Source organism: Chenopodium album, chromosome 9 (genome assembly GCF_948465745.1).
Source record: "Chenopodium album chromosome 9, dcCheAlbu1.1, whole genome shotgun sequence".
Taxonomy (NCBI): Eukaryota; Viridiplantae; Streptophyta; class Magnoliopsida; order Caryophyllales; family Amaranthaceae; genus Chenopodium; species Chenopodium album.
In genome coordinates this window covers 71,626,799-71,852,730 of record NC_137842.1, presented here as the reverse complement: position 1 = coordinate 71,852,730, position 225,932 = coordinate 71,626,799, and the positions used below count along the sequence as shown (strand labels likewise).

The 225,932-nt window shown below is 34.8% G+C and overlaps 25 protein-coding genes, 2 long non-coding RNA genes, 1 other non-coding gene and 1 pseudogene across 34 annotated transcripts; 15 read left to right on the top strand and 14 right to left on the bottom strand.

Moving 5' to 3' along the window:
- Window positions 1-10,071: 10,071 nt before the first annotated feature.
- LOC145560480 (protein FLOURY 1-like) lies at window positions 10,072-11,428 on the top strand. Its single transcript, XM_081621735.1, has one exon. It carries the CDS (start codon window positions 10,204-10,206, stop codon window positions 11,254-11,256), a length of 1,053 nt encoding a protein of 350 aa, XP_081477861.1. The 5' UTR covers window positions 10,072-10,203; the 3' UTR covers window positions 11,257-11,428.
- Window positions 11,429-14,747: 3,319 nt separating this feature from the next.
- Window positions 14,748-37,691, top strand: LOC145558132 (uncharacterized). Its single transcript, XM_081619265.1, has 39 exons — window positions 14,748-14,992; window positions 16,239-16,808; window positions 17,118-17,221; window positions 17,319-17,390; window positions 17,494-17,655; window positions 17,730-17,808; window positions 17,898-18,052; window positions 18,443-18,506; window positions 18,714-18,793; window positions 19,474-19,539; window positions 19,688-19,738; window positions 19,829-19,980; window positions 20,466-20,556; window positions 21,749-21,829; window positions 23,052-23,129; window positions 23,232-23,267; window positions 23,371-23,414; window positions 23,488-23,566; window positions 23,891-23,963; window positions 24,163-24,308; window positions 25,293-25,371; window positions 25,533-25,621; window positions 26,624-26,695; window positions 26,856-27,017; window positions 27,116-27,194; window positions 27,282-27,436; window positions 28,312-28,375; window positions 28,861-28,940; window positions 29,224-29,289; window positions 29,392-29,442; window positions 29,536-29,687; window positions 35,339-35,429; window positions 36,002-36,082; window positions 36,484-36,561; window positions 36,677-36,712; window positions 36,809-36,852; window positions 36,942-37,020; window positions 37,286-37,376; window positions 37,514-37,691. The coding sequence occupies exons 2-39, from the start codon at window positions 16,259-16,261 to the stop codon at window positions 37,618-37,620; spliced, it is 3,819 nt and encodes a 1,272-aa protein (XP_081475391.1). The 5' UTR covers window positions 14,748-14,992; window positions 16,239-16,258; the 3' UTR covers window positions 37,621-37,691.
- Window positions 37,692-45,551: 7,860 nt separating this feature from the next.
- LOC145559180 (gamma-glutamyl peptidase 5-like) lies at window positions 45,552-49,391 on the top strand. The gene is made up of 4 exons (XM_081620610.1): window positions 45,552-46,107; window positions 48,385-48,540; window positions 48,655-48,822; window positions 48,976-49,391. The coding sequence occupies exons 1-4, from the start codon at window positions 45,697-45,699 to the stop codon at window positions 49,078-49,080; spliced, it is 840 nt and encodes a 279-aa protein (XP_081476736.1). The 5' UTR covers window positions 45,552-45,696; the 3' UTR covers window positions 49,081-49,391.
- A 2,672-nt stretch (window positions 49,392-52,063) lies between these two features.
- Window positions 52,064-64,133, top strand: LOC145559178 (dynamin-related protein 3A-like). Its single transcript, XM_081620608.1, has 20 exons — window positions 52,064-52,600; window positions 56,137-56,419; window positions 56,524-56,552; window positions 56,637-56,738; window positions 58,141-58,209; window positions 58,318-58,377; window positions 58,474-58,587; window positions 58,813-58,861; window positions 58,951-59,060; window positions 59,233-59,325; window positions 59,481-59,573; window positions 59,651-59,788; window positions 60,363-60,476; window positions 60,563-60,658; window positions 61,157-61,199; window positions 61,329-61,474; window positions 61,562-61,708; window positions 62,767-62,819; window positions 62,928-63,027; window positions 63,695-64,133. Exons 1-20 carry the CDS (start codon window positions 52,235-52,237, stop codon window positions 63,974-63,976), a joined length of 2,487 nt encoding a protein of 828 aa, XP_081476734.1. The 5' UTR covers window positions 52,064-52,234; the 3' UTR covers window positions 63,977-64,133.
- A 1,100-nt stretch (window positions 64,134-65,233) lies between these two features.
- LOC145559179 (GATA transcription factor 19-like) lies at window positions 65,234-71,286 on the bottom strand. The gene is made up of 10 exons (XM_081620609.1): window positions 70,796-71,286; window positions 69,723-69,809; window positions 69,508-69,641; window positions 68,553-68,654; window positions 68,253-68,367; window positions 68,110-68,166; window positions 67,583-67,651; window positions 67,093-67,161; window positions 66,533-66,613; window positions 65,234-65,551 (listed from the first exon to the last, which is right to left on the bottom strand). The coding sequence occupies exons 1-10, from the start codon at window positions 71,069-71,071 to the stop codon at window positions 65,465-65,467; spliced, it is 1,077 nt and encodes a 358-aa protein (XP_081476735.1). The 5' UTR covers window positions 71,072-71,286; the 3' UTR covers window positions 65,234-65,464.
- Window positions 71,287-72,299: 1,013 nt separating this feature from the next.
- On the top strand, window positions 72,300-73,819 carry LOC145560479 (costars family protein-like). The gene is made up of 2 exons (XM_081621734.1): window positions 72,300-72,500; window positions 73,396-73,819. The coding sequence occupies exons 1-2, from the start codon at window positions 72,420-72,422 to the stop codon at window positions 73,597-73,599; spliced, it is 285 nt and encodes a 94-aa protein (XP_081477860.1). The 5' UTR covers window positions 72,300-72,419; the 3' UTR covers window positions 73,600-73,819.
- Window positions 73,820-89,680: 15,861 nt separating this feature from the next.
- LOC145559176 (KH domain-containing protein HEN4-like) lies at window positions 89,681-94,621 on the bottom strand (annotated as a pseudogene). The gene is made up of 7 exons (XR_014092677.1): window positions 93,704-94,621; window positions 92,721-93,128; window positions 92,351-92,626; window positions 91,664-91,957; window positions 91,484-91,563; window positions 90,469-90,580; window positions 89,681-90,128 (listed from the first exon to the last, which is right to left on the bottom strand). The product of XR_014092677.1 is annotated as a KH domain-containing protein HEN4-like (transcript).
- An 817-nt stretch (window positions 94,622-95,438) lies between these two features.
- On the bottom strand, window positions 95,439-98,352 carry LOC145559177 (fructose-1,6-bisphosphatase, chloroplastic-like). The gene is made up of 3 exons (XM_081620607.1): window positions 97,842-98,352; window positions 96,450-96,846; window positions 95,439-96,056 (listed from the first exon to the last, which is right to left on the bottom strand). The coding sequence occupies exons 1-3, from the start codon at window positions 98,217-98,219 to the stop codon at window positions 95,656-95,658; spliced, it is 1,176 nt and encodes a 391-aa protein (XP_081476733.1). The 5' UTR covers window positions 98,220-98,352; the 3' UTR covers window positions 95,439-95,655.
- A 2,446-nt stretch (window positions 98,353-100,798) lies between these two features.
- On the top strand, window positions 100,799-101,215 carry LOC145558131 (VQ motif-containing protein 10-like). The gene has a single exon (XM_081619264.1). It carries the CDS (start codon window positions 100,799-100,801, stop codon window positions 101,213-101,215), a length of 417 nt encoding a protein of 138 aa, XP_081475390.1.
- Window positions 101,216-101,996: 781 nt separating this feature from the next.
- On the bottom strand, window positions 101,997-105,303 carry LOC145559175 (ADP-glucose phosphorylase-like). The gene is made up of 3 exons (XM_081620605.1): window positions 104,710-105,303; window positions 103,463-103,753; window positions 101,997-102,612 (listed from the first exon to the last, which is right to left on the bottom strand). The coding sequence occupies exons 1-3, from the start codon at window positions 105,202-105,204 to the stop codon at window positions 102,280-102,282; spliced, it is 1,119 nt and encodes a 372-aa protein (XP_081476731.1). The 5' UTR covers window positions 105,205-105,303; the 3' UTR covers window positions 101,997-102,279.
- A 641-nt stretch (window positions 105,304-105,944) lies between these two features.
- On the bottom strand, window positions 105,945-108,817 carry LOC145559174 (uncharacterized). Its single transcript, XM_081620604.1, has 5 exons — window positions 108,610-108,817; window positions 107,824-107,966; window positions 107,594-107,723; window positions 107,249-107,440; window positions 105,945-106,354 (listed from the first exon to the last, which is right to left on the bottom strand). Exons 1-5 carry the CDS (start codon window positions 108,784-108,786, stop codon window positions 106,148-106,150), a joined length of 849 nt encoding a protein of 282 aa, XP_081476730.1. The 5' UTR covers window positions 108,787-108,817; the 3' UTR covers window positions 105,945-106,147.
- Window positions 108,818-109,966: 1,149 nt separating this feature from the next.
- Window positions 109,967-111,677, top strand: LOC145559173 (nicotinamidase 1-like). Its single transcript, XM_081620603.1, has 5 exons — window positions 109,967-110,228; window positions 110,345-110,528; window positions 110,763-110,896; window positions 110,992-111,177; window positions 111,360-111,677. Exons 1-5 carry the CDS (start codon window positions 110,085-110,087, stop codon window positions 111,441-111,443), a joined length of 732 nt encoding a protein of 243 aa, XP_081476729.1. The 5' UTR covers window positions 109,967-110,084; the 3' UTR covers window positions 111,444-111,677.
- A 321-nt stretch (window positions 111,678-111,998) lies between these two features.
- On the bottom strand, window positions 111,999-120,075 carry LOC145559172 (protein EXECUTER 1, chloroplastic-like). 2 transcript variants are annotated; one of them, XM_081620602.1, is made up of 12 exons: window positions 119,484-120,075; window positions 118,297-118,413; window positions 118,152-118,217; window positions 117,782-117,888; window positions 115,926-116,007; window positions 114,785-115,519; window positions 114,559-114,682; window positions 114,240-114,409; window positions 113,416-113,490; window positions 113,233-113,325; window positions 112,962-113,113; window positions 111,999-112,351 (listed from the first exon to the last, which is right to left on the bottom strand). In XM_081620602.1, exons 1-11 carry the CDS (start codon window positions 119,919-119,921, stop codon window positions 113,021-113,023), a joined length of 2,100 nt encoding a protein of 699 aa, XP_081476728.1. In that variant the 5' UTR covers window positions 119,922-120,075; the 3' UTR covers window positions 111,999-112,351; window positions 112,962-113,020. The 2 variants fall into 2 exon arrangements, with proteins under 2 accessions (XP_081476728.1, XP_081476727.1); XM_081620601.1 differs by having other exon boundaries at window positions 111,999-112,286.
- A 1,314-nt stretch (window positions 120,076-121,389) lies between these two features.
- LOC145559170 (uncharacterized) lies at window positions 121,390-126,290 on the top strand. The gene is made up of 4 exons (XM_081620599.1): window positions 121,390-123,926; window positions 125,023-125,099; window positions 125,205-125,338; window positions 126,167-126,290. Exon 1 carries the CDS (start codon window positions 121,482-121,484, stop codon window positions 123,642-123,644), a length of 2,163 nt encoding a protein of 720 aa, XP_081476725.1. The 5' UTR covers window positions 121,390-121,481; the 3' UTR covers window positions 123,645-123,926; window positions 125,023-125,099; window positions 125,205-125,338; window positions 126,167-126,290.
- On the bottom strand, window positions 125,953-129,298 carry LOC145559171 (IAA-amino acid hydrolase ILR1-like 5). The gene is made up of 5 exons (XM_081620600.1): window positions 128,910-129,298; window positions 128,186-128,311; window positions 127,601-127,915; window positions 127,143-127,271; window positions 125,953-126,684 (listed from the first exon to the last, which is right to left on the bottom strand). The coding sequence occupies exons 1-5, from the start codon at window positions 129,249-129,251 to the stop codon at window positions 126,271-126,273; spliced, it is 1,326 nt and encodes a 441-aa protein (XP_081476726.1). The 5' UTR covers window positions 129,252-129,298; the 3' UTR covers window positions 125,953-126,270.
- Window positions 129,299-139,369: 10,071 nt separating this feature from the next.
- On the bottom strand, window positions 139,370-142,862 carry LOC145560478 (beta-ureidopropionase-like). The gene is made up of 6 exons (XM_081621733.1): window positions 142,544-142,862; window positions 142,058-142,165; window positions 141,200-141,388; window positions 140,671-140,898; window positions 140,370-140,594; window positions 139,370-139,886 (listed from the first exon to the last, which is right to left on the bottom strand). The coding sequence occupies exons 1-6, from the start codon at window positions 142,697-142,699 to the stop codon at window positions 139,518-139,520; spliced, it is 1,275 nt and encodes a 424-aa protein (XP_081477859.1). The 5' UTR covers window positions 142,700-142,862; the 3' UTR covers window positions 139,370-139,517.
- Window positions 142,863-143,653: 791 nt separating this feature from the next.
- Window positions 143,654-146,975, bottom strand: LOC145560477 (uncharacterized). The gene is made up of 2 exons (XR_014093153.1): window positions 146,549-146,975; window positions 143,654-144,134 (listed from the first exon to the last, which is right to left on the bottom strand). It is a non-coding gene; the product is annotated as an uncharacterized LOC145560477 (long non-coding RNA).
- Window positions 146,976-148,664: 1,689 nt separating this feature from the next.
- LOC145560476 (uncharacterized) lies at window positions 148,665-152,405 on the top strand. Its single transcript, XM_081621732.1, has 6 exons — window positions 148,665-149,047; window positions 149,136-149,231; window positions 150,307-150,347; window positions 150,690-150,807; window positions 151,227-151,307; window positions 152,017-152,405. Exons 1-6 carry the CDS (start codon window positions 148,826-148,828, stop codon window positions 152,074-152,076), a joined length of 618 nt encoding a protein of 205 aa, XP_081477858.1. The 5' UTR covers window positions 148,665-148,825; the 3' UTR covers window positions 152,077-152,405.
- A 2,010-nt stretch (window positions 152,406-154,415) lies between these two features.
- LOC145559168 (uncharacterized protein At4g38062-like) lies at window positions 154,416-157,440 on the top strand. Its single transcript, XM_081620596.1, has one exon. The coding sequence runs from the start codon at window positions 154,450-154,452 to the stop codon at window positions 157,438-157,440; it is 2,991 nt and encodes a 996-aa protein (XP_081476722.1). The 5' UTR covers window positions 154,416-154,449.
- Window positions 157,441-157,784: 344 nt separating this feature from the next.
- LOC145559169 (uncharacterized) lies at window positions 157,785-160,908 on the bottom strand. Its single transcript, XM_081620597.1, has 4 exons — window positions 160,685-160,908; window positions 158,592-158,763; window positions 158,245-158,361; window positions 157,785-158,117 (listed from the first exon to the last, which is right to left on the bottom strand). Exons 1-4 carry the CDS (start codon window positions 160,792-160,794, stop codon window positions 157,980-157,982), a joined length of 537 nt encoding a protein of 178 aa, XP_081476723.1. The 5' UTR covers window positions 160,795-160,908; the 3' UTR covers window positions 157,785-157,979.
- Window positions 160,909-161,586: 678 nt separating this feature from the next.
- Window positions 161,587-165,640, bottom strand: LOC145560475 (guanosine nucleotide diphosphate dissociation inhibitor At5g09550-like). Its single transcript, XM_081621731.1, has 13 exons — window positions 165,554-165,640; window positions 164,987-165,049; window positions 164,623-164,706; window positions 164,352-164,459; window positions 164,099-164,271; window positions 163,819-163,930; window positions 163,316-163,396; window positions 163,142-163,204; window positions 162,919-163,020; window positions 162,653-162,777; window positions 162,127-162,337; window positions 161,923-161,997; window positions 161,587-161,815 (listed from the first exon to the last, which is right to left on the bottom strand). Exons 1-13 carry the CDS (start codon window positions 165,638-165,640, stop codon window positions 161,762-161,764), a joined length of 1,338 nt encoding a protein of 445 aa, XP_081477857.1. The 3' UTR covers window positions 161,587-161,761.
- A 1,006-nt stretch (window positions 165,641-166,646) lies between these two features.
- Window positions 166,647-170,253, bottom strand: LOC145560474 (MADS-box transcription factor 23-like). Of its 2 annotated transcripts, XM_081621728.1 has the most exons (7): window positions 169,996-170,253; window positions 169,656-169,863; window positions 168,520-168,660; window positions 168,343-168,442; window positions 167,637-167,678; window positions 167,064-167,105; window positions 166,647-166,980 (listed from the first exon to the last, which is right to left on the bottom strand). In XM_081621728.1, exons 2-7 carry the CDS (start codon window positions 169,835-169,837, stop codon window positions 166,855-166,857), a joined length of 633 nt encoding a protein of 210 aa, XP_081477854.1. In that variant the 5' UTR covers window positions 169,838-169,863; window positions 169,996-170,253; the 3' UTR covers window positions 166,647-166,854. The 2 variants fall into 2 exon arrangements, with proteins under 2 accessions (XP_081477854.1, XP_081477856.1); XM_081621730.1 differs by lacking the exon at window positions 169,996-170,253 and having other exon boundaries at window positions 169,656-169,912.
- A 4,137-nt stretch (window positions 170,254-174,390) lies between these two features.
- LOC145559167 (uncharacterized) lies at window positions 174,391-177,082 on the top strand. Its single transcript, XM_081620595.1, has one exon. The coding sequence runs from the start codon at window positions 174,561-174,563 to the stop codon at window positions 176,772-176,774; it is 2,214 nt and encodes a 737-aa protein (XP_081476721.1). The 5' UTR covers window positions 174,391-174,560; the 3' UTR covers window positions 176,775-177,082.
- A 10,376-nt stretch (window positions 177,083-187,458) lies between these two features.
- Window positions 187,459-191,597, top strand: LOC145559165 (protein SCARECROW-like). Its single transcript, XM_081620594.1, has 2 exons — window positions 187,459-189,769; window positions 190,888-191,597. Exons 1-2 carry the CDS (start codon window positions 187,644-187,646, stop codon window positions 191,351-191,353), a joined length of 2,592 nt encoding a protein of 863 aa, XP_081476720.1. The 5' UTR covers window positions 187,459-187,643; the 3' UTR covers window positions 191,354-191,597.
- Window positions 191,598-193,827: 2,230 nt separating this feature from the next.
- LOC145560473 (beta carbonic anhydrase 5, chloroplastic-like) lies at window positions 193,828-197,815 on the top strand. Its single transcript, XM_081621727.1, has 9 exons — window positions 193,828-194,057; window positions 194,155-194,225; window positions 195,026-195,187; window positions 195,296-195,344; window positions 195,503-195,616; window positions 195,723-195,776; window positions 196,615-196,703; window positions 196,838-196,943; window positions 197,042-197,815. The coding sequence occupies exons 1-9, from the start codon at window positions 193,998-194,000 to the stop codon at window positions 197,237-197,239; spliced, it is 903 nt and encodes a 300-aa protein (XP_081477853.1). The 5' UTR covers window positions 193,828-193,997; the 3' UTR covers window positions 197,240-197,815.
- Window positions 197,816-200,634: 2,819 nt separating this feature from the next.
- Window positions 200,635-204,370, bottom strand: LOC145560472 (uncharacterized). The gene is made up of 3 exons (XM_081621726.1): window positions 204,024-204,370; window positions 203,600-203,721; window positions 200,635-201,127 (listed from the first exon to the last, which is right to left on the bottom strand). Exons 1-3 carry the CDS (start codon window positions 204,307-204,309, stop codon window positions 200,963-200,965), a joined length of 573 nt encoding a protein of 190 aa, XP_081477852.1. The 5' UTR covers window positions 204,310-204,370; the 3' UTR covers window positions 200,635-200,962.
- Window positions 204,371-205,300: 930 nt separating this feature from the next.
- LOC145559164 (uncharacterized) lies at window positions 205,301-208,659 on the top strand. Its single transcript, XM_081620593.1, has 3 exons — window positions 205,301-205,440; window positions 205,983-207,266; window positions 208,228-208,659. Exons 2-3 carry the CDS (start codon window positions 206,029-206,031, stop codon window positions 208,235-208,237), a joined length of 1,248 nt encoding a protein of 415 aa, XP_081476719.1. The 5' UTR covers window positions 205,301-205,440; window positions 205,983-206,028; the 3' UTR covers window positions 208,238-208,659.
- A 5,165-nt stretch (window positions 208,660-213,824) lies between these two features.
- Window positions 213,825-213,906, top strand: TRNAS-AGA (transfer RNA serine (anticodon AGA)). The gene has a single exon. It is a non-coding gene; the product is annotated as a tRNA-Ser (tRNA).
- Window positions 213,907-221,587: 7,681 nt separating this feature from the next.
- LOC145559163 (uncharacterized) lies at window positions 221,588-225,185 on the bottom strand. Of its 4 annotated transcripts, none has more exons than XR_014092674.1 (6): window positions 224,832-225,182; window positions 223,536-223,803; window positions 223,213-223,267; window positions 222,714-222,794; window positions 222,135-222,259; window positions 221,588-221,866 (listed from the first exon to the last, which is right to left on the bottom strand). It is a non-coding gene; the product is annotated as an uncharacterized LOC145559163 (long non-coding RNA). The 4 variants fall into 4 exon arrangements; XR_014092673.1 differs by having other exon boundaries at window positions 223,536-223,815; window positions 224,832-225,180; XR_014092676.1 differs by lacking the exon at window positions 223,213-223,267 and having other exon boundaries at window positions 223,536-223,815; window positions 224,832-225,184.
- Window positions 225,186-225,932: the final 747 nt, after the last annotated feature.

Below are 225,932 nucleotides of genomic sequence, written 5' to 3'. Positions count from 1 at the left end.
CCAAGTAATTTTGCGTGCCAGAAAGTAAGAGGAGAAAAAAAAGGTAAATTGAAGTCCAATGAGTTAAAATTATTTCTCCAAATTAGATTCATTTATGGACTTTGATTAAATAACTTGTAAGTGCAACAAATCAACACTTATTGAATAGAGATCTTGAATTCTTATTTAACAATTAAAGTTAATCGAGAAATATAAAAGGAAATGAAGTATGTAATACTATTAAGGAAAATGCTATATATAGCCCTTAGGAGTTAGCACTACATATAAGCATTAAATTTACACTAGAAAATCGTATAAATTTAGGAAATAAAAAAATATATATAAACATTAATTACACTAATTTGCGCGTGTTTTTGTCATGTATTCCTAATATTATACCATTTTCAAAAGTATATTTAATGCTTATATGTAGCCCATAGCATTACCCTAAAATTAAATATGGTTTGTTAACTGATCTGATCTAATAAGGTAATCAAGCGTTACAAAGCTATAAAACAAATGAACAGTTAACAAAAGGAACATTTCAAGGAACAAAAATGGACAACTAAGATAAACAAAACTTTTCAATAATGAGAGATTAGGCTTGTTCTGTTTAGCTTTAATTTCATTTCAGTTGAGTACTTCAGTTCAGCTCAGCTCCAATAAGTTCAATTCAGTACTTCAGTTCAGTTTCTAATTTTCTTCTCTCATAAACAATTCATTTCAGTTCAGTTCAGCCTCAATTAGTTCAGTTCAGCTGTTTTCAGTAAATCGTAACAGACCTTAAATTTAAATCAATAAATTAAATTAAGTCAAAGTACACTACATATGATGAGAGATTTTTTTTAGGAAAACTGGAAGAGGTTTAATCCCATATTTAAATTTCATTAAAAAGCAACACAAAAGTACATAGCTATTACAAGTACATCTTTAATGGGAACATGTATCACCTAAAATATAAGTACTTGTACACTAGTTTATTAAGTTAGGGTAAGTAATTTCTCTCAAAAAAAAAAAGACTATGAAGTACTTGTACAATAGTTTATCAAGTTAGGGTGAGTAATTACTCATTGGTATTAGGCCTAAAGTTATTTTCCAATATCTTATATCTCTAACATATATATTTTCCGATATCTTATATCTCTAACATCTATACAAATAATAATTAGAGACCAACGACTAAACACAAAGGCACATAACAGTAAGCAATATGATGGAAATGGTTTTGGCACACCTTTACGCGAGGACCACAGTTTTCTATACTCTTTTCAGATATGGATGTGTCAAAATCAATTAAGAGTGTATCAAAACCAATTTTCCTCGCTCTATTGAGTAGTGCTCTACTATCTACAGTCGATATAGCTTAGCTTTTATGGAGATCAGAGAAGTCTAAACAAAGTTTCGATTCTTTTTTTTTTTTGTTTATAGTAACAAGAGTTTCTTTCAATAGGGATGCGTTTCGGGTATAGTAATACCATAAGAACGTTTCGATGACGGCGCGGTAATGTATTGGCTTGTTTTTTGTGCAAAAGATAATGCATTTCTTGGTTGTCTTTTTATGGAAAAAAATGTACGGCACTCTTTGACTCTCAAATACTCCCCACTACAATTTTAATTTTTAATTTTTAATTTTTAATTAATTGATTATTGTGCATAACATAAGCAACAACATGTCAACATAGTTATGCGGATTTGAAAAACTCAAATGGTGAAATGGGTATGGAATACTAAGGAAATATGTGGTATTTTCTTAATAAAAAAAATATATAGTTAGTGGATGTCAATTTTGACTTACTAAGTTTATTTTTTCGTATCTAAAATATTACAGTATCTCGGTTTTTTTAAGGAGTTGATATATAAAGTAATAAAGGTGAAAAATAATCGGGAGAAAGTAGAAATCACATGATGAAATAAATTGAAAATGGTACGTCAATCTTAAAAAACAAGTTATAAGTTAACTATTAAGTAATGTTGTATAACTTAAAATATTCTTACTTCTAAACTCTTAAAAATTTTACTCAACATGAGAGTGAGGGATAGCTCAAGTGGTTAGAGCTTTCCTCCCGGTCCCAGGTGATCCTAGGATCGATTCTCATCATCCGCCCTTGTGGCTCTCTAAACACCAAAAAAAAAAAAAAAAAAAAAATTTACTCAACATTCGTTTCACTATCTCTGTTTGCATTAATCACATTACACCATTAATAAGAGTAAAAGGTAATATGGAGCCATATGTTATGTAGAGATAGTAATCATTGTCTAATTTCCTTTCTCTTTGTTTGAAATAGAAGTAAAAAGTTCTTCTTCAATTAGTTGTCTAGTTGTACACTTATAAAGCATTGGAATATGCCATTTTGTCTCTTCAAATGATTTAATATGGGAGTCTCGTTGTACGCGTTGTATTGGACTATACTGTATTGTTTAGGTTAGTTTTAGGCCATAACAATTCTTTACCTGTTTCTTGATAGTCTGCTTTGAATTTAAATTTATAATTGTATTATCTGAATTAGCTGTCATTTTAGACTTCTTGAATGTTGGAATATATGACCAGTTTGTCTATATGAGTGATCTTATTTACAATACGAGGTCTCATTGTACGCGTTATATGACAGGTTATATAATTTTTTATTTATGCTTATTATTGTGTAGATCTATTTTATATAACGTTCTACTAATTTATCTAGCTTGAATTTCTACTATGTGATTATTAGTTTTTTCAAGACTAATTAATCAAACCACTCTCTATACATTGCATTGTTAATAATTAAAAGTGTTCTTATTAGTTGATTTTAATTAATCTATATGGTGATGGAGCATTATTAGTTGACTTTTTATATTGTTTTGGGGTGTACTTTAAACCTTTTCATTTCGATAAGTAAGGAGACTTATCAAAGAGCAAGATGTGATGTAGTACCTCTTCCCCAAAACAATTACTATTATAATATAATTAAGCCTCTACTTTATCATGTCATCCCATACTGTTATAGCTCATATTCCGTACAAAGTTACAGAAATCAAGTTATAAATATTAATAAATTAGCTAACCAATCAATATAATGTGAACAAACATCACTGCCAAGATAAAATAAAATATATGAACAAACATAACATTATGGAATCAGATCACATGTCATGATCAGATAGTGTAGATCAACTTGCATATTAGAATAAGTGACTTAGGATAAAATGGGTAATAATACAAAGTTTAGCTAATCATAATTAGTTGAAATGAACTCAAAAAAATACATTAATGGTACGTAATTAACAATACTATATTAATTTTCATAATTTAGAAGATAATTTTGGTGGGGTTTTGTGGTGGGCACATAAATTGCAAGTGCATACACAAAATTAAGGATATTAACATTAATTTAATAACACTTTAGATGATGACATTTAACTATTTAAGTATATGAACAATAGAAATATTGCACAAAATCAAACCTGCTGTAATTCATATTCAAAATCATACCGTGTAATTTATTTTAAGAGAGATTTCCATTTTTTTTATTTCCCTTATTTTAAACTTTTGTTACTTCATACACGGATATGCAATATGTGACAATTTAAATAAGACAAAGGATGAAAGGAATACACCCGTTCAAAAAAAAAAAAAAAACAAAGGAATACAAGTATTTTAAATACTCTATAGTAATTAAATCAATTAAATTAGGGAGTACTAATTAAAGTAGAGTATAATACTGGTAGTTAGACAATGTTCTGGTCAACTAATGGATGCAAGATTGCAAGTACTTGAGAAAACGGAGGACTGTCAGTAGAAGATAGTAACCTGAAGCTGTACTTTATTTTTATTAATCTATCTATTTTCTTCTACGAAGTATTTTTTAAAACGATAAACCTGAACTCCTAAAGATCTAAAGTACTAAAGTAGTACTACCAAGTAGGGCTCATGAGCAAAACTACCCGAAAAACCGAAAACCCGAAAACCTCTTCCGTTATCGTTCCGAAAATTAGGGTACCCGATCCGATAACCATAACGGTTCGGGTAGCCGTTCCGATAATTTGTTATTGGGTATCATTTTAAAATTAACGGTTACCCGTTCCGAACCGATAAACAATTTTTTGTTTTTTATCCTACTTAAATCTATTTTTTCCAAAATCAAAACTCTTAATTTACTTCATAATCACTATATAATATCAATGATTAGTAATATAATTAATAATTTGGTCAAGATCATGTGGTATTGTTGTTAAATAGTGTTAAAATATATCATAATAACTAATTTACTAAGTTTAATTATCACTATTGGATACTTTATTAGGTACCCAATAACCGTTCCGAAAATCCGGGTACCCGAAGTACAAGTATAAAAGACTGATATTTTAAAAATATACATTTAGAGAATTTTAACTAGACCTCACATATCTATTTTATTAACTATTCAAATAAATTTTTTTCTTTTTTTTTTTCTTTTTGAACAAGTCAAATAACCTATTTTATATAATCTAACTCATCTAATTTTTTCGAATTTATGAATAGTATAGCCATGTAGCATAACCAGTTACAACATCATACGAAAAAAAACTTTAATAAAACATGAATACGTGGTCGAGCCACCAAAACGAGTATAGACCGCGTAAAAGTCGAAAGAAATATACCTCCAACAACAATATTAGTGGTTGACTGGTTGTACAAATGTACAAGCTAATAATTGCATGTATTAGTGAGCCCATTAAATTAAGTGATTATCTAATATCTATATCTCTTTATGAACAACATTAGTGGTTGTACAAACTAGTAAAGTTTAAAGTTTTATGCATGTTCTTTCTCTTCATAGCACATGCTAGTTTAGTATGTATATGTCCAAACAAAGAATTTTCATTTTAATATTTGAAAAGAGATTAGAATAGCCCCTAGTATTTGCTCCACCACTTTCACTTTGTACTTTGGTTGTTTACGATTTTAATGTATTTAATTAAGCATGATGTACCAACAATTAATTAAGATTTTATTCTAATCTTATTTTAATGTTATTTTAAAGTGCAAATCCATTAAGAGTTTGATTTGTACACGGCTCTAAGTTTTATTGGTTTAGCCGTTGAAGACTTGAAGTGACCAATCAAAGCTATACTTAGCAAACCATATAGACCAAATTAGAAGATCTATTAAGGAATAATAACTACTTAATTTGAAGATGCTCCCTTTGTGAATTGAACCTCCTTTAAACTATTATTTTTGTTGTTAATTTATAACCCTTTCAAAAGAAATATAAGGAGTAAATTAATAAATGAATTTATTAGCTCAAATTAGTTGTTGATGCTCAAAGAAATATATTGTTTAATGGTCACTAAAATCTATTAATGGTCACTTTTTTTTTTAATTTTATTTAATATTGTTTCATTAACTTTAATTTTTTGGAGTTCTACCTAAGCTAAAGTTTAAATTAATCGATGAATTCTTAAAAAAAAAATATGCACTGCTTACGATATAGAAAGGTCAGCATATAAACAAATGTAATAGTGATATTTGTTAGTAAAATAGTACTCGTACTACTAATATTTTAAGCATCTGGATCTTTCTAACTTGTTCAGCCTGAAATCAACCTGTCCCACTAAGATGTAACTATCTAATTGTCAGTATTCCATTAGAGTGATCCAAATAAGGCGTTTTAATTTTAATATTATTATTGTGTAATTAAAGATTGTCTTTTGTTATGATGGTTTCGAATTTGATAGTATGATACTCGTATATTGTTTTGTTCCCTTTCCCAATAAGAGTGCATGCTATATGAATAATAATTATATATGCTAATAAGTCTCTATATTCTAGAATGTTCATAGTCATATACATATTAGTTTTAGATGTAAGCTTGATAATTTGATATCTTTCGTTATCTTAAGATGTATGAGTTTTGGTATCTTAAAATAAACGTAACATGTATGTAATTTCTTCATACTTGTTTTTCATATTTAATTCAATTTATTTCTGTATATAACACACTTGCTCCAATATAAGGAGTATATATTTCACTTTATTGGAGCAATCCCCAATTAGGGCTGGCAAAAACTGACCCGACCCGAAAACCCGACCCGAACCCGACCCGAAAAAAGCGGGTTAGGGTTGAGGTTTTCGACCCGAAAACTTAAATGGGTCGACACGAACCCGAACCCGAAATTAAATGGGTTAGGTTAAGGTTGAAAATCTCAACCCGAAAACGACCCACTTAACCCGAAATAAATTTCAGGTCAAAATCAGGTCGGGTCAACCCGAACCGACCTGATAACCCGAACTAATTTAAGTAAGAAAAAGAAAAAAACGTAAAAAGCTTATTAAGCCCAGCCCAAATTCACAAAGAGGCTTCCATATATAAATTCAAAACCCTAAATGAACTCATTTCCCCTCATTGATCTTCAGCCGTTTTTCCCCTCACTTCTCTCTCTTTAATTTTCTCTCTCCTCAAAAACTCATTGTTGAATTCGACAGAGGTAGTTCCGTTAAGCCCAACTTTACCATTTCATTTCATTCACGGCTTGAATCCTTCACTCCTCCACGAATTCCTCTCCTTCATCAAAGGTATCTTGCTTCTTAATTTATTTTCTGTTTTTTTTCGTGTTTTTATATGCTAGTTTTGTTTATTTTCTAATTCTTCTGTTGTTAATTTTATATTTACTTGCTTCCGTTTATTTTAGTTTTTTACATGCTAATTTTCGAGTGTTATTACTAATTTCTGATGCTAAATGTTGTTGATTATGTTATTATACGGTTGTTTTTGCTAATTTTTTATTGTTAATGCTAATTTTTATTGTTAAATATTGTCTATGTTATGGTGATTCTTGCTAATATTTGTTGTTTACTTTTGTTTATCATGAGCATGCATATTTTAATTTAGATCTTACTAGTTAGATCTAGATAATATAGTCTGATTTAGAATTGCATGTTTTAATTATGTTAGTGTTGTTTTTCTTTATAGGTTTGGCAGCAAGAAGTAGCCCACCCATGTTCAATTGGAAATGTTGTGGGATCAATTTTGAAGCTTGAGGTGGTGAACAAGGATGACAGCCATGACAAATTGACAGTCCCAACATCGCCCGATCTTAATCCAAATGAAAATCTTATTGCATCTTCTATTATTTTTTGAGAATTGTAATTTGTGTTGTTAAAACTTTATCTTTGGTTTGTAATTAGTGAATTACAATTTTTATTGGTTTATTATCGTTAAGTAGGATTGTTACTTTGTTAGACTAAGCTATTTAATTTTGGTTTGAATTAAAATGCTTAACCTCTGAACAACTTGTATTTGAAATGAAAAAATTCAGGTCAATTTTGGGTTAACCCGAACCTGAATATATCAGGTTTGGGTCGGGTTAATTTCAGGTCAAAGAAACCTGATTTTAACCCAAATAAAAAATCAGGTCAAATAAGGTCAATTTCGGGTTGACCCGAACCTGAAAATATCAGGTTCAGGTTGGGGTTTTCAACCCGAAAAGTTAAATGGATCAGGTTCGGGTTGGGGGGTAGCTGACCCGAAATTAGGTGACCCGAACACGAACCCGACCCGACCTGATCCATTTGCCAGCCCTATCCCCAATCCCTATATATCCTCCTTAGTCCTTACTAGTTCACCAAACTAGCTCTTCATGTTTAGTTTCTTTCAAAATTCTATATTATTAGTTTAAATAAGGTAGACTTTTCAATAGAAGAAAAGTTGAAAGTACCAACTTCATGAACTAAAATAACTAAAAGCTTCAAAATTTGCCTAATTTTGCCTAATTTATTCAATGGATGGACATAAACGAGGTTAAGACATTCATGAGATTGAGACATTGAGTTGTTTATTGATGAGAATCTCGACTCACATTATACACCCTTAGATAAGAGAGTAATCGTATGCATGAATTATGATTATATGATGAGTAACGTAATGTTGCTCATTAAGATTTGTTTAAACTAATTTACCTATTGACATCACTTATTTATAAGAGGAAAAAAATTCCTTTTTTTATAATGTAAACCAAAGGCTTTTATTAAGTGTAATAACTAAATTTGACATCTCTATCTAATGAAACTCACCATTTTTTTTATAGCATTAATATACCATAAACTATTACTAACAGTTTAATTCAAAATGAATACCATAAGGGTTTTATTTCAAGTCTTGAATACCCCCTTTAAAAACTTTAACCAACTAGCTAGTGAACTATGTTAGTTGATAATCTATTATATTATTACTTTCCTTCAACATTTATTTTCAATTTTTTTTTGGTGGAACATTTTTAAGGCCCAAAGTTTCTTGCCAAACTCAGAATTAAGTTTGACCCAATGACCAAAATTTAATTAAAGGGATAACCAATTTTTAAGCCCATTTTATCGCTTAGTCGTACTACTTGTACATAGCATAAAATCCCATGATCCGGCCTCATTTGTAAAGCGTTCGTGCTTCTTAATGTTCTTAACTTCTTTCCATAGTTGCACCCTAATTTGTGTAATTAAAGCCCAATTATTGGTTAATGCTAAACTAGTTTTTAGATTTGGACAATACTCCGGGTAACATAAGATCTTTCTATGTGAGTTACCCATAACTCAAATTTGTTCAACACCAATATTTAACATTTGTACGGAATATAATCATATATTCTAAAAAAAATGTTTGAAATTAGTGGTATTTTATTATTACCGACTAACTAGTTAAAGTAAAATTATACTTTTATCCATCCATGCGTTTATCAATGCAGGTATTTGGTCATGTAAAGATAACTTTGTTAAGTACCATAAAATGATCATTTTTCAAGGATTTCCTAACATGTTTTCTAAGTTCGCTAAACTTCTGATAAATTATACCCAATAATACGGAGTGAATAATTAGAAAACAAAAATGATAGAGTAAACTTAAGATTATCTTGAGTTTCTTTTTCTTGGTTAGGTGATGATTAAGATGTTTTAAGATTAACCCTTAGATCTCTTCAATATTCTAATAAATCAAATATTTTAAAAAACGTCTTATTCCTTTATCAACCACAATATGTGTTTTGAATGTTGTAAGCAATCAAATTTTTCCCAAGTTATTGTCACTAGATGAAGCCCTGTTTGAATTTTTTAAAATAATATTTTTCACATATATATTTATGTGCTAAAAATTGTTAAATATTTAAATAAAATTCCTGATATTAAAAGATAATATTTTATATTTAATTAATTTAAACTGGAAATTATTTAATTCTAAAAGAAATTAATAATATCATATTTAATTGGCTACCACTAAAATTTATTATCCTACGTGGCGCGCTGAAAAAATTAAATCATACGTGGCTCTCTAAAAACTCGGGAAAAAACTCCCCTTTATATATATATATATATATATATATATATATATATATATATATATATATATATATATATATATATATATATATATATATATTAGATTTTACACTTCAATTTTGCTAATAAAGATACTTCATAATTAATATAAATAATAGCACATGTATTCACATAGATAGAACTATTTCATTTTTTTTCTTCTAAATAACAGAGATAACCCGATCGAATAAACTAAGTGTCTTGAAGAAAAACTACAAGTTTATTTTTATCAAGTGGAAAAACCATAAAATAAATCAACAAAATGCCTCGTATCATGGTATTGAACCATGGCAGCCACGTATCCCGACCCGAGCATCTGTGAGAAGATCTTCCCCTGTAAGTAGTACATTTCCTAGGAATTTTAAATGTCTACATAAATTTAGTGCAACCAAACAAGGCTGAATACTAGCTTTTCCAAAATTGGTAAACAAAATATACTAACTTGATAGATATGAGTAAAAATCTTATTAAAATAAAATTTTAATATCAAATCCCGCCTATTACTTGTCTAATGTACCTTTATGAGTTATGACTCTTTAAGCCAAATCAAAAGCTTTTATATGATCGGGTGCACCCAATTATTTTTAACCCAACAATTTAACACTAATCTAGCAATTTACCAACACAATTAATAAATTAATTATAGAATAATCAAATCACAAATTCACAACAGCCAAATAGAGCAGAAAACTTTACCGTTATGTCTAGGAATTGGATTTGGACCCACATTTATTCTTATCAATAAATTCATTTGTTTTGGATTATACTAAATTAATTCATACAATATAGTTTCTTCACCAAACTACCTTGATCACTCCAATATCATCACCGAACTCTACGCTCATCTCACTCTCTCTCCATGTGGGCAAACCTTCAATAGCTTCGTGTCCTTTACTTTGTGTTCATCAATGGCGGCCCTTTACCTTCTTTATCTCGCATCAAAAGGAGCAACATTTCTCTCTTTTCTATACAAAATATCTCGCTCTACCCAATACAGATTGATGGGTCGTCTCTGTTTCCTTATTGTTTTGTGTTCAACTATCGAGTTTTATAAAAGGGTACTTTTAATTTTTCAGTCAATTTCGAGTTCAATTTTCTTGATGGATTGTGTATCTAATTTGAAGGTTTTGCTGACGAATTTTGATGATTTTGGATGTGGGTTTTTGATTTTCGGGTGTTTTTCCAAGATTTTCAATGTTTTCGTGTTGTTCTTTATGTTTTTTCTAGGGTTTGTGGTGTTGCAATTTACTGGGAATTGCAAATTTAGGGGGAAATCTAGTGAGGAGAGAAAAGGGTTTTCGTTGATTTGCTCTAGTAATGATGAAATTAATGGTTTAAAGAAGTTGTCATTTGAGAATGGGACCACTAAGAAGATGTCTAGGGTTTTCAGTGGGGACCAGAAATTCGAGGAAATCGATGAAGTTTTGGGTTTTAATTGTGGGTTTAATGATGGTGTTGGTAGAATTGGAGAAGAAAGGGAGGATTGGAAGGAATGCTGTCATGAAGACCAAGTGTTCGACGTTATTACTCTGAGAAAGATGGTAAAAATTCAGAGACAAAGGGCTTATGTTGCTCAAAATGAGCTTGAGAAGGAGAGAATGGCTGCTACTTCCTCTGTCGACGAGGCAATGGCGATGATATTGCGGCTTCAGAATGATAAGAGTGTTCTTCAAATGCAGGTTAATCAGTTGCAGAGAGTTTCTGAAGAGAAACAGTTACATGATCAAGAGGTTAATCAATCACTTCAATGGATTATAATGAGACACGAATCCGAAAGGAGTTTATTAGAGGATCAATTGAGGATGTGTAGGGAGAAATTGAAGGTGCTTATGAAGGGTGAAGAGTGGGATCAATTTGATAGTGTTTGTCCTACTCCTAGTGCTACTTACTCCTCATTTGGAAGTAGTAGGGATGATGAATTGCTAATTGGCTCGCTCGATTTCGAATCATCACCTATGTAGGATTCGGGTATCTCAGCTATTGTTGTGATTTGTTTGGCTAATTGTAATTGAAGTCTTAAAGGAAGATTTTTGGACAGGGAAAAGGTTTCTGTGAATATGCTTAGTTTGATTACACTGTATCTTTTCTTTCATGTAAAAGCAATTGGAATAAACTCAATAAAGTTACACATTTTTTGGTTTAATGAAAATTTGGTTAGTGTTATCAACAGCTTGATTTCTTATTTTTGCATTGTTCATTTACAATTGTTGTTTGCAGCTTTCGTCGAATTTAGTTAAGGTCATTGTGATGATTGTCTTGCGTCTTAAAACAGTCTGTGAAGGGAAGTTAGTTAGTTGCTTTCTTTGATTAATGTATTAAATGTTGATTCTCTCATACGGTCATACCATTTGATTGGAATAGCATGTCCTTACAAGTTAAGGACAAGCTATGAATCGCGTACTATGTGGTCCAGTGTTACTGTGTTACCGATGAGGTTGCTGCTTGTCATACTAAGATCAAGAGGTTTGTTTAAGACTGTATAATTATCATAAAGAAAGATGCTTATTAATTATAATGCATTATGAATTTACGACAGTCAGCTTGAGAATTGTCTAATGTGCATTTTGTCCATCCTAGCTAGTATCCTACCATGAATGACAAACGAGTTTGATGTTGTAACATGAGATGTAAGCGAGGATCCCTAGTAATATGTCAGCTTATCAGTCAACACTTACAAATGTTGGTCTGTTGGATAGGTACTTCTTCGCTTCTACAGAAAACGATTGCTATAGTCCTTCTACGGAATCTAAGCCATATTTATTGAAAGAAAGCAAATTTCTGTGTGTAGTTGATTTAGAAAACTATTTGAATTAGGATTACAAATAACCAAATTTAAGAAAGATTATGTCGGAGTGGCAATGTTACAACCTGCCTTCTATGGTAAAATTTAAAGCTCTGTCATCAATTTTAACTGTTATTCTGTTGCCTTATATACTAGAGTTATGTGAATAAATTATCTGATGAAAGAATTGGATAATAACAACACAATTTCAGAGGTTTACAGACAGCAGTAACACTTCTACTACTAGACTTTCAGAGAGAAAATATCAGACATCATAGGATAACTCCGTACTATAAGACTGCATACCCGAAATATCACCATCAGATCCTTGCTCTTGATTATGGTAGTAGATTGGATTGCATTGCAACAGCATTTTATCAGTAAACTCTGACTCTTGATTGCAGTAGCGTGCACTCATCATAGAATAGTCGCATTGCAGAGGAAAATTATCAACAAATTGTGGCCCTATATCACCATTGTAGATAGAACAGCCCATCATTGGAATGCATTGCAGAGGATAATCATCAGCAAATCCCGACCCTTGATCAACATCAGTGTAGCTAGTAGTAGGACTCATCGCTGGTATGTATTGCAGAGAGCAATTATTAGCAAACCCCGACCCTTGATCAACATCAGTGTAGCTAGTAGGAGTAAGACTCATCGTTGGTATGCATTGCAGAGGATAATCATCAGCAAATCCCAACCCTTGATTGAAGTTATTGTAGCCAATAAGAGTAGGCTCCATCTTCGGAATGCATTGCAGAGGATAGTAATCAGCAAATCGTGTCCCTTGATCAATATCAGTGTGGCTACTAGGAGAAGGACTCATCATATTCATGTCATACTTCCCTTCATAATCGGCAGTAGCAAACATCTCAACAAAATTAGACAACAGCAAATTATCGACGTTAAACGCTTGAATTTCTTGTTGATCAGCAGCAAATCCATGATTGTTAATACTCTTAATCGCAGCAATTCTACGCGTCACAGAATCAAGCTTATGCTCCAAATTGCCAAGCAATTCAACAAGTTGTTCATCAGTGAACTCAGAAAGATTTGTACTTTTGCACCTTATATTATACAAATCTTGGTCCCTTTTTACCAAATTTTCCTCATTAACATCTTTCAACACGTCACTTAAGTTAAGTGACCTCTTGTTACTTCTAACATCCTTAGAAATTGCTAAGTAACGATTGATTATGTCACGAGCCAACTCCGGGTTTGATGTTGTAACATTGTAGTTGATGGCAGATTGGGTGTTTTGGCACTCTTCTTTACCCGTGTACGAAAAAATTTCGGGTTTTACGGAAATTTTGTTACCTTTAACATAAGGAAAGATGATGACACAAACTGGAACATCACATAAAATTGACAATTCACTTGCTTTTTTAATCAAAGTTTTCTTTTTCTGTCGAAAGTATAAATTTCTCTTCTTCTCGTTTACTATGAATTGCCTTAATGATTTCTCCTTACCCATAATTAGAACGATTTTTGAGCTAGAATTTGAAAGAGAGACAAGAGGAAAAATATTAGGACAGTAATGAAGGAAAAAGGTATGTCCAAATAATATAATGGGTTTATATTTATACAATTGCTAAATGAAGGAGATTATAAAAAATAAATTAATAGAAAAAAATTGAATAAAACCTTTGTACAAGGCATGTAAATGTATTGCTCGTATTTTTACAACTGTAGTATCTTGCAAGATCTTTCTGCATAATGTAAAATCTTTTTTTCCCTTAAAATTAAGAAAGTGAATTTTTTTTCCTAGAAATCAGGAAGAATTGATTTTATTTTAAGGATTTGGAAAGTGTGTATATAATATGTGCGGGGAAAGAATTATTTCAAAGATTTTATTTCTCAAAATAGTTTAATTTTTATAAAGCATGTGTTCGTATTACATATAAGTGATATAAGCCTAACTTATATTCTTATGATCTTTCTTGACGACCAATTAGTTGGTCACGTTGTCAACTACTAGAGGTACTTAATTAAGTAGGGCTAGACGGTTAGTCCTTCTCATAAGTGAATCAACTAATGTAGTAGTCCTAACTTCTAAAGCATTTTTGTTTGTTACATCGGATGTGTTAAGGTTGATCCTTGAGAAAGTAGAGATTATGCAATTATGATGAAAATTTATTTATTTATTTTTGTTCAGAAATACGGATTATAGAGTAATTGAACCAAACTACTAAATGATATACTAGTACTTTGTATTTAATTTGTTAATCCGTTTGATTGGGTGTTAACCAGAACTAGTCATTTAAGTCATGCTAATTGAATATGATTGCCGTATAACTTAAATAACAAACCGCATGAGGTACTTTGAGTCACTTCAAATTAAGTCGACTCAATCTCCATTTCAAATTTAATAGACTCATTCCCGTATTGTGTCAGATGATAAAGGGATCACTAGGATACTATCAAATCCGTAGAATTTGTTATACCATACGCCAAACTAATGTAAAGTTAGTTATTGCTTTTCATTTGATGATAAAATGAAAAACAATCATTAAAATGATAATAAATAATTATGGGTATACGGTACACTTGGCCATCCGGGTGAATGGTACACTTGGGTGTATTTAATAATACTCATAATCCGAATTTATGAGACCTAATAAAACTCAAAAACCCGAACACATGAAATCCATATACGCGGAATGTATCTGTATCTACACTCTCTAAATTTCAATTTCAGTGTTTCACCTTCTGAAACGCAAAAACACACATCAAAAGCCAATAAGCAGAGAAAGGAAAATCGAAAATCGTTTTGCGCCAAAGATTAGGAACTTTTCTCTCTTTAATCAAGTAAGAGTTCAACAATGGTGGATTTTCTTGCTTGTATTATTATCATGGGACCGATTATGGCGTGAAGAATTTCAATCCGAAACAGTAATTTTATCCTATTTAAGGTTTGGCAATCTTCACAATTCTTAATTTTAGGGCGAAATTTTTGTATTATGTAAACCTTAAATTTGAGTTCATGCTTAAATATTCATACATTTTTTTTTTGCCGTTATAATTTAGTAGCTAAGAATTGAGATGACACATCTTTTGTTGTTTGTTTTGATTGATTTTGTAATAATGATTTCATAGTATGAAAATGTGTTGTAATTTCGCGGATATTTGATTTTGCGACAAAGGAGTTGTAATCATGCTTGATTTCTTGTTAATTATGTATTTATGTTGTTTGTTTGCTGGACTAGAACACTGAATTGCACTCTCATTAGGATTTTTTTACTACAAAAGGACTAAATTTTAAGATATTTATTACTAGGGTTTATGCAGTTTATGAAGTTAATTGCTAAATTTAGGCCCCGTTTGGTTTAATATAAAACATTTTCAATGGAAAATTAGTTTTCATGGAAAACATATTTTCAAGGAAAAACACAATTGCAAATTAGTTTTCCTTTGTTTGGTTGCATACAAGAAAAATAAAAAATAAGAGTGGAAATGTAAGGATGAATGAGAGGGAAGTAAAAAAAGAGGTAAGGAGGAAAGAGGAAAATGTGGCTTCCTTTGTTTTTAAAAGGAAAATGTTTTCCATCATTAAGGATGGAATTTTCCACCCTTGAAAAATTGTTTTCCACTCCTTAACAAACCAAACAAAGGAAAATGGGAAAAAATGGAAAATTCATTTTCTATGAAAACATTTTACATCAAACCAAACAGGGCCTAGGATTGCTATTCTCTCCGAATTATACTGTCAGTACTTGGTTCATCATGTTGTAGTAGTAGTTTAATGTTTTATGTATATAGATAATTTATCAAAAGACATACAGTAGCACAATGTTTTAGTTATGTGGTCAATTGCTTTTCCTATAGAGACTAAGAGAGTTGGATAAATAGCAAGATGATGCCGTCGCTTAATGAATCCTCATCGTAAAGATATGGATGTCATTACTGACGGTAACTTAATGCTTTTCGCCGTAGTATAAGGGCCTTTGTTTTCTCCCCCCATCTTAACAATCTAGGAGCTTGCCTTTTCTGATTTTGTGTTTCCACTTTTTATTTTGAGGAAAATAAGAAAGGTGCTTCCAAAATTTAGAGATGCCGAGTATATTTTTTGTTAGAAAGTTGTTTCTCTATGCAGGCAATTCAAACTTGAAAATTTTATTCCTTGAATTGATCGAAAATTCTGCAATCATGATGATGCAGGTCTTTGCTTTACATCTTTAATGATGGATCCTGAAAGTTCAGTGCCTGCTGAACCTCCACAAATGCTTCCTCCACCACCTGGAAGCTACGCAAATCGTGAACAACTTATTGAGCATGTTGGGGATTTTGCAATTTCACAAGGATATGTAGTTATCATAAAGAAATCCAGAAAAGATAAAGCAGTAGTACTTGGTTGTGATAGGGGTGGTGTTCATAGGAATAAACGTAAATCTTCAGTGACAGAGTCTGCAGAATGTACTCGTAAGCGAAAAATTAGTTCTCGAAATGTTAACTGTCCTTTTGAAGTCATGGGTAAAAATGATGGTGGAGTGTGGTATATAATTGTAAAAAATGGAACTCATAACCACGAACCTATGAAGGACATCGCGGAACACCCGGCTGCTCGTCGATTTACTGAGGATGAGGTTTTACGGATCAAAGAGATGACAGAAGCTGGCCTTAAGCCACGTCAGATTTTGAAAAAACTTAGACAGAGCAATCCAGAACTTTTATCTACTCCGAAGCATCTTTACAATGTCAAAACCAAGCTAAGACAAGGAAATTTAACTGGTATGTTCTTGCAGTGCTGACTATTGTCATAAAAAATGCAGAAAGTATATTAGATAATTGTCATATAGAAAAGAATAGCCTTTTGGTTTTTGTTCTTTGAAGCTAGCTTTGTAAGTACTTTTATACTATTATGATATTATCAACTTCAACATGCGGGTATACTTATCTCCGGTCCTAATTATTTATATGCTGCTAAGGATTGTACATGGGAACTATGGGAAGTTAATTGTGCCTGATGATTGCTTATAATAGATTTCATATGAACTTTCTATACCTTTTAAGTGCCTCATTGCCTTTTTAATTTTACAGTCAGAAAATACAAGTCTTTTAAACCTCAGAAAGTGTCAATTGGAAGTGCTCAGGTTCCTGGCAATTCAGTCTCAACTGAGCCATCTTGGAGGCTTCGATTCACGGTAAGCTTACGTTGGCACAATTTCACCAATGTTCTACTCTTTTGCCTTCATGATACAATTCCTGTGGTTAAAACTTACTTTTTTTTGTCACTATCAGAGAATACCTAATTTCATTGGAGGCCAATTTGTAGAGTCACAGTCTACTGCAACAGTCGATATTATAAATCCTGTGAGAGCTGCAATGCAGGCCTTGTTATTGTATCATCTAGTTCTCAAATTGGTCTGCTATTTCTGATCATGACAAAATTTTTTTGGTGTAATATTGCTAGTAGGCTACTCAGAAAGTCGTATCTATACTTTCCTTAACAACCATTGGAGAACTTAAAGCTGCAGTATGTGCAGCGAAATGGGCATTTCCTTCTTGGAGAGATACACCAGTCACATCACGTAAACGTATAGTGTTAAAGCTTCGAGAACTTATTCAGAGGGACATGGTAAGAATGTTCTACCTTCTATATTATTTTGTCAATACAGAAGGTATGATTTTCTCTCCTGTTTATTCCACTAGGATAAACTTGCTGCTACTATTACATCTGAAGGGGGCAAGACACTGAAGGATGCCTATACTGATGTGCATTACAGCCTTGGTGATTGTCATTTTAGATATATTCTTATATTTTCATTCCCTTTAATGATCTATGACTGTGTTTGCAAAATTTTTTGTTTTTAATTGTAGAGGCTTTGGACTGTGCTTGTGGGATGGCAACTCCGCAGATGGGACGATTTGTTTCAAACATATCCAATGAACTCGATATCTATAGCATTAGAGAGCCTCTTGGTGTTTGTGCAGGAATTTGCCTTGCTAATTTTCCTGCCATAATTGCTTTATGGGTATGGATACATGCTTCAGCTGTTAATTTTCACTGCCTGTGTTTTCTGGTTCCAATCTGGGTGATGTGCTTCCCATTGGCTGTTAATGTTTGATGCTCGCCACATTGTTTACTCAAAGCATAATGTAGCATTCTAAAAACCACTTTTGCATACTCAAGTTAACTTGAGAAGTCATGAATGAACTTTTTTGTGCTCCTGGTGAATTACTGTCTCATTTGCTTGTATCTGTTTTGTATTCTTCTGCCTTGCTTTTATCAGGTTTTAAAATTTATTTATCAGTTAGAATTTAAAAGGCTTCTTTTTGAGTTATGATAATATCTTTTTCTTGGATGATGGAGCCTGGAGGCCCCATGACCACACTTTTAACCATGTTTTTTTTTTTTGGTACAGATGTTTCCTGTGGCAGTTTTGTGTGGTAACACTTTCATTTTGAAGTCTTCAATGAAGGATCCAGGTGGCTGATGCTCTCTTTGTTGTAGGGTATATGTATAATTACTAATATTAGTGTCATGTAGAGCAACTATATCCGGCTAGCATGCTGTGATTTTATTCTTTGGTCAAACTTTTCTAATAATTACTCTCCTTTTCCCTGTATTAATATCTTTTATCAAATTGGTACTTTGTGGTTGGACTTGATGCTGAATTGCTGATGGTCGTTCAGGTGTGTCTATGATCCTCGCGGAGTTGGCTTTAGAAGCTGGTTTGCCGAATGGTGTCCTGAATACAGTCCATGGCACTGATGTAAGCTATGAGCCCTCTTAACATGTTTTCTGTCTGTTTATGTTATTAATACTCCTTCTGTCCCATATGATTTTTTTTTTCCAAGTATTTTCATCTGCGTCCTAGATTAGTGTTTACACTTCTATTTTACAAAAGGCCCCACTTTTATATTAATACATCTCACTTTCCATTACCAAAAAGTTATGGCCAAACAGTCTCGCATTAAATAATAGAATACCCTACTATCTTAGTATCTTTTATCACGTCTACTTTTTCATTAAAATACTATTTCACTGCTTCCACATCTACTTTTCCTCTAATATAACAACTGGTAACGAAACAACAAGTTATTACTTCCTCCGTTCCTTTTTGTTGGTTACTCTTTTACCATTTTACTCAATGTAACCAACAAATAGGAACAGAGGGAGTACCTAAAACAATATAACATGATAAGTGTCAAAACTAATGTGGAACGGAGGGAGTAATATTGTAATATTTTACTATATGTCCTTTGTTTTAAACATAATTGATTTTGCTGGCAAATATGCTCTAGAATGCCAGATGTACACTGTACACGATGATATCTTAAGCTTCACTTGTGGAATTTTTTTAGTGAGCCTATGTTCATCACCTTAGCATCTGTTTCCTGTTTCAATTTATGACACGTGTGCCCTTGATTCTATTATGTTATTTTGTGCCAGGACGTTGTCAGTGCTATTTGTGATGATGATGATGTAAAAGCTGTAACAGTTGCTGCTTCTAAAGCAGTAAGTTAATCATTCTTGGAGTTTTTGCATGTATAATTGGTGTTGGTGACTTGATGTAGTTAGCAGCATACTACCCTACTAGACATTCTACTTATTTCCTTCAAGCTTCAATTTTTGTTGATGAATTGTATGGTTTTTTTTATTCAAGTATGGCTTGCATGTGCACTCAAGAGCATCTGCTAAAGGGAAGAGAGTTCAGGTTAGTGAATCAACTAACTATGTAAAGTGTGTTGCATGTATATCACTTGGGGATAATCATTACTGAAAACTGATTCCTTATCATTTCTAGTCTTATACAGAAGGGAGAAGTCATATGGTTGTCATGCCTGATGCAAATACAGATGCTACTTTAAATGCTCTTGTTCCTGTGGCTTTTAAATCTGAAGGAGAAAGGTGCTTTGCACTTAGTACTGTGATATTTGTCGGAGACTCGAAGCCATGGTATAGTACTGTTTTTTTGTGCTTGAATTTTCTTCCTCTGGCTGCCTGGTTCATCCATGGCTTGTGTGTTTTGAGCAATGTCCAGTCATTGATTTGCCTTTTTATTAAGTGTTTCCACTGACAAATAATTCTTCACACTTAAGATTTTCTTAAGTTGCTTCAGCTGATAAGAGAACTTGGTTTACTCGGACTCATTCACTTATTTCACTTGTGTCTATGTGTCAGAGTCAGGTTTTTTTAAAAAAAAAAATTCGGTGCTACTCATGTCTGAGTGTTGGAGGATGTAATCAATATACTCCAGGCTTAATGAAGAGTCCTAGTAACAACATTTACCCCTTGTTTTTGGTGTATGTCTGCTGGCCCAGCATGTTATTTCTAAACTACATTATTTAGTTTTTCTTAGGAATTTCTTGAAGTACTTCAGAAAAAAAAAGGAATTTTTTGGATTCTGTTCCTTAATCTGACTTTTCTCTTTTAATTTCCAGGGAATGCAAATTGGTAGAACAGGCGAAGGTGCTCAATGTAAATGCTGGTACTGAACCAGATGCAGACATCGGTCCGGTGATGAGTAAGCAGGTGAGGACTATTAAATGTCTTGGGAATACTTTCCTTCACTTATTCTCTAACCATTATTCTTTTCCTGATGTTAATTTGGTTATTCACTTATTCTTGCACTGTTAACCTTTCAAAGGGAATTCACCTTTTATTTATTTATTTATTTTTAATTATAGCATAGTGAATGCCACCCATGCAATTATAGGCCTTACACCATTGTCAAAGCAAGTATATGCAGGATGATTACATGCTCGATCTTTTTAACTCAGAGTACTTTAGAAGAGCACACACACACACAACCCCCCCCCCCCCCCCCCCCCCCCCCCCCCCCCCCCAACTTCATTTTTTCCTCTTATCACCTCTTCTTTCATGGATGTTCAATTGCTTGGTTACTCAAGCAAAGATGTTTCTCTTTTTCTGATGGAAGCCGAACATAATACCCTGTAACTTTCATTGGAGTCATACACAACCCACAATATATGAAGAGTTTTGTTCTCTAGAAAAGCTTTTTCTGTGTTTGTTCTTTTACATGTATAGTTCAGAGGTCTATATTCTTTTTCCACTAAGAGGTTGGAGGGACTATAGAGAAATGGGGAGGTTAATATATTATTTGTCCTGAGGGGTTGCTGTATGTTTCATACTGCTTGAATTGAAAGAATGCTAGGGAAAGGAAATTGAAAGGGAGAAAGCTCATTGAATGAAGTTTATGAAATAGACTTTATGATTGATTTGATTTCTATGAAAATGTTTACTTGTTTAGTGTTTGTCTGAGGAGTTTTTGGTGATAATTTTATGCTATATAAACCTACTTGTTCAAAGGACATGATTGGTTTTTTTTTTTTTTTTTTTTTGGGGGGGGGGGGGGGGGGGGGGGGGGAAGTGTTTCTGTGGTATAAACTATAAACCTACTTGTTTTGAAGTATACGATATTTTCTTAACCTGTTTGGTAAGAGAGTACAGTTTAGTAACCATGACATTATTTACTCCTTCCTCGCACTTAAGCTCAGGTTGCTTTGTGTTGTTGGCCAGCTTATAACTGTAGGAACTGCCTCCTAAGTCAAATAGTAAATCAGTAAATTGAGTTTTTTGTGCAAATATTTGGACACTGAAGATTTGTCTTGCAATGATGTTGCCTAAATTAAGTAACTTATAAAATTCTGTATTTTCAATGAGTAGTTTCGCCTATTCAATGACACATTTTTTCATGTTCCAGGAAAAGGACAAGATATGCAAATTGATAGAAAGTGCTATTGAAAGGGGTGCCCGACTCATTCTTGATGGCAGAAACATCATGGTATGAAGTTGTTGATTTTTTTAATTCAAAAAGTAATAATTTTTTTTTTTTGGGAAGACAAGAGATAAAATCAGCAGGACTCTTTAATAGACCTAATACCAATACTTCATATTATATACAAGTAGTATAACGTATAGAATTTTCACTCTCGTATGAGTCATGTCTATTTTATTCATTGTTGGTCTTTGTTGTTCAAAATTTTCGTTGTTATTCATGTTTTGTTTAAACACTTGTGTAAATTTCCACCCATAAACACTGAAGTAAATTTCCACCCATTAAATAAAAATCTAGCTTGCCCTGTCTTAACTAAAGGAAATGTGTATGTCATTGATAGTTGATATTTATGTTCTTTGATATGTTTACTGGGAAAGCTGGGAAGAGATATCTGGAACATGATCTGCCTGTGAAAATCATGTCAGTCTCTGTTAATTTTTGGTATATAGATAGAGTTTTTTTGCTAACTTTTAGGAGTTTACAAAACTTCTGTAGTCTTAATACTCTTAAATGATAAATGACTGGCTTTGGCGGGTGGATACATGTACTAGGCTACTAGCTTTACTTTTGGAGTTTGCCATATCTTGGCTCTTGTTTTTATTTGCTGGGTTAGCGAGGTTGCTCATTTGTTTCAAAGCTTGGAGCACCCTTCTTTTATAGTTCACCTCAGGTGCAAGACATGTGTCAGTTGTGTAGGGACGTGGGGTGCAAGCTAGTAAGCTACCTATGTATTACTTTGATGCAGAGTTCAAATCTGCTGATATTAGTTTCATTTCTTGCCGCTTTTTCAAACTTCATCTGGCTAAAAGTATGAAATATTTATGTGTCAATCTTCCTTATTTTAACCCCTCCTTTTATTAAGTTATTGCTATTATTATTATTGTTTTTTTTTTTTTTTTTTTTTAATTTTAATTTTTATTTTGATTTTAGTTTTTTTAATTTCCCACTTGTGTCAAGCACTCAAGCAATCAACATCCAAAATGCATAGAAATTTTAGTCTGGTTAACTTCAACAAAAGCAATGACCTGAATCACTTTGTTGTATGACAGGGTAACTGCCAAGATCTATCTGGTTTATTTTGTTTGATGCTTACATGCTTTTATATTATTGAAACTTTCCCTTTTCTTTTCTGATGGGTTATCTCGTTTTTATGTCGTGGGCTCATGGCAGAGTTTAGCTAGCTTTTTTCTTATATTTCTAACTTAACTTCACTGGATGGTTTTTGTAGGTTTCTGGATATCAGCAGGGTAATTTTATTGGCCCAACTATTGTATGTGATGTCACTGCAGATATGGAATGCTTCAGGGTACATATATTGGCACTTTGGTGGTTTAAGTCTTATAACTATATATAATTGAGGTTTGGACAATTAATGATCGATTCGTCTGATACTGTTAATATATTGCAGGAGAAGATGTATGGGCCCGTTCTTCTCTGTATGCAGGTGCAATTATGTGTTTTGTAAATAAGTTGCATGTTGGTCAATCAAACTGCTCCCTCTTTTCTGAGATTAGCTAACTTCGATATATTCTGTATGTCTATAACAGGTTAAGAGTTTAGAAGAGGCTATTAGCATTATAAATGAATGCAGGTAAGCTGCTACTCCTTGGGCAACTTCAAGTTTTCAGGATGTTAAGTTTGGCTGATTTTATATCAATAAGCAGACATTGTAATGGAGCATCTATATATACGGCATCTGGGGCTTCTGCTAGGCAGTTCCAAACACTAATTGAGGCTTCACAGGTACCGCAGGATTTTCTCTACACCAGTCTACAATGTATTTATACTCCCCCTACATGATAGATGAAGTTTCTATTTTAGGCTGTCCCTGAAATAATCAGTCAGTCAGTCACTATTATTCAAATTTTTTCAAATGATTATCCTGTTATGTCCTTATGACGATTCATGTTAGCCGACTTCAAATCATTTTGGGACTAAGGCTTTGTTGTTGTTGGTCAAACTGTTAACTTTCCCATACACCTTTAACTAAGATTTCCAATGCAAGACAACATTGTAATGAATATATTGATTGAATGGATGTATGGCGAAATGGTGTTTTCTTCACAGGTTGGCATCAATGTCCCTGTTTCAGTTCGTATGCCTTTCATCTCGTCTGGTGACCCAGAGGCTCCGTTTGCAGGTGAAATGCTATCCGTGCAGAACTTCTTTTATTTATTTTTCCCTTGGAGGAAATGGTATTGTCCATCTTCAATAATGTTATGTTTGTACATCAGCATTATCCAAGACCTGCTAAAGTCACGCCATTGTTTTTATTTCTTACCCATGTACTTTTGCACTATGAAGTTGAGACAAGTTCTTATGTCCTGATTTATTTTCAGGACAAACTGGAGTTCTTTTTTATACTAAACTCAAAACTGTAAGACAACAGTGGAACGATTTTCCAAAGGATGACGAAGGTGTACCAATGTCAGCTTCTCCTACTCCGGAGCAAATGATTGCTTATCAAGAGGGTCTAAATTATGAGTAGAGAATTGAGGGTGTTTGAGTATAGTGTTTTTGTATATAGTGCAAGCTTCATATAACTCTTGGATGTGCCATTGATGCTTCAGGCCAATTTTTTAAAATTCGATGTGCCATTGATGCTGCTGACCCCTAGGACTAGGACCTTGAAAATTTTGTTATTCCATCATTATTCTAATCTGTTTGTTGGGAAAAAATAGTCGCATACACGTTTTTGAGATATTTAAAAATTTCATGAACTTTTTGGAGTAGTTATAGCTTATGATTGGATTTCTTACCTCGATCCTAGGAAAGGAGAAATTGCAATGAACAGAAGAATTCTCAAAAAAAAAATAAATAATAATGTCATGTTTATTGTATAATTAATGATATTTTTTGTAATTTTTTAAAATTTTGACCATTGAACACTACTTGGTACATTTGGACAAAGGAGTATGAGAATTTATGTGTTGCAATTATTTAGGCCTGTTCTCATTGACTGAACTGAAATGAATTAATTAGAGCTGAACTGAAATGAATATTTTATAACACATTGATTAATTTCAGTTCAGTTTAGCTCCAATCAGTTCAATTTAGTTCAGCTCCTAATTTCCTTCTCTAATAAAATATTTATTTCAACTTTATTTAGCTCCAATCAGTTCATCTCAACTCAGTTTAATAAATCAAAACAAGCCCTAAATCAAATACTAGTATGTCACCAAATCTACCAAATGATAACTACATCACATATCCCATTTTTCTTGATTTCTATTTCCCTCAAAAGGCTAGGTGGATTCATCGTCATCAACCTCATCAATTAGAATTTTATATTTTCACCCAAAACTAAATTAAACAAAAACTTTGAATCTGAACCATCTGATTTCCTGTCAACGCTTCATAACCGCACGATTTTCTTCCAAAATTGCTTTGATCACTGGTCTCTTTACTAATTTCATAATTTCATTTCAACAACCAAAAAAAAAAAAAAATATTTATTTAAGAAATTCAGACACTAACTTCGTTTCGTCGTTCTTCAATTCTCTCTCCTCAAAAATCAGTCAAGATGCTTCAATTCTCACTTCAACGAGGTAATTTTAAGCATTTTATCCCTTTAATTTTAATTCTTTTATTTTGTTCGATTGATTTTGTTCAAGTTTTTAGTCTAATTTCATATTTAGTTTGGATTATTATTGTGTAAATCAATTTGTTGATGATTTAATTCAATTTTTTTTTTCCTCAAAAATGTTAGCGAAAAACATGAAATTGTTGCGACCTCAATTGTTTGCTCTCAAGTATTCGACTGCAACTAAAGCATCTAGTCAGCATCCCAAACCTTCGGTAATTTCTATGTTTTTTTTTTATATTTAATTTAATTCATTTTTTTTTTTTAAATTGAAATTTTGGAGGAAATTAGTTAAGTCACTGTTTCATTGCTTGAAGATTCTTATTTATTGAAGCTGGAATCGTTTTAGTGAGGTTTAGTCGAGGGGAAGATCATAAGTGTGTATACTGTAAAATCTATTTACGACGTTTCTTAAAAGAACATATTTCCTCCGTTCTTTAAGTATTGCAATGTTGTGACTTTCATGCTTATTTATCAATGTACAACTTTGATCATGAATATTTTTACTTATCAATCGGTAAAAATTGATTCTCCAAAGTTAATGTCTTGAAAATATATGTTAGGACTAATGCAAAAACAATTTATGAAATAACAAATGTTTTTGTATACTCATAAATTATGACAATGAATTAATTTATGGTCAAAATTAATACTTGTATATGAAAAGTGTAAAAGTCAGAACGTTGCAATATTAAAGGATGAAGTACGTATGTGTTAAAATTGTAATCTCATACACAATGTGAGAAATATTGCAAAATAAGTTGATGAAGATATTGATCTTGCACAATATTTTACAAATTGTAAAACTTGGTACTGTAATTTCTTGGTTGAACTTGAATGAAGCAGTAGACTTGTTTACTTTCATTGATAAGTAAACTTATTGTAAAGAAGATGATTATAATTTGACTTTCTAATAAGTCTATGGGATTGTTCCTATATATTGCAGTAGGATGGGAACTCTATAATTCTCAATTTCCATCATGTGTGTTGATCTTTCGAGGAAAAAGTCATCCCTCCATAGTTTTGATCAAAATTGTATTAATAGAAGAATGACAATTAAATGACAACACAAACTGTGTTTGAGGGTAGGGGACACAGGGGGTTGGGGGGTGCTAAGCCGCTAAGGAGTAATGTTTATTTTCTGCTCAGAATTACTCTTGTAGATCACAAATCGTGCGTTGCTGACTTACCATTTTGTATCATAATATCTGTGTTAGAGGACTCCTTTACTGATTGGAGGCAAGTTTGTTGAGTCCCAAGCAGCTGAATCAATTGATGTTCTAAATCCGGTAATCTCTTAACTTCTTTCTTTGTTTCTCTTGTTGCTTTTTTTTTTTTAAAATGTGTTATTCTTGTGCTTTCCTTTTGTTTTCTTGGTGCTGTTTAGCCAGTTTAGAAACTTATTATACCTCATATTCTATCACCCCCCCCCCCCCCTTCTGTGGTCAGGCAACTCAAGAAGTTGTCTCTCAAGTTCCATTGACAACAAAAGAGGAGTTCAAAGCTGCAGTATCTGCAGCGAAACATGCTTTTCCGTCATGGAGAAACACACCTGTTACAACTCGTCAGCGCATAATGTTCAAGCTACAAGAACTTATCAGGAGAGATATGGTGAATATCAAGGATTATTCTTTCCCCTTTATCTTATCATTATATAATTTTTTTTTTTTATCGAGTTCCTCTTCTAAACTGTTGTACTCATATTTCAGGATAAGCTCGCCTTGAATATTACCACTGAACAAGGAAAAACACTTAAAGATGCCCAAGGCGATGTTTTTCGTGGATTAGGTTGGTAATTTGATTTCGACTTGTTTATCGCCTGGTATAAGCCACTACTTAGTATTTTAATATTTGAATCTCAAAAACTTTCTTTAGAGGTGGTGGAACATGTATGCGGCATGGGGACTCTTCAAATGGGAGAATATGTTTCCAATGTTTCACATGGTATTGATACTTACAGCATTAGAGAACCTCTTGGTGTTTGTGCTGGCATATGTCCCTTTAACTTTCCTGCAATGGTCCCTTTATGGGTAAGAAATAATTTAGTATCCAGTTTTGTTACATAAAACTATTTATAGATGGATTTTGTTTACTGTAGGAAGTAGAGCTCTTATTTCATATAATCCTCCTTTTGACATATAGCCTATGTACAATATACATTTTTATTTGATTGTTAACCAGAGACATTTTGGCAATCTATAGAAAGTAAATTTATTTTTTCTAGAATAACAATGTTGAGGGAAGCTTACTATATGCCCTTTTTTAAAAAAAATTAAAATAAAATAAAAAAATTAAAAGAAAAATAAAAAAAATTAAAATGTTTTGAAATATACTTGTATTTTGATGAAATGGTTGTTCAATCTTCAATTCTTCATATTGAAGAACCTCCGAGTGCGTCCTTTTAGTAATTGATCATTATGTATGTAACCTGCTGCTCTTTGTTTACTAGAGCTGCATAATAAAAAGTAAATTTTTTTAAAAATTGGTTTTCAATATGCTGCAAGTTGTAGCACAAAGGGGTAACATATTGGTTTTTGTTTGGGCCTTTTGGGTTGGGAAGTGATCCTGCCTTCATGAATAGAATGCCGTGGAAATCCTTGTATGATCATTGTAGTTAAATGACTTATATCTATAGGTTCAGTAACATAATAGCAAATTCCAGGAAATGGGTTGACATACAACTTCCTTGTAATACTTTTACATATTAATTTAGTTCATTATTTCCATTTTTTGAAGTTTCTTGTCTAGAGAAATTGAGTTTTCCACAATCTTTCTAAGATGTGTTTTTGTAGTTAGCTGCCTCATAAGTCCATATGAGTCTGTCAAGGAGAGAAACATTGTTTTGTGTCTGTCAAGGAGAGAAACATTGTTTTTCAACATGCTAATAATGTGATACTTTTCTCAGATGCTTCCAGTGGCCATCACTTCTGGCAATACCTTCATTTTAAAACCATCAGAAAAAGACCCAGGTGATAGTTCTGTTTTTTCTACCATTCATGTAGAATTCTGAATTATTTTCCTTGTTATTATTTGAATTATGTGGTGCAATACTTCAAATTTTAGTCACTTCTGTCATTGTGCTGACATTTTTTTTGGTCTTCCTATGACATCATAATGCTGTATATCTTTAAATGTCTTCTTTTTACAATAAGTGCATTGGAATAAATTTAAAGAAGTTGTTTATTTTTGTCAACTTGTGTGAACATTTTACAAAATTTGATGAATTTTCCGAACATCAGTTGAAGCATTCTTTGTATCTACTTTCCCGTTTCTGTTTCAGAAATGTACCAAACTTGAATTTTCATGTGCGCCCCTGGGATGCTTTATGAATTCTATTGTGATTCAGTTTCCTTCCTACACATCTATGTTAATTCTTTTGACTCTCTTGTATAGATGTTTCATGCTTTTAGTGCATGAGGACCCGCTTAACTCCTGGTTTTATTTTTCTTTATAGGGGCTTCTGTTATGCTAGCCGAGTTGGCTATGGAAGCAGGTTTACCTGATGGTGTCTTAAATATTGTTCATGGAACTCATGTATGTCTTTTTTATTTTACTTCCATGAAATATATTTGGTTGTTTATGCTAGCCGAGTTGGCTATGGAAGCAGGTTTTCTATCTATTTGGTTGTTTTCATGAAGCTTCCGTGAAATATATTTCTCTGCATCTATATTTATTTGTTTCCTTTTTTTAATTTCTTTTTTCTGGGGTGGAGAGAAGGCAGTGGGATAGGGACACTTTCCTTTCCAGTGTTGCTAATTGATGTGCTTCACACTTTGCTCCCACCATTGTTAATGTAACTTATTGTGCTTTGATACAGGACATTGTCAATTCTATATGTGATGATGACGATATTCGAGCCATATCATTTGTTGGTTCTAATAATGTAAGTATATTTTTTACTTTTTAAAATTTTGGTTCTAATAATAATTATTTTTTTTGGTTCTTTTAATCTTATAAAATTTTGATGGCTTGTTTTTCTCTGAAGGCTGGCATGCATATTTATGGAAGAGCATCAGCTAAAGGAAAGCGCGTTCAGGTATATACAAATCACTTGATCCATGCAGGAATCTAATTATCTGCCTAATTGTTTTTTTAATAGCTAACTGACTTCTGCTTCTGTATTGACCAGTCTAACATGGGTGCCAAGAATCATGCCATTGTCTTGCCTGATGCAAATATTGATGCAACCACAAATGCACTTATTGCTGCTGGATTTGGTGCTGCGGGTCAGAGGTGCATGGCTTTATCCACTGTGGTCTTCGTTGGAGACTTAAAGACATGGTACATTAATGCTAACCTTATTCTATATGGTTTTCGTATCCCAGTCAAATCATCCTAATCTCATAGTTTAAAGACATATGTATTTGGGCTAAAGGTCAATTGCATTAGGTCTCTAGATATTGTACCAAATACCTTTTACTGCATGTGTTGTGCTTGTTTTTTGGATCTGTTGGAAGTACTGTTTCTGCATTTGTTTTGGTTTAATGCCACATGACCTGTCTATGAAGTTCATAGGTTTTCATTATAACACTGCTAGAGACTGGGTCAGAAAATAGAGCAAGCTAAGAGAAACAGAGGGAAAATAGCAGGCCAAAGATAGATTGTATTGCAAGTCAGTGAAACCTCAACACAACTCCTTTCTTTTGAGAGGAAAGGATGCTCTCCCAAGGAATGAATTCCACAAAAATGTTCTAGATACATTCCCTCTACACAAACCTTCCTTAAATACCCAAAAATAACTACCAAGCAGAAATAACAAATTCATCACACAAAACAAGGACTAACAAACTTATTCCCTTAATTACTGATTTACCCCTTCCTGTAACTAATTCCCAGCTCAACATTCCAGCTCACTCTCTCTTATCCAAACCTTGTTTGGGCTTCCTCCTTGCATAAGTGAAACGCACCTTCGGACTGGGCTGATCTCTTGCAATACCACCCACCCAAAAAAGCACCTTGTCCTCAAGGTGGAAATGAGGAAAACGAGCAGCTATTTCATCATGGTCTTCCCAGGTAGCCTTAAAGTCTTGTAACCCTTTCCACTTAATCAGAACTTCAGTGGCAGCCTGAGAACTCCTCGCTCCCAGCACAGAATCAGGCTCCACCTCCAACACTAAGTCAGCAGAGAGCTGGGCAGGCAGAGGGGTAGGCAGCTGTCTAGGTCCCATGGCTTTTTTTAGCTGTGAAATGTGGAAAACAGGGTGTATTTTGGCAGAAGCAGGGAGCTGCAGCCTGTATGCCACCTTCCCCACACGCTCCAATACTTGATAAGGGCCATAAAATCGAGGAGATAGCTTCTCAGATTGCCTTCTGACCACAGAGTGCTGTCTGTAGGGCTGTAACTTGAGATAGACCAAGTCCCCAACCTCAAATTCACCTCCCTTCTAGACTTGTTCTCATATTGGCGCATGTAAACCTGAGCTTGCACCAAGTGATACTTCAAATCATCCAGAATTGCATCCCTCTCTTGCAGTTGATCCTCTAAGGATGAGATAGCAGTATCCCGGCCAAGTGAGGAGAGTCTCTGAAGGGAGTGCAATGAGTTGCGGTGTGAAAAGCGGTGTTGTACCAATATTCTGCCCAATGCAACCAGCTTGCCCAACTAGAAGGTTTCCCATTCACAAAACAACACAAATAGGACTCTACCCCCTTGTTGACCACCTCAGTTTGCCCATCCGTTTGAGGATGGTAAGCTGTACTTCTACGAAGACTAGTGCCCTGCAACCTGAACAATTCCTTCCAAAAAAGACTTAGAAAAATTTTGTCCCGATCCGACACTATAGAAGAAGGTACCCCATGCAACCTCACAACTTCTTTCACCTATCCACAACCCTCAGAATAGTGTCCCATCCAAATGACTTAGGAAGGCCCTCCACAAAGTCCATGGAGATATCTTCCCAAACCTTTTCGGGGATAGGAAGGGGTTGAAGAAACCTTAGAGGAGATAGAGTAGACACCTTGTTCTGTTGGCATATGTGACAACTTTGAACATATTTTGTCACATCCTTGCGCATCCCTACCCAATACCACTCACTAGCAAGCCTTTGGTATGTTTTGAAGTCCCCGGCATGGGCCCCAACCGGAGAATCATGATATTCCTTAAGCAACTTGGTGGTGGGATCACCATGCTTGGGAATGACCACTCTATTCCTGGACCTCAAAACACCATTTTCAAGGGTGAACCCTTTAGGAACCTGTTCACCAGCTTAGATTTGAGAAATTAGCTGCTATAAGGTGTGGTCCTTCTTTATGAAAGAGAGAATAAACTGCCATTTGGACCCCACAAGAAGCCACCAATGGAGCACACTCGACTTGAACACCATGCTGCCTAGATAGAGCATCTGCTACTCTATTAGTGGGCCCCGGTTTATAGCGAATGTCAAAAGAATACTCCAAGAGTTTGCTCACCCATTTTTGGTAAGCTTGTCCCACCTCCTTTTGCTCCAACAAGTACTTGAGGCTATGTTGGTCAGTACGAACCACAAATTGCCTCCCTAACAAGTAGTACCGCCACTTCTCAATAGCCAAGACAATAGCCATGTGTTCTTTCTCATATATAGGCTTTGAACGAGCTCTCAAACCCAAGATCTTGCTGAAATATGCAATTGGGTGGTTGTTTTGTAAAAGGATAGCTCCCAACCCATGCCCCGAGGCATCGGTTTCCACTATGAAGGGTAATGTGAAATTAGGGGCTGCTAGAATAGGGGCTCTAACCATGGTTGCCTTGAGTGCCTCGAAAGCAGAGGTGGCCTCACCCAGACCACCCTAAGCAATCCTTGCGCAATTGATCAGTTAGAGGTTGAGCAATAAGCGCATACCCCTGACTAAACTTTCTGTAGTACCCTGTAAGACCAAGAAAGCCTCTCAGTTCTTTGATGGAGGTTGGAACAGGCTAATCCACCATAGCCTGCACCTTGGAGGCATCCACCTCCATCCCTGCTGCCGAAATCACATGCCCCAAATAGGCCACCCGAGTTTTTCCCACTTCACACTTTTTAAAATTAGCATACAATTGATGAGCAGCCAATGTTTCTAAGACTTGCCTGAGGTGACCTTGGTGAGACTCTTCACATGGACTGTACACCAAGGTGTCGTCAAAGAAAACCAAGACAAACTTGCGTAAGAAGGGACGGAACACTTCGTTCATTAGAGACTGAAAAGTTGTAGGGGCATTTGTGAGACCGAAGGGCATGACAAGGAATTCATAATGCCCTTCGTGAGTCCTAAATGCTGTCTTATGCACATCCTCTTTTCGGACCCTAATCTAGTGATATCCAGATTTTAAATCGAGTTTTGTGAAGATAGTAGACCCACTCAATTCATCTAATAATTCATCAATCTTGGGAATGGGGAACTTATCAGGTACTGTATCTTTATTTAGAGCTCTGTAATCTACACAAAAACGCTAACTACCATCTTTCTTTTTAACCAACAAAACAGGGCTAGAATAGGCACTAGTGGAAGTCTGAATGATACCTGCCCGTAGCATATTTGTCACTAGCTTCTCAATCTCATCTTTCTAAGATTGTGGATAGCGATAAGGGCGTACACTGATGGGGTTTGCACCATGCTTCAGAGTGATGGAGTACTCTATCTGCCGCCCCTTGGTGGTAAGCCCTCGGGCATGTGAAACACTTGCTGAAATTCCTCAATTAAAGGCTGAAAAAAGGCAGGTACAGTAGGTGGTTCCTCCACTATCCGTTCCATGTTGTTGCACTCGAGTAAGAACCCCTGTCCTTCCTTCTACAGAGACTTGAACATGGCCTTCAAGGAGATACAAGTCCTGCCTAGGTGGGGATCACCGAATCCCCCCCCCCCCACCTGAAATTTGAGCGTCTGAGTCTTCCAATTGGTCATGGTGGTGCCTAGCTTCTCCAACCACTGAACTCCCAGAATTAAGTCCGAATTTCCCAGGAACTCTTCGACTATGGTGATTCACTAGACCTCCAATACTACCCCCTTGCACACACCACTCCCTTGCACAGTCTCTCCTATTCCCAGCGTTACCCCAAAGCTCCCCGCCTCGGTCACCGGCACCTGGAGATGTTGTGCGGTAAAAGAGGAGATGAAGTTATGGGTTGCTCCTGGGTCAACCATGACCACCACGTCGGTCTCCTTGATCGATCCTACCACCCTCATTGTTTTAGGGCTGGTAATCCCCATGACAGAGCACAGTGCCACCGCGGAATTGCAAATGGGGTCGAGGTCTGGAGGGTTAGGGGCAGGAATTTGGGTTTCGACCGCTGACAACTCGCCGGAGCCTTCCCAATCCTCGTCGTCGTCGTCCACTGTTAACAGGACACTCAACTCTTGGCGGCGACAACGGTGGTTGAGGTTCCACTTCTCGTCGCACCGGAAGCAAAGACCCTGCTCCCTCTTTTGCTGCAACTCTTTCTCGGACAACCGCCTTATCTCACCGGAATTTTTGTGGGTTGGGATGTTTTTGTAGTTCGGGTTTGTGTTTTGGTTTAGGGTATTTTGGATCTGGTTGGTAGGGTGGGTTGTTTTGGTTTGGGTTGGATAGGGGGTACGGTAGCTAAGTGGGCTAGTAGTGGATTTGGGTCGTGGGCTGAGTTTTAACTTCTCTTCAACCCGTAAGGCCAGCTCCATGGCCCTATCCAAAGTGATCGGATCCAGCAAACGACCTTCGACTCGAATATCATCACTTAACCCGTTTATAAATTGCCCTTTAGCAATTGCTTCAGGAACTCCTTCAATCGGGGCCAAAAGTTCGATGAACTTACGCCGGTAATCCGCCACTGAGCCCGTCTGTTGGTGCTGTGCTGGTGGCTGTGGTCCTGAAACGGCGAAGCAACAGCTGCTTCAAGGCATCCCAAGTAAGCAAAGGGTGGCGTCGGTGCTCCCACTGGTACCAGAGCAGCACGTCACCATCAAGCGCCACCACAGCCGCCTCGAGCTGGTCCTCCTCCGACAAGCGGTAGAAATGGAAGAAACGCTCGGCGCGTAGGATCCACCCATCCGGATTCGTGCCATCAAAAATTGGTAAATCGAGCTTCCTCAACTTCCAATTTGATTGACCACCCTGAAAACCACCGTCTCCATAATCAAGTTGATTTTGCGCGGAGAACGGGTTGTCCCATTGGCCGCCGTTGGTTTCACGATGGCCTGGCAATCACCACGGAAGAATGAACCTCCGTGCGAATAGCATTGATGTCAGTTTTGACAGCCGCTAGAGCAGTAGCTTTCTCCTGAGCTACTCTTGCCGGAATCCCAGCGAGCTCCTGCTCCATCAGATCCATGCGTTGCGCATTGGTGAGGCGTGCCATTGTCTTCTCCGTCTCTGATCGTCACCGCTCTGATACCAATTTGCTAGAGACTGGGTCAGAAAACAGAGCAAGCTAAGAGAAACAGAGGGAAAATAGCAGGCCAAAGATAGATTGTATTGCAAGTCAGTGAAACCTCAACACAACTTTCTTTTGAGAGGAAAGGATGCTCTCCCAAGGAATGAATTCCACAAAAATGTTCTAGATACATTCCCTCTACACAAACCTTCCTTAAATACCCAAAAATAACTACCAAGCAGAAATAACAAATTCATCACACAAAACAAAGACTAACAAACTTATTCCCTTAATTACTGATTTACCCCTTCCTGTAACTAATTCCCAGCTCAACATTCCAGCTCACTCTCTCTTATCCAAACCTTGTTTGGGCTTCCTCCTTGCATAAGTGAAACGCACCTTCGGACTGGGCTGATCTCTTGCAAACACCTCCTAGCAGCGTTACTTTCACTCACTAGTCACAAGTTAATGAGTTATTAATCTTTCCAAAACTTGCTTCATTGTTTGCCAGAAATAATATGCTGGTTAGTGATTCAGTGAAATCTTTAAAAGAAATCTGTCATGCAGTTTGGAATATGCTTTCTTATTATGAAATTTTTTATTTAATCAATCATATCTTAATTTTTTTAGGGAAAACAAGTTGGTCAAGGCTGCCAAAGCACTAAAAGTGAATGTGGGAACAGCACCTGATGCTGACCTTGGTCCAGTCATAAGCAAGCAGGTATTGATCCTATTCTGTAGCTGCAGCCTGTTGCACCTGTTATAGAGTTAGCCCTGAATGTAGATTGTCTGGAATTTAATAAACATAAGAAACCCTTGTTTTGAAGAATTTCTGTTGTATGCTATTACGTTGCCCATGCTGTGCAGAAGCTTAAAATACTTGGTTTAGTAAAACATCTCATTTGATCATCAGACAAAGTTATTCAATTTTCTAATGTTTAGAATTTGTCCTGCTTGGCCTCTTTTAGGGCTTAAACTAAGCCTTAGAAAATTCCTTCAGATTAGTTTAGTTAGATCGGACATAAAGAATTATGGAAAGATGCCAAAGATCCAATGGCTTCAAAACAAAGATCGTCAGAATATTAATGCTTGCATTCCATTATCACGGAGCAGGGTCCAAATCAGTTTCAGTTTCTTTTTTTTTTTTTTTTTTTTTTTTTTTTTTTTTTCTGTTTATTGTCGAAATATTCAGGGATTATGACCATTATCATTCTCCTTTTCACTATGCATACATCTGTATTTTATTTGCATTTTAAAATATTCTTCTTATGTTAGTTGATTTCATATTGACAGGCAAAGGAACGAATATGCAACTTAATCCAAAGCGGGGTTGAATCTGGAGGAAGACTAGTACTAGATGGAAGAAATATTGTGGTATGTGTTGGGTTTCTTTAGTTTAATTGGCTTCTATAAATTTGTATCCCACTTTTGTGCTTCACAGTTTGTTGGTTTAAATTCGTGATTAGTCTAGGCTTGGCTTATTTGTTATAATGGAAACAATTGATGCTTTAATGAAAATGATCACAAATAAGGTGGTTATAGGCTAATAGGTACCTTAAGGTCATCAAAGAACATCATGTATTTAGTAGTATTCCATGCATATTGCTGCCAATATCTTTGTTAGTCCACGTCAATCCAACATTGTAGTGATTGTTGCATCTTTGATAAGGTGCAAAACTTCTGTTGGTTACTTATCTTGTTTTTTGAGCTATTTGAAGTATGTTATTCCTAATGCTAATTAGTTTTATTTCTTCTGCCTGGTTTTTTCGGGACAGGTTCCTGGATATGAGAATGGAAATTTTGTAGGTCCTACTATCCTCTCTAATGTCACAGCTGAAATGGAGTGTTATAAGGTACTCTTTATCAGCACTCGTTATTTCTTCTACTTTAGGAAGGAATTTTTTCTTCTTGTCTAAAGCAGCATTGTTGAGTTTGTGTTCGCATAACCTTTCTGTTTTGTATGAACAGGAAGAGATTTTTGGACCAGTACTTCTTTGCATGCAGGTATAGTAGTTTTTTCTATATCATTTCTGATTTATGTTGAAGCTTCTCCGTTTTAGACTCATTCTTATGATCCTATCACGATTTTTTTTTAATCAGGCTGACAGTTTGGAAGAAGCCATAAGCATTGTTAACAAAAACCAGTAATTACTTCATATATCCCTTAATTCCTGTTGTCACCTATAATCTTATTTTATCTAGTCACTTGACAATGATCAATTTTCTACCACAGGTATGGAAATGGAGCATCCATTTTTACCTCATCAGGAGCCGCTGCAAGGAAATTCCAAACTGAAATTGAGGCTGGGCAGGTAATCAAACTAATCTCTAGCAGAACTCTGATTATATTTTAGTACTCTAGGTTTTGGTGAGAGCCTACTATAAACTGGACTGGCGGACTGTATTCACTTTGGTCGTGATTCTATATCTTTCACGACTCAGTCTCATCTTCACTTTGATTTTTCTGTTTTCCCGCTAACAACAATAAGAACCAAATTTTGTTTTACATTTCTTGAATTTTTGCTGCTTGACCTTCATATTGATCGTAGTGAACTTCCTGTGAATTTTGTAAATCAGGTTGGCATTAACGTTCCAATTCCTGTTCCTCTTCCATTCTTCTCATTTACCGGCAGCAAGGCATCATTCGCAGGCGACCTCAATTTCTATGGTAAGTTGCCGCATCAATGCTCTTGTTATTGCATCTTTTTATGAATTTGTACTCTTAACCGATTCAATTCCAAAAAAGACTGAATTCCATCCAACTGTTTGCTTAGTGTTAATACATGAAATCCTTGTGAAATTCAGGAAAAGCTGGAGTTCAGTTTTATACCCAGCTGAAGACAGTGACTCAGCAATGGAAAGATTTACCAAGTGGTCTCTCTCTAGCTATGCCAACTTCACAAAAGGCATAATGAACTTTTCTTGAATAACATTATGTAAAACATTTCAAGAATTTAATGCAAAAGCCCTTTCTGTTATCTTATTGCAATTTGTTTATCTAGTCATTTATACACCATATTTTTGCAAATTTGTCGTCTGCATACCAACATTATTCATTCACCATCCATCCAAACGTCCACTAAAGCAGATTTCTTTTTTTCAAAATTATATGCAACACATGTCGTGTTTATCAATTACCACGGTTTGAGTTATTACGCTCTTGGCCCTATCATTTGCGCACACAGGCCAAGCACTTGGCAAGATTCGAGCCTTAAATCTCTAAAATATTATGGTTTGTGACATTTTGAGTAAATCTCTTATTGTACCTGTGACCTGTGGGAAGTGGTAGGTTCGGTTCAAATCTTAAATAGACTTTTTTTTTTTTTTAGTGTAAAAACAATGAACAATCTATTGACTCATTAAAAGATTGAAATATAGTGTTTGAAATATTTCTTTTATATTTTCCTAACTTAACTGTTGTTCTCCAATGGAAATTTTACCTTTACCTCCATAATCACTGATATATAGGTGGCTAATTGGCTATATTTGTTTAAAATTGATTTTAGGCGGAAATCAATGAGAAATTAAAGATTTAGGTTATGATGTTTGATATATTGGGACACTTTTTTCCAAAAATATTTCACAAAGAAAATGAAGGGAATTTTTTTACTTTACCAAACTTTTGCTAAGATTCATTCATATTTTCGCTACATTTGTTTCAATTCTTTTATAGAGAATCAAAAAATTTCCCTACTTCATAAAATTTCATATATCCTTCTTTTGTTACCAATTTTGAATTTCAGCATTTTCCCACTCATAAACCCTAAATATACTCATTTCTTAAATTCTTTTACTTATTATAAAAGCAAGCATTATTATTACGGAGTACTTCGATTTATTATTGAGTAAAATAGAGTTTAAGCATTTAGCAAACTAAGCAAAAAAAAAAATGCAGCAATCAGGATGTGATTTATGGATGGTGTTACAATTAATAACTTCATTTTCCTCTAAAACAAACATTCATCAAAGTATAGCCTCCAAATCTAAACCCAAATCCAAAATCAAATCTAATACCTCTACTTCAAATCCTAGTGCCACAACAGTCATTTCGTCTCCGAATCCACTAGGACCGCCACCATCACCATCATCGTCACCACCATTGCCAACACTATTTATTCCGAAGAAGGGTACGACTACGACATCGTTGCCTACTAATAATCATTCACAAAATTCCTTTACTTGTACTCCTCCAACTACCCCTAAGTCAAGGTATGTGTCTGAGTTCCCTTGGTCATACCCACTACCACATTCGTCATCACCATCATCGTCGTCATCGCTACCAACGTCATCTCCACTATCGTCGAAGGTTACGACAACAACAACGACGACGACAACGACAACGACGGAGGTTCGTAGGAAGTCGTTATGGCGTGCCATGAAGACTAGTTGCATGGCTTGTTTTAAGCGCAACAAACAAAGAAAATGTAATAAAATTGGACATAATGATGATAATAGTCATGATTTGAGTCTTAGTGAGGAAATGAGAGAGCAAAAAGTGAAAGAGGCTATCCTCTATTGTAAATATTCTTGTAAAATAGTTGAAACTTGAGATTTCTAGCAGCTATTAGGGTTTTGACTTTTTTTTAAAAAAATAGAAATTTAGAGTTTTCATTTTACTTTTCTTTGATCTTTATGTTCTCTGTTACTATTAATTTTAATCAGTTTGTTTATTTATGTGAATAAATGCATAATTATTGGTCATTTATAATTAATTTATCAGCTCAGGACATTGTAAGGCTACTCTGTAATTGATTTTTTTTTTTTTTTTTTTTTTTGGTGCTTTATTATAGTATACACCATAGAATCATAGATGTATGAATATTTTGTTATTCATTACTCCGTAATAGATATTAGGAGTAGTGTAAAATTATTTGGAAAATGATTTGTAGTATCATTTAAATTTTACTTTTAATACCTACAAAATATACTAAGTTGTGCACCCATTATTTATTTATTTATTTATTTATTTTTGGCTCATTTAATGATTAAATGAGTAATTGTTATCAGAATTAGCGAAATGCCTTTGTACCTTGTCCTTGGGTGCAAATAACTACCCATAACTTAAAGACTCTAATGTTTCAACTAGATAATACTGAACCATAAAATGACACGTATCATTCGTCTTACAAATTCTCACCAAATCAAAAATTTAGGAATTTGAAAATCAATAATATTTACTATAGAGTATGTGCTCGTATTAGTTAAGCCGTTAAGGAGTGTATTAATTGCTTAACTCGTGCACTTGGTGCATAAGACATGGAAGGGGAAAAAAAAAGGAAATCGGACACATGTTGCTTAAATTAAATAGGACACATTGCCTAAAATTTGGGAAAATTTTCAACCTTAAATTAAGGCTTAAATTGGTAAAATTACTAAATTCTAGTACGTAGTATTTTCTTTCTTTTGGTGTAAATTAAACTTGCAATATTTAAACTCTTAGAGTTAGAAATTAGAAAAGACCAACCCTACAAGCCAACCACACAAATTAGAGACAAATTTTGTTGGAGTTAATAATTTACTAACAAATTTGGTTGACAAAAAATTAAGTGATTCATCATTCACATCTAACAGCATTATTGTTGCTAATAGATTGATATTTAGACGTTATAAATTGAAGATGATGAGTTGCTTGCTCTACTAATTGACTAAATGGAGTATATATGTTTTCATTGATTAAAGAAAGCAAAGTACATAGGGTTACATGGAATTTGAAAACTTTTGAGTTGAAAGCTCCATTTTAATATAATGCTTACAAAAGCAACTCTATTACTTCATTTTTGTTGTTCTTTGGTGACTTTAATTTTATTATTTTGTCTCACAAAAAAGTTTTCAAAATGAACAAACTAACAAATAAATAAGTGCGTGTCAATTTGAAAGGTAAAATAAAATAAAAATAAAATAAAATAAAAATTACTACATATTAAAGTACTTCTCCAAAGTTGTTATCTTTTATAAAAAAAAAAAAAAAAAAAATTAAACATTCAATTAAATTATGAACGTTATAGATAGAATATGGAGATCCGAACTTGTGATATATCAACATATCAGACATACAATCATTCTATTTTTATCAATTAATCTTTACACAAGCCTAATAGTCTTTGTCAATGTTTCATGAATACTCAGTACTATAAATATATAAAATGTCACATAATCACAATCATTAATCCTAACGATCATATTCAATAATATGCAATAATCCTACATGATTGTTCTCAATAACATGACACGTGGCTCCCATATTATGGTCATCTCTTCCAAGACCATTATTTAAACGAAGAAACAGATTACTACAGAAATATAATTACCTTTTCTGATTGGCCAGTAAGTTCAAAGATTCTTTTGTTTTTAGCCTGACCTTTTTAAACTTTGCTAAATTTAATAATTCATATGATTTATTTCGTATGACATACTGTACATTTGTTACATTATTGGCCAGCTGATCACGATAAGGTGCATTATTCTAATTTTTTTTTTATGTAAATCTTATGATAACGTAAAGATAATAATTTAGTATAAAGTAGACATTCCAATATAAAAGATTTTCAATCTTTATATTTGTCGATTAGATGATTTAATTGAACAAGCCAAATAGAGTTACGTGATTCCATCACAAGATTCACAACAATTTAAATTACGTTGAATTAATTGAAATCCCCTCTTCTCCCTAAGAAGAAAATTTTTTCCATTTTAATTTGTCGAATTAATGTTAATAATGCATGTTAGTATAATTGCTATCTGTATTTAATAGCAAGGTGCACTTGTATTCAAATTAACTTGGACCGTTTGAAAAATTGAAACAACGAACGAAGGAAAAAGCTTTTTCGAATCGTGTAAGTACAATAATTCACAAGGTTGACAATTAAAGAATTAGTTCATCAAGCACATGACAAGACTTCTATGAGATTGCAATCAACCGTTAGATTGTATGATGTTTCTTTATTTTTGTATAGCTCCTCATGATAAAATAAAGAGGACTATTTCCCCGTAATAGCAAAGGATTTACTTTAACGTATTGAATTAGGGTAGTTATCAACGAGTACAATTTATTTTCAATGAAAAAAAATATGATATTTTAAAATTTTAAAGATAAATGCATCTGGTACCCACACGATTTCTCCAGCTATTATAATTTTGTTTGATATTGGTGGTACGTATGTAGTAGGTGATGATTTTCAAACGTGGGTGTTGGATATACCATCATTTTGAGGCCTTAATAGCTTACTTATCAATCATATGAAAGGTACTGATCCATGTACAATCTACCCTAATAAAGTTATCCTACTGCAACAACATTAAATATTTGGGCATGAAATTGATCCATTAAATAAATTATTTGTACATCTATACTATGTATTAAAAGGCGTTCCTTTTAAAGGAACGGTGCCACGTGGCACTCTTCAACGTATATGACAACATGTCATAATGCCACGTCAGCAACACGTAAGCTTGCGACTTCATTTAACAAAATTAATAAAATATGATTTTATTAAGAATCGAACCCTCAACCTCACACAAATAAGTGCTACACACTTACCATCTCCACCAACTTTTATTTGTGTTTTAAATTTCGCATATTTAACATTATATATTCCTTTTAAATTAGAGTTTATTTAATTTATTTATTTTTCACAAGATTAGAAAATAAATACATATGTAGTAAAAAAAAACCGTAACGTCCGGGACAACGCCCAAATCACACACTAGCTATACAACACTTGAACATAATTATCAAGTTAAAGAAGTACAAACTAGCAATTTGGGCGGGGCATCGCCCGGGACACACACCAGTTAAGAAATTATTTCGAAGGGAGGAAAGTTTGGATAAAGAAGGTGAGACAAACGTGGAAAATTATTAAAGGTAATTAAATAATGAGGGACCCAAAATTTATAGGTACTACTCGTAGCTAATTGGTCCCAAATATCTGCAAAGTTTTTAGAGTCCTCCACTTTAATTTTTGTTAACAGCCATTTTCACCAGCTAGTAAATGGTCTGAATGGCGCAATAACGATGGAGTTATTTACAACTTTTGTGTATGGGGTGAGTGGTCGCAAATAGATCGAGTGTATGTCCATATGTTTAGACTACGTGTTGAATCCGTTGATTTTACTAGATACTGAATATTCTGTTATCGAGACGAGTTGTATTCCAGTTAATAATGTTGTTCCTATTCGAGGGTAGCTCAGCAACTAAATATCACACTTTTGGTTAAGTTGAAACCACAAATACTTTTAACATTTTTATCACGAGGTACATCCTTAAACCTATAATTTATGCCAAGTATGTGTTGGTTAGGTCCTTGGAGCTAGCTGTAATATTTTTTTTTGCAAGGCCTTATACATAAAGTCGGTGTTATGTGTGTATGAAGCACGTGACTAAAATGCTACTTGTAGATAAGTTAAATTAGCTTTTAGTTGCGTAGTGTAGTGTACAGGCTAATACACTCTATAGAAGAATGAGACATGGGAGAGTTAAATGACATATACTCGTAATGTCTTAAATCATGTGTGTACACAATCTCGTGATTTTAGAGGCAAAAAAAACATGGTACGTTACTATGTTATCTATCCTACGTAGTACATTATGAAAAAGAAAATGAAAGTATACAAGAATTATGTATCATGTTCATGATAATTATGCATTCTTAATGTTGTTTTGTTCATAATCATCTAACATAATTAATCTATATGCCATATCAAATTTGAATCACGAAAATTTTGGTCTAGTATTTCGTAAAACATCTTCGATCATATTATATCAGCCTTCTAAATATTGTTCTTCATTAGCAAATTAAATGATTTGGGGCTTTTGTAAAACGTAACATCGATAACTTTATAGCTTTAAACGTATAGTAAGAGATTAATTATTTTGTTGATGGATTGAATGAAGTACGTTAAATAATAAGTGTAGTAGCTTTATTTTACATCGTATTGTCAATTGATATTTTATCATGGAATTGCAATTAGCCAATTAGTGCATGCTTTTGAGACCAAAGTGCGTACTTTAGCTTTGGAAGCCACATTATTATTAAGTTGGCAAAGAAATGAGTCCACACAATATAGCTATTATTCAAGAAATGAATGATCTCTTTGTGTCCCAATCTACTTTTCATCTATTCATCATCTTTAGGTCATTTGGCATATCAAGTTATCAACATCATTAGAATCTGTGATTATGCATATATGGTGAATATACTTGTTCCTTACGTATAATAGTATGCATACTACAGATAGAATTACAAATATATATATATATATATATATATATATATATATATATATATATATATATATATATATATATATATATATATATATATATATATATATATATATATATATATATATATATATATATATATATATATATATATATATATATATATATATATATATGATAATATGATATTATATATTGGGGATTATTTTGGTTAGTTGTATTTTGCCCTAATTAGTTGTGATGATCAATTGGTGCCGCATTAGTCTAATAATAGGTTTGTATAAATTCTTTGCTGATATACACAGTAGGGAACACAACTTTTACTAAATTTTAGCGTGGTTTCAGAGTCCGGCTTAATTTTAATAATATTTACGAATGTACTAAGCCAACTGCAAACTTGAACTAGCTAGTTATGTTGTACATATATAATAGTACATTTTTGTCAATATACATCTTATGAAATTAGATACCAATTATTGTTGAAAAAAACACATTAGTATGATATATTTGAGATTTTATATTTTAAATAAAAATTATGTAATGAACATTATATGTATAGTGCAAAACTAAAGGGTGGCATATTCAAACAGACGAAGTATCACAAAATTGAATATAAAAATATATGGACCATTCCACTTTACAATATCTATATACCAATGACATTTAATACAATGGTCTTCATATCAGAAAGGGATTGGTTTAATTGGAAGATGCATGGTTTTGTATCTTGGACAACTCTATGTCTACATTCAATACATATTCTCATCCCTCACTACCTGGCCTATTATTAAAAAGATCTTAGACTCAGTGAAGATTTTCTTAAAGTATATAAAATGGCCCTCACCTTCTTTCACTACACCTTAATACTGTCCTACCATATTAATTACTTCATACGGAGTATATATATATATTAAATAATCTAAAACATAAGGATTGGAATCTATATATACGGAGTATATATATATCTTTAGGGAAAAAAAAAAAAGGTTTTAAATATAGTAGTACACTATACATTATACGTAAAGAAAGATATTAAACGATTAAAACAAATTAAAAAATGACGGTTGAAACTCATTGTAAACCCACTTGTAACTTGTGAGTGTCTCACATTGAAGAAAAAAAAATTTTTAATAATTAATTCCACTTTAAAAGGTAGAGTATTTACTCCTAGTATCACTAATTGATTTTAGTAAGGAACCTCCTTAACATTGTTTATAAACCAAACACTCTTCCTCGGAAAAATTAATATAATGTAATCCATGCAATAGAACATGTATTAGAGCTCAAAAAGAATTTAATAAGATTGAGAGCAACTTCTAACAATATCAAGCAATAAATCGTGGTAGGACGAGCTAGGACTAAAATTTTTCTTTGTAGCTCATATTTTATCATCCTATCAAGACACTTGTATTCATCCGGTCTTTACTCACCCTACTTGTATGTGTATCGCGCTACCATACTTCATAACTCCGTTAAACGTTATTATTAAGAAAAAAAATTGAGCCCACGAATTATTAAGAAAAAAAAAAAAAAAAAGAAAAAAATCCACCTAAGATTGATGCCAGATCATCAAGCAAATAGTCATGAAAGCCAGTTATAAAACCCCACCTCTTCTTCTCATTTCTTGCATCAAAAAAAATTAACAGAGCAAAATACTCCTCTAAGTTATTGAAGGGGAAACAATCATTCCCTTTCCCCTTTATCAAATCCCCCAAACATTCTAAAACTCCCTTCTTTTCAATTCCCTCCTCCAAACCAAACCCAAAAAATGGTGAATCTGATTCCCAAGTCCCCAGAAAATGAACTGACAAATGATCAGTTAATAGAGGAAACAAACAGGGTATTGGGGTTAGGGAAAGGGAATGGGAAAAAACAGGGGAAAAGGTTTGCAGTACTATTATGTGCAGATGATTCAGAGTATGTGAAGAAGAAATACGGAGGGTATTTTGGGGTTTTCGTAAGAATGTTAGGGGAAGAAGGAGAAAAATGGGATGTTTACAAAGTAGCAAGAAATGAATTCCCTAAAGAAGAGGAATTAGGAATGTATGATGGTTTTGTTATTACTGGAAGTTGTAGTGATGCTCATTCTAATGATGTTTGGATCTGTAAACTTGTTAATCTACTCAAGAATCTCGACTCTTTGAAGAAGAAAGTTCTTGGCATCTGCTTTGGTCATCAGGTAATTTTGTTTTTAATTTTATTAATTGTCATTAATAATTAATTAAATTATTAATTTGTTTTTGGAGATATGGTCAGAATCATGCTGTTGATGTGTTGATACCTTAATTAGAGGGATGTGTCCCATACAAATAGTAAAAACTTTTTTTTGTTTTCGTTAATGTGAAACTAATCATGTGATCATTTATAACGTGACTAGTAATTCTGAATAGAAAGAGTAACTTTTCTGTTTGTTTTTTGGTACATTGTCTAGTTTGTGGAGTTAATTAACTGATTTAGCTAGAAAGAGCTAGACGTGTGATGAATATACTTAAATTCGATTGATACTATAAAATAAGAGTATTAATTAAGGCGATATACAATATTGCCAAAAAAATTGCATCATTTCGATTTGCGTTGAAGCATGTATAGAGCATAAAATTTTGTCTATGGAAAATTAAATTTTGTGTAATTAGACAAGTTTTAATGATTTTCTTGCTGAAAAATGGGCAAGTTGAGGCATAATACCTAACCATGTTGAATATAAGTGGATTCTATACGTTACATTGTACTGTACGGAATTAAAAGTAGCAAGGCTTGCTAAATTTACTCGTAATACATTCCTTTATTTTAAAGGAGTTTTTCATGTTATTTTTTAGGCTACTAAATAAGGCTGAAATGTATCGATTGTTGTTACGATAGTTTACCATTTTACCCCTTTGATTATTCATCTTCTTCTCCCTTCCTTCCTTCTATACTCGTGGTCCAGTAATCGTACAAGCTGACTAGTTGTTACTTGTTAGGGTAAATTGGAGCCTCAATATTACTACATATATTGTATGAAATTGGTCTACCACTTTCCTTGTTGCGTAATAACGTATTAGTTCCTCTATCTATTAATATTAATTAAGTGGCAGTACATCACTTTGAAAAGTGTTCTTAACTTATTTATTAATTTACAAAGTACACACGTACAAATATGTGTTTAGATCCAAAAATGGCTAAGTCTTAGCTTGCATTGTTAGTATGATGAGTAGCTTCTAGTGTACCAATTATTATGAATTGATAAGCTTTATTTCGCGAGTTCTACTTAATACTTCTTCCGTTACGAATTACTCACAACAAAGGGGTATTATTTGTGAGACATAAAATATTCCTTTGTTGCGAGTAATATGTAACGGAGGGGTCGAGGGAGTATTATAGATCATATAATAAGAGGGATCGGAGAAAAAAAAATCAAGTGGACCTTTCCAACGAAGCCCTATATAATTTTTTAGTTGTTGACAATTTGATATTAGTGGTGTAGAATTTGTAGCATGAAACATGAGTTAATTAAACAAGTCACTTTCTAATATTGCAGGGTTAGCAAAATCTCTATCTATTTTACTGGCTCCTACATACTTGTTTTTTTTTTTTTTTTTTTTTTGGGTCACAAATATGAAAACATATATCTATGGCATTTTAATTTTTTCATATCAATTTAGAAAAATATCTCATGCAATTATTACATATTTACATACAAAATGTACATTACAATATATAATCAACAAATTGGAGTATTAATAATATATTTATTGCTTATTTATAGGGATAGCTAATTATAAAAATAAATTAAATTATAACTTTGGGGGTATATAATGTCAATCTAATTCAAACTCATGTCGGCAAATGACTAGATCTTGTAATTTGACTTGCACTATTAAAATACAGTACTTCGTAAGTTCGTAGTACTGTTAATGCTTTTTAATTGCTTACTTGTTCTTAATTAATTTTAGGTAATGTAGCCAGATACTAGTGGGCCCACTTGCTTTCTATGAGCATTTAGGCCATTTTAGAACAAAAAATTATGGGCTACTTGCTGGTTTTCAAACCCTAATATAGTAGGGGAGGAAGATTGACACTTATATTTTTATGTACTATCTCTGTTTGTGTATCATTCATTTTTCACTACCAATTCAATTATCATTGTAGTATATTATGAACGATAAACATAAAAAGTAAACATAGTATTTGTTTGATAGAGAAGATGTTTATGTGCGAGTTTAAAATTTTATCTACTGGCATAGACAATGGAGCATGAAACATTCAACTTTTAAGTTTGTTGCAAATGACATTACTTTTACGAGTATAAAGTAATAAGATATGTCACAAACGATAAGCATATTAGAGGAAAGAAAACGAACGCAATTTTTTAAATTGTCATCTTGTTTGGTTCATAATACATTCTCAGTTATACGTAACACGTTTTCACTGTTACTATACTTATGTAACAAACACTTGTTGCTTCTTGTTTGAGCAGGTATTGGGCCGAGCATTGGGAGGGAAGATTGGGCGGGCTAGTTCGGGCTGGGACATTGGGCTTAGAACAATTAATTTCTCATCTTCATCAAATAAACTCATCTCAAATCTCAAAATTCCTTCTAAGCTCAACATAATCGAATGCCACCAAGATGAGGTTAGTACTTATTAGTACTAATTAAGGAAAAAAAATACTACTTACTAATCAGTATTATATCAATCTTACATACATTTTCTAAAGTATTTCATAATTTTTGTTAAAAAAAAATAGGTGTTAGAACTTCCTCCCAAAGTTGAAGTGATAGGTCGGTCCAACAAAACTTCAATTGAGATGTTTAAATATGGTGATCATATGATGGGCATTCAAGGTCATCCCGAATACAACACGGACATTCTTCTACACCTAATCGGTCGCCTTCTACAAAAGAATTTTATCGTGGTATGTTATTGACATTTTACTTATACTTCTTCGTTTCATAATAATAACCTTAAGTATTTATTACTCCGTAACACTTAAAAAGGTGTTGATAATAACTAACTACGTGTTTATGGTATAGTAAAATGGTGGCTAATTATTGAATGTGATTGGCAGGATGCTTATGCTAATGAGTTGAGGGCTAAGTTTATGGAGTCGCGTGATCCGGACAAGGAAGCATGGAGAAAGCTTTGTGTCAATTTTCTTAAGGGAAGATTGTGATAGTAATTAAATTAAGCCATGATTAGTGTTCTACATTCATGTATTAGCAAAATTAAATAAATTAGTGAGGAAAGATCAAATTTTTTAGATGTATATATTTGGTGTTATGAACTACGTATTTACTTGATTACATACTACTTGTAAGTTGTGTAACAAGTATGAATTAGTTCCGAGGAATTGAATGAGGCAAGGTTATATTACCAACTTACCATTAGGTATCACATGTTATTTAGAGAGATTTCTCTAATTCATGAATAATGTAAGATAAAAAATTATTTTGAAATTATGAAATTTCCAGATTCTTAGCTTGATATCACAAATGTTAGCGTTATCTGAAAGTTTCTCTCCTTAACATTCTCAACTTGACGGGTAGTAAGCTTGAATCGTGTATATACAAGATGGGACCGACTAATTAAGCTCATGGCACTGTATAAAAAAAACTCTTTAATTAACATGTGATTAGCTACAGAGGTAGACTTACGATCATTTCATAATCTCATTACATGAGACTGTTTCATCTTAGAATTACATACCAAAGAAACTATATACTCCGTACAACAGCGGTACATTTATTTGATCAAGCTATATACCTAATTATGTGACCTAGTCATTAACATTAAGCAGGCAAACTTGAATGAATGATCACTATAATATTGTCCAAAGACAAAAATGTTGGCTTTGATTGCATTAGCTTGCATGCTTTGACATAAATAGGTAAATAACTTAATCAAAGATTACGTTGAAAATGTGACTTGTGCATCCAAACACGTACGGAAGGGAATAATACTGTAATAAAGAACGTATTGAAATAATAGCATTATATCATCACTATGTCTAATTTTCATTCTAATTAAGACTAAGCATCACATTATGTAATGATTATGAATAAGTATAGAAGTCAAATTTCTAAAAAGTTCAAGTTTTTAGCCAATTACAAGCGTTAAATTTAAATATTGCATGGTCTTAATCAATATTCCTTTAGTCTACGACCTTTCCTTCATTTGTAAGTTTGAAAAACAATTTTTTTTAATAATTTTTGTTGTTAATCTATGGATTGGAGGGAGGCTAAAATCATTAGACTCAGTCTCTTATGCTAGCTTCTTTAATTCATTGACTTGCTCATTGAACTAACACTGGTTTTCTTTCATATTTTCAAAGTTTCCATTTTGTCTGTTTTGTTTCATTTGAGAGTTCATTATTTTATATATGGAATGAATAATTAATTAACTACATGACTAAATCCACCATCATGTACTCTCCCTCTAAGTAAATTTAACCTAATTTGATATGCCTTTTTAGTCTTTTATTGCATCCTTTGTTTTTAATATGATTGCAATATGTTTTTATAAGCATCTATTATACAAGTAGCATGATTTGCTCATTCGTGTTCAAATAGTTTTAGCTAATTTATTTATTTATTTCATAATATCACATTTGTCAATATATCATACTATTAGTTATTAAGATTACTGCGCATTATAGATGGTGTGTCCATCGAATAATAGACTTTTTATTTTTTTGATTGTTGCGAATAATAGACTTTTTATTCTTTTGATTGTTGCCTATAATTCAAATGCATATCAAATGATGGGAATTGATGGAATTTATTTTGTTTGTTTTTAAGTGGGGGCGATCAATTGATGACAATGATGGACATTTGCAAGAGCAACTTTAAATATTGGTAAATGACTTGTAACCCATTGTCATTTGTTCCATCAAACATACCTACATACTTAGACTAGCTGTAAAATTGATTATCATTTGACACAATGACAATATGGTTAAAATCTTTGTCCATAAACAATCCAAAAGAATGCAAGCAATTTTGGTTCTTATTACTCACTTCACACTTACCTCCTTGTAAGTTTGAACAAATACCAACAATGAATTCGAAAGAAGAACTAAATTACGGAAAAGAGGGAGTAAGTTATTACGTTATTATTTTTCGTAGACCAAGCTTGCTAAAGCGATGACATTTTATGAGAAAGAAAGTTATCTCATATGGCCACTAATGGACTATCCAGTCAATCTAGAGAAGGGCAAGGTAATATTACCTCATCTTATCTCAATTGCTTGGTATGTTGGTTAAACCTTTATTACTGAACCCAACCAACGTACATGGACGCCATCACTAATAGATTTTTAACTTTTAATGACTTACATGGTGCGTGTTTTATTTTAAATATTATTGTTATTATTCTACTTCAATATTTATGATTTTAGTAACATTATATTGTCTCAACTCCCGATCCTCATAATTTAATTAATAATGCGATATACTTTTACATCAAGTTATCAATTGTGTTATGGTATGATAAAATCACTGTGTATTCTACAACTCCTCAACATATTTTCTAATCAATGACATAAAAAGTACTATAAAATCCAGTGGTAAATCATTCATAGTTTTAAGAAGCAATGCAGTCATACAACAATACCAACTACCAAGCTAAGTGTCACATTTTAAAGATTTAAAAAGGTTAATTCATACGAATCATACCCCTTATAGAGTATGAGTATTAATTTCACTCTAAAAAATATATATATGTAGTATAATAATATTGTATAAATCCATAACTCAAAATAAATAAATAACCAAAGTTAATACATATTTGCATATAAAAAAAACCATGAACTCCAAAAAAAAAAAAAAAAAAAAAAAAAAACAAAACTTACAAAGTAGAAATGAGAGCACCTTCCAACCATGAGGTTAGAGGTTCAATCCCTCCTGCGAGTGCTGCTTTGTAAGTTGGTACAATGGTACATCATTTGAGTCCATGATTGCCCAAAATTACTCTAGGGTTGTCCAACACAAAGTGGGCTCGTAACACCTAACTAGCACATAATCACATCTCTTTTTCGTTGTTCCCTCTCAAACTCAAAACGACACCCATATCAACCAAAACGACACCTCTCCCTTTCCTCCACTCCAAGAAATTGGCAAAACAAAAAATCTCCTCCAAAAAAAAAAAAAAAAAAATTAAAAAAAAAATCACAGTAGTAACACATCACACCTTCCTCTCTGAAAAATTCCCAATCTCTCTCCTCTTTCTTCTTCTTCCTGTAAAATTTTGAAAAACCCCTCTTTCTCTCTCTAGGGTTTGTTTCCATTTCTATCGATCGATTTCTCTCACTTTCTCTCTCCTCACCTCCAATGTCATCAATGGCGGACGATTCAATCCCGCCGCCATCGCCACCACCGTCTACGGCGGCGTCGTTAGGGCAGTCGGTGATTCCGATTGTGAACAAGCTTCAGGATATTGCGGCACAGCTTGGAAGTAGTCCTGCGTTTGACTTGCCGCAAGTCGCCGTCGTCGGAAGCCAAAGTAGTGGTAAATCGAGCGTTCTAGAAGCGCTTGTTGGCCGCGATTTCTTGCCGCGAGGTTGCGATATTTGTACTCGTCGTCCGCTTGTGCTTCAGCTCTTGCAGACTAAGAGGAGTGATGAGGAGTGGGGAGAGTTCTTGCATCTTCCTGGAAAACGATTTTATGATTTCAATGATATTCGGAGGGAAATTCAGGTATATTTATGTTGCCTTTGAATGATTTTAGTAAGATTTTTTGTTATTTTTATTAGTGAGAATTGGATGTTTTGATTTGCATTTTAGCTATGTTTATGGAAAGTGATTGGTAAATCATTTGTAGAAAATGTGAATTTGAATGCTTAATTTGAAATTGAAATCATTAGAATTGTATGAGTAAGAGTTGAAATGCTGCATTATAATCTAATTTTCTTTGATTGATAACAATAATGGCAAATGATTGATGAATCATCTGTGGAGTGCGAATTTGAATGCTTAATTTCGAATTTGAAGTCATTAGAACTGTGTGAGTAAGAATTGAATGTTGCATTAATCTGATTTTCTTTGCCTATTTATGAGGACGAAATGAATGTGACTAATTTGTGAATTAAGGTAGTATTTAAGTGGATAGAGTATTGTTTTGTTTAATTGATGGTTGTTTCGAAGCAGGATTGCCTCTTTAGTGTTATTACCCTGTATGAATGTCTAATCGGAAGAATACTGAATATACAGGTGCAGTTGGAACATAGTGAAGTTTTGAGGCTTATTGATCAAGTTACATTTAATCCTTTGGTGCTTAGTAGAGTGTTTAAATTAGTGTTGGGAGGTGTTGATATTTTTTTTTCATTTTTTTTTTGGCGTGGTCAATTTAAGCTTTCTAATGGTGGTAAACAACGGTACTATGTGCTTTGGAGTTCAAACCTAGTGTTTTACATAATGGTTAGTGGCGGCTGCAAGTATGAATACTACGTTTTGGTGGAATGTACCTGAAGTATGTATTCTATATGTGTGGTTTTTGAAAGGCTTTTGATGTGTTTCGGAAGAAAAAACCAAGCAATGGGCAGGTTCTAATAGACAGCACAAAGGGAAATATTTATAAAGGAAAAAAAAATTGTCAAATTTTAGATTTACAAGAGTGTAAATCTAAGTAACATTATATCTTACTTATGAGCACAAAGCAAGACTAATTCAGAATCAATGATCAATGTTCATACACAAAGTAAAACCACTTGTACATCTTCAAAAACTAACACTAAATATTACTTGAAATAAAATATGCATCAGCTCTCAGTGAATGTGGAGGATTTACTCCTTAAGATATCTATACTGATTGGTAAAACCAAGTTTCCTTATAACGTTGAGGATGGCAGTGTTTAGTATAGGATGGAAGTAGTGGTAATATGAATGACATCCAGTAGTATCAGGATTTAGTTCTTGTGATCTCTATTGATTGGGAAGAGGAATCAATTAGCTACTTGATTTGTTATACTTGATGCTTTAATTCAGGATGTGAGATGATTCTCACAGTTTGGGCTTCTACTTGCTATAAGGAAACACATACGACTCCCTTGCTAAGGTTATAGGTTTAAGAGGCCTCATGTAATAATTTTTCATTTCCTCCTTTCTTAAATATGCACTAGGCAGTAGTGAAATTATGAACAGATCGATCTATTGTAGTTAATTGGTACATGCTGTGTACTGTTGCTGTATAAGTGAAGAGGAGTTTTTTTACTACTTTTTTCACCCTCTTTTTGCATCATATTAAAATTTCTATCTCCCCTATTTAGTTTTTTTATTTCCTCTTTATATTTATTATTTATTGCTGGAGTGGCATTCACTTGCTAAAGGAGCATTGAAAAAGGCTGGATTATCGATTTGGTAGCTTTTTGCATTGCCAAATGCACATTTATGACGATGAATGGTCTTCTTTCTTTTGTTCTGCAATTGCAATCATGCACAACTCAGTTTTGAGAGTGTCCGTTGGCCTTTTTTACATGACACTAGGTCTTGATGTCTTGTTGATGAGATATTCGTTGGTCCTTGTCAATGCTAATTCGGTATATGAATTGGTCGCCCATCTACAAAAGGAATAAGGGCGCCCGGGGGGGGGGGTTCAAAGCTTTAGGGTCCTCAAAGGAAATTTCAAATTTATATAGTAACGACCAAAGCTTTGGACAAGAACTATTTGCTCATGGTTAACGAAGGGCTGATGCTGCTTGCAACGAAGCACTAGGCTACAAGCCTCCCATATTACAAAATCCTTAAAAAATGGAACTTGCTATTTTAAATTGCGGAGCACTCTCAATTCATTCCTTTTAAATGTATGATGAACATTGTCATGGAAATTTTAACAAACTTGTACTACTAGATTGGCTTGATTATGTTCCATTTATTCTTCGAGTCCTCCTCCATGCTTCAAATTGATGCAATCAAAACTTTAGAATGACATTTTGTTTGACTTGAGCCAGTAGAGTCGTCTTGGTTTGATTTTTGAAATTATACTACCTCCGTTTCATATTTTTTGCAACTTTGGAATATTTTATATTTCACAAATAATACCCAAAGTTGCAAAAAATTAAGAAATAGAGGTAGTAGTTATTCTGATACCATTGTCTATTGCATTGTGAGAGTTTTTAAGTAGAAAAGTAAACTGGTTAGTTTTAGAGTTTATGGTTGTGCATCGTTGCACTTTATGCTTCTGTCGCATCTATTTGGAGTAGTGTATAAAAAGGTGCGCCTAGGCGCTAGGTGATGGTAGCACCTATTTTGCTCTAGGCAAGGCGCATTTAAAGAGGCGCACCAGAAGCGCATATAATTTCTCTAGCTGTTTTATACTGTGCGCCTGGCGGACCGAAGCGCGCTGTAATAGACTAATAATCTGACTCTGTATTTCCGATTTAACAAGGTGAATGAGTAAAAATTAAAGCTTGATGGATAATGGAAAAAGAGGTTGCAAAAGATAGGTTAGTAGCTTTAGGCTATCACTCTCTAACAATGGCTTTAGGCCATAACTCTCCAAGGGTTCCCAATGCAAATTTTTGCCTATCTTCCTTTTACTACTCTCTCCCTATATATACTACTTAGCTAAGCAAATACAACTTTAGTTGCTACCTTTACTAATTCATGTCTTCATCCCTAAAAGCCAACACAAGTACTGCAGCATTAAGGCAGTGCAGCTAATAAGCCAGCACAATAAAAACTGCAGTTTTAAGGTGGTGCTTCTCCTTGTGGTGGTGTGTTAGCCTACCTCTTTTTCTGCCTCTTGCTGCCAGTGTGAAGAACAGGTGGTGTGTTGGCCTGATTTGTTACTCGTGCCCAAGGCGCACCTAGGCGCAGCAGGACCTTTATTGCTTTAATTCGCCTTTTATTCATTTATCTGGAGCACCAAGGTTAAGAAATACGAAGTATATTTCACCTCAAATACAGCTTACTGACCAGAAAGAACCACTATCTACTGTACACTTGTTTCAGCTTTGATGTTTGAAGATAGCCATCTTGTTTGCAGTAATGCAGTTGGTTTGTTTTGTGCTCCACATTCTAAAATATGTTCACATGTATATTCTTAATTAATTAGTTCAAATAAAATTTGGTTGGTATCACTTCTTCACCTTGCTGTTGCTCTGTTTATATTCTCTACTTGTTTTAATACCATACGTGTGATACCTCTTAGAATTGGCCTATGACTCTAGTAGTCTAGTAGGATTGGAAAAATCTAATGACTAATAATTATTATTATATACTTTTTTATATTGCAGGCTGAAACTGACAGAGAGGCTGGAGAAAACAAAGGTGTTGTTGACAAGCAGATTCGTCTGAAAATATTTTCACCTACTGTTCTTGATATTACTTTAGTAGATCTCCCCGGGATAACAAAAGTTCCAGTTGGTGATCAGCCATCTGACATTGAAGGACGAATTAGAACCATGATAATGTCCTACATCAAAATCCCTAGCTGCTTAATATTAGCGGTTACCCCTGCTAACTCTGATCTAGCAAATTCAGATGCCTTACAGATGGCTGGAATTGCAGATCCTGATGGTAAGTTGAGCGAAAATATTTCTTGCTCAATTTTTTTTTTTTTTAATCAATCAACGTGTGATTTTGCAACTATATTCATCTATTTTTTGGCTTATTTTGGGCAGGATATCGAACAATTGGTGTAATCACTAAGGTGCATGGCATGTTAGCTAGTTTATTATACGTTAAATGATACCGTGATTTCTGCTAAGATGTTGGACTCTTTTTGGTGTTTCAGCTAGACATTATGGACAGAGGCACAGATGCTCGCAATTTTCTGCTTGGAAAAGTTATACCACTACGACTTGGTTATGTGGGCGTTGTGAATCGTAGTCAAGAGGTATATTTTTTCTTTTATATAGTTTGATGGCTTTGACCATATTTGCAAAAACTATGCTAATGAATTCTGGATGTTTGGTCCATTCATCTTGTCTTAGAGAATTTCTATTTATTGCCAAATACTCCTTATGTTGGGAGGATTAATTATTGGGTTCTTGACTCTTGGCTTAAGGATTTTTAATTGTTTTTAATGAATTCTCAAAAGTCATGTTTTAAGGAATTTTATTGCTTTAAGTGAATTTTAGGGGTTTTTTCAAATCAAGTTTTTTGCATGTTTCACCTATACCTGCTTTTGCTGCATTATGCTGTATCTTTGCTGAGCTGAATCAGAATTGTCTTTATTCCTCATATTAGTGGTAGATAGTGGATGATTTTTCCAATGAAATAATTCATAATGATTTGACAAGGAGCCAGAAGCAAACGAATTCATAACTATTGACATTGACATAGTCATATATTTGTAATTTACATGATAAAAAGGCTAAAGAACATAATATGGTGTAGGTAGTTAGAATGTGATTGATGAGCTTTTAGAACATGGCTGTATGGGTCGGTTAATTGGACTGAAGAGGATGTTACACGAGAATTGTTTGTTGATTTTAGGTGTAACAATTACTGATTGTGTGAAATGGATCTTGCTCTCTGGACTCTTTAGAGGTGAAGCTTACCATACTGCTGTACCCTCGAGGTTGGGATTGAGCAGAACTTTCAGCTAAGTAGTTTTGGACATTTTCAGAGGGAAACGATGGTGGTTGTAGTGTAATTGTGGAATTAACAGCTATAACGACAAGAATATGGATGATAGATATAGAAATAACGATGGTGCTGATTGTAAGAACAAAAGACAGCATATTGTATATAGTTAAACACATATTAGGCATCCATTAGTGGTAATGATGGCTGCTGTCTTATGAAGTATATATCTGTATCACTAAAGATTGTGTTAGTTGTGTGAAATACCAAACAACTTTTGTAATGGCTGCTAACAATGCACATGCGTGAAACAACTTAATTCAAAGCATGCATCTAAAATTCATCTTTGTCCTTGTTGATGACTTGATGTTATTTGTAGTTTGATTAATAAGGTTAGTTGAGTGTGTAGACTTGTATTTGGTCTGTAATGTAATTGGTTACAAAAGTAAGGAATATTTCTTTCTTTTCTGTCAGTTCTATTGATAATGCCTATTGAATTCAGGCATTACTGGAACACCAGACTTTAGTTGTTCCATGTGTTTTGGATCTTGCGTTATGTAAAGTTACATTGGATGTTGTAGAATAAAGAGAGATCTTTTTTTTTTATAGGTATTGTTAGTTTGTTACCATGCCTATTATATTATTTCACACTTTTCCGTTATCAAGTCGGTTATATTTTTTCACCACTCTGCTGTGTCTTATCAAAACAGGACATCGCGAATAATAGAAGCATAAAAGATGCCCTCGTGGCTGAGGAGAAGTTTTTCCGTAGCCGTCCAGTATAGTACCTCTAGCCTTTTGTATTTTACTCATTTTGCTTATTTAATTGGGTTGTAGGTATATTCCATTCCTGATCTTTCTTTTGGGGTTTCACTTGGGTTATGCAGGTGTACAATGATATTGCAGATCATTGCGGCGTTCCACAACTAGCCAAAAAGTTGAACCAGGTGAGAACAATTTAGTGCTACTGTATCTTATTTCTGATATATTTGTGTTTTAAGCCTGATGGTTGGTTTTTAATTATTTATTTAATCATTTTGAAGATTCTAGTACGACACATCAAATCAGTTCTTCCTGGTCTGAAAGCGAATATTAGTGCTCAACTTGTATCTGTTGCCAAGGAGCATGCCAGCTATGGAGAAATTGTTGAATCTAAGGTAGGATAATTGTGTATCCTGGTTATCTGTTGGAAAAGCTGGAATATTCACTATCACTTGGTTAGTTTGTTTAGAATTATGCAGGATATCTTATAATATAGCATGGTTTGGAGTGCTGTTGAAATTTCTGCTTCAAATTAGCAGTTAGACTAAATGTAGTGGGTCTATAAACTTGCATGTTGCTAAACATCTACTTAAAATGTCTTTGCCTTTTGTTGTTGCTAGGCTGGTCAGGGCTCTCTCATCTTGAACATTCTGTCTAAGTACTCAGAAGGTAGGTCTGCTATGTGTTTGTCTGTACATACATCTTATTTACTTTCTTGTTCATGGTTAATGCCTAATTGGTAAGATTTGTTTGGACAGCTTTTGCTTCTATGATAGAAGGGAAGAATGAAGAAATGTCAACATCTGAGTTGTCTGGTGGTGCCAGAATTCATTACATATTTCAATCAATATTTGTAAAGAGTTTAGAGGTTCAAATTCTGACTTTACTCGTTCCCTCTCCTTTTGGATTTCTGTTTCTATTGTTAATGTTTGTGTCTTTCTTAGGGTGATTTCCTGTTTGAAAACTTGTTTTTAGTCGTAATTTCAAGTAATAGCGAACTTTTATCGATTACTATATATTATTAATAATCTTTATTATAGGAGGTGGATCCGTGTGAGGATTTAAGTGACGATGACATCCGAACAGCTATTCAGAATGCAACTGGTCCTAAATCTGCATTATTTGTTCCAGAAGTAAGCTCTTTAATGATACCGAATTGATTAGTTTTTTTTTTAATAATGTGTTTTGTTATTTGGTTTCCGATCAAGTGTCTTAACATCAAACATTTCTTTTCTTTTTTTTTTTCCCTGGCTTTTAAACCTTTTGAATTTAACTGTTGAAAATTTAGGTACCATTTGAAGTTCTTATCAGAAAACAAATTGCTCGTTTATTAGATCCAAGTCACCAATGTGCGAGGTTCATATATGACGAATTGATAAAGGTAGTGAAGTTTTTCTATACTATCTGGCTTATAATAAATTCCAGTTGCTAAAATATTATAGAAAATTCTTCGTGTAGATGAGCCATCGCTGTCTGAATAGTGAATTGCAGCGCTTTCCTTTACTTAGGAAGCGAATGGATGAAGTCATTAATAGCTTCCTGAGAGAAGGCCTCCAACCTGCTGAGGCAATGATTGGGCATATTATAGAAATGGAGGTAATTGCTGCTAAAAGAGTGTTAATAATTTATTTTCAATTCATTGGGTATTTTCCTTTTTCATGTTTGTAGTTGTCTCTATTTGTATGTGCTTCAATTTAAAATTTGTTGTGTCCTACTATTAGTGACTTCGCTTACTTTAGTCCTTATTCTTACTTGTATTGGGTTATCTGTAATGTGTGTTACTTATTCTTGCTTGTACACTAGTCTTCTTCGAGGATTATCTGTCAAGAGTATGGGTTGTTTAAGTGGAACCTAGATTGGAGTTGTATCTGACTTACTGAAGTTTCTACTTGCATTAGTGCTTCGCTGATTACTTGAGCACTATAGAATTATAATCTAGGCTATCTAGCTAAACAATTTGATCTACTCTGTTACATTGCTTATGCTGTTATTGTTGTTACATTATTAAGATAATATTCATCATTTCCTTTATTAAAGGTAGAGCCACCATTTTATGTTAAACGTATGGTAAATTGTTTAATACATCTACAGAGGAGTAATGTGCTAGTGGACTAGATCAAGCCCCATTAAGTCCTTATGGTAAGACTAAAATCTTGTTTAAATTTCATAGATGGACTACATAAATACTTCACATCCTAATTTTCTTGGTGGAGCCAAAGCTGTTGAGGTTGCTTCTCAACATATCAAGTCCTCGAGAACTTCAGTATCTATCCCAAAGCTAAAGGTACCTGTCAAGCCACAGTTAATTAATGAGTTCATGATTATTTATTTATTTATTTCATTACATAGTTGGTGCATATTGGCTGTTAGGATGGTGTGGATACAGATAAAGCACCTGCATCTGAAAGGACCATCAAAACACGAGCTATTCTTCCCCGAAATGCAAATGGAATCATGACAGAACAGGTACGAAAACTCGGACCTGACTATATCTGCAGGGTACTAAGTTTCATTTCCCTTTCTAGCTAGGTTGTAATAGACTGATGTTGTATTTTCTGATTTAAAGACTAATTAAGATATAAATGCTTGATAACTTAGATTAATAATGGCAGAATTTGGGTACAAAAGGATAGATTAATAGCTTAAGGCTATCACTCTCTTGATAACTTTAGGTTATCACTCTCCTAGTAACTTGAGGTTACTATCAACATTTTTCCTCACAATTCCCATGATAGCTAATGCATATACTATCCCTTATTTAGGCTTAGTTAGGAATAAGGGCTACTAACCTAAAAGTACTAAAATTCCCAAACTACCCTTGTTAATGTTAGTCTATTACATAGGTCATTCAATTATTTGGAAATATGACTGTCACTAACTGATTGGCTAGTAAGTAGATTGAGTAGTAAGTACTAACTATTTACTTGTTTAATGACTTTATTGCAAATTTTGTCTGATTGACAGAGCATTCGGTCTGTAGTTGACAGTGAAAAGCCTGCTCATTCTGGTAAGATTCTACCCATATTTATTACATTAGATACTTCAACCTAGACAAATTGAAATAAGACAGTAGTTACCATGTTCAGAGGAAACCATGGGTTTTGTAATTTTGATATTATAGATAATGTCTGAACAGGAGGTGCAACTAACTCTAGTTGGGGGATTTCATCAATTTTTGGTGCTACTGACAACCGCATGTCTTCTAAAGAAACCAACATTAACAAGTCAAGTGAGCCTGTTCATATCATGGACCATGCCTTTTCGATGATACATTTGAAGGAAGTAAGTGTTTTCTAAATAATGATAATGCTCCCATCTTTGCTTTACTTTGTCAGCTTTGAAGTAGTAATTTTCTTTTCTGTCTTGAAGCCACCAGCAATACTAAGGCCTGCAGAGACTTGTACAGAGAATGAAGCAATTGAAATTGCTGTCACCAAATTGTTGTTGAAGTCATATTATGACATTGTCAGGAAGAATGTGGAAGACTCTGTGCCTAAGGCGATCATGCACTTCCTGGTGAGATCTTAACTACCCTAAATCAATTTCCACCTATATCTGATCTTTAGCTTTTTCTTTTGCATCAACTCTATATGGTTGTAGATATGTACTTTTTTTAAAGTTTGTAGTCCACTTTTGCTCTCTTAGCTCTTTATGGCTTTATGCAAACTTTGTGAATATAGAGATATAAGTCATATATAGCTGTGAGCCTGTGATTTGGTAAGGATCTACCTCTAACCTAGTTAGTAAGTTTCCTTCCTTTTTGGTGTGTGGGAGTTTTAATCTTTAATCGATTAAATGGAGAAGAGAAACAGGTGGATTACAGATTTGTCGTTTTTTGTAGACTTTTATCTACTTCAGATGCCCTTGAAACTCCTGATTATACAATGGTTTGGTTTGGGCATTGGGCTTCTGTTACTTTGTTGTAATCGTTTGTGAATTGACTGCTTTAAATGGTCTATAGGCTGCCAACATATATGAGTTTTTTTTTCTTTTCATCATGGTATCACATCAATGTGGTATATACCATCCATGTACCACATGTGCATTCCTTCATCATGGTATGAACATCATCATTTCATCAAGGATGGTTTAAACTATCTGTGGGAGTGCATTATTTCTCCTGTAGTGCTTTGGTTGAAGAGCTATACCAGCATGAAAAAGAACACAGTGGCCTTTCTCCTATAACTCGGTCAAGTTGGAAAATATAATTAATTTACCCCGTTATACTCGCCGATTTCCATATTTTTCACATGAGTATTGAGTGAGGCTTCTGCTGGCCTACTTTAAGATTGTTCTCTTCCAGAAAATATATTAAATTGAAAAAATATATAGCATGTTTGTTTATTTTGCAGTGACTTGAAATATAATGTTTTCTAGTAGGTTAACAATATGAAATATGAACTGGAATATAGATTGTAAAAGCTGTACTTCAGTGTGGCTTTTCTGTTCAAGTATGGTCTAGTTATACTTTGGCACAGTAACAAGTAACAGCTAGTGGTAAAATGGGTTATTGGCTTATTGCTGTCATTATCACTGTATTTGATATATGATTTTGTTATATGAATATTGTGCAGGTAAACCATACAAAGCGAGAGCTTCACAACGTGTTTATTAAAAAGCTCTATAGGTAACATGAAGCTTCCACAAAATGTTTATTTTATTTTTAATAACATCTAACAAAGCATACAATATTTTGGAATACACCTCTGATGGCACTGATTTGCCCATGATACAGGGAGAATCTTTTTGAGGAGATGTTGCAAGAACCTGATGAGGTTGCAACAAAAAGGAGGCAAACTCGAGAGAAATTACGCATTCTCAACCAGGCTTTCCGGGTAAGTTTCTGTAAACTTAGGAAACCCTAAGAACTGTTACATCGTTGCATATAATTTTTACTTAAATTTGGAGACTATCAATCTGCCTTTGATGCTGTTGGTATTTGCTTATTAGAATTCTCTGTGGATGTGTGTGATGTTTAGGAATTGTTAATATGTGTTTCAAATCTGAGTAATTACAGCATAATTTGTCTTTGAAACTTTGAAATTTGAATTAATGCTTGTAAATTAATAATTGGACTTTCCATAATTGTGACTCAGTTTACAGTCTAGTGCTTGACAGTAGATTATTGAGTGGTATCGGGTTTATTGTTTTCTGGAGGTGATCATAAATTGCACTTAAGAATTTTTGGTCGGCACATGAGAATTTTTTGTTTTTTGGTTGTTATCATCATGATTTGAAGTCTATGCTGTCCTTGCTCCATGTTGGATGCCTTTTTTTTTTTTTCATGTTTATTCATGGCTGCCAAAATGTAATCATCTACTTGTTTTTACCTGTTTGCTTATGTGTTCTTTGGTCTCTGGATACTAAATTTGCAAATTTCGTTGTCTATCTTTACACCCACTTGGAGCACAACGATTCTTCAGCTGTTAGTGTTGAGAGAATGAAATTCTGTAGACTTCTAAGCATCATTCTTCGACTTGCATTCTTGTTTTTCAACTACAGGTACTTGATGAATTGCCGCTAGAGGCAGATACAGTTGAGAAGGGATACAGTTTGGGTACTGATGCTACTGGTTTGCCAAAGTTTAATGGGCTCCCGTCATCTGCGTACTCAAACAGCAGTCATTCAAGTGATTCCTATTCGGCCTCTCCTAAAACCCACAAGTCAAAAAAATCATCCCACTCAGGCGAACTACAGTCACCATTTTATGGTAATACTGATTCTAATGGTGGTGGTGGTGGACGTAATTCTCTACCTGGTTTGTATCCAACTGTCCATATGTAGTTATATGGTCAGTCTGCTCAATCATACCAATTTCATTCATTTCTATTGGTCTGTCCAGTATAATTGAATCTTCGGTGAAAGAAGCCTTTGCACTGTTTGTCAAGATTCATTTCAGTGATATTAAAAGTTGCATAAGTCTTGAGGTGGTAAAATGAAATCCGCTGATTCGTGTAACATATTTCATTTTTTTTACTTTTGGCCTATCAGTCAAACGTTTTTTTGGTGCATTTAATTTTCCGTCATATAATACTTGTCTTAGCTAGTACGCCTGAAGTCGATTAGGTATAGTAGAGGGAATGTTTTACCTCTATTCAGTTTTGCAATACAAATAATATTGGTTTGTTTGCCATTGAAAGAAGAAGATGGGAAGTATTGATATATTGTATATTCGGAAGTCCTGTAACTGAACATATACTATTGCATTGAAACTATTACACTTTATGGTCTTTACGATCCGTTTATTAGCTATTGTGTCTTCATAATTTGCCTATTTTCTTTTTAAAAACTTATACAATCTTGGTAAATGTCATTTTTAAATCACTTTCAATCATCACTGAGATCCTTGATGTTGACCATTTCCTAGGGTACAACTGCTTACTACGTAGTATTTTGTGCATAAAACTGAGTTCTATAATTTAATCCAGACAACTTAACCTTATATGGGTCCTTGTGAAGTCTTAACACTTAGAGCATGTTTGGTTAGTGTATACTACCTCCGTTATAGGTTATGTGTAACGACTAGACATTTTCCCTCTCTGCTTTATGTGTATACTACCTCCGTTATAAAAATGTCTAATCGTTACACATAACCTATAACGGAGGTAGTATTTTGGGTTGGAAAAGGATTTGGATAAACCATTATCGTTACCGAATGTTTGGTAACAATTACCATTACCTAAGGGTAAGGGATTCCACCCATTTGCTACCTCTCCAAAACCCAAGGTTTCTCTCCTCAAACACAATGATTTTCTTTCCATAGCTAAACCAAACGAACGAAAAGGTAATAGTTACATGATTTTTTTCTCTTGTTTCCTTTCAACTCCATTTCCATTGTTCTAACCAAACGCCCCCTTAATATTTCATAACACTTTCCCAGTTCTGAAATCATTACCTGAGTATTCAATTGGCCAGTCCTAAGCTTGAACGATCATGTAGATAGAATAAGACTGTGCTATGTATCTTGCATCAATGAGCGTCAATGACCAAGAAACACCTGAAGCGGAAAACTTTCACACAAACCTTTAGGCTCAGTATATGCAGGTTAAAATTGGTAAACAAGTAAATCTTTTGTTGTTACATACAGCCTTAAATCTATTGTTTGTAATAAGGGCAGGTAGTCCTCTTACAAACAACAGATTGGAAAATTTGCTTCACAAAATCCTGTAAGTTGATGAGGTGTTAATTACTAAATAATTACATGTACCGACTACTTGTGCAGTGCTAGCCATCCCAGCCCAGATGAAAAATGTGTTTCCAATAAGTTTTAAGTCAGTAGAAAGCTCCCATTGACTCGTCAAAGCCAGAAGGAATCTCAAACTCTGTTCCAGAACCATTGGTAACTTCTTCTATAGCTTCCTACAAAATAGAAGCAATTTCAGGTGGAACAATTCCAAAAAAGTGTATGGGAACAAAGGAGAAAGCACTGGATTTGCACTAAATACATCAGAAACACATTACAGCACAAACACAAATTTCAGGACGTAAGTGTGGTTGAAAGCAAGGTTATCCAAACTTCCACTCTCATCAATATGGCCATACTGTTTCAGGACAAATTACAGCACAAACACAAATTTAAGGACGTAAGTGCAAAGTCTAGGTTTAGTTCACATAATGTTTACATATTCAACCTTTGTTGTATAGAAACACCTTAAATCAATTAATTACTTCATCAAAAGTTTAAGTAGATCCAGTGATCTAAAAGTCACCAAAGCGTGGAAGGCTAATAGTATCCACGTTAATTACTAGGCCTTTTCTCCCAGTTCAGAAGTTTTTTCTTTGATAAGTTATTAAATGTTAAAAAGAATAAACTTTTTCAGAAGAAACTAAACCTTTTCCCTCTTAAATGAAATTTTTACTTATTGAAAGTAAATCCCTCCCTTTCAGAAGAAAAGGCATCCAAGCTTTCAATTATTCTTTTTTATTTTAAATAACTTATTTTATCAATATACTACTACTACGTATGTGGGAAAAATAAACAGTGAAGATTCAATTGAGTGCCTTTAGTTTAAAATAGTAGGGATTACTTCAGTATCTATTCCGTATCTGTATGAGGAAACCTACTTTTCAAGCTCTATTTTTCCAATAATAACTCCTAATTTAGGATTGCCACTTAGATCAATAAATATGCCAACAATTCAAAAACCTATTTGGCCACATGGGGCACATTGTTTTTTCATATCTATGCTTATGTAAATCTAACAGGCGGATAGGGGAAAAATAGTAATCCTACTAGATGATGACATCTGACAAACGTCATTAGTATTTCATATTTGTCAAGGGAGTTATACCTTCCATACGCATTCAATCACAAACGTTATTGCATGTAAATTGAACTACCTGTTCAGTGACACTGACTGATGCATTTTGCAATGAGACAGCAGAATCATTTGTTACTGCTTCGTCATTCTCCAGCAAATCCTGTACAGAAACAGAAAGATGTTACTACTTGTAAACACAATATCCAGACAGAACTCTAATCAACTATTCTATTCCTGATTCTGCTGCACACTGAAAAGGGGATTTTGGTTGATGATGTGGCCTAAACCAAGATTAAGCTTTTCACTCATGTGAGTATGGTAATCCAAACTAAACAAACAGGAGATAAAAATAGGACATTTTTTTGAGTTTTGACACACAAGATGATCTTGATGAAGCATGATGATGATGTCATCAACTTGCAGGATGAGAGGATTAACTTGGGTTTAGAACCTAGAGTCAGACTTTCACTTGGTTACAGAATCAAAGCGAAAAGAATAGGGCTGGCATAAATCATTCATATTTCATACCTCTGATCATCTGTCAACAGCCTCTTTGCAGATGAACAGTTATAATTATAAAAACCTATTATATTCAAGTATCCAACCCAGAAAACCAGATTTTCATTTGAGAATTTGTACCTGTTCATCCTCCCTAGTAGAGGTTTTTCCTGATTCAGAAGTGAAAGGCTTTGCCTCCTCTGGGCTTTTCTGCAAATAGATTGATATCAACGTGAACCATGAGTCTTTCAAGATACAGGGCTTTGTCAACACTTTTATATTTAGAAAAGTGAACTTTTATCATATGTCCTAACAAGCAAATGACAATAGTTAGATTGGCCCTCTTATTGACTTATAACTCACTAAAGACTTTAAACTAAATTAAAAAGTTTATCATTTTTACATATTAACAGTGTGTTACCTAACAGCAGTCTAAAACAACGAAATCAAACAGTTCTACCAGTACTTCAAACAAGCCAAGAGAATCAGCCAAGTTGGTTGCCACTTGCCAGCAAGAACTACTTATGTGCTAGGACAAATTTGCTCCCTAACTACCAAATATTGACCTAATAATTAGATGCACACAGGGGGTGATCCTTAATAGTATAAATTGTAAAATGAGAAATATTACCTGCGTTTCTTGATTGCCATAGGAACTGTCAGGCTCAATGGCCAGAGGCTTTACATCACTTGGAGTGTCCTGAAAATGCATCATGAAATCTAAATAAAGCATAATTACTTCCTCAACACAGGACAAAGCTGCAATAAAAAGAGCTACACATCTCAACAGAATCCATGTGGCAATAAACCCAGTACTGATACTGCGCTTTCAGGGCTATTTCTCCTCCAACTTACTCAAACAAGTTACAATAAAAAAAATAAAAAAAAATAAATAAAAAAGAAGATAAATTAAGCAAAATAAGTTATTTTTAGAAAATGTTAAGCAAAAGCTCAATAATAATAAATAAAAAGCTACAAGTTCAGGAAAATATTTCAGAAATTAAAGCTATGGAGAACAAAGCCTCAATTTTACCACATCACTAGTCTTTCATATATCTAACAATCAATGCAGGAAAAATAAAAAAAAATTTACATTACTCCACATCTAGAAAACTAAGTTCAATACTAAAGAAAATGTATAAGCTGCAGATTACATACCAGGTCACCCTGAAATGGTATAATCCTCCCTGCCTTTGAAAGATCTCTCAGTGTTCCCTAAACAAGCACAGATATCTCAAGCTCTTAATATCACAAATTCATGACAACAAGTCTTAAGCAGATTGATGGAATTAAAAATCCACCTTATTTGCCCACATAAGCCCACAAGCATTACAAAGGGTTCTTGGACCTGATGGGCCTCTACGCATAGCTGGTGTAGACTTTTCATTGGTTCCACAGTGCTGACAACTGCGTGGGCTGTTTGGAAAAGCATGCCACATCAGATCTATCACTTAATAACAGAATACTTCACACAGCATGAATATGTCATCTTTCAATAACTTGCAAAGCCATTCCACCTTCCAGTCCCCCCCCCCCCCCCCCCCCCAAACCCCCACCCAAAAAAAAAAAGGGAAACGTGGTAGAGGTTGATTCAAACTTACACACATTCTGGAGGTGGAGTACCATCATTAGGATCCCAATTTACAGCAGCCAAGTTGTACCGATCCTTCAATGATACAAATTGTCCATTTTTCCGATGCATCCTACAGAGTATAAGATATTGTTGATTTATGTAGCAATAAGCATAACACCATATTTTCAAATCACAAAATGTGCTCCAACAAAGCTTTTAAAATTGCACAAACTTTATAAAAAACAATTAATTTAAATTGATAATCTTACTATCTTCTTCAACAGACACACCATATTCACATAGCCAATTCATAAAACAGCATGATAATGTAAAGACACTTATTCAGCCAAAAAAATTCATTATTGTAATGGTGTTAAAGGCCCAGGTTAATGCATCTCTCCCGTGAGGGAAAGGAAGGGGAATTTTTCCTTTACGTACATCAACAACCAAGAAGCAACAATGGAGAGAAGATTCTAAGAAGAAAAGAACATCCCACGGTAAAGCCATACATTGAAAGAGTAAGCCTATCAGGTAAGCCACAATGGAGAGAAGATATTCTAGAAAAATTGAACCAACAGTTTCTTGTTGAATAGAAGGCCATACTTATATATATCTCCAATGTCATTCTTGCATGACAAAAACCAAAACGTCCTTCAAACATATACAGTAGGCGTGTAGCTTCACTTACCAATAAAATGTTCAGCTGTAGAATGCGAGTATGACCAGTAGAACCAAAACAATGATTCTAGGAGGAAACCACATCCAGACTTTCTATATTATACTTCATATGGAAATTTTAAAAGCAGCCATAATTTCAGTAATAAGATTTAAACCAACTATCCACTTGTTACCAGCAACATCAGAAATTCAGAACAAAATCTCTCAAGTGCAATAAGAAACAACAGAAACTTATGCTAGTCAAGGTTTCAGAGGGCAAGACGAAAAAAGTTCTTGATACTTCAAAAAGCACACGAAAAGATTACCTTTGAGCAACTTCTTTCCGGCATGTGTAGCGAATTTTCTTATCATAGCATCTCTCTTTCCTCTTTTCTCGAAATCTAACCAAAGACGCAATTCTATGAGAGATTTTTTGGCCACATGAAGGATCACCTAGTGCCTACATCATTTTGCAAGCATATAACCTCAATTAAATTGATAGAATAACATATAATTAGCACATACATCGCTTCAATTATACCATATGATGCTGCTGGAGTAGAAACTCTGATGTAGGTACACTAGTTGATACATCACGCCCTCCCAAGAGTAATAAAACAGCTTGCACCTGTGAAAAACCACATCACAACAAAATCAAACCTCCAGAAGAAGTAAAACACATGCTCAAAGTTGCAGCGAAATCAACTAAAATAACTAAATTCTGTTTGTCACGTAAAATTACATCAAAACTATCCAGAAAATCACATGATCATTGCTTGAAAGTTGAATAGCTAACCTTACAAGTTCACATCAAAAACTGTCAAAAACCACATCACAACAAAATCAAACCTCCATAAGAAGTAAAACACATGCTCAAAGTAGCAGGGAAATCAACTAAAATAACTAAATTCCGTTTGTTAAGTAAAATTACATCAAAACTATCCAGAAAAACGCATGATCGTAGCTTGAAAGTTGAATAGCTAACCTTACAAGTTCACATCAAAAACTGTCAAAAACCACATCACAACAAAATCAAACCTCCATAAGAAGTAAAACACATGCTCAAAGTTGCAGGGAAATCAACTAAAATAACTAAATTCTGTTTGTCACGTAAAATTACATAAAAACTATCCAGAAAATCACATGATCAATTGATCATAGCTTGAAAGTTGAATAGCTAATCTTACAAGTTCACATCAAAAATCATACCATCAACATGAACTTCTTACAGTTTACCAGATATTCATGCAAAATCATTGCATAATATATACTGATATATTCCAGTATTTCTGATCAACACCTATATCTGATCATTATTACGAGTATTAACTATTATATCCTCTGTTATAATACAAAGAAAATGCAACATCATCTAATTCTTTCCTTTGAAATTCAAGAATGTCAACTAAATGTCTATTATACACTCGAGCGTGTTACACCTACCTTCGGCTCTACCTAAATGAGCAAAAAGATAGCCTCGGGTTTATTACACTCTAGGTACACCCCGGTGTATAATCGAAACAATCAATTGCACGTCCTTGAATCACTATTCTACAATTTGCTTCCAAAAACACAAAATCAAACCAAAAATTGAAAGAGGAGAGAGAAAATCACCTTATCAGGTGTAACAGCAGGGAAAACATACACTTCGCCTTCAAACGCGATTGTAAGCTCACTAGTTCTCTTCCGAATTAGCGGAGATGAAGATGAACACCTCACTGCAGCAGCAGCAGCAGAAGAAGCAGGTCTACTCGCATTACCAGGAAGTGCTATGCTAACATGCGCATCTTCGCCGGCGCTTTCACCTCCGGCGCTGAAATCGTCGTCGTCGTCTTCCTCCATAATCGCAAGCTGATTTTGATCTTCGAATTGCTTCGTTGAAACCTCCATTACAACAACATTCGAATAGCATAAATCTCTCTGTAAAACCCTAATTCTCAGGAATTTGGATTTTTTGAGGAAGACGAAGAAGAAGAGAGAGAAAGTAGAGAGAGAAGTAGTGCTAAAAATGGATAATTATAAATATATAAATGAAAAAAAAGGGGAAATTAGATTTTGTGTTGCAGAGCAAAAAGTCGTTTGTGAAGAGACCATTTTACAGGTTCTCAAGGGACAATTTTCTGATTATTATTTTATTTTTTTAAAATAATTTATTTTATACTCCTTTATTTTTTTAAGTATTTTGGGTTTATGTGGCCATGTGGGTGTTTAGGCTAAAGCCTTTGACTCTTTTTGTTTCAAACACAAAGAATAAATTAAAAAATTGAAATGTTTCAAAAAAAAAAAAAAATTGAAAAATTAAATGGAATAAAAATTTGGTTGTAAGCTTGTATTTGTGGGCTTAATGAGTGTTAATAGAGGATATGGGGTAGAATTTAAGCTTTTGAGGTGAGATGCAATCATCGTATAAACAAATGAGGTTAAAAATTTGACTTATTTAAACCTATGTGATTTGTAAACTCATTTGAATTTGTAAGAAAAATAAAATTATTTTATCATATGATGATGAGGTTAAAAAGAAAATACTACTGTGAAATGTATAGCAAAATGTAAATGTTCACATTAAGTAATTAATAACATATCCGACATTAAGGGACTTAATTTTATATGTATAGCAAACTGTTAATATTCGCAATGAAACTTTAGTTTATTTATAATCTAAGTGACTAATGTGATTGGCAAGTGATTCATTGAAGGAAACTCAAACTAAGTTTTGTTTAAGGATTTTTCAACTCCCACAAGATGACCCTCCTCAATTCTTTAAGGAATTTCATTTAAATTGACAAGAAATAAGTTTCATTCTTGACAATAGTTTTACATTGCATTTTTTTTTTTTTTTTTTTTTTACAACTAATTTCCATCTTTTCACATGAAATTATTTCCATTATACAACCATACGAATATGCCTAACATGCTACTCCGTAATATATAAATTGTTATACTTCATATGATTTAAGTGTTTTCATCCTATTTAATAATAATAATAATCTTCCTTAAAATTGTGCCGAAATGTGTCATATGACTTTCGACATTTGACAATGACACATCACACAATAATCCTAATGAGGCATAAGCAATTATTGCAATTTGCAAGTAGTCTAATTATCAAAGGCCTAATTTAAACAGAAGTGGGGAAAGTGGGAAACACTTTCATTTGTATAAGTCCATTATTATCCTGTCTCTTCGGCCTCAGCTTTAGCTCTTACAGAACAAACAAAGAAAGAGAAAATCATCAGCCATGAATGTTGAAGAAGAAGTTGGGAAGCTTCAAGAAGAAATCAAACGCCTTGGTCAGATCCAAGAAGATGGATCTTATAAGGTCAATCCTTTCTCTAAATCTAACACATTTTTACAAATTTCTTGTTTTTTTTATCCAATTTCACTGAAATTGAAATTTTTCATTTTTTAGCATGATCTGGATTTCTGGGTCAATCTAATTTTTCTGCCAAATTATCTGCATCAAATTATAATTGATCTAATGTATTGATCTGGGTTATCTGACATTGCTTTATATTTTTTTCAATTTTGGATTTTGAAATTGTAGGATCTAACTTCAGTAATTGGACATTGTTTAGTAATATTATCAAATTTGACAGTGAAATGAGCATACATATATTTTTGGATATGTGCTAAGAAAGACCACATTTTTGGATGACATTATATCTTTAATATATGGTTGGTAAACTTACATAGTTAATCTTGTAATTATTGTGTAATACTGTAATGTGACTAATTTAATTTCATTATGTGAGATCATCAAGAATCTCCTGTCTTATGGATTGAAAGCTTTAATCACAACTTAATACAATGCGAAATGCTTGGATTAACAAGACTAATCCCGGCGTTGTACTCCAAAATTACCCTCCAATTAAGTTTGGAAAATCGCAGTTAAACATATCGACAATCAAAATATCGAAAAAATTGCATTTATGTAGGACTAAAAAGTTCAGTCACCATGAGTGCTTTCGATTTTTCAACATTGCTCGAAAGAGTGCACCCCAGAAGTCATTAGTCATCTGTTAGCTTGCTGAATGAGAGAACAAGAAAATTAACTGATATTCTACTGAATGTCAGGCAATACATTCTATGTAGTCTGTAGTCCACTTGTCCTACACTTAATCCTTAGCCTTCCTTTGAAATTTGCTCTATGTATTCACTGCTTTTTTCTGCAAAATCAGGGCTGCTTGAATCTTATTTGATCCTTGTATATATAGGTCACCTTTGGTGTCCTATTTAATGATGATCGTTGTGCAAACATATTTGAAGCTCTCGTTGGAACACTAAGAGCTGCAAAGAAGAGGAAAATATTGACATATGACGGAGAGCTTCTTCTACAAGGTGTCCATGATAATGAAATTATTACCATGAAACCTTCTGCAACAGTTCCTGCTGCTACTGATGTCGCGGAGAAGAGTTGATCAGCTTCATGTTTCGGCTTCCTTTAATTCTATTGAGGACGAACCTTACGTGCTGTAATTCATTCTCTCATCTGTATGATTACTCTTTTTTCTCTTCCTTATATGTAATTTTGCTCTACCTGAGATGTATGTGTATCTGGGCTGTTGAGTTTTGCCTGAATGTGAGTCTTTGTGCTAAACCTTTGCTGCAATTCTCTATATAGTTGGAACATTGAGTTCTCATCTTTGTCATCAGCAAACCATCTGTCCTATCGATAATACAAAGGCCATGTTTGGTAGTAAGCTTATTGGGGGTATATTAGCTTATTTGACTAACTTTAGTTGATTGACTAGTCAAACAAGCTAATACAAGTGTTTGGTAGTAAACTTATTGAAAGAGCTTATTCCACTAAATAAGCTCTTTTTGAAAAAGCTCATTTTAGGAGCTTTTTCAATTAGCTTATTGATTAATTATTGTGAAATGACACTTATAACCTCATTTAATTTTAAATCCTATCTAAACTACCTACCCCACAATTAGCTTATTAGTCATTTTACATACTCAATCACTTTTAAGCTATCAGCTATTTACCAAACACTTTTATATAATCAGTTAATACAATAAGTTAGTCAAATCAGTTAATAAAATCAGCTAGTCAAAATCAGCTAACTCAATCAGCTTCAGCTTTAAGCTTTCTCCCAAACAGGGCCAGGGTTTCATACTATTGGCCCATTTGGTATCCGATTATAAATAATGATAACCAGAATAAAGCTATAGGTATCTTTTATTTAGCAGAAATGGACACGAAATGACTCACCGAAATGAGTTGATTGAGACTAGAGCTGTCAATTCGGGTAAACGGGTCAGGTTTAGGTCGGGTAATAATGGGTCGGGTCAACTCGGGTTGAGTCAATTCAGATTAATTCCATAACCTATGCGGGTCGGGTTTGGGTTGGGTCATGCTTGAGTCGGGTCACATCAAGTCATACTTCTTATCGGGTTTGGATCGAGTTAATAACAGGTCGAGTTACATTCGGGTCGGGTAAACAATAAGTTAGGTTTAATTCAGGTTTTCACAGGTTAAAACATGTTAGGGTAATTCTCAGGTTTGAGTCGGGTTCGGTTCAAGTCAATAATTTTCGGGTTAGAATCAGGTCGGGTCATTCTCAGGTTTGAGTCGGGTTCGGTTCTCAATAATTTGCATATTATAATCAAGTCGAGTCATTTTTAAGTCGGGTCATTCTCGGGTTCGGTTCAAGTCAACAATTTGCGGGTTATAATCAGGTTGGGTCATTTTCAAGTTGGGTCATTCTCAAATTCAAGTCGGGTTATGTTCAGGTCAATAATTTGCAGGTTATAATCAGGTCGGGTCATTTCCAAGTCAGGTCATATTCGGATTCAACTAATTATAAATAGATAATAATCATTTTTATCAAACTAATTATTTCCTTTGACTATAATATATATGGAAATATACTAGGGAACTATAGTCTATAATTTAGGAAGACAATTATCTCCTTTGACCATACAACAAATACATAATATATTTAACTCTTAAATTTGAGGATTATGCTCCTTTCTTTTGCTGGCCTGGATCGATTTGGTCTCCCAAGACAAAATGCTTTGATCAACAATAATAAGGTGGTCTAAATTGCATTTAAGGTGAATTGAAATCAGGCCAGGAACAATTTGGGTGCAAGTTGTAAACCGGTAAATTGGTCGTTTAAAGGCAAATTAGATGGTTCCACCCACCCAATTATACTCCCGGAGGGTATTAGGGACCATGGTAAAAATTTCGGCAATTTTAATTTTTGGGTGAAAAAAAGTCAAAAAATTCTAAAATTGAAGACTATAATATCCATGCTTTTTGAGAAATTTTGGAGTTTTCGGGACCCGGTGTCGAAAAGTCTTGAAATTTTAGGGTATACATCTAGGGGTCATATAATGCTGTTTCGAACCATACATGATCATTATTTGTTGTCATAAATATTCGTGGTAGACTTGAATTAATGAAATCGGTGCAAGTTGTAAACCGGTAAATTGGTCGTTTAAAGGCAAATTGGATTGTTCCACCTACCCAATGGGACTCCCGGATGGTATTAGGGACCATGGTAAACATTTCGATAATTTCTATTTCCGGGCAGAAAAAAAGTCAACAAAATTTCAAAATTGAAGACTAATATCCACGCTTTTTGAGAAAATTTGGAGGATTCGGCCCGGTGTCGAAAAGTCTTGAAATTATAGGGGGTACATCTCGGGGTCATTTAATGCCATTTAGATCCATATATGATCATTATTTGTTATCATAAATGTTCGTGGTAGGCTTGAGTTAATAAAATCGGTGCAAGTTATAAACCGGTAAATAGGTCGTTTAAAGGCATATTGAATGGTTCCACCCACCCAATTGGAATCTCGAAGGGTATTAGGGACCATGGTTAACATTTCAGCAATTATTATTTCTAGGCGAAAAAAAGTTGAAAAAAATCCAAAATTATAGGCTATCGTCTACGCTTTTTGAGAAATTTTGGAGTTTTCGGGACCCGGTGTCGAAAAGGCTTGAGATTTTAGGGGATACATCTCAGAGTCATATAATGTCGTTTGGAACCATATATGATCATTATATGTTGTCATAAATGTTCCTGGGAGTTAATGAAATTGGTGCAAGTTTTAAATTGGTAAATTGATCGTTTAAAGGCAGATTGAATGGTTCCACCCATCCAATTGGACTCCCGAAGGTTATTAAGGACCATTGTAAACATTTTGGCAATTTGTACTTACGAGCAAAAAAAAGTCAAAAATTTCCAAAATTAAAAGCTAATATCCACGTTTTTTGAGAAATTTTGGAGATTTCGGGACTTAGTGTCAAAAAGACTTGAGATTTTAGGGAATATATCTCGAGATCATATAATGTCGTTTGAAACCATTTATGATCATTGTAGTCATACATGTTCGTGGTAGGCTTGAGTTGATGAAATCGGTGCAAGTTGTAAACCGGTAAATTGGCCGTTTAGAGGCCAATTAGATGGATACACCAACACAATTGGACTACCTGAGGGTATTGGGGACCGTGGTAACCATTTCATCAATTTTTATTTTCGGCCGAAAAAAAAGTTAAAAAATTCAAAAATTAAAAGCACATTTAATATCTACGTGTGTTTTGAGAATTTTTTTAGGTTTCAAGCCCCAGTGTCGAAAAGCTTTGAGATTTTTAGGGGATACATCTCGGGTTCATACAATACTGTTTTAAACCATAAATGTTCATTATATGTTGTCATAAATGTTCGTGGTAGGCTTGAGTTAATTCAATCGGTGCAACTTGTAAACCGGTAAAATTGTCATTTAAAGGCAAATTGGATGGTTCCACCCACCTAATTGGACTCCCGAATTGTATTAGGGACCATGGTAAACATTTTGGAAATTTTTATTTACAGGCGAAAAAAGTAAAAAAAATTCAAAATTTAAGGCTAATATCCACGCTTTTTGAGAAATTTTGGAGGTTTCGAAGCCTGGTATCGAAAATCCTTGATATTTTAGGGGATACATCTCGAGGTCATATAATGTTGTTTGGAACCTTACAATCTTACATGATCATTATATGTTGTTATCAATGTTCATGGTAGGCTTGAGATAATGAAATCGGTGCAAGTTATGAACCGTTAAAGTGGTCGTTTAAAGGCAAATTGGATAGTTCCACTCAGCCAAGTAGCCAACTAGAATCCCTAAGAGTATTAGGGATCATAGTAAACATTTTGGCAATTTTTATTTTCGAGCGAAAAAAGTAAAAAAAAAATCCAAAATTGAAGGCTAATATTTACGTTTTTTGAGAAATTTTGTAGGTTTCGGGGCTCGTTGTAAAAAAGCCTTAAGATTTTAGGGGATATATTTCGGGGTCATATAATGCAATTTGGAACCATATATGATCATTATATGTTGTCATAAATGTTCGTGGTAATAGGCTTGAATTAATGAAATCTGTGCAAGTATTGAATCGGTAAATTGGTCGTTTAAAGACAAATTGGATGGTTCCTCCTACCCAATTGGACTCCGAGTAGGTATTATGAACCATGGTAAACATTTCGACAATTTTTATTTACGGGTGAAAAAAAAAGTCAAAAAATTCAAAAAATTGAAGGCGAATATCCACGCTTTTTGAGAAATTTGGAGTCTTCGGGGCCCTATGTCTAAAAGTTTTGAAATTCTAGAGAATACATCTCGGGTTCATATAATGTCGTTTAGAACCATATATGATCATTATTTGTTGTCATAAATGTTCGTGGTAGGTTTGAGCTAATGAAAGCAGTGCAAGTTGTAAACTGGTAAATTGGTCGTTTAAAGGCAAAATGGATGGTTCCACCCACCCAATTGGACTCCCAGGGGGTATTAGGGACCATGATAAATATTTCGGCAATTTTTATTTCCGTGCGAAAAAAGTCAAAAAATTCCAAAATTGAAGGTTAATATCCATGATTTATTAGAAATTTCAAAGGTTTCGAGGCCCGGTGTCGAAAAGAAATGAGATTTTAGGGGATACATCTCGGGGTCATATAATGTCGTTTGGAACAATAAATGATCATTATATTTTGTCATAAATGTTCGTGGTAGACTTGAGTTAATTAAATTATTGGGAAGTTGTACACCGGCAAATTGGTCGTTTAAAGGCAAAATAGATGGTTTCCCCCCACCAAATTAAACTCCCAGAGGGTATTAGGGACCATGGTAAACATTTCGGCAATTTTTATTTCCGAGCAAAAAAAGTCAAAAAATTCCAAAATTGAAGGCTAATATCCACGCTTTTTGAGAAATTTTGGAGGTTTCAGGGCAGGTGTCGAAAAAGCTTGAAATTTTAGGAGATACATCTCGGGGTCATATAATGCCATTTGGAACCATATATGATCATTATATCTTGTCATAAATATTCGTGGTAGGCTTGAGTACAGTTAATGAAATCCATGCAACTTGTAAACCTGTAATTAAATTGGTCGTTTAAAGGAAAATTGAATGGTTCCACAAACCCAATTGGACTCTCGGAGGGTATTAGGGTCCATGATAAACATTTTGGAAATTTTTATTTTCGGGCTAAAAAAAGTCTATAAATTCCAAAATTGAAGCACGCTTTTGAGAAATTTTGGAGGTTTTGAAACTCGGTGTCGAAAAGTCTTGAAATTTTAGGGTATACATCTCGGGGTCATATAATGCAATTTGGAACCATATATGATCATTATATGTTGTCATAAATGTTCGTGGTAGGCTTGAATTAATGAAATCGGTGCAAATATTGAATCGGTAAATTGATCGTTTAAAGGCAAATTGGATGGTTCCACCTACCCAATTGGACTCTGGGAGGGTATTATGTACCACGGTAAACATTTCGTCAATTTTTATTTAAGGGCGAAAAAAAGTCAAAAAATTCAAAAATTGAAGACGAATATCCACGCTTTTTGAGAAATTTGGAGTCTTCGGGGCCCGGTGTCTAAAAGTATTGAAATTATAAGGAATACATCTCGGGGTCATATAATGTCGTTTAGAACCATATATGATCATTATTTGCTGTCATAGATGTTCGTAAACATGGGCAACGGGTCGTGCCATGCCGCCGCGGGCCGTGCCTAGCCGTGCCGCGGTGGGGGCCGTGCCGTGCCGTGCCAGAAATTGGCACACCCCAGCCCACGGCACGGCACGCCCACGTGCCTTGCGGGCCGGGCCGGGCCGCGAGCCAAATCGTGCCACCCTTTTTATTTATTTATTTTTTAATACATAAAAAAAAAACGAATTAAACGATATATATTTTTTTAGTACAACTTAATATATGTGATTAATTTATGTTTATGTTTACGTTAATATAATTTGTTTACATTTTTTGAACAACTTTATTTTAATTTAGGTTATATAAATTATTTATCTAATTAGTAATTATGTTTAAGTTTATATAAACAAATAAAAACAATTTTATTAATTTAGCAAAAAACAACAATGCATATAATAAAAAAAAATACGAGTACGATAATCCGAAAACACAAAAAATTGAAGAATAACTTATTTTATTATATGACGGTAGCCGGTACGAATGTACGATAATTTAATAATACAAAATTATTAATGATAATTAAAAATCGTACAATAGTGTTGTGTCGTGCCGTGCCCGACCGTGCCTCGTGACGTGCCGTGCCAGCGTGCCGGCCACCGTGCCGCCCGCCGTGCTACGTGTCATGCCTGTGCCGATTTCCCAAAAATTGTTCACGGCACGACCCACAGGTGGGCCGCCGTGCCGTGCCGTGCCGGGCCGTGCCGGAGTCGTGCCGGGCCCGTGCCGCCCGCGTTCCGGCACGGCCCGTGCCCATGTTTAGATGTTCGTGGTAGGTTTGAGTTAATGGAATCGGTGCAAGTTGTAAACCGATAAATTGGTCGTTTAAAGGCAAAATGGATGGTTCTCCCTACGCAATTGGACTCCCAGGGGGTATTAGGGACCATGGTAAACATTTCGGCAATTTTTATTTTCGTGCGAAAAAAAGTCAAAAAAATTCCAGAATTGAAGGTTAATATCCATGCTTTTTTAGAAATTTAAAATGTTTCGGGGCCCGGTGTCGAAAAGAAATGAGATTTTAGGGGATACATCTCGAGGTCATATAATGCCGTTTGGAACAATAAATGATCATTATATTTTGTCATAAATGTTCGTGGTAGGCTTGAGTTAATTAAATTGTTGCAAATTGTACACCGGTAAATTGGTCGTTTAAAGACAAATTAGATGGTTCCACCCACCCAATTAAACTCCCGGAGAGTATTATGGACCATGGTAAACATTTCGTCAATTTTTATTTTCGGGCAAAAAAAAGTCAAAAAATCCAAAATTGAAGGCTAATATCCACTCTTTTAGAGAAATTTTGGAGGTTTCGGGGCAGGTGTCGAAAACGCTTGAAATTTTGGAGGTTTCGGGGCAGGTGTCGAAAACGCTTGAAATTTTAGGAGATACATGTCGGGGTCATATAATGCCGTTTGGAACCATATATGATCATTATATCTCGTCATAAATGTTCGTGGTAGGCCTGAGTACAGTTAATGAAATCCGTGCAACTTGTAAACCGGTAATTAAATTGGTCGTCTAAAGGAAAATTGAATGGTTCCATTAACCCAATTGGACTCCCGGAGGGTATTAGGGACCATGGTAAACATTTCGGCAATTTTAATTTATGGGCGAAAAAAAAAGTCAAAAAAATCCAAAATTGAAGGCAAATATGCACGTTTTTTGAGAAATTTCAATTGTTTCGGAGCCCGGTATCGAAAAGATTTGAGATTTTAGGGGATACATCTCGGGGATTATATAATGTCGTTTAGAACCATATATGATCATTATTTGCTGTCATTGATGTTCGTGGTAGGTTTGAGTTAATGGAATCGGTGCAAGTTGTAAACTGGTAAATTGGTCGTTTAAAGGCAAAATGGATGGTACTCCCCACGTAATTGGACACCTAGGGGGAATTTGGGACCATGGTAAACATTTAGGCAATTTTTATTTCCGTGCGAAAAAAATTCAAAAAATTCCAAAACTGAAGGTTAATATCCATGCATTTTTAGAAATTTAAAAAGTTTCGGGGCTCGGTGTCGAAAAGAAATGAGATTTTAGGGGATAAATCTCGGGGTCATACAATGCCGTTTGGAACAATAAATGATCATTATATTTTGTAATAAATGTTCGTGGTAGGCTTGAGTTAATTAAATTGTTGCAAGTTGTATACCGGTAAATTGGTCGTATAAAGGCAAATTAGATGGTTCAACCCACCCAATTAAACTCCCGGAGGGTATTAGGGACCATGGTAAACATTTCGGCAATTTTTACTTACGAGCGAAAAAAAAGTCAAAAAATTCTAAAATTAAAGGCTAATATCCACGTTTTTTGAGAAATTTTGGAGGTTACGGGGCAGGTGTCGAAAACGCTTGAAATTTTAGGAGATACATCTCAGGTTCATAGAATGACGTTTGGAACCATATATGATCATTATATCTCGTCATAAATGTTCGTGGTAGGCTTGAGTACAGTTAATGAAATCCGTGCAACTTGTAAACCGGTAATTAAATTGGTCGTTTAAAGGAAAATTGAATGGTTCCACTAACCCAATTGGACTTCCGGAGGGTATTAGGGACCATGGTAAACATTTCGGCAATTTTTATTTTCGGGCGAAAAAAAGTCAATAAATTTCAAAATTGAAGACTAATATCTACGTTTTTTGAGAAATTTTTGAGGTTTTGAAACCCGGTGTCAAAAAGTCTTGAAATTTTAGGGTATACATCTCGGAGTCATTTAATGCAGTTTGGAACCATATATGATCATTATATGTTGCCAAAAATGTTCGTGGTAGGCTTGAATTAATGAAATCCGTGCAAGTATTGAATCGGTAAATTGATCGTTTAAAGGCAAATTGGATGGTTCCACCTACCCAATTGGACTCCGGGAGGGTATTATGGACCATGGTAAACATTTCGTTAATTTTTATTTACGGGCGAAAAAAAAGTCAAAAAATTCCAAAATTGAAGGCTAATATAAACGCTTTTTTGAGAAATTTCAATTGTTTCGGGGCCCGGTATCAAAAAGATTTGAGATTTAAGGAGATACATCTCGGGGTCATATAATGTCGTTTAGACCAATATATGATCATTATTTGCTGTCATAGATGTTCATGGTAGGTTTGAGGTAATGGAATCGGCGCAAGTTGTAAACCGGTAAATTGGTCGTTTAAAGGCAAAATGGACGGTTCTCCCCACGTAATTGGACTCCCAGGGGGTATCGGGGACCATGGTAAACATTTTGGCAATTTATATTTCCGTGCGAAAAAAAGTCAAAAAATTCCAAAATTGAAGGTTAATATCCATGCTTTTTTTAGAAATTTAAAATGTTTCGGGGCCCGGTGTCGAAAAGAAATGAGATTTTAGGGGATACATCTCGGGGTCATATAATGCCGTTTGGAACAATAAATGATCATTATATTTTGTCATAAATGTTCGTGGTAGGCTTGAGTTAATTAAATTGTTGCAAGTTGTACACCGGTAAATTGGTCGTTTAAAGGCAAATTTGATAGTTCCACCCACCCAATTAAACTCCCGGAGGGTATTAGGGACCATGGTAAATATTTCGGCAATTTTTATTTCTGGGCGAAAAAAAGTCAAAAGATCTAAAAATTGAAGGCTAATATCCACGTTTTTTGAGAAATTTTGGAGGTTTCGGGACATGTGTCGAAAACGCTTGAAATTTTAGGAGATACATCTCGGGGTCATATAATGCCGCTTGGAACCATATATGATTATTATATCTTGTCATAAAAGTTCGTGGTAGGCTTAAGTACAGTTAATAAAATCCGTGCAACTTGTAGACCGGTAATTAAATTGGTTGTGTAAAGGAAAATTGAATGGTTCCACTAACCCAATTGGACTTCCGGAGGGTATTAGGGATCATGGTAAACATTTCGGAAATTTTTATTTTCGGGCGAAAAAAGTCAATAAATTCCATAATTGAAGACTAATATCCACGCTTTTTGAGAAATTTTTGAGGTTTTGAAACCCGGTGTCGAAAAGTCTTGAAATTTTAGAGTATACATCTCGGGGTCATATAATGCAGTTTGGAACCATATATGATCATTGTATGTTATCATAAATGATCGTGGTAGGCTTGAATAGATGAAATCGGTGTAAATATTGAATCGGTAAATTGATCGTTTAAAGGCAAATTGGATGGTTCCACCTACCCAATTGGACTCCGGGAGGGTATTATGGATCATGGTAAACATTTCGTCAATTTTTATTTACGGGCGAAAAAAGTAAAAAAAATTCAAAAATTGAAGACGAATATCCACGCTTTTTGAGAAATTTGGAGTCTTCGGGGCCCGGTGTCTAAAAGTATTGAAATTCTAAGGAATACATCTCGGGGTCATATAATGTCGTTTAGAACCATATATGATCATTATTTGCTTTCATAGATGTTCGTGGTAGGTTTGAGTGAATAGAATCATTGCAAGTTGTAAACCAATAAATTAGTCGTTTAAAGGAAAAATGTATGGTTCTCCCCACCCAATTGGACTCCCTGGGGGTATTAAGGACCATGGTAAACATTTCGGCAATTTTTATTTCCGTGCGAAAAACAGTCAAAAAATTTCAAAATTGAAGGAATATCCATGCTTTTTTAGAAATTTAAAAAGTTTCAGGGCCCGGTGTCGAAAAGAAATGAGATTTATGGGATACATCTTGGGGTCATATAATGCACTTTTGGAACAATAAATGATCATTATATTTTGTCATAAATGTTCGTGGTAGGCTTGAGTTAATTAAATTGTTACAAGTTATACACCGGTAAATTGGTCGTTTAAAGGCAAATTAGATGGTTCCACCCACCCAATTAAACTCCGGAGGGTATTATGGACCATGGTAAACATTTCGGAAATTTTTATTTCCGGGTGGAAAAAAGTCAAAAAATCCAAAAATTGAAGGCTAATTTCCACGTTTTTTGAGAAATTTTGGAGGTTTCGGTGCAGGTGTCGAAAACGCTTGAAATTTTAGGAGATACATCTCGGGGTCATATAATGTCGTTTGGAACCATATATGATCATTATATCTTGTCATAAATGTTCATGGTAGGCTTGAGTACAGTTAAGGAAATCCATGCAACTTGTAAACCGGTAATTAAATTGGTCGTTTAAAGGAAAATTGAATGGTTCCACCAACCCAATTGGATTCCTTGAGGATATTAGGGACCATGGTAAACATTTCGGCAATTTTTATTTTCGGGCGAAAAAAGTCAATAAATTCCAAAATTGAAGACTTAATATCCACGTTTTTTGAGAAATTTTGGAGGTTTTGAAAGCCTGTGTCAAAAAGTCTTGAATTTTAGGGTATAAATTTCGGGGTCATATAATGCAGTTTGGAACCATATATGATCATTATATGTTGTCATAAATGTTCGTGGTAGGCTTGACTGAATGAAATCGGTGCAAGTATTGAATCGATAAATTGATCGTTTAAAGGAAAATTGGATGGTTCCACCTACCCAATTGGACTCCAGGAGGGTATTATGGACCATGGTAAACATTTCGTCAATTTTTATTTACGGGCGAAAAAAAGTCAAAAAATTCCAAAATTGAAGGCTAATGTGCACGTTTTTTTTTTAGAAATTTCAATTGTTTCAGGGCCCGGTATCGAAAAGATTTGAGATTTTAGGGAACACATCTCGAGGTCATATAATGTCGTTTAGAACCATATATGATCATTATTTGCTGTCATAGATGTTCGTGGTAGGTTTGAGTTAATGGAATCGGTGCAAGTTGTAAACCGATAAATTGGCCGTTTAAAGGCAAAATAGATGGTTCTCCCCACCCAATTGGACTCCCAGGGGGTATTAGGGACCATGGTAAACATTTCGGCAATTTTTATTTCCGTGCGAAAAAAAGTCAGAAAATTCCAAAATTGAAGGTTAATATCCATGCTTTTATAGAAATTTAAAAAGTTTTGAGGCCCAATGTCGAAAAGAAATGAGATTTTAGGGGATACATCTCGGTGTCATATAATGCCGTTTGGAACAATAAATGATCATTATATTTTGTCATAAATGTTCGTGGTAGGCTTGAGTTGATTAAATTGTTGCAAGTTATACACCGGTAAATTGGTCGTTTAAAGGCAAATTAGATGGTTCCACCCACCCAATTAAACTCCCAGAGGGTATTAGGGATCATGATAAACATTTCGGCAATTTTTTTTTCCGGGCGATAAAAGTAAAAAAAAATCCAAAAATTGAAGGCTAATATCTACGCTTTTTGAGAAATTTTGGAGGTTTCGGGGCAGGTGTCAAAAACGCTTGAAATTTTAGGAGATACATTTCGAGGTCATATAATGCCGTTTGGAACCATATATGATCATTATATCTTGTCATAAATGTTCATGGTAGGCTTGAGTACAGTTAATGAAATCTGTGCAACTTGTAAACCGGTAATTAAATTGGTCGTTTAAAGGAAAATTAAATGGTTCCACCAACCCAATTGGACTCCCGGAGGGTATTAGGGACCATGGTTAATATTTCGGCAATTTTTATTTTCGGGCGAAAAAAGTCAATAAATTCAAAAATTGAAGACTAATATCCACGCTTTTTGAGAAATTTTGGAGGTTTTGAAAGCCGGTGTCGAAAAGTCTTGAAATTTTAGTGTATACATCTCGGGGTTATATAATGCAGTTTGGAACCATATATGATCATTATATGTTGTCATAAATGTTCGTGATAGACTTGAATGAATGAAATCGGTGCAAGTAATAATCGGTAAATTGATCGTTTAAAGGAAAATTGGATGGTTCCACCTACCCAATTGGACTCCGGGAGGGTATTATGGACCATGGTAAACATTTCGTCAATTTTTATTTTTTGGTGAAAAAAAAGTCAAAAAATTCCTAAATTGAAGGCTAATATGCACGTTTTTTTGAGAAATTTCAATTGTTACGGGGCCCGGTATCGAAAAGATTTGAGATTTTAGGGAACACATCTCGAGGTCATATAATGTCGTTTAGAACCCTATATGATCATTATTTGCTGTCATAGATGTTCGTGGTAGGTTTGAGTTAATGGAATAGGTTCAAGTTGTAAACCGATAAATTGGCCGTTTAAAGGCAAAATAGATGGTTCTCCCCACCCAATTGGACTCCCAGGGGGTATTAGGGACCATGGTAAACATTTCGGCAATTTTTATTTCCGTGCGAAAAAAAGTCAAAATATTCCAAAATTGAAGGTTATCCATGCTTTTTTAGAAATTTAAAAAGTTTCAGGGCCCGGTGTCGAAAAGAAATGAAATTTTAGGGGATACATCTTGGAGTCATATAATGCCGTCTGGAACAATTAATGATCATTATATTTTGTCATAAATGTTCGTGGTAGACTTGAGTTAATTAAATTGTTGCAAGTTGTACACCTGTAAATTGGTCGTTTAAAGGCAAATTAGATGGTTCCACCCACCCAATTTAAGTCTCGGAGGGTACTAGGGACCATGGTAAACATTTCGGAAATTTTTATTTCCGGTCGAAAAAAAGTCAAAAAATCCAAAAATTGAAGGCTATATCTACGCTTTTTGAGAAATTTTGGAGGTTTCGGGGCAGGTGTCGAAAACGCTTGAAATTTTAGGAGATACATCTCGGGGTCATATAATGCTGTTTGGAACCATATAGGATCATTATATCTTGTCATAAATGTTCATGGTAGGCTTGAGTACAGTTAATGAAATCCGTGCATTTTGTAAACCGGTAATTAAATTGGTTGTTTAAAGGAAAATTGAATGGTTCCACTAACCCAATTGGACTCCCGGAGGGTATTAGGGACCATGGTAAACATTTCGGAAATTTTTATTTCCGGGCGAAAAAAATTCAAAAAATCAAAAATTGAAGGCTAATATCCACGCTTTTTGAGAAATTTTGGAGGTTTCGGGGTAGGTGTCCAAAATTCTTGAAATTTTAGGAGATACATCTCGGGGTCATATAATGTACTTTGGAACAATATATGATCATTATATCTTGTCATAAATGTTCGTGATAGAATTGAATAAAAGGCAAATTGGACGATTCCACCTAACTAATTGGACTCCCAGAGGGTATTAGGGACAAAGGTAAACATTTCGGCAATTTTTATTTCTGGACAAAAAAAAAAAGTCAAAAAATTCCAAAATTGAAGGCTAACATCCACACTTTTTGAGAAATTTTGGAGGTTTCGGGGCCTGTATCGAAAAGTTTTTTAAAACTAGGGATATATCTCGGGGTCATTTAATGCCGTTTGGAACCATATATTTTCATTATTTGTTGTTATAAATTTTCGTGGTTGGCTTGAGTTAATGAAATTGTTGCAAGTTGTAAACCGATAATTTGGTCGTTCAAAGACAAATTGGATGGTTCCACCGACCTTATTGGACTCTCGACGAGTATTAGGGATTATGGTAAACATTTCGACAATTTTTATTTCCGGGCGAAAAAAGTAAAAAAAAATTCCAAAATTGAAATCCACGCTTTTTGTGAAATTTGGGATGTTTTGAGGCCTTGTGTCGAAAAGTATTTACATTTTAGAGATACATCTCAGGGTCATAAAATGTCGTTTGGAACTATATATGATCATTATATGTTTTCTTAAATGTTCGTAGTAGGCTTGAGTTAATTAAATTGGTGCAAGTTGTTAACCAGTAAGTTTGTCGTTTTAAGGCAAATAGGATGTTTTCACCCACCCAATTGGTCTCCCAGCGGGTACTAGGGACCATGGTAAACATTTCGGCAATTTTTATTTCTGGTCCAAAAAAAAAGTAAAACAATTCCAAAATTGAAAGCTAATATCCATGTTTTTTGAGAAATTTCGAAAGTTTCGGGGCTGGTGTCGAAAAGAAATGAGATTTTAGGGGATACATCTCGGGGTCATATAATGCCGTTTGGAACCATAAATGAATAAAATTATCATTATATGTTGTCATAAAAGTTCGTTGTAGGCTTGAGTTAATGAAATCGATGCAAGTTGTAAACCGGTAAATTGGTCGTTCAAAGGCAAATTGGTTGGTTCCACACATCCAATTGGACTCACGTAGGGTATTAGGGACCATGGTAAACATTTCGGCAATTTTTTATTTCTGGGCGAAGAAAAGTAAAAAAATTCCAAAATTGAATGCTAATATCTATGCTTTTTGAGAAATTTTGGAAGTTTCGGGTCCGGTGTTGAAAAGCCTGTAGATTTTAGGGGATAAATCTCGGGGTCATATAATGTTGTTTGGAACCATATATGATCATTATATGTCGTCGTAAATGTTTGTGGTAGGCTTGAGTTAATGAAATTGGCGCAAGTTGTAAACCGGTAAATTTGCTGTTTAAAGGTAAATTGGATGGTTCCACCCACCCAATTGGACTCCCGTAGGATATTAGATACCAAGGTAAAAATTTCGGCAATTTTTATTTACGGACGAAAATTCAAAAATTGAAGGCTATATCCACGCTTTTTGAGAATTTTTGGAGTCTTCGGGTCCAGGTGTCGAAAAGTCTTGAAATTCTAAGGAATACATCTCGGGGTCATATATGAAGTTTGGAACCATATATGATCATTATTTGTTGTCATAAATCTTCGTGGTAGACTTGAATTAATGAAATCGGTGTAAGTTGTAAACCGTTAAATTGGTCGTTTTAAGGCAAATAGGATGTTTCCACCCACCCAATTGGACTCCCGGAGGATATTTGGTACCATGTTAAACATTTAGGCAATTTTTATATCTGGCGGAAAAAACTTTAAAAATTCCAAAATTGAAGGCTAATATACACGCTTTTTGAGAAATTTCGAATGTTTCGGGGCCCGGTGTCGAAAAACATTGAGATTTTAGGGGATACATCTCGGGGTCATATAATGCCGTTTGGATCCATATATGATCATTATATGTTGTCATAAATGATTGTGGTAAGCTTGAATTAATGAAATCGCTACAAGTTGTAAACCGGTAAATTTGTCATTTAAAGGCAAATTGGATGGTTCCACCTAGCCAATTGGACGCATGGAGGGTATTAGGGACCATGGTAAACATTTCGGCAATTTTTAATTTCGAGTAAAAAAAATTCAAAAAATTCCAAAATGAAAGGCTAATATCCACGCTTTTTGAGAAATTTTAGAGGTTTCGGCCTTTGAAACATCCCACACATTCTCTTCAATTTTTAAAAAATTTACCAAAACTGTTTTCGGGTCAGTGGGTCGGGTTCGAGTCAGATTTCGGGTTATGCTTAGAAATAATAAAAAATAGTGTAAAACTTAAAATTATTACGAAATATGAAATTTTGGTCAAATCGGGTCGAATTCGGGTTAATCGTGTTCGGATCGGGTTGGGTTCGGGTTTCTCTCAGTAACTTCGGGTCGGGTTCGTTCGGGTTGTCGGGTCGGGTCGGGTCAGGGATTGCCAGCCCTAGACTTATGATCTTCTGTTTTAGACAATTTTCAACTTAGTCAGGCCCGAAACAGAAAGAGGTTAGAATATTTGACATGGACCTCACGAAACCTTGGAACTTAGAAGGTCATTTGGGTGGTTAGTTAGAACTAGCTATATGCTAGTTCTTACCCAAAAAAAAAAGAGATAGTATATCTGTATATACAACAGAATTTTTTAAGTGCTCAGTCTCTATATACAGAGTATTTGTATAATTTATACGGTGCAAAGTTTCATCATAAACTTGTACTTGCAAACGATGTAAACTTGTTTATTACATGGTCAGAAACTAAAAAGAGAAATTTTCTCAAAAAAAAAAAAAAAAAAAAAAAAAAAAAAAAAAAAAACTAAAAAGAGAATTAATTACAGATTTACAGCCTTTTGCAATTTCAACATGTACAATTTTCTGGATCCACTCTACAACGGCTACCAACTAAAAGTTAACCAAAAGTGAAGTAATTCACTCAGGATGACCCAGTAAGAATGAACGCATGGATGAGGCTTTGGGCTGCCTGTGTCTGATCAGGTGTCCCAGATATTACGACAGTCCTACTTTCTATTCCAGAAACCGCTTCATGCACTATAACCTTAGCACCTGATATCTGAATTAGTTCCGAGAATACCAAGTCGAAACAAGGTCAGGGCACACCACAAGAAAGGACCAGAAGTAAAAGAAATCATAAGTACAACAGAGGTATGCTAGTAAATGAATGGCTACATCAATTACAAATACCTGATTTGCACAGCATTATGGCCTTAACATATTACAGGCATATTATACTCCTAAACAAGCACATGTTGGTTTCTCACATTTACACAAATGAAAAGAATCGTGATCTAGTTTACTATATTTAGGAATCAAGAAAATTATTCGGGGGCAGCAGGAGTAAGAAGATCAGACTGAAGGATATGAATACTACGTAAATAAAATTTTCACTATACCTGTCTTATACGAGTTAAATTGCTCCCATTCTCACCATAAACAGAGCTAATAGAGGTTTCAGGAACCACGATCTCCACTACTGTATTTGTAACAATAGCTGGACTGAGTGTCCTGAAACAAAAATGTTGGTTATTAGTAGTGAAGATACACAACACTAAAACATACTTGTACTAGTTAATACATTCTTTAATAACATGACTGTTCATGCAATCAAATTCCCTATACTAAATATAACGCATGCAGCTTTATGAATGCAATTTGCTAGATCATATAAGTATATCAACATTGTCAAATCATGGAGCAAAGGCTTCATAGATATTGCTCCATTGTTGTATGAGCTGAACATATAATAATACACTAACACCGAAGTAAAAAAAAAAAAATTTGTTATTTCCTCCATTTTTATAAGTAAAACACTTCCTATAAACAGCTTCCTTTTTTTTTTTTTTTTTTTTTTTTTTTTTTTTCCATTTAGTTATTTGTTTTTATACTCCGTAGTGTGTGTATATATATATATATACACACACAAAGTCGTCCGGCGACATGATTTAGATTCGCACTCTCTCTCTCTCTCTCTATATATATATATATATTGCACCCACCTTCCTCTCACATCATTTCTAAATAAACTATTTAGCCACTTTCTCCTTATTATAATTTTTTAATTCTCCAACAAACCCCACAGTCCCACTTACATACGAAGTACGAAGTATTAAATTTCACAAGTCAAATAAAATACCTAAAACTCTTTGCTATCAAAGTGGATAAAATCCCAAGTTTAGAGTATAGTACTATAGTCAGCTGATGACAATAACTTTGCTTTTTAGATTTGCCTTTTAACATAATTGAGATATAATTTTCAATTAAAACCGAGTATAATATAGAAGATCAAATTAAAGCCATTATTTTCTCTTAAAAAAAAATAAAAATTAAAGCCATTATTTGAGGTTTTTGACCTTCAAGAAATAATAATAATTATAAAAAAAAGGCAATTTGTAATAATACACTACCAACCTGCCAAGTTGTACTCCGCTATTAGCAGAAGCCAATCCTCCGTCAAAAGTCACAAAATTCCTTGGATTTACTCCAGCAGGCTGTAATCACCACAAAATCATTCAAAAGGGTATACAAAATACATCAGAGAGGAGTTGGAAAATAAAAAGGAAAGAGGGGGTGGGGGGAGCAATCCCCTACCTCAATTGTCTGAAGGCCCGTTGAAGGTGAATAATGAGATATATTAGGATGCGGCAAAGGGCCGTACCCCTGACTTAAAGTAGCTTGTCCACCAATAGATTGATTTGTCCCAGAAGATTGGCGCAAACCAACTGTTGTCGCATCTTGGATTCTTCCACAAATACTAGTATCTGATAATAATTTACCAGTCCCGCTTCCTGGAATGTTCATTGCTTTACTAGTGAATAGGTTATTTCGAAGCCTACTAGTTACATGATACAAGGCATCTTGTATGTTTACAAATTGCCCTGAGATCTGGCATTTGAGAAGGCAACAAGGGAAACAAGTAATGAGAACATCAAAGTGTCAGAGGTTTCAAATTTAAAAGGGAAAAAGGCTATTATGATTTGTGAATAGAGATGTATTTGATCAACTTTGGACAGGCAGAAAAATAATACAAGCACTAGACATTAAGAGGAATTTCAATTAATACTAAAGTTACGGATGAAAAAAGGAACATTACATTAAATTACACGAAGCACGTGAGAGCATAATATACCCTTTAAAAAAGAAACAGTTTAGAATAAAAAGGCAATTCTCAGTCAAGGAATAGAGAATGAGAGAATTAAAAACATAATTGTAACACAAATCACATGACTTAGTATGACATTAAAGCTTGGAAGGGAACAAGAAAAGAATTAATACTACCTCAACTACTTCGCTATCCTGTGCAGCACACTTCGGCACCAGGTCACCATTATGTATACGAATGTAGGCTCCAGTTGCCTTTCTAATCTCAGAAATTATAGCACCTCCTTTACCCAATAAGCAACCAACTTGATTTGATGAGACTACAAGTCTTGCAGTGACTGCAGACCCCTTGTTCATGCCTGCCTCAAGTCCCTTCTCTGCCGTGGCTTCAACATACCTGGTATAGACCAGAACTACAGCACGCTGAGCAGGGGAATATCTTGAGCCAACATCCTACAAAGTTAATACAAGGAATACAGTGAGTTAGCACATCCAAACACATAGTTTCCATGACAATTAAGCCAATTATAACCAGCAATCAACGCACCTCCATCGAATAAACAGTGACCAACCGCTCATTACAATTAGCAACACAAAGTCCAACATCTATACTAGCCCCTGACTCTTCTTGAAGCGCATGGATAATGGATCCTCCTCTTCCAATCACCCCACCAACTCTATCATTGGAACAAAGAATTTTAAATACGACTTCTTTTCTGGGGAATTTTGATTCTCAGGCTGGAGGCCTAACAGACTCCAATGCTGGCCTCACAACAGGATTAAAAGTGGTAGTTGCCACAGATAATGGCATCTGATGAAGAGAATGATCAGCTGAATATGAAGTGGATTCCAAAGGTTTGTCCTCCTTGATGCTCGACTTTTCTGTGTAGCATTCTTGCAATTGGCCACAAATACCAACAAGAGCCCTTTTAACAGCCATCACATCCCCCTCAATCTAGATCAAACAAGGATAAAAAGCAATAAATCAAAACTCCATTCATCATAGCAACACTTAGCAAGTGTACTAGACCTAATTTGCGTAATCAACATGAATTACACAATCTACATACTAGTATATGGCTATATATAACACATTAATCACACTAAATCGATATAAATGACTTTTGATGTAGCTGGATTGGATCGTCACCTTCATCATTCAATAATTCTAATGATTGGCACAGATTATGAGTAATCTACCCACTCGGTAATATAGGTTTTTTCCCCAATCACAACGCATTACATCAATGCCACATCGAACACATCATCGTTTTCATCAAATGACTTATATAATGGTTAAATAATTTACAAACTAGATGAAATCTAGTCCTTAAAATAATAAAGTCACTTACTTTGTACACAAGTATGTCTTAATTTTAAATTATTGCATCACTACTTTAATCACATATAAAACAACACAAACAAAAAAAGCAAAACATCCAGCAAATTCAATAGTTAGTCAAATTAATCATCAAATACTACCAAAAATAATTAATTAGATTAAAAAGACAGAGCAAAAAATAAAGCTACCTCAACAACTTCATCAGGAATAGAAACACCAGGAGGCAATTTATTCCCAACCAAAACCCTAATTTTCGCTCCACTCTCTCTCCTCAATTTCGCCACAGTTTTCCCGCCTTTTCCAATCACAGAACCCGCTTCATTCACCTCCACCAAAATCCTACAAATCACCACCGCATTACCCTCCCCAGAAACTTCTAGAACCTTGTCGAAAACTCGAACCGCCGCCTCTTGAAACGCCGAGATCTGAAATTCAACCTCCGCCGGAGAATTCGACAGCTTCATCTTCTTGAATGGGACATAAGGAGCGACAATGACGATAACTTGGTGGTCGGAACCGAGTTGAAGCGAGTCATCAACTCGGATTTTGGAAGCAGTTTGGAGTTGCAGGTGTTTGATGGAAGAGCCCGATTTGCCGATGAAGGCGCCGACGGAGGAGTCAGGGCAGAGCATGCGGAGGGAGGCGTGGCCGGCGGGCGGTGGCTGCGGAGTGGTGCGGTTGGAGGCGGCGGCGGTAGCCATTGGAGGACGTTTGGAAGGTTGAGTGGGAGAAGCAGTAACTGCCATGAATGAGGAAAATTGAAGTGGAAGAAGAAGAAAAAAAAAAAGCGTGTTTTTGACTAAATTGACTGGTTATTCTCCTCTATGACTTGTTTCGTAGTTCCTTCCTTTGTTTTTATCTTTTTTCTTTTTTGTCTTTCTCACTTTCCTTCTTCAAAGGGGTGAGTTTTATCTTTTGACGTAGTCCTATCTTTCCTGATTTGTTTTTTGTGGGCGTATTTATATATGATTAGAATTGTCAAGTATTTAAGTCGGGTTATTATTTACTACGAGTACTATTTTTGAGTTGTGCTAAATTATTATGTTTATAGAGTCAAAAATTTAAAGCATATATTTTTCAAATTGGTTTCGAGTTGGCCGGGTTAGATTTTAGCACCTCTATGACTTTGGCTAGAGTTGTGCATAGGTCATGAGTTAGGCACGACATTAAAATAAAAATAAAAAATTAAATCCTAATCCAATATTAGTATATCAGTTTGACATGGGACAAGTGACAAGCTAGTGAGGTGACTGTGCATTGACATAAGTTTAAAATTTTAAACAAGTTTAGCATAAGCATGACATCATTTATGAAAACTACTCAAGAAGTAGACACATCACTTTCTCTTAGCTTATTTTGAGCACAAGTTGCTTGAACATAAGACAAGCACATCATTTTGAGCCCTAACATAATAAACGCTAACACGACACATGAGCTTACATAATCCATCCCAAGCCAACCTAGTTAATAGCGTTGAATGGATCGGATGATCAAACAAATATAACACTACAAGTGATTACTATAAATTGAGCCGTTCAGATATCCAATTTTAGATGGTGTATTAGATGTCTAATTTGATATCCAAATTTTGGACGAAATAGCTTTAAAATTTACTTAGTCATAACACCATACAAAACTACCTTACAATTTAATATCCAAATTTAAAACCTCATTCAAAACTACTCTATAATCTCAACTACCTTAAAATACAATTACTACCTCCATCACACCAGTTTAAACAACACCCTTTTACTTTACCTCAAAAGTCAGAAAGTCTTTTGATAACTAGTTACAAATTTCTGCCATGTACACACATCAGATATTCAGATTTCATAACACTACTGTAGTATTTAATTTTCCTGCAATTGGGAGCCAAAAACTTGCAATTGCACCATTATCAGTCCCACACTCCCACCAGATTACTTAGGGTCATAACAGCCGAGTTTACCAATGCAAACAACTAACCAAACCAAAAGTTCATAACACAATCTTCCAGTATATCTTAAGAAGAAAACAAAGGTCAGATTCCTGGTAATTGACAAAGTGACTCTAAAATTTATCCTGCACAGAATTTGCAGAAAATAAAAGTAAATATACCAAAATATTGGACAATACCAGTGACACAAATATGCACTGCCGTTCATACTTCATAGCCAGGATTAACAGTCTGTTGAATATCTTTGTAACTCTCCAACTCATCAATATCTTCAGGACTACCTAGAAATAGAGGTAATCTTTGGTGAAGCTTAATAGGTTGGATGGAAAGAATCCTACTTTTACCATCAGAACCTTTTCCCCCAGCCTGTTCTGCGACAAAGCTGAGGGGGTTTGCTTCATATACAAGCCGAAGATGATCCCTTGGATTCATTGCCACTCCACCGTATAATAAAGTCCTATGAAAATCAGCAACCAGTGAGCATATATAGCGGGCAGAGTATTTCTTTGGATATTTTCCTTTTCCTTGTCTAACAGTGTCAATATACTGCCTCAAACCTTCCGGCCAATCAAAGTAACGGGCATCATTTACAGAATATATCTGACCTGAAAGGCTAGATATCATCAGTAGAAAACAGACCCTTTTTAACCAGTTGCACATTTTTTGAACAAAGAGATATTCCTACTTTGCATGACAGCAAAAGAGAAAATAGAACCAGACACACCATGTAATTCAGTCAATAGAAAATTCTAAACAACATGCATTCTTAGTGAGCTTGAGCCACAGTCTGATATGTACACGAAACATAATATTATTAAAAGATACAAGGATCAAATCTCTCCTGTTCTCATGACTTCCATGCTCATAGCCATTAATACAAAAGGACTGCACAATCTTAGGTGAAGAGCTGATTTAACAAGTAGAAAATAGATTGGTTATGAATATCAAGAACCTTAAACTTGCCATAAATTCAACATGAACTTCAACATTCAGCATACCTCGAGGTGGAATTTGGATACTAGGATGTGTAAGTATGAAATCGCCTGTTGAACGATCCAGAGTGAATGAATGGACTCCAGAGCCAAAAGTGGCACAGAAAATAGTGGCCGATGAATAGAGGACATAGCCAGCAGCAACAAGCTTGGTACCACTTTGAAGTGAATTTAATGATGCCTTCTCATTGTGGGGAAGGTGATCTAGCTCCTTAAGACGATTGTAAATGCCAAAAATTGTTCCAGTGGGAATTGATGCATCAATATTTCGCGAACCATCAAGAGGATCCATGACCACCACAAATGGACCATCATCAGTCATACAAACTGGGGCATCATTTTCTTCAGAAGCCACAACTGCTACTTTTCCTGATCGTTGAAGAGAAGACAAAATAATTTCATTCTGCATAACCAAGTGTCTTCATCAGAGTAATACTATCCATTTGACTTTATTCAATCAATAGAAGGTATCAATCATGTTATCCTCAGATGAGACTCATATCATGAGATTTAATGCTCATTCCCAGAGTTGCCTGACAGTACAGATAACATGTGGTCTTTGAAGTTCAGATTCAGAAGAGGCGGGAGTTGATCACTTGAGGTGATGCCCCAAGTTCCCATGCTTCTATGATAGTATGTCCGGTTAATAATGTTCCTCTCTCCAATCTACTCTACAAATTTCATCACTTACGTTTCTAGATTTACTAATCCCAAGTTCACAACACCCCAATAGGGCAACAACCACCAAAAAGAAAGATGAAAATTTCAGTCCAGTAAATGGGTGATATAAATCATAATTACAAAGGTTTCAAATTCACTTGGGCAAACTCTAAAAAGAATCGTTCTAACAAAAAAGGCATATGTAAACATAACCTGGACTATAACAGCAGACAAATGTTAAGCTAAAAGAAGGTACAAGGAAGTCTTTGCAATCGCCGAGCAAAGACAACCTGAGTCCACTTCAACATTGTGACAAATTATACCCAACAGCATTTGGCACAGATTCCTGTAGCTTCTAAAACCAACCTTACTCCCATATCATCTCAAATCCATCTATACCCAACACTTATACCATCATACATTGAGAGATAATACTCACAAATTTGCTAAAAACAACTAGCTGCAATAGGGTCAGAAACATGAATTCTTCTAATATCAAGCACCAAAACAAAAATGACCATAGATACCTCTCTCTTTACTAAATTAATCTATTATCAAACAGAGCAAAGTGAATTCAAACACAAAATCATGAGATAATCCGGTCACTTTTATTAAACACGGGTACATGTCTAAGTGTAATTGATCATACTCATGTCCGAGTGTCGAGAATCCAACACGGGTAATTAATAAGAAATTGAACTAAACATACAAGGTACACTTAAAGAAATAAAATCATACCGAGACAATATCAAGGGGTTTAGGAGCATCTCTATCAGACCCAGAACTATTTCCAGAACCTTCCACAAACTTTCCAAGACTAGAATTGTAAGGTGAAGCTATAAGAGCAGCAATTTTCTTGCAAGCATATTGTAAATGATCAATTAAGACCACCAAATCATCACCCACATCAATTCCTCCTTTACCCACATACTCAATTAGTGTTTTTGGTTCAATTTCACCACTCAATTGAGCTTTTACTGAGAACCCACCAAAATTTGACATCTTTGGGTTGCAAATTTTGGTGGGCAGAGAAAATTGGGTGGATTTTGGCGGGAAAATTTGGGGTTTTGGCACTAAGAATGAAGTGGGCTGAACGAATATGGTGGATGTAAGCATTGGATTTGTGGTGTTATATTTTGAAAGATGGCATTTGGTGGAAGAAGAGCATATAACTTGGCTTTCTTCTAATTATGGAGTTTATCTACTCATTTTTTTGTTTTGGTTTTGGCTTTTGGCTTTTGGCTTTTGGGGCAATGTACTCATGTAGTCGTGTCATGTGTTGTTTTGGCTTCTAATTTCTCCTCCTTTATAATCGCAATAGTTTGATTGTATACGAAGTCGATGGCATCATAAAAATTAAGTAGGGTATCTTTATAAATTAGTATTCACTTAGCTATACTTTAAGCATCTAGTTTTTGAAGTTAAAGTATATCATTGGTGGATTATACCAAAAAGAAAATATTCAAATAATTTTAGAATTGATTAAAATAAAGGAAAGGGAAAGAGAAAAAAAAAGCTAAGGAGATTAGATTTTTCATATTGGCTTCAAAGATTATCTCGACCAATAAAAAAGTCATTAATTAACTAAGGCCCTGTTTGGTAATTAGCTGGTAGCCGATTGTATTAGCTGGTTATAATAGTTGGTTTGACTAGCTGGTTATAGTAGCTGAATTGACTACCTGGTTATGATTAGCTGATTGTATAAAAATGTTTGGTAAATAGCTGTTAATTGTTAGCTGTTTTAGTGTATTTAAGAAACAAAAAGCTAATTGTACAATAAGCTAATTTTAAAAAGCTCTTATAATGAGCTTTTTCCAAAAAAAGTTTTTTGAGTCCAAAAAGCTCTTTTAATAAGCTATATACCAAACACCCAAATTAGCTTTTTTAATTGGTCAAACATCTAATTGGACAAAATAAGCTAAAAGCTCTTTAAAAAGCTTTTTACCAAACACGCCCTAAGTGTATAATTTGACTATTGGATTTTGGGTCGCATCAAAAAGCCAAAAGTCAACTATAAAGAGTTGAATGATCATTTATCATATATCACTACATATCCATATCCGGTAATCCGGTATATGTTTGCAAACACATAATATATGAACAAAAACAGAGATACAAGTAAAGTGGAAGAGAGTGGTTAACAAGCATTTTAAAGTCAAGAACTGTGATTAATGGAAGTATTCAGGATCACTTATTATTATTATTATTATTATTATTATTATTATTAGCAAGAAATCAGTCAAGGCTCCTTCTAGACAAATGGTGGATTTTCTCTATTTGAAGCTTCTAGATTTTTGAAGTATTGAGTTATGACATCAAATATCAGCAATATATTTAATCAATTTGTGACATCATCACTATTACATCACCAGAAAATTTACGTGAAATAATTCTGATGTACAATACTTGTAATATGTTGCAATATCTTTTAAAAAGATTAAAACAAATAATCTTAACTCTGAGTCTTGGATTGCTTAAACAAAGAACAAAAAAATCAAGTTATTTATGTCATGCTTAAAAAAAAACTGAAAAAGTTATGCAAAGTTAAATAGAGATTTTTTATTATAAATAACCAAATAAAAATGAATCCAATCAGCAAGGAACTAACACTAGTTAGAATTAATTTTCAGAGTTATAATAAGCCCCCTTTTTTTTTTCTTTTAACAAAAATGAACCGAAATTGCAACAAACCACAAAGTTAGACTTTATTGTGAGAGTGATCAATCAATAACCCTTATTTTTATTACCATAATTAGAAACTTTTTGAATTAGTTTAGTCATGCATTTTATATTGTTTCTCCGTTTCATAATATTAATCCTATATAGAATCTTTTAACTCTTAAAAATTAGAGGGAATCTTCTAAATTTCTCTCTATATATAATAACAAACATAGTCATATGAGATCTATTTTATTCGTCTATCTCGATGAGTATTTTATTAATATCTAATTTTTAAACTTTTTGCTATTGTAACATTAAAGATATTTATAATCAAATATTTACACCGCTATACATACATGATACTAATATTATGAAACGGATTAATAAAATAAAGTACTTTAAATTCATCACAAAAACACGAGCAATCAAAGTATCAAACATACATCAAAATGTCCTTATCTATGACCATTTCTTAACTCCCCTCCAAGTAATTTCCACATGCATCACCCCTTGTACTAAATTACTAAACCCCACTTCCCTCTTTCCTTCTCATCTACTTCTCTTGATAATAACCTTTGTTCAATAAGTTGAATTATTGGGACCCCAAAAACAAGGGATATTAATGCCCTAGAACAAATTTACACGTACCTTTCATCAAGGATAAATCACATTCATATACAAGTATATGCCTTTCTTAATTTCATCAAAGAACCTTCCTAGTTCCTATTCAATTGGCTTGACCAAATCCTTTAAAAAAATCCACAAAATTGGCTATTGTTGAATTTTATATATTTATTTTATAAATCAAGGCTTTGGTCTTCATAGACTGCTGCTAAAAGTAACGGTCCACTTTATTTAACCAATCATTTTTTATTGCTTATCTTTGCTTCATTCTATTACTATATAATGAATCATCTAATTATTATAAAACTTCCCAAAACATAAAAAAGCTGAGAATTTTTTTTATATAAATCCCAAAAATCTTAGCTTAATTTTCCAAAGAGTTTAACACTTTTTAAGAGTGATTTAACTCCATGTCTAGTAGATCAAAATTAAGGCAACCTATGAAAGTTGTGCATATAAAGACACAATATGTGGAAACTGATGCTTGTAGTTTCAAGTCTGTGGTTCAAGATCTCACTGGGAAGGACTCCACCATAGCTTACGCTCCTTCAACTTCACGGGTTATGAAAGTAAGTAAAGAGAAAATTAGTGCTCGGCCTCAATCGAGGCTAGCACGTACAAGTCATGGCCCTCAGACGACGTCTGAGGGCCATTTCATGCTTGATTGTTGTGAGGGAAACAACCTTCAAGATTATATGGGTCGAGGTGGAGGTGGTGGTGGGAGTTATTCATTTTTGTCTAGGAATTTGTCTTACAAAGAGATGGATAGGTTGTTGAAAGAAATGCCTCCTTTGGATGATTTGCATAAAGTTTTATCTTTTGATTAGTACAAATGAATTACTTGTCTAAGGTAGGAAAAATGGAGTAGATATTGTTATATGGTTCAAATTGGTGAACATATTGTTTCGTGTAGCTAACATGGCCTAACACGACTATAGTTATTTAGTGACAAGGGAACAACACATTATAAGGGGAAAAAACAAATTGTAAAACCGATATGTTCTACACCATGTAGCTAGTAAATCTTTTAGTGTATAGGTAATATTTTTTTTATTAATTATTTTGATATATTTTTCGTCAAAAAAAAAAAATTTGATTTATTGATTGTTCACAATCAAGCAGTTGATTTTACATTTTTTTTTTTCTTTTCGTGTTCATGTATCTATCATGAGCTTAAAGCATTTTATGTTAAGTGTGACTACAAACATGAATTTGATCATAGAACTTTGTTTATTAGTTTTTTTTTAGAAGAAAGAAATTAGCTAACTTAATCCTTGTTTTTGGAATAGATATGCAAAGCTACAATTATTGTTGTTTTAGAAGAAAGAAATAATTGTTTTCGAAATAGATAGACAAAGCCACGATCAAATTTTAGAACATGACAAACAAAATAAATCATGATTAATGAGATTGAGGCCCATAAAATTTGATCCCTAGACTAGGCATATAACATGAGAAGCGATACTACTACTCCACTGCCTCATCCTTTTTTTAGATAGCTTAATTTATATCATCCCGTCAAAAAAAATAAAAACTTATATCATACTCCATGATGTAAACAATATCACATCAGTAGAAATATTATGAAGGAGTTGTACACATTTAAAGGATGTTAGAATACTTGGTATTATATTAGTACGTCATGTTCAGCATACATCATTCATTATGTCACCCTAAGTATAAACTATTACATGCGAATGTGGCATGCATCACATTACAATCTCTCAACAGGTCAATTTTGTCTTGAACTATTGTATATAGTCATGACATAATAAAATCACAAATCATAATAACTTTGAAACAAATGGAGTGCTTATACTTTATTATTCACCGAAAAAATTGATACTTCGTATCATCTCAAGCTACTCTTTTCCATACTCGAGTCCACATCTCAACAATCAACCTTAACTTCTTTCGGTATCTCCTCTGAATCTTCAACATTAACTTCTTTGAAAATCTCTTCACTGTCTTCAACGTTAACTTCTCTTAATATCTTTGCGGCATCTTGAGGAAATACTGGATTAATGTGACATCCAGTTGCGATTTCAAATCCAGCTAACACAGTCAACTGAGGGACTATCTGTAGAAACCAGTGACTGCAGCTCAATTGTGAATCATCAATTCGCAAAGGAGATGTGTGAATCATATAGTTAAATGGTGGGTTATTTAGTTGTAAAGCCATCTTTTTCAGCATAAGTTTGAGTAATCCACCAAGGTCGTCTGCCTGCATACACAGACCAAACAATGTCAGAATCTTAATATAAACATCAACGATTGCATGAAAATGACAGTTTGGTACTGCAAAGTTGCAAATGTAGTTTCGTGAAAGCTGAAATAATGTACGAGTACTGTTTTGGTAAATTACTATCGAAATATCAATTTCAATTGGAAATTGGGGGGGGGGGGGGGGGGGGGGGGAAGAATGGTATGAATAACACATTTAGACTTGAGCAATAAGAGGATTATTGATATTTCTCTCCCTGTTGCCAAGCTGTACTCAACTGGACTCGTTCCTATGCATCAGCACATCTCTTAGTTTTCAACAACGAATTCTAAAGCTTGTGCAGTTGTGCTTATTGGCATGGAAGGACCTCCCATGAGTCCCATTACGAATTCATGAGCATAACAATGATGAGAACATCAGTAATACACAGACAAACCAATTTATACTAAAGAATGGATAATCATGAATCAGCAGGATATGTAAACCCCATTCCTCTATAAAGCAATTTCCACAATACAGTATATTGTAACTCTCAATATACCAATTTTACTCTTTGCTAATAGCTAAGCTAATCCTCATTATTCAACAACATTATTTTTGTTATGATACACAATTTTTGAATTTTCGAAAGTACTCATCTATTCAACAACATTATATCTGCTACGATACACAATTTTTGAAATTTCAAAGGTACTCATCTATTCAACTTTAGCACTTTATAAGATTGTAGAAAGATCTTAGTCATTTAGTCAAGGAATGAACTTAATATAGTTTCCTGGCTAAAATACAGTCAACACAAAATGAAAACTAACAAAATGAATTACAAGGGAACAGGAGCAGTCAATATCACCTTTTCCTTATCTATATCATGGAAATGGGCAGAGTGAACCCGCGGAATAATCCAAATCTCAAAGGCATAGCTTGCAGCATATGGAACAACTGAAACAAAGTGTCTTGATTCATATATAAGAAGCTCTTTCGGTAACTTCTCACAAAGGATACAGTTCCCTGTCTGCTCAAAATGCTCTTTCATAGCTGCAAGGCGAGTAGATACAGAAGGGGGAACAATGGGAAGAGCTATTATCTGACTATGAGAATGGCTCATTGACGCTCCAGCAGAAGCTCCATGATTTTTGAACACCTATACAGCATCAAATGGTCGGTTTTAGCAAGCAAGGAAGGGATGGGGGGAAAGTTAGACAATCATGACGGGGCTCAGTTTTAGACCTTTAGGCCATCAAACTTGGATTCTTCGATTTACCTCAACTAGCCAAGTCAAATTCTCTACACTTCAGCTTAAGTATGAGACTATGGACACTTGAAAATATATTAATACGAAAATACTTCAATGAATAGCCAAGTCACACTTACACGGGTACCCGTATCCAACACATCAACTTCAGTGTAAGTAATATTGAAAACAAAGCAGATCAACAATGGGCAACAAAACTTAAATGTCAACAACCAAATTGAATGCTTCTTGTTTACACATTTGAAAATTAGAAAGAACGCTAATCCCCAAAGTCTCACAATATCCTAACAAAAGACCTTTCTAATAATAGGCAACATCATATCTAACAAAAAGGACACATATATATGTATCACTCATTACTATTTTTCATATTAGTAATGAATATCCACACAAAAAGTTCAACAAGATTACAACTTTATCCTAAAACCAAATATCCACACAAACACAAAACTATCACACCCTTTACCCACACTACCAAAAGTCCAAAAGTAGTAATTTTTATTCCAATTGCACCAATTTTTGAGCTAACACTACCAAAAGTAGTAATTTTAGTTTCAATTCACCAAATTTGGACCTAACAATACTAACAGTAGTAATTTCAGTTCCAATTGCACCAATAATAAACATACTCTTTAAACCAATCATATCAACCAGTTATTCTTTTGCAAAATTAGTAGTCTCCCATCCTGGAATAAATTCCACCCACACTTGATTCAAGGCAACAATTACAAAAACTTTTCAATAAATAGCCGAGTTGGACATTTGGACACGGATATATTCTTGATAAACCAAATGCAATTATCAACATCAACACTAAAAAAGGACATAAGAAGAGAAAATCAAACCTGAATATATTGGATGTCATCAAAAGAAGCAATTTGAAGCGCCCTCTTTTTATAAGCCATCAAAACCTCCCCAACTCCGGACCCGGGAAGATCAGACAAATGAACCGGGTGGGTGGTTGTCTCAATCACAACATCATGAAACCCAAACCCGGGTACAAACCCACAATCCGGGTTTTCTAAACCCGGATTGTGGGGTTGTATATCCCTGCTAAGAGCGGGATATAAGTTCTGGATGACTCGGATTCTCCAATTAGAATAAGAATCCGAGTCATCCAGAACCCGGAAAATCTCCGGGGCACATTCGTGCTCGTGCCCAATACAAAAAGGGCAAGTCTGTGACTGAGTTAGATTGGGGTCTGAAACAGGGGATTTGGACTTGAAATCAGAAGGGCGTTTGGATCTTGCTGGAGAAAAAACAACCCATTTGTTGTTGATTTTGTCTTTCCTTAATTCTGGGTTTTGAGGTAATGAAGGAGGAGGTTTTTGTGATGCCATATTTTTTCTGGGATTTGGGTTTTTTGCTGGTGAAATTGGTGGCAAAAAGTGGGTTCCAAAATTGAAGGGAAAGAATAAATAAATAGTGTAAGGTTGAATGTTAGGCTTAGCCGCTTAGATGATATACTGTATTATAAACATATACTCGTAACGATTTTTATGTGGAAGAATATGTTATTTTCCCTTTATTTGGAAAAAATTGCTTCCAAAATAAAGCTCTGATAAAAGTTAGCGTAGTAGTTACATTATTCGAATGATTAATTGTTGCTATATAAGTGAAATTTCTACTTGATTAAGCAATCACATTGATCCCTTTCATATAAGTTAGTTTATATTTTCCTATAAAAATGTTGAAGTTAGTTTATATTAGTTAACTTAAAATTAATATGAAGTACATTATATGACGATTTTGCTAGAGACAAAAAAAAATGTACAATGGTAATATAGGCATTGAGCGGACAAAAGTGACATAACATGACAAGGTGACAACACAACACGACATAAACCGAACACAAAAGGTTCCCGCCTTTCCGACATGTTTAATTAAATGTGTCATTTTATCGCCCAAGCTTGAGCATCAACAAGTGCAGGGCAATGTATTAGTTTTAACTTTTTAAGTAATCAGTTAGGTTCACAGTCATTATGTTATTAAAATTTGATTTTACTTTAAAAATTTTCTCAATTATCTACTAAATGTTTTTTTTTTTACCCAATATCCATATGAGCAACAAAAATGCACATGGAAAATAAAATGAGTGTTCAATGCTCACTTGAATGAATAATAATAAATTAGAAATGCACATATTGGAAGCTCGAGCATTTGCACATAAAAACATAGACTATGCTCAATTCATAATGTACAAAGTGTGTCACACACTCAGACATGCAGCTTATTTTCAAGAGTAAGCATAAAGCTAAGTTTCAAAGGCATCAACATATTTGCTTAGGACAAGTAACGAGACATCCATGACTGGAAGCGAGACCATGCAAGCTGGACATTAGCTTCATTTAGATCATTCAATCCCATGGCCTTCCTCCTCTCAATTCCTTCTGGAGACAGGTTCATGAAAGCATGTCCACTTCCTGGGTAGATATGAACCTCATTTGGCACACCGGATAGCTTCAGCTTTTCCTCCAAACTTTTGGCAGTCTGAGATTTCAAGTAGATGTCAAAATATATATTCAGAAAGTCTTAAAAGATGCATTTACCCAAAACACCAATTCACCATAACACACTAATGCATTCAAACCTTAGTAAATATTGAAACATGGCTGCTTTTACAATTATAATTGTAATATGAAGAGTATAATGAAAAGAAAAAAAAAAAAAAAATCAGTTTTTATATTATAGACAATAAAATCACATTGAGCAAAATCCTGAACTATGTTTTGGTATTTAAAGCATTTCCCAGTTTAATTATCATGGAATAACATAATACTCAAGTTGATCTACATGGAAAGCTTGCTGTTCAATCACATATTTGTATGCCATGATTGCCATCTTTGTGAGTACAGATATTAGGAATGAAACTCTCGACCTATTTAACTTTAACTAATCTTTCATTTATTTTGGGTGCATGTGAAGTAAATGCAACATCCAAAGACAAAGGGCCTTGACTGTGCAGACTTGGACCACACAAATGCAGAATTTTTTGGATAACAAGTTGTAGTGTGACTATATGATGCTTGGGGTTCGTAATCAAATACGACATACTTCGTACCATTTACAGTGTTCACTCATTTATTTTCTCTATACAAGATGATAAGAGAATAGTTTGTAAGTTCTCCTTTTCTGGTCAATAGGATCTGTACTCCGAGTCTCCGATAGCCATATGCGACCAACTGTAGGAGCTTAGGAGGGAATATAGATGTATGCTGTTCTACTCTAAACATAAATTAGGTGTAAAAGGGCTGCATGTCAGTGAAGCTAGAGTGAATATCAAAACACACTATTTCTTATCGTTCTGATATAATAGTAAGCTATTGTATTCAAGGTGGAGCGTTGTGAAAGGCGGGGAGGGGAAATTTTGGGGAAGAGACTTACTGCCACATCTGAAAACCCAGCAATGTTATCCAAATCCCCAAAATGAGCTTGGACAGGAGCTTTAGCCTGGGCAGGATCAGCAAGCTGTGGTGAAGGAGTTCCATAGAAGCCAACAACAGCATCAATTCCAGGCACTAAGACAGCGCTAGCAATCGAAAGAGCACCTCCCATACAATATCCAGTTACTCCAACCTACAAAACGAGTTGGTTCATTAATAAAACGCGCCCATAATTTGTATATGGAGTGAACAGTTTTGTATAACAATAACATGCCTAACTAAAGAAAGCAAGAACTTTTACAATTTTTCCACAGCAAAATCAAATACCAGACCTACAAGCGCATACCTTCTGCGAACCATTTGCCTTAAGCCAATTGACAGAAGCTTCAATATCCTTAATAGCACCTGCCCAGTCCAGACCTTCCATCAAATGCTGAGCTTCAGCAGCATCTAAACCCACCTTTCCACGGTACAAGCTACAATAAACAAACACGAAGAACAAGTTAATATGAATATGACCACTCAAATTATACTCTCAAAGATTCATAAAAATCAAAGAAACCACAATTTCCTTACTCTGGAATAAGTGCCTTATAACCAGGCTCCAGCTGAGATATTTTTATAGCATGGTTCTTAATTTCATAGTCTACTCCCCACCATTCTTGAAGCACAACAATCGCAGGAGCATCGTCTTTTCCAACAACATATGCATCAAAGCTCTAGCAATTCGTACAAACAATACACGAAAAATTAATCATAAATCTTTAGTGAAAACAGAACCCTTGAAACGCTCTTAAGCTTTAAAAGTCAACAACTCAAACCAAAAGATAGCTCCTCCCTAATCTACCTGATAAGTAGTTATTACCAAAGTTAGACTCTTCATATACCCCCAAGTACCCGTGTTGGATCCTCGACACTCCGACATGGGTGTATAATGTATAAAACATACTTGACACTTTGTACCAAAAACATGAAAAAATTTCATTATTATAGCTGAGTCCCAGTACCATAGGTTATTATTAATATATGGTATCAAGAATTTCTCAAATCACAAAATCCAATTAGAGAAATGCAAAACCCAGAAAGCATTAAGAATTAACATAATATACTCATCAAAAACCCCCAAATAATTGCCCTCTGAAAAAAGCCAATTGCTTAATTTGATATAATCCCATTTCATTTCTCAGCTAAAATATGCTAAATTATATCCAAATTATCATAAAAAAATCAAATAATAACATGCAGAAAATACAAGAAACAAAGACAAGAAATAATACCCATCTAAAAATCTGGTCAAACTATAAGATATAAGGAGAAAATAAAGTATAAAAATCAAAGATTATAAGATGATGAAAAACATACAGTGTCCTCTCGTTTAATCTGGACTTTGTTGAAGGCAGAGTCAGCCATTGATCGAATTTGAAGGCGATTAGAGAAGGAAGAAGAAGGGTATTTGTATTTTACAGGAGAATATCTGATGAAGGAAGATGATGAATCAAATAAGGTTCTGGAAGCTCTACAAGCTAAAGACCCTATCATTTTTGAAGGGTTTATTTTGTTGGTTGAATTGTTGGTCTAGTACTCTAGTTTAGTTTTCTACCTTCATTGTGTCCTTGTACAACGGAGTAACATACAACGAGACTCTTCTAGTTCTAGGTTACTTTTTTTTTTGGTTTTTTTCCCTACAAAATACAAATAGTTTGTGTTTGAGTATAGTCCTAACATGAAAATGCCTACATCGACTGCATAGTTATTGTATTTTTGGAAATGAAAATGAGGCAATATGAGCACTGTACACATTACGACGTTTGGGAGTGCACTACCAGTCTACCACGCGTGGGTATAAGAGGCAACGTGAGCCACTACACTATGTAATGGGAGTGTACGAGTATATATGTACATGTTTATTTTATCCCCCTATCCAAGTATAGTACGGAGTAGTATGCTTTCATTTAGATACATAGTGATGTTTACAAAGGAGCAAGTCTATACTTCCTATATGAAATGTAACCCAAACATATAGGGAGATAGGCAAATAATATACCATAATGTTAATATAATGCTTTACATTTGATATCTTAAAAAATAACCTTTTAATAATAGGAAGCATAATTTATCACACTACAAAATTCAATTAATCATACTCTCTCAATCAAGGCTTCACTCTTTTTTCCTTTTTCTTTTACTTCTCTATAAAGTGTTTCATATACAATTCTCCACTACGGCATGACCAGATGTTGCAAGTTGTAACTTGAAATCGTAGGTCTTGTTCTTTTACTTTGTCTTGGAAAAGCAAGTGATCCCCTCCCTTTCATAGTTATATTTACTAAAATGACACTTCTTTGTAATATTGGTGGACAGACTAACTACTCATAGTTAGATATCTAGCCAACCTCGACAATGAAATTTTTAGACTTCCACTTGCCAAAATGTCAATACTAACACATTCAATACTACTTACACTTCATCATCAAAACAACTAAATGAGAATAGTGTCGTTTAGCTTAATTAAGAATATTCAAGGGTAGAATTTAGGATCTAATAATTGAATCACATATCCAACCGACATTGATGACTTTGAGCTTACTATAGACCCCAAAAAAATAATTTCCCCATCCCTTGTCAGATTAGTCAAGGATAACTCTTTTCCACAGATAATAACTTTTGACCAAAATGCACATAAAGCCACTTACTCATCAATTATTGTTGTGATCAATCCAAAAGAAATACTAGCACTATATATATCTCACTTCTCATCTACTATAACAATTGCATACCTTACTAACCTCAAAATCATACATTTATTAAGGCAAAATAAGATAAGAAAGAAAGCAGAGATGGTTTCATCCCCAATTACTGATCTTCTGAAGAATCAGCTGCCTCTTGAGCAGGAAACTCTAGAGCTTAGCGAAAACGTTCGCTATGGTCTGGTTCTTGTAGACATCATCAATGGTTTCTGCACTATTGGAGCTGGACCTTTGGTAACTTTAATTAGTACTCATATATTTCCTGATATGATCATATCCTAAAATTGAATCAATATTTGATCATATAATATAATATGCTCGTATATATATTGGGTATTTTCACTTTTCAGGCTCCTGCAGAACATAATCAGCAAATGTCAGACATGATCAATGAAGCAGAGAGGCTAGCAAGGCTTTTCTGTGAGAAAAAGTGGCCAATAATGGCCTTCATTGATTCTCATCATCCTGATGTACCTGAGCATCCCTATCCTCCCCACTGCTTGGCTGGATCAGAAGAATCAAATCTTGTTTCTGGTAAAAAAAAAATTATTTTTCAGCTGTAATAGCTGATAATACATGTTTCTGTAAACATAGAAAAGTATAATACTCCTTTCGTCCCAAAAGTATCATACATGCATGCTCCTGTAAACGCAAGTATAATACTCCCTCCGATCCCAAAAGGTCAAAAGTATCATATATGATATATTTATATGTTCCTGTGAGCCTATATATCAGTATTGAGTTGTATATTTGCTTCTGCTGCTGCAGCTTTGAGATGGCTAGAGGAAGAATCAAGCGTGACAATTAGGCGTAAAGACTGTTATGATGGATTCATAGGCTCCATCCAAAATGATGGCTCTAATGTCTTTGTGGACTGGGTGAAATCCAACAAGATTGAATCGGTAAGCTCTAACACTATCTTAATGTTAATGGGCATACAGATTATATCAAACCTAAATTTGACAGTAGTTCATTCTTCTGTTTTTGGTTTTTGAAGCTATTGGTGGTCGGAGTATGCACAGATATTTGCGTGCTGGATTTTGTCTGCTCAACATTATCAGCAAAAACTAGAGGTTTTCTCTCTCCTTTAAACGATGTGGTGGTTTACTCTAATGGCTGCGCCACATTTGATTTTCCCGTCGAAGTTGCTCAAACTAGTAAACATGGTTTTGCTCATCCGCAGGTAAAATACTAATACTCCTCGATCTCCAAATAAAAGTCTTATTAACTTCATTGCTAGTGCTAGTTCTTTGAGTCAGATGAGCACCAATTGTACCAGTAATACATTTTTCAGCTTACACTCCAAATCATTGTTGAATCTTCTATATTTACAGCAGAATCTAAACATCAATGATTTGGTTACAGGAGATAATGCACCATATGGGGCTTTACATGGCTAAAGAGAGGGGGGCAAAGATTGTGAGCAGCGTGTTAGCAAGAGGACCATGAAAGCGTCGAGCTTATTCCCAAAATTTGAATTCCAAAAACCACTTATTTTGTTTCTATATCACACTCTCACTTAATGTATATGTGAAACTAAGCACCCAGACTATTTACTCAAGCATCAAGTATTACTGTATTAGAATCAAAATTTTATTGTCCAGTCTGCTAAAATATAAATCTTGTCCAGTTGTCCTTCAGCAATACTTTAATTCTCCAGACAAATTATAATTCAAAGGTAAACTTGTTGTGAGTCTCACCCATGAATTGGATGAGACAATCTCATTCAAGATAAGCTGTTTTCATTAAGATCGTCTCATAAGCTTCCAATTTACAGGGGTTCATGTAAGCAAGCAGACTATGACAAGTCCTAACGGCCACAGGAGTCAGGAGATAGTGAAGCTATAACAATTAACCAACAAGATTCTTGTATCAAGTCTCAAACTATACTTGTCACTAAAAAAAAATGCTGGTCTAAGATTTACAAGCATACAAAGCTCTCAAAGCCTAGAAACAGAAATTGCAGAACTAACAGCACCGATCTTTAAAAATCATGCATACAGCTACACAAACACAAATCATGCTACATTTATTAGCATATACAGAACCATAGCACAAGTTTGTGAGCTGAAACAGGTATATTTACATGCATTTGCAGGGCAAATTTACCCATAAAAAACCGAGGTGCTGATAAGTCTCGTATAGTTTGAAGCCCTAGGAGATACATTCATCAGCCAAAATTGCTTACAGTCTGTCAGTGATGTCAGCATAGTAAATGTACCCTGCTACAAATACAATCCTTTGCGCTCTGCAATCCAGAATGAAAGGCTTCTTACAAATAATTACCTAAAGCTGCAGAAAACAATAGGATAGAATGATAACACCATAGCTTGCAGATGAAACAGCTATAATCTCACCTGCATTTGAGCAGGTAACCAAACTTGGTGCAATACAATACACTTAACAAAAAAAGCATATCAGCGATTGTGTAGTATACTTTCAGCCTTTAAAGAGTATCCTCCCTTGTTTTTGTATCAAACTTTGCAGATAGACATAGGTGCCAATTACAGTTAGGAATAATAGAAATCATTGGACACAATGTTAGGTCATCCCATTCTCAAGAAGATAAAAGAATTAAGATGCAAAATTAGCAATTTTTTTAAAGATAAATGATCATAATTATTCCACTACTTAGATCAGTAGAAAATTTCACAACGAGCAGTATTAGTAACTTTGGTACTTTCGTTGTATACCCCCAAGTGAGAACCCCCCCCCCCCCCCCCCCCCCAAACCACACACACACACACCCAAAAAAATCAAGAAATACCCATTAATGATACTCAAGCCACATTTTTATTTTTTTCATCCCAATTTTTTAAAAAAATTCTCCATATTACCCTTAATGATACTCTAGCAAGCAGAACTGTAGGCTGTAGCAGTATGGTGGAGAAGAATAATTAAACATAAATGTAAACAGAGAAAAATAATTAACAGGACTGGAGAAACAAGCAGTACAGAGTTCCTCACCTTTTGATCTCAGGAAAAAGACAGAAAAGACAGATCCAACTTCCATATACAAAAAACACCTATTCTTCGATCCTTAAGCGGTTGAAAAACACTAGGAATTGATACTCTGGAGCCCAATAGACAAATCCTACTACAGGCCCTCCCTTAATATACTGCAAAATTCCAGTAATTATGTTAATAGGCATTTTCAATAAGTGGCCACAGGATTTTCCTGTCCTGAAGCCAAGAATTGTAATTTTAAAAAGCAAAAAAGTGAGAATGGTAAAAGAACCTTTCCATCAAGAATAACAAGTTCACCATCAACCCATCTTGGATTTCTGAATCCTGGCTCAGCTAGCCTCCCTTGTCCTTTATACCGAGCAACCTGGCTCATCAAAAAAGGAATATTTGGCAAAAACTTGGTAAGAGGACACTAAATAAATTGGTTAATGACCACCAAGTTTTTAATACGCACCACTCCAAATTCTTCTGGAATTATCCCTTTGTGAGGAAGCTGATAACTTTTGCCAATCTTCGCACGAAATGCAACCTGTAATATTGACTTGGCGCATCAAAGATAAATCTAAGAACAGATACACTTGAAATTTTAGGAGACTCTGCAAAGAATGAGTTTTAGACATGGGCTAAAATAAGGAAGTGGTAGATGCTGGACAGCTGGAGGTAGTGATGGTGGTCGGCACAGAAAGGACCCTAATACACCCAGCTTAGAGTTAATCATTTTATTGGCATTCTTGGGCAGGGGTAAGGACATCTGAGAAATTTCTGTTATCATTATATCAATTTGACAAAATAATTGTACAAAAGTTCAACGACTGAAATTACTATCTAACTATTTATCATGTTGAAAATTGTGTGATTCATTTGGCAAGATAATAATTTGTATTAGATAAATATTCCTAGACTTGGTACCTATCATAATTACTGTACAAAAAAAAAAAAAAAAAAAAGTAGATAGACTCCCACTACTTCATGCAAATTGATGAAATTCTTTTCTTTTCTTTTCTTTTTTGTTTTTTTTTTTTCATTGGCCGGGTAAAGATGACCAGCCAAACTCAATCGGTATTAGCCCTTAATTATAAATTTGAAAACCATACATTGCATGAGTACTGTACCAGTAAGCATAACAGATTTGTACATAAGCCTAAACTACAAGATGCTACCTCTCCTTTGAATTATTCATAATTTACCCTACCCCATAACTACACAGAGATCTAAACAAGGCTTCCTCCAAGGGTGGAGTATAGACATATCTAATCATGAACCAAAATAAAAATTTACCTGACCAGCAGGCACATAAGGATCTCCTGTAAGCTTTACAGCCTCAACGTATTCATAGAATTGAAGATTTGAAGGCCCCTTGCTCCCACCATCCTCTTTCCATTGGCCAAATTTGCGTTTTAACTGGATGACTTCTGAGGTGTATGGTCCATGGGATCCAATATAAAGTCCTAATCAAAGAAAATATACTGAATATCTCCACAGTAAGTAAGGCTTGAATTTAGAAAGGAAAAGACTTTCTCAAGTGCCCAATAGTGACATATTATTTGTGACTAACATCATTAGTTAATAAGAAAGAACTTGTCCTGAAATTAATCACCATTTAGGGGATCTGGATACGATGGTAAATCAATGCGATTGAATGTCGTAGATCCAGACAAAGGCTGGCGATTCTGAACTTGGTTCAGAGTGAGACTGATCAAATCTCCCACATCCTTAAGTACCTGCAATATTTCAGCATAGGCCATAGTCGTAAGTACTACTTGAAACTAATATCATAAAGATAAGACACCAGAAATAAACTCAAAAAGGAAATGAAAGTTTACCTTTACAGGTATTTTTTCTCCTCGGCTTATAGAATTGACAAGGTCAGACATTACATGGTCGATACTGCGCCGGCCTTTAGCATTTGCCTTTCTTTTAGACGAAGTCTGACCTTTTGTAACAGATTCTGGCTTACTTTTATCATCCTGTATACAGAAAGAAAAAGATTTGTGTCCCTTTGACTTGAGTTTTGCTGGAACACGAACAAGATCTTTAGAAGATGCTGTGCCGGATAGGTTCTCCACAAGACCACTAACTACTACATTGACAGCAATTTCACTTTGCTCTTCCTTATCTAGGTCACTGCTAGTAGGATCATCTTCATTATCATCCTTTTCTTCATCACTTTCTCCAGGAATATCGTCATCTGTATCTTCTGTGTCTATACTGTTCAACTCAGCCTCAATATCCTGATCTTCATCTTCTTCCTCTATTATCTGCTCCACCACCTTAGATATCAGATCTCGATCTACTTTTCCTGGTGCAGTTACTTTCAAGACTTTGACTCTTACACCAGGAATCATATCTTGTAATATATTTTGGAATCCTGATAGTCCATCAGCTAACTCTGAATCATCTTTATCTTCATCATCATCATCAGTATCTTCAAGCACAGGAGTAAAAATATCAGTTTTCCCCCCTCCAGGACTCATTTTCATACTGCCTGGGCCAGCAGGCGACTTTGGGAACACTGATGGAAAAGTTTCAGGAACTGCTTTTCTCTTCAAGTATACAGCCTAAACAGATAAAGATTTACGAATAAGGTTCATATTTAAGAACATATACCTGCCCAAAATCAAAAGCAGGACTTGAAAAGAATATGTTTCGCAAGTTCACAACAAAGTAAGTATATGATCAAAGGTCTTATAAAACTCAAGCATCAACTCTCAAGATATATAAACTCTATCAAACGCAAATTTATTTTAACTTGGTAAAGGGTTGCCTCTACCATATCAAGGCAAGGAATCTATCCCTTTCATAATTCTTATAACCTTTCGTTTTCAAATGCAAATGCAACTAGGGATTATTCTCATTACACCACGACCCGGGAAACAATATCTTGCTTGCTTAAAACATCAAACGTTCTTCAAATAAAAAAGGATAAACAAGACAAAAAAACAAAATCAAAAGAAAATAATTCACCTGTTGTCTGTAGTCACCTTCCTTGTTCAGTGTTACATAGATCTCAAACAAGGGAGCACCAGCAGTTGATGTAGCTAGCTGCCTGAAATAAAGTGATTAGCCCTACAGAAATAGTGGCTAAAGCTGTTCCCATACTGGGCTAGTCGACAAATAATCCTAATATACAGGAGGAAAAAAAAAAGGCAAAATATAACATGTTCTCCACTTGAGCACATGTCACAAAGTGGATATGAAATGGTTCATGAGGCTATGAGCTCCTCATGTTTAATCCTAAACGCATCTATGAAGCTTAAAGAGATATATTCATCACAGTGAACTTTGGAAACATAGTTTAAGAATGGAAACAGATTGGGCAGGTAACAATCAGAATAATTGGAGCCTAAAGCTTTCCCAAACTCTTGTCTCCCAATAAAAACCTGGAACAGAGTAATAAAAGGCTTGCAAGACGATATGGTCAAGCATTTTATTTGTCTAGGTGAGGTGATTTAAAGGAGACACAACTATGCACACACCTTTTTTTCAACATTTTTTTAATTTTTGTTAAGTGCAGCTTGCTTAAGCGTAGATAGATCCCTATCACAGTATCATATTAGTTCGCAGCCTTCCGATACATTTCGCTAAAGAAAATTAAAAGCCCCAGCCCAAAAAGTAATTCATTATTTTGTTGATTATTCAGCTGAAAATATCACTAATAGCAAAGCACTTTCCACCTGTTCCCTACTACTAGTAAAACTCACATACCCTTCCTCTGCTTCGACATGGGCAGCCAATGTTGCCCAAATAGATGCCTAATTGAAGATTACTTCCTAGTCCCTTTTCTCTTGTAAGTTGCTTCAGACACTACCAACAGATAGTAAATAAAGTTAATCATCCAAAATCCCAAAGCATAAATTGAATAACCTAGATATAAACAGGATCGGAAGGCACGAGCCCAACCAAGGGAAACCAACAGTCAAGCAGGGAAATGATTGAGATGAGATAACACTCTAACATTAAGAAACTAGATCAAAGGATTCTGAGGGAAACACAACATAGTTAAAGCTATAACAATTTGTCTGAAGGGAACTAATCAACAAGAATAGACAAGAATTTCAAACCATGATTAAATCTACTTCTTCTCAATTTGATAGACTCCAATGATACGGCCAGAAAAGTATTTAGTACTACTTCTGAATCATACCACAGTGATTAAATCTGTTCCAAAGGACTTGACATTGCAAATCAGCTTACATATATACCACACTATATTTGATCATCAAAAAAGTCCAACACCATCCTCAGATTGCTAGCATCCACTTCATAAGTATAGTATGACTTTTGATGCTCAATCCACAAACAGTCCACATAAATGAAAAATCTATGGATCTTGTTCATACTGCACATTGAACAACTTGCCTCTCCGGCCAAATTTTCTTCCTTCTCTGCTATGATTCTTTGTAATATTGTGGGGTAACGACTTCTTCAACATCCTACCAGGCTAACACCTCTAATTATAGAATCTACAAATATACCGAATATGATTGAGACTAAGAAACTTCACAACTTTGTATATAAGCAATTTGTCAATCATAAAGAAGTAAGAGAAGGGTGTTAAAATAAGAAGAATAAAAAGGATTTCATTTGCATATGTTATGAGTTAAATGTGCACATTTCATTTAGCTGCAACTTTTATAACTCATCTATTGTGTAACTCTTTTTATTTTGCAATAAAAAAAAAAAATTCCAACAATGTACATGGTTTTTTTTTTTTTTCTTTCTTTTTTTAAATTTTTTTTTTTTTTTTATTCTTCTCATTTTTAAAAACTACTCACAAGATCTCTTAATACACTGTTTTCCACATTATGAGATGAGATTACCTAGGACTATAGCTTCTTGCCACATATCTACCATGCTCTGCACTTATACGAATTATACAGCCATGGGGATCATTTCTATCATCGGAAACGCCAGCCCACCAGCCAACCTGAAATGAAACAAAAATTGAACTACATTTAATATTCATCAAATGTATTATCCTTAGTAACAGAGAGGTGTGAAGAAATTTAATGCTACTGGGAAAACACACAAGTGGAAGGGAGGGTAACTAGATATAATTTACAAGCTCATGTTGAAGTAAGGTGCAGGAGCCCATACAAGCACACATGCGCACAATAGATCACCTATTCCAAAGAAACCAAAAGTTCTATAGTAATGCAGTAACAGATTAACCCATTTCCTTTTACTTACTAGTCCAGCACCAGCATTATCTCGTACAAATACAGCATCTTGGTAGCGCTCCTCCTCAATGGCATTCTGCAATCAAGCAGTTATTCAGGCAACGTAACTAAGCGTAATAATATTCCAAATGAAAACTGTAAGACGAGAATGGAACCTTTAAATAACACATCACGCTTCCAACAGCATCTTTTGTCCCAGCAGCTGCAATGGCTACCTTGAGTCTTGCAGCAGCCTCATAATCCTCTTTCTCAATGGCATGTCTAAGTTGAGACTATAAAGACAAACAACAGGAATTGCTTAGAAAAACAAAAAGGTCAGACCAAAAATACCTTTTATTTCAATCCTTTTCTACCACATAAATTCATCCACCATTGGTAATTTGGCATCAAATTAAAAACTTCCAAATAAACAGAGATATAAACACAAAAAATTAAATAAGTAAATAAAATAAATAAAAAAAAAATATATTATATACACACTCAGAGGGCATAATAATTAACCTCCCTTTCCCTTCCCCTTCCTGTGCCTCAACAAACACTATATAGAAGTTTTGTCAAAAAGTTTGAAAGTTGCATCTTTACCCTCTAACTAGTGAGAGTAGCTTTCACCTCCCATGATTGTATTGAGAGTAATGTTATACATGAGGTATATATGACTCATCTAGGCCCATGATCTCTAAAAGAAGAGTCAGTAATACACCAAAAAAGCAGAAAAACAAAAAAAATCAATAAACCCAACTTGAAAAACTTCTTAAGCATAAGCACATTCTGGGAACCAAAATTAGTTCATTACTTCCATGCATAAGCACATTTCGGGAACAAAAATTTTTTTCTTAGTTCCATGAATAAGCACAATCCAGAAACAAAAATTCGTCCTTAGTTCCATGCATAGCCACAATCCAGAAACAAAAAATCGTTCTTCACTTCCATGCATAAGCACAATCCAGGAATAAAAATTCGTACTTCATTTCCATGCATACGCGAATTCGATCAACCAAAACTCAAACCCAAACAATAACTCATTGAACAACCTACCAAGTAGTAAATGCCTGAAACAGGGCAATACATTGTTGAATTTATCTTAACAAAACCAATGAATGATCTTTAAAAAAAATATTGAGGCACTATGATCATGAGTAATATTCTAAAATTAGCAATTATCTTTCGATTTAATCAGTATAATTTCAGATAATATTTCCAATATGATAAAAAGATAACCAAACAGAACTGAAATTCAAATTCAACTGAATTGTAACCTAGTAATAACAATTAAAATCAAAGCCTATCAATTAAATTATAATACATAACGAAATTCAAATTAAGGCTAATAAAAACTGATTACCTTGAGTAGATTAATCAAACGTTCTTGTTCTTCAACCTCCTTGAAATGCAAAGACCAGCGTTCCCAATCCCAACCATCAACATCAACCTCCAAATTACCACTTTCCTCTGATTTCTTCTCCCTAACCACCACTTCATCCTTCTTCGGCGAAAACCGCGAATTGACGAAATCCTCAACCGCCTGAGCAGCAGCAACGAGAAATTGCTGAAACGACGACGAAGGCGAAGGCGACGGCGAAGGAGAATCGGATGAACTACTGCGACAGCAACAGAAAGAGGAATTCTGAGGTTTAGAAATGGAAATTGAGGGGATTAAATTAGGTTTTCTGAGAAATGGAGAATTGAAGGAGAAGGAAGCACAGCTATGGAAGTTGAGATTAGAATCGGAGAAAATTGCAGGCGAAGTGAAGGGCGTCGGAGGAGAAATCGGAGACGCCATTAATGGAGGAGAGAGAAAATGAAAGAGGGTTTTAGGATTTAGGTTTGTGGATGAGAGAGAGAAAAAAGGAAGTGAGAAAGTAGAGGAAAAATTGAATGGACAAAAGGAAGTTTTCTTGGTGTTAATGATGTTGATGGATTGTTTAGAGGCTCAGCCATTTTATGTTTAGGTGGTGCCATGGTGGTTACTAATATTGTGGTCTTGTGGATAAGGAGGAGGATATTTGTTACTTCTAATTTTTAGGTTTTTCGTCTCGGCCATCAAAATAACACGTTGTATAAATACTCTCGTATTAAATTGTTCTAATTTCTTTGAAGGAATTAAGATATTTTTATTTTATTTCTTCAGAAAAAAGAAAAAAAATGATGGATTACTGTTAATAAGTTCAATTAACATAAATTACGATCGAATAATACTCCATACATTATTATTGATTTGAAATAAAGTATTTCTCTTAGAATGATAAAACGGTATCATGTAAAAAAAAAAAAAGTTGTGTTGCCAATTTACCTTTGCTAAACTAGTCATATTTAGTTTAAAACAAACTTGGAGTCCATTGTCTTTGAAGATCTCTCTATACGTACTTGTGAATTCTTTGTCCTTAATTAATCACTAACCCAATGGTTTTAAACAGTGGTTACTATATAGTTCATACAAGCATAATTATGGAGTATATTCAAACAAGTAAAAACCAAGTGAATATAATTTACATTTTTGTGTATGATGTTTTGAGAGTTTGAGGCGACTAGACTATCCTTGAACTATTAGCTTTTAAAAGCAACATCACCAATATGAAGTAATTCTCTACTTCTAATGGCTTGAATCATTAATGATTTTAATAACACACAACATTAAATTGTGCTTAGATAATATTCCATATTCCGTATCATTCAATTAAAAACATTTTGCGTTATTTTTAGAGTCTGTTCTGAACTTCCGATTTACTGAAAACAACTAAATTGAATTGAACTAAGCTAAAATGAATTGTTTATGAGAGAAGAAAATTAGGAATTAAACTGAATTGATTGAAGCTAAAATGGACCGAACTGAAATTAAGGTGAACCGAACTGAAATTAAGCTGAACCGAATTAACCCTTAATATTTTAATATCATGAACATTTAAACACAATTTACTATTCATACCAAGGAGAAGTAATGAGTTAATGACTCGCGTTATTAGAGGCTACTCATAGAAAGTTTATTGCCAACATGTTGTGCAGCTATTTCTATTGAATAGCGATACGGCGTCGTCTAGTTTCTCCTACTATTCTTCCCAAAATCCCAGCCGTAGGGTTTAACACCGGAACTCTCTTTCTTTCTTCAGTCTGCACAAAACCCCTCTAATGGTGCCATAAAGTAATCAAGGTAAAAACTCTACCAAACCCATCAAAAATCTCAACTTTTCTCTCTTTTTTCAAGGTTTGATAACTTAACCCTCATTAAATTTCAATTTCCCAAGTATTTTATAGTTAATTTCAAGCTTCATATACATGTTAAATTCACTTTTATTTCTGGGTCTATGGTTATTTTATCTTAATCATACATTTACTTTTCTCTGCTATGCGTTTTTGTGCAATTCATACATTATCCCATTTACGCCATTTTCCCAAAAGGTTCGGCCTTTTTCACCATTATTACTATGTAAATCATTCAGTTTCATGTGTTCTTCAAAGTTCTGGTACTAGTGATGATAATGTTAGTGATGGTTCTAGTTCTAGTCATTATTGTGATTACAATGTTGTACATAGAGAAATGAGGGATTATGCTAAGATGGGTTGTGTTCAAAAGGCACTAGAGAGTCTCAATTCAATGGGGTATGTTGGGGGGAGGCCGTTGGTTTATGATTATAATGCTTTGATTTATAGTTATTTGAAATCCCGAAATGTGGTTTTTGATGAATTGGGTCGAATCTATATGCATATGAAGGTATCCTGGTTGTGCCCAAATGCATTGACATATGTTGGCCTCTTTAATGGAATGTTATTGTTGAATTGTTTGTCGGATGCGTTGTTTATCATTGGGGAGATGCTTAGGAGTGGGTATGCACCGTCATTTGCTTCTCTATCGCGGTTGTTGAAAAGATTATTGAGAGGGGAGGATTTATTGGGTTCGAGGTATGTTATAGAGTTGATGCTGGCACTGGACTACTTGCCGACACATCTGTCATTGAGTAGGTTGATTTTGAAGCTTTGTAAAGTGGGCAAGATACATGAGGCTTATAGAGTTTTGAGTGGCTTGCTATGTAAAGGTCATTTTTGCACTCCGCTTGTATATAATCCAATTTTGTGGGGTTTATGTAAATGTAACCAGAGTTCTATCGCATTGTCGTTGTTGTTTTCTTTGAATAAGAGAGGATTTGTACATAATGTGTGCTCATACACGGCATTGGTATACGGGCTGGGTAAGGAAAAGATGTGGAATGGAGTTTTCCAGGTGTTAAGGGAAATGGAAATTGCTGGGTGTAAACCAAATTTAATTACATACACTGTCTTAATTAAGTATCTATGTGAGGATGGGAGGATTCAGGAGGCTTTTGTCATTTTTGCAAATATGGAAAAAGAAGAATGCTATCCGGATTTGGTGACATTTAACATCATTCTTCGTGAGCTCTCTCATCAAGACAGGGCAGTTGAAATTAGTGAGCTGATGTCTCTGATGGATCAGAGGGGCTTATCTCCCGATCCATACACTTTAACTGCACTGGCTGCTGGCATGTTGAAGAAAGGAAAGCTAGGAAATGCTAGTAATTTTTTGCTTGATGTTATTTCACGAGGGTACAATGTGGATATTGCTGTGTATAACATGTATCTACACTCCTTGTGCTTAGAGAGTGGATACATAGAAGCTTTATCCGTGACAAAGAGCATGGCTAGTAAAGGTTTCACACCGGACACCACTTCATATAACACAATTCTAAAAGGAATATGTTCTGAAGGCAATTTTGATGATGCACTAAGGTTCTTAGACAGGTTAAACTTAGCTACTGATGGGCCTGACATAATTTCTTTTAACACAATTTTGTCTGGAGCATGCAAACTAGGGAATTCTTCTATCATTCACAAGCTTTTGGATTGCATGGAAGATAAAAAAATAGAGCTTAATGTTGTAAGCATGACTTGTTTGATTAAATATTTCTGCAGAGTTGGAAAAATCTTTGAGTGCTTTGAATTATTGGAGAAGATGCTGCGTGCTGGTCCTACTCCAAACGTTCTAACTTTTAATGCAGTCATTGATGGTTTATGCAAGAACCACTTGCTCGGGACAGCTTGTAAAGTTCTTAAACAGTATAAAAACTCTGGAGAATTTCCTAATACGAGTACATATGATATTCTTATACATACAGCCTTGAGTGCTAAAGAATATGCGATGGCTGAGGAGTTAATCACTGATTTGTACTCCCAGGGATTGGAACCTAGTGAAGTCGCTTATAAATCCTTGGTTATTGCCATATGCAAAGATGGGAATATATGCGCTGCTCTTGAGCTTTGTAACCGAATGCTTGCTGATGGACGCAAGCCTTCAGTTGACATCTACAATGTGATTTTGAAGGCAATGCTTCGGAAAAGGATGCTTAAGGATGCTTTTTTGTTACTAAAGGACATGGTAATAAATGGTTGTGAACCTGATGACATGTCACATGTTATTCTGAAGCAAGCACTCTCAGAGGATGCAGATAAGAAACAATTTCAGGCCAAAAATCTACCGGATTATATAGTGGTGTAACTGTATTAGAGAGTTGCAACTTTATATATTATTATGCAGAGTGGTCTGAAGTGTCAGCCTTCTCTGCTTACCCTCCTCGCTCTCCAGAGTAACATATGTAATTCTGAAGCAAACACTGGCAGAGGATGCGGAAAATCATTTTCAGGCCAAAATTTCCTGGAGTATGTAGCGGCGTAAATGTATAAGAGAGATGCATTTATATAGTATTATGCTGGGTGGTCTGAAGTCTCAGTCTTCTCCACTTACGCTCCTCACTCTTCAGAGTAACATAGTGTAATCCAGGTAATCAGAAGTATCATTATGTATATTTAATCTTGCCATGTGAACTAGTTTTGTCTATAATGTTTGCTCGTCAATATTTTATCTGGAGTTTATAGATAAGCTGCAATTAAACTAATATAGGCACAATATGTTTGCAATTATGTTAGACTTGACATGTAATGAATGTGACTCTGCATATGATGGATAGAGGTAATTGATCTATTCTAGCAACAAAGGCATTAAGATGATGCAGACCTAAAATTGGGAATTAGGTACCCCCGAATTTAAGCTATCATTCAGTTCTCGAATCACTGATCCTTGACCCAGACATCACCTGAGTTACCTATTCAGAGTACATAATATTACATTAAATTGTGCACCGACTCCTGGTTGTTGAGATTTATCCCTCTCGACTGAAAACGCATACGTGAGTGCTTCACTGCTTCTTGATCTCACAGTAGTCAACTAATCCTAGATTATACAACTAGTGCCATCCCTTATCAAGCTCATTACCAGCTCTTTCAGTTAGTGTTCCCATCTTACAGCTTCAGATGACATCCACACATTCCCAACCACAGTCTTGGGTTTCGGTGCAGCATGTAGGGTTTGTGTGTCCAATATGAGTTCAATCTGGAAGTTTTTTTTTTTTCTTATTTCCTAGCTAGAAAAAAAATTGAGGTTAGCTCAAATCATTTTAGATATAAGGCTAATAAGTCCAGATTAGTTCAATGTGGAACTATACTGTGTATGTGTTATGACAATTTTTTAAGATCTAAACTACTACATATTGACCTTTATGGCTTATTTGGTTGGTGCTAATATATGGTGGTATCGTAAAATAATTATATTTTATTTGTAAATAAACTTTAGCCCAATATTGATGTTAACGCGACTCCATCCTTGATGTGATTTTTTCCTATTTTCCAATGATCACTTTAGAGTTGATATTTATTGTCAACGAAATTTATAAAGATATAATTTGGGGTGGACCAGCATTACCATAGATATTGGCATGGGATTTTCCTTGAGAAATTAAAGGTCATGGCCATTAAAATGGCCAAACCCTCCTGTTTTTGTGCCTGTGAGGCTGATCTTCTTTGTTTCATCGTTTTTGTAGCTTGTGAGATAACTCATAAAGCAATAGCAAAGCTATGGAGAGACGCAAAGTCAACAAATAAGTGTCATTCCTTTCTGGTAATTGGCAAGTTCCTTAGTGGCCAAAATTTGTTTGTCTCTGCTTTTCAGCGGGATCCCTTGCTCCCTCAGTTGTTGAATAAGATTATTCTGCATGTTTAACAGTTCAGATATTAATCATATGATGTCCTTGACCTTGTCATGGACTTGACATGTGGAGAGCTTATTCTTTCTGGTGGACCATATCGTCTGCCTTGGTACCGATTAGAGAAATTATGATCCAATGGCTTCAGATGCAGGTATGATTTTAATTCATAAACCCTTTATCTTATACTACCTCTGCTTCGAATTACTCGCAACAAACGAATATTTTATATCTCACAAATAATACCTCTTTGTTGCGAGTAATGCGAAGCGGAGGTAGTATATGCTGTAGAAATTTAAGGTAATGATCACCTGCGTCGGGATGTAGCTAGGACAAATCTTTAAGAAACTTAGTATGTCGTGTGTGTATAAAAATTCAATTGTGAGCATAATATAATGGTTATATGTTATGGTGGAAGAGTGAAACAGCTAATAATTACCTGCGACTCTATAGACCTTGACATAACAAATGCAATTAATATTAGGGCTTGCTTGTTTGAGGATAATGTATTAATGGAATAAAAATGAAGAACATGGGGTGATGGGGGTAGATGAAGGTGGTTGGAGAAGGAAGAGGTAGTGATTGTACGAGGATGGGATGAAATAGGATGAAGGAATCATTACCCTCACTGTTACTCACCACCATAGTTGGGTATTGTGTTTCTATCATAATGAGGTTAATAGGCCCTGTTTTCTTTTAGATTTCATTTAAAAAAATAAAAAATAAATTAATTTCGGTAAAAATAATTTCAGTTCAGCAAAAGTAAGGTGAAGAGAACATGACATTAGTATACAATAATTGGCACTCCTGAACCTAACAATATACAAGAAGATATTCACTCCTTCATATCATTTAGTTTGCACATCAACTGAAAAAAGTCAAGTCTCGCATGCATTTTCTCAGGTGACCAGTAGCTGGATCTCTTCTATTTATCGTTAATAAGTAATGTTAAAACATCTGCCTTTCCTTTTTATTGATACAGTTATGAGGGACAAAGGCCAACCTAGAGAGTTCCAGTTACAGATACAGCCTTGTCAGCCAGTCTAGCTAACATACAGAGAATCCGAGAATTTGTACAATTGCAAACTATTTCATCATTTGGGTTGAGTTGTCCATGTGATAAATGTTATCAGAACTTCGGAGTTGACTGAGATACGTCTCTGCAAAAGTGGTGTGTAATGCTGCTCCGATAGGAAGAACATCCTCATCAAGGAAGAAGTAAGGAGAATGTGGGGAGTGTACTGCACCAATTTCCTCATTTCTTATACCTATGCCAATCAAGATGCCGGGGATCTTTTCTTGGTAGAAGGAAAAGTCTTCACCTGCCATTACTTTCTGCCCCGGCAGGATACTATTAGGACCTAGCAGAACTCCACCAACAGCCCTAATATGATGATGCAAAGTATCATCGTTGTTGACAGCTGGATATGGAGGGTAATTTTCTTCAATGAAATCAACATATGCTCGGCCTCTATGTAAAGCAGCTCCATGCTCAACCACCTTCAAGGATTCTTATCAAATACATCATTCAAGCCTAAAGCAACTAATGGGATAGAATGTAAGCAATCAAGAACAAAAGCCACTGTAGACTGAACAATGTTTACAGTAAAATCTAACTAAAGTTTGAAGCTAATCACATGTATTTGCTTCAAATTATGTTCTAATTTGTTTACAATGTTAGAAGCTCTTAACATGATATAATTACAAATATAGGCAATTGCTTTAGCTATGGCTTTGACTAATTACAGTCACTTTTGTTTACAGAGCACGGGCAAAAGTTTAACGTCATAGTTTCAATGCATATAGAGCTCAAATGATGTCTGATCTTTCAAGTTTGGATTTCACTGTGGTTGCAAGCTAAAATTTACAGTTCACTAGACTACTGGATGAAGGTGGTGGATAAAACCATTACAGCAGACTGCAAGGATCAACAGAGTATGTTCAGAATTGAAGTATACCTCTTTTAACCTCCGTTGAAGCCAGTGCAGGCCATCCGTGGTAAGACTCCGAAGTGTCCCTCCAAACTCCACAGATGGAGGAATGATGTTCAAAGCTGTACCACCTTTGACATATGTAACAGACAGTACCTTCAGCAAAAGTAGCTGTTAGCATTTCAGTTGCACAGATCTTCAAACAATTCACTTGTGCTATTACTTTACTCCTTATTTTACCTCAAGTGCCATTGTTAGATTTACGACTCTCCAAAATTTGTATGGACATTTTGTTCAAATTATAACATGAAGATTTTGTTAAATACAAGTTGGTGGGTATAACTCTTGAGCACATATCTGTTTCTCAATTCTGACAGATTGACACAATTATCTGATCTAACTGATAGCGAATATTTGAAGAATTAAAATTATATGGGATCCTAATCAGAAAGTTAATATGAAAAAGGTTTTAAGAATCATTATACATGGCTTTCAAGGGGATTTGCTTCTCTTGAAATGACTTGATGCAGTGCCAAAATAATGAATGATGTTGACACTATTGGATCAATGCTTTTATGAGGTTCCGCAGCATGTGCTCCTTGCCCTTCAATTTTCACTTTGAACATGGACACTGCTGCACAAGAAGGTCCTGAGACAGAAGATATTCTCCCTGTGGGTGTCGTAAAATCAACATGCATCCCGAAAATTGCCTTGGCTTCACCAAGGGCACCATCCTGTATCATGTGAGCTGCACCCGCGCCTCCCTCTTCAGCAGGTTGGAAAAGCAGTCTCACAGTTCCCTTCAGTATCACAAAATGCAAAAACACTGCAGTCAAACTTGAAAGGACATTGACCAAAAACAAAAACAAAACTGTAAGGACAAGCCTATAGAACATAAGATTCTAAATACTAATGTCTACCTATTTTTGGTCCTCAAAAGGAAACATTCGAAAGAACTAAACAAAATTAAAACCATAGACGCTCCACGGTTCCACCAACCACAAATTATCTAACCAAAGGAGCACCAAAACTTCAAATTCAATGCATAACATAGTTACTAGAGACCGAACCTTAAGCCGATCCTTCCTTTGATTCAGCAACTTAGCAGCACCAAGGAGCATTGTAGTGTGAGCATCATGTCCACAACCATGCATTCTCCCATCAATTTTACTCTTATGCTCCCAATCTACAAGTTCCTATTTTTAGCAGAGTGATAAATAAATAGATTATATACAAAGTATATACACTGCAATTTAATACTACCTCCGATCCAAATTACTCGCAACTTTGGGGTATTATTTGTGAGATATAAAATATGTCAAAGTTGCTAGTAATTTGGACCGGAGGTAGTATAAACTTAGCTCATGTTATCAATAGTTACATGGAACAGTTTAATCTAAGTACTTGTGTCGTATACAAAGCAACATATTTCGAAATTTTGGCAGCAGAACAATGACAAACCCATAATAAATATACCAAATTCAAAATTTTGGCCTAACAAATAAGCATAATAAGATTAAAAACTACTGCACAAATTCACTCAATTCCAGCTTCTAACATTCCTACTCGATCAATCAAATGACAAACACCAAACCATTCATATGGACGGTAACTGTCACACGATAAAAAAAATCATAACATGAACAACTTTTAGACACGAGGGAAAATGTACTAAAAGAAAACCAAACATACAACATGAACCAAACTCGTATCAAAATGATTTGTGGTCGGCTAACATGAATCATCCTCGCGACAAACATCATAAGACAAGTTCAAAAGATTATTTAAAACTACCTGCATAGGAAGAGCATCCATATCAGCCCGGAGAGCCACAACAGGTGAAGAACCCGACCCGATGATCGCAACAACACCAGTTTGAGCAAATGGGTATTCATAATAAATGCCAAGTTTGTCAAGTTCAGACCTAATTAGAGAACTAGTGTTGAATTCTTGGAATCTGAGTTCTGGGTTTTCATGGATTCTTCTTCTAATTGAAACCAACCAATCTTTTTCTCTTTTTGCATCTTGTAATACTTGCTTTGCATAATTTTCCTCCAAATTGATGCTACTACCAGAGCAAGAAATGAGATTAATGGCTGAAAAACAGATTGAAAAGATTACCCAAATTGGAAACATATTAATAATCGAAGGAAGACTGTATGCGTCACAGTAGTGAGTAGTCATCAACTACTTTATAAAAGCTGAGTTCATAGAATATTTGGGGTGGGTCGAGGAATATTTATACTCCGAATTTATCATCAATAATATTAATAAATATATAATGTCGTTTGGAACCATATATGATTATTATTTGTTGTCATAAATGTTCGTGGTAAACTTGAATTAATGAAATCGACGCAAGCTGTAAACCGGTACATTGTTCGTTTAAAGGCAAATTAGAACCAACTCAATTAGACTCCCGGAGAGTATTAGGGACCATGGTAAACATTTCGGCAATTTTAATTTACGGGCGAAAAAAAAAATCAAAAAATTTCAAAATTAAAGACTAATATTCACGCTTTTGAGAAATTTTGGAGGTTTTGAGGCCCGGTATCGAAAATCCTTGAGATTTTAGGGGATACATCTCTGAGTCATATAATGCCGTTTGGAACCATATATGATCAATTTATATTGTTACAAATGTTCGTGGTAGACTTGTGTTAATAAAATCAGTGCTAGTTGTAAACCGGTAATTGGGCGTTAAAAGGCAAATTGAATGGTTCCACCTAGCCAATTGGACTCCCGGAGGGTATTAGGAACTATGGTTAACAGTTTGGCAATTTTTATTTCCGTGCGAAAAAAGTCAAAAAATCTAAAATTGAAGGCTAATACCCATGTTTTTTTAGAATTTCGGAGGTTTCGGTGTCCGGTGTCGAATAAAAATGAGATTTTAGGTGATACATCTCGGGGTGATATAATGTCGTTTGGAATCATAAATGATCATTATATGTTATCATAAATGTTCGTGGTAGGCTTGAATTAATGAAATCGGTGCAAGTTAGTTGTAAACCGATAAATTGGCTGTTTAAAGGCAAATTGGATGGTTCAACCCACCCAATTGGACTCTCGGAGTGTATTAGAACCATGGTAAACATTACGGCAATTTTTATTTCCGAAGAAAAAAAGTCAAAAAATTCCAAAATTAGAGGCTAATATCCACGCTTTTTGAGAAATTTTGGAGCTTTCGGGGCCCGGTGTCGAAAAGTCTTCAAATTATAGGGGATATATCTCGGGGTCATATAATGCCGTTTGGAACCATATATGATCATTATGTGTTGTCATAAATGTTCGTGGTAGGCTTGCATTAATGAAATCGGTGCAAGTTGTAAATCGGTAAATTGGCCGTTTAAAGGAAAATTGGTTGGTTCCACACACCCAATTGGACTCCCGGAGGGTATTAGGGACCACAGTTAACATTTCAGTATTTTTTTTTCGGGCAAAAAAAAGTCAAAAAATTCCAAAATTGAAGGCTAATATCCACGCTTTTTGAGAAATTTTGGAGGTTTCGGGGCCCGGTGTAGAAAAGTATTAAAATTTTGGGGGATACATCTCGGGGTCATATAATGCCGTTTCGAACCATATATGATCATTATATGTGACAGGGTAAAGTCGTATCCCCTAATCAAAAATAATTACCTAATTCACTAACTAAAGTAGATAGGGAAGTAGGGTCGATCTCCACAGGGAAACAAGTCTTTTTACTCCTAATTAAATATTATAATCTAAATTATTTAAGTAACCAATATTAAAAGTTGAATATGAAACTAAACTAAAAAGAGTAGGAAAAGGGAGAAAATAATATATAAAAGGATCTAGGGCATAGGTTCACCAATAAATAATATTGCGGGGTAAAATAGGGTAATCAATCATTGACATTGCACAAATAACATGATTAACAGGCTCTCGCAATTTATTAACCAACATAGACCTAACAGGCTCTCGCAATTTACTAGATCTAAGTTCTTATTGAAAATAGTCTTTAATATCAAATTAACATCTGCTCGATTCATCAATTTAATATTGCTATACTTTTACAAGCCGCAATTGTAAAACATTAAAACAATCCAATAAGAAATCATCATGTAATACCAACAATCAATAATAGTCAATCATCAATGCATCAATTAATCAGATTGTAAAGGGCTCTCGCTACTTATTACAATCACACAATTAATTTATCGGTATTAAATCTCATCTCTCGAATCTTGACTTAACCATTTATAAATTAACTTGCCTATTGAAACTAGACTTAAACATTAATTCTCATCTCTCGATTCTTGAATCAATATTGTCAAACTCATGCATAAAAGATAGGCCTAATCTAGTCACAGAGCATTAAATCAATCAATAGGAAATCAATCTAGCATTGATAATCAACAACAATAATTTACCCCTTCATATTATTTATTAGATCCCCATAAACCCTAGAAATTAAACTACTCACACATAATTAGATATAAACTAAACAAAGCAATAAAATAAATCATGATCAAAGGAATAAAATAAATAACTAAGATTAAGGGAAAAGAAATCGTCACCAAAATAAATCTGGAATTGATCAAAGAAATAAGAACAAAAGTTTAGGGAGAGAGTTTAGAGAGAGAAAACTAAGTAGAGAGAGAAAGTCTAAAAGAGAGGAGATAAGGGAATAGGAGAAGAAGAGAGAAGAAGATCTCCCCAAAAGAAGAGACGACCTAAAAACGTATTACGGAGGAGTATTTATACTCCGTACAAAAATCCTAAACTAAAACAAATTAATACGACTCTAATCGTCTCCTAAATAAACACGCGCCCGATCGGGCGAGGCACCGCCCGATCGGGCGCGCCTTTTTATCTTTAATAGCTAACTCGCGCCCGGCCGGGCGCGTCACCGGGCGCTTCTCCCGCCCGGCCGGGCGCGCCTCCGGGCGCCAGCCTTTTTGGCCGGGCGGATCATTTGGGCCAATATTTGGACTTCGATTGGGCTCCAATTCTTCGGGCCAATCTAGGTTTCCTCTTTGGGTCTTGAATACTCGGTCCAAACGCCCCGGTATCACCTCTACCGAGCCCTTAATCACCGGTTCGATGGCTCCAACCGGCCCTGGGCTATAAAATCTGGTCGTGCTTCTCCAGTGCTCGTGATTGCTCCAAAATATCTCGGGAAAATACTCCAAAAGCATAAATCCCTGCAAAAGTCAACCAAATCTACGAAAACACTAGAAAACACCAATTGGTAATAAAAGTGGCTCTAAAGAGCCAAAAACACTACTAATTATGACCAAGGGACGGGGGTAAAATACAATATAAAATAGACACATCAAACTCCCCCAAGCCAAACCTTTGCTTGTCCCTAAGCAAAGATCTCATCAATGAATCAATAAATATGCTTCACCCCAAAAAGTAAAAATCAAGCACAAACGATCCAGGGTAAATCAAATAAACATGCTTCAAAGTCAACCAATCAAATCCATCCAATTACCTTTCTTCCCTAACAATTGTCAAACAGAGCAAACCACAAGAGCATATAGAATTCAAGACTAGTGCTCACACACTCGACTCTCATTTATGTGGCGAGTAAAAGATGTACTCGATCGCTCTCCAACCACCCCTTTAATATGAACAATGCCCTCCCAACTCACACTCTCGTGTGTATAAAAACAATGAACGCTCAATCCTACTAGTCGACTCGAAATATGCCAAATCATAACTTGCATTGATAAGCAACACTTTCACATTCATACAGTTCTATGCACAAAGGTCGGAAAGTCTTTAAAGCTTGTAATGTAAGGCTAAGGTAAAGGGTAGGATAAATTTGGAAATACGTGAGAGAAAAGCTATGCTTAAGGGAGCAATATCCTAATAAAACTCATGATCAAAAATAAGTAATGATCAACATCTCCTACATAACCAACTCTAACATCAACCAAATATACTCCAATCATAATAAATAAACCCAACTCTTACAATTTCACTCATAAGATATAATAATGGAGTAATAGAGTGAATAAACAAACTTTATTTTCCCAACTTGAAATTTTTCCATTGAGGCTCAAAATTATTCTTTACAAACCTCCAACTAGAACATTTGAACATTTTTTTCTTTTGAAGTTCGCATATTTTTTCACATTTTTTTTTCCTTTGAACTTCTCTTTTTTTTTTTCATAATATCATGCTTTATTTTTTTCAAGAAAATATAACTCTCAAACTCATCAAAAATAAACATGAACAATCAACAAAACTACTTCTCAAAATCCCACCCAAATTGTGCAAATAAATAGCACACTACAAACTCCCTCACCTCACTCACTAATAGCTCCCCCAAGCCAAGCTTGGGACTAGTAACCAACGGGGCAAAATAGGCTTGTAATGTGGCTAATAAACAATAAAAAGTCAAGGCAACAACATGGGTAGCAAGAAGGGAACAAATGTATCTACAATATCTGAAGGTTACCTAAAAGAACAAATGCCTTCGTCCTCCACAATGTGCATAATAATGAATCATATAAATATTACTAATAGTAGCAAACCAATACTCAAATTCATTGACATACCAGGAACTATGGAACTATCACACAATCCTTGCCAAATCAACTAGTCAAGCACTATATTCACAAATAGTTGGACAAAATTGACGCATGTAAAGGTTTCAAGGCAATCAAACATCATATCATGATCAACTAATCCACAATGCCTATCATCAATTACTAAGGATCAAAACAACTTTTCTCAAGTAAGGGGCATAGGGAAGCATGATTTACAATTCATTGGAACAAAACTAACCTAAGAAAGTAATAAAATCTATACTAAGAAAAATAAAAATAAAAATAAAAAGAGAAAAGAGAGAGTGAAAGATGTACCATACGAACACGAGAACCTCCCCCCAAGCTAAATCAGACAATGTCCTCATTGTCTTAAAGGGAAGCTAGTAGTCAAGGTGACTACTCTTCATCATCACCACATCAATGTCACCAAAGCCTCGAGGATTGCAATGCATCTCTTTGGAACAAAATTGGGCAAGAAAGAAACAAAGTGTTAGTGGGAAAAAGTTCAAATTTGAGTCAGGTGCATTATTCTGATCATAACTTTTGATGTATAAATGATAATACAGTGATTCTAATTGCATTGGAAACTAGACTTGAAGAGCTTTCCAACGACAGGTCACACACAAAAATCGGATAAGAAACGCAAAAGTTATGGCCTGTCGAAGTTAACGTAGTTTGCTGACGCGTACGCGCGCCCGATCGGGCGAGCTCTGCCCGATCGGGCCCGTGCTACTGATTTGACGGGGCAGCTTGCTGCTGCTAATTGGCCCGGGATTCCTTTAGCCCTTCGATCTTTTCTCAACTTTTCTAGTATCTGTGCACAAAATCACACTCCCACAAATATAAGATATACTCTCCTCTACCTCTCTAAAACAAAACAAAAAGAAAACACACAAACAAATAAATAATTAAAAAAAAAAAACTAAATAAAAATCAACAAAATACGGGTTGCCTCCCGCAAAGCGCTAGTTTATCAAGGTCCCGCTCGACCATACTCCTTCTCTCAATCGGAAGAATTCAATGCCTTGAGTAACTTATCAAACGCTCCTGCAAACATTTCATTAAGCACTATATAGGGCTTAATAGCAAGCACATTTATCCCTATAAAGAAAAAGTTAGGAGTACATAAAGAGAACTCAAGGTAGAAAGAAAAATGAAAAGAGGGAGATGAAAATATACCACAACCTTCTACTTCCTCCGCTAAAAATTTAGAATTAATAGAACGAACATGGAGGTAGTCATTGTCTTTATCATCCAATAATGACTTTAAAATTTTACCCTCACAAATAACCTCATCATCAACAAAGGAATTATCAACCACCGTTTCTACAACTAATGATTTTTCAATCACCGATTCGTCAACCAATGATTTTTCAACCACAAATTCTATAACCGATGGTTCTTCATCCTCAATAACATTCATATTATTATAGTGTCCATAGACTTTTTCATCAAGAGCCTTCCAATAACTTTCATTAGCAACTAATCGTTTCCGAATATGATCATATGTATATGGAAAGACTCTAAAATCATCCGGAGCACGCACAAAAAACTCACTATAAGGGCATTCAGGATTTTCATGACAAAGACGTTGACAACTACAGTAGTTAGGTGCTGCATAAAAATTATATAATTCTTGTAGTGACATAAGCATGGATATTTTCAACTCATAAAAAAAAATTAAAAATTAAAAAATAATAATAATAATAAATTAAAAATAATCTAGACTCTAATAATAACTAGAAATAAAAATAAAACCGTTTCCCCGGCAACGGCGCCAAATTTTGACAAGGTAAAGTCGTATCCCCTAATCAAAAATAATTACCTAATTCACTAACTAAAGTAGATAGGGAAGTAGGGTCGATCTCCACAGGGAAACAAGTCTTTTTACTCCTAATTAAATATTATAATCTAAATTATTTAAGTAACCAATATTAAAAGTTGAATATGAAACTAAACTAAAAAGAGTAGGAAAAGGGAGAAAATAATATATAAAAGGATCTAGGGCATAGGTTCACCAATAAATAATATTGCGGGGTAAAATAGGGTAATCAATCATTGACATTGCACAAATAACATGATTAACAGGCTCTCGCAATTTATTAACCAACATAGACCTAACAGGCTCTCGCAATTTACTAGATCTAAGTTCTTATTGAAAATAGTCTTTAATATCAAATTAACATCTGCTCGATTCATCAATTTAATATTGCTATACTTTTACAAGCCGCAATTGTAAAACATTAAAACAATCCAATAAGAAATCATCATGTAATACCAACAATCAATAATAGTCAATCATCAATGCATCAATTAATCAGATTGTAAAGGGCTCTCGCTACTTATTACAATCACACAATTAATTTATCGGTATTAAATCTCATCTCTCGAATCTTGACTTAACCATTTATAAATTAACTTGCCTATTGAAACTAGACTTAAACATTAATTCTCATCTCTCGATTCTTGAATCAATATTGTCAAACTCATGCATAAAAGATAGGCCTAATCTAGTCACAGAGCATTAAATCAATCAATAGGAAATCAATCTAGCATTGATAATCAACAACAATAATTTACCCCTTCATATTATTTATTAGATCCCCATAAACCCTAGAAATTAAACTACTCACACATAATTAGATATAAACTAAACAAAGCAATAAAATAAATCATGATCAAAGGAATAAAATAAATAACTAAGATTAAGGGAAAAGAAATCGTCACCAAAATAAATCTGGAATTGATCAAAGAAATAAGAACAAAAGTTTAGGGAGAGAGTTTAGAGAGAGAAAACTAAGTAGAGAGAGAAAGTCTAAAAGAGAGGAGATAAGGGAATAGGAGAAGAAGAGAGAAGAAGATCTCCCCAAAAGAAGAGACGACCTAAAAACGTATTACGGAGGAGTATTTATACTCCGTACAAAAATCCTAAACTAAAACAAATTAATACGACTCTAATCGTCTCCTAAATAAACACGCGCCCGATCGGGCGAGGCACCGCCCGATCGGGCGCGCCTTTTTATCTTTAATAGCTAACTCGCGCCCGGCCGGGCGCGTCACCGGGCGCTTCTCCCGCCCGGCCGGGCGCGCCTCCGGGCGCCAGCCTTTTTGGCCGGGCGGATCATTTGGGCCAATATTTGGACTTCGATTGGGCTCCAATTCTTCGGGCCAATCTAGGTTTCCTCTTTGGGTCTTGAATACTCGGTCCAAACGCCCCGGTATCACCTCTACCGAGCCCTTAATCACCGGTTCGATGGCTCCAACCGGCCCTGGGCTATAAAATCTGGTCGTGCTTCTCCAGTGCTCGTGATTGCTCCAAAATATCTCGGGAAAATACTCCAAAAGCATAAATCCCTGCAAAAGTCAACCAAATCTACGAAAACACTAGAAAACACCAATTGGTAATAAAAGTGGCTCTAAAGAGCCAAAAACACTACTAATTATGACCAAGGGACGGGGGTAAAATACAATATAAAATAGACACATCATTGTCATAAATGTTCGTGGTAGGCTTGAATTAATGAAATCGGTGCAAGTTGTAAATTGGTAAATTGGCCGTTTAAAGGCAAATTGGATTGTTTTACCCACCCAATTGGACTCCCAGAGAGTATTAGGGACCATGGTAAACATTTCGCCAATTTTTATTTCCGGACGAATAAAAGTAAAAAAATTCCAAAATTGAAGGCTAATATCCACGCTTTTTGAGAAATTTTGGAGGTTTCGGGATCTAGTGTTGAAAGGGCTTGATATTTTAAGGGATACATCTCGGAGTCATATAATGCCGTTTGGAACCATATATGATCATTATATGTTGTCATAAATTTTCATGGTAAGCTTTAATTAATGAAATTGGTGCAAGTTGTAAATCGGTAAATTGTCCGTTTAAAGGCAAATTGGATGGTTCTACCAACCAATTGGATTCCCAGAGGGTATAAGGGACCATGGTAAGCATTTCGGCAATTTTTATTTCCGATCGAAAAAATTAAAAAATTCCAAAATTGAAGGCTAATATCCATGTTTTTTAGAAATTTTGAAGTTTTTGGGGTCCGGTGTCGAATAGAAATAAGATCTTAGGGGATACATCTCGGGGTCATATAATGTCATTTGGAATCATAAATGGTCATTATATGTTGTCATAAATGTTCGTGGTAGGCTTGAGCTAATGAAATCGGTGCAAGTTGTAAACCGATAAATTGACTGTTTAAAGGCAAATTGGATGGTTCAACCCACCCAATTGGACTCTCGGAGTGTATTGAAACCATGGTAAACATTACGGCAATTTTTATTTCCGGGCGAAAAAAAAGTCAAAAAATTCCAAAATTGAAGGCTAATATCTACGCTTTTTGAGAAATTTTGGAGGTTTCGGGGCCCGGTGTCGAAAAGTATTGAAATTATAGGAGATATATTGCGGGGTCAATTAATGCCATTTGGAACCATATATGATAATTATGTGTTGTCATAAATGTTTGTGGTAGGCTTGAATTAATGAAATCGGTGCAAGTTGTAAATCGGTAAATTGGTCGTTTAAAGGCAAATTGGTTGGTTCCACACACCTAATTGGACTCCCGAAAGGTATTTTGTACCACGGTAAACATTTCGGCAATTTTTATATCCGGGCGAAAAAAGTAAAAAAATTCCAAAATTGAAGGCTAATATCCACGCTTTTTGAGAAATTTCGAATGTTTTGGGGCCCTGTGTCGAAAAGCATTGAGATTTTAGGGGATACATCTCGGGGTCATATTATGCCTTTTGGATCCATATACGATCATTATATGTTGTCATAAATGTTCGTGGTAGGTTTGAATTAATGAAATCGGTGCAAGTATTGAATCGGTAAATTGGTCGTTTAAAGGCAAATTGGGTGTTTCCACCCAGCCAATTGGACTCCTTGAGGGTATTAGGGACCATAGTAGACATTTCGCCAATTTTTATTTCCGGGCGAAAAAAAGTCAAAAATTCCAAAATTAAAGGCTAATATCCACGTTTTTTGAGAAATTTGGGAGGTTTCGGCCACATGTTAATGGATTAGCCGGATTTTTTTAATTTTATTTTTATGTAATTTATTTACGAGTATGAATTTAAAATATATTAATGGGCATAACTGTATATTGGCATGTGTGCGGACAAGGTGATATGATGCACTTAAAAATGATGAGAGTTGTGTGGTTGTATGTTGTTTTAACCGATTAAAATAGCTTTTCGTGCATTGCACGGGACCTAAACTAGTAATACTACTGAAACATACACCAAATATTTTTTCCTCTTCAACATGCTCTTTTTTTTAGTTACACTATCTCATTAACTCATTCCTTACCTAAAATATTTCATTATACTTTTGATTTATAATACAATTTCGTGTTTTTTAAATATGGTGTTTAAAAAAAACACAAAAAGAAAAAAAAAAAAAAAAAAAAAAAAACCTTTTAATATACTACATGTTCAAAACTTGCAATTGTTCAATTTTTTTTGCTAAATGTTCAAAAGTATATACGTTGTGCACCTAGCACCAGGATGACCTTAAAATTTGCGTTCAGTTAGAAAAGGGTATTTGTTTTATTAAATACCCGATTGTTACAAATATGATAAAAAGCAGACACTATAGCAACATATTACACAAATTAAGTCAAAACGTTTCATTTATCGTGAAACAGTGATAGTATATACCTAAGTACTTATTATTCATTCTTCAAAGGAATTCATTCTTCAAAGGAAATGCTTTGAAATTATATAAACTTGGAGACCAATTTTTTTTATTATTATTACAAATTTGCCTTTTAATATCTGTGCCATTTCAAACGTGCAAACTTGGTAGATTCGTATTTTAACATCTGAAAAAAAAATCTGAAATGGAAGAAGTACTGTATGTTCGAGACTGAAAGAGTTAAGCCGGATTCTTCTTATCTAGCAATGGATCAGAGACTATCTGAGGCTGAAAATCTGGCTTTATATAACGAGCGAGCATCTCAGCATAAAGCTCATACCTTGCAGTCATTCTGAATCCCCACTTATCTTTGATCTGCCTACAGAGGTTTAAATCCATATCTGCAACCATCAAACCATCTCTGTAACGAGAGAGGAATGGACTGCAAGAAGCATCTGGAGCAGAAAAATGACTAGAACCATAGAAATGACCGAAATCCTTGTGCTGTGGCTTTCCATCTCCAGAGGTGAATGCATTCGGAAAGGTCTCAGTTCCAACACGATTTATTGAGCCAACAAAATAATTATTTGCTATTGCAGCATTACGTGCCTGTACAAAAATTCATCATAAACCATAATAAATCACACAAAGTGGAATATGTTACTGAATTGAAGTTGCCAGATCCCATAAATAGTCTCTCAAAACTGTTTTAGGATGTGAAGGAATTGCTGTCAATTTTGTAAATGCAGCTTTCAATCTGAGGGGTGGCACACTGGCTAGGTTAATCCTAAGCGATACTAATACTACAAGAATTTACCACCAAAACCATCCAAAACAAATCAACAAATCAAGTAACTCATCCAATGTACCAATTATAAAAGGATTAGACTGTTTGTTGATGAACTGAGACCACATAAAAGTGTCTCCCTCGGTTGCTAGGAGGTGTGATGCATGTACATATATATGATGGTCGGAGAACCCTAAATGTATACAGGTCAGCAACCTTGTTCAAAATGAGACGATACTTTTAAACTAGTTACTATGGAATTGTTGAAAAAAAGAAGTAAGATAGGGATGATACTAGATAGATACCTCAATTGGCCACATAGGTTCACTGAGCTCACCAACAGTAGCAGACGGGTTAAATACTATCTCTGCTCCATTCAAGCCAAAAGCCATCCAATTTAAAGGATGATGCCTACCATAACATATGTTAATGGCAATTTTGCCAAATGCTGTCTCAAAAACAGGGTGTCCAGTGTTTCCTTCCATATAATACGTGCTCTCATTGAAGTCCCCAACCCTAGGAATATGGTTCTGCCAAACACAAACATGATTATGACCATGCTGAGAGAATTTCATAACGAAAATTGATCAGACCATACTGAATTACCTTTCTATGAACGCCTATAATGTTACCCTGATTTCCAATTATAACAGCGGTGTTCCATATAGTCTCTCCATGTACAACATCCCTCTCTAGAATGGGACTTACAATGACCATGTTGTACTTCCTAGCAAGATCTTGCAAAAATTGTGTCGACTCCCCATTGACAGGCTCTGCAAATTCACACCAACTTTTCTCTCGAGTACAAAAGGCAAATGGCATAGTCCATGCTTCCTGTACAGCATGCATGAGTTACTTAGAATGTATTTTACTTTAAAATCCACAATAGTAATTTTGAAGCTCTTACATCTTGTTTCGTATAAGATAATTTGTTTTATGATTACATCAAAATTTGTTTTCAATCATACTATCAACTGAACTACTGAAGTTGGTATGAGTCACCATTGCATAATTCATCAACACTTGTTCACATGAAGCATTCCATGTAAGCTTGCAAACATACTTTATTATCAATCTATTAGCATACAAAAACTTCATACCAACTGAGCAATTTAAGTACGAAGTATTTTGTTACCTGAAGGCATAATATGTTGACTCCCGAAGCACCTGCAGCCTCAATGATGGGCTTCAATTTCTGAAAGATGGCCCTTCTTTGGTCTAAAAATGGTTCTGTTGTGGGCAGGGCGATAGAATTCTGAATAAGACCCACTCGTACAATTCGAGGCTCTCTTAGAGATTCCTTTTGAGCTTGAAAGCAGTATGCCTGTAAAATTAAGTGAGCATTGAAAAAAAATTCTTACTTCTAAAACACAGAGTTAGCACATCTAGTTGTAATTCAATTTAAGCTTCAGTAAATTATACAACTATACAGGCCACGAGGGCTCTGCAGGCTGAAATGCGAAAGAGGATGACAAATTGACAAGGAGAATACACAGACACCAGGAGGAACAGAAACCACAAATGGATAGTAAAGGTCTTTCAGACAAAGAGTGCCATCATCGCCACACGTTATGGGAGTGTTAAGATGCCTACAAAGGCTCATTTCATAGCTACTCCATCCTGAAATTCGCTTCCTCTTTGACAACTTGTGGTCAAAATTTGATAGTAGTATCCATAAATTTGCTAAAAAATAGCATGATCACATTGATTATACTTTTATCAAAAATGTATTGCCTAAAAAAACACTTCCAAAGACAGCAAAAGATCAAGCATCAAGTTAATTTTGGTACAAAGTTTGTACTTTGATCATAAAACCACTTAAAAGGAGCCTAACATAATATTCTTCACCAATCCAAGACTTTCATGATCCAAAACAACAAAAAATTATTTTTTCTGTTGCATTTCTTACAAGTGTAACAAATTCATGAAACTACGATAGCACAAATTCATCAATTCAACAATGGAGACAAAAGAAGCTAGCCAAGACCCGAACCTGAAGATCGAAATCGTGGTCATTGGACAAATTGGTAGCTGCAGCTGGAAGTGTTACAGGATCAAGTGATTTTCCAGAGTTCAACCCATAAATCAACCTGCTTACTTCCTGTCCATTTAACCCATCACAATTGCACAAATTAAATCAAGATATATACATATTATACTGCAGCAAATTACAACTATAGAATAAACATCGATTTTCATTACTAATCCATATTACTACTCATCATAATTCATAATATTTGTTGCTCCCCGATATACAAACCCTTGTCAATATCAATCATCAAATAAAAAGTTGTAACCTTTTAAGTATTTTGTTCAACTTTGTTTTATGTCACCTCTACCTCCGTTTCATAAAGTTCTTTCCACGGGTCGTTATTAAAATAACAAACCCGTGTGTCTTTTAGACCGTCTGATACAAGAATTTGCGGGTTTCAAAATAATAGCTTAAGTAAAAATGAGAACAAGAAATTGAAAAAGAAACCTGGAAGATGGGAGCAGGAAGAGAGGAACTAAGGAGGTGATGAAGGGATTCAAACCCAGAAATTGAACCATTTGGAGTAGAAATAACCCCCTTTGTTGGGTTTTCTTGTTGATCATTTTCTCTATCTCCATTTTCAATTATGCTTTTATCTTCCATTTTATCTCTCTCTTCTAGGTTGGTAATATGATTGGAATCAGGATTAGATGAGATGATGAATTGATGATTGATCAAACTTTTCGAGTTGGGAAAACTTTCTCTTTTGTAGTCACTTTTATTTTTATTTTATTTATTTTATATATTTATTTATTTGTACTTATTGAATCATCATTTATTATCAATAAGAATCTTTTGGTGGTTATTGAAATAAATAACTGGATTATTAGTATGCTCAAACAATGGGGTTTGAGCCGTTTGACTCATTTAAGTCCAGTTTAATTTTATTTTTATTTTTAATTTTTTTAAAAGAGAAACATAAAATATTATTATTTGAAAGCCCATACGGCATCTATAATAAGCATTATAAAAAAGTAAAATACAAAATTAATCAAGCAAAACTCACGATGAAGCATAGTCCTTGATTATTTGCTGAATTATATAGCTTTCTGTGAGGAAGTCCATCTTAATTTACATACCGGTAACTTTGTAATATAAGTACGAAGTATAAAGTACGAGTATATTTACAAAGCAACTACAAGTACTGATTTTAGTATTTTGATTGTATTGTTTTAGGGTATATTATATGCACAACTTATAAATTGAACTTATTCCAACTTATCAGACTTTAATCACCTTATTAGAATTCTTTTTAGTTTTAAATTGACCCTTAGGTACCTTACAACAACTTATTTGGAAACAGATTAGGGCTTGAGAGTTTTGTTAATCTACTCCTCTATCAATATCCAAATTCTTTTGTTGATAACTCATACAACTTTACAAATACGTAGTATAAGTTTGCTTCCACATAAAAGCAAATGAGTTGATTATCATATGTCAACCCTCTTAATGCTATGTTAGCCAACTCTTCACTACTCTTTTAATGATAATGTCAACCCTCTTAATGCTATGTGAACTCTCCAATATAACAATAGTAAAATGGCAGAGCATAAAATCGAAAGCACTCTCAAACAGGAACTTTGATGAGTTCTGAAAATCACATCCCTAGGATGCAGAACAGCCTGCTAAAACATCGATTGCAGCTGCTACTGTAACGTAATATGTTCAGAAAGAGAAAGAAGAGAAATATCATTCTAATTCATCTAAGTTTAGATCAACGAGGAGGAAAACAATCATAACATGATTTATCAGAGGGAAAGCCTAATCATGAGACCAGATTATTTTATGAGGGAAAGGTAATCTGCGACAGGGCATATCACTTGCGTTTTTTCCTTAATTTCGCAGATTTTTGGGTTCGCAGCTTCACTCTAGGTGTCGAGGCTGCTTGCACAGCTTCAGAATCTTGAGGCGTGCATAGCAGAAACTTCTTGTTTGAACCTATCTGCTGGCAAACCTGCTTCAGCATCCTCTTGCCTCTCATCCATTTCAGTAGTATCTTCATGTGTGTTTTGCTAGCGATTCCACTGATACCAGCTTCCTACAGTAGCAAATTTTACCATTAGAAAAACGGAGCCTACACAGAGCACACTTACTACCTAGCTATTCATGATACCACTACTACAATATATATATATATATATATATATATATATATATATATATAAAATAGCATAAGCACTAATCAGATCCATCATTCAACTTAAAAAGCATGAGACACAAGCCCTTTCAGGAATATATACACAACTGCTTTAAGTTTTTACCCCTACATTTCATATCAATCCTCATCATGTATTTGAGAAATGACATTGATCCAACAGAGAGAAAAAAAATATCATTGCAAATATGGGGAGGGAGCAAGAGGAAATGGGAGAGACAGAAATGAACAAAGAAGAAGCATAGAGGAACAAATGGAATTCACGAACAAGTGGGCAAATATCAGTATAAAAAAAATTGAGCAAAATTATAGAGCTGGAAACAACATAATTTAGCTTCAAATCCAATTATAAGCATGCATGCTTTCGCCAAGCCTAGCATGCCTTGGACAAAGGTTACGACAGCAAACCAGAGAAAGTTCTACCATGCCTTGGAATCCCAAAAGGCCATGGGAATTATAGCTTGAAATTTGTAACATAAGGTCCATGTACTTAAAGCTTAATATAGTCTCATGGTCACCTAGTAGATAATGTCACATTTTGTCCTAAACTGTATACAGAAATTATAGCTACGAAAAGTTTTGGATTATATATCAATCAATCAAAGCCTTAATCCCATAAGTGGGGTCGGCTTTTGGATTATATAGTGATCACAAAATTGTTTCCTGTATTTTTAGTCTAAACATGAAGTAATTGGGAAGAACTAGACTACAATGCAGAGATCTCCATAGTCCATACCTTTAATTCTTTAAACCCCCTCAAGATTTTTTTTTATTGGAAACAAACTATACCAAGAACCATTTTGCTTTATTTGTTGTAAGAAGAAAGATGCCTTAAAGCTTGACTGATTATAGGCTGAATTGCATGGCATTTGACTTACTTCTTATTATCATTTCTATGTCCAAAATCCTGGAAGTAGAGACAAAGTAAAGCAAGATAGTTCATGATATATATATATATATATATATATATATATATATATATAGGCTGTCTGGCTCCCATTCCTAAATTAACAGGATGAAAAAGAATAGGTGGATACTTGTTAGATTATACTTCGTTGCAATGCTTCTTCCTATGCTCCACTCTAAATGTCTTGCTTTTTAAACAGGGTTACTCCACTTTTAATGCTCTATTTCCTCTAGTAGATGAAATATTAAGGAGTATATTACAGTCAATTTTCTTTTCCTTAAAACTATGACATGATAACATTGAAAGGAAAATGAGACGATCTTGGAAGAGCTTCACATGAAACAGTTTATTCCAAGGGTTTTTTTAGGCTAAGAGGGAATCTGAATTATGATTCCCAAAGACGGTACATTTATAGTAAAGTGCTACCCTTATGACAACTTCATATGGAAGTATTGGTAAATACACTTATGCATTCTCTATGTATGTCACTCACCACGAAGCATAATAGCTAAAGCCAAGGAACACCATACCTATTTTATGTAGGAAAGGAGAGAACTACAATTCATTGAATTTGCTACAAGAACAGGTAGACCAAGGTTTTAAATGCACATTGGTTCATAAATATTATTGATATTATTGATAGATTTGACAGGGCAACGCCAATAAAGTTAAAAGTCACACCTTTTGAAGTTTTGATTTTTATCATATTGACAAATCAGTGAGCCCCCAGTAACCACGGGCACAAAGGACATTAGATAAGACACTCAATCGCTGCCACAATCCACATCAAATATTCCTTGTGGATGTGCCATCTTAAATGTCATGTTATAATCTAACAATCTAGAGTAGCCCATTTAAACTAGTTGGGAAGCTTTTAATCACAATTAGCTTCCCAAATCCTAACCCAATAACATTCAACTTCCTAAAATCCTAACCCCCCATGTAAACTATTTTAGCCACCTTTTACCAAGTATCATCCCATGTAATGTATAAATTCAAACTCGAGACACTTGAATTCTTGATCCACACTCAAACTCACACCCAAATCAAACCCTTAAACCCTCGTTCTAAATGACAGAACAATTGGACAATCATTGCATGATTACAAATTAACGGCATTATAATTTATACACAAAGTATAGTTCAGTACAATCCAACATTTCAATTCATACCAAGATTATCCAAAAATTATAGCTTCAAACACCCACAAAAATTCACAAGTGCAGCACACATTAAACAACTAACTAAACACAAATCTGAACACAATTCATCAAATTTATCAAACAAACTAGCAAATAACATCAATACATATCAAAAAAAAAAAAAAAAAAAAAAAAAAAAAAAAAAAAAAAAAAAGGGAATTTGGAGCGCGATAAAAAAGAAGATGAACCTGTGCGTTAGTCCAAGCACTGCCAATGGTGACAGGGCCACGATTCTGGATCAAATTGAAGAGATTTTGAGCAATGGAGGTAGCTTCAGAGTAGGGAACTTTAGGGTTTATCTTCCTCAGATTTTCAGCTCGTTTCTTCGACATATATCTCACGCATTGCATCATCATTGAGCTACCTCCCCCAATTTCTCCTCCTCCATTGCTGCTGCTCCAAACCCTCCTCCACATTTCTTCTTCCCTCTCCTTCAATCTAATTCAATTTTTGAAAAATTGGGGAAAAATTGATTCATATGATATGCGTCGTCTTGATTTTGAAACTGAAAATTAGGGTTTTTGAGGGTATTAGAGTGCGAGTTCTTGAGTAGACGAATATCACACGGTCCGTATAAGCTGCGCTAGTTCATTTTTGTGTTTACTTTATTAATTACTTCGTATAATTATTTTATTTTATTTTTGTAAATTGTAACATATCAAATCACTAAGCTGAAGTGAACTGAATTGAATATTTTATAAGAGAAGGAAATTGGGCTGAACTGAATTGAACTGAGCTGAACTGAACTAAACTAAACTGAATTTCAACGTTAGAGAACAGGCCCTAGTTGTTGACTGGATTAAACTTTAATCTTATCTACATACGGAAAACTTTATCAAATAATTAGATATGAAAAGTGGAACAAGTAATAAAATACACCCCTAAAATGAAAGTGGCGTAAGTAATAAAATATGAAGGGAGTTCGCAATTACTCGTGCACAAGGTTTACTACAATAGGAAAAGTTTGCATATCACAACTATGAGTTTTGTGATATCAAACCCCCCACTAGGGATACTTTAAGGTAAGAACGTGTAAATTTGGTTGTCTTAGTTAGGTTTAATAGCGTTCAATGGGGTTAGGTTTAGGGATGTCAATGGGGCGAGATGGGGCGGATGTTGGTCTTCCCATCCCCATCCCCGCGACGGGTCCAATATTCATCCCCATATCCGCCCCAGTGGGTACAACTCCAAAACCATTCCCGCCCTTCCCCCACTTGGATATCCATCCCCACTAAAGACCCGCCTAATCCCCACCCAAGATCCACCTAATCTCCGTCTCTAAAATACATAATCCTACATAATTAATACGGATTATAATAGAAATAAAACATTCTTAATATTACATACATTTTTGTTTATAATACAAGTGTTGTACAAATATTATAATTAAAATTATGTTTCACGTAATCTAATATATATTATATATATATAAAGGGGAGTTTTTTCCCGAGTTTTTAGAGAGCACATAGGATCTAATTTTCTTAGTGTGCCATATAGGATTATAAATTTTAGTAGTAACCAATTAAATAGGAGATTATTAAAATCTTTTACAATTAAATAATTCAAATGCCACGTAAGCAAAATTGGCGAATAAGATTTTCCAATTTAAATTAATTAAATATAAAATATTATCTTTTGATGTTAGGAATTTTATCTAAACATATAACAAATTTTAGATCATAAATATATGTATAAAAAAATTATTTTAAAAAATTCAAACAAACTGTGCATCGCACGGGTTACATCTAGTTATTTTATAAAATAGTATAAAAGTATGTAATTTTGCTTTTAAAGATATATAGATGTGGGTTAGTGGGTATGAGGTGGGTACGAAGTGGGGCGAGGATGGGGTGAATACAACTTAAAATCCACCCCCGCCCCATCACCCATGACGGGTATGGTTTTTATCCCCATCCCTGCCCCACCACTCCCGCCAAACCGAGACCCATCCTCACTCCAGTGGGGCGGGGATCTTACTTGACCCGCCCCACTGACATCCCTAATTAGGTTGGATTCTTATTTGGGGTTGAATTATACTAAATTGTTATGCACATACTCTGCATAAATTAAAAATCTAAATCAAGTTACTATAGAAACAGTTTTTTTTTTGTTTTTGTTTTTGTTTTTGTTTTCGAAAGCACTTTCAAAACAGATTGGATCAGGTCGAATTTGGTGAAATTGGACTCATTTACCCTCCCAATAGTCCCAAATAGGTTCGTGGTTCTCTTACTTCTCTACACTTTTTTTTTATTTTTTATTTAGTGGGCATTATTTAAGACCACCCACCAATCAACCATACATCAAAATATGAAGAAAACGAACGGTCCATAATCATTAGATTTCCCACCTTTTTTTCCTGTTGAAAGAATGATGAAGAAACGAATATCCCAAATCAGCCAATATGAACACACATAACTTGAAAAAAACTTACCGAAAATAGAAAGAAAATTAAGAGGAGAGAGAAAATGAAGAAAAATGGCGGTGAAACCTCGCAATCGGCCCCTGCCTCACCTTCCGCGCCACCGCCTCGTACCACGAGCTCGAATTCCGACGCACCTTTGAGGCGCAGAAATGCGCCATTTTTGATCGTTTGTAGATGTTTTAGCCTCATCACCGCAATATCTGCTATTCTTTGTATTGCCGTCAATATTCTTTCTGCTGTTCGATCCTTCAAGCATGGAGCTGATGTATTTAATTATGCTTTTTATTTGTCGATTTTGTTGGTGTAATTGTTGGTTGATTTAGGGTTTTTGATATGATTTCAATTTTATTTAGGTTTTTGATGGGATTTTTCGATGTTATGCGGTTGTGCTAGCGATTTTGGTGGTTTTGGCTGAGACTGAGTGGAGTTTCATCTTCAAATTCTGGAAGGTATGATTTCTGTTTTTATTGGATTCTAGTTGGATGAATTTCTTTGTTTTAGTGGATTTTTGATTGCTTTATTGAATTGTTTCAATTATGATCGAGTATTGAGCTCATCTTATTACTCCTTTATGAATTATGATTAAGTTTCCGGGTTTCAGATTAGTGAGTATTGAGCTCAATCCTCAATGTAATACTTGTAAGAATAAGGCTTTTGAGTTGTGGATTGATGAGTATTGAGCTCAATGTAATATTGTAATGCTTGGTAGTATAAGTGCATCAGACACTTGTACGGTTTAATACTTAGGCTTCTGAAAGACATAACCTTATTATGTAATTATTCGAACAATTATGGTTGTATATAATAAAATAATTGACCAAGCTAGGTACAATACAAATGTTGGGTATTTATGTAATTATGTTATGCATTTTTTATGATGCTAGGAGCAAGATGTTATTGTCTTGTGGGAGCTTGGAGGTATATTAGATCGTTATTGTCTTGTTGGAGCTTGGAGGTATATTAGATCGTTATTGTCTTGTTGGAGCTTCAATAGAAATTTAATGGAGATATTGCAAGCTAAATTTCTAATACCATAAAATAAATTTAATGGAGGTACTAAGGTACTAGCATGCTATTTTATAGCGTACTGTTTGTGCATATTTCTATCATAGATATTGTTCAATAAGTAATACGTAGTACAAAGTACTCTGTAGCATGTACTTTCCATTCTCTCTCCTTTCCTTTCCTGCCTTAATTCCATAATTACATTGTCATTTTGTCATGACAAGTGTTCTACTTTCCATTCTCTCTCCTTTCCTTTCCTGCTCTCCAAATATATAAGTATATATGAATGATTTTGCTGCAGTGGTCGGCATTCAGCCAGTCAGCAGTCAATTTGTATGTTGTGCAATCCACTAGCAAGATAGGTTGTTGTTTCCTTAATTAATTTGTCCTATTCATGTTTTCCATACTTAAATGGCTGTCTTGGTTGTCTACAGTTGTCATATATTTAATCTCGTACTTGCTTTGTGTGTTTGTTTAGACTTGGAAGCTAATTTCTGGTGTTATCATGTTATGCTGCAGGTGTTGGAGTATTGGCCTGGCAGAAGCATGCTACAAATCTTGTATGTATACTAACACCCAAGACTATTGAATTCATCCTCATCAAACTTATAGAAAATTTAGCATTTTGTTTTCATAAAATTAAGATTGACAAGAACTATGAATACAAGACAGCATGAAAGCGATTTATTTGTTAGAGTATAAGCTATGACTAAGTAATCGTAGTAATTCAAGCTTCATTTTTCTGGTGTCAGAAAGCCTTTTTAATTTCTGGAAGCTACCACTGTCCATGTCACTTTACTGAAATGCTGATGTAGGCACACTAGAAGTTGTTTTAATGCATCATTTACAGGTAACAATGAATATGAACTTACATCCATGGCCTCATTGATTGTTTTGTGTAGTGTTGCTGTTATGACTAGGGCATTCTCTGACTTTATTGGCAAGCAACGTGATATAGTTCTTCTTCAGAGTATAGCAAGCTATCTGCTGCTTTCATGCGGTGCTGTTTATCTTGTATCGGTAAGAGGATGAGCTGAACAGTTTTTTTCCCCCCCTCTTTTCATTATGTAAAATTGCTTTGTAAAGTATGTCCATACGTCTGGAGGATATTGTGCTCGTATGTTTTTGTGACATACATGAATAACTTAATGGGTTCAATGGGCTCAGTGTTCACAAGATTGTTTATATACTTGAATGAAACAATTATTATCTAAAAGTGTAATCCTCAAGGCAATTAATTTGATATATATGTTGATGAGAGACTTCATTATAGTAATGCTGACAGAATTTAGACTCTTTAGATTTTAAAATTTTACAAATAGTGCATGATGAGAAACTTGAGCTAATCCACTGCTAGATTTATATACACAGGTTTTGTTTATTCAAGGAATGCTCAATGACAATTTATTTCATGTTGCTTCAAATCAACAATATTTCAGGGAATCCTTTGCATAGGTATTTTGAAGCGTTCCCTAGAACAGAAAGAAATTTCAAGGGATCAAGCAGTTAAGGATCTACAGGTATTTAAGTGTCTGCTGTCTAGTTTTTTTTTTTTTTTTAATTCTGATTTATATGGTTAATTGGATTGGTTGCTTCAGATGAAGGTTTTTATTATGATTAACTTAGGTTTTGCTTCTCTATTTTGCTATATTCCATGGCTCCTTGTTTGTGAAAACTGTACTTAATCTGATGTAGCTACTAGATTAAAATAGCTAACCAAAACCAACTACTTCATTAGTCATGCCAATTAATTAAAATCCATCCATTTTTTGTCCTTCATAATGGGAAGTGCATCAATTCCGTGAGTGCATCAATTCCGTGCAAAGCTTGAGAATGGAAAACAAAAATCTAAGGTTGTTCATAGAATTACGACTAGCAGTGAGCACTGAATTGCCTAAGACTTATGCTAGATGGAGAGATGTCTTGCAACACATCGAGTCCCTTGCTCAATAATATCTCCAAGGATGCTTCATTGAGAATAGCAGATGAGAGTTTACAGCTGATGTGCCAGGATTGATGGGCTCTTAAATTTCTACTAGAAGTAAAGTGGTCTCCTTGTTGACTAGTAGTACTCTAGTCATTTTTTCATATCTATCTATCTACTTCCTTTTTCTTGGATTCTGAGATGAGTTTATTTTCTTTCAATTTGATTTTAGTCCCTAGAAAAAATTGTTGAGTGAGAATCTTGACATTGTTAGGTCTGTTATATTAACTTTTGTCCCGTTGCAGGAGTTGGAGAAGAAGCGGCAGGAACTTGAAGCTTTGTTAATTGAAGAAGAACACGTTTGAAAGAGAATTCATATGTTGGTTTGTCACAGTTCCTTGTGGAATTCTGGATTTTCTCTAGAATATTGAGGAAGACAAGCCTTGTAACTGACAATTTGATCGAAACAATTGTACAGGAAGACAAGTCTTGATGCTTTAGCACTTAGTAAAATCTTTTTTGTTTTTGTTTTTGTTTTTGTTTTTGTTTTTGTGGCTTTATATAGTTGTAATCATTTTTTTCCGTTCTCGAATTTTTTGTGGATAGAGAGTGTAGCTGTGTTTGAAAGAATCTGTAACCAATGTATGTAGTATGGAGTACTTGCTAAAATTGAATAACAACGGTTTTTTTTTTCCCGCTTGAGTATGCATTTTCGTGCCATACTGATGAATTTTTGGCCAGTTTATCTGTCTATGTTATCTCAGGTTTATTTTGATACGGAGTAATTTCCATCATAGTCAGCCAGGGTGCTATTTGTTTTGGACAACCAAATAAAAGTAGTTACAGCCTTACAGGCCTTTTCTTGCCTTTGTGGCCAAAACAATGAGCTTATGAGCCTCAGCTATTCTATCTCATCTCATCAGACATGACAATTTATGGTGATCTTCATTTGATGAAGGCATGCCTCATCTTTCCAAAGAAATGGGTGTGTTCATTTAAAACATGTACAGTAGTAATAAACTAATAAACCACTGTGTCTAGCAATTACATTAGCAAAAAATCCCTTAGACACGAGGGTGGAAGGAGGGCCTCTAAGTTCTAATCACTTGGCCAACCTTAATTTTAGTAGTATGATGATACAAATTAGTAACATAATTTCACTCAAGATTTAACAACTTATCCTATAATATAATGAGCTAAATATGCCTATTGTAATTAGAGAATCAATGAGAGGGGTTCGACCCTCACCTTAAATAAATAAGATCCCTAATTTCCCCCTAAACAGTATTATTGACGTTTTTTCAAAACGGAATATTAAAAAAGTTCCTCATATAGGTCTTCTTCCAAAAAATTTCTTCTTTCTCTTACTACTTTTTTTGTACTTTCCTCATTTGAATAAAAAAAAAATACTACTTTTTAAAAAAAAAAAATACAGAGTACAATAAAGAAGTTATAGCCGTACTCAAAATTTAAACCAAACACTCCCGCTCTCTCTCTATCTCTCTCTCCTCAAACTCAAATCTCTCTTTGTTCACCCAGATTCACCACTACGCATTGCTCCTCCCAGGTTCTCTTCCGCTCTCTTGCATTTTTCTTTTAATTTTTCTGTAATTACACTCACGAAAAAACCCTAATCTTCTGTAGTATGTCTATGTTTATTTATTTTAGTTTAATTTATTCTTGCATTTTATCTTAGCTTTGTGCTTTATAATTAGTACTCCGTAAATTCTTGTTTTGGATTGTTGTTTATAAATGATTTCTAAAGGTCACAAATTTCTATTATGATGATTAACTCTAGGGTTTTTAATTTGGGGGGTTAATAAAAGGGTAAGGGGTTTTTTGATTTTTTATTTTTATTTTTTCATAAAAATGTGGGAAATTCCGAAATTGATGGTGGATTTTTATGAAGATGAATGATGGATGACCTGTTAATGGTGAAATCTTTGAAAGCTTAGTACTTTGTAGTGCACATAATTAAAGAAATATTAGATTAGCCAATTTTTATTTATTTATAATTTTTATTCGAAGTGAATGATTCTACATGTTATACAGTATAATGTTTGACCAATTGAAAAATTTATATGAGGGATAGAAACACAAGATTTATAGCAATTGTACTGGCACCTAATGCGATAATACTATAGACGGGATTTGATTTGAGGTTCTAAATACGGAGTAATACCCAAAGATTTACCACTACGGGCGAATTGTAGTTGTATGTTTGTATTTTTCAGTTTTCTTGGAAACCTGCCTATTTGAGCTGAACATTGAGTTTAACAGTTTGTTTCTCTAAGATATCCTACTTTGCATACAAGTTTCAAACGGTTTTAGTTTATACAAGTTTCAAATACTGAGATGAGGCTCATTTACCTCGTGTTGTTAAATCTTTATAATTTCTTCGATTTCTTTCTTCGTTCCTTTTGTGTTTGTGAGTGCATTTCTGCAAGTCACACACAAATGCTCGCACATACATGCTAGCAAAAACAGTTTCTGATTTTTTTTGTTGTACTGCTGATTTGCCTTGCAAGAGCTTCTTTGCTTGTCTATGAAATCTTGATTCAGTACTCTCTTGTCAAGCAGCAGCTCATTAGTTGTTTTTTTAAAATGATATCCTTCTCTTTTACTTTGCCATACATATAATGTGGTTATTTGTTCATCGACTCAGGTTAATGAAAAATCATCAACATTAGTACATTACTGAAGCAATAATTGGAGCAGTTCAATTTAATCAAAGCAAAATGGATGGAGTGTACAAGGAATTGGAAGAATCAAAAGCAGAATTAGAGAGGCTGAAGGAAGAATATCGAGTCAAAGCTGAACTTGCTGAGAGTCTAAGGAGAGCTCACTCAGACCAACAAGCGAAAAGTCAAGAAGCTAAGTTGCAGATTGATAAGCAGGCAAAGGAACTGAATGAAAAATCAGAGGAGTTGGCCGAATTGAGACAGCTTTATGGAGAGGTCAAATCCAAATTGAGTGAAGTGGAATCATCACTTAAGCAAATCAGTTCTGTGAATGATAAGATTCGGATGGATTCTGGTGAGAAAGTGCAGAAGTTGGAAGGGGAAAACAGAAAATTGGTGTCAGCTTTAGAGGAAGCAACAGGAAGAAGTGATGAATTGGAGAAGAAGCTTTGTGCTTGCAGTAAAGAGAATGAAGGTTTGAAAGCCCTTCTATCAGAATCACAGCGGAAGCTTTCTCAAGCAGAAGAAAAAGCCAAAGCAGGAAGAGAATTGATGCACCGAGAGGAAGTTATATCGAAATTGGAGGAGCAAAGCATGAGTGTCCAAGATCAACTGAAATGGAAGAAAGAGCAGTTCCAACATCTTGAAGAAGCTCACAAGCGGCTTCAAGACCTGTTCCAGTCCAGCAAGAAGGAATGGGCATCTGAAAAATCGAATATGTTGGATGAGATGACAGCATTGCAGTTCAAATTGGATTCTCAAATTAGAATCACCGAAAGCCTTGAAACCCGTCTAAAGATGTGCAATCAAGCTCTGGCACATGAAGAAAGCCGAAGGAAGGCATTGGACGTTCAATTGTCAGAATCAAAACAGCGCTTTGAAAATGTTTTATCAGAGTATGAGGATGTAAAAGAAAAGTTTGAAAGCCTCAGCACAAAACGTGATGAAGATATAGCAGTTTTGAGGAACTCTCTTGGGACAAAAGAGATACTATTGAAGGAGATGGAGTACAGGACTACTCACCTTGAGCAAGAGAACAAGGAGCTCCTTGGATCTTTGAAAGAGCTAAGGGAAGCTCAAATTAACAAGAGAAAAGTGGACCCATCTCTCAATAAGATTCGCAACAAGCTGAAAGAGTTGGAGCAGGTGCACGGCAATTGTTCTTTGGCTTTGAAGGAAAAAGAAGCTGAATGGACATCCAAAATGGAGAAGCTGATCGAAGATACAAAATGTTATGAATTTGAGTTAAAGAGGCAAGGTGAACAGTTAGAGCAACTGAAGATGCAATTAGATGATTGTCACTCTGCAATGGAGGTTTCAGGTGAAGAAACATCCATTCTGCTCTTGATGATGAAGTCAGAACTTTCTGATGCTTACTCAAAGCTCTTCAAGTCAGAGTATCAGATTAAAGCATTCAACAAAGAAAAAGGAGAAAAGATTGCAGTTTCTGCTCAGCGTTTAGAGATGGGAGATCGCTCTCCTGTGGAAGCCCAAGCTCATGGGGCACAGGCGCATCAGGAGATTGCAATGATGGCTGAAAAGTTGGAATCAATAAAGCTATTGGAAAAGCGTAGTAACTTTTTGGAATGCACTCTTGCAGAGCACAAAAAGATGCTTGAAGAGTCATCAAACTGCCAACTGCACTTGAAAGAACAAGTTATTCAGATGGAGGTTTCTCTCAAAAATCTTTCCACTGCTCTAGAAAAGTCGAATTCTGAATTGGCAGCAAAGATAAGTGAGGCTACACAAACAGAGATGGAACTGCAATTATGGAAATCTAAAGCAGAAAGCTTTAGAACTTGCCTTGAACAAAGCCAGGAGGCCTTTAAGCAAATGGAGAAGTCCCTTCTTGAAAAAGTTGAGACAGAACAATGTCTTAAAAAAGAGAACAGTGCTTTGCAAAGCAAATTGAAAGAAGAAGAGCAGAAAATTATGGATCTCCAGCAAAATATTGATTCTCTTGATCAAAAGTTGATGCAAAAAGAAGCAGCTACAGAGGCAATGAAATTGGAGGTGGTAGAAGCTTACAAGAAAGGCGAGCACTATGTCAAAATCATAAAAGAAAGGGATGCCATAGTTGAAAGCCTTCAAAAAGAGATAGAAGCAGTGGAAGAACAATCCATGAGAAAGGAATCAGAAGCAGCTAAATCTGCCAGGCTAGAAGCAGAGTACAAGTACAAACTTGAAAAGGAAGAGCTGAGTAAGACCATCACAGCAGAAAGGGATGCTGCAGTTAAATACCTTCAAAAAGAGATTGAAGCATTGGAGGAACAATCCGTGAAAAGGGAATCAATAGCAGCTGAATCTGCCAGGCTACAAGCAAAAAACGAGTATGAACTTGAAAAGAAAGAATTGTGTAGGACCATCACAGAAGAAAAGGATGAGCAGTTAAGGTGTATCCAGAGTTTTGCTTCATCTTTACAACAGGATTTCATGGAATTGGTTCTCTATACCTTCTCACAAGGTATAGAAAACGTGGTTAAGATTGTTGCACTTCAAGATGCTTTACAGAAGTCTGAATCCCACGTGAAGACTGAAGTGAAAATGAAGAATGATGCAATTGAAGGACTGAAAAACGAGGTCAGTACTCTGCATGGAAGGATTTTGCTTCAAGAGGAGTCTTTACTTCACTCAAAACAATCAGCTAAAGAGCTTGAAGCTCAGTTAGAGTTTAAGAAGCTGGACACCGAGAAATTGTCAAACAAGTTAAAGGAGGAACAGGATAAGTGGAAAGAACTCATGGAAGAACTCAAACAAGAGAAAGAGGTTGCTACAACTAGCATCAAAAGGCTGTCTTCTGAAAGGGATAACCTGCTCATGTACTCTGAAGAAATCTGTGAGCAAGTTGGCCATTTTTGTTCAGAAGATGTAAAGCTTGAGGGAATGTTGAGAAAATTGTTGCAGACTTCTGATTTGGATGATATTTTGACATCAGTTGATGACCTTGATGCAATATCAAATAGAATTTCTGACCCTGTGCTTATAGAAATGAAGAAGGAAGTCGAAGCAACCCGTGATAGATCACCACTACGTGAGATTAACCATTAGTAGCTTACTAGCTTCTGATACAAAATTTTTAAGTCATTCTTTCAATGCCTTATCTGTATAACAAGTTACTGGATAGTTGTTGTCAGCACTTAATGGTAACAAGAGCATGTTTTTCACTTGTATCAATATTTGAACGAGAATTTTACAATTAAATGAATGCATCTGTACTTGTCGCTTAATCAAATTTGCTAGTGGTTAAACAAGCCACAACATAAACAACTACAAGAGCTCTGGAAAAATAGCAAGGCTTTGTCACAAACGCTCTATCCATTGGAAATCATTGCTCACGTTTTACACATAGTAGCGGACTTTGCAGTATAGTACCAGTACTTCATAGCAATATCAAGTCACAAATCAATATAATTGCATTCCTCTGTAACAAAAAAAATAATACCAGTACTTCATAGCAATATCAAGTCACAAATCAATATCGTCAAGATGTCAACGCTGTAAGTTGATACAAAATGACAACTCCAGTTCTCCTATCGCCCTTCTATTAAATCTGAGGGTTGGATTTATCTCACTAAGAACAGACAATGTCACTTCTTGTTCTTTCCAGACAACCCTGCTTTATCAGATGCCTTAGATTTTTGAGAAAACTCCACCAAACCTTGTCGAAATGCTTGCTGATTAACCCCACTATCAACCAATATGCTTGTCGCACCCATATTATTTATCTGGATTTAACAATAAACTAATTGATATGAGGATAGGGAACATAAACAAACCTCAATTACTTAAGAAATTTGATCATATAATGTACAAAGAAGTGAGTAAAAGAATGAGATGAGGCAAAAACTTTACCGCTTTAATGTTCCTATCTTCATCATCAAAGAAAAGCATGTCAGTGTAGGGGATCCTTGTCCTCCTATGAATTCTCTGAAAGTGTTCCGTCTTGTGTGTCCAACTGGAAAAAATTTCCTAGGTTAACAGAGGAGAAAACTATTATTGTGAGAAAGAGCACATATTCTCCTAGTAATTTATCTTTGACCATTTAATCAGACAACTATGCAATGAACATAATACCAGTTTTTTTTTTTTTTTTTTTTTTTTTTTTTTTTTTTTTTTTTTTTTTTTTTTTTTTTTTTTTTGAGGAAAACATAATACCAGTATTGAAGACGGAATTGGACAAAATATTATTTCACTCTCACCTGAGCAACAAACATTGACTGGATGCCTAACTTGTCAAGAAATGTCTTGGCTATGTCAGGAGTTGGTGATCTAGAAGCTATAGCAACATCAATACCCTTGTCCTTCAGAGCATACAATATACCTTTTACATGAGGATACAACGATGGCATTTCTCTTTTGGAGCGGCATTCACTGTGATAAAAATCAGACAAAAAAATTACTAAATGTCTATCTAATTTTAAAATTTTCAACACCGAGCATGCACATAATCACAAAAGTAGGACATTAGAAGACATTTAGATCCGATACATAGTGATCTTTATCCTCCACCCCAGGTAAAAAAAAACCCTGTATATGCTGTGCTATTCTGATCTGATATGAGAAATAGAATGCTAAAATGAGAAGAACAAAGTAAATACAGGTCCAAAAGAGAAGCAGAAGGGCATTATGCAAAGAAAAATAACGCCTCACTGAAATACTTCGTATTAATTACTTAGTGTCTTAGTGAGATATGTTTTCTAAAGCACAAAAATGAAAAAATTTGCACACTGGCTATCTTTCATTCTTGAATATAGTTACTTATATTATACATATCAAATATCAAAGTTGGAAACAAACCAAGATACAAAAATTAGGACAGAAAAATGCCTTGCAAATATTTCTAGAATTAAGGTTTAACCAATACCATACAAGGCGAAAATACAAATCAAGCAATTACTTGATAGTAAGAGAACCCTCCAAACCAGGAAAGAAACAATTTATAGCTTATTGAATTCCAAGTTGCCAATTGCCCTACCAAAACTATCTTCAATATTAGATTCTTTGTAGTCAAAAGAAATGGAGAATGCTATTTATTTGTCCCCCTTTCCCCAAGCTCTCTTTCCTTCTGTCTGTTAGTGCCACCCACTAGGAAACAATGTATTGAGAAGCCAATGGAGAATACAAACCTTAGCTGCTGGATACATCATTGTCACATCATGATTCGAAAGCTAGGTTATCCCTTACCTTTTTCATTGCTAACTACAGAAAACTTTCACACTCTACGCTCCCGCCCCAACTCCCCCCCCCCCCCCCCCTCTTTCCAAATTTCCCAACAAGGGGGTGAACAAAATAAAATTCACACCAAAGATTCTTATGTCACGAGAGTGAGGGATAGCTCAAGTGGTTAGAGCTTCCCTCCTGATTCCAGGAGATCCTGGGATCGATTCTCACCCCCACCCTTGTGGCTCTTTAAGCACCAAAAAAAAAAAAAAAAAAAAAATCTTATGTCAAAAATTAGATGTGCTCTTCCATTTGGTCACTTGAAACAACTGTTATGAACACTTTAGACACGAACCACATAGAACCACTAACTAGTCACATGAACCAATCGACCTACAACTCCACAATAACTTTCCTATATTCCGTTTTCAACCAAAATAAGTTTACAAGCGATCAGTTTTAGCATTCCTTAATTTGAAGGGTTTGCATCCTAGGAACATTAAGTTGTAAAGTTGTCATGGAGGATTATAAACAAAGGGTCACCAAGTACTTCATGTATATACTTAGATTAGGGTCTTAGGGGTGAACAGCCTAATTTTAGGAGTTAGATGTATCAAAGTGCCATTAGCAACGAGAACATTAGCCTAGGCTAGGTCACACTCCAATATGCTAATTTTAATACATATACTAAATCCGTTTAGAAATAGTTGCACCATTCTGACTTCGTGCACGGTTCTATTCAATTTTGACCCATCTTTTTATGATACAAGAAGTTCATCACTTTCCTATCAGAATAACATTCAACTTCTCTGATTATATTTCTCTAAAATGAAGCAAACATATGAAAAAAATAAAAATTGAAAAAAATTGAAGCACTAATATTAGATTGTCGGGAAATTAACAATTTGCAAGATTTCACCAACATTCCCAAGATTTCCAATAATCTGATGATAAGAACTCAAATTAAAAATAAATTGAGGGAATCAATGCAAAGAGAAAGAATTATAACTAAAAATGAGAAATTATAAAGCAAAATCCTAAATTTGAGTTATTTGTAATCTCATAATTTGATTATACAATGAAACTCAAAAGATAAACAAGTTACAAAACAAAAAAAGTGAAGAAAGTATACCAGTAGAAAGGCCAGATAGTATAATCGAGATCAAAGACAACCAATTTAGGAAGAACTTGGAACAAATTAATGGTTTGCAGAACTTCTGTTTTGACCCTTTCATCTCCCATGGCTATCTCTGATTCTCTCTCTTCTTCCCCAATTTTCTGGGCTTACTTCCTACGCTCAACCTCCAAAATGGTAGGTCGTCAAATGTTAAAATCGGATAGATAAATGTTTGGTAAATGACTTTTCGGCTTTATTGGTTATGGATTTTTTAGGGTTTAGTTATCTCGTATGATCAAAATTTTTAATTGTATACTCCATATAAAACGTGGATAATTATTTCTAATTGCGAAATTAAGATCCCATAAAAAATAGAGATAATTGGAAAATCGGTCATGTTTTTTTATTTATTGGGTGTGTAGAGAAGTACAAGGGCGATTGGTGATGAGAATTAATTTTAAGATTTCGTAAAATTGGGAATAAAGCTCTTACCACTTAATCTACCATTCACTCCCAAATTTTAACATGAGCTATGTTTAAGTAAAAATTACTTGGAAAATATTCACGTAACAACTTTATGATGTTAATTTTTATAATTGAGAACAACAGTTAAATCTTACACTTGAAAGAATGATGCATATTATGCTCTCCAAAATAACTTGTAGTTCAAAGTAAAATCACAAATAGTTCGAAAAAACTAACATGAATAAAAGAGCACGAACTTGTGATAAAAGGCTATATTAATATTTTGATCAAAAGAACATGAAACACATAGGATGAGGTAGTATGTTTTTCTACTTTTAATTAAGTGTTACTTTTTTTGGACGATTGTTATTTAGAAAACGGGATGCATATCATGCACTCGCTTGTATGATCTAATTTGTTACAAAAATGTAGTACATAATAAAGTTGCAGTACATTAATTTAGCAAAACTTAAGTCTTACAAATACATCAAAAAATAATTTAACATACACTTTATCTAGCAAAAGGAGGAAGGACAATTGAAAAAAAAATGGTAGGCTAAGCCATCTTTGAGTAGTTTATGCTAGCTTTTAAACACCACAAATAGCCAATATTACTTGAGAAACCACTCATTCTTCAGGAGTAGCACTTGCAGCATTGAGGTCCACAGTGAGGTCAAGTTCCTGAGACATGTTACAGACCACATGAACAAAGAACAAACGAATGCGCGAGCACACACAATAACACAGACAGTGGTTAACAATGACAATGAAATTGGTAGAACATTCACCTTTCCAGTAATTTTGCTGTACAGCGCGGTCACATCCTTCACAGTAGACTCGAAGTGTGTTGTTGCATCATAACTCTGCAGGAAGTTCAATCAGTATATGCACTGCTTAATTACGTATAACAAATTAAAATCTCTTACTCTAAACAATAAGCTAAGAATGCTGTTATAGTATTATACAGGTTGTCTGTCAGGTTTAGAACTTACAGTAGATATGAAGCAGCTATCAGATTCAGGCTGGTTTGTAGGCTCATATCTATCATATGTATCGAAAAATATCTCATCTACCGGTCCAAGAAGATCGATGCCAGGCTTTAGCTCAGCCTCTGGGTTATCAGTCTCAGCTTCAGTTGTAACAAATGCAATGTGTTTCCCACTAGCAGCAACATTATGAGTGTAAGAGCAGCAGAATACATACCTGAAAAAATACCAGTTAATATTAGAATGGTCATATACTTATCTACACAGGACAATTAGGCATCATTCTTTCCACTTGAAAATCTGTTGTCTGAATTTATTAGCTCTTGTACAAACTTGTTTTTCCTTATTAGAACTTATTGAGCCTTAATTATCGGCACTCATTTTAGTTGTGACTTGAACTTGGGTAGAAATTACTCGTATATCATAACTCTATGAGATAATAGTCATAGTACACAATATAGAAGTACTACAAACTGCCTTTGCAACACAGGAAATTGAATTGATGAGCAAAATGATTTCAGATTTCACATACATGTCTGATTTTCGACCAAGTTGCTTCTGTGGCAGGATCACCTGAACTGAGTGTGAATCTTTGGTTTCTGGGATTGGGTGACTCATTATACATATAGCACGCGTTACTCTTCCAACCTTACATGCCTGTTACACCCAAAAACAGAATACGTATCGAAATTATATGTCTCATCAAATGTCCCTTAAGAATGATCAGAATATTTGCACTTTATCTTGAATAAGAAAATTAACATAATGGCATCAATATGTTTCATTTTGAGAGCTTGCCTTATCAGGTAGATATGATGGATCACAAACAATTTTCTTGCATTTAGCAGTTTCTCCTTCAGAGGATACTCCAATTGCTTTCCCACTATCATCAAAAACTACCTGTCATCCAAAAGAATATCACACTCTATACAGTATATTATCTTTCATTCAGACTAGATACACACAAATTTTCCTCGAAATGATGTTACTCAAAGAACAAATGTTGTAGCACAATAGATACCGAACAATCTGGCTTGTTGAGCATGTAGGTTCCACCATAAACTGCGCTTAAACGAGCAAATCCCTGTCAGGGAAAGCAGAGAACATCAGAGCTGTGTCATGTGGGAGAATAACATACAAAATATCATGGCAGGAAAACAAAAACAAAAAAAAAAAAAAAAAAAGGCTTAGTTACCTGAGGCAATTCTCCAAGTCCATACAGTGGATAGATGTAAGGAGATCCTCCTTGAAATCGAGCCAAAGACTCTGCATATAACTTTCAAAACAAAAGTCCAATATGATTAGCAGCAAATTCACATTAGTCACTCAAAGTCAGAAACATTACAATTAAGTATCTGAAAACAGAAATCCAAAACATTCATATTGCATAAACACCAATAAATCTAATAAGATAGCATACAAAATTCAGCATAACCAAGCAAATTCTTTAACGGTAGCATCAGTTCTTAGACCGTGTAAAGTCAGATGAACACGCGCATGACACAAACACTATACATGCATATTAACCTTGCTAGGGAAAGAAGTAAGCTCCTATGAGCAGAATGAGCTTTTTAATGACAACCTGAACAGGTTTTTCTATGCAAATGTAAATCCATGATTATGTTGCTTATACATGAGAAATGAGTTCATACATACAAAATGAGTAAATTAGTGCTCGAAAAGGGGCACGAGTGTCACCTTCATTCTCTTCACGAAATCTATGGCAGGTTGATCCAAGTAACTATCATCCAGATAAAGTGCCAAGGCATGACCAATGAAATCAATTGTATCATCCTCTAACCCATATTTTCTACACCAAACAAGGAAAAAATTTAGGCAAATATGGCTATTTGCGCTTTTTCATTAACAATATTATTAACATTAGAGCTATTAATTAACATTTCCTTAGACTAATAGTCGCAGCTTTCATAGACAAAAGAACAGAATTCAAAAATCAAAGTGAAGGATGAAATATTACGAAATAAGAACTCTTGCAGTAATCTTGTTCAAATCCAACCCTTCGTGAGACTTAGGATCATTATCTTCATAATCTTGCACATAAATAAAGAACTTTCTAGCTCGTCTCTTTTCGAAAAGCCCCATCAAAGGGGACTTCAGAGCTTCAACATCTGTAGCAGGCACCTTGTAAATCTGCAAGAACCATTTTAAGTTAGAATTTCGACATTTTTAATGAAGTAACACAACATCAGGAAAAATTTTGTATAATGTACCTTGCCTTTGTTGTACACAAAGCTACCATCCACTGCCTTAAAATTAAGATATTTAGTGACATCGGTGTGGATGAGTATACGAACCAATACTTCATTCGCCATCATGAACTACATGTAAAATGAGCGCGATAATAAATAACTTAACATATACAAAGTAGCAAAGATTACGAACATGTTACATGTTTATTACATGTTACGAAGAATTTTATTAGGTTAGATGATTAAAATTGATGTACGTACGTGTTTAATTAAAATGATGGTACATACGTACCTTAGGTATCATGTCAACATTGTACTCTTTGCTTGGACCTAAGCTTTCCGGAGGCTTGTCATCACCCCTAAAGCGCTTCCAAAGCTATTTCAGAAGCAGTAAAGAATTATTATTGGTGCCTAAACATAAATGTTAAAGGGAATTTGCATTTCGTAAAGAAAATGTTGACTTCATTACATTCGACTTCATAAATGGTACAACTAGAACTAATTTTTACTCATTTTATCATTTTAGGGAGCCCCATGTGAACAAATGAGCGAATAATGAGTGAGATTGTAACATGTACATGGTACAACCTGTTATATGTGTATTATGTATAATCACGCGATTAGGGGATATTATTAAGGTGTATTGGGAAATTTACCTGATTGAGATTGAGAGAAGTTGAAGCTCCTCCATAATAGTCATTCCTGTCCATATGTAAGACCTGTTTCAAGTCCAAATAAAGAATTTAATTTTAAAATGTTCATGATTTCATTTAAACTTATGTAAAAGTTTTTCTATTGTTTTATCATATACATTATGATTTTTCATCCAAAAAAGGGTAATTTTAAGCTTTACAAATTGATATTTAAAAATAAAATAAAATAAAATAAAAATAAAAAAATTGTGTCAATCAATATTAACTTTAACATTACTCCAATACCCTTAAAAATGTTCCGCCATTAATAAAGTTGGATACTCTAAATCATACCCCTTTTTGTCTTTTAAAATTATAAGGCCCTTACAAAATATGATTGTACATTAAGAATTTCAAATCCACTTACATCATTACCCCAGTAAAACTACAAATAAAAAAAACTCCAGGAAACAATTACATCAAAATGACAATAATAATGATAGAGTCTTGGTTGAGTTGGTCCATTAACAAATAATAACGACAACAATAACATCGAAGATAAATTGAAGTTGAAAGGTTATAGAGAATTACTTTAAGGCCATCAACGGAAAGAAGACCACTGAGGATGCATTCCTTAAGACCAGTACCAAGAACAATTACATCGTACTCTTCATCCATGATTACCAATTCAGCTTTTATCTCACTTTCAATTAATTATTAATTAAACTCAGAGAATCAATTAATGATAGGATTAAAACTGTAATTATGTTGTTGACTTGTTGAGGAATTAAGGATTAGTAATTTGGATTAATTGATGTAATCCAAAAAAAACAAAGAAAGAAATGGTGTAGGAAAATAGAAGAAAAACGGGGTGTAACGAAAAAAGCGTTACATCATGAAAAGTTGAGGAAAATTCTCAAATGCCAAAAATGACCTATATCCCTTTGAATGTTTGGCGTCAAATCAGCCGTTTTACCACCCTATTTACTCAATATCTTTTAAATTTACCACCTCTAATTTGAGGCTGATCCCCCCAAACTATGGACCTATAGTAGTAGATTAGTAGTCATGTTTGACAAAACGTAATTATAAAATCAATTGTTAGTCGTAATAATAGATGTTAAATACTAGAGTAATTATATTTGTGAAGATGGATACAAAGTATATACGGAGTAAAAATTACTACCTCCGTTATAGGTTATGTGCAACGATTAGATATTTTCCCTCTCTGTTTTATGTTAAATCGTTGCACATAACCTGTAACGGAGGTAATAGATAAGGATCTCAACTCTAGTCGTTGTGATTTAGGGTTCATATCGGATTGACATGTATGAGTAATTAATCCAACAAATAACAACAATAAAATTTATACCCAAAAAAAATAAACAATAAAAAAATGAAGAAAAATAAAACTTTTTTAGCAAAAATTCTTGTGATGGAAGTACCATTTATAATGTATATTGTCGTTACATTTACATAATAAATATCTTCCTGTCATGCAAATGTGCAATGCAAGGTTTCAAAATGAGACCATACTAATATGCTATATGAAAGATTGTGTATGTCCTAATGTCCTGTACTCCTAATCACTATTACATGATTTACATGTTATATCTAAGAATTTATTATGCAACTTCAAATCACACCTGTGGTTGAAGTTTAGTTGTCCAAACTCAAAACCAAGGATCAAATCTCATTTGCATTATTATTGTTGTCCTCTCTTTCTACAAAGTGCAAACAATTGACACGTAAACTAAACAAAAAATATGGTCGAAGTTTACAATAGAGAGAACAAATTTTATTGGTATAAATATACATACACCTCACCTTATTTTATTGAATTAAAGGGGTTAAAAAAAAATGCAAATAATTAAGTGTTGAATTCAAGGGTATTAAATAAACCCTAGTCTAAGATTAGTGTCAAAAGAAACACTATTATTCGGAATGTGATTATGCTCAGGAAATAGTGCTAATTGTTGCCCCGAAGCATGTGATTTGCCTTCAATGGCATTCTTAATCTGCACATATTAATATTAACATGAGCCTTGACAAAATGATTAAATTTTTAACTGAAAGTAATTGAACATATTCACAACATTACCTTCTGATTCAAATCCTTGTTGTTCTCAATCAATTTGTTTTCCTGGAGGTTTTTAGAATAAAGTTTAAACATATCCCACTTAAACACACATTTTTAATAGAATCTACTAATTAAAATATAAGCAACAATCTGCGATTATGTAACTACCAAAATCTACTATTGTATGAGCCATCACAAGGAAATGTACTCGACTGAGTTAAAAGTTAAAATCCGTGTTAATTGTAATTGGTGCATATGTACCGGATGAAAACTATAGGAGCATGGGCAACTTACCTACCTACCCCTAGGTATGCAACATCCATAGTTTTGAACAAAGTAGGTGACTTAGCTTGTTATAATACAGCCATATAAGAATTTTGCAAGTACATACACCAACACATATAAAATGCAATTTTCTCTTAGCCACAACTCCAACAGAAAAAACTACCACAGTCCAAAGAACATGTAATATCTTCTTCTTTTAGACAGTTCTAATAATCTTATTCATTTGCATTTGTAACAAATCAAGGCCTTAAAAATACTTGTACTTAAATAAAATAGGTATAAGTATAATTCAAGAAAAAAGGAGTTCACCTTTTGTTTAAGATCTGTGACCATTCTCAGAAGCTTGTCATCCTATAATCAATAACAAAAACAAGGTTTAGGTGAATAGAAAACAACCACTGATTATCAATGAAACGCGTATGGAAAAAATGTAATAATTCGGAAAAGAATGCATTAATACACTCTTGGCCTTTCTTTAGTCCGGTTACTTGAACTAATTAGCTACTTATTAAAAATGTGTGATTGCTCAAGTGTTTAGAAAACAACACCAAACAATTAGTCAAGAAGACAAGAAGTCTGTTTTCTTATCTATGGCTTTACAAGTCACAAATAATCAACTTTAACCTCATTGTTCTACTAGCAGCATACAAAATCAAGCTAAGTCATTGTATATATATATTAAAGGTCTGTTCTCATACGTTTATTTTCAGTTCAGTCTATGAGAATGGGCCCTAAGTGTGTTAAATATTGTTAGATTTTATAATGTAATTAAAAATCTTCAAAAAGCAACTAATCATCTTAAATTATGTGTTGTGACAAGTATCTAAACTAATATATATGCAACTATGGTGAGAGTGAGGAATATATAGCTAAAGTGGTTAGAGATTCCTTCTCAATTTTCAGGAGATCTTGAAATCGATTCTCACCTCTGTCCTTGTGGCTCTCTAAACATCAAAATATATATATATATATATATATATAACTATGGTAGAAATTCACTAGCTAGCTTACCAACCTTCATTCGACGAACACGAGTAAAAGCTTTCTCAATTTGTCTCTCAAGCTTAACAAGTTCTTCAAAACCTAACCCTTCTAGATCTTCTCCTTTCAACTGTCTGTCATCAAACAAAAGCTAATCGCGAATGTGCAATGTTGATCTATGAAACTAAGTGCAGAATATAGGAAGAAATACCTTAATTCTTGCCTTTTGACTTCAACTTCCTTGCTTACAACAGCACAATCATCCTCCAAAAACACAGGATAAGGATCAAGCTGCTCATCATCAGGAAGTTTTTCTGTGTGTCTCATATACCTTTGAATAACTCGAGTCACCCTTATTTTTAGAACAAAGATTAAAATTGTTAGTTACATCTATACACCAGAATCAGTATCAAGTACTGTATTCAATTATGTTTCTACAAACAGAAATGGTTGTGCACATTTTGACTACTTCGGTCTGTTCAAAGATTTAAAGTGTTATCTTCGTTGAATTTTGACTTATCTGATCTTATTTATACTTTTTTTAATTAACCGGTCTTAAATTGACCATACCTTATTTGATTTACAGTATTTAAACTTATTTTTAAATATTCATCCATATTTAGCTCTGCTTTCTTCACCTTAAACAAGGCATTAATATTATTATAGTCTAATCAAATCTTTCAAGATATATTGTAAAAAGCCTAGACGGTTTTGGTTTGGTTGGATCAAAATCAATCTTTCCGGGTTTGAATTTTTCTAGTGTTACATGATTCTTTTTGGTATAGTTTAATATGACTTCAATAACAAGAAATAAGTTTCTAAAATAAGATGAAGTGAAGTAGTGAACTAATCTTTAATCAAAAATTATATTTACAGACATAATAAATATTATAGTTATCAAAAACAAAAAAAAAAAAAAAATCTAATCTTTTCTTTTTTTGCTCTCCTTAATTTATCAATTGTAATAGGTGAAGATTCAAATCCAACCTTAGATTTTGTACTGTAGAACAATAGGGTAGCTAGTACGGACTTATTAAATTAAAAAATAAATAAATAAACCTAGATTAGCTAGCTTCATTTCCAGATTTTCTACTGTATACACATTAGGTCAAATCATCATACTACATACATTCTGATTTTTCCCAGATTTTCCTCTAAAGTTTTTTCAACTTTTAATTTCCTCTTCAACTACTCCATTTCATGATTTTTTCTTATTTTATTTTTAATTAAGAATATAAATAAAGAAATTAAATTTCAGACAAAAATATAGATGAAAATGCAAATCATAAAATTTAAAAAAAATAATAAGTTAAAAACAAAAATAGGAGAGAGAGAGAAAAATTAAACCTTGAAGTGGAGAATTCATAGAGTTTGTCAGAAGAAGAGAAGACAATGAGAGCAATTTCAGCATCACAAAGAGTTGAAAGTTCTTGAGCTTTCTTAATAAGACCTTTTCTCCTCTTTGAAAATGTTACTTGCCTTGCTGCTATATTTTCTATCTTCTTGATCTGTATTCTTGATCTCACCATGTTTTTTTTAATCGGCTCGACGGCTCCTATGATTAATTAATTCATAATTAGACACACGAAAAAGAAAAAAATTAAGTTAATTAATGGGTTTGAAAAAAAAGAAATAGAAAAGAAAAAGATATAGTACATAAAAACTGCGTTCAGGATAAGCTAAGTACCACCACAAAGAACAATAACAATAACAGTAATAACAAATTGTTAATGTGTTTAGTCACGGTAATAAAAGGAACGAGCTGAGGTTGTTTTCGAAAGACTCGAATAGAAAAGTAATTGAAAGATTTATTTTGAGCTAGGTAGCTAACTTTGCAAAATCTAGATCTTGCCATATTTAAAAGAAAACCAAGAAGAAGAGGTAACCCTAGAAGGAAAGGAATGAAGAAATATGAGAGGAGCATAATCAAAAGCAAAAAGGTATAATGGGGCCAATGAATATGACATTGGTATAATTATATGATAAGGATTGGGCAAAGTGATCTGATTATTAGGGCAAAAAGAAAACTATTTGTGTTTTTAATTGGCCCTTGAACAATCTAATGGAGCCACAGTATCATTGGACTCGATCGTTGAGTCATTATACTACTAGTGACCTGGAGGAAGAAAAGGGTCAAGGGAGGAAAGATGACAAAGAGAATACCTATTAGTGAGTCCAAACAACGGGTCGATTCTTATCTATGGTCTACTCTGTCATAATTTTTATTTTTTCTTCTCAGTCATTATATACCATTGTGTATCAAAATTTTAAATTCATAAATTTTATATTTTTACATACTATTGTGTACCAAATTTTTAGATTTGTTCCACATACCATGAAAAGTTGTTGGTTAATTGGGAGTATATTGTTTTGGTCATTAAATCTACTACTTGGTGTAGGATCTATCGATGTTTCTCTTTCTAGTTAACTCAGTTGAATAAAATTACACATTATGCGGCTGGTTCATCCTTCTTGCTACAAGTGTCGGTGTGTTGCTTGTTTAAAGTTAAAAAAAAACGTATTTTAGCTATGATTTCAACTTTATGTATGAAAATTTGAAACAAAAATCATCATTTTATAAAATGATTTTCACTATAATCATCACCCAAAAAAGTGACACTCATATAATCACTTATTACTAGTTATAATGTTCGAGATTCAAATCAATTATTTAGCCATGTATTTATACTTGCCTCGTTTATTTTAGCTGCTCCACTTAGTACTTTTATCACTGCATGTATGTTCAACTTTGACCATATAATTGGCCTTTTTATTTTTGGAGTATAATCCAAACATACTCGATTACCACCAACCTTACAAATTTCTCTATCTATAACTTTTGATAAACAGTTGATAGAAGATATGAAAGCCGTACAATGAAATGGGGCATGTTTAGAGCCTCCAAAAAATTGGCACGTTGTAGTCCACCTATACCATACCAAATTACCAATATACCCTCGATTGTTCTTGTTCCCCACGGTTTTAAATACGTCATACGACTGATACGAGTACGAGTACCAAAAATAGATTTACAAAATCTAACATGAATAATGAATTTATATTTGTACTTTCATTGTAGTTTGTTCATGATTATGTATTTCTATCTATCTGTACTTAATTTGGGCCAATTACACTGATATTAGTTTTGGGCCGATGGTTTCGGTCCAAATGTAAGAATAGCCTATAGCTTCTATTATAAACTCTCCATTTTTTTTTTTGGTGACCCAAACGCAAACGGATCATCCTCTGAGGTAATTTTGATTTGGGGCTCAGTTCTGAGTAGATTAGGTTTCGATCCCTTTTCAATTGTTATTGCGAGGGATCGAACAAGCAGCCTCATGACTAAGGGCATGTTCTAATAAACTGAAATCAGCTGAACTGAGCTGAACTGAAATGAAATGAATATTTTTAGGAGAAGGAAATTAGGAACTGAACTGAACTGAAAATAAACGTATGAGAACAGGCCCTAAGTCCCCCAACACTTTATTTGTATCTTGATTTATTATTAACTCCTCTCCAACTCTTTAGCTATAAACTACTCCGTACAATAGTACAATGTTACATCGTTCAATTTTGAGTTAAGTTTGATTATTTTCAATTTTTTCATATTACCTCCGGTCCAAATTACTCGCAACTTTGGGGTATTATTTGTGAGTACTACGTATAAAATATTCTAAAATTGTGAGTAATTTGGACCGGAGGTAGTATATAGAATCCTAATCTAATTTCATACACAATAATCAATTGTAACGTGTTGATTACTGATCAAATTAAAAAAGTGTACTAATTTATTGATATCATATAAACAATAAAAAACACATCGGTTAAATAATTGAAATTGTCTCTTTGAAGATATTTGTTATGTGACAATAAGATAGGCATGATATATAGTTAGAGGCCTTAGAGCTGCCAACAACAATTTGCAATCATGCATATAGATCGTACTTCTTCGTTGATTATATAAAAAAATTAAACTCGTGTATTCGAATTAAAGGGTTCAACTAATGTCTTTGTCAATCTAAATGCACGATTAAATTATTCAAACCAATGATCAATCACGCCATTGTATATAAATATACTTATCCCACCTATATATTAATATATATTGGTCCACTATAATTCACATGTAAATTATTGTACATTAAATTATGTTTACTTGCCTCAAATAAAAGGAAAAAAAAAAAAAAAATGTTACCTAATACTTAATAATTAGGCAGTTAAGAGAGTGATGGATAGCTCAAGTGGTTAGAGCTTCCCTCCCGATTTCAGGAGATCCTGGGATCGATTCTCACCCTAACACAGCCCAAACTAATAATAAAATGTTACCTAAAGGTTCATATAAGAGAACAATTAATCAATATCTCATTATATCCGAATATACTACAGAGTATTTAAGTATTATTACTAACTCTATTAAAAGAGTGACATCTTTGTTTAGGCATGGTAATAGTTTTTTGGTGTTTAAAAAGTTACAAAGACGAATGATAAGAATTGATCTCGAGATCTCCTGATGAAGGAAGCTATATCCATAATTCCATAGGGTTGGTAAATAACACTCCTAATACTTTGTAACTTGGTATCTAGTATGAGTGATAAATAGCTATGTTTAATGGACTAGATATCTTTTTCGGCAAAATCTTCGCATAGTGGAATTCTTTAAGTTGAAAGGGAACAATAGAATAATATACGAAATTTACATGATCTATTGGTCAACCGTTATACTTTCTTCATTCTTTTATGTTTGCCCCGTTTATTTTTCTCTATATTTTCAATACATAGTACATTGTGGGTGCTTCTCGGGGACCTCAATAAGGTCGCTAGAGCTTCGAAAAAAGAGGGGCACACGACTTGCCACTTTAGAATCTTCTAGCGGATACGGTAGTTCTAGGGTTTAATGCATATCCGCTAAAAGGCAAGTTTTTTTTAAAAAGGGTAATGTACAAATTCATATTGAAATAATAAGGTCTCTACAAAATTATTACTCCACAATAATTTACATTTATACCCACATCTGTTACTTTAAGAAATGGACTAATTCATGATCTCAAAAACAAATTTAAAATTCTCTAGACAATCTTACATAAATGTTTCGTTAATATAAATTATTATAGATCGATACGAGATTTTAAATTTAAGTGGTAAAAGGGTTTATGAGAAATTGTGAGTTTATTACATCAAGTATTTATTAGAAAGGTAATTATTGGTGAAAACTAGCTTAAATTCTTTTATCATAATTGATAGATTTTTTCCTTGAAAATATAACTAATAAAATGACCCCCCCCCCCCCCCCCCCCCCCTTTTTTTCCTTTTTCCTATAAAGCATAAAGACTTTCATTCCTTTATCTGAAGCGCTATATATATTAACTAATAAATCTTATAATTTTCATTTTGTTTCTTAACTAGGAGATACTATCCATGGATTTGATACTGGGTTAGAAAAGGAAATCAAGTCAAACTCTTATCCTCATTTCCATTTATTTTAAGAAAATAAATTTAAGATGCATAAGTTTAGTTCAAGAAAACTGAAAGTAAGTGTTACAAAGATTAGAATATAAGATGAGAAAAATATGAGGTACTTTGTACATTACATTAATCTTTTGTAATTCTTTATTGTAGTCAATTTATGTACGAGTATTACTAAAATTTATATTAATTACCCCACATTAGAGTTTATCTAAAACTACAATATTAGCACAAATTTTTACTCGATCAATATAATAAGATGGTATGTAGGGATCACATACAACAGTTGTATGTGTAGCCTTTACCGGTACGAGGGACTGTATAATATGGCCCGCCGGACACAAAATACTTTAATAATCCATTAGAGCTTATTTTTGCTTTTAGAGAAAAAAACGTAAATGTAAATAACTCCTATACTCCTATTAATATCCAAACCAATAAACACTGAAGTAGTCCACTAAACTAGTACCAGTAGTTCAGTACCAAACAACACTTAAATTTATTAATTTTATTAACTTATAAAAAACAACAATCAAATTAAAAAATGACAATATTACCCCTATTCACCCACCATTTCCTCAACTAATAAGATGAAAACCCCTGTAATTTTTCCCAATCCATAGCCCCCCTTAAACCCTTCTTCCTCTTCAACCTTATTTCACCACTTGAAAAACAAAATAAATCCAAAATTAAAAATATCAAAAAAGTTTTAGAGAGAGAAAGTCAAGCTTTTAATTTTTTATAGAGAGAGAAAGTTAGAAAAATTGGGGTTGGAGGAAAAAGACAAAAATGGATCCGCATACTCAGAGGGCGGAGGCGGAGCGGTGGTTAGGGATTGCGGCGAAGTTACTGACGGCGCGTGACTTTCTAGGGAGTAAGACATTCGCGATCCGAGCGCGTGAAGCTGACCCTAACAACGCTGTTTCCGACCAGATACTGGCCGTCGTTGACACCGTACTCGCCGGCGAGAAGCGCGTGAACTCCAACCAGCAACCGGACTGGTATGCGGTGCTTCAGTTGCCGAGGCTTGTTAGAGACCCTGAATTGATCGCCGACCATTACCGACGGCTTGTGCTGTGTTTGAATCCCGAGAGGAATAGGTTTCCGTTTGCGGATTACGCGTTGCAGATGGTGATGGACGCGTGGTCTGTGTTGTCGGATCCTACGAAGAAATGGCTGTTTGATAACGAGCTCGCGCTGTATTTGCAGCAGGGCGAGCCTGTTGTTAGTGCTGCGGCGGTGGCAGCGGTTGGGGGTTCTGCTTCGGGTAGTGCTGCTGCTGCTGTTGCTGCTGGTGGTGGTGGAAATAGTGGAGGGAGTCAGTTGAATACTTTTCAGTTTTTTCAACCCCAACCGCTGCCGCCGCAGCAGCAGCCACCACAGCAACAGCAGCAGCAGCCACAACAACATCATCAACAGCATCATCATCAGCAGCAGCCGATGTGGCAGCAACAGCAGCAACATCAGCAGCAGCAACAACAACAGCAAATTAATCAGAGAGAGTTTATGCCGCTTCCGATTCAACCGCAGCAACAGCAGCAGCAGCAGCAGCCGCAGCAACTTCCGCCTCAGTGGCAGATGCGAGACCCAACTCCTTCCAAAGGAGGAGGTGGAGGTGGAGGTGGAGGAGGAGAGAGAAATAAAGGGGTTATGAATGGGATTGGAATTGGGGCGAGAGTAACAACAACTGCATCTCCGATGATACCGACGCAAACTACTCCTCGACAAGTTCCACCATTCCGGCCACCATCACCGCCACTTCCACCCGTATCCGCGGCACGAGTATCGCCGCCACTGCCGTCTGTATCGGCGGTGAGAGTAGCGGTACCAACGGCGATTCCTATTGTTGATGGTAATGCTGGAAATGCTCCTACTAGTGCTAATGTTATTAGTAATAGTGTTAATGATAATAATAATAATGATAGTAATATTAATGGTGCTGGTACAAATGCTGCTGCTGCTGCTGCTGCTAATAATAATGAGAATAATCATGAACATGTTGTAGAAGAGGATGATGATGATGAAGATGATGATGTTGTAGAAGATGTAGAAAGTTTTTGGACAGCTTGCCCTTACTGTTTTTACATATTTGAGTATCCAAAAGTGTATCAGGAGTGTACTCTTAGGTGTCAGAATTGTAGGAAGGGGTTTCATGCTGTACAGATTCCGAATCCCCCTCCGATTAGTCCTGCTAATAATGCTGGTGGTGGGAAGGAAAAGGAGAAGGAGAAAGGCAAGGATAATTCGTTCTGCTGTTGGGGTTTTTTCCCATTAGGGTTTTCGATGACAGCTTGGAAGAAGCAAAATCAGGGTGGGAACTTGAATGGGGCGTCGAATTGGATGCCCTTTTCGCCAATGTTTACTTGCCCGGTTGAAAATGGTGGTAAGGGTTTCCAGTGGTTTGACAATAATGATGGCAATGCCAATGTTGGTCCAAAGAATGTTATGACAAAGAATACTCCTCGAGTTTATATAGATGATGATGATATTCTTGAGCTTTCTGAACCTAGTGATTTGGATTCATCTGATGGTGATTGGAGAACTTATAATCAGGAAAAGAATAAGACTAAGACGAAGAATAAGAAGAGGAGAGGGAGAAGTGGGGTACAAAGGCGAGGTAGACCGCGCAGAGGAGCTGTGTTAAATCAAGTGAAACAAAATGTAGCTAGTGGAGGTGGAGTGTCTGTTGGTGGTGATCATCTGGAAGATGGTTCTGAGGGGCAAGTTGTTATCGGTTTGACTGCTGATAGATCTGATACAGGTAAGACAGTTACTGCTTCCGTTACCAGGAAGCAGACTAGGAGAAGTAAGAAGGATGTGGGGAGGTTAGATCTGAATGTGGAATTCAACAATGATGGTGAAGAGCATGCCCCTACAGTAAGTGCAGTAAATGGGGAAGAGGATGGGATCGAAAATATTGCATTTTTTGAGGGACTTGATGAATTTCTAAGTACATTGCCCATACTAAATGTTGGCGGGGATGAAAAGGCTAAACCTTCTTAGCAAGACCGATCCTCTACTCCAATTCAGATGCCCCTGATTGTTCTTTTTTGCAGTTTTTGTATGCAGGTAGCTAGTCTTGATGTATGTAGAGCAGCTAGGATTTCTTTAAAGCTTTTTCCTGGCTGCCATTATCTAGTATGTAATTTTCAGGGATTTGATCATCAGGTCTAGTTTTCTTTTGTTGTTAGAATCCTCCTCTGTAGATTATCCTGCTGTCATGAATAATTTCCTGATGTTAATTTTGGTACATTTATGGGATAAGCAGGGTAAAGCTTGAAACTCTTCTGTATATAAACCATCATTTTGTAGTTTTGTGCTTTTAATTGTGCTGATTTTCCATGAATCTCTGCTGCTCACCCTCCTTTAAGGAGTCGGGAAAGTGAACAGAGATGGTGGAGAAACTAGTAATGCATCATATGAAATATCAATCTCTTTTCAGGTCAGTGCTGGAAATAGCATGGAAAAGATACGGTGAATTGTTGTTGTTCGGCTCTAGTGTTCTGACTCTTATTCCTTGTGGAAAAATGAAATTCAGGGTGACCGTAGCAGTACTTTATTAACCTTGTCATGGTAGATAGAGAGAGCAAGTCATACTTCAACCTTCATTTGAACTTGATCATTCAAGTGGCTGCTTCACTTGTCTTCTGGAAACTGGAGTATACTGGCTGGCTATGACAGTAGTCATAGCACTGAAGGTAAGTGTGTTTATACGTTCGGTTTTTTCAGGAATGCTAATAATTCTAACAGAATGTTAGAGTAAATAATGTAAGACATTCTCTAAGCAATGGTGTGGTGACTCGTTGTACAATGAGCATGATTTGGCTAACAGAAACCATGAGTGAAACACTACTGCTACTCCCACGACCTATTTAATACCACAATGTCTTCTCATATTGGCCTATTTCCATAACCAGAACTGTAATTATGATGCTATGATTGCTATCTAGTTTCTACAGTAACATGTCCAAATTGGCACTGCTTACCACTACCTTGTTTTACCCTATCCATCCATAATCCAACACCATACATCCAAAGTACAAACTATAATGATCTGAAATCTGTATTGAACATTGTTAGTGTATTGCACATGATGACGTTCTCGTATACCCTTTGAACTCAAAAGTCAAAAATAACAAATTAGGATATGGCTGCAAAAACAGAAACTAATAATTGAAAGCTAGTATGATTTTTTTTGAGACCTCAGTTTACCGACCTTTCTTCCTTCTGCTGACTTCTTACCTGTAGTATTTGTTAACTTTCCAGTGTGGGTATTAAGATCAAAGTGATAAGAAGATTGTTATTGCCAATTTAAATTTCCCCTTTGCATACATAGTGGAGCATTACTGCTCTGGCCTCTGACTGTTGTCTAATATTTGCATGCTTATGGATCCCTCACCAGTATATCTTTGTAGAAATACAATCATCCAATTATTAATCATGTCTAGATTTGTTTTATGTTCCTAGAAATATTTGCTCTCTGGTTTGCTGTCATTTTCAACTGATTTTGGGCCTTTATAATGTATAGTCTGCTTTGCAGGTAGAATTTCTGGTCTTTGATATCATTTATGACTTTTTCTGCACCAAACTTAATAGTTTGTGATGTATAGTGCACCCGATTAAGGTTGTGCTATTCTTTGCACCCAACCTATAGTTGGTGCTATTGAGGCCAATTTTGTCTAACATAAAATGAAGCCGTGTATCTAATGAGCATAAATCGTTGTGCATTCTTAAACCACCTAGAACTCTCTGTCAATTGCCAGTGTACATCAAAGGCCTTCCACTTCAGAACTGGGACATTTGTCCTGTCTGTTTGCATGTCCTGATGTTCTTAGTCTATGTAGTATGGAATAGTTAAGTGCAGCATATATTTATAAAATCCAAGGGAATTTTTGTGTTAAGTATATTATTTTTGAGTTTATGCCCCTTCTTTTAGGCAGTTTCACTCTTGCTTGTGTATGGCTAGCAATGAGTATTCAACTGGAGCAAAAACAGAATCTTCAACTGGAGTGGGGAGAAACGAAGGAAAAGAGGGTTCAGGGAGTGTTACTTGGTAAAAATGTGAGGTATGATCATTATTCAGACTTTCTTTTTGCAAAAAAACTGTGGAGACAATTGATTGAGTGTTGATGTAGGATGTTGGAAGGTGAAAGTTTTTGTATGTCCTATGTGTTATCAGGTTGAAATGCGAGTATGAACAAGCAATTGAAATTTAGAAACTGGTTGTCAAATTGAGACATTAACTTATGAAACTGGGTCTGCAGTAAAAATTCAAACGATCTTTGATTGAATCATTAGGATATTCTTCGTAGTTGATGGTTTCATGCCCTACAGAAAAAAAAAAAAAAAAAATAACAAGAGTGCATGTTCCTCCAAGGCACCGTATAAATAATGCCACTTTATGCCTGTTGCAGTTTTGCCTCAGCTTCTTGTAGCCCTGTCTTTTCATATACTGATCTTGTTGTGTTATTTTAAGCCTAATATGAATTTGAAATCACAATTTCTGTGGTGCTGAGGCTTCAGTGTCCATGTATTTTGTCCTGTGTGTGCTCCATAACGCTCCATACCAATTAGGATGAAATGTAAGTCTGGAATACTCTTTAAGATTAACTTTTTAAATCATCACATCACGTCCTCTATGCCCCTATCCTTAACATCACTGTAAAGATGTTGAGTTTCTCGTCAAAAATGTGAAATTTACTGTTATGCATCTATTGGTTTGGAAGTATGACTTATGGTATTCCATGTCCAGATCTAGTGATCTTTATATTTGGGTGATCTCTAATTGAGTTAGTGATTTCAGATTAGTTGTACTTGAGCAAAGGTAATGAGACACAGTCATATACTTGTCTTCTTTAGGCACAAGCCATAAGTCAATGTGTTTATTTCTCCTCTGCAGCATTTTTGATAAAATTCTAGGATGTCATAAGTTAATATAGAAACCCTCAGGATGGACTTTTAATTTTTAGATCTAGGGTTCCTCCTTTATAACATGTCCTAGGTTTATAATAATGTGATTTGTGTTTTTATGTCTTTCCAAATTCTTTCATGTGATCATGCTAATAGTTAATGTATTGATGGACTGCATTTTCTTGGGTTATTCTATTTCAGAATGTCGTGTTATTGTAGATGAAGATGCAGATCACATGGAATTGGTTAGCAGGTAAACTGCATTGACATGCAAACTCATTCAAATGCTTATATAATATCGATTCTCTTTAATTGGCATGGAATAAGGATATATACTGGTACAAGTAGCATGTATGGTTTATGAATCTTTTCAAATTGATCCTTTGCCCTAGGATAGTTGATATTTGGTATAACTTGTACTTTCACATATGCTTTTATGCTTCTACAATTTTTCCTATGTGACTCCGCTTTAAAGTTGATACAACCAAATCTGGTTAATGGATTCCAAGACTACTTTGTTGAATGTTCCTCCAGTGTACATGCATGTGTAGAGGGATGAAGCTAATGATAATGTATGTTTGTTGACCAACAAGTGTGTTCTCGTGCAGGATGGTGATATTCAATGTTTCTACCCATTAGAACCATTATTACATCTCTTCCTAGCTTAATTGTACTTAGAAAGTCATCAATTACCGTACAGTCATAATTGTAGCTCCTTCGTGCCTGCCATTCTTTAGGAAATAATTGATAGAGGTCTGCCAGTCTTCATCTGTTGCTAGTTTTTGGGGCAAATGCCTCTCCAGCTCCTATAAGTGCTATCATCCTTGTCAATTATGAATGCCTGGATTTCAAAGTAAACTTAGCAGAACTTGGCTTGTAATCTGCTTGTCAGATGCTATTACCAAAGTGTCCAAATCATCTACTTTGGGGTTTTTTGTACTGGAGTAATCATTGATTTTCATGGCTTCAAGCTCTAAAATTGGTTTGTCTGATCACCTTAGGGAGGGCTTTGGATTGATTATATCGATTTGCTGTTGAAGATCAAGATTGGGATTCTGAGATTAATTCTTTCTACTTTTTACGGTTTGAAATGAAGTGGAGTTGTTATTTGGAGTTTTCAATCAAAGTTTTAGATTGGGATTCTATCTTTTTTGAGGTTAGTAAAGTCTGAGATTTGAAGACTAGAAAGAAAATTGAAGTGGGCATCATACAAAATGTCACAAGTCAAAAATTTCCTTGCTTCTACTTCCTTATGTGTGCAGTGCAGAGGGTTTAAAAGCTGTATAACAGGTTAACATTTCAGATTCGAGACTTCAAGCAATTGACTTCTTTAGTTTGTACGAATCCAATTGTGTTGCCTGGTTCATTTATGCTGATCTAATTACCTGTACTCGATCTTTCCTGTCAAACTGAGGTTCCGTAGTTTGGGGAGACTACTAACTTACTGAAAGGTGTGGATGTCCTTGGTTATGTTGCCCCAGTTGGCAAGTATCTTAGGTTTTTTATTCTCATTTTTTATTTTATTTTATTTGATGGGTGTATTGGTCAAAAGTCGACTAAGTTGGCCTAGATTTAATATTGCTGTCATTCCATGATTACAGAGCAGAAAGTTTGATGCTGACAATGAAGAACAGCTCTTTTGATCTTCACTTTTAAAGGTCAAGGTAAGGATGATTATATTAATGTTCTCAATTCTCGACTTTGGTTTGCGTTTGGTTGAAGCTTGTTTTTGACAACCTTACACAGGTGCTAGCAGCAGATATCAGTGATTCCATTGATTTTGTGGAGAACCTCGGTAGCTTATGCTTTTAATGGACCTGAGAATATTCTGAGGTAAAGTTAAAGGCAAGTCCTTGATATCCTTCTCTGGTTTGCTAATACATCACAGCATCACCGGAAGTTCTGAGAGCATTACTTGAAAATTCTTGCCGTATTTGGTGGTGTTAACACTTCTTTGTAAGTCCGAGCAATTTTGGGCTTACTTGGTTTCGACCGGGGTTGGGTGTACTCTTAACTTATACGTTACAGCGTTACCTCACCTGATACATTGTGCCGGATGTGGCTGATAGTCTGACCCAATATAAGAATTAGAGAGCCTTGTACACATTTTTTAGTGAACGCCAGTTTTACCAATAAAAAACGCAAATGATTTTGGGCCAGTGGCTAATTGGGCTTAGTTAGTGGAAAGTACCTTTTGGGCTTTGGACACAAATTGTTTGTGACTGGGCCGGTTCTACAGATAGATTTACCAAACTTAAAACAAACAAAAATTAATCCATGAACTGAACTATTCTATAGTCTATTGATTTTTCTTGTCCAAAGGAATCATTGAAGGGGTTACCATTTCAATCCTTTCACTCTCTCGGTCTCTCCCATTGAAGTTGTCATTAATTACCATGACAAATTCTATGGTCGTCTCGGAGGAGACCGAGAGTTGTAATCAGGTTAGTAAAAATCTCGCGCTTGCTTTGTGGGAACGCGTAATAATCAAATAAAAGCCCTGATCTCTATTAATTTATACCCGGATGAAAAATAAGAATAACTTGTATTAAGGGCCTGTTCTCATATGTTTGTTTCAGTTCAGCTCTTAATTTCCTTCTCTTATAAAATATTCATTTCAGTTCAGTCCTTCAGGTCAGTTTAGTTCAGTTCAGCTGAGCTCGGTCAATGAGAATATGCCCTAAATTAAGCTTTAGCGCTAACAAGGTAAAATCAAGACTTATCAAGTTTGATACATACGAGTATAAGGGTCAGTTCTCTTACGTTGAAATTCAATTCAATTTAGTTCAGCTCAGTTCAGTTCAGTTCCTAATTTCTTTCTCTTATAAAATATTCGTTTCAGTTCAGCTCAGTTCAACTGAGTTCAGTCAATGAAAACAGACCCTTAACTTCAGGTAAAAAGAACACACCTTAACTTTACCGCGCGAGGTAAAACCGAGTGGGGTAAAGGTAAAAAGCTAGAGGTTGATAGTACATGAAGTGGGCGTGGGGCAGTGATGATGGCATAAGAGGAAGAATCTGAAATCTTTTTTCATCTCTTTGGTGTCTCTCATCGCATCGCAATCTAATTGATCGCATCTGATCAGACCATGGTGGTATTGAGTGGTGTGCTTACTCACGTGTTTAGGTGAAATGGGGTCCACTTGAATAATTAAACTTTGGTAATAATGAATAATAATTTAACGCGACACTACATTTCTACAAATCTGAATATACTGTAAAAGGTTTTTTGTTAAAAGTCTTTTCCCTTTTACACGCCAAATCCCCATGATTTTCTTTTCAACTCTCTTCATCTCACCTTTACACTAGGTCTAACACTAATTGTGCTTAGTAAATTGTACTAATACTATTACCTACTAACTTAGTCAAACCATCTATTTTTTGACCTATTATTAGGTTATTCGAGGAAATATATTTTTTTAAAAAAATTTCTTTATATTTTTTAATTTAAGAATTTCTTCTAAATCTCATATAGGTTAGATTGATTCGGGACCTTGTATAGGTTAAAATGACTCAAAGCCTTGTAAGAGTAGAGGGGGAGGTTAGATCGATTTGAGACCTACTATAGGTTAAATGACTCGAACTTTCATGTAAAGCCTTGGAGTAGAGGGAGGGAGGGAGGGAGGGAGAGAGAGGGGCGGGGGGGGGGGGGGGGGGAGAAAGGTAAAAAAATCTCCACACCTAACTGTGTATAGTATATTAGTTATTCAGTCATACAGACAATACAGAAGCATATAGATGTATAACAAGATGAGTAAAATTAGATGTTTAAAGGATGTAAACGACTAATATAGTTGATTTGGCTTGCATCAAACTTTTAATTGGTAAGGCTTGGTCAAGCTATTTCTAGAGATTATTTTTGGGTGTGTGTATTGATTAAAGAAAACCACTAAGGAGTGTTTGATATAAAAAAAAGGAATTTGATTATAGATTTTGAGTATCTTTACTAAAGTTTACGAAGTAATCAATTAATTAAGAGTTTGCTCTTATCTAATTACACGATATGGGTTAACTTGACCCGAGATCCAAACCTAGATGGGCCAATTCTATTGGCCCCACCAAAAAAAAAAGGTGATATTGTAAATAACAATGCATGTAAATTGGAAAAGATGTGAGTATTATAAGCTAATTATGTGTGATCTCAATTTCTTGATTTGATGCCCAAGTTGAAAGGAAAATGTCAAATACTAACCTTTATTTTATTTTTTATGGGTTCTGAGGATGGCTATTCTATTACGGTGCCTCTTTTTCTATCTATAGTTTCTGTCCCGACATTTCCTGTCTTTATTTGCATGTTGATGTTGCATTTTATTTTTTACAAATTAAATCATCAAAATTATTATGACTTATTTGCATATCTATGAATTGTATTTTCATCTCATTTTCTTGTATAAAGTTTTTGTTGCACGTTATTAAGTTTAGTATTATAAATAGAAATCCATTTATTATAAGTTATTTGCATATCTATGAATTGTATTTTTCATCTTATTTTCTTCTATCAAGTTTTTGTTGCACATTATTATGTTTAGTGTTATAAATAGAAATCCATCTATTCATCTTACTATTTCTTTTGGTCTTGTCTATATCATGACCTATTTTAATCAAAAGGACTAACAATAATAGCCTTATGAAGGGTTAAAGGGCTTATCTTCATACTTCATAACTCATAAGGCTCGACTTTTGACTAAATTATCATAAATGTCTCTAATCATGCTAGAAAGTACAAATACCCTTACAATTACTCCGTAAAAAGTTAACACTGTAAGTCTGTAACTCTAATTATATTTTTGTTGATACTCAAACTTGTTTCTCTACTTTCTAACTTTTATAATTCATTTTCTTTAAAGTTGAGTTTAGGCATCATAAAGGTATTTTGATGTATTGTAGAAGACGAGATTTTATCCTACATCTTGAGTATCATTCCTTAAGACTTTAAACAATTAAATCATCACAACTCTCAGAAGTCAGAACAATATGTGTCTAGTAAGAGTCGTATTCACTTCCACATACCACACCCTCAAACATGTTACGCCGCATGAAAGGATTTACATGCTTCGACTAATTCCCCTATTACCCTCACACAAACTTCACTTGAAAACAAATTATCATTATTGAAAGGTAAGATATGCAAGCATATATATCCACTTTGTCAAAGAAATGGAGTAGATTCTTGTACTAGATTTAAAAAAAACCTTATTTACAATTACTAAACATAGACATAAAAATAAACCCTGACTTTAAGTTGCAGAACAATTGTATATATGTAGGAATAAGGTGAAAATTTGTACTATACAAGTTAATAAATTTGTCACTATATGTGGTATTCCTTGTTCATATAGACTGAGCATTAACTGTCTGAGCAAGAAATACATTAAATTCGTCCCACCCAAATTCATAAGTAGCCAAAATTTTGTCCAAAATTGCAATGATTTCAAGTGTGAACTTTCTCATATATAAGTTGAGGAAATTTGTGTAAGTGATGATGCTATTGGCCCTTTCATGGCATGGTAACGAATCCTTTTCTTAGTAATGAAATTGAAACTTGGTAGGACTTCAATGGCTTTGTGTATGAGTATATTTTGTCTTTAGAGATTATAAGTCAAAAAAGAGAAGTTTTGCAAGGACATGAATTGCATTATTTGAATAAAATGAAACTCCAAAACAAAAGAGATTTATTGTATCAGGGACCCTATTAAGGAAGTTTGATGTGCATCAAGGAGGAGGTGGAGGGGGGTTAAAAACCGCCTATTAGAATTGTTAAAACGGATACAAGTTAGGTTCAGTTTAAAGACCTGTACTGTTCTTTTCGGCTTATTTCAGTTTAAACGAATACCCATTAGAATTGTTAAAACAGATACAAGTTAGAATTATTATAACGGATAGAAGTTAGGAGTGCTTTTCTGTTCCGTAATTTATTTTTATCCGTAATGGTCAGTAATTTGTAGGAAGGGAATAAAGAGTAAAAATAATAGAGGAAGAAACAAAGATGTCATAAAATGGGGACATACAATGGAATAGTATGAGAGGACGAGACAACAGAATAGAGGGAGCCAAACACAATAGGTACGGTAGTCGACGTCCACATTTAGCTCGCTATTTCAATATTTTAATTTTGATTATTTCTTCCATTCTTGAATAATACTCCGTACTTCGTGCATTAATACCATGTTCACTTCACTCTATAAAAATTTTAATTTTTACTTCATGAACAACAATTAAGTTTAGCAAAACAAAGATCTATTTAGTTATAAACTTATAAGTAATATCAAATAGCAAAATGCAATAGTTAATCAGTGCATTAATAATATTTTCATAAAAATAATTTAAGTAAAGTAGATGTTAGATGAATAGAGCATGGTCTACTCTATTATGGTTACCATTTTTCGCCTCTCAATAGACAATTTTGTCCAATATCTTTAATTTACAATAGTAAAAATTACGCTATAAAGTAGTGAAATTTCAAAAGTAAAGTATATAATTATACACGACGTATTAAACTTTTTTTTTAAAATAAATTAAATGGTTATATTTCTCAATGCATTATGAATATAAATTTGGCTAATAGATCAATTATTCCGAAACGGATGAAAGTTGTATTCACTAATTGCAATTAGAGTTAAGATTAGACAATAGATAAAAAAAGCTAAGGGGAAGAAAGGGGGGTCTATCCTCAGTTCCCGAAAATGCGACGTTAGTGTTTGACATTTTGCTTTGAATACTAGCATCTACTTCTTGTCAGCTTTTTTATTCATAAATTTGGCTTTTTCTTTGACTCTTTCTCTCTCCTATCCTTACTACTCAATGTCGAGACTTGTAAAGGTTTAACCTTTTTATTTTTTATTTTAATTTTTTTTAAAAATATTTATTTTGGGTCTTGGGAAATTGTGATTTTTTCAAGGTAACCAAATTTACAGCACATTTTCTAAGAATGTCTGTTTCATTTTCAACGTTACTCTAGTCTCTAACCATTTGTTTAAGATTAGGATTAACCTTTTCCGTTTTAAGGTTTAAAAAATACAACTGCCACTAGGTTTTGGAGGATTCACTTATAGAGTACAGTAATAATTAAGCTATTCTAGTCCTTCCATATTAGTTTAATTTTCATGGCTCTTCTCTCTCATGTAATATGCTTTCAACAAGAGCGTTTTTTTAATTGACGAATATACAAATTCTTATTCAAGTATGCTCTCTTCATCTTATTTTAGGTACTTTTTTTTTGACAAATGTTGTATAAGCACACACAACATGAAAGAGGGTTACTCGTCTTTCTCAAAAGTATAACGAGCATTGTGCAATAGATAATAGATCCATGATAAAAAAAAAAAAAAAACCAAGAAAGCTCTGACCTCAACGCAAATACAGGCCAAAAAATCATAAGAGTTGAAATCTGATCAAAATTCTCCTTCATACCAAGGGCTGTTCTCTTCATATTATTTTCAGTTCAGTTCAGCTCTAATAAATTCAGTTTAGTTCAGTTCCTTTCAGTTCAGTTTAGTTCAATCAATCAGAACAGACCTTGATTATATAACCACAATAAATATAAAGACGTATATATAAATGTACCAACTTGTTGGTAAATGTACTTACTTTAGTAGGTAATTTGGGTAGTAATAATATAAACGAAAACAAATTAGTTCATGAACATCCTCTAAAATCCAAAAACAAAAAGGAGAGCAAGAGAAGTGAATTTTTAAAGAGGACAAGAATTATTCTCAAAACAACCCAATTATAAAAACATGTTTTTTTAAAAAAAAAGGTAAAATTGGAGTAAAAGGGTACAAGAATCAAGAAAAAGGTAAAGAGAATTCCCATGTTAAGGATGCCAAATAAAAAGAGTCTAAGAAAAATGGCGACAATGAGAAGACATCCATTTCTATTACATCTAAATCTAATCTAATTTCTCCCAAAATACAAATACAACCACCCACTCTCACTCTCCTTTTCTTCAATTCATCTTTCTATATGGCTGCTTCTTCTACCTTCTTTCCTGACCCTAATATCCTCTTCAACCCCTCTTTTTTGTTCTCTTCTTCTTATAATGTAAATAACAACAACAACTTCATCAACAACAACAATAATAACACAACTAGTAATAATAATCTTAATCATTTTCATTCTTTTTCTTCAACTTCTCCATCTTCAAACAACTACTCCGCTTTTCTTTCCAATCCTCCTCAATTCATGTCATCTACAAATAATATTAGTAATAGTAATACTAATAATCTTGGTTGTGATTCTTCTAAGATGGTTCGAAAGCGAACCGCTTCCGAAATGGAACGCCCTTCCTCTAACCCCATTGAAATTCCTGATCATCGCTTGATTTCTCGACAACAACTACACAACCAGCAACACCACCACCAGCATCAGCAGCAATTTACGCCCGTCAACGACCCCGCTGTGTTTAACCCGACCGAGGGGTCGGGTTCGGGTTCGGATCAACAGCAGCCTCTTGTTTGTGGGTTTTCTGGGTTACCATTGTTTCCTCCTAGTAATGATAATACAAGTACTACTACCAACAGAAGTAGTATGAGTATGAGTATGAGTATGGCTAGTTTTTCGGGTTCGGGTTCGGGTTCAATGGAGGATCCGGGTTGGATTGATGGGGTGATTAAGGATTTCATTCAGAGTTCGAATTCAATCTCTATTCCACAGTTACTTCAGAATGTTAGAGAGATTATTTACCCTTGTAACCCTAACCTTGGTGCTGTTATTGAGTTTAGGCTCCGCTCTTTGGCGGACCCACTCATTGCTCCACCGCTTCAACCACCACCGCAACAACAACAACTACCTCCTCCTCCGCCTCATCATCATGTTGTTTCGCATTATCAGAAGAATCAGAATCAGTATCATCAACAACAATCTGGGGTTTCAAGGGTTAATAATAGTGGTAATAATAATAATAATAATAATAATAATAATAATAATAATAATAGTAATAATATCAACACTAGTAGTGTTTCTACTCAACCTGGGTTGCATAATAAGGCGTATTACAACTTGAGTGATATTGAATATTACTCTCCTCTTGGTGGTGGTGGTCTTGAGTGTGGTGGTAATATTAGCTGGGGAGCTGCTCCCCCTCCGCTTCCGAGACCACCCCAACAACCGATAAATGAAGGTTGTGTTAGTGGTGGAAATAGTGGAAACTCGAACCAGAACCAGAACCAAAGCCCTCACCAGCCTGAGACAACGACAACTCAGGCTGGTGAGGGAATCCTAGATCAGAATCCCGAGATTTTTCCAAATAATTCTCGGGATTCTGATCCAGCGGTGGGGTCATCATCCGCAGCAAAGGTGAGGACTGAAGAGTCCCCATCTAGTGCTGTGACCCCACCAACTCCCACGCCTCCGCCATCGCAACAAGTCACCGCGGTGGCAAAGGCGAGGGAGAGGGAGGAGTTCAGGCAACGACAAAGAGACGAGGAGGGGCTACACCTCCTTACGCTCCTCCTCCAATGCGCCGAAGCTGTCTCGGCAGATAAATTTGAGGATGCTAATAAAATGCTGGTAGAAATCTCCGAATGGGCCACCCCATTCGGAACCTCGGCACAGCGTGTGGCCGCTTACTTCTCCGAGGTGATGTCGGCTCGCCTCGTGAGCTCTTGCCTTGGCATCCACACTGCTTTGCCTACAATCCCACATTACCAAAAACTAGTTTCAGCCTTCCAAGTGTTCAATGGAATTAGCCCCTTTGTCAAATTTTCACATTTCACAGCTAACCAAGCAATCCAAGAAGCCTTCCAAAGAGAAGAGCGTGTTCACATTATTGACCTTGATATCATGCAGGGCCTACAATGGCCCGGCCTTTTCCACATTCTTGCTTCCCGGCCCGGCGGGCCTCCATTCGTTAGGCTTACCGGGCTCGGTACGTCAATGGAGGCCCTCGAGGCGACCGGGAAGCGGTTATCTGATTTCGCCGAGAAGTTGGGGTTGCCTTTCGAGTTTATACCGGTGGCCGAGAAGGTAGGGAACTTGGACTTGGAGAGATTGCATGTTAGTAAGAGGGAAGCTGTTGCTGTGCATTGGTTGCAGCATTCTTTGTATGATGTTACTGGGTCTGATACCAACACTCTTTGGCTATTGCAAAGGTAAAATTGATCATCCATTCTTTTTACATGATGTATTATTATTTGTAAATGTGATCATCATTTTCATTAGGCTAAGAATTACTTATAATTATGATTACTATAAAGTTGATCACCCCTTTTTATTAACATGAATCTAAAAAGTAGATGATGGGGATAGGAGAAAGTAAGAATTTTGAGATAAAAAGTACTAATTTGGTTATAGTATGAACTATGTTAAAATGATACAGTAGTGTATTAGTAGTACTCTAGTTGATATTATAATATTTTCATTGTCCTACAAATTTGGGAAATTTGGTTACTTTTACTATATGTGACATAAACCTTTATGTTAAAGGGGGGGCATGAAAGTACTGCACTTTTTGTTACTTGATACCAAGTATAGATTTTGCTAGATTACTTGTAGGAAATTATTGTTCAAGCAAATTTACCGTTTTCTTTTATCTTCCCTAAGGATGAATTAGGTTGTGTGCTTCTGCTTATGCTAAGTGCTCGACTATATTTCGAAGGAAAAATAAGTGTGCTAACGAGTAACAATAGTATGTAGTTTATGCATTAGTAACTTAGTAAAAGGTTATGAATTTGATTTGCTTGCTAGTTTGAGGTTATGGGAGATTTGACGAGTCCAAAGCAAACTTGAAAAGCTTTGAATTTTCATCATTGTTTGTTTATGTGTGATTTTCTACATTATTGTTGCTTGGGGCATGCATTGGACTTTTTTGGCCAATGATTGTTATTTGCCATCTAATTAGCATGATTGGTTACTTTTTGTTTACAAATGAAGATTTTTTTTTCTACCCTATCTAAATTATTCATAGAAAAAGGGTATGTAATGATGAAAAAGTACAAAAACTCATGAATTAGAAAGATCATGGTTATGGTAAGATGTTTTGTTTGTGTCATTGACTACAATGCCTTTGTACTGATCTCTTCTGATTATGATATTTTAGAGGTTACAAGTATAAACTCTGTAATATGAAGTATAAAAGAAGTCTACTTATGTTAATCATGTAAATTTCGAAACAATAATAATAAGTGTATTTGCTTATTGTAACCTACTGAGTTTTTATGTAAGGCAGTGGTACATGATATACTAAATGAATGAATGAATATGCTTGCAGATTGGCACCAAAGGTTGTGACAGTGGTAGAGCAAGACCTAAGCCGAACAGGTTCCTTCCTAGGGAGATTCGTCGAGGCAATCCACTACTACTCAGCCCTCTTTGATTCCTTAGGGGCTAGTTATGGGGAAGACAGCGAGGAGAGGCATGTGGTGGAGCAGCAACTGCTCTCAAGGGAGATCCGTAATGTTCTAGCCGTGGGTGGACCATCTAGGAGTGGAGAGCCAAAGTTCGCGAGTTGGAGAGAAAAAATGCAGCAGTCTGGGTTCAGAGGGATCTCCTTAGCAGGCAATGCTGCTGCTCAGGCTACCTTGCTTCTCGGCATGTTCCCTTCTGATGGATACACTTTGGTGGAAGACAGTGGTACCCTTAAGCTTGGGTGGAAGGACCTTTGTTTACTTACTGCCTCGGCATGGAGGCCTTCTCATGCTCATACAATGAGCACCGTCTGTACAAGGAGCCAGTAACTCACGTGGTTCGATGGGGTTAGACCATTAGAGGGATTTTTCTTGTAACATACAGATTTGGGGTTAGGACTCGAAGATGTCGAGATCATAGTTATAGCTTTTTTTCACCAAGTCATGTTGTTAGCTAGTTTTGTTTGGTAAAATGGACTTTAAAGAGCTTATATGTTTACTTACATCGAATGTATGATGCTTTTTGACGTTAAACTTTTGCTTGATATATAGTCCTTCCATTTTTAATGTCCAATTTTCTAGCTTCTTCAAAAACTGTGATAAGTCAACTTGGTAATATTGAAAATAAATAAATTTTGTTTAATTTAGAGTAGATAATTTAGATTAAAAGAGGTTTAACCCCAGTAATTAAGGCGTAGGGATATAGAATAGCTGAAAATTTGGGTTGTTCTTGAGTAATGTGTATTGACGGCTAAGTCTATAAAATGTTTCTCTAGTGTTTCATTTCTAGAGATTCCATTTTTAAACTTTGATCATTTCTTTTTAATCTATTTATCATCTTCAAAGCGTTTTATGAATTTGGCAAATATTTATAAAATTCACATGACCGTTGTCTAATATATTTATTTTATAAAACATACTAGTATATGGCTAAAATTTCTTTATACGTAAAAGTAAATTTTAATACTTGTCCAATTTCCTTAAACTACTTTTAACAAGTTTATGGAACATAAGGTATTCCAAGCAATATTTTTGGTCGCAAATTAACATTATTTTTTATTTTAAATTATGGCCAAGGCTAATTTATGTTTTTTCGAGAGTATAGTATACATCATGCTATTCATGTTCTTGAGTATAAACAGGAGTTCTTAACTCTCATGTAAATGAAGATGGCAAGGTAATTAACAGTCTATATTAGCTGATTAAAGGTCCACTGATTCACCAGGTTTGAAACAGATCCCTCCAAATCAGCAGTTAGTGAGCATTAGACTTACGGCAATATACATATTTTTTGACGTTGGTTGTCACAAACTTACGGCAACCCTACTATAATCTGGCTTGGAACCGGCATTGAGTAAACTCACTTCCAATATCTTTCATGTTTCCTCTAAGCTTTTAGAAAATCCAAGTCTAATGGAGTAGTTTTTCTTGTTTAGCTATAAAAGATGGTGGAAGTAAAATTGAGTAACACGCTAATAACTTTGTGTTCATAACTTTACTAAGCATTATTTTCGTTTTGTCAAAGTACAATACTCAGTTTGGTGAGAGTGAGGGATAGCTCAAATGATTAGAATTTTCCTCCCGATTTCAGAGACTCCTGAGATCGACTCACCCCCGCCCTTATGGGCTCTCTAAACACCAAAAAAAAAAAAAAACAGTACTCAGTTTGATTTTTGGACTCTATGATATCCTAATATAGGACAGCCCAACTGGATGAGGATTGGGCCTGTTGAATTGGGCTTAGACTTATTGAACTATTTTTCATCTGTTTGGCCTTATTGTTTTGTAACTCATATTTTATCATGGTCCAAACTAAAAAAGATACCCAAGTCAGAATAACCTCGACCTATTGTGCCTTCTAGCAATGGCCGGTGGAGTAGAGTTCATATATACAAGTAGATTTAAGCTAGCGAAGGATAATTGGGCAACCGTGAGTACGTGACATTGAAGCAAATAAATACTCGTAAAATAAATAAATGAGTTCGATGTGATCAAAGGCACAACATGAATATCACGTCGTGTATAACTCCATCCGTCACACTTTACTTGTTCCATAGTTAGACTTTAAAGAAATGAAAAAAGTAAATGAAAAAAAAAGATGGACAAATGTGACAAAGTTTCTAAATACCCGCAGTTAATTAGAACACATACAGTATAAAAAGTTTATGAACACATAGTGTGTAGGAATTCAACTACTTTCAATTCTAAACATTACTCGTACAATATACGTTTTAAAATTTTATATAGCTATAATACTCCCTAAGGGTCTGTTCATATTTACTTATTTTCAGTTCAGTTCCAATCAGTTCAGTTCAGTTCAGTTCAGCTCCAATCAGTTCAGTTCAGTTCAGCTCTTAATTTCCCTCTCTCATAAAATATTCATTTCAGCTTAGTTCAGTTCAGTTCAGCTCCAATCAGTTCAGTTCAGTTCAGCTCTTAATTTCCCTCTCTCATAAAATATTCATTTCAGCTTAGTTCAGTTCAGTTCAGCTCCAATCAGTTCAGTTCAGCTCCAATTAGTTCAGTTCAGTTCAGTAATTTTCCCCCGCATGTTTAAAAGATTAAACTCGACTCATCCATAGAACGAGCCAAACCGAGCCGAGCCGTTACCAAGTGATAGTCAGTGAGTCCTCAGGAGCTGCTCTATTTGCGGTAAGTACCAAATACTGAAATACCCAAAAAGAAAGCACAGACTGACATAGTTTTCTCCGTCTTTCTTGGAGAAAACTTGATTAGCAAATAGAATATGAAATTAGATCTGGATAACCTACCAAAATCACAACTGTCTTCTTCTTTCTGTAATTTCTCTCTCTTCCTTTATTTTTTTAATTTTAATTTTATGAAAGAAGAACAACGAATGAGCACTCTCACACCACTTCTTATTAAAGTTTCAAATTCTCTTCTCCCAAATGTCTGCTACCACTACCACTAATTTTTCTCCTACTTTTTCTTCTCTCTCTTCTTCTTCTTCTTTATGGCTTCTCTTCGATCTCTTTCTCTTTCTTCATCTCTCGATTTTCCCAACAATTCCGCTGTAATTTTTCCCTCTTTGTATTGTTCCCCTGTTTTTTTGTTCTGGGTTGATTGTTAATTTTTCTGATTGTGCTTATTTTTTGGGTTTTTTGATGCAGATCTTTGGTTCTACTTTGAATTTGGGAGGAAATGAGCTGACCATTTTGAGATTATCGACTAATTCTTCCAAGTAATCACTTTCTCATTGTTTGTTTTTTGTATTTGGTGCATCATTTGCTATATTACTGTTACATTATAGGTTGATTGTGCTTTGGAATTTTCTTTTTGATTCACGTTATTATGGGGTGTGATGATACACTGAGCTATTGAATTGGGTTAAGAAGTTTTAATTTGCTTTGATGTGACCTGTTGGATTGATTTTGATGCTCACATGCTAAGGGCACAATGTCTATTATACACTCGGGTGTAAAATTAATTTAGCTTACGAGTAGAAGAATGTGAGAGGTTGTAAAATTACACCTGGGTTTTTGATGGAAACTGCCAAAGACAAGATCTTTCTTCTTAAGAATTGAACTTTATTGCTAAAGAAGAAAAAATATATTGGTTTTTGGAGTTTATGACAATGGGTGACAATGGGTTGTATGTCAACTGCTAACTCTTAGTCCATGTTTGGAAACATATAAAAAGGGGAAAGGGTACTATTAATTATTAACATTTCTTAGTTGTTAGGTAAAACTAAGAATAGAAATCCCTTGTATCAAATCAAGACTTGAGAGGGACTGCTGCCCCAAATATTAGTTAGTCATTTTTGAAGTAACTAGAGCTTTTGTGTTTGCTGTTTTAGTTTTGTTAGTAGATCTTGCAATAAGCTACCTCATACCATTGCAGTAAAATGTCTTTTATGGAACCTATTGGTTTTATAGGTCATATGGTTCTAGAAGTATAAGTACTACTGATGTAAGTTGAGCATCTTTAGCTTAATTGAATCACAATTTTCATGTTAGAACTTGTGTTATGCTCACTTTGCAGGATTAATCCTGTTTTGAGACTAAAAGCTTCGAGGATATCTCTGGAACTGACTAAAGAGGCTGGGAATATCAAAGAAAACATGTCAGAAGATACTTTGAATGGTCGTGATCCATTTTGTACCATGAAGCAACGGTTTTTGACCTTCAAGAAGGAAAAATACTTGTAAGTGTAATTGTGGTCTAACTGCTTTTTCTTTATCTAAAGAAAGTACTAGTAGCTGGGTTTTCTTCATACTTCAATTTGTGATTTCTTCTTAATTTGAATATGTAGGGGAAACATAGAACACTATCAGAACCTTGCTGACACTCAATCGCCCAAGGTATGTACTGCTTTCAATTAATGGATTCCTCTTAAAGGAACATGTTTGAGCAACTAAATTTCCCTATATACCCTATGTGAAAATTACTTCGACAGTAATTTATTTTCCACCTAGATTGGACTGAACATGGGACAGCTAACTGACAGTTTTGGGAACAGTTTACAGTGATTGCTTGTGCAGATTCTAGAGTTTGTCCTTCTAACATCCTTGGATTTCAACCTGGAGAAGCTTTCACTGTGAGAAATGTGGCGAATCTGGTGCCCCCTTTTGAGGTATTATGTTTCCTCTATTCATTATTAGAAAGTTTAAAAGGGTATATATTGTAAAAAATATGTGAGTTCCATGTTGAATCTGATTTTGACTTTGCTGTTCGTGCAGACTGGGCCCTCAGAGACAAAAGCCGCGCTTGAATTTTCTGTTAATGCTCTTGAGGTAAATTGCTCTGAGTTCTTTTTATCCTGAACCTGTGACAAACTTATATTAATATGAGCACTGGAAGACATATCTTGATCACATTGTGAAGTAGTGAACAGTATTCCTGCATATGCTTTCACTTATGTTTGGATAACAATAATACCCTTCCATTTTCCTTCCATATCTCTCCGGCAAATGAAGGGATTTGGGTTATTAAAAGGGGAAGGAGAAGCATGTTAGCACTTTGGACATAAAAGATCCTTATGCTTCCTAGATTAGACCTTGCAAATAGGTTGTTTTTGTTGGGCTTCATTAAAGTTGATGTGGGCATTTTTGGGTTATAATGTAATTAATTAAAGGGCATTAAGGCTATTTTGAATTGGGTCAAATTTAAGTCTATTGCTTAATAGCTTAACAATTCAATGTCTCATATTACTTTTGGTGTCAATTTGGATCAATAAAGTTTGTTTGGGTTGAAATCAGGTTACATTGCTTCGACTGCAGTTCAGGTGGTCTTGTAATCAGATATGTATCAGTAAGTCTAGCTTCCTTAATACATAGAATGTAGAAATACGAAAGATGTGAAATTCTTGACTGGGAGCAAGTTAAAAAAAAAAAGAGAAAAAGAAATAAAAATGTGAAATACAAAAGATGTGAAATTCTTGACTGGGAGCAAGTTGTGTGAAAATAACTAAGTCCTCTGAACAGTTCCGGAACAAAACCAAAATCTAATTTCCACAAGTCCTTGAAACAGCTCCATTGTCGGATAACTTAATGAAAACTCCTTTACATCTGTCAATTCTGTCCTAAGGGTCTTCTGCGTGGAAATCTGTTAATTGTTTTCTCATTTTTCCAGGTTGAAAATATTCTGGTTGTTGGCCATAGCCGCTGTGGTGGGATCCGTGCCCTCATGAGTATGGAGGATGTAGAAGAAGAAGATTCAAGGTTCCAGGTCTATCTAAATATTATTTTCCATGCAAACCTAAAAAACAAATTAAAATGAAGAAAACAATTGCCTTTTAACTTATAGTATTTAGAAGTGTACTAATTTTTTGATTCTATTCTTTATTGCTTACTAGGAGCTTCATTAAAAGTTGGGTTATATTTGGCAAGAATGCAAGGGTTAGCACCAAATCCGTGGCTTCCAACCTACACCTTGACCAACAGTGTCGACATTGTGAGAAGGTGCACCACATTGACAAACTTTGATTTGGATAAGAATGAAGGTTTATAATTTTCAACCTGAATTTCTTTGCTAACTTTCCTGATTTGTTCTTTGACAGGAATCTATCAACCACTCACTAATGAATTTGCTTACATACCCTTGGATCAAAGAAAGAGTTGCGAAAGGTACACTTTCTCTTCACGGAGGTTACTATAATTTTGTGGATGGCACATTCGAAAAGTGGACACTTGATTACAATCACAATGTTGAGGACGGTCATACATGTTCAGTAAAATCCCGGGAGTTTTGGAGCTGATTTGAGCTTCATTTCCACTGCAATTCCATTCATTTCTTTTGTATTAATCAATTGTATTGCTGTATAACTAAGGTTTGTCTTCATAAGCTTTGTGATTTTAATATTCTTAATGGGAGAAAGGATTCCTATTATGTGCATAGATCCTCTCTCGATACTGGAGAGATCATGTACTCCTACAATAAGGGGGGGTTTATAGTGGAGATATCGCGCTACCATTAATCTCCCTCTTCAATAGATAGTAATTTGGTACTTTTACAAATTCTTCTCCGATATAACATTCTTTACAGTTGAGTGCGTGGTTTGTAAGATATAGTTGTAACTTATTTATAGACAAAGTGTGATTGTTAGCATAAGATGCCAGTTCTATCAAGTATTCTAGTTGTTCAGCTGGAGATTAAGTATTTTGAGAAACTTGCGACAAATTTTCGTTTTAAGCAGCTACCATTTTGACATTATCTTTGGCTCCATTCATTTCATTGTGCTGTATACACGATAAAATATCAGATTGTTTTGAATGCAGTTACTCCATATGAGAGAAGGGACATACTGGTAAGAACAACTCTTTTTACAGGTTTGATGCACCAAACAATGATTTGGACACACTGGATTCAGAATTTCAGATACTGACTATTGGCATATGTCTTTACCTAGGTTTTCAATTGATAGCTTGTACTTTGTATGGCCTAATTGATGTCGTTTCATGTATGACGGTTAATCATGTATGGTGAATAATGTTCCTTTAAGTGATGTGTTTATTGGCTGTATTATAATATTATATTTTGTAGTACTTATTCGTGAAAGGTTAAATGACCTTGTTTTGTTTTATTTGTGATTGTAATACATGCATGAATTAAATTAAGTAGTCAATTAATTTTGACAAAGGTGTATGTGCATTTATACCGGCAGTTGTAAAATGTTACTGGTGTGACGATATTGTATTTTATGGCAAATGGCGGAGTGCATTTATACCACGGACATTTATGACAATATATTATGATTATATATGGTTCTAAATGACATTATATGACCCCGGGATATATCCCCTAGCATCTCAAAACTTTTCAACGCCGCTTCCCGAAACCTCTAAAACTGCCCAAAAAGCATGAATATAGCCTTCAATTTTGGAAAAATTTGATTTTTTTTTGGCCCGGAAATAAAAATTGCCGAGATGATAACCATTGATCCTAATATCCTCCGGGAGTCCAATTAGGTGGGTGAAATCATCCAATTTGCCTTTAAGCATCCAATTTAGCCGTTTACATCTTGCACCAATTTCATAAACTCAATCCTACCACGGACATTTATGTTAATATATAATGATCATATATGGTTCCAAAAAACATTATATGACCTCGGGATGTATAGCCTAGTATCTTAAGACTTTTTTACACCGAATCCCAAAACCTCCAAAATCGCCCAAAAAGCATGAATATTAGCCTTTAATTTTGGAAACTTTTGACTTTTCTTGCCCGGAAATCAAAATTGCCGAGATGATAACCATGGATCCTAATACCCACAGGGAGTCCAATTGGGTGGGTGAAATCATCCAATTTGCCTTTAAGCATCCAATATATTGTTTACAACTTGCACCAATTTCATGAAATCAAGCCTACCACGGATATTTATGACAACATATGATGATCATATATGGTTCCAAACTACATTATATGACCCCGGAATGTATAGCCTAGTATCATAAGGCTTTTTGACATCGAGCCCCAAAACCTCCAAATCTGCCCAAAAATTCTTTTTTGTTTTTTGATTAAACGATGATTGTAATCTAAAAAAAATGTAGTTGGATTGCGTAATATAATCTAGGGGGTGTTTTGTATAAAGTTTGATTATAAATTACTGTTTCATGATTCGACCTCAGTATGCCAAATTAGTGATTATTGCACCGTCTCTTGCACTCTTCACTACCAATGCAACTTAATTCTGAAATAGCCACATAGTTAAACCTAACTCAATCTGAGGGCTTTATAGACCTGTTTGTAGGCATTTCATGGTTCCAAATCAATTTATATACATTTGAGGGACACCCCACACATTTACTTCAATTTTGATTTTTTTTTTCCAAAATTGGCCAATAAGTGTGGATTATAGTCTTCAATTTTAAATAAATTTTGACTTTTTCGGACCCAGTAGGAAAAGAGTTCGGGGTGCTTCCCAAAGGTCCTATGGCACCCCAGGATTCCATATGGGTGGTTGAAAATGTCCTCTTTGCCTTTTATTGTCAATTTAATCGTATACAAATTACACCTTCTTACATTAACTTCATATCACCACAAGGCTTTATATGACCGACTAGTGGTCATATATTGGTTCAAACAACATGATTTTACCCTCGGATGCATCCTATACAGTCTCGAGAATTTTCGACACATGTTTCCAAAACTTCCAGAATTGGATGGTTATATTTTGTGTATGACCACCTTCAGTTTGGACATTTTTAACTTTTTGACCGATCAACCGGAAAAAAGAGGTTAGGGTGCTTTCCATCAACCACAAGACACCCCCGAGAGGCCAATTGAGTGGTTGCAACCATCTACTTCGCCTTTAAAACGTCAATTTAGCCATTTACGTACATGTCTTCCTTAGTCAACTTAAGGCCACCATACGCCTTTGTGTGATCGACATCGATTAGTGGTCATATACGGCTTTAAACAACATTATATGATGCTGAGATGCATTACGTTTACTACCATCTCGAATGTTTTTGACATTGGGTTTTGAAACCTCTAAAATTGGTCCAAAATCTTAAATTATAGCCTTTAATTTTGGCAAATTTGGACTTTTTCAAACCAAGAAACGAGAGAGGTTGTTGTGTTTCCCATACGTAAGTTGTCAACAAAGGATTCAACCTGCCACTAGGTAAGAATTGGACTACCACAGCAGACAATATATTCTAATATGAACACAATCAGGGGCGGAGCCGGGGGGGGGGGGGGGGGCTGGTGGAGGCCCGGCCCCCGTGGCCCAAACGCCAACTCTTGTATCTTTAACTGTTGGCCCCCTTTAAAATTAGCTTAAGTATTGAATGTTTCTTATAATAACACATAGAAGAGTATAGCTCAGTGGTAATTTCTGATATTTACAATCCCAAGAGACCCGAGGTCAAACCTTGTTACATACTTTCTCAATTCATTGATAACTTTACTATTACCTCTGTTTCTTATTATTTGCAACAAGAGGGGGTATTATTGTGAGATACTACCTCCGTTACATATTATATTATTTGCAACAAGAGGGGGTATTATTGTGAGATACTACCTCCGTTACATATTATGTGCAACGATTAGACATTTAAGGTAATTGTACTAATAGTCTTGGAATAGGAATTTTCGGTAAAGATGATATATTCTAACATGCAACGTTGTGCACTGAAAATGCTGGTGTATAACAAATAATTTCTTTTTTCCAAGTAGCATGCACAAGTTATCCATAGAATTCAGCAATTCGTCAAGGATTATTTCAAAGACAAAAGTATTACATGTAGACGTAGTAAACAAACTGCAAGAAGAAACAAAATATAGCAAGTCTGGTCCACTACTGAAAGGCAAACATGTCAATTCCAATTGGTGATGCAACAAGATGGAACGGAGGGTAGCCCACGGCGGTTGCACATAAGTAACAACACTAAATGCACCAAATGTTCAATATATGACTCTCAGCCCTAACAGCAGTTCATGAGCAAATGTAAGAGAATAGGTCTTAGGCAGGTTTTCAGGCTGTTGTTTTATTTTTCTCCGCTTCAAGTCGTTGCAACTCTGCAAGTCTTTGAGCCCAATCTCTATCTCTAGCAACTGCTTCCATCTTACGTTCAATCCTTTTCTCCCTTTTCTTGCGATTTGCCTCCTGCACTTCAGCCTTTCTCTTCTTTCTTTCAGACTGCAAAATATGAAGCACATAGCTATTGGCTCTGAATATTATATAACAGAAAACAGCAACAAACCTGAGGGTAGAGATTCCCCATAGCACATATACAAGCAAAAAAAGAAAAAAAAAAATAAAATTGCCGACCAATGTTTAACACTAAATTTTTTAATCCCAATAAGTCATGAACTTTAAATTTGGCTACAGATGTTATACATTAGCATATTGTCACTGAGTACTGAATTCTCACACGAGCTTTAGGCTAGCAGTAAAGATGACTAAAAGTCTAAAATACAAAAATCAAATAATAAACAGCAGTAAACCAAAGTAAAAATATGCCTTAGCCCTCAATCATACGACAATAACATCTATACCCTAAAGAACAACTGACAGGGCCAAGCAAGAGTGAGGGGAAGTCGTGAAAGACATGTATGCCATAACATACAGAGGACAGCCTATTTACAGTTTCTGTCCTTCCCATGTTATGCTACTCGTCTCTTAAGAGCTGATGAAAAAACCCAAAGTGTTCCAAATACTTTCCACTGGTGTATAACACCTAAAATAGCATCCCCATGGAAGCAATTTCTTTGTGGTCTCAATGCTTATAGGGTTTTGCAGCTACTTTAGACAAGATTTTCCTGCTACTTTGAAAAAGATATTGCATTTATGGCTTAAGGACATGATAGCCCTATGTTACCAGTTGACCACTTGGGAAATAAGAGACTTCTATCCAATGTTCACTTTTTAAGTTTTTTTCTTTTTCCTTTTGGGGGGGTTGGGGATTTCTTTGCCAATGTTGGAAAAGGGTATTCAGAGCATCAAGTATAGCTTTTATCAAGGATGATAAATCTAGGGTGATCATATCTTCATATGCCCATGGCTGATTTCCAAAATTTTTAACAGGAATTTCTACCTGCCTTTGAGCTTTTAAGGACCTCACCATGATATTACATGAGAAGGTCCTCATATGAACAACCTTTACCATTTGTCAAGGGTACTTATTCTTAGGTCTCATCTGATCTACTTATCTAAAATACATGAATTGAAGTCTACATAACAACCCACATTCACAAGAATACAACCATTGCTACTCCATGTTTGCATGTCCCCCAAGCAATCTAAAGTTGTGATTATGAACCACTCTTTGAAATATACTGCAATTACTAGCGGGCAAGATTCCTCAAAGAGGCACCCTACATGAAGAGACTCTTAAGTGTGCTTATTAGAATTTAGAACATCCAGAAAATTAAGATCAAAGGATAAAAACAAAGAGACTCCTTATTGCAGGCACAATCCATCTTACTTCATCTTCACACCCACTTGCAACTGCCTTTCCAAAAAAGAGAGAAATATAATAAACAAATGCCTCTCAGGTAAGCAAGCAAATTAATTCCTAATCACCCATTATCAACCTATCACTTGCTTACACAGTTAGTACAGTAATTCCATCTTTCCCATAAGGTATGGTCCTTGATCAAAATTTCAAAGCAATAATCTAATCAAACAGACAAGCATCATGAATATCAGGTGATGTGCTCTCTGTTAGAGTGGGCACATCTGCTTTGGTCCTAAAACAGTCTCAAAACTGCCATCAACTAAAAGCATACCTTATCAATGTACTCATTCAATTGAGTGCCTAGACTTTTCCTAACTCACCACCACTATCACAGGAAATCCATCACTTGACCACCAACAAACACAGTATAAACTTAACTCTAGAAACTGCTCCAAAAATATACCACATGATGACAGAGAAAGACTTTGAAAAGGTTTCTAAACTCCCCGTGGTGACAATAACTAGAAACAACTATGATGCAGACCATGCAGTCATGCAGATCTTAACCCAGGAGGTTGGAAGTAAATAAATAGCAAGCATTATTAAAAACCATAACCAGCAAAATCTTAAGTCAGCATTTTAGTTCACTCGTTCATCAGCACAGGTGCATTCAAAACACCAAATGACTGCGATCCAAAATCCAAATGGAACTTCGTGACCTATATATCGTATCAGATAACTCAAGTCCAATGTCTAATCCAATTCAGCAATGAACTAGTCACTATATTCCAAGTTTCCAGCTAATTAAAAAGGCTCTATTACAAGTCAGATTTGTTGGAATTTCAACTCCTCAAGAATAATGTGTTCATAATCCAAGAGTTTGACTTACAAATTTAGTGTAGCTCTATGCCAGAAGAAGTTATAATGTCTAAACAAAGTTCCAAAATTGTTCTCATAATGCGACGAGTTGGTATTCCAAGCTCCACTATGGTTCGAGTGTGGAACCTTTACAAGGATGTCAAATGACTGCCAACTAGTCCAGCATAAATGGCATACACTCGCACTTAATATTTTCATCTAGGAGGATCCTTCAGCCTCACTCACTCTATATCATTACTTCTCAATCAATGACAAATGATTTCTCATATTAACAACCCTCTTAACAGTATAAAGAAAATGCAAACAAGCAAAAGACCGCTAAATCACCATACCTTGATAAATTCACGACGTTGCCTTCGGCGTTTCTTCTCATTCCTCAACTTGACACTCCCTTCATTGGGTTGACTTGGTGGAATAGCCTCCCCAGGTACATGCTTAACCCAAGCATATGGCCCTACATTACATTTCAATCAATCCCCATTCCAAAATCTCAGCACAAACTAACAAAAGTAATATTTAATCAGCAAAAAAATTCAACATTCACATACTTTAATTCAAATTACTTAACTAACAATGCATCATTCATCAAATAACTCTACTAATCAAACAACCCCATCTAAAATACCACCTCATTTCAATCAAATTACCTTACAATACAACATTCAAGAAGAAAATAAATCCATCTCAAAAATAAAAAAACCCTAATCAAATTCAACACATTTTTCCAAAATTCGAGAGAAAATAAAGGAAACCCACCAGAGGGGCGGAGGCTAGAGCGCTTGCGGCGGGAACTAAGACTTGGGCGGCGCTTGGGAAAGCGTGGATTGGTTAAATGGTCGAAAGGTTTGGATGCGAGAGAAGGGAGAGAATCCAGATGAATTGAGCGAAAAATGGAATGCCCAAAAACTGGTTGAATTTTTGGAGAGAGAAATTTGGGGAGAATTTGAGAAGATAATGGTGATTGAGTGATTGAAGTTGAAGAATGAGAAGAAAGTGCTCTTGAAAGAGGACGAATGAGGGATCTTAGGGTTCCAAACCCCATTTTTGTTGCTTCTTCTTCTACCTTTGAGTTTTTTCGATCTTGTAAAGTTGGGGGTTTTCTGTTAAACCCTTCTTTGTCTAGTTCATGAGTGAGTGTAATCAACTTATGGCCCGGTTTTGTAAATAGCGGATAGCCGGTTGTTAAGAGTTGGTGCGTGTTAATGCTTCTCTATTTTGGATCGGTTTTGACTTTTACACAAATTATATAAGCAATTAATCATCTATCTATCTATCTATCTATACTTCTATCTATCTATCTATCTATCTATCTATCTATACTTAATACTAAAGTAATCCCCATAGTTATCCCTAAGTACACGTGTCATCACCATATAAAAAAATTTCCCACCAAATTATTTTGTTACCTTTTTTTTTATTTATTTTTATTTTTTAAAGTGTGTTACTATATCTAAAGGAGAAGTTTTTGCCTGGTCAAATTACATAATACGAGTACTATTAATATATCATCAAAAATGATTTTTTTTCCCCAGCCAAAATAACATGAATAGTTAGTACTTTTTTTATTAAGAAAAGGGTAGCTTTCATATTACGGATACTAAAATCTAATTAATTCTTCCGTCTCACATTAATTGTAATGTAATTTAGATATTGAGATTAATCTTATGGTATATCACAATGTTTATTGTACTTTTTAAATATATATTTTTTTGTATTTCTAATAATTCGTTCTGTAGAGTTTCTAATAAATAAATAGTCCGTTCAAAAAAATAAACAAATAGTAAAATATTACTGTAAAACCGTGCATAGCACTTATATGTGTAGAATTACATTCATTGAAATGACATAAATTGATCGTCAATTAACCTTTAATAAGAATCTTATTACCCAAATAACTTATGGTACCATCTTTTTTTTTTTTTTTGGTGTTTAGAGAGCCACAAGGGCGGGGGTGAGAATCAATGTCTCGGCTTGCATGTTGTTATTGACCTTAAATTTGATCCTTGGGAACCAAAACGACCCAAAAACTTTAACTAATTAAACAAGATAAAAAATCTAATTTTTTTAATCTTCTACGCTGCATCTCTCTCTCTACCCCCATTGTAGCGTACTTTGAGTTCTGCTTTGAAACGGCATCTGAGTTTTTCTCTTCTCCATTGAAGAAACTTCTGAGGTAAGATAATTTCTCCCTCTTTTTAATTATCGAATATTAATTTCACAATCTAGGGTTTAGTTTCATATTATCGTTAATTTAATTATCAGTATACTCAATTTAGGGTTCCTTTAAGGTGAATTATTGAACTTTAGGTTATAATTACTGAAGATTTTAACGAGCGAATTCGAGTATGAGATGTGTTATTGGCTTAGGGATGGGCTAGACCTTTGTTTTACTCATGTTGATTGAATTTTCGATGGGTAGATTAAATTGGCAGAAAATTCCCCTTTTTTTATGGTTCACTGATCAAAAGGGGTCCTGAGTTATACAAGATAGTGTTTTTTTGATGTAATTAGCCAATTTAGGTGTATTTTATGCTTTAAATTGTTATGATTTCGTTGGAACTAATATGAATCAAGTCATTCAAGCTTTGTTGTGACGGAGTTTGTATCCGATTTTTCTTAATATATGTGATTCTGATTTGCCTTAATTTTTCGTTGCGGGTATTCGGGGTTTTAGGTAATAGTAATGATATTGGTGTTGTTTTCTTGGGTATGTAGGTTGTGTGTAAGAGAGATAAGAGAGGGAAAGTAACTGAATCTAAAAATGGACCTTATAAAACAAGAGATTATGAAAAAGAGACAGGCTCTCTCTGCAGACAGGCCAGAATCGGGCGGGAAACGATTCTTCAAGCGGTCTGAGATTGAGCAAAAGCGTCTTCAGAAGGTTCGTGAGGAGGAGAAACGTGAACTCGAGGAAAAATCTGCTCGTCAGCTGCAATCTTCATCCTCTTCTGCTGCTTCCACAGCCTCACTTCTTGATTTAATATACTCTACCAAACCAAATACTGACTCCTCTTCTAAAAGTGCAACCTTAACAACTGATGAGCAGAATAATATTGATGAACTTAAGCTCTCAAAACAAGAAGTGATTCGGCGTCTTCGGCTCCTTAAACAGCCCATTACACTTTTTGGAGAAGATGATGATGCCCGTCTAGACAGGTACAAGAATGTCCTGAAGACGGGAACCTTTGAGGTTGACAGTGATGTGACAGAAGGCCAGACTAATGATTTCTTGCGAGATATTGTTGAATTGAAGAAGTGGCAGAAGACTGGGATTATGAGTGACCGAAAGAGGAAAAGTGAAGATTTGGAGGATGGAGAGACAGGCAAAGGTGACGAGGACTTGAGTGGGGAGGGGGCCTCTTCTGGAGTAGATGCTGATAAGGACATAAAACTCATGAAGGCAAAATTTGAGGATTTGTGCGAGGAGGATAAGATTTTGGTATTCTTCAAAAAGCTGTTGAATGAATGGAGACAAGAATTAAATGAAATGCAGGATTTGTCAAGGCGGACTGCAAAAGGAAAGCAAACGGTTGCCACTTTTAAGCAGTGTGGTCGATACTTGACTCCATTGTTTAAATTCTGCAGGAAGAGGGCTCTTCCAGATGACATCAAGAAATCGTTAATGTTTGTCGTGGATTGCTGTATGCAGAGAGACTATCGAACTGCTGTGGATTGTTATATTAAGCTGGCCATTGGAAATGCACCATGGCCCATCGGTGTTACTATGGTTGGTATCCACGAACGTTCTGCTCGGGAAAAGATTTATACCAATAGTGTTGCCCATATCATGAATGATGAAACCACCCGTAAATATCTGCAGTCTGTCAAACGGCTGGTGACTTTTTGTCAACGCAAATATCCAACCGTGCCATCTAAATCAATTGAATTCAACAGCTTGGCAAATGGTAGTGATTTGCAGGCACTGCTGATGGATGAGCAGCATTTGGAAGAAGGGAATCACGTTTCAGAGGAAAGGCTTCAGTTAATGCCTGCGCCAAGGTAATAGCTAATAATCATGTTGATGTCCTTACTTGCTTAGGAAGCTTTCTTAAATGAATATTATCATATTTTGTCTGTGATTCTGCAAATATAGTTATCTTGTTTCTGTTTTTTCGACATGGAATTGTTGTGTGTATTGATCAGGCCTGTTTATAGAGATGTTTGAATTTGCATCTTGCTGGTTATTGTAGCATTGAAGTATTATTAATGCCAATCACTTGGCTCAAGGAGTCTGGCATCATGGGACTGTGGTTTCAATTCTTATGGCCTATATAGGTTGGGGTGTTTTAATTGATGCCTTGCTTGTTAGGGTACAATAGTGTACATAATTCTGCTTGTTCTTTTCATTATCTCGGACTCTCTGCTCATAGGTTTTATTGGTTTTAATATACAGCATTGAAGTGCTCTTTTCAGTGTAATTAAGGATAGAAAATTGAGGACACATCATATGATGGTTCTGAGTATGTTTTGCAAATGTCTTGAGCAAATCAATTTATTAGGCTACCATAGATTTTTTTTCCCCCTTGTGTTTTTTTTTTTTTTTTTTTTTTTTTGAATTTTGTCCATGGTCACTCTGATGTCAGAATTGTTTGCTTCCCCTGCAAACACTGAAATATAAGATTTTAGACAAGTTTGTGAGCTGATTCATCTCTCTTTCAAAAGTCAAAGTGTCTTATAAGGTGAAAGTTACATTCCACTGGTTAGTTACTTTGTAGTTGGTTGTTGTTTGACTTGGAAGGCATCATTTGAACTTATAATGAGCTCCCATGGTTATTTCACAAGTTCATTAATATCTTAAGTTTGTTTCTAATTTCCAATACTAGGTGCCGCATAAACCTAGTTCTTAATGCAAAGTCTGTTCATTAGTGAGGTCTTGGCTTAATGGTAAAGGTCCATGATATAAGTTTGACACCGAAGGATCCCATGCCTTCCATCCTTAACCACCTTGTTTTGTTTTCAGTGACGAGTGAAGACTGGATCCTTGCAGTATCAAGCCAACTGCTATACATGAACCCTTCTGATCCCGAGGTGTCTGATGATCATCGTGATCTGCATGATCTTGGCAAGTATCCTGATATTATGTGAGATACTCTACTCTGTCTCAGCCTTGTCTGCCTGATGAACTTCTTCTTTACAAGCTGGTGTAGCTCCTGTCCAACCTTGTAATTCGTACAGGTCACTCTGTCTTCACTAAAGGTCTAAAGTTTGGTGCATCAGTAGCTACAATGTAGCAACAGTTATCAAGTGAACATGCACGAAACCAAATTTCGGATGCTTTTCAAGTTTTATACTGTATTGTGTAATCTCTGCTCCCTTCTTGATATTGTTATCTGACTTAATTGTAAAATAGATACTTTTCTTCAAATGATCTAAGCACTGGATGTTATCATAATTTCTACTCTTTATAGTCAGATGGTCAGATGGCTTTTACGTGCTCTTTGATCTCTCGTATTTTGCTTCTACTTTGTTTAAATTTCTTGTAGTTAACAGTTTGAGCTCAATAAATTTTGAACTTTCTTTGTGCGGTGTCTTAACCTGAGCATAGGATTGTCTATTCATTTATGTTCATGAACTTTTTTGTTTGTGCTCATGAACTACTCACCCATATAACCTGCATGAACAATAACTTGATAAGATCATTTGTTTTTATTTTTTAAAAGATTAGTCGCCTGTCATAGTTTTGGTTAATTTTTTCACTCAAATATGAGATTCTCTTAAGCTAATTGTATTTGGTTTAATATATCAAGTTTTCCGATTGTTTTGAGTTTAATTTTGATAATGAGTTCAATGAAGGTAATCTCGCCTTTGTATTACGTATCTGTACCATTGGGATGTTATGCAAGGGTAAAAAAATTAGTTGTTTTGACAAAATAAAAAGTTCAGAAATTGGAATTAGTTGCTTTGATTATTCAAGAAAGAGGTGTACTCTTTCTTACAATAATACCTACCCTGTAGATAGAAAGTGGGTGCAAAAGGCTGGATATGAAAGGAAGATTTCCAGAATCTGTTGAACTAAACTTCTTACACGAAGCAACCTCCTCGCTCAATATCTATAAGAGCGCTACATTAGCCAAAGTAATTTCATCATACTTAGGTGACAAAATCACCAGCTTCTGTTTCTTGTAATTGTTTTCTTTCGCTTTTGAGTAATGGCTTACACTTATCAGTTTCTCCTTCTCTTACCAATTTTGCTCATAGCCTTGTTATCCCGTATGAATGATATCAAGATTCATGCAGATGCTCGATATCTAGCTGAAATATCAGAGCTTCCACAGCCTGAGCTGCCCTCGTTCCCTGATTTAAGCAACGTGGAATTGCCTCCATTACCTGATCTCTCTTCTCTGCAATCTCTTCAGCTGCCAGCAATTCCCAATTTGCCTGAATTTTTCAGGAACCTCAATCTGCCACAGCTTTCCAACCCCTCTTTCCCTGCCTTTCAGGGTAATCCTCAAGAAATTCCTACTCCTACAGTCACCGAAGCTCAGTCAGCCACAAACCCTTGAAGCAGTCTGTTGGTCAATCAGAAAATCAGACAATGCTTATACGAAGTATTTTCTTTTGGTTTAGGACAATATGTATTCATGTACCAATATATAAGCGGATTGTAACAATCATGGTCGGCTTTTTGCCATATAATTCATTATTTATGTAATCTGTATGTTATTAATTGGCTTAATCTGTATGTTATTAATTGGTTCAACTGCCATCATGCATTAACCTATGTAATACAAGACATTATGTCATTATATCAGTTGATATCGTAAAGTTATCATTTATAGAAATTGTTTCAAGTCCTTTCAACATCTCGAATTTTAAAGTAGCTAGCTCTTGATCTGTTGATCACAGGCTCACAGAGCCACAGCACACTTCTCTATCTGTTTCACCTAGTTAAGAATTATTATGAACTTAATCCCTGCAGTATGAGATAGTCAACCGTATTCCTGAATTCATCTTGTTGTTACGCTGTTTGTGCAAATTCAGCATCTTTCAGCTCTACATTTTCTCCTACCGGGTAATGTGCTACCATGAATGTGGTGGATCAACCTTTTGGACTTAATATGCACCTATGCTTTTTACAATGTCGGGAAAGAATCCTTAACAATTTCTGTGGGTTATATACAATTATACATAACTATTTCGGATGTGAACCTGTGCCTTTTACAATGTAGGGATAGAATCCGTAACAATTTCTAGTGCACCCTATAATTTGGGTTGTGATATATTAATACAGTACTATTGAGGTGCCGAGATTAGAAATTGGAGTGGTTGAGAGAGGATGTGAAAGAGACTACTACTTTGAAAGATAAAAGAGTATTTCAGTGAAATCACAACGAATCCTTTGTCAAGGTGTGCAACAATGTGACAATTTATTCCGGGAGGGAGTTCAAATTCTTTTGAACAAATCATGTGTACCTGCTATCAGTTGGATCGAGGAACCGAATGGAATTATAACCGTATACAACGTATGTAAGTTTATCAATATTCACATTACCCCAACATGTAGACGGCCTTCTGAAGATACTCAGAGAAGGGGGGTTGAAATTCATGCAAATTTGCACCTATTATATTAAGGATTCAGCTGTTCTGTATAAATTTAGTCTCTATGATGATAGAAGTACTGTTAGTTCCCAACTTTCTGCTCTATCATGCTTACGTTTTGTGCAAATTCTAGACTCGAATCGTAGAACTTGCTTAAAAGATTTTTAATAGAATTAATTAGCCTAATATCTACTCATCTGTATTCACAATTCAAAATAGATTTTCAATTGGCAACATAAATTTCTGCATTAGAGAAGTTCAACAGGCTGCAGATAACTATCTTCTTTCGAGGCAGGTTATTCTTTGGATCATCACCAACTTACCCTTTATTTCTCTTCAATTATCAGTAACAGATGAGAATTCAAGGGAAAGCTATTAGATACACGTTTGGACGAATCATTCAGATAGGAATTTTGTATGATATTCTCGATTTCTAACAAACATAAGGAAAAAACAATGCTTACAGCAATAATTGGAAGAACAGAAAGGTAAAGAAGTTGATAGCAGAGAAACAAGTCAAATCTACCTCTTTATGATGACTTAAATTAAAATTTGGTAGTGTGAAACAAGAAGTTGAGCTACACAATACAATTTTCTCAACCAACAGCTTTTCTTCTTCTCATCATTTACATCTTTCATCTATATAATCCCAAATCTGACAATACAAAGCCAGTAACTGTCCTGTATTTTCTGAAAACATGGGTTACACTTACTACAAAAACCGCCGTTCACCATTAGCATTAGCTGTCTTACTAATCGCATTATCATTGATGAGTGACCATCGTATCCATGTGGTGGCTCGTCATCTCATGGAAGCAAGCCTGTCTGATGATATCCCTGAGGTTCCTGACCCCGAGACACCTGATGATCCTGTAGATGATCCTGATGACCCTGTAGACGAGAACCCTGTCCCTGCTGCTCCTTACAATCCCTTGTTGCCTCAGCCTAATATGCCAGAAGTTCCTGGGGATTTACCTGAAGTACCGCCTTCTCCAGTGTTGCCACTCCCTACATTCCCAACTACCTCAACTCAAGCAGTGGCCACTAGACCATAGTCTGAGCATCAGTAGCTAATTAATACCCGGATATGCACACTTGCTTAGCTTGTTTATTTCTGTTGTGTTCTTGAAGTGAAAATAATATGTTGCTTTATGTTTACTATAGCAGTTATGTTTTCAGTGTACTGTAACAGTGCTGCAGCTGTTATTATTTGGTTTTCTGTGTAATTAATGATATGTTGCTATTTTCGACGGATTAACACTTAATTTTATAAAGGAAAATTTGATAATTACCACCAACTATTGTTGTCAAAATTGAAAATACCACCTCAAGTTTTTTTTTAAAAATTTTACCACCTAGTTTTTTCCAAAAGTTTTCAAATTCCCACCTTTTGTGCAACATGACATCATCATGCCGATTTCCCTCTTTCTTCCCACGATTTCCTTCCAATTTCATCTTTAAATTTGATTTCAAATACAAAAATTTCGCAAATTAGGTTATAATTGCTACAATCTAACCTACAACGAATTGAATTAAGTAGTTTAATTAGGGTTTGGGTAATCAATTTGGGGGTTTTGCTCAATTCAAAAAATTAGGGTTTATGAATTTATTAATTGGACAATTAAACATGTAATTGGGGGAAAAACATAATTTAAACTTGTAATTGGGGCGATAACACTAACATTGTAGTGGTGATTAATGAATTCATAAACCCTAATTTTACATGTAATTGGGGCGAAAACACTAACATTTTATGAATTACATGTTTAATTGCCCATTTAAATTATGTTTTTACCCTAATTACATGTTTAATTGTCAAGTTATTCATCCAATTAATGAATTCCTAAACCCTAATTTTTCGAATTTAGAAAAGCCCCCAAATTAATTACCCAAACCCTAATTAAACTACTCTATTCAGTTCGTTGTAGGTTAGATTGTAGAAATTATAACCTAATTTGCGATATTTTTGTATTTGAAATCAAATTTGAGAGATGAAATTGAAAGAAGGGAGTAGAAGAACAGGGGAAATCGAGGGAAGAAAGAGGGAAAACGAAAGTGTGGGTCCCATGATGACGTCATGCGGCAAAAAGGTGGGAATTTGAAAACTTTTGGAAAAAACTAGGTGGTAAAATTAAAAAAAAAAACTTGAGGTGGTATTTTCAATTTTGGCAACAATAGTTGGTGGTAATTATCAAATTTTCCTTTTATAAATTACGGAGTAGTTTTCTGTGTAATTATGCAACTCTTAGGTTGAGTTACATTACTTGCATAGGAATATAGGAGTTAAAAGTGGAAAATACAAATCAAAATTCCAGTATAACATTCAGTACGACGATTTATGCGTGACTTTGTCATACAATTCTAAATTAGTATTCGTACTTGTAGTCTCGTACCAACTACCAATTTATCCATTCCCTCAAAACACTACAGTATTATTTTCTCTAATTTTGCACAAATAAAAACTATAAAAAAAAATTGATATTTTGATCATATATATAGGGATGAATCTAGCAAGCTCATAGTTTATGTTAGGTTAGAGTGTTTTTTGGGTGGAAATGAATTCAATTAAAGTGTTATCATTACTAAGTGTTTGATTAGAAGATTTAGGTAACAATTACGGTTATTTAAGGATGATGGTTTCCACTTTCCACTAGCTATTTGTTACCTCTCTAAAACCTAAGATAACAATTACCTTTACCCTCATTGAACAAAAACAAAAGAGTTATGGTTAAGTGATTCTATTCCATAGTTAAACCAAACAAATGGAAAAGTATGTGTTAAATAATTCATTTCCTCCCTCTTATTTGTTTCCTTTCCGCTCCATTTCCTATATTTATACCAAACGCCCCCTACATCACAAATAATGCTTACCTCCTTTTGTCTTTAGTCTCTTTACTCTCCACTCTTTTTCTTTTCTCTCAAAAAAAAAAAAAAAAAACAAAAAAAAAAAAAAAAACGGTTATATAGGAGTTTATAGGTTCATTCTTGTAGTAAGTCGTAAAGAATTTTAACATAGAAGTGGACGTGCCGGAGTGGTTATCGGGCATGACTAGAAATCATGTGGGCTTTGCCCGCGCAGGTTCGAATCCTGCCGTCCACGCTTTTTGGTAATCCTTTTTTATAATTCAACTTTTTTATTTTATGGAGTATTCTTAAGTTTAGTTTAATCATGTTTCCTACTATTCATTTTTTTCACTTTTTTATTTTATGGAGTATTCTTAAGTTTAGTTTAATCATGTTTCCTACTATTCATTTTTTTCGTTCCATAATACATATTACAGGATACCTTAAAATAAGAGAGGTGGTAATATGTAAGCTGTAAACAGATATAGCATATAGTATAGGGATGGGAATGTACGTAGTGATTATAATTGAAAAGATATGTAAGCAAGTATGTGATAAAAAATCGCAAAAGGAAAGGTTGTGAAGTACTTTAGTAACAAGAATTTCTCAAGGTAACTCTTAATTGAGACTTGAGCATTGTGGAACTTGGAAATCTAGAATCATAGGCTTTCGATCCATTGTGAAACCAAGAATGATCCAAAACTATTCCGTGTTAGTCAATAAGCTTTTCGATCTCTGGTTCTACTGTGGATGAAGCTAAGTGAAAATAAAAATTTGGTACTACCAATTGACCTACTTTAGCCCTCCTCTTTTGACCCAGTTCATTATTGACTCACGCCAGCCCTAACCCATACCTCGGTACCTCCCAATTATCAAGTCTAGTAGCGATGGTGGTAATTAAAGTGGTGGTTGTAGAGAGTGATTGATATATAGACTTATAGAGTATGTCTATGGGTGTGATGCGATGCTCATTTTCATGAAAAATACTTGCAAAGAAAAATAGTGGTAATATTGTCTAATAGAAACAATTTAATGACACACAAGCTTACTAGCTAATAAGTAGCTAGATAGATGATCGATTAGGTAGGACTAACTAATAATCTTTATTTTCCTTTCAAAGCTAAGAAAAAAAATAAAAATAATATAATAATATTTTGAGTTCATTATTCTGCTCAACTAATTCAATAATTTGCCACACAAATATACAATTCACACCAACTTAATAATCCTCTGTAGTCTTATATATAAACCCAAAACTTGGCCTTACTTTTTTCACAATCAAAACTTATAAATTAAAATTCCAGGGTTAAGAAACTCAGTGCAAACTAATTAAGCTAATTAACCTACATACATACTCATGGCATATTTTCGAAACTCCGGCTTCCTCTTCACTCTATTCATGGTCATATCAAGCATTAACGTGAGCCAAGCAAGAGGTCGCCATCTTCTCCAATTAAGTACTCAACCTCAAACCGCGCTACCTCCCATGCCAACCACCACAATGCCGAACATGCCACAACCCTCTTTGCCAAGCGTTCCACCACAGGCATCGACCACTAGCATACCATCAATTCCTACGTCGTTTAGTATCCCTCCTTTGCCAGGAGCAATTGCTTCATTATTGCCTACTAATTTTCCTACTTCTATTCCTTTTATGTCTCCTCCTCCATCCAAGTAATTAATATATACGTTACATATGTACGTTTTACGTACGTACATGTTTATGGATGTACATGTTTGTTTAATCACTTTCGATTAGCTTGTTTTGAGTGTTTAATTTTCTCTTTTGGGAAAATTAATTAGTCTTTAATTACTTATGTATCATCAAGTAATTACCCCGTTGTGTATGGATTAGTAGAGTGATTGATTGATTGATTTTCAGAGTTTTATTTATAGTTTGTATGATACAATATGTATGATCATGTACTACATACTCGGTTTGATTTTCAATATATGATTGATTATTGTTATTATTATTATTATGATGTGTTATTGGATTATTAATTACGATTGTCAAAAATGATTGATTGATATCTACCATTACAGTAAGGAAATTTAATAATAATGCAAGTAATAAAACTTAATTCGAATCTATTCTACTACTATTAAAGTATTAATAATAATGTATAATGTATACTGCGTATTCAGAAATCTCTATGCAAACTCGTCATGTCATAACCTATAAGAAAATACAATACACTATGATGTAAGCTTATTAACAAGCCAATTCAATGTGAATTGATTAACAACCTCAACAAACTCATGTACATAGTCATCAGTTATAAGGCCGATACCTCAAAAAAATATCAAAAAACGTGGATATTAGCATTTAATTTTGGAATTTTTGACTTTTTTTCACCCGTAAATATAAATTGCCGAAATGTTTACCATGATCCCAAATACCCTCCAGGAGTCCAATTGGCTGCGTGGAACCATCCAATTTCCTTTAAACAACCAATTTACAATTTTACAACTTGCACCGATTTCATTAACTCCAGCTTACCAGGAACATTTATGAAAACATATAATGATCATATATGGATCCAAATAACATTATATGACCCCGAAATGAAAATCTCAATGTTTTTCGACACCGGCCCCCGAAACATTCGAAATTTCTCAAAAAGCGTGGATATTAGCCTTCAATTTTGGAATTTTTTGACTTTTTTGCCTGGAAATAAAAATTTCCGAAATGTTTACCATGGTACCAAATACCCTCCGGGAGTCCAATTGGGTGGGTGGAACCATCCAATTTTCCTTTAAACGACCAATTTACCGGTTTACAACTTACACCAATTTCATTAACTCAAGCCTACCACGAACATTTATTACAACAAATAATGATCATATATGATTCTAAACGGCATTATATGACCCCGAGATATATCCCCTAGAATTTCAAGACTTTTCGACACCGAGCCCCGAAACCTAAAAATTTTCTAAAAAAACGTGCACATAAGCCTTGAAATTTGGAATTTTTTGACTTTTTTCGCACGGAAATAAAAATTGCTGAAATGTTTACCACGGTCCCTAATACCCCCCGGGAGTCCAATTGGGTGGGTGGAAGTGTGTAACCATTGAATTTTCCATTAAACGACCAATTTACCGACTTACAACTTGCACCGATTTTATTAATTCAAACCTACCACGAAAATTTATAACAACATATAATGGTCATATATGGTTCCAAACGGCATTATATGACCCCGAGATGTATCCCCTAAAATCTCAAGGATTTTCGACACCTGGCCTCGAAACATACAAAATTTCTCAAAAAGCGTGGATATTAGTCTTAATTTTTTGAATTTTTTGACTTTTTTTTTTCTTCCTATAAAGAAAAATTGCTGAAATGTTTACCGTGGTCCCTAATACCCTTCGGGAGTCCAATTAGGTAAGTGGAACCATCCAAATTTGCCTTTAAATGGTGAATTTACCGGTTTACAACTTGCACTGAGTTCATTAACTCAGGCCTACCACGAACATTTGTGACAACATATAATTATCATTTATGGTTTAAAACAGTATTATATGACCCTGAGATGTATCCCCTAAAATCTCAAATCTTTTCGACACCGGGCCCCGAAACCTCAAAAATTTCTCAAAAAACGTGGACTTAAGCCTTCAATTTTAGAATTTTTTGCCTTTTTTTTTTATCTCGGAAATAAAAATTGTTGAAATTTTTACCATAGTCCCTAATACCCTCGTGGAGTCCAATTGGGTGGGTGTATTCATCAAATTTGGCTTTAAACGACCAATTTACCGGTTTACAACTTGCACCGATTTAATTAAATCAAGCCTACCTACCACTGCACGAACATTTATGACAACATATAATGATCATAAATGGTTCCAAACGACATTATATGACCCCGAGATGTATCCCCTAAAATTTCAAGGCAGCCTCGAAACCTACATAAATTCTCAAAAAACATGGATCTTAGCCTTCAATTTTAGAAGTTTTTGACTTTTTTCGCTCAAAAATGAAAATTGCCGAAATGTTTACCATGTTCCCTAATACCCTTTGGGAGTCCAATTGGATGGGTGGAACCATCCAATTTGCCTTTAAACGACCAATTTACGGGTTTACAACTTGCACCGATTTCATTTACTTAAGCCTACCATTAACATCTATGACAATATATAATGATCATATATGGTTCCAAATGACATTATATGACCCCCAGATGTATTCCCTAAATTCTCAAGACTTTGCGATATCAGACCCCGAAACCTCCAAAATTTCTAAAAAAAGCGTGGACATTAGCCTTAATTTTGGATTTTTTTGACTTTTTTGGCCAGAAAATAAAAATTGCCAAAATATTTACCATGGTCCCTAATACCCTTCGGTAGTCCAATTGGGTGGGTGGAACCATCCAATTTGCCTTTAAACAGCCTATTTACCGGTTTACAATTTGCACCGATTTCATTAACTAAAGCCTACCACGAACATTTATGACAACAAATAATGATCATATATGGTTCCAAACAGCATTATATGACCCCGAGATATATCCCCTAAAATTTCAAAACTTTTCGACACCGGGCCCCAAAACCTCCAAAATTTCTCAAAAAGCGTTGATATTAATCTTTAATTTTGGAATTTTTTGACTTTTTTTCGCCCGGAAATAAAAATTGTCAAAATGTTTACCTTGGTCCCTAATAACCTCCGGGAGTCCAATTGGGTTGGTCGAACCATTGTATTTGCCTTTAAACAACCAATTTAATTACCGGTTTACAACTTGCACGGTTTTCATTAACTCAAGCCTACTACGAACATTTATGACAACATATATTGATCATATATGGTCCCAAACGGCATTATATGCCCCGAGATGTATCCCCTAAAATATTAATACTTTTCTACACCGGGCCTTGAAACCGCAAAATTTTTTCAAATAGCGGGAATGCCTTTAATTTTGAAATTTTTTGATTTTTTTTTCTCCCGGAAATAGCAATTGTCGAAATGTTTACCATGGTCCGTAATACTCTCCGGGAGTCTAATTGGGTGGGTGGAACCATCCAATTTGCCTTTAAACGATCAATTTACCGGTTTACAACTTGCACCGATTTCATTAATTCAAGCCTACCACGAACATTTATGACAACAAATAATGATCATATATGGTTCGAAACGGCATTATATGACCCCGAGATGTATCCCATAGAATTTCAAGACTTTTAGACACCGGGCCCCGATACCTTCAAAATTTCTCAAAAACGTGGATATTAGCCTTCAATTTTGGAATTTTTTGACTTTTTTTCGCCCGGAAATAAAAATTACAGATTTGTTTGTCATGGTCCCTAATACTCTCTGGGAGTCCAATTGGGTGTGTGGAACCATTCAATTTGCTTTTAAACGACCAATTTACCGGTTTACAACTTGCACCAATTTACCGGTTTACAACGGCCAATTTAATTAACTTGCACCGAACCTGACTTGACCCAAAATTGACCCAAACCCGTTTTAACCCGTCAAAACCCAAATTTAAACCGACTTGTTACTAACCTGACCTTAATTCAATCTGACCCGTTCCTAACCCGACCCGAATTTAACCCAACTTGTTACAAACCCACCCGAAATTAACCCGACTTGTTATTGACCTGACCCAAATTCAACCCGACTTGTTATTGACCCGACCTTTATTTTACCTTACCTATTACTTACCCAACCCAAAAATTCAACCCGATCTGTTATTAACTCGACTTGAAATTAACACAACTTGTTATTGATCCGACCTAAATTCAATCCAAATTGTTCCTGACCTGATTTCAAATCTCCTTAAATGCAATTTAGATCACCTTATTATTTTTGATCAAAGCATTTTGTCTTGGGAGACCAAGTCGATCCAAGCTAGCTAAAGAAAGGAGCATCATCCTCAAATTTAAGAGTTAAATATAGTATATATTTGTTGTATGGTCAAAGGAGATAATTATCTTCCTAAATTATAGACTATTGTTCCCTAGTATATTGCCATATATATTATAGTCAAAGGAAATAATTAACTTGATAAAAATGATAAATATCTATTTATAGTTAGTTGAACCCGAATATGACCCGACTTGGAAATGACCCGACCTGATTTTAACCTGCAAATTTTTGACTTGAACATAACCCGACTTAAATCTGAGAATGATCCGACTTGGAAATGACCAAATCTGATTATAACCCGCAAATTATTGACTTGAACCCAACCCGACTTGAACCCGAGAATGACCCGACTTGGAAATGACCTGATCTGATTATAATCTGCAAATTATTGACTTGAACCGAACCCGACTCAAACCCGAGAATGACCCAACCTGATTCTAACCCGCAAATTGTTGACTTGAATTGAACCCGACTCGAACTTGAGAATTACCCTAACCCGTTTTAACCTGTGAAAACCCGAATTAAACCCGACCTATTGTTCACCCGACCTGAATGTAACCCGACTTGTTATTAACCCGACCTAAACCCGACCCAACCCCGATAAGAAGTATGACCCGACTCAAGCATGACCCAACCCAAAACCGACCCGTTTAACCGAATTGACAGCTCTACCCATTCTTATCGTCTAGAATCGAAATAGACATTTAATAGAAGAAAGTTTTACTCAATTTCCTCAATCATAAAAACCTTTGGGCGAGTTTAAAAGACATATAATACAATGGTTCTTTAATTAACATGTTAAGGGCCAAAGGATATTGAGCAAAAGTTGAAAATAGTTTAGCAGAATAAATTAATTAAAGGGGAAAAAAAAAAGTTCCTACCTCCATAATAAGCTACCTAGTACACTTACCCTTTTTTTTTTTTAATATATATATATATATATATATATATATATATATATATATATATATATATATATATATATAGCAATATATATATATATAGCAATATATATATATAGCAATACTTTTGTCAAAATTCTAAAAGTAACGGAGTACTTAAAAGTTTATTGACAAAAGGGACTAAGATATGACCTAAAAATTCGTTGGAGTACTTAAAAGTTTATCGGTGTAATAAATGTTTATTTATTGTCAATTCTTTCCACTTTTAGCTTTTTAAATGTAGTTTTAAGGGCTTGTTCACATTTACTTAATTTCAGTTCAGTTCAGCTCCAATCAATTCAGTTCGGTTCAGTTTCAATCAATTTAGTTTAGTTCAGCTCCTAATTTCCCTCTCTCATAAAATATTCATTTCAGCTTCAATCAGTTCAGTTTAGTCCAATTCAGTTCAGTTTATCTCAATTCAGTAAATGTGAACAGACCCTAAAGGTTGCATATATCTTTTTCCTTCATACTATATGTCTTTTAATTCATTAATATATGATTATTTGCTATTTTGTTTCAAAAAAAAAAATGATTATTTGCTATTTAATATACCAATGCACTACTATTTCTTAGTGCTACAATTAAAAATTTATGTCGTAGGACTAATGTTCTAACAACTTAATTAGGCAATAAGCGTGGCATAATTTTATGGAATCATCAGTCATTCACTACAACAAATAAGATCAAAGAGGGCGATTTAAATCGCCCTCTTAGGTTAAAATTTCGCCCTATTAGGCAAAGAGGGCGATTTTAAAATCGCCCCTAAGTTGCCCTTTTAGCTTCGTCCTATTAGCTTCAAAGGGCAACTATAATCTTTCGCCCTCTTTGTTAAAGATCAAAGAAGGCAAAAAATTTCGCCCTCTTTGTTTAAGATCAAAGAAGGCAAAAAATTTCGCCCTCTTTGATCAAAATCAAGGAGGACAAAGCTTTTCGCCCTCTTTGATCAAAATCTAAGAGGACAAAAATTTTAGCCCTCTTTGATCAAAATCTAAGAGGACAAAAATTTTTGCCCTCTTTGATTAAAATTTAAGGGCAAAATTAAAGTCGTGCTCTTTGGTCATTTTTTAGTTTTTTTAAAAAAGAATTCTAGAAGGGTACATTTAGGGGAAAAAAAAAGGTCTTAATAGGCATAAATTCTAATTTTGTCATTATATATACAAAAGTATTAACCAAGTTTTTCTAAATAGCAAATAGCTATGCCAAAGAGTACTAAAATTTAATAATGTTTTTTCTAGGACATGAACTATCAAGCAATCTTCTCATTCTTGCATTTTCTAGCATCCCCTTTTTTTTCCATCTGTAATGCAACCCGCCTTTTGGTGTCCATCCCCAAAACATCAGCACATTGACTTGATCCCCTGACTGCAAACTTGACAGAAACAAGTAAGAAACGGTTTCGCGTCCTGCAGGTTTAAATGTAACTGTTAATCCTCTTCAAGAAGAAAGGGAAAGTTACAATTCACAAAAGTCAAGTTCAAGAATAAGATACTAAAATGGAATGTTTGATTGACTGATCGACTACTGCCAAAATAACAGCATGTAGAAAGGCATCAGTCTGAGCACCATGTCTTATACCTACTGAATTACATAAGCTAACATAACCATGGCATGATAAATTGATAATGCATCCACATGACAATTTTATGTAAAGAGTAAGCTAGAAAATATTACCTCTATCAAGCATCAAGGCCAATCTTCTCCACGACTAACCAAAGCTTTTGTTCTAGGTCATCTTGTTTCTTCTTAGAAACTTCCAATTCAGCTCACATCATATTATTTTCATTTTGTAGTTGTTCCTAGAAAATCACATGCATACATATTACCAAGAAGATCAGAAAACAACATAAGGATTTCCATTAGAAAAGATAAATATAGCTGTATATGAAAATATAAACTGAAGATAAAAGGAATAAAAGATATAAAGAACTCATCCCTAAAAAAAAAAGATATAAAGAACTCTCTTCAGGCTACGAGAAACAAGAAGGTTATAAATTCAGTGCACAACTAGGATGAATAATTAAGGACAATCAGGAGATTAATTCAACTAGGAGTTTGTGTTGCAATCATTATTTGATCAATCTGGGAGAAATTAAAGCAGTTATCTGTGACTAACCTATAGCAACAATGGCCATGTCTATGAAGCATATATGAAATATAACCATATTGGCTCACCAATATTCAACAGTAGGAAAAGCCCAAAAACTCAGCTCTAGCACCTATTCATAAATAAAGCAATCATAGCATATTTACCTTTTATTTTTTTAAGTTGTTGAGACTCTTGAGAGGTAGACCCTTTGGGCTCATTCATTGTTCTTTTCCATACAAAATGATCTGAAGGAAACAAACATAGAAGATAGAAACAAAACTATAAACAGTAACATAATATGTAGATCTAATTTGCAATGTAAAATACTATATAATGCAATTATTGGCACCAAAAACATTTAAACTCAAGGAGTAATAGGAAAGTGCAACCAAAGCTTTCTGGGAGAAATCAAGGACTGACTACAATATGCTTCAGGAGTGTAACTAAACACTACAATTCTCGGCATAAGCATAATAATTCATAATTACATAAAGTTAATAAGTCTCAAGCTAATCCCAAATCAGATAATCTATATAACATGCCCTTGAAGTAAACGCAGTGCCTAACCATTCATGATGTGCACACTATCATCATATTTCATATGGCTAAAGAGTAGCTTTTTAACTTTTTGAGGGGAGTATGTCGTAAGATGTCCCAACTTACCCGGTAATCGAGCAATACGGAAGTATACCCTGAAACAGGTGCCTCAACGCACAACCTGGGAACGCAAACATGGGTTATAATTCTATGCCACTCACTGCATAATCAAATGACGAAAAATAGGCAGAAGTGGATTGCAACTCTTCTGTCAAAAATCCTTTCATACAAGTAATCTGTCCACAACTTAATCAAATACGTAGTATATATGAGTTAATTATGTTCATTGGCACCTTCAGAATCCACAAAGGCAATTAAGAGATTACTCAAAGCATCATCACTGATCAAAAAGGGGAATAAAAAATGAAGTAATTGCTGAAAATGCTCACCAAGATGGCAACTGTTTGACTTCATTTGAAGTGCTGGACTAGGAATGTTTTGAGTGTTTGCACCGAATTGAAACCACAGCCATACTGGAGACTAGGAGAGCAAGAGTGAAACCTCAGACACAAAAACATTTCATCTCCTCTTCTGAAAATTCAGATAAAGTGGGATCAACTATCTCCAGAAACCTACCATCTTGACCAAATTGCCGAGCTCAAACGTCTAGTAAACATGTATTTCGGATCAATATAACCTATGTTATTTGGGAATATTCTGTCATAGCATCTGATGCAAAGTCAGTAAATACATGTGCAATCCCAAAATCCAACAGCTTTAATTAGAATAGAAACTATTGTCAAGAAGTACATTGCTAGGCCTAAGGTCGCGATGCAACAAAACAAACATTAACACATTCAAGACCACAAGCAATGCCAAGACATATAGAAGCTCTCATAGATCAGTTTAACTGGAATTTTTATCATCTAATAATGCAGCTAAGCTTCTGCCTTCTACAAACTCGTACACCATGACTATATGATCATCTTCAGCACAACTTCCTATGTTTGTCTATCCCTCAAATGACAGAGAAGCTATCACTGATAGACCTTTCACCGACTCACTGCATAATCAATGCCTATCTATCCTTTCTAAATAAATAAGAAGCACAATGTGTTTGAAAAAAAATTATAATCTAGTCCATTACAATCCAAAAGTTGGATAATACTAAATAATTCACAATCTTCAAAACCGAAAACTAATTTAGTCCAATAAACTTATGAAAAGTACCAAATCATAAACTAGCTCTGAACATAACATGAATACCTTCACAATCAATAAGTAAGCTGTAATCAAACTGCAATCAACTACTCTTATACATTACATTTTGAAATCAGATAATGAGTTAATTAATCATATACTTATCTCCAATGATCATGCATCATAAACACTTGTTCATACAAAACAATTTTTTTTTAATCAACAGTCTTTGAGGCGTTTCATCAAACACTTTATCTGCACTATTTGAAAACTATAAGATTTTCTTTTTTCCTAGATTCTTTAAGGCATTTCATCAAACACTATATTTGCACCATTCCGGATTATTTAAGTACGATTATTATAGGTATTTCATCAATTTTTTAACAGGAAAAATCGAAAGATTGCTTGACTCGACAAAAGTAGCATGCTATACAACAAATTTCAAATCCAAACAACAATTTAAATTTCAATAACAAAAACATTCGAGCAATTAACTAGCAATAAACCCTAGATTATGAAATTGATAGTCCATAATTTAATACTACCTGAGAAGCCGCTTCAATGGAGGAGAAAGCTCAAAGTTGCTTCAATGGAGGATCGAGAAAGCTCAAACTCGCTTCAATGGAGAATTCGAAGTGTAGTTATCGCATTGTGAGGAGAGAGAGGGGTTTTACAATTTTTTGTTTTGGGGTTTGTTTTACGGAGTACAGTAGAAGTATTTGTTTATTTGTGCAACCAAGGACGACAACTTCTTTTAATTTGCCCCCTTATTGTTTATCAAAGAGGGCGATTGTTTAAGTCGCCCTTATTGTTTGATCAAAGAGGGCGAATTTAATTTAGTCGCCCTTATTGATCAGCTCTAAGACAACGACCAAATTTTCGCCCTTTTTGATAACAATATAATAGGGCGAATTTTATATGCCCTATTTGATGGTGTTTAAGAAGGCAAAATTAAAGTCGCCCTCTTTGTCAGAATAAAATCGTCCTCTTTGATCTATTTTCTTATAGTGATTTCAGCAACATCAAAATTCAAAAAGCTAACATGTACGTGAAATCTTATGGTACAAGTAAGAAAAATTTGAACTAGCTTTGAGCCACTTAGAAAGTGCTACAACATTTCTTTGTTGAGCTAACTAGGAATATAATAACCAAATAAGAAGCAAATATTCTTCAAACTTTGCTCAACAACAATACTCGTACCATTATTATTATTTTTTGTTTGTTAACCAACTTACCTACTTTTAAAGTCTTAACAAGTACAACCATACTCTTTAATCTTCATCATATCATACACTATAAATACCCCTTGCTAGTAAATCTTTATTCCTCACAAAAATTTCATCCCTTTTAATTAGTAACATCTAACATACACCCTTAGACAACTTCTAATACAATTAAGTTGCACAAATGGCTTCTAAATTCATCCTTGTAGCTATCTTCATCGCCGCCTTGTCAATGACAAGCATCGAAGGAGGCCGCCACCTTCTCCAAACAACAACGGCTCCTCAAACGGGGTTGCCCTCGATCCCAAACATGCCTAGTATACCAAATTTCCCTATGGCTTTCCCTCCAATTCCGAACATGCCTACTACAATTGCCTCCATTCCAAGGTTGGCTTTCCCTCCTATGCCAAACATGCCTTTTAT

Excerpts from the sequence above, each read along its gene's own strand:
- LOC145559165 (XM_081620594.1), top strand. The coding sequence starts at position 187,644 with ATGGCTGCTTCTTCTACCTTCTTTCCTGACCCTAATATCCTCTTCAAC. Across the intron at positions 189,770-190,887 it reads ACTCTTTGGCTATTGCAAAG|ATTGGCACCAAAGGTTGTGA; the intron begins GTAAAATTGATC and ends ATATGCTTGCAG.
- LOC145559173 (XM_081620603.1), top strand. The coding sequence starts at position 110,085 with ATGGTTTCATCCCCAATTACTGATCTTCTGAAGAATCAGCTGCCTCTT. Across the intron at positions 110,229-110,344 it reads CTATTGGAGCTGGACCTTTG|GCTCCTGCAGAACATAATCA; the intron begins GTAACTTTAATT and ends TTCACTTTTCAG. Across the intron at positions 110,897-110,991 it reads AATCCAACAAGATTGAATCG|CTATTGGTGGTCGGAGTATG; the intron begins GTAAGCTCTAAC and ends TGGTTTTTGAAG.
- LOC145559169 (XM_081620597.1), bottom strand. The coding sequence starts at position 160,794 with ATGGGAGATGAAAGGGTCAAAACAGAAGTTCTGCAAACCATTAATTTG. Across the intron at positions 158,362-158,591 it reads AGTCAATGTTTGTTGCTCAG|GAAATTTTTTCCAGTTGGAC; the intron begins GTGAGAGTGAAA and ends CTGTTAACCTAG. Across the intron at positions 158,118-158,244 it reads AAGATAGGAACATTAAAGCG|ATAAATAATATGGGTGCGAC; the intron begins GTAAAGTTTTTG and ends TGTTAAATCCAG.
- LOC145559170 (XM_081620599.1), top strand. The coding sequence starts at position 121,482 with ATGCGTTTTTGTGCAATTCATACATTATCCCATTTACGCCATTTTCCC.
- LOC145559175 (XM_081620605.1), bottom strand. The coding sequence starts at position 105,204 with ATGGCATCACAAAAACCTCCTCCTTCATTACCTCAAAACCCAGAATTA. Across the intron at positions 103,754-104,709 it reads ATGACATCCAATATATTCAG|GTGTTCAAAAATCATGGAGC; the intron begins GTTTGATTTTCT and ends GATGCTGTATAG. Across the intron at positions 102,613-103,462 it reads ATGATATAGATAAGGAAAAG|GCAGACGACCTTGGTGGATT; the intron begins GTGATATTGACT and ends CTGTGTATGCAG.
- LOC145559172 (XM_081620602.1), bottom strand. The coding sequence starts at position 119,921 with ATGGCGTCTCCGATTTCTCCTCCGACGCCCTTCACTTCGCCTGCAATT. Across the intron at positions 118,218-118,296 it reads GCGTGATGTGTTATTTAAAG|AATGCCATTGAGGAGGAGCG; the intron begins GTTCCATTCTCG and ends GCTTGATTGCAG. Across the intron at positions 115,520-115,925 it reads AAGGTGACTACAGACAACAG|GCTGTATACTTGAAGAGAAA; the intron begins GTGAATTATTTT and ends TTATCTGTTTAG.
- LOC145559168 (XM_081620596.1), top strand. The coding sequence starts at position 154,450 with ATGGATGGAGTGTACAAGGAATTGGAAGAATCAAAAGCAGAATTAGAG.
- LOC145560474 (XM_081621728.1), bottom strand. The coding sequence starts at position 169,837 with ATGGTGAGATCAAGAATACAGATCAAGAAGATAGAAAATATAGCAGCA. Across the intron at positions 168,661-169,655 it reads TATGAATTCTCCACTTCAAG|GGTGACTCGAGTTATTCAAA; the intron begins GTTTAATTTTTC and ends TCTAAAAATAAG. Across the intron at positions 166,981-167,063 it reads ACAAGGATTTGAATCAGAAG|ATTAAGAATGCCATTGAAGG; the intron begins GTAATGTTGTGA and ends TAATATGTGCAG.
- LOC145559174 (XM_081620604.1), bottom strand. The coding sequence starts at position 108,786 with ATGATAGGGTCTTTAGCTTGTAGAGCTTCCAGAACCTTATTTGATTCA. Across the intron at positions 107,967-108,609 it reads AGATTAAACGAGAGGACACT|AGCTTTGATGCATATGTTGT; the intron begins GTATGTTTTTCA and ends ACGAATTGCTAG. Across the intron at positions 106,355-107,248 it reads CTGGGTTTTCAGATGTGGCA|ACTGCCAAAAGTTTGGAGGA; the intron begins GTAAGTCTCTTC and ends TTGAAATCTCAG.
- LOC145559177 (XM_081620607.1), bottom strand. The coding sequence starts at position 98,219 with ATGCTTACATCCACCATATTCGTTCAGCCCACTTCATTCTTAGTGCCA. Across the intron at positions 96,847-97,841 it reads AACCCCTTGATATTGTCTCG|AATGAAATTATTTTGTCTTC; the intron begins GTATGATTTTAT and ends TTGGTTATGCAG. Across the intron at positions 96,057-96,449 it reads TATCCAAATTCCACCTCGAG|GTCAGATATATTCTGTAAAT; the intron begins GTATGCTGAATG and ends CTAGCCTTTCAG.
- LOC145558132 (XM_081619265.1), top strand. The coding sequence starts at position 16,259 with ATGATGGATCCTGAAAGTTCAGTGCCTGCTGAACCTCCACAAATGCTT. Across the intron at positions 19,540-19,687 it reads CAGTTGCTGCTTCTAAAGCA|TATGGCTTGCATGTGCACTC; the intron begins GTAAGTTAATCA and ends TTTTTATTCAAG. Across the intron at positions 27,195-27,281 it reads CGATGTTTTTCGTGGATTAG|AGGTGGTGGAACATGTATGC; the intron begins GTTGGTAATTTG and ends AACTTTCTTTAG.
- LOC145560480 (XM_081621735.1), top strand. The coding sequence starts at position 10,204 with ATGGCGGCCCTTTACCTTCTTTATCTCGCATCAAAAGGAGCAACATTT.
- LOC145560475 (XM_081621731.1), bottom strand. The coding sequence starts at position 165,640 with ATGGATGAAGAGTACGATGTAATTGTTCTTGGTACTGGTCTTAAGGAA. Across the intron at positions 163,021-163,141 it reads TCAACAAGCCAGATTGTTCG|GTAGTTTTTGATGATAGTGG; the intron begins GTATCTATTGTG and ends TTTGGATGACAG. Across the intron at positions 161,816-161,922 it reads ACAGCAAAATTACTGGAAAG|GAACTTGACCTCACTGTGGA; the intron begins GTGAATGTTCTA and ends AACATGTCTCAG.
- LOC145560478 (XM_081621733.1), bottom strand. The coding sequence starts at position 142,699 with ATGGAAGATAAAAGCATAATTGAAAATGGAGATAGAGAAAATGATCAA. Across the intron at positions 142,166-142,543 it reads TTCCTGCTCCCATCTTCCAG|GAAGTAAGCAGGTTGATTTA; the intron begins GTTTCTTTTTCA and ends TTAAATGGACAG. Across the intron at positions 141,389-142,057 it reads ACCACGATTTCGATCTTCAG|GCATACTGCTTTCAAGCTCA; the intron begins GTTCGGGTCTTG and ends TTAATTTTACAG.
- LOC145559178 (XM_081620608.1), top strand. The coding sequence starts at position 52,235 with ATGTCATCAATGGCGGACGATTCAATCCCGCCGCCATCGCCACCACCG. Across the intron at positions 52,601-56,136 it reads ATATTCGGAGGGAAATTCAG|GCTGAAACTGACAGAGAGGC; the intron begins GTATATTTATGT and ends TTTATATTGCAG. Across the intron at positions 61,475-61,561 it reads CGATGATACATTTGAAGGAA|CCACCAGCAATACTAAGGCC; the intron begins GTAAGTGTTTTC and ends TCTGTCTTGAAG.
- LOC145559171 (XM_081620600.1), bottom strand. The coding sequence starts at position 129,251 with ATGTTTCCAATTTGGGTAATCTTTTCAATCTGTTTTTCAGCCATTAAT. Across the intron at positions 128,312-128,909 it reads TGGATGCTCTTCCTATGCAG|GAACTTGTAGATTGGGAGCA; the intron begins GTAGTTTTAAAT and ends TGCTAAAAATAG. Across the intron at positions 126,685-127,142 it reads TTCAACGGAGGTTAAAAGAG|GTGGTTGAGCATGGAGCTGC; the intron begins GTATACTTCAAT and ends GAATCCTTGAAG.
- LOC145559180 (XM_081620610.1), top strand. The coding sequence starts at position 45,697 with ATGGTGAATCTGATTCCCAAGTCCCCAGAAAATGAACTGACAAATGAT. Across the intron at positions 48,541-48,654 it reads TCGAATGCCACCAAGATGAG|GTGTTAGAACTTCCTCCCAA; the intron begins GTTAGTACTTAT and ends AAAAAAAAATAG. Across the intron at positions 48,823-48,975 it reads TACAAAAGAATTTTATCGTG|GATGCTTATGCTAATGAGTT; the intron begins GTATGTTATTGA and ends TGTGATTGGCAG.
- LOC145560479 (XM_081621734.1), top strand. The coding sequence starts at position 72,420 with ATGAATGTTGAAGAAGAAGTTGGGAAGCTTCAAGAAGAAATCAAACGC. Across the intron at positions 72,501-73,395 it reads AAGAAGATGGATCTTATAAG|GTCACCTTTGGTGTCCTATT; the intron begins GTCAATCCTTTC and ends TTGTATATATAG.
- LOC145559179 (XM_081620609.1), bottom strand. The coding sequence starts at position 71,071 with ATGGAGGTTTCAACGAAGCAATTCGAAGATCAAAATCAGCTTGCGATT. Across the intron at positions 69,810-70,795 it reads CTGCTGTTACACCTGATAAG|GTGCAAGCTGTTTTATTACT; the intron begins GTGATTTTCTCT and ends GGTTTTTCACAG. Across the intron at positions 66,614-67,092 it reads CTACTAGGGAGGATGAACAG|GATTTGCTGGAGAATGACGA; the intron begins GTACAAATTCTC and ends GTTTCTGTACAG.
- LOC145559167 (XM_081620595.1), top strand. The coding sequence starts at position 174,561 with ATGGATCCGCATACTCAGAGGGCGGAGGCGGAGCGGTGGTTAGGGATT.
- LOC145560473 (XM_081621727.1), top strand. The coding sequence starts at position 193,998 with ATGGCTTCTCTTCGATCTCTTTCTCTTTCTTCATCTCTCGATTTTCCC. Across the intron at positions 195,777-196,614 it reads TTTCTGTTAATGCTCTTGAG|GTTGAAAATATTCTGGTTGT; the intron begins GTAAATTGCTCT and ends TCATTTTTCCAG. Across the intron at positions 196,704-196,837 it reads GTAGAAGAAGAAGATTCAAG|GAGCTTCATTAAAAGTTGGG; the intron begins GTTCCAGGTCTA and ends ATTGCTTACTAG.
- LOC145558131 (XM_081619264.1), top strand. The coding sequence starts at position 100,799 with ATGTCTAGTAGATCAAAATTAAGGCAACCTATGAAAGTTGTGCATATA.
- LOC145559164 (XM_081620593.1), top strand. The coding sequence starts at position 206,029 with ATGGACCTTATAAAACAAGAGATTATGAAAAAGAGACAGGCTCTCTCT.
- LOC145560476 (XM_081621732.1), top strand. The coding sequence starts at position 148,826 with ATGAAGAAAAATGGCGGTGAAACCTCGCAATCGGCCCCTGCCTCACCT. Across the intron at positions 149,048-149,135 it reads CCTTCAAGCATGGAGCTGAT|GTTTTTGATGGGATTTTTCG; the intron begins GTATTTAATTAT and ends AATTTTATTTAG. Across the intron at positions 151,308-152,016 it reads AAGCAGTTAAGGATCTACAG|GAGTTGGAGAAGAAGCGGCA; the intron begins GTATTTAAGTGT and ends GTCCCGTTGCAG.
- LOC145560472 (XM_081621726.1), bottom strand. The coding sequence starts at position 204,309 with ATGGGGTTTGGAACCCTAAGATCCCTCATTCGTCCTCTTTCAAGAGCA. Across the intron at positions 203,722-204,023 it reads CTCTAGCCTCCGCCCCTCTG|GGCCATATGCTTGGGTTAAG; the intron begins GTGGGTTTCCTT and ends AATGTAATGTAG. Across the intron at positions 201,128-203,599 it reads AACGTCGTGAATTTATCAAG|TCTGAAAGAAAGAAGAGAAA; the intron begins GTATGGTGATTT and ends CATATTTTGCAG.